Raw genomic sequence first — 286408 nt, 5'->3', positions numbered from 1 at the left:
GAGACCTAAAAGGCTAAAACGAATTCTAAAGTGAGACTATTTATTTAAAAAATATTATTTTATTTACGAAAAAACAATTTTTTATTTAAAATTTATTTTTCGAGCTTTTTGAGATGTAAAATCATTTATAAAATTATCATAATCAATTTAATTCAACTTGATTAAAAAACTATTATCTTTGCTAAGACATGACTGATCTAAGAAAAGATTATATTAATTTTAATTTTGAAAGCTTTTTTACTTAGTAAAAAAAATTGGGGGCATTTTTTTTAGTAATTTTTTTGGGCCTAAAACCCTTATTTGTGGATGGCTTTACTCTTAGGACGACCTGTTAAATAGGTAAGTCTTTTTTCATAAATTAAATCTTGAACTATATACGTTTAAGAAACTTGATAATCTACTTGGCTAGAGTTCGTTGGTACTGAAGTTAAAATTCTTGGTAGAGAATAAGAATGAGAAACCGATATGTTGAGAGAGGTTATTTCCCAACCTTTCATATATATATATAATATATATTTTACTTAAAATGATTAATAAAATAAATAATTACATAAGTTAAAAATATTGAGAGAAAATATTTTTTTATAAAGGAGTATCTTTATTTATAAAATGATGAGTATTTCGAGAGCTAGGAAACAAAAGAAGGATTGAATTTCTGAACTCTGCAATGAAAGAAAAACCCATAAAAGTGCTCGGTTTCACAAAATGCATCAATCAGTCCTCTGTATATTTACTAGGTTGTTACCCGTGCGATGCACGGTCGCAATTATTTTAATAAAAAAATATGTATTAGATTATATTTTATATTTAGTTATTTTTCGATGTATTAAAAATAGTTTATAGTTGATTAATAATTGTAATGCATTGATTATTATATAAGTCACTTTAATTCTCAAGATATCATATTCCATTTAATGTTTATGTTTTTTAACATCTAATTGTTGATCATTTTCATATATGAATAAACAATACAACATATAAGATACCTCCTACTACTAGTGAGTTAAAACTGAATTGAGTGATTTTATAAAGAAAACTGATAGTAATGATGCACACACATTAAATGAAAACATTGTTACACAATGCATAACTATTTCGAACAAATATTGCTTTTTTTTGTGTTAAATGAACTAAATATGAATATAATTTTTAAAAATTGTTTGACTATTTATTATTAAAATTTTTATTCACTAAAAAAATGAATTTACTTCATTTTGTTATTACAAAGCGTTAACTATTAATTATATATAATAATTCATATATGAGAAAAAAGTTTAGAAATAAAAACATAAAGACCCAAATTAAATTAAAACTCAATATAATATGTAAATTGAAATATCTAATAACATAATGAGTCATCTCCATGGTAATCGATGATTGATAAAACAAATTTCGATAATCAAAATCAAAACAAATTATGTACCACCACACCTCACGATGAGTGATTTCCATGACAATCGATGAATACTATCAAAAAAAAAACAATACAGAATTTAAATTGAAGACACAGGTGAAGAACAAAGGAGTTGATTTTTTTACGGAAGATAAGAAAAGGGGAAACCTAATTTGGATCGTGTTTTGAACAATAGAATAAGACTTAACCCTATTTTAAATCTTATTCCAAACCTAAACTTAATAATTTAATTACCTAATTATAACTATTAATTATTTTTAAAATTTGACTAAATGTATTTAATTTCCTCCTGTAAACAAATGACTCGATTATCAAATAAAAATTACTTCTTTAAATAATAATTTGTTTTACAACTCTGTTCCCTAATGAGCTATTACTTAACCCAAATTATATCATAAAGAAATTTAATATGCAATCTTTTCCTACTCAGAATTTAAATAATAAAAATTACAGATTTTTTTTCTACCTAATGACTGCAAACGCAAGAAAGCTGACAAAAAGGTACAATTTTTACATAAACAAACTATGAAAAGTATATCTGTAATAGGAAAAACAATGTAAAGGGCCAAAAAGTACCCCAAATCATGACCTTATGGTGCACCAACACACATGCTATAAATTTCTCTTAGTGAACAGTAGCAAGAAAGTTCTCCCTTTGTAGTGTTTATAGATTCTTCTTGAAGTTGGCAACTGAAATTGTGAGTCTCGAGGTGGGGACTCTTTTTCTTTTTTGATAATAGACGAGGTGGGGACTCTATGTCATTGAATCACCACTTAGAGCATCTCCAATGGAGTCCTTATTTTAAGATCTTAAAATAAGATCCGGATTTTATTAGATCCCACCATTGGAGCTATCCTACATGGCATGAGATCTTAGCAAAAGTTAAGATCCGTGTCTTAGCTCAGGTACTCTCAAATGTGGGATTTTAAATAAAATAATATTTTTTTCTCTCTTCTCCAATACCATAACCAAAGTGAAAAATAAGGAGGGAAATAAATAATATAAATATATTGGGTATTGTGGGCTCGGTCAAAAGTAAAATAAGATCTCAACCACTAAAGTGAAATGTGCATAAAGACCTTATGAGTGTCTTAAATTCTATGTGGCAATCTGGGCCCACAAAAAATGAGTAAAGTCTCAAAATAAGTTCCTACCATTGGAGATGCTCTTAACTATGGGAAGTGTTTTTTGTTTATTTAAATTTAGACGTGAAAATAAGAGTAGAAAAATATAAAGAAAAAAAATAACAGGGTAGAATATATATATATATATATATATATATATATATATATATATATATTATATAGATAGTAAGTGAGTTGTTTGAGAGAAATAAAAAAAGTAAAAGTGAGTAAAATATTGATATATGTTTGAAAAAAATCAAATTGATAGTTCAAGTGGTAAGTCATAAAGAACAAATGATCAGTTGGCGTGGGGAGGTCCAGTCCAAGGATCAATTCTTTGATAGTATAATTTATCTTTTCATTGTCTAAAAAAAATTCAAGTGTATTCACATTTAGTAAAGATTAATATCTAGTAGAAACAACAAATAGTTGTTTTTTAAAAAATAGATTCATATCTTTCACGTATTTCGATGCAATTTCAACAGTCGCGCTTTTCTTTCAAATTCTGTGTGGAAAACTTTTCTACTGCAAATTTGCTATTTTCACTCTCATCCAAACACATATTAAAGTTTTATTCCACTCATAATATATCAGACCAACTCTCTTCCTCACAAAACACACTGAAACAAACATAGTTCAAAAGATAGATGCTTTGTTTAGGTAGAAAAGAAAAGTAATAAGAAAGAAAAGTAAGAATAAGAAAGAAAAGAGTAAAGAATGAGATGATTTTTCAAGTTATTTGGTTGGAAAGAAAATGAAAAGAGCAAAGCATGGCAGCTCGAAGCTAGATATATGCTCGAAAGCTCTACTTAAAGGACTTCAGTTACATTTTTAGAGACAACCACCAAGGACCCCGAGCCTATAAATATAATTGTGACGTTCATTTACATAACATGCTATTCATTATAGCATTCTTTTGAGTCTTTCTGATACTTAGAGATTCTCTCATTGCTCTCACATTGACTTAAGTTTTAGTGTGTCTTCTATGAGAACCCTCTCGCCCACCGAGGACCGACAAGACCTTCACTGCGCACTCAGAGTCACACTAAGCTACGCTCCGCGGCAGAGATCGGGGAGAACTTTCTAGTTTTACTCCAGGAAGAACACTTGACATCGTCTTTGAGAAATACAAAAGGAGGATGAAGAGGATTTTCATCTTAAAGATTCCTCTATTAAAAAGGGTGAAGGAGAATCGTAATTTGAAATTTGAAAATAAGGAGAAAAAAAATAAGATTCATACCTTGGTTTAAAAAGGAAAAAGTCATTATTGGTTGAAGAAGTTGCGAGGAAATGGAACTTTGGTGCAAAGCGAAACAAGTAAATTATAAAACGTGATCACGTGACTAAATCCAATTTCTAACAAAATTGGAAAAAGGAATGAATGTTGGGAGAGTGTGTTTTGTTATAGAGGTTTGGAGTCAAAATATAAGAAGTATCAGAAATGTCAACCCCACAAAGAAGAATAAAACTGAAATTTGTTCAAGGATTAGAAAAAGCATGGAAGTTAGAGGGCTTATAAATCTAGGGACCTCGCAGTTAGAAGACTCGTAAAGAAAGGTGGAGTAAGAGAATTGTTGGTCGACGGATCAGGTCGAAAGTCTTTTCAGACAAACAAGTATCTGGTTAATCAGAGTATGACATCCAAGAGGACAATGACAATGCATAGGGAAAAAGATTGACATGCCATGCATGTAGGGGGGCTCATTTTTGCTTGGCTTCTAAGCAGTAAGACCCAATAGCATCCCCATCAACTCAAAGGGTTTGCTCATAATAAAGTATCATAAGGAAGACTAAATGACTTAGTAGAGGAATGTCTCATCCCAGTTAGTGTCTTAGCTACCACATTAAAGCCGAGACATGATGAGAAAAGAAGGGCAAACTAAATTTGACTGTATGCTTGAAAAGGTCCACTTAAAGGACTTCTCTTACATTTGTAGAGACAACCACTATAGACTTTGAGCCTATAAATACAAGTGTGGTTGTTCATTTACATAACATGTGATTCATTCTAGTATTTATTTGAGTTCTTCTAAGGCTCATAGATTCTTACATTTCTCTCCACTGACTTGAACGTCGAAGTGTCTTCTGCAAGTACGTCTACTCTCTCACTAAGGGCCAACAACACCTCCACTACACACTCAGAGCCACTCTAGGCCACACTTTCATCGCAGAAACCAAAGAGAGCTTTATAGTTTTACTCGGGGAACAACTTACATATTACAAGATGATAAAGAGAATAACTTACATTGCTCCATAATAGCACTAAGAGAGTAAAAAAAAAGTATATTTGTAAATTGTTTGATATAATAGAAATATTGGAGAAAAAAAAAGAAAAAATTAAGCAATTTACAGATTATTAGTTCATTTTAATAAATTGTATAATCAAGCTTAAAAAGTTGTACAACCGCTTCTATGTGCATCGTACATATAATTAAGTTCAATCCTAGTTTTTTTAAAAGGTGTGTAAATTGTTATTTTGTTACATTTGACATTTTCATATGAGTAATGTTTCATCCACACCTCTCTTTTGAGGTGGAGAGGTGGAATGGTGAGAGAGATAGGAAGAAAAGAAAAATTAAGAGAGAGAAAATATGAGATGTGATAGATAATAAGATGAGAGAGATATAAATAAAAAGAGGTGGAAATTGAGTGTTTAAAAAATGACGTGTGTATATATATCATTACTCTTTTCATATTGACCACCATTCTTCTTCCAAAAATAGAAGAGTCCATTGCATTTAAAAGAAGTATGATTACTAATTAAGATAACATCTAACATTACGAAATATATATATATATCATTTTATCATTTTATTATTATATATATTATATTATGCATGATTTTTTTCCGGCCTAAAATACTCGTGTGTTAGAATAATGTTACTTTCACACATCTCTTTGAGGTGGAATGAGGAGAGAGATATAAAGAAAAGAAAAAGTAAGAGAGAGAAAGATAAAAATAGGTGGAAATGAAGTGTTTAAAAAATGAAGTGTGTTTATATCATTATTGTATATCGAGTATGGGAAACAATGGTGTAAGCAAGTACGGTCCGATCCGCGAATCTGATTCGAACCGAACACATTATGATGGGTTGGATTGGATCATCAGTTCAGTGTGATTTTTTTTTACTACATCCGATCACTATCGGTTTGGGTATCGGATTTTGGATTATAAAACCGATCAATCCGAACCAACCCAATAAATTTAGAATTGTTATTTACATTCAGCCCAAACACTACAATACATTATATTGCGGCCTATTTATATTTGTATTAGTGATGTTGATTTTATTTGGATTATGTCATTCTCGAATGTTTTGTTTTTGAAAATGTTGGATTTTTCTATATTTTTATAATTTCACGTTTTTAGAATAATTTTCGTGCAAATTTCTAAATAATATATATTTTTTCAAATCCGACCATCCGATCCGAATCAATTCAGTTGAAATCGGGTTGGTTTGGAAGCAAAAATTAGGAGATCCGAATATCCTTGATTGGTCCGGACATTTAAACACCATAAATCCGAATCAATCTGGTCCGATTACACCCCTATAAAACATCTCTCAAGTACACACAATTACTCAGATGGTGAGTCTTGATTGGGTCATATCATTAATCAGAGCTCAAATTGGATTAATCTGCATGTTACGGTGAAAATTAAAATGGAATCACGCTACACTACTCAAGTGATCAAGTTGGATTGATACCATGATTTATAATTGGTTGATAGATATGGGGTGGTTCATGAACGATCGTGTCAAAAAAAACAGAAAATAAGAAAATGCAATCAATCTTCGCGCAATTTGGAGAAAAAAATGATAGTGAAAGTTTTATCATTATGGAAAATGACGAAGGAAAATCTTGAGCTTGAAAATCTTGAGCTTTGAGGACAAGCACCAAACGATAGAATCAACCAAAAGCAGAGCCGTAATCAAAATGGTATGCATTGGCTCTATTGGGACCAAGTGATCAATGAATGTTTCTTACAATGATACCATTAATGTGGTGAAAAATGGGATATGTAGCATTTAATAGATATCAGACAGCTTTGATTGGGAAATTTCAAGTTATGCAGCCAAGCAATGTTGAGCACTAGAGGACAGCCCCACGAGAATTGACCAAAAGAGTCGAGTGACAAAAGCTCATACCTAAACGAAATAAATTGTTGTTAAACCCTAAAAAGGTTTTTAACTCTTAGGGAGTTAGTTAGGATAAATATGTTGACCTTCTCAAAACAATAATGATGGTTTGATATCTCAAAAGTTGGACAGAAAACAATCATAACACACTTTGTGGTGGTTTCTAACAGTCATAATTATCCAGTTTTATTAAAATAAAAATAAAAAATTAAATGCATCAAACTGTGCAAATGTGAAAACTTACTTGCAATTTGTTTTGGTCTCAGACTTCCCTCTGTTTCTAATGGTCACAAATTGTGTGTCAATTGTATTTATGACTTTTGGGGCAAGATCGTTTTCACAAATCCAATTTGGATCCAAAGTTGTCATTTGAATTTAAATAAATTTTACGGTAAAAAAGTTACTTTTTGAGATGCTTATATTAATTAAAATATAGTACTCAAATAAATCCTTATAAATTAATAGTGGAAAAATCCTCACACCTAAACTAGTTTTTTTTAGATAAAATTAGACCTAATATGAATTTTATAATGATATATAAGAAATTAAAAACCTATATTACAAATGTTCAGCTTTCCAAATATTCAATTTGGGCCCTAATAAAGTAGGCTGAAAAGTCACATGTTGACTATAAATATATGACCAAATAAGTTAAGTTTATATATAGAGAGAGAGCAATCATTACCTATAAGCAGTGTTATCAAATATTCGCCATGACACTTTCTCATGGCGGTTTTTTGGCTTTCCTCAATGGTTGATATCCCGTCATATGATCGCAATATGCCGTCATATTCCACTCTTATTTATCATATATGACGGGATTTCAGCTTTCTATCATGACCCTTCATTCACAATTACACAACATTGACTATAAATCTGTTATGTATTTCATATAAAATTAGTTCTAACTCGAATTTTAAGAGGAGACACGAGTCTTCTTGTGGGCACATGTGCAAAAGAGAGAGTGATTGCAATTATTAGAGAAAATAATAATTTGATTGGTGAAGGAAGTAGGAAATGGTACTCAAATTCTGGCAGGAAAAAGAAGCACAAGAGAACAAAATAGAGGCCCTCGTGCAAACTGGATGTCTCAATGTACATCACTACAATATTTTGGTTTTAATCATAAATAAATGAAAAGGAAAGTGAATAAGCTACATGTGTGCGTGTGGGTAGACATTCCTCTCTCTCTCAAAACCAATAATTAGACACCTTTTCTTCTTCTTCTTCTTCTTCTTCTTCTTCTTCTTCCCTAACGTGCGCCTATGTATCCTATCTGTAGTTCCGTGAATCTCCTGTATGATCCACCACCTTAGTTCCTGTCAAATGGACATTCATATCTTCTTCTAATTTCCCTGATAAATTTATATTGGTTTTTAGTAATTTGTTTTTCATATTTTACATTTCTTTTAGAGTATGTTTACTATGATTGGTCCGACAGTACCAAACTCAATTATTTCATCTTTAATTAATGTGATCCAGAAAAATGGTCCCGTTACGACATTTGTCTCTACATTCTCCTGTCCACAAGTTTGTTAGTTTAATGCTCATTTCAGATTGGAAAGAGCAAAAAGTAACGTTGATGTAAGAAATTATCCTAGGGAGTATAAAATTCTATTTAATGATTAAAGGTAAATTTTGAATCATTTATACATAGATGCATGATTTTTTAAAGTTTATTTTTAACTCAAGATGTCAACCGCCGATATATGCGTTTCATTCCGAGTACTCATCATGACACCCTAAATCTTAATCCCATGTCCCCCAACCTTTCAAAAGACGAGTTAAATAAATGACACCCCAGATGATTTTTTAACTCTTCGTTTCATCTTTTCCTTACTCGCCTCTCCACTATTCTTATTAGGGTGTTGTATATTCTTCGTAGGTACCCCCATCAACGTCACCCTAGGACAGGGAGGCACACACTTTACCGGAGAAGTGTCAGACCTTTTGAAGCTCGTTGTTCTCCCCTTTAATCCACACCCATTTTGATTAATTTGACCGAACTCATCCAATAAATTTGTGCTCCCTGTGGGAATGACTAAGCTACCATCTCGCTAGAACACTCTAGAAAAAGTTCACCCACAAATTACTCCGGAAAGACACGTCCATACATGTTAGAAAGTGACCTTTTTTTCTTGGGATGACAAACTAACAAGTTCTACATATCGCCCCGCCAACACCACCGCTCCAACGCCAAGAGGCTTCCTCCAAGATCCTCGACCCAACAACTAATCACCCTTTAACATGCTCCACTAGAAGGTCAAAGATGTGGAGCGTTTCCGAGACGTCACAATACTAAGGGTGGAACCTCCACGAGTAACCTTGTAAGCTGTGATACATATACAAGAAGCTCGGGCGCGACTGCTTGAGCGTGAAGAGCGTCATTCAAGAGAAGGTCTTGAGAACAATAGCCTTGCCAAAGCCACAACTGTCACTCGGTTAATCATGACAACCCCTCATTGACGAACTGATCCTGACGTGAAACTTGTTATGTGACGTCATTATGCATCATTAGATTCCGACCAACTTCATTCAACTAGCCCACATCGAACCATATGTAGGAGACTCAAATCCATAGGAGCACCTAGACATTTTCTACAGTTCCATGTCAAGTTTGCAGACACAGTCGACCTTGTGATATATCGATGTTTCCCTATGAGTTTGAGGAAAGGCCCCCTTAGATGGTTTCAATCACTCCCTCATTGTTCGATACAATGCTGGAACGACATCACCCCACCGGCGTGACCTTGCAACAAAGAGGCCCATGCATTCCTGAAGAAGTGTTGGACCTTTGGAAGCTCTTCAATCTCTCATTTCATCAACACTCTATTGAATTAATTTGACTGGACTCGTCATGTCACACTACATCAAATTTATAAGATGATGGATATCAATAATTGTAGCTTCAAATTGATGAGTAATGATTCATCCACACCTCACATTCTTTATCATATCATTTCTATACATTTTTCTTTCTATTTCTCTCTGTATTTTCTGTCACATCACATATCATATCACTCATTTTTTTCCCTCTTCTTCGAGTGGAAAACATATGTAAACAATATATTATTCCTTCCAATTATAACCGTGGTAATTACTAATAAGTGAATTACATTTTGCAACTTGTAGTCTTCATTAGTGAATAGTGATACAATACAATATGAAAGGGCTGCATTTCGTTGTTTTGATGTCAAATCTCTTTCTACGGATCGTCCTTTGGATTCTGGTCACCATCCAATCTTCCTTTTGTGCCACTTGAAGACAAGTAATTAAGCACCCCTCTCCTCTCCTCTCATGAAAGTCAAAAATCAAATTGAAGATAATAAACAAAATCAGTCACACTCTAAACGCACGTCTCATTTAAATCATAAAGCGTGTGGATGAGACGCATGATCATCATGTACACCAACCTTGAAACTGTACGGATGTGCTGGCCTTTGGATTTTGTATGGTGTGTGTAATCGTGTTCATACTTGATACCATAAACTTGAGCTGGAGGAGGTTCATGAATGAATTATCTTCTAGAAGATATGTTTGCACCCAGTGGCGGAATTAGAAATTTTAGGAAGCCTAGGCAAATTTTATGATTAAGTCCCTAAACTTTGCATTTTCTTATAAATTTGCCTTTTCTCTAAATTTTTTTTAGGCCAAAAAACCTACCTTGTCCAAAGAAATTTGTATTTTTTTTACTTTGAGCCAGGGCATTGGACCTACCAAGCCCTGTGGTAGGTCCGCCACTGTTTACACCCGCTTTTCTCTTATGAAAATCAATTCAAAAATTTCAGAAGTGTTATGAATAAAGAGTAAGCAAGTAAATAAGAGAGGAGAATAGAGGAACAAGAGATAGAGAAATAGTGTGATGGGGATGCTCTGCTAGGTGCAGACTCCCTTGTATTTATACTATTAGGTTTAGAGTGTTGAACAAGTATACATGTGGGTCTGGCCCATGGACTCCTAACTCTGATGGGCATCCAAATATTCATAGCACTCCCCCTTGGATGACTATCCCTTAAGAATGTGCCTCATTAAAACCTTACTAGGAAAACCCAGTGTGGGATAAAAAACCTAGTGAAGGAAAAAGAGTACATCATTCTATAGTTCGTCTTTGTACATTGCCTCATTAAAAACCCTACCATGAAAAACCCAATGGGAAAAAACATGGTTAAGGAAAAAAGAGTACAATGCATTTTAATTGAAATCTTTAGGCCGGCAAACTCCCACATTCTGCACAAGCTTTTCATATGTTGTAGTTGGAAGAGTCTTCGTAAATAAGTCTGTCAAATTATCACTTGAGCGAATTTGTTGGATGTCTATGTCACCATTATTTTGTAGATCATGAGTGAAGAAAAGCTCCGGTGATATTTGCTTTGTCCATCTCCCATGATGTATCCTTCTTTTGATTGAGTAGTGCATGTAGTATTATCTTCATATATAGTTGTTGGCGGCATCTTTCAAGAGGACAAATCACCAATATCAAGTACGCATTGAATCACGAATCTCAGCCAAACGTATCCTCGTCTTGCCTCATGTAATGCTAATATTCCTGCAAGGTTAGCTGAGGTGGCTATCATAGTTTCTTTCACAGATCTCCATGAAATGGTTGTTCCTCCACATGTAAACAAGTAACCTGTTTGAGATATTTAGACAAATATCCAGCATCTGCATAACCAATTAGATTAAGCTTGGACATAAAGGGAAAAAATAAACTCATATCTAATGTGCCTTTAAGATAACGAAACACTTGTTTTCCATTCCAATGTCTTTGTGTAGGTGAAGAACTATATCTTGCTAATAAGTTAATAGCAAATGATATATCAAGTCGAGTATGACTAGCAAGATACAATAATGCTTTGATAGCACTAAGATATAGTACTTCAGGATCAAGTAATTCTTCATTCTTTTCTCAAGGTCTAAAAGGATCTTTATTTACATTTAATGACCTTAAAATCAATAGAGTACACAGTGGACATGATTTGTCCATATAGAATCCTTTTAGTACCTTTGCAATATAAGTCCTTTGGTAAATAAATACCTCATCCTTTAGATACTCAATTGATAAGGCTAGACAAAAGTTTCATTCTCAACTCTTTTATCTCAAATTCTTTCTTTAGCAAATCTACAGCTTTTGTGAGCTCTTCTAGAGTCTCAATAAATCATTGTCATAAACATTAATTATGACATAAACAATCTCATATCTCATCATAAATATGCATGAGTTTGTTGGGTCATTTTTGTGACCGTCCTTAAGAAAATAATCATCTAGATTGCCTCAATCTAGTAATTTGTTCATTGTTGAGAACATGAATTGTGTGCTTTAGGCATCTTACAATCTTCAAGGAGTTTTATAGAGATATCAATCTCAAGTGAGCCATACCAATAAGTTGTAACTCCAAGTATCCACCACGATTGTCACTTGTTTGACTTAAATATGACAACATTATTTCACTTTACTACAAAGACTCTTTAAGCCTTATCGTCTTTATACCTTTAGGGTATAGATATGAGGTCCAAAGACCCTTAAATTCAGCAAATGAATTGCTTCTTTCTATTTATGGCCAATCACACCCATTCATTTTCGGGTTCAAGATTCTCGCACATATTTCTAATATTGAGCGCTACTTCACCATGTCGACAATTCTTCATGTTCTTGGTTCCTTGTGTTAACTTGTAGAGACATAATCATATGAGATCTCTTAAATAAATAATTACAGGTACCTGAACCTCTTCAGGAGGAATAAACATTTTTGTAGTCTCTACACTTTTCAAGATAGTTTGCCTCCTCAACAAGACCATCATCCTTCTCTAGGATATATATTTTTGAACCAAGTTTTAGGCATGCCTTAACCTAATAGTAATGACAAATTTTCCAACTAGGATATCAAGTTAGAGAAAGGTATTTGCAGCATATAAGGAATTTAATAATTCCTTTTAGGTCAGAGAATGCATCTTTTGAACTTCTGGTTCATAGTGCGAGTATACATATTCATTCTTTACAAATTTTCAGAGCTGCTTAATTTCATCTCCCCCTAATGCTGAGAAACAACAAGTAAGATATGAAATATCTATCGGTAATGTCTCAAATTGATTACATAATCTCAGCTTTCCTTGTGGTATCACCTTAGTGCGTTGTGGTGGAGCAATTGAAAATATATAACGCACATTGAAAATTCTTAGTTGAGAGATATTAGGTTCCTGACCATGAACCAATTACAATGGGGAGAATTCTAATGAATTGTTGGCTTGATGCGTGTCAATGCTGCTAATTGCAAAATCACATGTCCATAAATAAGGCTATTTGTTCTCATATGTAATTATCTAGCCATAAATATGAGGCGTTTAATTAAACAAATCAGCTAGATCATTTGAATACGAACATGTGCAATTAGATATTCAAAATCATGTCATTTACCAAGTTGATCAAGGTTGGAATTTTCACTCTATCAATATTGAGAGTTGATGACATATATTTGGTCATTTAGTCGATGCATCAATAAATTTATGAAATACTTAAATGACTCATAAAAAGAGTGAATACGTGCACATGTATCGCATCTGATATACTCAAGAGTATGCGGGATTCAAACCCATATATTTTACCAATTATTAATTGGTCATGAGAACAAGATATAAGAATTCATTATATTGAAGAATCTTCAGGTTCTTCGATGAGTGCTCATATGAATTCATATACTTTCGCATCATAAGACTCGGGATGGTCTAACCGGTCATACCAATCACATTCACTTTGCTCCATATATAGAACTTTCTCATTCAAAATAATACTTCAATGTTTGAAGTAAAATTTCCTGACGTTTTAAATCCTTTAAGGATTTTGATATTTTCAACCCATAGTTTATCGTTACATCAATTAGATGTAAATAAAGTCCTTCAAGACTTTCAAATTAATAAGGAATTTGTGTACATGACAGTTGTGTCACAAGATGAGTATTGCATCTCATAATTTCCTTTAACGCATATCCATCGCATGAAAAAACTCAATAGGTTTGACATCTCTGGATTACTACCGATCCAAGCAATATCTAGCAACAATGTTTATATATGCTCTTTATATTTGTATACTTTGATTTCAATTTAGGGGGTGATAAGGGGAGTAGAAAGCATGAGATCATGCGCCAATGTGAGACTGTAACTCACACTTTAATTCTCAACATTCTCCCCCTAAGTGTGAGTCACAAACACATTATTATGCTCCCCCTCAGCAAGCTATTAGCAATTGCACTGTAATTTGCTTCATCACCGTGCCAATAGGACACGTCGACTGACCACCACATTGTGTCAGGAAGACTTCCGATATAAGGAGTCATTATCATGGTCACATCAACCATTGATTCAAATATCACTTCTATGATTACAACCGCATTTGGGTTGTTTCTTGCAAAAATATAATATTATTGATCTATGGATCTATTCAAGAGTGTCAATGATCCATTTTAAAATATTGCTTTGAAATTTCATAGGCTTCTTCTAGAGAGCCACCACAAAAGTTTCATTTCATGAAACAATACCATATATGTCATTGGATGTCCTTCAGGGACATTTAACCATGCGTTGATATAAATGATCACAACTTTTGTCATGTTTGTTGAGATATTCACTTCAGGGAATATCTCAATCCTTCCTTAATATAGCTACTTCTGTAGCTTACATTATAGATACATATCTTTCAATCAACTTGATCAATGATAACGATATAGTTCTTCAGGAACTATAATGTATTGACAAAAGACTATAAGGTCTTCTTTTGTTTATTTCAAACAACTAAGTTTGTTTAAATATTCTTTTATCATACAAAAAGGAAGTTCAAATACATGTAAATAAATTTGTTTGTCATAAATAACGAAAATAATTTTATAACAAACTCATAGAATTATTCCTAAATATACTCTCTTCATGATCTCATAAATATTTACACATTCAAAAAAATCCTTTAAGATTTAATAAAGATTTATGTACTAAATAAAATAGTACATCCACATACAAATGTTTCTACAGTTACCCTTCGATTCTAGTTTTATTAAGAGCTTCAAAATCAATTGATATCATATAAAAAATTTCTGTAGTATCTAGTTTTAAAATCAAGCACTCATTATAAACGTAAATTGAGAATATATTCCTTTATGAATCAATGAGTATGATAAAAAGATATCCACATATTAAAAAAAAATCTGGAAAAGAAACGACTTTAATAATTGATAGTTTTGAGAAGAAGAAGAAAAAAAATGTGACAAAATTGATAGCACAATATATATATATATATATATATATATATATATTTATTTAAAATCTTTTCATCATAGAACTGTTTTAAAAGTAACAAAATTAAAGAGATCAATTCAATTTAAAATATTTAAATATAGTATATTTTATGATTCTTTTCTTGATCTCTTCTTGATGTATCTCATGACCTTTCTTTATCTCTTCCACTTTAGTGGCAAGATTCAATAATACTCCATACACATCAAGGAAGGAATGAAGATGATATATAAAGAGATGCAGAGCAATTTTTCTCTTACATTCAAGTATCCATATTAGTTTCTAGTTCTTCATGAAGTTTTTCTTTTTTTTGTGTATTCATGCTATGGTACTCCTGAACTCATAGCTCAAATAGAATATATCTCAATACAACTCTTATGGACTCGTAGGATATGAATCTTCAGGATTCAAATTTTTTTAAAAAAAATTGCACTACGGTACTTCTCGACTCGTAGGTTATGAATCTTCATGATTCATAAAAAAAAATTATAATGGTACTTTTGTACTCATAGTCTATGAATCTTCCGGATTCATATTTTAAAAATCAACTACGGTACTTCCGGGCTCGTAGGTTATGAATCTTCAGGATTCATATTTTGAAAATTGCACTATGTGCTTCTAGACACGTAGGCCATGAATCTTCATGATTCTTGATTACAGTGCTTCTGGACTGTAATGCTATGAATCTTCATGATTCTTTCAAAATAATTTAATTACAGTGCTTCTGGACTGTAAGACTATGAATATTCAGGATTCATATTTATTACTACGGTACTTCTAGACACGTAGTGAAGATTCATTCAAAATATTTCAACTACAATGCTTCTGGATTGTAGGCTATGAATCTTCATGATTCTTTATTATTACAGTGCTTCTGGACTGTAAGGCTATGAATCTTCCTGATTCATGCAAAATAATTCAATTACAGTGCTTCTGGACTGTAAGGCTATAAATCTTCCTGATTCATGCAAAATAATTCAATTACAGTACTTCTGGACTGTAAGGCTATGAATCTTCAGGATTCATGCTTATTACTATAGTACTTTTGACTCATAGATAAATGATTCGAAGAAGAAGAAGAAGAAGAAGAAAGAAGAAGAAAAAAAATTATAAAATTATAATCTTCCACATGGATGTGGTACTTACTCTTGAAGTGATACTTACTCTTTCACTTAGGAATTGAGAATCTTTCACTTAGGAATTGAGAATTTTATGGAGAGACTATCGTGCTGATAACGTGTTATGAATAAAGAGTAAGCAAGTAAATAAGAGAGGAGAATAGAGGAACAAGAGATAGAGAAATAGTGTGATGGGGATGCTCTGCTAGGTGCAGACTTCCTTGTATTTATACTATTAGGTTTAGAGTGTTGAACAAGTATACATGTGGGCCTGGCCCATGGACTCCTAACTCTGATGGGCATCCAAATATTCATAGCAAGAAGCTTAAATTGTCAATTGTAAAAACTTTTTTAAACATGTTTGGAAACCTTGAGAGAGAATAACAACCACTAGTACACAAGGGAAAATGCAAGATTTTAAATTACCCTTGCGGTCACGGCCGCATAATGTTGTGTTGCATGTTTTTCTCTTTATTAAAATTAAGGAGATCTAATTCAATCAAAAAACTAATTATAGTGTTGAAGGTTGTTATACCCTTTATAAATACTTAATCGAGCATATTCTGGCCAACATTGAACTTCTAACACTCTTCAGTATCAGTGGCACTAGCATCAGCACTACAGTGTTTTCTAAACAAATAATGCTTATTTGATTGGAGTGATCTGTGCTGAATAGTGAAGATTGCTTCAATATATTTTTCAAAGGTGAAAAAAAAAAATGGTAAGATGAAAATGACAGTTTTTATAACAGTATGGCAGGGCATTCATTTGATCTTGATCGGGTGACTATGATTGACCACCTTCCCTTGTATGGTTAATGCCCAATTGTACCTTCATTGTGAAATGCAGAAATCTAACCTTAATTAGCTGCAAATATCTTCTGTAATGCTTCACATTTACAGGTTGTTAATTAATAATAATGAAGATCAATCCCAAAAGAGAAAAAAATTTAAGAAAATCATCTTTTTTGGTTGGTTGCTGAAAGGTTTCTCTCCATGGCAAAATTTCAAACTTCCTTCTATTAATTCCACTAATGTGACAAAATACGCACTTATCTTTTTCTACTAGAAGCTAAACTATCTGCTGATGTTAATTGGACACAATGTTCTATAATTGTCAAGAGAAATCCTTTCCATTATCTTATTATCTCAAAATATTTGCAAGCTCACAAGTTTTTTTTTTTGTTAATTTCCTCTTGTAGCCAATCTCTAAGAAAATGAGTAGAGAATACCTCCTAATCAAAGTGTAGAGCTAAACAGAGAGAGAGAGAGAGAGAGCAAAGGGGTGCAATAAATGTGTATGAGAGGATGGTAGGGAAGGTACCTGAATAAGATATTTTGGTGCTCAAGTCAGTAAAGGAAGATGTTTAAAGTCTAAAAGAACAACAAATGAGCAAAAGGAGTAATGATTTAGTAAATAAATGATTAAACATGTAGTTATAGTGGTCGAATTGTGTAGTAATAGGAGTAATCAACCTTTGCTAAGTTATCTTTAATATTCACTTATTCGTGAACTTTTTGAACCGATCAAAACGATTATGAGTCAGGTGATGTTTTGAACTTGACCAGTAATGTTAATTTCAGAGAACTAAAAAGTTATAATGAGAGTTGAGCTTTATCTTTTGTACAATTATCTAATATTTATTATGTTATTCATACTAATGCATCATGTAAGAAACGAAATACAATGGTTGCATGGACATGATTGAGTTTTATTATCTATATTGTTTAACAATTCACCCATGCTGGAATGAAGACTGCAACAGTGAATAGTGGAAAAAGTCAAGAGTTTGAATGGTTTTCTAGGAAATAGAATTTCCACAGGTTGAAACTGCAACAAGGGTCAGTTTAAAGTTTGATACTTGCAGTTAGTATTTAGAAGGGAACAGAATCCCCTTTCCCCCTCTCTCTCCACACATATTCACATGGTAACCTAAGTAAACTGTCTTGTAGTGAGATTATGTAATTCTATGACCAGATCTTATTGACAGACATGTGAAGGTCTGGGGCTGGCTATGACCCCCCTTTTCTTTTAGGTCCAATGGGGTGCTATGCATGTGCCTTTTCTTTAAATTATTTCCACTTTTTTCCCCTTCTACAATCAGGATAGATTATACAACTTTTTTTATTCCATTTGATATTTGATATAACAATATCAAAAATTAAGAATTTCACTTGATTCAAGTTTTTATAACTGACATCTATGTCATATATATAAGAGCTTAGTTTATATGAGCTGACATGTTTTTTTAGGATTTTGGAAGTAGGTTTAAAGTAAAGTAAGTAATCAAAGTCATTGATTAAGAAATCAGTGATGAAATGTGTGGTCATAAATTTGTACATGTATAATAAATTATTATATTATTAAAATTTTAATTATTGATTTTTTCGTCAATAGTTGTGATTGCTTATTTTATCTTCTTAAGTGACTTAACGTTCCCTTGAAATTTCCCAAGTGTTTCCTTAATAATTCACTTCACTTAATACAAAAAAAGGAACAAAAGCAGTAAATAGTTTACACTATCTACTCATTTCACTGTCATCAATCAAACCAACCCCTCACAACTCACAAGTAACAACATTTTTTACTTCCTCTATAAAAGCAACAAACATTGCTTAAGATCTCAAAAGGCAAACTTTGGGTCTCAATTTTTTTATGTAGAAATCATGGGAACCTACACATGTCTGTTGTGTTACTGTTAAGTTGTTTTGTTCACTTCCCTGCAATCCTTCATAAAAAGCAAACCACCCTTTTATTTTCTCTTTTTTAAATCCCTTGATTCAAATTTACATGTCATTGTCATTTTTTAATCACCAAGGTTTATTATAGGGGATGCTACCTTGTAGAGAGAGAGTTTTTAACCTTTTTGTCTCTTTAGCTATTCTTATGTTCATATGATAGCTCAAGGGCCTATATATATGTGTTCATGTGCACTCTTTTGGTGACTGCAACTAAAGCAGGCTAACTTTACCTCCCCTTTTAAGTCTCTGTGGGTTGGGTTTGGAGTATTGGGAGCACCAATGGCTGTCTTCATGGCAATTCTTGGTGTTGTTGTCTTAGTGCTCTGTTTTTGCTCTGCCCTCTTGAGGTGGAATGAAGTGAGATACAGGAAGAAAGGTTTACCTCCTGGCACAATGGGGTGGCCAGTTTTTGGAGAAACAACTGAGTTTCTTAAACTAGGTCCAAACTTCATGAAAAACCAAAGAGCAAGGTAACTTCTTCACATGGGTTCCCTCATGTTTAGTTCTGTGTGTCCAAAGAGTCTTCCTCTGTTCCTCCACTGTTCACTTTCACAAGAGAAAAGAAGGAAATTAGAGAAGGATTATTAGTATGTTTGGATCAGTCTCATTTACTTAAAATCAATTCTAGCACCAAAAAACTAATTCAAAACTTTCTTTCCAAAATTAATTTTGGCTATATAATCAATTTTACAAGGATTTTCCAACATGTACTTTGACAAGCACATCATGGCTGTATAGAAATCTTTTTCTTATTTAATGATGTTTCTTAAATTAGTCAAACTGGGTATTGGTAAGCACTGTTGATGGTTGTACTTTTATATTACCCCATGAGTAATGATTGTTACTTTTATTTTACCTTTTGGTCAAATGGCTGCAGGTATGGCAGTTTTTTCAAATCCCACATACTGGGTTGTCCTACCATTGTATCCATGGATCCAGAGCTTAATAGATACATTCTAATGAATGAAGCAAAGGGCCTTGTTCCAGGGTACCCACAATCCATGCTAGATATCTTAGGCAAGTGTAACATTGCAGCTGTTCATGGCTCCACTCACAAGTACATGAGAGGAGCACTTCTTTCCATCATTAGCCCCACCTTGATCAGAGATCAGCTTTTACCAAAAATTGATGAGTTCATGAGTGCCCACCTGAGTGATTGGGATAACAAAGTCATCAACATTCAAGAGAAAACTAAAGAGGTTGGTTTTATTATCATGTACAAGAATCTGAGTATAAGAGAAACTATATCTGTACTGTGAAACTAGAGATGTAGTTTGTCTTGTACCCAGATTTTCCTATTTTATCAATTGTCAATCAGAATTAGAGAAATTCCTGAAGTTAACTAAATGGAAAGTTTATCAGAACTCAACTTCCTAATTTAACTTTCTAAATTCTTAAACATTGAACAGATGGCCTTCCTCTCATCTCTGAAGCAGATTGCTGGTCTGGAATCCAGCTCAATATCTGACTCATTCATGCCAGAATTCTTTAAGCTAGTTTTAGGAACCCTTTCTCTTCCTATTGACCTTCCTGGGACAAATTACCGCCATGGATTACAGGTGTGGTCTTTGATCTTTTTCCACTTCATGCATGTTTAGAAATTCTTGTAAAATTGACTGTGAAGCCATAATCAATTCTGAGGAGAAGCTTCTGCGAATAGCTTCTGTATTTCAGAATTGATTCTAAAGAAAGAGATGTTCATCCAAACATGTTAATGCATGATTTTATTCCTCTCCATGTCTATCAATGTTCGCTAATTTTTTCCTTGTGTTGCAGGCTAGAAAGAGCATAATCAGCATTCTGAGTCAGCTATTAGAGGAAAGGAGAGCATCCAATGAAAGCCACCAAGACATGCTTAGTTGCTTGATGGGAAGAGATGAAAGTAAACACAAACTAAGTGATGAAGAAATCATTGATTTAGTCATCACAATCATGTATTCTGGTTATGAAACTGTTTCAACTACATCAATGATGGCAGTGAAGTACCTCCATGACCATCCCAAAGTTCTTGAAGAACTCAGAGTGAGTGCAAGACTCATATGCTTTCTTAACTACCATTTACAATTAAAATGCTGATTTTTATGCTCTGTTTACTGACTATGCGATTGAATATGGTTGCAGAAAGAGCACTTGGCCATAAGAGATAGGAAAAAGCCAGGTGATGCACTTGACTACAATGATATCAAGTCAATGAGGTTTACTCGTGCGGTAAGAATCATTATATGCATTTTCAGTTACATAATTCAGTTTCATTTTTCTTATGATTTTTTATCAGATTTGATTAATTTGTTTTCTTACATTTTTCAGGTCATTTTTGAGACATCTAGATTGGCAACAATAGTTAATGGGGTTCTAAGAAAAACCACTCAAGACATGGAACTAAATGGTGAGTTTTATTAGGTCCTTCTAGCTTATGTTGTATTTATGGGCTCAAGAAACTGTTTCTTTTACTATTGGGGCTTCTTTTTTAAGCCACTTCTATGACATCAACATAAAACATGTAATTGACAAAAAAAACATAAAACATGTAAAAGTGCAACTTCAAAAAGAAATTTATGCACATTTGCTCTATTGATAAGGATAATTCACTTCTTCTCAGAAAGTTGTGTTTAATTTTCCCTACCAATATGAGTGTTGTGTCGGTGGATAATTTATAAATACATCTATAAACGACTTATGGTCGCATGTGGCATGTTTTCATGGTAGTGACAGGAGCCGAACTCATCCAAACTTTTTATTAAAAAAAAGCATTATGCATAGAATAGTGATAATACACCTGGCATTTGCCCATCAGTTTCAACAAACCAACAATGATCATTCCACTATAAAACAAGTTTTCCAGATAAAAAGGTGCCTTTTCCCTAATCTTCCTTCTGCCTTTTAGCAATAATTCAAATACTGTGCTGTAGTTGGCAAAAAAGAAAGGATGAAAAAAAATTAAAAAGAAAAGATAATGGATGAATGAATGAATGAGGGGACCTTAACAGGCTTTGCACAAAAACCTTAAATGTTTCACTATTTCCAATAAATGTCAGCATTTTCCTGTTGCAATTAACAGTGTCACTAAAATCTTTATTGTTATTTTCAGGCTATTTGATTCCTAAAGGGTGGAGAATATATGTTTACACAAGAGAGATAAATTATGACCCATTTCTCTATCCAGATCCAATGGCATTCAACCCATGGAGATGGATGGTGAGTCCAGCAACCTCTTCATTTTTTATATTTTTTTTACTGTGCTTAAAATTTTCTATATAATTATATCAGCATATTGATATCCTTCAATTGCAAAATGCAGGATAAGAGCCTAGAGTCACAGAACTACTTCTTGATATTTGGAGGAGGGACAAGACAGTGTCCTGGAAAAGAGTTGGGAATAACAGAAATCTCAACTTTTTTACACTACTTTGTAACTAGATACAGGTGACTAATTTACCTACTCAACTTTCAGACTTCAAAATTGCATGTTTGGTTGGAAGAAAAATAATTTAAGAATTAAAATAAATAAATTATTATCCATCAATGAACACTAATTTGTCTGTTTTGAAATTTTATATGAACTCTGCTGTTTCTGACATCTTATTATTATATTTAATGTAAATTGCAGGTGGGAAGAAGTTGGAGGAGATAAACTAATGAAGTTTCCTAGAGTTCAGGCACCAAATGGATTGCACATAAGAGTGACATCTTACTAACTAGGCTATGCCTATGTGTACAGAAATGAGATTTGGAAGAGGGTAGGGGGTTTGTGTATGATATTGTTCTAACAGATATTAGGAAATCAATGAAATTAGATTTTCTTCTTCCTCTTTATTTGTTTTGCTTTTTTTTTCCACTCAATTGAGCTCTATGTATCTTTATCAACAACAATTGACCTATTTGTCAGTTCAATGTGAGGGAGAATCACTTTTTTTGGGGTCATAAGGGAGAAGCACATTGAATTATGGAAAAGTTGAATGTTCTGGCTTTAATTATTAGCTAGGCCTGTCAATTGTATCACAGATGACCCATTGCTATTAAATAAAGTGACTAAAGATTTAAAGTTCTTGTGCATAAAGTGATTAAAGTTTTTTAAAATGCTAAAAATAAGTTAAATGAATTATTTTATTTAATGTGTATTTTTTGAGTTTTTTCAGTCTAAAAATAAAAATATCATTACAACTAAATCAAACTATGAAAAACTAATAAAATTAAGAATTGAGTCTCGATTCGTCAAAACCCGCATCATACCAGTAACACTATTTATAGACAATTTTTTTCTCTATCTCTTTCCTACTACCACGTCACATATCACATTCACTAGATTTCTCTCTTCTCTTCCTATGTTTAAATGTCACTGATTCAAAAAAAAAATCTAGACACAAAAAAGTGTTACATGAATATGTATTATATTAAGAATATAAAGCTGGTGTTTTTTTTCAAGTTGGGTTTCGCTTGTGCTCCATGGTCCGTGCTTTTTTTTTTGTCAATGGTCCATTTTCTATGTGATTTGACCCATTTACTACAGTTTCGAGGTTGGGCTTGGAAATTTGGACTTGAATATGCGAATGATTATTGCTCATTCATCTTATCATTTGACCCAAAAAAAAGTCTATCATTTGTTAACCAAATTTTTTCTTAACATGTTAACTTTCGACCGAAATGAAATCTTATCCATTATTTCTTTCTTTTCTTTAGAAAAGAATGCCGATAAATTTGTAGCGTACATACTACATACATAATGTTTGGTTTTAAATTATTTTTTAGGGGATTTTATGAAAAAATTATATATAATTATATGACATTTCGAACCTGAAAACTTAATTAAACGTCAAAATATGTATTGGGGGTCCCCGAATAATAACTAAAGTGGTAATAACTAAAGAACATGTGGGTTGGGTGCAGGGGCGTATCCAGAATTTTCTTGTTGGGGGGGCGAAATATAAGACTAAAAAAATCTTCATTGAAAGTTATATAAACTTTAAATAGTAAAAAAATATTTAAATACAACTCTTCGTTCTTTCATATGATTAAATTTATTTATTATGGTATCTCGATATAAACAACTAATAAATTTCTGAGAAAATCATCTTCAATTTTATTGCGAAGCCGAGTCTTAACAACTTTCACTACAGAAAAAATATCGCTTTGTAGATTCTGTTGAAAAAGGGAGTGTCAAAACAAGACGTATCAATCTATTGATAAGTGGAAACATTGCTGCTTTTCCTGTTTCAATTAACTTCTGGTAAAACTCGGATAAACTATAAATTTTTCCTAAATTAGGATCTCGGGAAACATGCGAATGATAATGTCTAGGTTGGAACGACAAATTCCTTCTTTCTAGCTTGGAAAAATACCTATAGTCAGTGACCATTTCAAAATTCTTTGGGGGGGGCGATGACCCCTGCCTGCCCCTCCCTAGATACGCCCCTAGTTGGGTGGGGGGAGATCCAATGATTAATCATTGAATAGTGCAATTTATTTTTACGATATACGAAAAAATATGTGGGAATTGTTAAAAATACACCATACGTTCAAAAAAACAATACACCATTCGGTTGTCGAAAACTCAATAAACAATAAAACAACGGACATTTTAGAAAATCAATACTTAAAATGGGATTTCAATTGTTGTGTTGGTGGTGCCAAAATCAACCTCTTTGTAGGAAGGAGCTCTTTGATGAAGATTTGGGAGGAATGCACGTTGGAGATTGGACTATGTATCAGCAAAATAAATGCTTCTTCTGTTTGTTTGACTTATGTATCTTCCAATTTAGTTAAAGTCTGAAGGTTACAGCATTTATGACCACATTATAATGACCCTGATATTTTAAACTTTGTATAGTCATTTTGCTAATTCCACACGCCTTCAAAGTTTTGCTTATACCTTCCGCCATTTGATCCGCATGAAAAGACTCAAAGCTTGAATCCCTTGCAATTATGGGCTTATAAAATTTGTGATTATTCTTACAATTGAGAATGACTGAATGAGGAGTGGGATGAACATAATAGAGGGTTAGGGTAAATGATGTGTACCATGTCACATAATGTTTTCAGCAGATGTGTAGGGCTCGTCCATCGGAAAAATCTACATTACTTTTGTAGTATGTACTCCCTCCATTAATTAATTTAGTTGGGGTAGTGGTTTAACACTTCATCCTTAATTAAGTGAAGGGTTGAGGTTTAATTCTCAATTTTTGTGAATGAAAAAAAAAATTATTGGCTAACCTCCTACGGCTTAATATACTGACAGCGGGACGAGAGATTAATCTCAACCTATTAGCTGTGAGAATACCTTGGTTAGTACCGAAAAAATGTACTTCCTCCATTGGCATGTTGGCACATGTCACACAAAGAATTAATTTTCACTTGTTTCTATTTTAAAGAATCTGATTATTTATGAAGGGATGTACTAAGTGCTGAAAATTTGCTCCTCCTCCAATTCTAATGATAACTAAAATAAAAAAAAAAATCAAAAGTTTTAAGGACTTAAATGCAATCTTATTCTAACGAATGACTAAATTTGACCAATGATATACGTTAAAGGGACAAAAACTTATTTCAACCAAAAAGTTTACAAATAAAAATTTATTAAAGATGCACAATAAATATACATTTAATATATTAATTGAATAGATAGTAATACTAAATAGTAGTACTTTATCCGATTTAAAAATAATTGTGTAGAAAGAAAAGAAATACACATTAATCAAGTGAATGTAAAAATAATCACCACGTCACACCTGAAGTGTTTAATAGTTTCTTCATAAAAATCAAAGTAAAAATATGTCAATACTTAATAGACATTAATCAAGTGAATGTAAAAAATAGTTTAAGCTTCAATTTTTCAGCAGATTCAAAAAAAAATTGTGATTTTTTAGTTATATCACCAATTTGCTTATTCACCATATTCTTAATCACGAGGTTAATGTTTGATCTTTATCCATAAAAATAAAACACATTTTGTAGTCAGTCATTTACAGCTTACCACAAATACTCACTGCCGCATGAATTAATTACTATGAGTGTCGCATTTGATACATTGGTCTCACCAATTTCACCATAAATGTTTCATGTGTGCATCCTTACAACGTACGATGAATCCCAACCCCACATCATCAACTCCATCTAAATGCAATTAAAAAATATGAACCTCCATAAATTTTGTTCATAGCTAACTTCCTGGTACATGCACTACACTGATATATATTTGCCTCTTCTCTCTTCCATCCACAAAGTTACCAAATTTCACGGCAACACCTTTGAACAAGTCACATACAACTAGTTACCTTAAACATTCAGACACATCAATCAACCTTTAAATCCCACACTAGTGCCGATAACTCAGGCACTGCACGTGTTACCCCATTTCTCACCCTCTTAAATTCCATCACTATTTCCTCTCAAAATCCAAACTCTCTATATTCTCCATCAATCACCATAGCTGCAATGGCTAACACTGCTTCTGTGGCACCAACACCACTACTGAAAGATGAGCTTGACATTGTCATCCCCACCATAAGGAACCTTGATTTCCTTGAAATGTGGAGGCCATTCTTTGAGCCTTACCATTTGATCATTGTTCAGGATGGTGACCCTTCCAAAACCATTCAGGTTCCTCCAGGTTTTGATTATGAGCTGTATAACCGCAATGACATTAACAAGCTTCTGGGTCCAAGAGCCTCTTGCATTTCATTCAAGGACTCTGCTTGCCGCTGCTTTGGCTACATGGTGTCTAAGAAGAAGTATATCTTCACCATTGATGATGACTGTTTTGTGAGTTTTTTTCCCAACCCTTTTTTTCTTTTTAATTTTCCTTTTCTGGGGTTTGAGTTTGTTCATTGTTTATTGACCTGAATGAATTCATTTTCATGCCTCCATATGAATGTGGTGACTTTGTTTGCATATTCTCCCGTACATTGTACATTTTGGGTCTTGTTGTTCTGTTTAAGTATGATCATTAGTCTTTGTTGTTCTGCTTTATGGGTGAAATTCAGATTTGCCCTGCAGCCAGGTCAGCTGTGTACATTGGTTTTATTCATTGAATCTATTAACCATATATTTGTGCATTTATAGAATTTCATTGATTCATAATGCTAGTTTCTACATTTTAGGATTACTTATATTTATTTGATATTTTGTGGCTTAGGTTGCCAATGACCCATCTGGAAAATCGATTAATGCACTTGAGCAGCATATTAAGAACCTTCTTTGTCCTGCCACTCCCTACTTTTTCAATACCCTCTATGATCCCTTCAGAGAAGGTGCAGATTATGTTCGTGGATACCCTTTTAGTCTTCGTGAAGGTGCACCAACTGCTATTTCTCATGGACTCTGGCTCAACATCCCAGACTATGATGCTCCTACACAGCTTGTGAAGCCTCTGGAGAGGAACACTAGGTATGTACTATGTACTAGTATGCAGCACTCACATGAAACTATTATTAAAAATTTGAAGTTATTAGCCTATGTAAAGCATGTTTGGTTCAAATTTCCTCAGATTCAATTCTGAAACAGAAGTTTCTTTTCAGAATTGATAACAACTATAGAATCAATTCTAGAATGATTTTCAAACATGCAGATATGCGATTTGGATTATAAATATTGTGCTTGATTGTGCATCAGGTATGTGGATGCTGTTCTGACCATACCAAAAGGCACTTTATTTCCAATGTGTGGAATGAATTTGGCATTCGATCGTGATCTGATTGGACCAGCAATGTACTTCGGTCTCATGGGAGATGGTCAGCCAATTGGACGCTATGATGATATGTGGGCTGGGTGGTGCTGCAAGGTCATTTTTTGCTTTCTACATGTTTGGATCAACTTCTCTTTCATCAAAATTATCTAGAAGCTACTCATAGAAGCTTCTCCCCAAACCTGATTGCGGCTTCAAAATCAATTGTAGAAGTGTTTCTGAACATGCATTCTATTATTACCCTTGTGGATTAGGATATATATAACATGAAGATAATCTTATAGAAACAGCTCATAGTTAAATGGATAATTTAGCATAAATTAACAACTGAGATATTTTCATGATGATTTGCTCAGGTGATCTGTGATCATATGGGGCTTGGAATCAAGACTGGTCTTCCCTATATCTATCACAGCAAGGCAAGTAACCCATTTGTAAACCTGAGGAAAGAGTACAAAGGCATTTTCTGGCAGGAAGACATCATCCCATTCTTCCAGAGTGTTGTTCTTCCAAAAGAATGCACCACTGTTCAAAAGTGCTACATTGAGCTCTCTAAGCAAGTCAAGGAAAAGCTTTCAAAGATAGATCCTTACTTTGACAAGCTTGCAGATGCCATGGTCACTTGGATTGAAGCTTGGGATCAGCTTAACCCTGCTGGAGCATCTGAGGCCAATGACAAAGCCTAAATCAATCTTGGTTAACAGCAAACACAGCACTGAACTTATTTATATATTATACTTTTCTCAAGTTTTCTGGTCAAATTTCTTTTCAACTCACCTTTAGTGTCACTTGAAATTTGCAGCATTGGTAACTGCAATTCTATTTTGAACTTGATGCTTTGAGCTTAGAAAAAATAAAGTACAATGGTGTCGGTCGTTGTTGCCTTGTGATTCTTGTTCGATGAGTAGAGATCACTGCAGGACCTTGTCATTTGGAAGCACTGAGTTTTATGTGTAGCATGTGTTATAGAAAGAATATTAATGTATGGTTCATTTGCTATTGAGTAATGATCAATTGTAATCGAATTTGTACTGATGTTTAATTTGATTTTTCATTCCAAAATTCTGCCACTCAAATAATTTCCTTTTCGTCAGATGTTAGTTTGAATTTATAAACATCAAAATCTATGATGGCCCTATCTGTTCTGCAATCTTGTCTCTTTTTGGATAGATGACAAAAAACAAAAACTGAGTGAAAATTTACAAGTTACCGGAAATGGAGGAAAAGTAGAATCTACTAAAGCAACAGCAATATACAATTAGATTTAAGAAATAAATATTGGTATCCTTTCATTTGGAACAATAAATTTTTCAATTTAGCCAAATTCTTTTAGTTATGGTGCAGTTGTCTGGATTAGAGAATCTATTTCTAAAAGTTAACTTTGGCATATCTTCAATTTTACTATAGCCAACAGTCATCTTCTTATACCATATATATATTTCAATTAAAAGGAAACTAAATAAGACTAAAAAATTTCTTTTACTTAATCTTCTTCACTTTTACTTGATTAGATAAACATATATTGTAGTGCAGCTGCAATAGCCAATTCTAAGTCCTTTACGAGATCTGCAAGTTCCTGGCATTGTTGGTTTTACATGAAAATTGTCACTGCATGTGCATGATCTAGCTGTGATTTGGTTCCATTGGGTGGACACCATTCTTGTGAGCCTTTCAACTTTGTAATTACTTGTGTGTTTCCACCTTTACCAAACTGAGTCAGTTAGCAATGGAAATTACTGTTATTGGGATTTGTGTCACTGAGTAGTGACTAGGTGTTTGCATGTGGTGAATCCGTTTAACTTTGGTGATCTTGTCTGTGTTTTGGGGGGTATTTGTACCAGTTACAGTTCATTGCAGTGTGCTACGAGCTATTAATTTACACCCCACCGACACTATGGGTGATTTTCTTGGGATGAAGAGGGACACATTGGAAAAGGCTGTAACTGGACCAGCTATTGATGTTGTGTTTCTGTCCTATTGCTGCAGTTGTAGACAGATCTATTCATAAGCTAATAAAAAAGAGAGAAGGATCTGTTCCCTCTTGAAATCTTTAAGGCCATGTTTGTATAACCGCTTAGTGTATATGATGCTTTCAAACATGTACTAACTGGATTGAGTAGTAAAACAAACACCACTAAATCTACAACAAGAATAATTGCCAAGTGCTTCTAAGTTTTAACCATATGAAAATGAATCTAGTAATGAATCCAGCATATAGAGACTAGAGAGCTAATGATTTTCTTATTGGTGCAATGCAATGACACCAGCAACATATGTAATACTCCCTCCGTTCCTGATCTTTTGTTGTTTTTACTTTTGGTCAAAATTCCGAAACTTTTGTTGTTTTACAAATCCAATGCATTTTTTCTCAATTTATTCCATGAATACCCTCATTTAATATTATATCTCTCACCTACCACCTTTTATTTTCATCAATCAAAATCATAACAAGTTTATTAGCCAATAACTATCATTCTCTTTCTTCACTTTAACTCAACATTCAATAGGGGTGTTTATGTCAAAAAATATATCAATAATTACACTCTTAAACAATGTGCATAACCTTAAACAACAAAAGATCAGGAACGGAGGGAGTAATAGACTAGTAATCTCTTTTTTCCAAGGTATACATTTCATTCAAAACTCAAACTGTCTTAGTGGCCAAAACATATGAACGAAAAAAAGATAAAAGACTCGAGGGACCTTCTTCAACCCACACCGTATTGGCATAGGTAGCGACATTTCTGACCAGAAAATCAATGGCACAACCAAGTCCAACCCTTAATTTTTCCAAACTAAGTCCTAAAGATTACTCCATAAAGCTGCTTAAGCATTCTGAGAGACATAACTATCCAGAGAATTTCAGACAGGCAAACATCTATTCTGAATAAAATTTAGTTTAAAATGACGATAAATGGATAAAAAATAGCCACAATACTTCGTTAACGCAAAATTAGATACCAGTTATTTATTCCGTGCACAACATTAGACTATTGGGCTGAATTGCTAGCATCCATTAGGTGACTATATTTTATTTTGCATATATAGAGGGTCCACTCAGCAAACCTTAAAAAGAAACATAACCTCGAAAAAAAAGGAGCAGGCCACATAAATGGTGAAATCAAGACAAGACTTCAAGAGCTTCGTGTAAGAGTGACTGAGTGAGAGCTAAACATGACGGCCAAAATTTTAGTAATTTCCTTTAATATCCACAATCATACTATGCTGAAAAACATGGTTCCCATGATGTAAGTCAAAACTTGGAACTTAATATCAAATACAAAATAAAAAATCACTTGAAAAAACTTATTATTCTACAAATACATTTTTCAAAGAAAAAACAAAGTGCCTTATTCTTGCCACAGCATTTCGCATAAATGTTAGCAAGAAAACAAGGCACATTATCTAGATCTTAGCTCGCTGCAAAATTTAATGGAAACAAATGGACTTCCTTTAGTAACGAAAAAATAGAATTTCAGGGTCACTAAATTGATGAGAAATAATTTCAAGAACCTCAATTATGAGATAAGATGATATTGTCATCACTTCTTCTGCCTCTTACTTTCAGGTTCTTCATTATCTTTCTGGTTGAGAACTCCATTAATTGCGGCTTCACCCAAGAGAGAGACATGCTTACTAGTAATCTGACGTCCAGCCCTTACTTTTGGCCCCCAGTGTTTTTCAGGATTTGGCAAAAACCGGGCAACTTTCTTAGCTTGTGCCTTGCTAAGAGATGCTACCGCTCTAGCAAAATTAGCCTAAAAAGAACGCAAACAACAAAGCTTTTAGCCACCATTACTACTCTACCTCTCCCACCACAAATCTGTGAAAACTTCATGCACGTGCTTCTTAAAGTAGAATCCAAAATTTGCATAGATTAAGGAGAAGGGGGAATAACCCTGAATTTTGCATGAGAATAAAAGTTGAATGGCAAAATATACCTGCAGAACAGGTTCCTTTGCAAGTATGACACTTCCTGATTTATCTGCTGGCTGAGCTTTTACAGGATGATTTTTTACCTGTGAAATATGTGAACAGAATAAAAATACAAATAACTTATTGTTTTATTCCCCAGACTACTCAAGCATTATTGAATTGACAACACCCGCCCGCCCCAAAAAATAGGCACAAAAACACCAAAAAAAAAAATATCAATTCCGCAGAAACCAACAAAACAAACATATAAATGAACTAGTCTTAATCAACTGAGGACCAGCATTGAACCACTTACCCAGCAGCGCATTATATCCCAAATAACATCCATGGGTGCGTCTGATTTAAGCCCCAGTGGACAAACATGAGTTCCAGATATACGATATCCTGCATTGATCACAGCCGAACGAAAAATAATTGCTGATGGAGAAGTGCATTTAAGGGTTGAACAGAGGCTGTGCAGACTTAAAAACAGAGGAACATCTGGCAATTCCTGCAAAGAATAAATCCATTGAATATTAGAAGATTGGATGCCAGAACACTACACATTTGAATCATACCATAAATGTGATGTGTGTCGTGTTAAAAACTAGACATGAATGATGAAAACATACCTCTGATATTGTAGTCAACACAGCTGATATGCGATCATATGCGGGGTAGCTGTCCTTCATTCGTTTCACATCTGCTAGAATAGAAGCAACCCACTCTTGGTCGTGTATAGGAGCAGACCATATAGGGCCACCCATATTGAACTTTTTCCCACAATCATTGCACTCTTGAGGAACAACAGGACCATATGCAGGCAAATGTCTGACGCTAGTATTCTGAAGAAAGTAAAAAAGAAAATAAGTTCCCCATTCAAGACTAGTCAATAAAAATAAAGCACTTCACATAAATGGCCATGCAGGCTTCAAGGAGCACAACATAATAGCCCTTTGGTATATGCAACGCCAAAGAGCATAAAACCCAAACCCCCAAACCAATGTAGAATATAGTGGATCATCAGAATGGGTTATTTGGTCTTCTAATTGGCTTCTTTCTAATATATACAAACAAATATGAATTTAAATGTACTGTGTTGTTGATATGGAGCTTATAAAACAAACAACAACATATACACACACCTTGGAAATGCTCCTTCCTAGGGGCTGTAGGTGGAAAGAATCACAACCAGTGCACTGATAAACATATGAAAGCTTCAAGGGAGTGCTTTTCATAGCATTAGCAGACCTGCAACCAAGGAATTCATCCTTCAGTTGGAAGCAAATAAAATGACGAAATGCTATGGAATCAATATTTCATAAAGACATAAACACACAATATTTTCTAAAATACATGACAGAGAAACTAAGACTTACGTGTATATACGAACAAAAACACGAATATAGAAGTCCATTCGAACAGATAGCACAGGAACAATATGCCGCTTGTAACGATTAGCATGACTCTGCATTATATGAAGAGTCAAACATTATATTTATTGAAAAATTTATAGATATTCAATTGGTCCAAAATTTAACACAACATATTTGGGTCATTATGTTTTTTGTTATTTAACATCAACCTTGGCATCCAAATAACATGAGAAGACAAAGCTTAGGTATTAACAAATAAAGGTGCTGCCAGAGTATCTAATGCAACCTGACATTTATCCAGGAAGTACAGGGTATTTTGTCTTTATATACAGTTTGCACTAGAAACTGTTGGCTATTGCTTAAAAACTGATGTGCGCTTAAATCCCCTCTACTAGGTTTATTTCACAAAAAATCACCTTGTCTGAAAAGTGGTGCAGTGACTGACAATCAAACAATTCCAAAGTTTTCCATTACCGACATGACTAGTCTGCGCAAATACTCTCAATCAAGCTATTACATAGCTAGTGGTACATACCTAACACAAGCAACAGGAATAGAATAGAACAAAACAACATATATGTTCCATATTTTGTGATTTGTCAAACTGACAAGTTATTACATGAGAAGTTACATCAGTTGATTGGAAAAATCAAGATCCAAACAGCCTCATAGTTCGATATACATATGCATGTATACAATTCCAATCCAAACTAATGATTTTCCAATCAATGACACTCCTTGATTTCTAAGTGATCACTTAAGCACTAAATCTCTTGGAACCTCCCATAAATATTAATATTCTTGCAAGGTATATATCGGTCACCTGTTTTATTGATGGAATTAACATATCATAAAAATATTAGAACCTATGTTCACTTTTTTGGAATTCTCCCTTTCAGAAACTTCTACGATACAAGACGACAACAGACAATGAGATGCAAAATGAAAATGCAACAATTATAGCAACATCCACTACACATTGTGTAGGAAAAGGAACTACTACTATTTGTTCCAGACATTCTCTAAAAAAAATCATGATATCGGCATAAAAGTTGCTAGATACCAAAGAACACATAACCCAATAACAATGTGGAATTTCAAAATATTTATATAACTATGTACAAGGAAACTATTAGAGTATATAGGTGATATGAAAATATTGGTTATGCTTAGTGTGTGTGTGCCAGCTGGAATGCCAGCTGGACACAGTTGTTAATTCTGTTTTGAACAGCTGTCAATTCTGTTAGAGGAACAGCTGTCAATTCTGTTAGAGGTTGTTACCATTCAGTTAGAGTTAGCTTAGCTGTTAGTTTAGCTTGTAGAGCAAGCTTCTTCAATCCTATATAAGGATTCAATCCTCATTGTATCGGTTAACAATTCATAGTGAATATTTCATATGCAAATCTTTTTCTCTTTCTCTGGTTTTCCTATTATGGTATCAGAGCCTATCCTAGATCCATTTGTTGTGGAGATCACCCATATTTGGGCCACCCGTTGTTGATCCCACGTTCCAGTCTGTTCAATCCTGGACGTGAGGGGGTGTGTTAGAAGTCCCACATTGGCTAGAGATAGAGCCAAGATAAGCTTTATAAGGGTAGTGCAAACCTCAACTCTTGAGCTAGCTTTTGTGGTTGAGTATAGGCCTCCCAATTTCTAATATGACAATCCAACTAAATCTTGATTTCTATCAATTGAAACTAATTTAATGATATCTCATTCGATGGAAAAGAGCTTCAAAAGTATATACATACCTCAATGGAAGCAAGAAGGATCCTCAAGGCCATTTCATGGCAATATTGCCCTTTCAGGGCATATGATCCATATCTAGTATGAATATCAGTTGTAAGAAGTTCAGTGCACCGAATAAATAATTGTGGAATGAAAGTTCATAGTGAATAAGAGCATTACTTTGAATAGCAGACCTCCCCATTTCCCCCACAGAGTACAGCCATATCTGTTGCAGTACACATAAGCATGCCTCCATCAGCAACAGATTGAACTGCCGAATCCAGAAACACAGAAGGAGAACCATAAGGATCAAGATCAACCTGAAAAACAAAACATGTGAAGACAATGAAAAATGTATGTTGCTTAGACTAAGAGGTGAATACAAGTGCATAACAGTGGCATCTACTTACCACATCAAACTCATTAGGGTGGGTTAGCATGTATACACGAGCATCAGCAAGATGAGACTCCACTTTTGAGACTGCAACTGAACCATTGAATTTGATGTTCCTTCTGCAAGCTTCGACAGAAGCTGCCAGAAGCAAAAATCAGTACTATGTATGCAGACTCATATGCTTATAAACAAAGAATAAGCACTAATCTCAAACAAAAGGTAGCAACTATAAGTATCCTAAGAGTAGACAAACCACAAAGGTGCAGAGTTTTTTATGTTTTAAAACCACAGAACAAAATTTGAAGACAATATAAACTGAAAAATCCTTGAAGCACCTGCATCATTGTCCAGGGCAACAACCTGACCAATCCCTTCTATTTCCCGAGCATATCTGAGAGCCCTTAACCCAGAAGCAGACAAGGCCTGTATGCAGGAAAGTAAAAGAGCAATCATACATGTGATACCGGAACTGGATTTGAATTGCAAAGAAAAATATTTATATCCGATATGGAAGGACAATGGTGATAGTGATGCCTTCATGACATTAAAGAGTTATGCTAATGAAAGCTAAAAAGCATGGAAAACCTCAAGAACTATTGGTGGCTTCAGCTCCTTCCGTCCTTTTCCTTCCAAAAGATCAATTTGTTCTTCTCCACTTCTACATTCTTCAGTTATCTTAACTGATCCATCCGTTTCACTGCATGGTTCTTCTGGAGATATCTCTTCCTTGATTTCACATTCCCCATTAGACTTATGATCTTCTGGTGCAGCTTCGTGAAATACTTCCTCCGTAACTAATTCAGAAGAACCATTTTCAGATGGTTTTTGTGTCTTTTTCGATCTCTTGGACAAATTTGCTTCATGCTCTTGCTTCCGTTTCGATATAAAAGTTCTCAAAACAGCAATTGACATATCCCTGTTATTAACCTAATAAAAGGAAAATGGGATCAGTCTATCTTACACAGCCAAGAAAATAAACCCCGAAACTACATTAACCGGAAACATACTGATATCAACCTGATAAATACAAGGCCTGCATAATTCAACAGACAAGCATAAACAATCAACAATAAACCCTATCAAAGACAATTTACAAAAGTTCTGACCACCCCACTATTCAAAATTTAATTTTTCTTGGCCAGCTAACTTTTTCTACCATGAACCAAAACTCAGATTGAAAAAAAATTGATTTTTCTTCGCAACCCTGATTTCAAAACGGAAAAAACATAGTAAAAAATTGATTTTTTTTGTACCTGAGCTTTGTTATAGAATACTTCATTCTCAGCATGCATAAGAATCTCAGCTTCACCTTCCTTAATGATCTTAAAATCATTGAGATCCATAGACATTTTTGTGCCTATATCATGCAAAAACAAATTCAGGGTCTTCTCCTTCTCCTCCTCCGTTCTGGTACAGAAGAAAGAGCACGATTTGAAGAGAGGATTAGGGTTCGTTCCGATTGTCCTTGCTGCAACAAGCTTCAGTAGCAGTTTCGAAGCACTATGCCCTGTAACCAACATACACACCGGTTTTATACATGGCTCTTTCAAACAAGGTAACTGAAAACCCTACCACTAGTTTTTCAACTTGTCTTTGGCCTGGTTTTTTTTTTCCTCTTAAACCCTAAATTGCGATTCTGAGTTCAATCGAATTTTTTTATTATTTCTTAATTACCTGAAATATTAAATTGAGGAAAATGCATGAAGTCACCATAAATTTGTAGAGAATTGGTTTTAATGTCGCACGTATGCATTTTTCACGTCATCTCTAAATTGAAAATATCATTGTCGTTGTTTACATTCTAGCTGGCATTCTGTACATACAAAATGCGGAATTAATTTTGGAAAAATTACGGTAGCAACGTTATGGTAGATTTGGCGAATGAGATGCATTTTCTGCACGGAGAATCGCATGCTCAGTTCTCATGTTATGGAGTCCAATGGCTTCTGAGTTATGGCGCTGTTTTGGGGAGTCTTCTAGTGTTTCTCAAACTCCTCCTAGACTGGTTTGTTGGGCTACTCGTGGATCGGACAACTTAGTGATTAACGTGGATAGCAGCGTGAGAGGTAATCCTCATAGAGGTTGTTTTGGAGGATGTTTTCGTAGCAGCTTGGCCAATGGCTCAGTGGTTTTTATGGCTACCGAAATGACCCAAACATTCTGCTTCTTGAGCTGCTTGGAATTTATCATGGTTTGTGTTTGGCTTGGGAATGTGGTGCTCGCATTGTGGAGTGTCAATCGGATTCCTTAGATGCAATACCTTGGTGCATTATGTTCCTTCTCCGAGGCATTTATATGCTTCCATCATTTGGGATATTAAGGACTTGCTAGGTCGTGCTTGGCGAGTGGATGTTTATCATGTTCTCAAGGAGGGGAACGCTTGTGCCGACTTCTTAGCAAAGTTTGGTGTGCAGCAAGATAGCAATCTAGTGATTCTTGAGAAGCCTCTGGAAGGAATGAGTCTTTTGTTATTGGCTGATGTCATGCGTGTCTCATCTGTGAGACCTTAGTCCGGGGTTTTCCCGTTTTCCTTTCTTTTTTCTCTCACAAACTGTACCAAAAAAATCTGCCGAATTACTTTTTGGTGTCTTGTAAATGCGGAATTACATTTTCACTTTGTTATGTTCCGCACACTAAAGTGTTGTGAATTTTTTTTTTTATCCACACTTATAAGTGTAGAATGAAAAATTAATTATCCATAAATAAAATTGTGTATCTTTTATTTCTCCCATTGATTTTTTGGTTGATAACTGAGAAATGTTTTCATTCTATGTGGTTTGTAAGAGATTGGTTGATGAGACCATCTTTTTCACAATAGTATGGTGCGGCTAGCCATTTATTTTATAGATTTTTTAAGAATAAAGTATAAAACATACACTTGTAAGTGCGGAAAACGATTATTTTGTCGTTCCGCACTTTAAAGTGAAGAATATAAAATTGCAAGTCGCACAAAAATGAAGATGGCTTCCGCAAACTTAAGCGTGATTTTTGTACCGCACATACAAGTACGTTGAATGTTAATTTTCCGATGTAAAAAAAAAAAGTACGTGAAATGTAAAAGGGTGTGTTTGGGAAAAAAAATATGAAAAGGAGGGATAGCACTAAAATTAAAAAGGATAACATTAAAACTAATTCCCTTAATTTATGAGTTTTGCAAAAAGATATCATTAACTATATTTTCATCTTAATTAATCCTTAAATTCTAACTATCATTACAATAGGTCCTATAACCAGAGTTAATAGCTAATGGTTAAAATGCTTTTTCAAATATTTTTCTCAATTATGATCCACGCCAGAATAAATAATATAATTACATGTGCAATAAGTATTTTCACAAGTAAATCATCAAACTATTTATGTACCTGTAACCAAAAAAATCATCGAATTATTTCAAAATCAATTTCTAAGACATCGCTATTTGATGTTCAAGCTGCACGTAGTAATCCAATGCAGTGAGAGGAAAAATTATGTGTTTGATTATGTTCATATTTTTTAAAATGAAAATTTTAGTAAATCTGTTTGAAAATATTAAATTAAAAATAACTCTAGAAATCAAAAAGACAAAAAAAATATTGGCAATATATAATTGTATCATTATTGAGAAAATCAAATAACATGCTGAAAATAAAAAGTAGAGAACAAAAAAACTTTTAATTGTACTGAATTTTTTTTTTCAAAAATTAAAAAAGTAGGATTTTTTTTTTGAAAACAAGTTGATGTAAAAACCTTAATACCATTCAGGGTGGTTTTTTGTTTTATTTTTTAAAAAATTTAAAAATTAAAACTATTTTTCAGTTTTGGTCTTTAGTGGTTTGCAATTATATAACTTTTATTGTCAACTCTATAAATTTATAATAGTCACAATAATTATCAATTTTGTAAACTCACAACAATGGGTAATAACAGCATAACGGAGGCCGTTATGTTTATGTTTTTATGTTTCTTTCTCATCACTTACGTGTAGTTTTTTATCAAGGAATTTGTGATTTGAGTAAACTATACTATAACACGAGTAAATTGATCAGTGATGAACTAGCATAAACAATCACTTTGATCCAGTGATCATTGAAGTTTGAACAACCTCCAAGACTAAGCTAGAGATGCAAACTTTGAGCAGAGTTGGAGTGGAAAATTACTATTCAGAAGGTTTCAAAATTCTGAATTGCTTTGAAGAGTACTAAAGAGGTAGAATCATTTACTACCCCTTCCCCAAAGACCAGGCTGTACTACAGTAAAGGTGTTGTATCCTGATTCAGAACCTGATACATGTAAAAAGAGGAAAAAATCATAAAAATGAAAGAAGAAAAGAAGGGTTCTAATCTGTCTATTGAAAGTTTATATATACCTGCAATGTGCAAACAGAATCTGTTGCTGAAAATATTGCTCCAGTTGCTGCATTCAATAGAATCAGGTTACTATTTGGTAAAGTTCCAAATTTTCTGGTAAGTAACATTAAACTATTTATAACATAGCCATACCTAGATAATCTCCAATACTGAGGGAACCAATAATACCTAGTTTCTCAAAAAAGTGTATGACACCTATGCAAAATAATGAAGATTTATAAACAAATTGAGCCAAATTATCACTAAGCAATGACTATTGAATAAGAATTGATACAAATTTGTGATTTAAGAAGGAGAGTTACTTCAACATTTCAATCTCAGGTGATTTGAGTATTCAAAGCGAAAATTGATAAATTTTCTTCAGGCTAGAAAGTGAAGGTTACTTAAACAATAATGATTATCTAGGTAGAGCAAATTACCATAACGAAATGGTAGAGAGAAGAAAAGGAAGCCAGAGGAGGAGGAGCGGAACCCATGCGAAGCAGACGAACAAGCGAGAAGAAAATGAGACCTGAATTCTCCATGAGTCAATACGATTTGCAACAACAAAAAAGACTTTGTCATGTTCAGTTTAGTTATTAAATATAGATTTTACATGAGAATTTTTTTTAGGAAAGTTGTTTTTCCTGAGCTAAGGTCTGATTGTGAATGTGGGGAAGTTGTTTTTTTTTGTCGGGTAGGTCTAAAAATGATTTGATTCCTCCAAACTAAGAGATTAAATGTGAAGTAACTCATTACAACTATTTAAAGCGATGCCCTACTTTGAAAAGTCAATAAAAAAAACTCAATCAGTGGTTGCGATGACTTTACACTAGGAGTTGGACCTGTGTAAAATATTATTTTTTTGTAATTAGAGTTCCTTGAGGTGAATTGATTTCAAAATGATGATGTATTGTCCTAGAAACATTATGTGTAGTTCATTTAAATGAGATAGATAAATATTACGTGTACATCACTGAAGAAGTGTTGATTAGTCAAAATTGGTGAGACATAACATATTTAAGCCTTTTCATATGCTGATATGCATCAAAATTTTATCACCAAAGAAACTGAAGGGTTATAGAACGAGTGGCAAAAGACTACAAGTCACACTTGGTACTTGAGAAATTTTACTATTGAAGCATTCAATTTGAATGTCTTATAATATATGCATGCAGCAGTTAGTTAGCGTGTCCTTTTTTTATCAGAAAAGAACTCATTACCTGTCCCTACGTTGCTTGCTCCTACAAATTCATTTCTGACTCAAGATAGATCCAAAAAGCAAGCAGGACCATAAAGATGACTTTTACAAATCACAAATGATTGGTTAACAAGTTCCAAGTTGTGCACCACGTTTTGATACAAGTCACTTTTGAGATGCATAATAAGCTGAATGATTTCTCTTAGTGGTTAATTATACTAATCATGTAATTATAGTCTCAAATGCCTAATGTGTAAGAACACCATTTTATTCCGTCTCATGCCAAATTTATTCAACACCATGATGTACATTTCAACCAACAATGAGAAAATTCCACCAGCTACCATGAAAGGGAATATATAATTGGGGGGGGGGGGGATAGGCCTCCCCCTTTTGGAAAATTAAGCATTTTTCAATGTGTCAAGTTCCTTAATCAAAGAGTTTTATTCCCCTTCAAACACAACCGTTGAAGTGTTATGCTCACTCTTACGTATCACTTCTGTTCTGGTTATAGCTGTTGCTTTAAGATAAGGAAACTTGAACTGAAATCCCAAGTGTGAGACAATGATATATAGCAATCAAGATGTGCAAGTTCCTAACAACCATTTGGTGATACATCACTGGAACTTCAAGAGAATTCCCTGGAAGGCTTTTCTTCTACAATACTATACATTCAGTTCCATTGGCCACTGATCTTAACGTTTTGTCACTGAGCAGAAGGTATTCCATCCTTGCTGAAATTTGGCTTGGCTTTCTTGGGGCCAATTGGAACATTTGATAACATCAAACACAATTTATTCAGCAATGAGGCTTGTTATCTCAGCTCTCTGTGTTCTTGTGCTATTCTCTTATGCAGGTGAGATACAACATTTCACCATCTGCTAGACTTTTTTTACTTGTACATGTATATTCAACTAATTTTTTAATGTTTTCTTATCATAGTTGCATATGATCCATTGGATCCAAATGGCAACATAACAATCAAATGGGATGTGATGTCTTGGACACCAGATGGCTATGTGGTAAGTAAAATCTGCATTGCTCTTGTTTTCATATTTTCTAAGGCAGTCAAAACTCCAAAAAATAGTTGAGATAGTTGTCAAGAGGGCCATGAAAGATCAAAATATGAAGACAACACAAGAGCTAGGCCTAGCATTGCAACTTAATTATTGCACTGCAAGTAAAATGTGTATGTAATGAAGCTAAGTTAATTATAAAAAAGATATCAAACTATGAAACTTTAAGATATTAAATCTAATATCGTTCATAGTAGTGGTCCTACCCAGCTTGAACAGAATTGCCTCACCGGAGTAAAACCAAAAATATAATCGTGCAATCATTTGATGGAATGACTTATCTTTGCCAATTGCATTTTTTTTATCAGGCTGTGGTAACAGTCCACAATTTCCAAATGTTTCGGCACATCATGAATCCAGGGTGGACATTGGGATGGACATGGGCTAAGAAAGAAGTGATATGGACCATGGTAGGAGCTCAAACCACAGAGCAAGGAGACTGCTCAAAGTTCAAAGGCAACATACCTCACTGCTGCAAGAAAATTCCCACAGTTGTGGACTTGCTCCCTGGTGTGCCTTACAACCAACAATTCTCAAACTGCTGTAAGGGCGGAGTGGTTGCAGCATGGGGTCAAGATCCTTCACAATCTATCTCATCCTTCCAAGTCAGTGTAGGACAAGCTGGCACCTCAAACAAGACAGTGAAACTCCCCAAGAATTTCACGCTCTTGGCTCCAGGACCAGGCTATACTTGTGGCCCTGCAAAGGTTGTTCCTTCCACCAATTTCCTTACACCCGACAAGCGCCGCAAGACTCAAGCACTAAGTAAGTTCTATGGCTTGACAATTTCAATTTGAACAAAACTTAAATACATTTTCTGTTCAAAAAAAAAACTTAGATACATTTCTATACATGTTTTTACTATTGTCCAATTGCAACTTTGTAACGTAGGTTGAAAAATGGAAAGTTAAGGAGAGTTATCATATCAATAAAATTTATAAAATATTAAAAATGTGGGTGGAAAAGTTTTTCATTAGGCCACACCGCAACAGCACAATCAATGCTTATAGTATTGTAGTTAAGTTTTGTCCTTTCAATCTCCCCACTAACTTCCGCATGAAACAATTCTCTGAAGTCTGATTTGTTTTATCTGATGCAGTGACATGGAATGTTACCTGCACATACTCACAATTTCTAGCAAGGAAAAACCCAAGTTGTTGTGTGTCTTTGTCATCCTTCTACAATGAAACCATTACCCCATGCCCCTCTTGTGCCTGTGGCTGCCAGAACAAAAAGAATTGTGTGAAGTAAGTCAAAAAAAATTATGACCTTTACATATTCTAAGACATAATTTCCAATTATTTAACCACTGTTGTTCTGGTATGCAGGAGAGACTCTAAGATTCTCAGCATGGTGGGGGTTCATACTCCAAAGAAAGACAATGAACCATTACTGCAGTGCACTCATCATATGTGCCCAATCAGGGTCCACTGGCATGTGAAGGTCAACTATAAGGACTATTGGCGAGTGAAGATCGCCGTAACGAATTTCAATTACAGGTTGAATTACTCTTTGTGGACTCTTGCTGTTCAGCATCCAAATCTTAATAACATCACCCAAGTTTTCAGCTTTGATTACAAGCCTCTTCAACCCTATGAGAACATAAGTGAGTATCAGCAAAAATATCTTCCTAAGTTTTTATATAATCATTGACTTCAAGAATGACCAATTTTACATTGTATATGCAGATGATACTGGCATGTTCTATGGCATGAAATACTTCAATGATCTTCTAATGGAAGCTGGACCAAAAGGGAATATCCAATCAGAGTTACTTCTTCAGAAGGACAAGAATACATTCTCATTCAAGCAGGGTTGGGCATTTCCTCGCAAAGTGTACTTTAATGGTGATGAATGCATGATGCCCCCACCTGACACCTACCCATTTCTGCCAAATTCTGCTCCTACAAGCCTAGTTTCCTTCCAGGCACTCATCTTCTCATTGCTCATAATGCTAGCAGTTTGGTGAATTGGTGCATAGAGTGTCAGAATTGTTCTGTGAAAATTTTGAAACCATGTAACTTACAATAGGTATGAATACTTAAAGTCATTCTTTGAAACACCGAGTGAAACTCATGGCTGCAATTTTTGCACTAAACATGTGATAAATGTATATTTTGTCTGAATCATGAATTCTTGGTGCTGTTATTGCAGTGCCATACTGAATAATTGATGTCTCACATACATATTCGATTAATGAAGTCTATCATTCATTTCACTACATTACCAATTGAACTAAGGATGTAAACAAATAAATACATTACTTCATTAGAACAGAGAGGGGTAACAAGACATTAACAAATTCAACCACCCATGTGCAGAAACTTAGTAATAAATCATAGGGCAATTGAGGTGTTCTGGAGGATCTTCTTTAGAATTTGTTGTTCATCTTAACCTCTGTTTCACCAGTCCTTTGGGCAATCTGACACTTATGATACTATTAAAACTGTGCCCACACTTTTGAAACAACTGGATCCTTTTGGCAGCAATGTGGGACCACTTCTCCCTTCAATTTTGAACAATCTCCTTGCTCGGTGGTTTGCCCTCCTATCATTTGCCATATTACCTCATTCTTTGCCCATGTCCATCATCCTAGTGACCACCCAGAGTGAAATTGTAACCTCTGTTTTACAAGTTTTACTCCAATACTATAAATAAGAGGGATCCAAATAAGAGCACGGTGCTAAGTGAAATTGTAACCTCTGTTTTATAAGTTTTATCACTGGCGGTATATACTAACCCAGGCACAGCACTATTTTAACCTCTGTTTTACAAGTTTTATCACTGGCGGTATGGACTCTCTGCTCTTGTTTCGGTTTGTCCTCCCATGCACTCTTCTCTTGCTTTTGCCGCTTATGATTCACTTGACCCATATGGAAACATCACAATCAGATGGGATATTTTAAGCTGGACAGGTGATGGTTATGTTGCTGCAACTTCAATGTAACAGCAGCAACATAACCATCACCTGTCCAGCTTAAAATATCCATCTGATTGTGATGTTTCCATATGGGTCAAGAGGATCATAAGGAAGGCAGAAGCAAGAGAAGAGTGCATGGGAGGACAAACCGAAACAAGAGCAGTGATAAAACTTGTAAAACAGAGGTTAAAATAGTGCTGTGCCTGGGTTAGTATCAAAAGTGTCAGATTGCCGAAAGGACTGGTAAAACAGATTCAGTGCGTTGTACAATTGCTCAACACAACAAGATATGGTGTTTGGATTGAAGGTGGTTGGAATTGGGACTTCAAGTGGAACCGGGGTTTGTCAGTGCTTGAGGAGGATCTTCAGTCGAATTTGATGAGTGTGGTCAGTGGGTTTTTGCCTTCAAAGGGCTGGACTGATCATTGGGTGTGGAATCGGCATGTGATGCCTTGAAAGGTCAGGTTCTGGTTTTGGAGGGAGGAGTGTTCAAGGACCTTTGGGCTGTAAGGCAAGGTCAGGCTCTGTTAATTTTATGCAGGGGTGTGGGAGCTTAAAAAGATGGCGTGGTGCTTGGTCTATTTGGGTTGCTACAATTGGAGTAATTTGATACAGTAGGAATGCAGTGGTTTATTGAATTGAATGGAAATATCAATCGCTGCTTTGCGAAGGAATAACTTTAAAGTAAACATAAGGCTTAAAAGTAAAGTTGTGTGAATCTTATTTTTTTTTTAAAGTTATGCGAATCTTTTAACGCATTACGCCTCCTATAGAATGTTAATTATTGTCCTACTTTTAGCTTTTTTTCATTTTCTCAAATATACCCTTTCTACACATTTAATGACACAACACCTTCTAAAATATTCTAATAGCAGTAAATCTGTTTGGTTTTTTTTTTCTAGACTAAATTCAAAATATTTTATTTTAAAAACATTTATGCGGCAAATTCACATTAATGATTCTTTTCTAATTTGCATTTACATGTATAGAGCTATATATATATATAATTGAAATCCATGCATGGTTACATTACATGTTTAGGAAATGAACTTTCATGTTTTATAAACCCCTCATCAATAAAATTATTGCACAAAATTGTCATATTTATCAGTTAGTCATCATTCCATGGTTACATTACATTACAAGCATTTTTGTTTCCAAAGCTCTCATTTGGAGTAATGATATATACACACCTCCTTATTTATACACTTCATTTTCACCTATTTTTATTTCTATCTCTCTCCTCTTATCATCTATCACTTTCTCTCTCTTACTTTTTCTTTTCTTCCTATCTCTCTCCTCCTCCACCTCTTTCCACCTCAATTTAGAGGTGTGGACAAATAATTATAATATATATGAGTGACTTATATATGTTGGAGGCCCCTCTAAAATAGGGGTCCTTTGGTAAAGACTCCTCTAAAATATTTTTTGTGGTATAAGCCCCTAATGTGAAAATAATATACAGTAAAAGGCCCATGTCGTTAGGTTCCGTCTAATTCCTGCTGATTGTGCAAACGGTGATGACGTGGATTTTCTTGTGTGTAAATAATTAAATTAAAGAGGTGTCACGTAAACAAATGAAGGTTGAAAAAAAAACTCAAAGTAAAATCCCCAAATTACTGAACCCTAAAATCCCAAGTTCCCTTTTCACTTTCACGAGACACAAGGTTTGGCTGAGGAAGAGAGAGCACGACTGTTAGTGAGAGTTCAGAGAAGTGCGGCGGCGTCTTATAACTTGGATTTTATGATATTGGCCAACGATCTAGCTACCCCATTGTGTTATGAGAAAAAAGGTAGGTAGGAACACACAACACACATACAAACACATTATGTAAAACCTACAATAAAATTGATCCGTATAAAAGAGATTATTAGATCGGAGATAATTACTGTCCGTTTTAGAGAGAAATTACTTAGTGAAGGTGAGTATTCGTTCATCATTTTCACAATACAACGGTGTTGGTGTTGTACTGTAATAGTTAGACTTGGCTTTGTCTACCCTGTGTCAAAAGACTCAAAACTGAAAGTATAGGGAAGAATTACTTGACCATGTGTAAAGCTAAAATTTATGCCAAAATTTTCTAAAATTTTCAAAAGAATATGAGCTGTGGAAAAGAGGTAGTGCATCCCTATCAATATCAAAATCTCTGGTATCATTTTTTATAATCATCAGAAACATCTCTTCTCCTGAAGATTACCAAAGTGAAAATTGAGAGAAATTATTGTTTCTTCTTCGAGGTTCTCTGAGTGTATTCTCGTATTTAATTTTAAAGAACAATTCGAGTCACTACTACAAAAACACTTATTTGGGACAGAAAAATCTGTTGCACAATAGTTAAAGTTTCCATTCCAAAATTATTTTGGGACGGAATTTGTGACTTAAAAATTTTGTCGCGATTTTGTGCGTAACAGACTTTAGGACATAAAATATTACCCTGTCGCAAACTTGGGATGGAAATAATTAATTATTTTTTACCTTTTTTAAAAGTAATTAATTATTTTTTACCTTTTTTATCATTTTAAAATTTGAAATTATTTTAAAACCAAGGAAAAGGGGATTCACGTAATTAATTATTTAAACGTTTTTTTTTTCATCTTAAAAATGGAACTTATTTCAAAAGGGATTTTTTTAAAAATCGTATAAAGCAATAATTTATATAAGGAATTTTTGTTGCAATGAATAATATTGATATTAGACTAACTTAAATTGGATATTAAAAACGGTTTTTATTTTTAAAAAGGTAAGGTAAGAAAGTGTTTTTGGTATTTGACTACAGTTCTTTTTTATATATAATCTTGTTTGGATCCTGACCGTAAAAGGATGACAAAGAAAAGAAGCACCATTGGGCATGTATGGATATCTTATTATTATAAATGGCCGATGAATGCAAAATTGTCAAATATATCAAGCTTGATTTAGCCCACAAGACAAAGTGATGAAGGCAAGGAAAAAATTATACGTGTAAAACAAAGGAAAAACAAAGTAAATCATGAGAACAATTCCAGAATGAAAAAAATAACAATTAATCTTGGATTTTATTTGATAAATAAAGTAAATCATGAGAACAATCCTCTCATGTAGATTGAGAAAAACAAAACAACGAAAAGATACCCAAGACGAAACAACAACTGATTAAATTTTGGAATGAATAACAACTGACTAAATATTTCCATACACCACCTTAACTTCAATAATTCTATTTTCTATTCTTTCAAACCTAAAACAAACTATGCCACCGCCTCTAATTTTCATTAATTTGCAGAATTTTCTCCAACCAGATCCTATACGCGCATCAGAAGGTTTTGACGAAAGCACGTTGCAGGGGATGTCGTCTATCACACCAGTATGAAGTTGTACCGGAGATGTTTCAAAACTTAAAAAGAATGGAACGATATGAGAAGGTAATAGCTGAAAAAAAAATGAGAAAACAATTATGAAATTGTAAAAACCATAATAAAACACATTGAAGTTAAAAAAAAAAAAGGAATACGAAAATTAAACTAACTAATTCGTATTGTGCACATTGACATGCAGTGAGGGTCAGTACCAACTGTGGATGTTTCCGTTCGTAAAAAATAACCACTGGAGATCCAGATTTATTTTTCCAAAAATTTGGACGATCCCTAGTATCAGTGACGGGGACCAAAACCCGCAAGAAGTCAAGGTCGTGTTCATGTGTAACCATAGAGAGGCCTCGATACTTGTTATGAGTAAAATCTTCTCTCCAAATTGAAACAAAATAAACGTTAACATTTTCAATTTTTTTGAAAAGAAACATAGGGTATCAAAGTTGTATAACCATCGTAGACCTATCCAAGTCAAGCGGCATTCACCATTCTAATGGTGAAATTCAATTGTGCTATGAACACTCACGGGATCAATAATAATAATATACCTTGATCCATATCTGTGAAATTGTTATTTTCAGCATCTATAGGTCTAATGACACCATAATCCTGTAAAAACAATTGTTGAAAGGGAATGAGGAGAATAGCATATTAGGGTTAGTAAAACATGAATTTTGAAGGAATGAGATTATATTACAATAACACACACCAAAGACATGAAAAATTGATTTCAGATGAGAAAAAGTACATACCTTTGTAGCCATGTAGAAAGACTCAAATAATACAAAACACATGAGATTGTTGAAGAAGCAGTGTAGGTTAAGGAGAAATCCAAATAATGGAAAGATGAATGAAGAATAATAGTCTTATATAAGCTTTTAAATAGAGAGGAGTGTAGGTTAAGGAGAAGGGTGTACATTAAGAGGAAAGGAGGAATGATTGTCATGTAGGATTTTTAATGAAATTAGCCAATCATGAGATGCCACGTAGGCGATGATTGGACCTAGAAAAACCCCTGAATGTATATATTATGGATATTTATGATAGGGAAAGGGATAACTCATAACCACTCTCTTAGAACCGTTGAATTTTCTTAGAACTTGAAAATTTCCCTTCCTTATCTGTGAAGCATGCTGCTTACAACCACTAACAACGTTCAATGATATTGTCTTAAACTCTTAATCCTTGGAGTGGGAGAGTTTGGTGGGCATTGTAGAAAAGGGTAAATTGGTGGTGGTACTCAAATGTTTTAAATTGTAGCTAGTGACAAATGTATTGTATGATTGTGATCCACAATCACAGTCATAGTCTAACATTACAATGATGACACATAAGTAATAGCATTAGAGGAGAACAAGTTTCTGATTTTAATAATTAAAAGCAGGGCAGAGCATAGTATGGCAATAAGAATCTACTGTTACTTTTTTTTCTCTTGAATTTGAGAGTAAGGTGCTTAAACTAAGAATGATAAGACCGAGAGGTAACTGTTTAACGAAGGAATCGAAGTTCCTCATTTCATTGATCTCATCATAGATTCATATGAGGAAAGAGAAATATTTTTCAAATCTCAATCAATCACAATTACCTAATATTATTATGTAACATTACCTAATATTATAACTAACTAAATAAGGAAGAAGTACCCTACATAATGGTTAACTAAATAAGGAATAGGTGTCATTCATTTATATTGATTAATAAATTATGACAAATAAAATTAGGAGAAAATATACCTTAATATTTACACACTAATACCCTCTTAAGTTGAGTACATAGATTTGAAATGCCCAACTTGCGGTGAAGGTTGTGTTTTTCAAGAGTCTTACTAAAAATGCTAGCCAATAAATAAGGAGAAAATAGACAATAACTATTTGGCAAATTCTGTGGTACCCTGAAATTTTTTTGTGTACGGTACCCCAACTGGATGAAATTGTGAAATTGAAGGGCAGAGAAAGAGAGAAGATTAGACCTTTCAACTTTTGTTGGAATCTTAGACGTCATGTCGGTTGTTGCAACTCTTTTTAAGTCAAAATCTAGTGGTGAAAGTGGAAATGTATGCGATATAAGAATAAGAGAGTAATTGACCACAATAAGGGTGAGATAAGAAATTGGTGTCGGGCGAACGACAAGATAATGAGATAATCTATTAAAATGCTCATGAATGATGGCGCTAGAGGCTTTTATAAGTTAAAAAAAATTGGAAATAAAGAGGTTTTACATCATTTAAGGTATTGTACCCTCATTTAAATTAAGGTACCACAGCAAACATCAAAGATAATCAACCTTAATGTGTTTATAGGGCGCGTTCATGAAAAATCATATTATTAACTATATAAAGAATAGACTGACTACCACAAAATGAGGACATTCAACCCTTTTATTTGAATGGAAATCCAGCCCTTTGATTTGTCTCTCATCTTTGTGAGTTCGTGATGGCCATGGGGGTTGTTTTCTTTTTGGAATCATTTTGGATCATGCTCTGGTTGCTCCCTGCGAATTGGTTGGGGTTGGCTCATGGGTTTGTTGCTTGTGCTGTTATGGATGTGTGGGGTTGGGTAGTTGGTTTATTGTCAGCTTGTAGTGGAAAGTAGGGTGGGTGAGCTTATTGTAGTTGGTTTGTTTGTATTTTAATTTTTCTTTCTTCATCTTTTCTCTTGTATTTGGGTTTAGCCCCCCTTGTGCTATTTTTAAATGCAATTCTTTGGCTTAGCAAAAAAAAAACCACAAAATGAGGACATATGAGTAGAATAAGATATATGAAGATCAAATAAAAGACCCTTGAGTCATTTTAACTCACAAGTGATAGCAGGTATCAAGCGATACTTAGCTTATGCGGAGGAATGAGGAATTGTAAGCAGCTTCTTTGCTTTCCAAGAAATAGAATAGCCAATAAAGAAAATAAAGTAAGCACTAAAAGAACGATGAGTCAAATGAGAACTTGCTCAATCGACATCACAATAAGCATATGGTTAGATGTCGATAGCTAACGGGAGTAGAAAAATCAATATCATCAACCACAACTTGTTGATGATATTGGCTTGGGAAGTTTCTCATGGTGTTCGAAAAAACAGGATATTGTAGCTCAATCTACTGCAGAAGCAGAATTTTTAGCAGCAACTGCGGCGGTAAATCAAGCATTGTGGTTGAGGAAGATTTTGGTTGATCTGCATATGGAGCAAACAAAAGGCACTGAAGTGTTTGTGGACAACCAAGCTGCAATAGCAATTTCTCAAAATAGGGGAAACTATGCACTTCAATATCAAACTGTTCTATTTTAGAGGGGTGCAAAAAAAGGGAGACATTAACCTTTGCTACTCAAAGACGTAAGAGCAACTAGCGGACATATTCACAAAACCGTGGCTGTTACTAAGTTCGAGCTTCTTAGACAAAAGCTTGGAATTTGAAGTTCCTAAAGCAAGGAGGAGTGTTAAATTATTGCTTCAAAAACTGCACTTTATTTTGTTTCAGTTGAATAATTCCTAGCTTTAGGCTGTTGCTATTATTTAGGAAGTAGTCAATAGTTGCTCCACTTTTCAGGTGTTGTGGGTTAGTAAGCATCTAGTAGGATATTTTCAGTTAGTTTTCAATTCTATATATGTAAGCTCTTGAATTCAATGAAATCAGTCTTCCGCTGAATATCTTCTTCCTTCACTGCTATAGTCTCTGTTAGCTAATTTACAAAATACTAACACTTACAATAGGGATGAATACTTCAAGTCATTCTTTGAAATCACCGAGTGAAACTCATGGCTGAAATTTTTGCACTAAACATGTTATAAATGTATATTTGTCTGAATCATCAATTCATGATGCTGTTACTGCAGTGCCATACTGAATAACTCATGGCTCACATACATATACAATTAATGAAGTCTATCATTCATTCCATGAGTTTGTTACTGTAAATATGTCTTATAACTCTACATTACCAATTGAACTAAGGATGTAGACAAATAAATACATTACTTCAATAGAAAAGAGAGCCATGAACAATACATTAACAAATTCAACCACCCCCATGTGCAGAAACTTAGTAATAAATCATAGGGCAATTGAGGTGTTCTTGAATTGTCACTGGGTGCCATTCACCTTCTTGGTTCAAATTCCAAATTGGTAAGCCAAAATTGTGTCCAAGCCAGTCAAAGTGAAAACTTCAGAGGACAGAGTTGAGTGTACCCCACTTCAAACATAGGAATAAAATACCAAGGTTACCAAAAAAGTCAACATCAAAGCAAGTAGGGAAACCTTTTGCTGCGAACCGGCATTAGGTAACCATGGATAAGCATCAGGTGGTGGCATCACACAATTGTCACCATTGAAATAGATCCTCCGAGGAAAAGCCCAACCTTCATGAAAAGTAAAAGTTGACTTATCCTTTCTGAAAAGTAGCTCTGACTGTACATTACCAAGAGGGCCAGCTTGCATGAGTAAATCATTGTAGAACTTAATTCCCCAAAGCATTGCTGTATCATCTGTTGAAAACAACTTGGATCATTAGTTTTGGTGCCACTGGAATCATTGAGGAGTAAAAAGTTTTGACGTTGTATGGTGAAAATAAGAATATATGATGGTCATAATCATACGGTGATCATGAAAAAATAGAATATATGATTCCAAAGAAATTTGCTAATAAAGAAACTTGACAACCCAATAACTTTTTATCAGACAAATTACTAATAAATAATAACTACATCTACTCCTGAAGTAAAACTGAACATTATATTCAACTAAGTTAAAGAACCATACAAATTGTCTGTAAGATTGCAAATCCGAGAAAGATAGCACTTACTTATTGCCCCGTAGGGAGTTAATGACGCGTAGTAGAAACTAAAAAGCTGGGTCAAATTGTCAAAGTTTGGGTGTTGGACTACTAAGTTCCAATCAGAATAATTCATCCTGTAATTGAAATTAGTAATGGTGACCTTCACTCTCCAGTACTCCTTGTAGTTTAGCTTCACATGCCAGTGAACTCGAATTGGGCACATATGGTTAGTGCATCGAACCAAAGGTTTAATGCTATTATTTCCAGGGTTGGAAACAATTGATGCCAAATGTGGCGAATCTGGACTGTAACCACACACAAAATGGACATATGTGAGTGTATGATATTCATTTCAGTTTAGAAGAAAGTCATAGGCCATGAGTAATAAAAACCTACTCTACGCAGTTCCCTGATTGTGATGAGTTTCCTTGGCAGCCACATGCACATGTTGGGCAGGATACAACAGTATCATTATAGAAAGATGAGAGGGACACACAACAAGTAGGAGCTTTCTGAGCTAGAAATTGTGAATACATGCATGTCACATTCCAAGTCACTGCAAAAAATCAGATCAATGTCAAGGTCGAAGTAAAATGCTGGATCTTTCTTATTTGAAGTAGGAACTGAGAACAATTGTAAACTTGGAGCATTTAAGATCAATCACAAAAATGATAAGTTTATTACTGGATGACATAATTTGGTACTAAAAAAAGCTACAAGTAATGGATAACATTTGGTTTAAGGAAATAAACATAGGAGTCCAATAACTTACTAAGTGCTTGGGTAACTCTCCTTTTGTCAGGTGTTATAAATCGGGTGGGTTTCACAATTTTTGCTGGTCCACATGTATAACCTGGTCCTGGTGCTTTCAAGGTGATGTTTTTGGGCAATTTGACAGTTTTGTTTGTGGTACCAGCTCTACCCACAACAACTTGAAATGAGGCAACAGCATTGATTGGATCTTGTTTCCATGAGCTGAGGACACCACCTTTGCAACAACTTGTAACTTGTTGATTGTAAGGTGTTCCCGGAAGTAGATCTACAACAATTGGATCCTTTTTGCAGCAATGTGGGATCTGTTCTCCCTTAAATTTTGAACAATCTCCTTGCTCGGTGGTCTGCCCTCCCATCATGTTCCATATTACCTCCTTCTTTGCCCATGTCCATCCTAGTGACCACCCAGGTGCTGAGATATGACGATATTGTTGGAAGTTGTAAATTGTAACAATAGCCTGTGCATTTAATTGTTTCTTAGACACCAAAACAACTAAAGGAACAACAATGAACTCATCCAATTCTAAATGGCTCTGACACTAATACAAGTCGGGATACTTGAGTTTAGTCAATAATTCCACAACTTAAAAGTCTTAAATCGTACATATAGACTTGAAAAATCTAAAAAAGTGCCTCAGATCTGAAATCCAAACCCTATCACATCTCAAGACCATGGTGATTTGCTTTGAATTTTAGTAGGTGAAACCTAGAAGATTGTACTTACAAGATAACCATCACCTGTCCAGCTTTTAACATCCCATTTGATTGTGATGTTTCCATATGGGTCAAGTGGATCATAAGCTTCTGAAAGATATGCAGCCAACTTCAAATTAAGTCATTTAAGTGGAAATTAATATGAAAGGGAGAGGGAACAAGGTAATCAATAACATATTGGACATCAAACAACATAGACAGTGGAGACTGCAATTAAAGTTATGAGAGACACACAATTTCTTGTCTTTCTACAGTAAATAACAAATAAAACAGGCAAATATTTTGTTCAAGTCAATGGCTGGTTTATGAAATTATAGTACTTTATTTTTACATATTCCCCTCATAGTTCATATAGGATAAATCCATCCTATAACCTAAGATATATGCTATTAGCATAACGTCCTTTCTATATTAGTATCATGGAATAAGATCAAGGTCGCAACAGCAACTGTGGTCGCGAAATCAAGGCTTTGGAGACCCCTGTCCCTGTGACTGCAATTGTAGTCACATCAGTTGCATTTGTCTGTGATCTTCTGCAGTATGAAGGATCACGGCGAGAAAACCTTGATGAGCGTTGATCACATCCTGTACTATAGATAGGGAACTAGAAGATATCCAGAACCTAAATTGTGTATTGGCATCCAATCATTTATTCTATTTAATTTACAAATCCCTATCTGGAAGCAATGACCACCCATTTTGATTTATCAATTTAGCTAGATATAAACATCATTTGGAATTAGGAAACTAAATCCAAGTTATGTTGATGTTCACTTGATATTTTTAGTGTATAAGCAAAACAAGTACACGAGAAGCTCCATCCTCTCTGGCTTGTTTCCACTGTAAATTTGGGAAAGCTATAACCGTGGCTTTGAATTGCGTCTGGTGAATTTGGGAAAAATTACTAGTAGTTGGTACTTCTGGCACTTTCATTTGCATATGTCCTTCTCTCACCCGCATTGTCTCTTCAGCATTTGAGTCCAAAAGTAACATGCATACATGTGCTCATCAGAGGGTGGCAGAGGTAAATTGGTTATTGCTAATTGCATTTTCTTCGAGCACGTCTCGACCAACTTCTCTTTTTTTAGAATCAATTATGTCACCCGGAAGCAATTATGTCATGACTGATTTTCACTGCAGAATCAATTGTACAAAGATTCTAAATGTTTCATGTCATGGTTAATTAGCAAAACCAGTCACTCTCTTCCCTCAGGGGTTGTAGGGTGACATACCCTATCTCTTATGAACATTTTCTCTGCTATTACAAGATACCAAAAAATCTCATTCACAGAACATGGGTAGCCCCTTTTGAAGACCGTGAGCCTGTGATTTATAGATGAACACCATGGCCCAGATCATATTCACACTTTACATTTAAGACATCTTTGATCATCAGGCGAGGGGAAAGGGGAAAAAAACAAGAATAGCATATTCTTGACATTTCACATAGCAACACGAAAAATTCATGTTATATCAGTTCTTACTACATGCATTTTATTCCAAGACAGATTATCAGAATATAAATTTCACTGTTTGGTATCAAAATTGTATTACCAAGCAAGGAAGAAAAAAAAACATAGGAAGCTTAAATGCCATGCATAACAGGAAAACCCATCAGAAGCTATAAAAAATGAAAATTAGGCAGCGAATTCAGGAACCTGATGAAGGGTAGCAAGTGCATGTCAGCAGAAGCAAGAGCAGAGTGCATGGATACGGTTTGAGGAAAAACCGAATCATGGGAAGGAACATCATTCTAATCAAGAGCAGAGTGCAGACAGCAATTGAATTTATAGGGAATGTTGTGTGATCAAATGAAATTTAAGACAGAACAATGAAGAAGAGAGATTAAGAGAAGAATGTCAAAAAAGGAACAAAGAAGAGAGAGTGAGAGAGAGCGTTTTTGGAAAAAATTACGAGGCGGAAGCTGACTGTTTTGTTGTGTCCAGTTGGCATGTGAAATCCCACTGTAAGCAAGTTTGGGTTCCAGAAACTTCAGCCCAGTTCACAGTTTTCTTTCTCTTACTTATGACATGTTTGGTTTGAATTACTCAATGTTGATTTTACATATTTTAAGGTATCAATGAAAATTTAGAATTTGTCATTGTTTAATTTAAATTGAATTGCAAGATTAGAATTTGATTGTGGATCCAAGTCGGATTAAATGGAATCCAAACACACACTTAAGAGCATGTTTAAAAACTACAATTAATTTTATAGAATCAATTTTACTTAATCAAAATCAATTTTACGTAATCAAGGTCAACTTTAACCGGTTGAAATGATGTTTGAGTGCAATAGTAAACAGAATCAATTTTAGACAAGTAACTATCATGAGTTATTTAAATAATCTCAAATTTTTTACGTTTAGTCATTTACTTTACTCAAATTTAATCAATTCTATTCAAAAAAAAATCTCATAATGTTGATCCACACACACTTAGTAGCCATTTCTAACTAGTACTTTAAAATAAAGACAATGTTCTAAAATACATTTTATTCATTTTTTAACAACTGTTATTATGACACCTTATGACTATTTCATAACAAATATACCTGCTACTTCGCCATCGGTGTCATTGACATGTTCAGTTTTAATTTTTAAGTAAAACAAAAATAATAATTTTAGAAAAAAAAATCTTAGAGAAGTGGCATCTAATTTATTTACTGTAAAAATAAAAGTGTCATCCTATAATGTTTTTTTTTTACAGTAGTTGATTACGTGTGACTTGTGCTCAGACAGATAACCTGGAAATGGGGTTGACGCTTGTGAGGAGGTGGCAGACTAAGGAAGGGTGTGACTGGATGTGGAAAAGATTGTCACTTTGGAAAAAAAATTCCTTTTGTATGGAAAAGTTGCAGGCCTATGCATTACTTAGAGCATCTCCAATGCTAGTTCTTATTTCATAGTTCTTAGCACTATTTATATGGGCCCGTACTGTCACATGTGCTTAAGCAACTCTATACACATTATGCTCCAACCATGAGTTCTTAGTTCTTAGTTCTTAGCACTATTCATTTGGTCCCACAATATCATTATAGTAGTAATATTTTTCTACTTTCATATAATTTTGATTTAAATTTAAATGTTAATTCAATATCTAAATTAAATGAATTGATGAATGAGAGAGAAAAAATTAACTTTTCATGCTAAGAACTCAAAAAGTGAAACATCTTATATAAGAACCTAGTTCTTATTTTTAAGAACTAAGAACTCCACGTCATCTCCTCCAATGGTTAAGAACTCAGTTCTTAGTTCTTAACTCAAAAATAAGAACTAAGAACCTTGCATTAGAGATGCTCTTACAAGATAAGTAATAGTGATCATACACAAAACGATGTATTATATTTGTACTTTGAATTAAAGGTGTATATAGCATTAGTGTAAATTTTATTTACAAAGTCATTTAATTAAATTTCGCTATATCAGAAAATATATTTTTATTTTAATTAAAATTTTAAGCAAAAATATTTTTACTCTTATATTTTATGTTGTGATTGATTGTCAGTGTACAACTACACTATTAAACTCGATTCCGTCAAAAAAACTATTAAACTCTATTTGATCAAAATTGTTTTAATAATTATATTTAACAACATAAGTGACCTGATTATAAAATTATATATATATATATTAATATATATATATGTTCTAAATAATTAACATATTAGTAGGTTTAAAAAAAAACATATATTAATTTTCCGAAGCACAAAAAAAAACATATTAGTAGAGTTATTAATACTGTAATTTATTCATTTTTCTTATAAATAAATTAAAATAAAATATTTAACTATGATCAAGTAACTTAATTATTTATAATATGATAACTTCCGATTGTTGAAATGATAGCAACCACTAACAACGTTCGATGATATTGTCTTAATCCTTGGAGTGGGAGAGTTTGGTGGGCAGTGTAGAAAAGGATAAATTGGTGGTGGTACTCAAATGTTTTAAATTGTATCTAGTTACAAATGTATTGTATGATGGTGATCCACAATCACAGTCACAGTCTCACATTATAGTGATGACACATAAGTAATAGCATTAGAGGAGAACAAGTTTCTAATTTTAATAATGAAAAGCAGTGCAGAGCATAGTATGACAATAACTACTAAAGGAATAAGAAGCTACTGTTACTGTTTTTTCTCTAGGATTTGGGAGTAAGGTGCTTAAACTAAGAAAGATAAGAGAGGTAACAGTGTTTAATGAAGAATCGAAGTTCCTCATTTCATTGATCTCATCATAGATTTATATGAGGAAAAGGAAATATTTTTCAAATCTCAATCAATTACAATTACCTAATATTATGACTAACTAAATAAGGAAGAAGTACCCAACATTTAATGGTTAACTAAATAAGGAAGAGATGTCATTCATTTATTTTTATTGATAGTTTGATACATAAAACAAATCAAATAAGGAAAAAATATACATTAATTATTTACACATACTAATACCCTCTCTAGTTGAGCGCATCGATTTGAAATGCCCAACTTACTAAGAAGGTTGCGTTTTCTAAGAGTCTTAGTAAAAATGCTAGCTAAAAAATAAGGAGAAAATATACAATAATTATTTACACAAAATAATACCCTCTCAAGTTGAGCACGCCGATTTGAAATGCCCAACTTGCTAAGAAGGTTGCCTCTTACAAGAGTCTTAGTAAAAATGCTAGTAAACCGTGCAAACGTGTGAGAAGTATAAATATATGTGGTTGAATAATATTCCGAAGAATCTCCTCACTAATAAATTAAAGTGATAATCAACCTTAATGTGTTTATAGTGAGCATTCACGAAAAATCATATTATTAACAATATGAAGAATAGATTGACTACCACAAAATAAGGGCATATGAGTACAATAAGATACATGAAGATCAAATAAAAGACCCTTGAGCCATTTTAACTCACAAGTGATAGCAGGTATAGAGATACTTAGCTTATGCGGAGGAGTGAGGAACTGTAAGCCGCTTCTTTGCTTTCCAAGAAATAGGATAGCCATTAAAGAAAATAAAGCAAGCACTAAAAGAATGACGAGTCATATGAGAACTTGCTCAATCGACATCACAATAAGCATATTGTTAGATGTCGATAGCTAACGTGAGTGGCAAAATCAATATCATCAACCACAACATGTTGGGGAGAAAGGGGAAGTCCATAAACCAAGAAAATACGACATCAAGAGAACCCGACGTCACATCTTTACCCAAAATCTTAGGGCATTAAATTTATGGGTCGCCAACCGAAGAAACTAAGTGGTCCAATTACTTACAACTAAGATTTATTTAAAGCATGATAAATTCAGAAATCTATGAAATCATCTCGTCACTTTGGTCTTAGTCTTGCACATTTGGGCCTTAGAGGGCTGACGTTTGGCCCTGGCCCAATTTCGTCTGCATCACACGTCTCTTAACCAATATGAGATTCTAATTTCTAACTCACATTTGAACTCTCAACACAAATACACAATCAAGTGATTATTATGTTCAATAATAGAAGTGTAGGTCAATCTCCTAAATGATATCTAAAGCGTATTTGCAATAACATAAAAAAAATATCAGTTGAATAACTTGTCACCCCTAGCCCCAAAAAAATACTCCAATTTACCAAGATCCTTAACGTGAAAGGAAACTTAAGTAAAAACTCAAATACTTCATGAAATGAGATGCTTGAATAGCTTCACTATCAAAATTGGATTTGTCCTCACATGACATCCTTAAACTACGCCGTTTCAATTCAAAAGTAACTATTTATCATCATTCATCACCATTATTTATTCTTATATACTCTATTTTATCTATGATTTGAAAAAAAATAACTTAATTGTTAGTGTAGTCGTAGAGAGAGCAGAGAGGATGAGGGGAAGCAGCAAGACAACGAAGAAGATGAAGCAAAAGGAGAAGAAAGAGGACGATGAAGTGGAACAATTGTTGAGAGCTGCACAAGACGAAATCATGTTGAATCTCTCCGTCAACTCCCACATCGCTCATCACCGTGCTTCTCCTTCCACCGCCGATCTCGACCTGGAACGTCGATTTCAAGCCCTCAAAACGAAGACCAAAGATCAGACGCCGCAGACTCTGGTTGGAGTCGATGATCTCGCCGCCAGGCTCGACGCTCTCAAAGCAAAATCCTCGCCTCCTCCCTCCGCCGCCGCTGTGGCTGCATCGAAGCTTGTATCTGATTACGAAGAGGAAAGCGAAGATGACGAAGAGGTTCAGATTCAGAAATTGATTGAGTGGGCTAAGGATGCGGCGCGTTTAGATCCTTCTCCGCCGTCTCCGCCTGAATCTGATAACGACGACGATGATGATGATCATAGCAATTAGCAAATCATATAAATAACTTTTTTTCCCATTGTTATTTGTTATGGTTTTTGTACTGTTAGGTTGTGTATTCAATTGAGATTCAACCTTTCTCTGATTGATCCATGTGTGAGTGCGCTCCTCTGACAATCGACGGCGACGATAATTCACTGATACAGGGTGAGGGAGGAAGACGACTCGGGAATAATAGGTTCAGATAATTTTGTTAAATATTTAAGGGATAATTGTGTTTTGGTCCTTGAACTTTTTGAGACCTTCCGAAAATCATCTTCAAGAATTAGGGAAATAACTAGTTTGGCAGCGAGAGGGCGTGAGAACCTAATCGAAATTTCTTAATTTAAAAAAATTAAGCCAAACACGATTTGAACTATAAGAGAAAGATAAGTCAGAATCACCCCTAAACCCTGTTGTAATATTGTATAATTCAGAATTTAGTCCTTATGGTTTTATAAGGTTTAGAGTTTAGTCCTTTAGTTTGTGAGCTGAGCTGGTTTTAGTCCTTAGCTAATGATTAGCTATAAATGTTGTATTACGCACTGTGATTGTGCGATCAATGCTAATAAAATTTCATTCTCTCTCAGACATAGTTAATTCATGTGATATGCAATTAGCTTCCTTCTCATGCACTAATCCTAATCTTGATTATCAAGATTGATTGCCTTGAGGATTGTGAATCTGTGTGTGAGTTTCTGAATTAGAGAATCAACAGTGGTATCAGAGCTTGACGATCCGGCGACCGGCGACGTGAGCCACCACCAGTGCACGACGATCTACGGCGGGGTGTGAATCAGTCACAACGGAGGTGCTTGCTCCGTTGGTAGCTCCGGTGGAAGTGGACGCTTCTTTGAAGGTGATGGCTGGAACGAACGACAATTTCCCAGCTTCGTTGCCGGTTCTTGACGGCAAGACTGATTGGGAACGTTGGAATACCCAGATGCTTGTAATCTTCGGGTTCCAAGATGTTCTGGAGTTGGTAACTTCTGGGTATGATGCTCTACCGGCGGAACACGCGGCGGAGCAAAGTGCTGCTCATAAGGAGTTGAAGAAGAAGGATATGCGGGCTCTGTTCATTATCCATCAGTGTGTTAACCCTGCCAATTTTGAGAAGATTGCAGCGGCGAAAACGTCGAAGGAGGCGTGGGATATTCTGAACAAGAGTTACGCTGGTGTGGCAAAATTGAAGAAGGTCAAGTTGCAGACCCTCAAAAGACAGTATGAAGCTCTGAAGATGGAGAAATCAGAGACGATTTCTAAGTTCTTTACTCGGCTTCAGACCTTGACAAACCAAATGAAGACGAATGGAGAGACCATGAATGATCAAATGCTTGTATAAAAGGTTCTTCGATCTTTGACTACAAGATTTGATCATATAGTCACTACTATAGAGGAGTCTAAGGATCTTGAGACTGTGAAGGTGGAAGAGCTTCAAGGTTCATTAGAGGCTCATGAAATGAGGTTAAACCTGCGAGATTCTGAGAGAGAAACTGAGCAGGCATTGTATGTTAGAGGCAGTACTAGTAAGAAGAAAAGGGGTAGCAACTCTAAGACTTCCAAGGAGAAGAATTGGAAGAACAAGGGTGCTGGAAAATCCGCTAACAATGAGGATGATGGTGACTTCAAGAAGAAGGTGGATTCTAAGGAGAAAGGGTATGATAAAGACAAATGGAAGAAAGACAAAGGAAAGAAACAAAGTGTTCAGTGCTATGCTTGTAAGAAGTATGGCCACTATGCCTTTGAGTGCAAGAACAAGAAGAAGGGCAACAAGCAGGATGGTGAAGATCATGCATATTCTGCTCATGATGATGACGATTCTGATGAGGAACAGGTACTGTTTGTAGTCCCTGATGACCCTGTTAATTCTTGTTCTGGTAAATTGCTTAGAAATCCTAGTTGTGAAGTTAGTCATTCTGCTGTGAGTTCTCATAAGCTTAGCGAGAATACCTGGTACTTAGACTCAGGGTGCTCCTCTCACATGTCTGGCCACAAAGAGTGGTTTGTGGATCTTGATGAGGAGAGGAAAAGCAGTGTGAGGTTTGCAGATAATAGCATCATCACTACTGATGGTGTTGGTAAAATACTGGTGAAGAAAAAGAATGGTAGAAAAGCCTACATTCCAGAAGTCTTGTATGTCCCTAGTGTGAAGCACAATTTGATAAGTCTAGGGCAGCTATTAGAAAAAGGGTATTCTTGGAAGACTAAGGGAAAGAAGCTACTAGTGTATGATCCTAAGCATAACCTGATTTTGCAATCAGTATTGTCTAGAAATAAAACTTTCAGAGTTGATCTTGATACTAGTGGAGTACAATGTTTGTCTGCAAAGATTGAAGAGGTTGATAAACTGTGGCATCTGAGATATGGCCACTTGCACTTTAAAGGGCTTCATCAACTTCATCATGAAGATATGGTGAAAGGTCTACCTCTGATTAAGGGTTCAGGGCAAGTTTGTGAAGATTGCCTGTTGAGCAAGCAACCAAGAAATTCCTTTGCAAACAACAAGCCAGTGGAGTCCAAGGTAGCTTTGGATGTGGTTTTCTCTGATGTGTGTGGGCCTTTTGAGGTTACATCATCAGGAGGGAATAAATACTTTGTTTCCTTCATTGATGACCACACAAGGATGATGTGAACTTATTTGTTGGAGAAAAAGTTAGAGGTGTTTGCTGTGTTCAGGAAATTCAAGGCCCTGGTAGAAAGACAAAGTGAGAAGAAGATCAAGGTATTGAGAACTGATGGTGGTGGTGAATATGTGTCCAAGGATATGAAGCAGTTTTGTGAGGAAGCTGGCATCTATCATGAGATCACAGCACCATACACTCCTCAGCACAATGGTGTGGCTGAGAGGAGAAATAGAACCATTGCTAATATGGTCAGGAGTATGTTGAAGAGCAAGGGTTTACCAGTCAAGCTATGGGGAGAAGCAGTTTCCACTGCCACCTATATACTGAATAGGTGTCCCACCAGGAAGTTAAAGTCTTTAACACCTTTAGAAGCTTGGACTGGAATCAAGCCTAGAGTGAGGCACTTAAGGGTATTTGGCTCAGTATGTTATAGACATTTACCTGATCAAAGGAGAAAAAAGCTTGATGACAAGAGTGAGAAGCTTTTGTTGGTAGGATATCATTCTACTGGAGCTTATAGGTTGTTGGATCCTATGACTAATAAAATAGTAGTCAGCAGGGATGTAGTAGTTGATGAATCAGCTACTTGGGAATGGAATGAAGATAAATCAAAAACTTCTAGTTCCAGAATCAGCTATGACTTTCCTGAGTTGAATGTTGAAATAGGAAATGAGGGTCATACTGAAGTAGTACCACAAGTATTGGTACCTCTAGCAGCTACTGAGAACCAAAGAAGTCAGAGGGTTAGACAATCTTCCACAAGACTCAGTGATTATGTTCTTTTTCCTGATAGTGAAGTCACAAATGAAGGTGAGTTGGTACATCTATCACTGTTCGTGGAAGCTGAGCCAGTGAGTTTGGAACAAGCTTTCAAACATGAGAACTGGGTTAATGCAATGAAGGAAGAACTCAGTTCTATTGAAAGGAACAAGACCTGGAGCTTAGTTGATCTACCAGAGGGGAAGAGTCCAATCTCAGTTAAATGGATCTTCAAGACAAAGTTGAAACCAGATGGTTCAGTGTCAAGATACAAGGCTAGGCTTGTAGCTAGGGGATTTCAACAGAAGGAAGGTCTTGACTATACAGATGTTTTTGCACCAGTGGCTAGAATGGAGACTGTGAATTGTAGCTACTGCTAGTTTGAAAGACTGGAAGTTACATCAACTTGATGTGAAATCAGCATTTCTCAATGGTCCTCTTGATGAAGAGGTCTATGTTAAACAGCCACCAGGGTTTGAAATTTCAGAGAATGAAGATAAAGTGTTTAGGCTACATAAAGCACTTTATGGTCTCAAGCAAGCCCCTCGGGCTTGGAACAAGAGGATTGACTCATTCCTTAGCAAACTGGGATTTCTGAAATGTACATCTGAGCATGGAGTGTATGTTCAGAAGTCTAAGAAGGTTGGACTGCTAATTGTGTGTTTGTATGTAGATGATCTTTTGGTCACAGGAAGTGATGAGAATGAGATAGCAAAATTCAAGAGTAATATGCGAGCTGAGTTTGAGATGAGTGACATGGGTGAACTTTCGTATTTTCTGGGAATTGAGTTTCTCAGAACTGAGAGAGGGATTTTCATGTGTCAGAGAAAGTATGCAGTGGATGTATTGAAAAGATTCAGTTTAGCTGAGTGTAATTCAGTGACTACTCCAGTGGATTGCAATGTGATATTGACAAAGACTAATCAAGGAAAGCCTGTAGATGGAACATTGTTTAAGCAGATAGTGGGTTCATTGAGATACCTTTGTTGTAGCAGACCTGAAATCAATTATGGGGTTGGTTTAATAAGCAAGTTTATGGAAGATCCCAAAGAGACTCATTTCCTGGCAGCGAAAAGGATACTTAGGTATATCAAGGGAACCCTTGACCATGGAGTTTTATTTCCTAAGAAGGCTTACAATGTGAAATGTGAAGTGACTGGCTATGTAGATTCAGATTGGAGTGGAGACAAGGATGATAGGAAGAGCACTACTGGATATGTGTTCTTATGTGGTGATGCACCAGTGTCTTGGTGTTCTAAGAAGCAGCCGATTGTGGCTCTTTCCTCTTGTGAAGCTGAATATGTAGCAGCTTCATTTAGTGCTTGTCAGGCTCTATGGTTAAGCATGATAATGGAAGAGATAGGTCTGAGAAGTTCTAATGTGATGAAGCTGATGATAGATAATAAGTCAGCTATAGACTTGGCTAAGCATCCTGTGGCACATGGAAGAAGCAAGCATATTGAAACTAGGTTTAATTTCCTAAGGGATCAGGTTACTAAAGGAGCTTTGGAGTTGGTTCATTGCCCAACTGAAAAACAACTTGCAGATTTGTTTACTAAACCTTTGAGGGTTGAGAGGTTCAATACACTGTGTAAAGGATTGAACATTATGTCTGCAACTGAAATTCTGAATTAGGAGGGAATGTTGTAATATTGTATAATTCAGAATTTAGTCCTTATGGTTTTATAAGGTTTAGAGTTTAGTCCTTTAGTTTGTGAACTGAGCTGGTTTTAGTCCTTAGCTAATGATTAGCTATAAATGTTGTAATACGCACTGTGATTGTGCGATCAATGCTAATAAAATTTCATTCTCTCTCAGACATAGTTAATTCATGTGATATGCAATTAGCTTCCTTCTCATGCACTAATCCTAATCTTGATTATCAAGATTGATTGCCTTGAGGATTGTGAATCTGTGTGTGAGTTTCTGAATTAGAGAATCAACAAACCCTAAACCCTAAAAAATAATCGCATTTTTATTTGAACACAATTTTTGCTGAAATATTTGATTTATATATTATTTATCGTTACTTAATACTTCATTAAATATTAATTGTGTTCACGTTATCTAAACATAAGAGAAAGATAAGTCAGAATCACCCCAAAAATTAGGGTTTTAACTCAGCCTTTTTAAGTATATAAAGTGAACATGTTTTAATTATAAAGAATCTTTTCCTTTAATAGCAAGAAAAATATAACGCTAACCCTAATGTTCTTTGAGGCTTAAGCCTTAAACTAAAACAACTCAAGCATACACAGATCATTACAAAGTGATAAATGGCTCACTAGCAAATAGACCGCTTAGAGGGCGAGAATGCTACTGGCCATATGAATGAATCACTCGTTAAATATGAAAGTCATTTGCTAAATTCAAAGGTCACACTGTATGCACCTTGGATTGCCCCGAGAGACAACTTCCTCCTCCTTTTAATGTGATCCCATTGTATTGTCAATATGTTTTGTTATGTATAGTTTTCCAAATGTAAAAAAAAAAAAAAACTCAATAATATTAAATTTGATAAAACCTTATTATAAGACCTAATATTATCATACCTTAATATACAACAAGCTAATGATATAGAGCTGAGCTGAGGCAAAGTTATATCCCTTCTCCTCGATTCTAAGCTAGTCTTCTTCTTGTTCTTATAGTCTCTCTTCTTTCCGATATTCGAAATCAGCAGCGATCTATGTACTCTTCCATTTTCTGCTGAATCTCAACACTCCAATGGGTTCTACCGAGATTAACTGGGACCGGTATATGCTATACTATGCTTGCTCTCTCTCTCATTCTCCTCCGATTTCACAAATTCCTTCCTCACTGTTCTTAATTTCTGATTTAGGTTTTCTGCTCCTTTTTCCCTTTTCTTAATCAAACTTGTTTCTTCGTGTTTGTTCGACACTATTGTTGTTCATACTATGTAACCATTTTATAGGTTAATGTTGCTGTAGCTTAACTAGTGCACTGTTAGATAAAGTTTTTTTTTTTTTTTTGCATACCCTATATGAACTGAAATCAAATTCAAAGGAAGGGAAGAAAAATTTAGATAAAGAAGAAGCAATAGCATACACATTAACTGACTTTTCTGGAAATGTTGTAGTAAGTGTTAATAACGGCTGGAAATTTGCTCGATCATTGCGAAATGTAGCTAAGATTGTTGATTTTTACTCAATTAGAGTATATTTTTGTTCAAGTTTCAAGGTTGCTTGTTCTATGGTTTGCATTGGTTTGTTATTAGCTTAGGATCTTGAAGCTCTTTGTCCTTATTAATTTACATATAGTGGAAATGTAGCGATAACTATTCGAGATTGTTGATTTTTACTCGTTTAGAATATATATTTGTTAAGGTTGCTTGCTCTGAAGATTGAAAATTGTATCGGTTTGTTATTAACATGTTTTAGGGTCTTGAAGCTCTATGTCCTAATTGAGTTCACTCGTGTTGCAGGCTAGATAAAACGAAGTTCTATGTCGTGGGAGCTGGACTGTTTACGGGTGTCACTGTGGCGCTCTACCCTATCTCTGTTGTGAAGACTAGGCTGCAGGTTGCCTCAAAGGAAACTATGGAGAGAAGTGCACTTTCTGTTGTGAAAGGATTGCTTAGAACGGATGGTATACCTGGTTTGTATAAAGGGTTTGGAACGGTCATCACTGGTGCAATTCCTGCCAGAATCATATTCCTCACTGCCTTAGAGACAACAAAGGCTGCTTCCTTCAAGATGATCGAGCCGTTTAAACTATCTGAAACGGCCCAGGCTGCCATAGCAAATGGATTTGCGGGAATGACATCATCGCTTATGTCACAAGCCGTGTTTGTTCCAATTGATGTGGTATGATAATCTAAGTCATTTAACTTAAGCTGCTGAGCAGGAATGCCTGTATTTTATATGCTTTTGGAATCTAATATATCCTTATGGGATCACTGATGGTTGTATATGATACTTATACATATAGATGGTGCAATCTGGACAACAATCTTTTAAGTTTGTTTTTAACTATGCCTAACATTGAAACTTGAAAATATATTTACTGATGTTTTTCACATATCAGTTGCAATTCAATTTGATTTTTTCTTTTGAAGTGTTGATTGTACTTATTTTTGCTTATGAACTTGAAAGTTAAATTAGATGTTTAACTTTGAAGTTAAACATAATTTGAGACTTACTTATGGTGTATTCTATTGGTGCATTTTACAAGTTTTAACAACTAGCAATTTGTATTATTGGTTTATGTTGTCTTATGGTGATCCACTCATGCGGGTATAAAAGGTGTTCATGACGTGCTCAGATAAATCAAGAAAATTATTCTTATCAAAATATTTACACTTTTTGTTTTTCTTGTTGGTTTTGTTTGGTTGTGATGAGTTGAGGATATCCTTTATGCTGTCCATTTGTGCTCATTTCTTTTGTAGCTGAGAATTTATTATGTTGTTCAAAATATAAAGAAACCCTAGTTAGATTATCTAAAACATAGCTTGCAATACCATTATTAAATCGTAGAATACTTTAGAGTATATGGGATATTTTTTAGGATTGGCTTCCATATGGTTTGTATTTCATGATGTGTTTCGTTATTAATGCATGTTTAGAAACTTTCACTTTGGGGAAATAATTTTTCCCCTGAAAAGCTCTCTCAAGAAGCCGCAAAAAAGAAAAGGATTATTTGACCCCAAAGTTAGCTAATCCAAACAACCATAGGATTAGAATTCTAGCATTAGAATAGTGTTTTGTATTTTGTATCACATCATATATCAATTCAATCTCATGTTGAGTTTGTATTCTCTCTTTTTTCTTCTTCCTTACCTAAGTGGTATAATTTCACAAATTCTTATATGCTAATTGCCTTTACATTGAATGATTTTCAGATTAGCCAAAAGTTGATGGTGCAAGGATACTCAGGCCATGCCCAGTATAGTGGGGGTTTGGATGTTGCTCGTAAGGTGTTAAGGTCTGATGGCATCAGGGGATTATATAGAGGCTTTGGTCTATCTGTTATGACTTATTCGCCATCTACCGCTGTATGGTGGGCGAGTTATGGCTCAAGTCAGCGCTTGTTATGGAGGTGAGACATGGTAATGCTTGTTCTTGAGTTCTAATGCTCAGTCATTTTTTTATTAAGTTTCCTTTAGAGTAAATAGCCAAATTCGTCCCTAGAAGATACAAAATTTTCATATTAGCCCTTGAATGATGGAAAGTATAATGAAGGTCCTTATAATATTGTTTTTGTCAAATAAGTCCTTGAATGTGTAGTTCCAGTGAATCCCCACGGTACTTGATGCAAGGACTGAATTGACAGACACATTTATCATTCATGGACTCTTCTTGTGATTTCCATCTTTTAAGAACTAAAGTGACCGGCCTCATATCTTCCGAGGATGAAAATGATGTTTTAATCTTCAAATGTTAGAAAAGCAAGTAGATGTCCATGTATTATTCTATTCAACCTGACATATTTTCCTTTCAAAGTTTAACCAGAACCATTTACTATGCCATTAGCTGTATGAGTGTGTTGACAGAGCCCATATATTTTTGTACTCCATTAATCAATTAGGTCTTCAATTAATGTGTATGAATAAATGCACATATTTCAAAGTTAGCTCGCAGCTTCCGTCCAAGTTAAAGATATGTATATTTTTTCTTTATTTTATTCCAAGAGCATGGTAAAAACTGAAAAATATCCGATAAAGATCCTTTAAGTCTAATATTTCCCTGCCCAGATAATGTAATGGATTGTTCAACTTAATAGGATTTGATTATGCAACTTGAAATATGTGTTAGCGTGCCTAAGTTGAAGTAAGGAAACTTGGAATTTCGTTGTGACGACAAAAGGAAAAACCAATTTGCCGACAGTTTAGGTTTTTCTCAAGCTTTTTTAGTATGGTAGATTATATGATTGACACAAAAATGAATTTTTAGTATGCTACACACATACTAATAGTTTATGTCTGCATTATTAGACGAACTATCTGACATTAAAGACAATTATCACTGGTTGCTTTGGTAGGTTCTTGGGAGATGGTGACAAAAATGAGAAAGACACTCCTAGTCTGCCGAAGATTATTTTTGTTCAGGCTGCTGGAGGGATTATTGCTGGTGCTACTGCATCCTGCATCACAACCCCATTGGATACTATCAAGACAAGGTTACAGGTATTAATAACCTTGTTGGCAATGTTTCTTACGGATGCTTAAGTTCAGTGTTTTTTTGTGCTCATCACTGTATTAATGTTTGGTAACTAGTGTTGGGTAAATTTACTAGACATTTAAGAATTGCCAGTGTTTTTCTTCTTTTGATCTACCTAGCTTTTGATTGTTGTTGTTGTTGATCTACTTAGCTTGAATTGTAAGTTTGATAGTCCCCCAATTGATTGCCTTAACACTGTAACATTGATCGAAGATACCTAAACTGTGCAACTTGTGGTAACCACTAACTAGTACAATGTGATACTAAGTTTTCACCTCCAATTATATTTAATCAGCCTGTCACTGGCTACTAAATTTTTCTGACTCCATGGCTTGCACAGGTGATGGGACATGAACAGAGAAGCTCTGTAAAACAAGTTGTTAAAGACTTAATCAAAGAAGATGGTTGGAAAGGTGTATATAGAGGATTAGGTCCAAGATTTTTCAGCATGTCTGCATGGGGTACTTCAATGATATTGGCTTATGAATATCTGAGTAAGAACTCTTGCTCTCTGATCAAATTCTCTGTTTGTCTTTATAATCTTGCTCTCTTATTCCGGTCTGGTGTATTCAACTATTGAAATAAATTTTAATTCAAATCTAGTTCTAATAATGATTGACTTAGTTATTCCGTGGTTCTTATCTTGCCACCATCCTAATTCTTAATTGTTGTCAATGAGTAACTCTGATGGTAAGATTGTGGTTCTAATAAAATGTTTATACATTGCCTATTGCCTATTTAGTTTATTTCTCATTTATTTAATCTCCTAGCCTAGACTTCTTATTTGGTTTGTTTCGTGTTTTTGGCTATCAAACGAATTGGCACACTGAATCTTCCTGAATAATAATACCTTTTTCTTTATGTAAATATTTTTAGCTTATTCTAATGATACTTAAATGTTTCTTCTCTCAGAGCGTTTGTGTGCAAAAGATGATGAGACAGCTGGTCTGCAAACTGGTATTATTTCAATTGATTAGAGAAGATTTGCTCCCAATCTACCTGGTAATTGAGTTTCTTTTATCGGCTGGGTTGACGAGTTGGATAATCCTACACCTTGAGCATTGATTTGCTTCTGGAGTGGACATATCAGTCTTGATTTAAAGGATAACCTTTAAACAAACAGCTATACTAACTGATTGTTCAGGAAATGATCGTTGGATACACAGATATGGAATTTTTCCTCGTAGAAAATTATTTTCATTCTTTGCGATAGCTAAATTGCTTTGAATAGGTGTATTCTTTTCCATCATTGTTATGGATAGTGTACAATTGGATGAATTTTGTTTTGTCATGGATGGCTGGATGGATATGGTCTCATGGATTATTTCCCCACCCCTAGATGGAAGCCACGGCATATATCTTTTTCTCCTTAAAATGTGTAGTGATTTGAGATTTGCCTCAGCTCATCACTGCTTTTCTAGATTTCTTCACCTTTTTTTCCCTTTCAAAAGTAGGTTTAGAGTAGTAACATATATCTGATAAATGAAGAGTACGTTCGTAACTCTTCAGGGCAGTATGATATTAAAGGATGAAATGGAAGTAGACATTTATCACGATTAAGGTTGGTAACTTCCAATTCCTATTTCTAACTCATCAGAATTTCATATTTTTCAATAATAAACGTGAGAGGTCCTGTAACTTCATTGGACAAAATCAGATCATCTCAATTGTAAGAAAAACTTGATCATATTGAGTTTTGTCATTTCACCATTGATTTGTGTTTTTAATAATTAAAGAAATAAACGAAAAAATTAAATCAATGGTTAGATGGTGAAAATTTTCTTCTCTCCCTCTCAAGCTCACGCCTCCCACCACCAATCCATTGTCATTCTTCTCCTTCCTCTTAAAGACCACACCCACTCTTCCTTCCACTGCTCTGATTTCTTCCTTGCCTCATCTAGGACCCTAAGCGACAACAACTATCAAACTGCACAGGAGCCCCTTTCTCCTCCTCTCAAGCCTATCTTGCTCATGGAAGCGAACATCGAACGGCTAAGAGAGCGTCATCACCACCATCAAAAGGAAATGATGTTAAGTTTTCCACCATGCATGGCCTGGGGTTCCCTATCCCCACCTCTTGGTTGCTCATCATCTTCAACCAGAGGTTTGGGACGGTAGGTAGCTCCTCATCTTCGATCAAGAAACCCTGCAAGATGAGAGCTTTTCATCTCTCGTGGTGGTGATTGAGAGCAAGCCTTTTTTATCTTATGTTTTGTATTTTTTCAAGAAATTCCTCTTTGAATTTTTTCAATACTTCTCTTTTTTTTTTATCTTGTCCTCTGTTCCTTTGTTTTTTATCATCTCTATTTGGTGATGGTTGAAACCACCCGCCACCCAACATAGCCCGGGCCCGACAAAACCAACCTTGATCACGGTCAACGACGAACCAAGTTCGATTTTGGTTGGTCGAGCCAAAATGAGCCTGAGACCCACCAATGAATCTGAGACCCACCAAAACCGCCGCTACTTAGCCATATACTCCTGCAAAGTTTCCAAATTCTGAAGTGTTTTTGCTCATCATCTCCACCCCAATGAAACCCTAAACAACATATACTAAACACATGCTAAGTTTCTACAAGGCTGAGGGCAGAAACTCTTATGAACCAATAATACGCTTATAAAAAAACTTAAACCAATAATACTACAAAAGCTCAACCATCCTGTTATGCCCAGCAGAACAGGTGAGGAATGAAGTGGGGTTTGAGGGGGGTTAAAAGTCAATATTAAAGAATAAAGATTATACTTCAAAACTAAAATACCCTCAAATAAAAACCACCCGTAGCCGAACGGGAACATATTGCACAAACTCCATTACTCACTATACACACAAGATATCCGGTTTCGGTGCTTTTTTCATTGATAAATAATGATACAACTCATCCAAAATTTGTATTGAACAAGAAATATTTCTCATCCAGAGTCTAGCAAATACACTAAAAACAAACTGCAAATTGATTAGTATCCCCACTGTAATTTCTGGATAAAACTGACATACTCAAATATGCTGAATTATTTGGCATTCATTTGATCAGGAACATCGGCCTCATTGTCTTCATTATCCTCATCAGAATCTTTATTCTCGCTGCTGTTATCATCTTCATCATCACAGACTTCACCGTCACAATCATCATGTTTACTATCATGAATTTCACCATCATCAAGATCCTCGTTAACTCTATTCTTCTGTCTGGCATAATCATCCAGGGATGCATTTGGAAATAATTGTCCAACTTTCATATCTTTAGTATCTGTTGGGGTATCTTTAGAACTCTTAGGTTTGTCTTTGTTCATCTGATAGCAAAAGTAGAAAGAAGCATAATCAGCAATATGCATGTTTGCGGAACATGATATTAAGCAAAACAAGGTATACATATTAAAGGTAATGCCTTGTCCATATTAGTCTAAGCCCAAGATAAGATAGGAAACGAATCATGCCTTACACCATGATGTATATAGCATCTGGCTTATCTACAGAACATTGATTTAAACTCCTAAATAAATTATGGATTACATGTATATGCAGCAAATATTAGAATTTGAGAATTAGATATGCAGCAACAACAGGTGTTACAACTTTAGGCATTGTTTAACAAAGATTCAGTGACATGATTTTCAAGAGAAATAATATCCTTAGAGTTTACAAATCTATATTCATGTTGAATATTAAATGCATTCAGGGGCAAAATGATTAGAGTGACTATGTGTGGATAAGAGGTAGGATATGCTGTAAAACAAATGAAAGGCCTAGGTTTTAGTATCTTACAGCTCGCAATAGGGATCTCCTTTCTCTCTCCCGAGCGTTCTTAATGGCCTGGAATAAAACACCATTATTATTACAAGTTTATGCTTTGCATAGAACAAGTCTAATTAGAAGGTACAAGAAAGGGAAAAATGGGGGGGGGGGGGGGCACAAAAAGAAACCTCCTCAAGCATCTTTTGCTCGGCCTCAACTTCCTCAGAGTCCCTATAAGAAACAAAATTTCATATCAATACATAGTCATCTTTTTCTTTGTTGAGTAGGTCAGGGAATTCTGACCAATGCCCATTTTGCACAAAACGAAAGTTACGAACAGACACTGAATCCTCAAATCAAATGTTAAAGATTAAAGACAACCTTCCAACTATACGGGCAACGCTGCAACAACATTTTGCACATACACGATGCTCCTTGGCACAGCCTACACTAACATAAAATCCAATCAGTAATAACACAAAACCAAAAGCATTTTCATTATGATATTTTCACTAATTTCACCATCATGGGCAAGTGGGCACATCCTAACAGCATGAGTTCCATACCTAGTCCCAGCTAATTGAACCCATACCCTTCTTTTCTTTCAATCTCCACATCTCAAAAATCCATTATTTTTACACATTACAGTAATCAGGAAAATACTACCCACTTACTAACCCCCCAAACAAAAACAAAAGAAAGTGAAAAATCAAATAAATTAAGTGTGATATTGATACTAACCAGAACACAAGTTATGATAAGCTTGACGAACAGCACGCTTGGTACATCTCTGACTGCAACAAACAAAATGGGCAATACCCAATTAACTAAATAATCAATAAACCCAATGTAAAATGAAAAAAACACATCTTTCTCATTCATATATAACAAAAAATAAAATAGAGAAAATGGAGATACCATTTGGCAGGTTCAGCTAGAGGCTTGTACTTTCCATAGCGGCGTTTCCAATCAATCTGATCCCTGCAACGAGGGCACACACCGGTGATCTCAGAGAGAGGTCTGAACCTTCCTCCAACTTCCTGCGTGCATGAAAATACAACATTCAATGATGAATTTCACAACAACAAGAAGAAGCAGATGAAGAAGAAGAAGAAGAGAGGTTTACTCACAGTTTCGTTGATCTTGCGGCCGGCGTTGGGTTTCCAAGCAACCTTGTTCTGGTGCTTCGGCGGCCCAGTTTTCTTGGCGGCGGTGCTCATCTTCCTCCTCTGCCGCTCCGTTACATGTAAGGGGAAAAACCCTTATATGTGTTTATCAAATAGCTAGCATCAATTTTTTTAATATTTAGAAATTATAAACTTTTTTTTTCAATTTATATACTTTATACATATGATACTATTTTTTCATTCATGTGAAATTAGATATTTTATTTTTGTTACAAGAGGAAAGCTTATGTGAAATTAGATATTATTAAACATAATTGGTTAACCAAAAAGTTAAAGTATTTTTTTTATATTAAAACCACACTAGCAATAGTGTAGTGAAAACCAAATTTTATAATGGAGTTAATTTTATAAAAATATTAAATTGTTTATTTAAGCATATCCCAAAAATTGTTGATTTAGTAAGTATTTAATTTTAACTTACATAAAAATAGTGTGAATATTATAAATTTCATGTTTAATATTTTAATTTTAAGTGTAGGTTTAAAATTCATCAAGATTCCTGCAACTAAATTCGAAAGAAAATTCTTGCCTATCAAGTTTTAACTGTGTGTTGTGATGCTAAACGAGTAGGAGGCGATGAAAACTTGATTTTTGAAGGCATTATAGTCTTTTGCTTATTATATATTTATATTTGTTCGTTTATTTTCTCTTGCAACCAAAACACATATTTATTTCTAATGAAGTTTATCACAATTATTCTCTCTTTTCTTTATATTGCTTCTCTTGGTACTTAGACTTGTGTAACATAAAGATAGTACAATCTAATCTAGGGTTATGAACATGGGTACAGAGCATGCGAACGACGATGGTGGTCAACCTGCCGGAAAACCACCAGAGGCCACACGACGATCAACCTTCAAAGAAAAAGTAATCGGGAAGGAGACACTTGAGAAGAGAAAGCAAGTGTGCAACTTGATTGGTGGATGCTGGTATCATGAAGAAAGATGATCTCATTGATGGGAGTAGCTTTTTTCCTATGTTTGACTTCACAGACAAAAGTGCCTATGCTGAAATTTGCAAACCATGGAAGGATTGTTTGGTCGTGAAGCTTCTTGGTAAACATATTGGTTACAAAGCCTTGTGTGATCGCCTCAGAATGTTATGGAATCCATCAGGAGGAGCGGAGGTACGTGATTTACATCACAGGTACTTCCTAGTTCAGTTTGACGTACAGGATGTCAGAGAGATGACTATGACAGGAGCGCCATGGATGATTTATGATCATTACTTGGCAGTAAAGTCATGGAGCAGGGTTTCAGAGTTGTGGATTGCAAGTCAGATTGTCTACAAATTGTTGAAGCTTTTCAACCAGGGTGTGATCTCAGAGGGTATTGGAATAGGTAGGATATCAGCCAGGTTCTTGAGCTTATGCAGACTTTTTAGAGCATCAAGTTAGCTCATATTACGCGGAATATGAATAATACGGCGGATACTTTAGCCCGGGAAGCTTGCAAGCTTGGTTCTCGTTTGCAAGTTTGGAGTAGGTCACCTTCTTTTGTTTATGCGTCGCTGTTTTTGGATGTAGTTAGTTAATCGTTTTCTTTTGTTAATTTACCTCTTGTAACAAAACAAAAAAATTGCTTCTCTTGTCAAATATGTCTAGTCTTGGCCCCTTTGTTGAAATCTTCCCTCCGCCCCTGAATTCTAGGAACATGATGTATCAACTAATTTATTTTTTATTGTTTCACATATTTGATCTAGAATCTTAGATGTGGAAAGGGTGCATGGTAGTATAATGAAATGAAGAGTAAACTAAAACATCATATCATACATAGATCATAGCTATAAAACTACTTATTTATGCTTGTAAACGAAGACTAATATATTCAATTCCAATTAATTTTTTTTTTGGTTACAAAGAGGGGGCTAGACCCCAGCAAAAGAGCTAAGCAGAGGTAGCAATAGAGCTACTCATAGGAGCATCCCGCAAGATGAGGGAATGACACTCCCCAAAAGGGTGTTCGAACCAGTGTTGCCCGTAGTGGAGGCTGAGCCCAACTTTCGCAATGAAATCTGCAACTGAATTGCATTCCCGCGGAGTATATTGGAAGACAAGAGACTCGTGCTCTCGCTGTAGATGCAGGATAGACGAGACAACATGTCCATAACGATGAGAAGTAGAGACTGGCTCATGAAGAAGGTTAATAACATCCAAGGAATCAGATTCAACTATCACACGTGATAAATCTAAGCTCATGGCTGCCTCTACCGCTGCTTTCACCGCCATCAGTTCCGTGAGGCAAACATTAGCTGAAGAAAAGGTTCCAAAGTTCCAACTAAAACCCCTTAACCAGCGCCCCATCTCATCACGGATAACCCCACCACAACTAGCTTGGCGATCGTAGCTCATGGCACCATCTACGTTAATTTTGCGCCACCCAGCATCCGGTTTGATCCAACCAGACAAGGTATTTCGCGTTGGACTGCAATCAAAAATTCCTTGATGCTGCCCTTGGAGAGTCGATAGAGAGGGGGCCTGAACAGAAGAAGATGTACTTTCCTCCATGCCAAGAGCTCGCATGAAGTACCAAATGCGAGCAGTACTGTGAGGGTGATGATTAAAGACCAAGTCATTTCTCATCCTCCAAATGGCAGACAAAGTCGACGCAAAGAAGCGAGGCCACTCGACCCCCATTCGACCTTGGAACTGACCACTGATATTGGCAGCTACCCATGTAGGCCAATCTGCATCGAAGAAGGCGATTGAAGATCTCCCTGCCATGGCTGATGTCCAGAACGAGCGTACCGCAACACAATCTCGAAAAATGTGAGAATAGTCTTCCGTCGCGGCTTGGCACATAGGGCAAAGGTCGCAGGCTCCCATGTGCCTTCTAACTCGAATAGCATTCGTCAAAACCCCACGATTACACAGCTTCCAGAGAAATACTCGAACCCGTTGAGGTCCTTTGATACTCCAGATAAGCTTCCAAATGCTCTCTTCTTGACGATGAGAGTGATCATTACAAATTAGGTCGTAGGCAGACTTAGTAGAGAATTCTCCAGATGGTGTCCCGGACCACATAACTTCATCTCTACCACCGTCTGGTTGCACTGAGTGGAAAGTGGTGATCTCCTCAACTATTGCACGAGGTAATATATGCTGAAAGTGATCTAACTCCCAACCTCTGTCTAAGTCATAGAAATCTGCCATAGGGAGATCCATATCGTGATGGGGAATTGGGTTTGTTGCCAAGTTCTGCAGAACATGACCTGACATTATCCAAGGGTCCTTCCAGAAGCGAGCAGATGTGCCATCCCTGACATTCCAGCTACAGCCCGATATCACCCGATGCCAAGTAGAGCGGATGCCTCTCCAGATAAGCGACTCCCGATTGTTCTTATTCACCTCTGGAACCACATTAGTTCCGCAGCCATATTTTCCACGGAGGACCCTCACCCATAACGAATTGGGGTTATGGATTAGTTCCCAACCCGCCTTCATGAGGAGAGCTTCATTGAAATCAGAAGTTCTCCTAAAACCAAGGCCGCCTTGCTTCTTGGGACTGCAGATTACTTCCCAGCTAACTTGACTAACCTTTCTTTTCCCATTCTCAGAGCCCCACACAAAGTTCCTTTGAAGTTGGTCCAACTTCTCACAAACGGATTTCGGAATCAACATGGTTTGCATGCAATATGACGGTAAGGATGCCACAACCGATTTCGCCAAAGTCACTCTCCCTGCTAGGCTTAGCGTAGAGGCTTTCCAAGACGATAACCGCTTCTGAGCTTTCTCGAGGATGAAGTTGTAAGTAGCTCTTGTTGGAGCTTTATGTAGGAGAGGGACCCCAAGGTACTTTCCCAGATCTGATGTAAGATGGATGCCTGCCAATCTGCTTAGGAAATGAGCCTCATCCCGGTGCACATTAGGGGAAATAAACATATGAGACTTGTTTTTGCTAACCTTCTGACCGGAGGCCTTGCTAAACTCATCAAGACACTTCATCATAATATTAACCTGAGGAGGATAGGCTTCTCCAAAGAGTAAAAGATCATCTGCAAAAAAGAGGTGTGTAATAGGCGGACCATGTTTAGAGAGATAGATAGGTTTCCAATTAGAATTATCTACCTCCCTTTGGATATGATGGGCCAAACGCTCCATGCACAAGACAAACAAGTATGGTGATAGAGGATCCCCTTGGCGAATACCTCTAGTGGGAGTAAAACTATCAGTTTTGCTGCCATTGAACATGATTTGGAAGGAGCTCAAGGAGACGCAATTAAGGATCAAATCACAAAGCTGCTGCTCTAGGCCCACCTCCAAAAGAGTATCCCTTAAGAAGTTCCAATCGAGTCTATCATAAGCCTTCTCTAGGTCAACCTTTATAGCTAGCCAACCTTTCTTACGCTTCAGGTAGCGCATAAAGTGGAGCACCTCCTGTGCCACAATGATGTTATCAGAGCTCTATCTTCCTGGAATGAAACTGCATTGGTTCGGTGATACTAAAGTACCAAGGACTCCTTTCAAGCGGTTGGCAATCGACTTAGTCAAGATTTTGTAAATTACATTGCAGAGCCCAATTGGCCTGAACTGAGACAAGAGATGAGGGTTATCTATTTTGGGAATTAAAACAATAAGAGTGTCATTTACCTCTTTTATTTTCTCTGGTCTCTGAACGCATTCATGAATAAAATTAACCACTGATTGCTCAATGACATGCCATTGTGATTGGAAGAAGAGTGGGTTGAGGCCATCTGGTCCAGGTGCCTTTAAAGCCCCCATGCTAAAAGCGGCTTGTTTAATCTCCTCAGCCAGCAACGGTTTGGAGATGTCTCGAAGTTCATCTTCAGGAAGCTGTGGGAAGGCATCTCTGATGTGGTATGTTACAGTATCTCCTGAGCTCGTGTAAAGGTGGCGGAAAAATTCCACTGCCATGCAACGGAGGGTGTGCGGATTGGTAATCACCACTCCCTCGTCATTGGATAAAGCTTCAATTTTGTTACGCTTGCGGCGCGTCATTGTGGCGGTGTGGAAGAATCGAGTGTTCTTATCTCCATGATTAAGCCAGGAAACTCTAGATTTTTGCTTCCAAAGAAGTTCTTCTTGGAACAACACCTTCTGGTACTCTTTCCAAAGCCGATCTTGAAGCTTCACAAGGTAGGGGACATGAGCCATACGGAGCCTATTATTGATTCCCTCTAATCTTCTCATAAGTTTCCTTTTGGTTCGACCAATCTCACCAAAAATATTTCTATTCCAAGAGATAGCCTCTTCCCTGAACTTATCAGAAGCAGGGATCCAAGCTTCCTGATTGTTCCAAGAGGATTCAACAAGGCGAGGGAAATCCTCATGGGTTAGCCACGCTGCCATAAAGCGGAAGGGGCGAAGAGCCACATCTTCCTGATTCTCACATAACTGAAGAAGCATAGGTTTATGATCAGACTTAAGTTTGGGAAGATGGAGGACTGAAGCTTCCGGAAAATATGCAAGCCATTGGTCATTCCCCAGTGTCCAATCGATCCTCTCTTTTACTCCTCTACCCTCCCAAGTGAAAGGGGGGCCTTTGAAACCAAGGTCAGAGAGAGAGCATTCCTCTATACAGTTCCTGAATTTTGACATGGATAACATATTTGGAGGGCCACCTCCCACTTTATCAGAAGCATGAAGGTAGGTATTGAAATCGCCCATGACAACCCAAGGCTCCGTTATGTGCGAGGCAAGTTGACGCAATTCCCTCCAAAGAAAGTCTCTAAGAGAGACATTTGGACTGCCATACACGAAGGTGACTAGAAAGTGTGGTTGACCATTATTAGGTTTAATCCGTAAGTGGACCAGTTGACGGTGGGAATACAACACTTCCACTGAACCCCAACTCTTGGACCAAAAGATCCAAATACCACCAGAAAAACCCTCCGCTTCCACCACAAAGCAGTCATCCAAACCTACTGTCTTCATGATCATGGGAAGCTTGGTGGCACTAACTCTAGGCTCAAAAAGAGCTATGCAAGAAACATGATGTCTAAAAACAAGATCTTTAAGTAGGAGAGGAACCCCTTTAGAAGCAGCACCCCTGATATTCCAGCTTAAGATGTTGTAAATCATTAAAAAATGATATGAGAGAGTGGAACTGGAACTACTAAGAGCTCCTACGATTCCGAGGAGACATGCTCCTATCCCGGTCCCTAATAGCTTCATAATTTTTCTCTCCAAGGGAGTGAATCAGAGAAGCTGACTTTGCTGGAAGTTTTCCAGAAATTGAGGTACCATCAGCGCGATTGGGGTCACGCGCTTTGGACTTGGTTTTCTACAAGGAGGAAGCGGGACCCACTTTATTCTGCTGGGGCGGCGGTGTGGGTCTAGGATTGGTGACGTCAGCCCTTTCCGGAGCAAAGTACGCATCATGATTGGGATTGACTTTCCCTGGATTCTTGACGCTTGACTGTAGGGCTAGGGTTGGCACAGGATTCGTAACGGTTGGTGCAGCCATAATTGGCTCATCATTAGTCTCCTCAAGACTCGTGCTGGAATTTGTAGACTGCCCACCCGACATAATCTTATAGTTTTTTGAATTACTTGAGGAAGTGGGGCCCACAGATTTGTCCATAACAACTTCTGCAGAGGGAATATTCCTTGCCGGCTGATTTGACTTGGGAATTTGAATCTGACCGGAATTCTCGGGATTACCAGAAGTAAAATTGGAAATTCCTTGATTTCCGTCAATGTCCATAGTTTCCAAAACGGAAAACCTAGTGCCACCTCCCTTGCCGCCAGCTGGTTTTGGTGGCGGTCGCCTTGCGGTGGTTCTCGACGGCCGCTTCACTATCATCCAAGGGCCAAAGTCTTCCCCTTGAGTAGTTGGTTGGGCCTCCTTGTTCTGTTCAGTAGCATTCTGAGCGCCGGTATCCCCTTTCTGATGAGGACATGTCTCTTTTTTATGGCCAAATTTGCCACATTCGAAGCAAATCATATTCAAGCCTTCATATTCAATCTTGAACTCCTCATCCTCAAAGACAAACTTGGAAACAAGAGTCTTTCTGAGATCGACTTCGACACAGATCCTTGCGAAACGTGCACGCTCAGTTGCAGCCCCTCGTTGTCCTTTGTCGGCCATAGTGTTCCAGGTGTGGTCATCCACTTTGACGAATCTGCCTACGTTCCTGCCAATTTCCTGAAGAACCTCCTGATCATAGCATTCCACAGGAAAGCCTGGAACCCGGAACCAAACTGCGACTCTGGTCAGTTCACCTTTAGCAGGAATAAACATCGGTCTCCATTGTTGGATCACCAAGTAGTGCCCCATGATGACCCACGGTCCGCCGGTGAAGACATGAGCATAGTCGACCCTATTGGCAAATCTGACTACAAAGAAGTCAAAATCCAGATCAATTACCTCCATCTCTCCCGACGGTTGCCATAGCTTACCTAAGCGATCCTTCAATAGCCCCAAGAGCCAATCATTTGCAATTCAGAACAGAGAGCAAAACAAATTCCTAACCCAAAATCCAAACATGTGCTAGCTGTTAAGAACAAAGCAAAATATCACGAAGTAAAACCAAGTTCAAAGCAAAATAAAACTAAAAACCAAGTAAAGTACTAAAGTTAGAAAGCTGAAATGACATAAAATAAAAGTGAACTTGGATAAGTGGCTGTAGCCATCAATCCTCAGCTCCATCCTGCTCCTGATCATCAATCATGTAGTCACCAGCAGGCAAGTCAGCTGCTGCAGAAGTAGTAGCTCCATCTCCATCTCCATGTCCAGCAACTCTCTCCTCCTCCCTGGAACTTGGCCTGTCCCCAGGCCATTCAGCATAGCTCGAGAACTGATCATCGGTAGGCCACACAAAAAGATCAGGTCCCTGACGCTGAAAAAAACGTCTGATATGGCTATACATGGAAGTAGTAGCCCTATATGTGGCTCTCTGCTGTCGAGAAACAAGCTCCAAATAGTCTCTCTGTTCTACCTGCTCTATCCGGATAGCATCCTGTTGTGCAAGGATCAACTGAATCTGTTGCTGAGTGGTTGGATTATCTGGAGATGATTGTGGCGTATCCGGTGGTGGTGGAAGAAGTGGTGAGGGTGGTGGAAGTGCTTCTTCTTTCTTACAATGACGCTGAATAAATTTCTCATTGATTGGAGGCCTAATATCCAGCTGAGGGTATTCTGGGATAATCACCCTCTGAAATCTGCACAACTCTGTGATGAGCGATGGAAAGCACAAAGGCATAGGCTTCTCGGATGTTGCAATTCTATGAATATCATCTGAAATTATTTTTGCAATATCAACTGTTTTCTTTTGGATGATGCAATAGAGCAAGCTCGCATAGTACAGATTAATATTAGATGTATGTAAAGTGGGGTTGATGTTGGATGTCATAAAAGTCATCCAAATCTCAGTCAACACTTTCATTTCAGCCCTCTCAACAACATTTCTGCTCTCCTCCATAAGGGTACCTGGTATGCATAAGGTATCTAGTACCTCCTTGTAATTGAAACTAGGCGGTGATGATCTTATTGAATTTTGGTAGGCACACAGCTTTGCTTCTTCCAAACCCAAATGATCCTCTAGATAAGCACTGATTGTTGCTCTGTCATAAAGAACTCTCCTTCCCAAGACAAATGACACTCTTGGCCCCTCCTCTCCTAATGTGTAAGCATTAGCATAAAAGTACTTGACAACCTTTGGGTTGAAGTGCTTTGGCAGTGAAGCAAGCTTTAACCAGTTCCTCCTCTGTAACTCATGTTGGAAATCATCGTATTGTCCAGGTTGGAGTTCTACTCTTCTCTCTGGAATAAAGTTATTTTTTGAGAAAGCTTTGTATCTCTTAACTTTTTCATCAGATTGGAACCTCTTCCCGAATTGTTCTGGAGAATCTTCCTCTGAGGTTGCACATTCTCTTTGTTTTTTTCCTGCACGAGAAAGATCACCTCTTTGTTTTTTTGCAATAGGGCCACTTGCTTTGTTCAAATTTCTTGTTTTTACCATTCTGAGAAGTAGAAAACTAAATCCCCAAATCACAAGTACAATTGAGAAGGAGAGAATAGAGAAGACTGAACCAAGTTGAAAATCCTGCTCAAGTGTGTGCAATGGAACCAAGTTGCATATTCTTGTGTGTGAGAGGAAGTGATTCTTGATTTTGTGTGTGAGGTGGGATTCGTGATTTGTGTGTGGTGCTGTACGTGATTTGTGTGTGAGAATTGGGTTGCTGTTTGTGTTTTAAAGAGTGAGTGTTTCCCTTTTTTTTTTAAAAAAAATATCTCGCTTAAGCGAGACATTTTCAGCTTAAGCCAACATACCAGTTCTGGTACTGTCTTTTCTGTTTAGAGTATCGCTTAAGCGGAATTTTCTTCTGGCTTAAGCGAAATTCAACCCATGGTGCACTGTAACTTTTTTCTGAATTTGGCTTAAGCGATGCTTTGTCTGGCTTAAGCGAATTACCTGTAATTATGCAGCAGAATACTGTCAAGTCTTGCCAAAATTCACAAGTCTAACCTCCAAAATTTGCATTTATCTTCTTCCTTGATTTTCAATCACAATGAGACATTTCTATCTTCAATTTAAACCTGTGAGTCACTTGAATTTCACATGTTAATCATCAAAGAACATGAATTCAATTTAGCACTCTTTTTGACTTTTTACACAAGTGGATACCTCAAATTTTGATTCATCCATTCTCAACGCTTCCTAAGAAGATAAGCCACTTACTTATCATCTAAGAAACTTGTGTGAAGACTAAAATCATGAAAAGAGACACAAGATTCTTATTTCATATTCTAACTCATTCTTTACACACAATTCTACTATTTTCACAACCCAACACCTCAATTTATTCTTTTCACATTTTCCTAGCTTTCTAAGTCCTTAGACTCACCATTCATATCATTTAAAACTTGTGAGAAGCCTTAAACTTCACAGCTGAAGCACATCGCCATATGGCACACTCCAAGATCAAGAAAACTACACAATGAGCAGTCTTAATGCACTTTCACTTCAAAGCCTAAATTTTCGCATTGGATCCTATTCTAATATTTGAAAACTAACATTAAAACACAAACATGAGTTTCTTCAAAAGCTATGGAAAGCAATTTTGTACAGTTAATGCAGAGAGTGACTTGTTTTTCATCATGAGCACACTACTACATACCTCAATTTTCTCAAAACACACAGACCTCAAAAATCATTCAGTCCTATGCATGGTAAGCATCAAATTAGACTTGTTACAACTTTAAGACTCAGGTTTTAAACAAAAAAATCACAGGATGCACAATTTACTCAAGTTCACATGCAAAAACAAGTCACAACCCTATCTTTTACAAATCCATCAAACCATTGATTTCCAAGCCTTTGAAGACACTCAAAATACTAAATTAAACTTGTGAAGCACATGAGTGCACAGTTTTAAGAAACTTCACAAAATCACTATGTCACTTACTAAAATAACTGAAAACTGTAAAATCTAACCGAACACTGGGTTGCCTCCCAGGAAGCGCTTCTTTAACGTCACTAGCTTGACGCCTGTATTGTTCTCACTGATCATCCAAATAGGTCACTGCTGCAGTGAACCTATGCACATCCTCACCTAGGTAAGGCTTTAATCTCTGACCATTTACCACCCAAGTCTTTTTAGTTTCAGGGTCCTCTAACTCAACAGCTCCATAAGACTTGACATCTTTAACCATAAACGGACCTGACCATTTGGTTTTAAGCTTTCCAGGGAATAACCTCAATCTGGAATTGAATAAGAGTACTTGTTGACCTGGCCTGAAGGTCTTCTTTATGATCTTGCTGTCATGGTACTTTTTCACCTTTTCCTTGTACAGTTTGGAAGAATCATAGGCTTGAAGCCTCAATTCTTCTAACTGATGCAGTTGATTCTTCCGGTGCTCACCTGCAAGATTCAGATCAAAGTTAAGAAATTTAAGAGCCCAATAAGCTTTATGCTCCAATTCAACTGGTAAATGGCAAGATTTGCCATAGACCAATTGAAAAGGAGTTAGGCCTATTGGTGCCTTATAAGCAGTCCTATATGCCCACAGAGCATCATCCAATTTATGAGACCAATCCTTTCGAGAGCTTGATACAGTTTTCTCCAGAATCTTCTTAATCTCTCTGTTAGATACCTCAGCTTGCCCATTGGTTTGTGGATGATAAGGTGATGCTACCTTGTGTCTAACACCATAATGCTCCAATGCCTTAGCTAGCTGTGAATTCACAAAGTGAGAACCTCCATCACTTATAATCACCCTTGGTGCTCCAAAGCGGCTGAAAATGTTCTTCTTCAAGAATTTGATCACAGTTTTGCCATCAGCCTTGGGGGTCGCCACTGCTTCCACCCATCTAGAAACATATTCGATAGCTACCAAGATATACTCATTAGAAAACGAAGATGGGAAGGGTCCCATGAAGTCCATACCCCAGCAATCAAAAACCTCGACTTCTAAGATACTCTGCAAGGGCATTTCATTTCTTTTACTTATCCCTCCTGACCTCTGGCATTCATCACATCTCTGAACATGAAAATGAGCATCCTTGAAAAGAGTAGGCCAATAGAAACCAGATTGGAGGACTTTAACAGCAGTCCTCTCTCCATTGTAATGACCTCCATAAGCAGAGTTATGACAGTGTCTGAGAATATCCTTGGCTTCATTTGAAGCTACACACCTTCTCAACAAACCATCAGCTCCCATCTTGAAGAGATAAGGATCATCCCACACAAATTGAGTTGCATCTCTGAGAAACTTCTTTTTCTGGTGAAAATTGAACTCTGGAATCACACCTGCAGCTTTGAAATTGGACATATCAGCAAACCATGGCCTCTCTTGAACTAGAAACAACTTCTCATCAGGAAATGCATCTACTATCTCCTTTTCTTTTGTGGTCACCTCATCATTCACCAGCCTTGATAAGTGATCAGCTACCTGATTCTCCTTGCCGCTCTTGTCCTTGATTATCAGATCAAATTCCTGCAATAAGAGAATCCATCGAAGCAATCTAGGTTTGGAATCAGGTTTTGTCAGAAGATACTTGATAGCTGCATGGTCAGTGAAAATGATAACTTTTGAACCTATCAAATAACTTCTAAATTTCTCAAGTGCATACACTATAGCTAGCAATTCTTTCTCAGTAGTAGCATAGTTTATCTGAGCCTCATTTAAAACCTTGCTAGCATAGTGAATTGCATGAAAAACCTTATCCTTTCTCTGACCTAAAACTGCTCCAACTGCATAATCACTAGCATCACACATTAGTTCAAAATCAAGAGTCCAGTTAGGTGCAATAATAATAGGAGTAGATATCAAACTTTGTTTCAATTTTTCAAAAGCTTCTAAACAAGAATTATCAAAGAGAAAAGAGGTATCCTTATTCAAGAGATTACTCAATGGCTTGGCAATTTTGGAGAAGTCCTTGATGAAGCGTCTATAAAACCCAGCATGACCAAGAAAACTTCTGATGCCCTTGACATTTGTTGGTGCCGGTAGCTTCTCAATAACCTCCACTTTTGCTTTGTCCACTTCAATTCCTCTTGATGAGATTTTGTGCCCAAGAACAATTCCTTCCGTCACCATGAAGTGACACTTCTCCCAATTCAGAACTAGATTTGTTTCCACACACCGCTTCAGTACGGTGTCCAAGTTTTGCAAGCATAATTCAAAGGAAGCACCAAATACTGAGAAATCATCCATGAAAACCTCAATGATCTTCTCCACCAAATCTGAAAATATTGCAAGCATGCATCTCTGAAAGGTTGCTGGAGCATTACACAATCCAAATGGCATTTTCCTATAAGCAAAAACACCAAAGGGACATGTGAAAGCTGTTTTCTCCTGGTCTTCTGGATTGACTGTAATTTGATTGTAGCCTGAGTATCCATCAAGAAAGCAATAGAATGCCTGCCCAGATAATCTCTCCAACATATGATCCATGAATGGTAATGGGAAATGGTCCTTTCTTGAGGCCTTGTTCAGCTTTCTGTAGTCAATACACATTCTCCAACCTGTGACTGTTCTTGTCGGAATCAGCTCATTCTTGTCATTAGTAATCACAGTCATGCCTCCTTTCTTTGGAACTACCTGCACTTGACTTACCCAAGAACTGTCAGAAATAGGATAAATCATACCTGCATCTAGCAGTTTCACCACTTCCTTTCTGACTACTTCTTTCATGGTTGGATTCAATCTTCTCTGTGGTTGTGCTACAGGCTTGAAATCATCCTCCATCATGATCTTGTGCATGCAGTAAGAAGGACTAATGCCTTTAAGATCAGATAAGGTCCAACCTATAGCTTCTTGATTTCCTTTGATAACTTCAATCAGCTTCTCCTCCTCCTCTGGTGATAGAGAACTGCTAATGATCACTGGCTTACCTGTTTCACCCTGCAAAAACACATATTTTAAATGAGCAGGTAAGAGTTTCAGCTCCGTCTTCTGATCATCTTTCTTTGTATCAGATTCCACTGGTTCCTCTTTCTTGATATTCTCCACTACCACTTTCTCAGAGGGTATTTCCTTGAGAAGATTAAGTTCTTGCACACACTTCTCGATTTCTTTTTCCTCCAGTTCATTGAATTGTGAGCAACAACACATGTTGATGAGAGCTACCTCCAAAGGATCAAACACACAAGGCTTTTTATCATCTTCTCTGCAAACTTTATCAATTGCATCAATTTTGAAACATTGTCCTTTGTCCTTTGGATGTTGTATGGCCTCATAGAGATCAAATTGAACTTCATCATCTTGGACTCTCACTTTCAGCTTCCCAATGTCCATGTCTATCGCCATTCTTGCTGTCCTCATGAAGGGTCTCCCCAGAATGATTGGAACTTCTTCATCCTCTGGAATATCAATAATAGCAAAGTCAGCGGGAATTAAAAATTTATCAACTCTTACCAATACATCCTCTGCTATGCCAACTGGATATTTGATTGATCTGTCTGCAAGCTGTAAAGACATCCTGGTTGGTCTAAGCTCCATACCACTTGCTCTCTTCATTATGGAAAGTGGCATAAGGCTTATACTGGCTCCCAAATCAATCAGAGCTTTTCCCACTGCTAAAGTACCAATAGTCACTGGAATTGTTACATTTCCAGGATCATCCATCTTCTCAGGTATGAAATGCTGAATAAAGGAACTGCAATGAGCTCCTAAATGAACCACTTCTTCATCCTGGAACTTTCTCTTCTTTGTCAGCAACTCTTTCATGAATTTTGCATATGTTGGCATTTGTTCCAAAGCCTCTGCAAATGGAATGTTGATTTGAAGCCTTTTGAAGATATCCATGAACCTAGTGAATTGCCTTTCCTTGTCTGCCTTGGTAGGAGCATGTGGATATGGAAGTCTCTTCTCAAGTGGGGGTTTTTGGATAACTTTTTCTTTGTCTTTCAACACATTTTCTTTTCCTCCCACCTTTCTTTTCTCTCCACTATCACCTACCTTTTCCACACATTTTTCTTTGGTTTTCTTTTCATCATTCTTTTCTTGTCTATTTACACTATCACTCTTATTTTTCAACACCTCCCTCTCAGTCTCCTCATTATCACTCATTTTCTCTTTTTCTTCACTATTATCCTCTTTTTCACTCACTACTTCACCAACATCTCTACCAACCTCCTTTCCGCTCCTTGTGAAAATCGCGTTACACTTCTGATTTGGATTAGGCTCAGTATTTGCAGTGAATTTTCCTTTCTGATTCTCTGCCATCTGCTTAGCCATTTGGCCCATTTGGATCTCCAAATTTTTAATAGAAGCTTCTGTGTTCTTCTGATTGGTCATAGTCATCTGCATGAACTGATTCATTGTATCTTCTAATGTTGGATTCCTGCTCTGTGGCGGCTGTTGGTATGACTGATTCTGGTAAGGTGGTGGTGCTCTGCTGGTGGAAGGCCCTGCATCTTGCCTCCAAGGTTGGTTGTATTGTTGATTACCTCCCCTGGGATAGTTGTTCTGGTACCCTTGCCTCTGCTGGTTTCCTAGGTAGTGAACCTCCTCTTCCTGTAATTGACAGTATTCTGTTGGATGGTCCTTAGTACACACATCACACCTGTTCACCTGCTTCCTGGAAGAAGAATCTTGCATCTCCCGAAGTTGTTTGGGAAGATCACTCAGAGTCTTTTTCACTTCATCCAGTTGTTGCTGCAGTTGCTTGTTTTGGGCCAAGATAGCATCACTTGATCCCAATTCCAGAACGCCTCCTCTCCTTGGTGGTCCTCTAATATGTTGATCTTGGTGGTCATTTAGAGCCATAGCCTCAATGATCTGAATGGCCTCAGTTGGAGACTTTGTCATCAAAGAACCCCCTGAAGTTGCATCCACCATTATCCTGCTCTGTTGTTGAAGACCTTTTCTGAAAAGATGGATTTGCGTCTTGGCATCAAAGTCATGATTCGGGAACCTTCTCAGCATGGATTTGTATCTTTCCCAAGCTTCACGCAAACTTTCACCTGTACTTTGGGAAAAAGTAGAAATAGCAGTTCTACAATCCATATATTTTGATTCAGAAAAGTACCTGGTCATGAATTTCTTTTCCAATTCATTCCAATCAGCTAAAGTTGTTTGTGGTTGATCCAAGAACCAATCCTTTGCTTGCCCAATCAAAGTTAAAGGGAAGAGCCTCAGAAATACAGCTTCTTCCTCAGCTTGGCTAATTCCAGCAGTACAACAAAGTTCATAAAACTTTGTTAGATGAGTGTAAGGATTCTCATGATCCAAGCCAGCGAAAGGATTAGCATACATCAGCTGCACCAATCCAGTCTTCACTTCAGGTGGCCTAGCAGCACCTGCAGGCCTACCAATCCTGGTTATGTTCCTTGGAGTGAAGTTCACAAATCCTACATTTGTATCCTCATTTCCACCACCAGCTGGTTCTGCAGCCATGGTCTCTGTCTGTTGTCTTACTAAAGAGATTGAGGAAGATGATGCTTCTTGCTCCCTCCTTTGCTCAGCTAATTGTTTTCTCCTCCTTGTCTTGCTATTGTTTCTCCTAGCTGTAGCTTCGATCTCTGGATCGAACAATAGTTGATCAGCTGGAGTTTTACCTCGCATAAACAAAGTGAAAATACAACCTAGCCAAGAAAGTCAGTCAACAAGATAATAAAAAGATAAAATAAAACTATATACTATATTCACAATTGCTCAAGATGAGAAACTAAAGCAATGCTTTTGTATTGACGCAATTCCCCGGCAACGGCGCCATTTTGTTGAAAGGTTTTTACCACAACTACTTTCAAATCCCTTTCAAGATTCAATTGTAGTATAGTGAAGGGTTTTTATCGTCCTCAGGGAATTGAAAATACAACGCCGTTCTTTAGCTAAATTACTTAGGCAAAGAGTTCAAGAAGCGTTTGGTTGATTGTTTTGAGAAAAGTTGTGGACATAAAACAGTAATAAAAACGGGTTTAAAAACAGATTGAGAAAGCTGTTGGGATTGGGGTTCACACATCAACTCTCATATATCCTATAATTCAACACATACAACCTATTCTATCCTTGACTTCATCACATCAGTTCTTATCTATCTCATTAATTTCTTACATGAGCAGATTAACGATTCACTTCTCTAATTACCAATGTCTCGCATAACTAACGAAGCAAAACGTAATGAGTTCAGATGTTAAGCGACTAATAAACCTAACCCTATGTCTAACAATCAGGTAAATTAGATGATACAACCTAAATCTAATTCAAATATGTAGCTTTCACTCACATATCAAATCTCAAATCATGTTCTAGTTGATCAAGCTAAAACAAGCATAAAAATCAAGATCATATCATTGAAATCAAGAGATAAACTAGATTCATATGAAAGAGAACTAAGATGGATACATTTAAGTCAAGTATTACACCCAAACCCAACAAAGAGAAGTTTAGCTATCCATAGACATGGATGCTATGCTTACAAGCAGTGTTATTAAACTCGGCTCGAACCGGCCGGTTGGACCGGTTGAACCGGGAACCGGACCCCTGACCGGTTCGAGTCGAGCAACGGATCGGGGGTGCAATTAACTCGTCTTGAACCGGATTGAACCGGTCGGGTCGGCATAAAAACCGGGGAATCGGAGCTACGGTTGGATCGGTATTTTTTTTTAACCTTCAAATTCCAAAAGAAGGATGGTGGCGAGAAGGATCCAGAAGGAGCGGAAGAGGCAGTAGCAGCACCTTCTGCCTAGGTGGCAGCGGGGTTGTGGTTGCTCCGCCGGGGTAGGGATGTTTGCGGCGGCGGTTATGGGGAAGTTATGAACATGCTGGGTTTGAAGAATGAAGAGCAGATGTAGAAGATTGAAATAGATGTAGGTTTATGCCTACCATCCGTGTGGTCATCATATGAATGCGGTATCACATATTTTCTTGGTCTAAAAACTTAGATCTGGTAGCAATACAAAGATTTTAACAGAAATGTTGAGAAAGGAGAAAGAAGGAAGGGAAACGGCTATCAATGGCTGCTGAAGGAGAAAGTGGATGTGGAAAATAAATATTAGGGTTGTTTAGGTGATTTGGGCTAAACTAATGATTTTAAATGTATTTTTTTCGAAATGGGCTTAGAAAAAGGCAGCCCAATATGGTAATAAAAACTGTTATATGTAAAAAAAAACAAAAATTGTGCCATTCTTCAGATTCGAACACACAACATGCAAAAACCATGGAACTTTCCTAACCACTACGCCACTTGATACATAGCATAGTATATTTCATTATATAAATATTTATTATTACTATATTTCCGGTTTAAACAATTGAACCATTGACTCGCCGGTTGAACCACTGACCCATTAACCCAGTGCCTCTACCGAGTCGCTCACCGAGCCGAGTTTAATAACACTGCTTACAAGAAGAACTAAGACGAAAGTTATGATCCGTGCCGTCCTCGGTGATGATTCCAGCTTGATGGATGGTGAATCAAAGCTCCCAAAGTTCCTCCCTTCTTCTCTCTGAAGTTTTCTCTCTCAAAAGTCTAAAATAGGTCAAAAGATGATCTCTTTCTGATCTTGGTCGAGCCTTTTATAAACAGGGCACAGTTTCGCTTAAGCTGAAAAAGGTTCCGCTTAAGCGAGGAGATTTCTTCATGTTCAGGTAAGGTCTTTCAGCTTAAGCGAGACCATTTCTCGCTTAAGCCAAATTGTCTTCCAGAACCACTGCTACTGCCCTGTAATTTGGCTTAAGCGAGGCTACATTCGGCTTAAGCGAAGATCAACATACTTGCCACTGCTACTGCCATATAATTTGGCTTAAGCGAGCCAGCATTTGGCTTAAGCGAAGATCAACATTTGTAGCCCTTTTCATTTGAAATTGTTTGGATCTCTTGACTTTTCTCCTACAATAAAACCAAAGAGCTTAAATGATAAAACTAACATATCTATGTATTTTCTATATAAAAACTATCTACTTACTAAATTAACCTATTGAGGGATAATTTGGAAGATAATGTACACATCTAGAACAGAAAAGTACCCAAATTAGTAGAGAAAATCAGGTATTTTTGGTACTTATCAATCAATTACCTCCATCTCTCCCGACGGTTGCCATAGCTTACCTAAGCGATCCTTCAATAGCCCCAAGCCAATACGTTTACCTAGCAGCTTGACGATAATCAAGTTCTGCCAGGGCCTCCGTAGTTCACGTCTCTTATCCTTTGAGAGCTTGATCACCGGGCAAAGCAAAGAGTTTTGCACCGCTTTCGGTGCATTTATCTCCCCTTCCGAGCCACTTTCCTCTGATTCAGATAAGAAGCCTTCCATGGGGATATCGTCTTCCTCAGAGTCTTCCCCACCGTTAATCCCCAGACAAATATCCTTGTAAGAAATTACCCTTCTGTGTTGTAGGGAGTCCGTAGACGTTCCCTGGCCCGTAGGCGGAGGCCCTCCGCCTTTGTTGCCTTCCGGCGGTTGGCCGGAATCGTCCATATCAGCGTCGCTTATTTCTCGAGTTCTCTCTCCTTGCTAGTACCTTTCACATTAACATCAAGGCATTCAATCCCAATTAATACTTGCATATAATAATATCTAAATTTGTATTGAAATATTATGCTGTTTCACGTGGTTCTAGCGAAAATGAAAAAATATATATCCAGGCCTGCTTAAAAGAAGAATGAGCAAGGGTGCGATGAAAACGATGAAAACGATGCACGCGGTTCAGTACGATGCCTATGGCGGAGGATTGAAGGTTAATTGGTCTAATACTCTAATCTCTTTTGTATTGTTTTGTTTTGTGTTTGCTTAATTAATTACTTGAACTTAGCTAGCTAATAGTAATGAATTATACAGCATGTTGAAGTTCCAGTTCCCACTCCAAAGAAAAATGAGATTTTACTGAGGTTAGAAGCAACCAGCATTAACCCAATTGATTGGAAGATGCAGAAGGGTCTTCTTCTGCGCCCTTTATTGCCTCCAAGCTTTCCTCACATCCCTTGTAAATATATACTCCAATTATCTCTAATTCATTAATTTTCTCAATTTTTATACTAGTGATTAACTGTACTTTTTTTGGTAAGTAGTAATTAACTGTTAAAACATAATTTGTTCATTTATTCTTGAATGATCAGGCGGTGATGTTGCAGGAGAGGTAGTAGAGGTTGGAGCACAAGTCAAAGATTTCAAAGTTGGGGACAAAGTCATAGCTATATTACTCTCTCAAGTACTTCTCCATTTCATTCCCCTTGTTAAGTTTATGCCATTTCTTGTTTTGAAAATGCAAATTAAATGGTCTTCTAACCACAACATGATATATATGGAGTGGAGTTGTGATTATTTTTTGAGCCCACCACACCACATCATCCCAATTTGATCCTATAGACTCAATATCCATGATTTATGTTTATTTATAAATTAAAACTTAGGAGTTGTCAAAATCACTTTAACCAAGACATTTTTGAAATTTTGTCTAAGAAAATTTCAATTCATTACATGTGTTAAAAGTATTACTGAGTGCTCAGGGTGATTTTTAGCCCATATTTGGTTGATTTAGCCAACTCTAGGCTAATATTTATAAGGTTGTCTAAATGATCATATATCAAGTTAGAGTTAGGTAGACTAATGAAATTAAGATGAGTAGTAAAATATATGAAATTTTTATTCCACTTATCTTAAATATCATTAATCCACATAGGATTAAAGTGATTTTACTCAAACTTTACATAAAGTCATTTAGAGTACTCAAATACTATGAGAAACGATTTTATGGTATTTCATTTTGGAACCAAAGGTTTTTTTTCTTTCTTTAAATTGGAACCAAAGATACTATCACTCAATATACACAAATACTTTGGTTTTAAATTATATGGATCCCACTAAATTAAAAGTGAGACCTATTTTTTTAGTAGACCCACATGAATTACAACTAATAAATAAGATCATGTTGAAAGGAGAGTGTTGTTAGTATTCTTTTTCCCCAAATACTCTTTTGATTCATCTATTACTACTTCTATTGTAGAAAGTTTGTTGTGTTAGTCTCCCTTCATTTTTTCTCAAAATGTTTGTAGTTTTAAAATGTCAATACATTTTTTCTCATCTTTTTCATATATTTTACTAATTGAATTTCTTCTCACCTATCACATTTTGTATTGATAAACTACAAGTCTTCTCTGTCCACTATATTCTCTATCCACTACAAGTCTTACTCTTTCTAGACATAACTTAAACACATTTTTTTGTAAAATATAATAGATTATCATTTGGATTTTATGGTTACCATCCATTACAAATCGCTAGTGTTCAATGACAGCTTGGAGGTGGACTAGCTGAGTTTGCGGTGGCCAGAGAGAGCTTCACAGCTGCCAGACCATCCCAAGTCTCAGCTGCTGAAGCTGCAGGTTTACCTGTCGCTGCTCTTTCAGCCCATAATGCCCTCACTCAAATTGCAGGACTCAAGCTCGATGGGACTGACCTACCAAAGAACATTCTAGTCACTGCTGCTTCTGGTGGTGTGGGCTCGTATGCTGTTCAACTTGCAAAACTAGGGAACACCGCCCACGTGACAGCCACGTGCGGAGCTCGCAACATTGAATTGGTTAAGAGCCTAGGTGCCGATGAAGTTCTTGACTATGCCACCCCACAAGGGGCAGCATTGAGTAGTCCTTCCGGTAAGAAATACGACATTGTCATACATTGTGCGACCGGAATTCCTTGGTCTACTTTTGATCCCAATTTGACTCCAAATGGGGTTGTGGTTGATTTAACGCCTGGTGTAAGGACATTGATAAGTTTTGCTCTCAAGAAACTTACTTTCTCCAAGAAGAAGTTGGTGCCGTTTATTGTAAACATCAAGCGTGAGGGTATGGAACATCTAGCTCAAATGGTGAAGGATGGAAAACTAAAGACAATTATTGACTCTAAGTTTCCCTTGAGCAAAGCTGAAGATGCTTGGGCTAAGAGCATTGAGGGACATGCTACCGGAAAAATCATCGTCGAGCCATAGGTACTATTGCAGTGCAATTTGCTTTGAGTCAGGGTATTTATAGTATTGTGGATCGTGTTAAAAATTGGTTATTCATGAACAATATTTTTTTACTTGAATAAAAGGTAACCACAGTCAGTGTATAGGACTATTATCATAGGTTCTTACAATAGAATAGAACAAGGCCAGCTTCAATACACACAAATATTAGCTTTTCAGTTTTCACTCATGTTTAGGAGCTGCAAACAAAAGAAAGACGATGGATGGGATACATTTCCACCCAAGCAAGAGCCAACTCTCACTAAAAAGCATTTTAACATCAAATTCATCCTGACATTACTTAAAAACCTACAGACACTTAAAGTTTCTATTACAGTTCCACTGATTACTTTTTAACTGTAATTTAAACTTAAACAGAGAAAATATCTGACAAATACAAAATCTTGTGTAAGACTGAACTGCTTGATCCTGTTTAAATTGTCTTTAAATTCCTTGACAATCCATATATCCAGCTTAGATTGTAATAAGAAAGTTTCCTAGATTGTCACCATGCCAACAACCTCAGAATTTTCCTTTAATATTCCAAAAAGTATACAAAATTGAACGCCTAGAGGAGATGCTCATTAGGAATCAGCAGTAAAAAGGAAATGGTGTTCTCAGGATTTTGTCTCCATAACCAATCAATAACAACCAAAGAAGCCAATCCTAGATAGTACATTTGACAACCATAACTAAAACAGAAATTGAAGGAATCCTAATGGCACCAATTATAGACAGCAAAAGCTACACTATCAGAAAGGGTACTGGCAGAGCAGACCTCCTAGATGCTTGCATTATTTAACAGTACTACAAACATTGATACAAATTTTGAAAGACAGATAACAAGGCTAATACTAGCAATTCCTATGAGCCAGTTTGGAAACAGCCTTATTGAAGCTTTTCTGCTAGAAAATGCACTGAATAATCTCTAATAAGTCGTCTTTGGTTTTCATCCAAACAAACAGATACTTATTTTCCTACAAATGCTCAAACAAGTTACAAACAATGGAGAGATTTCTGAGAGGCAGAGGAGCAAAAGCTGTGAAGATATATATTCTGCTTCCCTCAAAGTTTCAAGTTTTAAAAGGATTCAAGTTGTTGGACAAAACTGGCAGAAAAAGCTTCCATCTCATGTTTTTTTAACACCAATCCAATCTCAATCCCTCTATTGTTATTCCTACTTTCCGAAAGAGAAAATGCTCCTGTTCTGTCTATGGAAGTAATATCCACCTTCTTTGGCCTTCCCCATCCAAAATCAATACTATAAATCTCAAACCGCGGCGATCCAGCAATAGAGTATGCCCTTCCTTCTGGGATCTTCTGTATACTTGAAATCCAATCTTTTGCTCCACTCAACACTCCATCCTTGACCCTCTTCAAAGCTTCATTCATCTCCTCCAAAGCACTAATGAATCCATCTTTCTCTAGCAAGCTCTTGATCTCAACCTTAAACACTTGGCCACCAATGCAATTTCCAAAATAAGTGGGCGCAATCGGAGAGTCCAAGCGGGATCTACAATCCACAGTAAATGCAGAAATTACAGTATCTGAATCTCCCTTTGGCTGTTCTGCTTTGACCGCGCTTGCCAACACATAAGCATACGTTACAGCAAAAGTTGATAACTGATCCTTCTTTTCAATCTTGGACTCTGCATATTTCTTAAGCTTCTGGATATGTGAGGGAGTCAATTCAAACACGCCTTTAACCGCATCGGTCTGTGTTGTTGTCATGGACTCAAACACCTTGACGCTTCGATTATTTGGTCCATCTAACTTCAACCATGCGTTGATGTACACTTCAGTGATTCCTGTTGGGTCTTTTATCACTGATCTATCAAAGAAAGGTGTTAGATCTTCAGGTAATGGAAACAGAGATGATAGTCCTTCTTTTTGTAGTTTAGAGCATGAAAAGGCCCATGATTTCATGAATGATGTTGATGACTTTCCATCCAAACCTGCATGGTGTGAGGTTAGTCCTATGCAAAAGCCAGAGTTTGGAAACAGAGTAACTTGCAGGGCAATCAGAGAGGCTTTTTCATGGGAAGTGGTCAAGTGGGGTATGAGGTGATATCTTTTTTCAGCTTCATAGAGATCAGAACAGAGGTAGTTGAAATCAACATTGGATTCAGCTACAGTGAAGGAAACAGTATCACCAGGGACATAGTTTATGATTGGTTTGGGGGAATCATGGGGCCAGATGATGTTACCAGCAAGAGGGAGGAAGTGTTGGAGGGTGAGTGAAAGGGAGTGTTTGAGAGTGGGAAGAACAGAGTCAAAGAAGGAAGAGGTTGAGTGTGGGAAGGAATAGAAGAAGAGACGCTCAACGGGTGGAAAGCGTAGCCACAAAAGGTCAAAGAAGGTGAGTGGCAGAGAGGTTGGAGTTGCTCCCTGCAGTGGTTCCACACTGCAAGCTTCAACAACTCTCGAAGGTGCTGGTTGCGCCATGGCTTACAAAAGGGAGAGAAGAAGAACACATGAACTGTAACTATTCTTCAAAGCATATATTTAAGGGGATTTTGCTCACAACAACCTAAGAATGAAACTTTAAAGGCAAATTGTGTGGTGCCTCACTATTTTTATTTTTATGGGTGTGGTGCCTCCAAGACTTATAGCGAATAGGAGGCTGCCATGTGTATTATTTTTTTCAAATTTTCATAATTCCTTAATATCAAATGTTTTTTCGAAAATAAAAATTATTTTCATTTTAATTTGAGAGGGGTCTTTTAGCAATTGTTTGAAAGTTACTTCTAATCTTTAACCTTTTTTTTTTTTGAAATCATCTTTAATCTTAAGTGAGAATTTTTACCTACCAAGTGCTTATTCATTTTCAGATTTTATCTTCATCTTCATTCTTGAACCCACCTTCATCCTTGAACCCTAGTTAGAGCTTCGTCACCTTCCACACTCCAAATTCGATTCTTCATCTGTTATGATTTCATATCACTGATTGTCGTTCACCCGTCACTGAAAGTTACTTCTCATTGTTCGTATTTCGCAGAGTAGAACGAAGGCAGAAGAAAAAAAATCAGATCTGGGCGAAGGGAGAAGAACGAAGCGACGGCGGCACCAGAATCAGAGAGGGTGAGTGACGAAGCCGCTGGAACAGGGAAAGGGAAGTGATGGCGGCGCTGCAAGCAAGAAGTGGTGGCAGCCGCGTTTTAGAGAGAACGAAGGTGACAGTGGCACAGTTCAGGGAAAGAGAAGGTCGCGGTGGTGGTTTAAAATTGGGAAAAAGGAGGTAGCGGCGACGGCGGTGCGCATTTGGGGGCTCAGATCTGTAGTGAAACCCACTTCTTCTTTAACCCTAGATTTGCCATGAAATTCACTTCTTTTGCAACTATCTTTGATATTTTCCTCCACAATTAAGGAAATGACGGTGCTTTTGATTTAATCCGTGATATCTAATTTTGATGATTAAGGAAATAGTGGGAGAAGGGAAACAAAATTAAAGATTAGATCTGCTAAGATTGTTGAGAGAAGAGGTGTTTGAAGACTAAGGGTCATTTTCAATGAATATATTAATTGAGGACTACTTTACTGTGGTAATTGATTAAATGAGGGACCTGACAACAAATTAATAAACATTTTATTTTTATAAAACCATATTTTATGAAAATCATTTCCTATTATTTTAAATCATTTCAGAATAATTGAAAAGTCAACCTCATTTAATACATGCCACATTCTCACTGGTCCAAATAGGCAGAGGCACCATACCTACGCCTAGGAGGAGGCACTACAGAAGGGACCTTAAAACGTGCGAGTTGTCTAAAACTGTTAAATCAAATAGTCCTAAATGAACCAATATTATTTGAAATAAATAGACTATATATTTTATATTCTACTTATCTTAAATACTGTTGATCCAGTAACTCAAATTTACATAGGCAGCTAAAGCCATTAAGTAAACAACCCGTTGAAATAAATATGCATAAAAGTCTTTTTCTCTCCATTATTGAAAAAGTACAGAAGGGTTTTAAAAAGGATAATGTTGCTTTGACACTTCTATTTGAGGTGGAAAGATGAGAGAAATAGGAATAAATGAAAAAGTAAGAGAAAGAAAATATTAAATTTGATAGATGATAAGAAAAGAGAAATAAAAATAAAAATGAGCGAAAATGATATATATAAAACATGAGGTGTGAAGATTTCATTACTATTTTAAAAAATGTTTTCATTCACATGCACCATGTGACAAATATTCCAACCTGTAGGTGCTTACACACTACACACTTCTAATCTAATATAATTCAATTAGTGTCGGTGATTATTAAAAACAAAATTATCAATCAATTTTAACAAACATTACTTTCCTAGTTTCCTGATACAAACCCTCATGCACATAGCCTTTTTTGCTTAATTTATGTCATGCACCACTGGCTAATAAAAAGCATGAAAAAGATTAATTATTGAGTTTTAACTTACAAATTACATTTGATAACCCGAAGTTTATTCTATCTTTGTCGAGTCCTTCTTGTTTCTTTCTTTTTCCTTTTTGAGTCTTTTATTGAGTTTTAAGTCAAGTTAAGCCATTTTTAATTCATATTTGCATCTGCATTAGTTTAGGTGTTTTTAATTTATTTAGTTGATCTTTTTACTAGTTTTTAATAGTGTTGGTTAGAGAGTAATTCCTTTGGTCAGGTTTGAGCTGAAGACCTTTGAATATATGAGGGTTGATTGCATATTGAGAGTTTTATTTGATGAATTGAATGGATGGTTGCTGAATTATTGTGATTAAATGAGTGTTCCCATGAGTTACATTGGTGAAATGATGGTTTGTTGAGATTCTTTGAAGGTTTCAGGTGTTTTTGATGGCTAATGATGTTGATTGAAGATCAAGTAATGAGCCATGATGATAGTTGAAGAAGGAGTTACAAAATTCAGAGAAGAATCTGATGAGCCACGCATGTGCGCCAGCTATGCCACGCACATGTGTGGCTGTTCCGTGAAAGAAATTAAAGGGGAGAATTGGTGAAGCCCACGCATGTGCGCCCCCTAGGCCACGCACATGCGTGGGGGGGCTGACCTGGAGGCTGATGTTGGACAGATTGGCCACGCATGTGCGTGGAGGAGGCCACGCACATGCGTGGCGGACCGCTGAGAAGTCTATAAATTAGGTTTTTTGTCATTTTATTTGGTATCTTGTAACTTTTTGAACAAAACTTAGAGGTTTAGGTTTTTGGAGCTTGTGGGAGGCTTCTTGACACTCTTGTTTCAGGTTTATGTTCTTTTAATTTGCATTATGAATTCCCTAGCCATGCTTGGCTAGTTATCTTTGTACTTTGGGTGAAGTGAACCTTAGTTCTTATTATGGTTTGAACTTCTAAGTTTCTTATATGAATAAAGTTTCATTTCTATGTATCTCTTCTATGTTTCAATAATTTCTTGAATGCATGCAAGTCTTTGGCTTTCTTCTTGCACAACGGTAGTTGGTAAGGATTGAGGGACTCGAGATTAGATTGATTTGTTTGCTACCACTTAGGTATAAGGGTGAGAACTTGTTGTGTTGGCCTGAACATAAAACAATAATTCTTCAATTGAATTGACTAGGTACTAAGGTATTAGGCTTAACAACCTGAGATTGAACGATTTGCTTGATTAAGGTATTAACAAGTGAAGGTAAAGGCTACATTACCATAGAAGGGGTTCTAAATTTCATATAAGGATTTGGTTGTAAGAAACATAATTGGATTAAGTGAAACTTTACCCAGGGTACTTCTTTATCTAAATTACAATTCTTGCTTTTCATCAAAAGTGTGTTAAACACAACAAAACCTCAAACTTATATTGCTTTCTTTTTCACATTCTGAACACTAAACTCTTAGAATAAATTGATAAACAACTATCCTCGTGGTTCGATATCTTTTTATTACTGCTATCAATTCGTACACTTGCGGAATTACCATCAACATTCATTATTGTCAAATTACCTTATAAATTACATTCGTTGTTGTTAAACATGTATACCTTAATAACATGTATTTATAATCAAAATCGAATATTTTTTTTAAAATTTCAAATTCAAAACAAAAGTTATTTTTTCGAAATTTTAAAATACTATAAAGTAAGAAATAATGTAATTGCTTACAACAATTATGAGTAAGATACTATTATTGGTTTTAATCTCAGGCTGCAAAATTATGAGTAAGAAACTATTTTGCAGGAATCTTAGGCTATTTGAGTTTGAATATCTGACTTATCACGATCTTCTCTAAACAATTTCAACTATCATTTGACATGTGTATTTGACTCATCAATAGAGATAATGATTTAAGAAATCAAAATTGAATTTGTCTTAATTTATAAATGAGATTGAATGATGTTAGGAAACTTAATCATTATAATGACCAAATTTATTAAGTTTCTATACTAATAAAGATTAAGATCAATTATTTTTTAATTGTATCAATTCATATCAATTTGTTATCACAATTTTAGAAAATCATCATTTTCAAAATATATGAATTTTTATTAATTTATAAATGATGAATAATGTTACGAAACTTAATAATTGTAATGACCAAACTTTGAGACCAAATTTATTAATTTTCTATAATAATAAAGATTAAGTATATCAATTTTTATCAATTTGTTATTTTAAGAAATCAAACTTAATAATGATGTTAGGAAACTAAATAATTATTATATATGACCAAATTTTGAAATCAAACTTATCAAGTTTCTATAATAATAAAGATGTAGATCAATGATTTTATAACTTTATCAATTTATAACAATGTGTTATTATCATGTTAGAAAATTATCATTTTCGAAATTTGAAATATTCATGACATAGAATAATATTTTGAAAAATTTGTTACCGAGTAAAAAATGTTCATAAAATTATGTATGACATCATCAGGTTACTAATTAGAGTATGAGAAAAAAGAGTAAACTCAAATTAGACAAAGATTAGGAGGAGGGTACCACCTAGAAGAATTTCCACCATTTGATTTTGAAAATAGATTATAGTATAAGATTCATGTGACACTATTGATATGATTAGTATAATGTACATACATTCAAGTGACACACAAGTTTGTGGTGCTACAAAACTCATTTGTCGCAAAAATATCATATTGCATGTAATAGAGTTTGGTGAATTCTGTGGGGGAAAGTTGAACGAATATGTTGGGAAATATATATATACATGGATATGGGGTAGAGTTGTATTCTTCAAGAGCCAACTGAATATCCTACAATGATGAATCGGATATTTGTTGATGCTGCTGGTCTATAACTGGTTCTAGTTATGATGTGTTGTGCGTGTGTGTCAATTTTGCTTCCTAGGCTTCGTTCCTTATATAGGTAATTCTCTCTGGTCCACTTCTCCTTGTGCACTGACATATGTCCTACTAATCTCTTATATAGGTACACGTACGTTCATCTCTTACACGATCCTGTTTAAATTGTCTTTAAATTCCTTGACATTTCACCCAGCTTAGATTGTAATAAAAAAGTTTCCTAGATTGTCACCATACCAACAACATCAAAGAATTTTCCTTTAATTTGCCAAAAAACTATACAAAATTGAGTGCCTAAAGGAGATGTTCATTGTGAATAAGCAGTAAAAATGAAATGGTATTGTCAGGATGTTATCTTCATAGCTAATCATTAAAAACCAAAGAAGCCAAACCTGAATAGTACATTTAGAACAACCAGACCTAAAACAGGAATCAAGGTATCCTAATTGCACAAATTATAGATAGCAAAAGCAAACATTACACCATTAGAACCAGTAAACAAATAGAAATGCACCTCTGAAAGAGTAATGGCAGAGAAGAGTCCCTAGATGCTTGCATTATTTAACACTACAAACAATGATACAAAATTTGAAAGACAGATAACAAGCTAATGCTAGCAATTCTTATGAGCCAGTTTGGATACACGCTTATTGGAGCTTTTCTACTAGAAAATGCAAAGTCCCTACAAATGCTCAAACAAGTTACAAACAATGGAGTGATTTCAGACAGGATAAGGTGTAAAAACTGTGAAGATATATATTCTGCTTCCCTCAAGGTTTCAAGTTTTAAAAGAATTCAAGGTCTTGGACAAAACTAGCAGCAAAAGCTTCCATCTCATGTTTTTTCAAAACCATTCCAATCTCAATCCCTCCATTGTTATTCCTACTTTCTGAAAGAGAAAATGCTCCTGTTCTGTCAATGGAAGTAATATCCACCTTCTTTGGTCTTCCCCATCCAAAATCAATACTATAAACCTCAAACCGCGGCGATCCAGCGATAGAGTACAACCTTCCTTCCGGGAGCTTCTCCATATTTGAAGCCATCTCTTTTGCTCCCTTCAGCACACCATCCTTCACCCTATTCAAAGCCTCATTCATCTCCTCCAAAGCACTGATAAATCCGTCTTTCTCTAGCAAGGTCTTGATCCTAACCCCAAACATTTGGCCACCAATGCAATTTCCAAAATAATTGGGCACAATTGGAGGGTCCAATCTGGATCTACAATCCACGCTAAATACCATCATTACAGTATCTCCCTGTGGTTGTTCTGCTTTGACTGCGCATGCCAACACATAAGCACATGTGACAGCAAAACTTGATAACCGATCCTTCGTTTCCAGCTTAGAAAGTGCATATTGCTTAAGCTTCTGGATATGTGAGGGGGTCAATTCAAACACACCTTTAACCGCATCTGTCTGTGTTGATTTGATGGACTCCATCACCTTGAGGCTTCGATTATTCGGTCCATCTTTCTTCAACAATGCGTCCTGGAACACTTCAGTGATTCCTGTGGGGTCTTTTACCACTGATCTGTCAAAGAAAGGTGTTAGATCTTCAGGTAATGATGATAACAAAGATGATGATTTTTCTCCTTTAAGGTTAGAGCAAACATAGGCCCATGATTTCATGAATGAAGTTGAAGTCCTTCCATCCAAAGCAGCATGGTGGGTGGTTAGTCCTATGCAAAAGCCAGAGTTTGGAAATAGAGTAACTTGCAGGGAAATCAGAGAGGCTTTTTCATGGGAAGTGGCCAACTGGGGTATGAGGTGGTATCGTTCTGCAGCTTCACAGAGATCAGAACAAAGGCTGTTGAAGCTGGCGGTGGACTCAGCCACGGTGAAGGAGACGGCGTCGCCGGGGAGATAGTTGATGATGGGTTTGGGGGAATCATGGGGCCAGGTGATGGTGCCGGCGAGAGGGAGAAAGTGTTGCAGGGTGATTGAAAGGGAGTGTTTGAGGGTGGGAAGAACAGAGTCAAAGAAGGAAGAGGTTGAGTGTGGAAAGTGATAGAAGAAGAGACGCTCAACAGGTGGAAAGCGTAGCCAGAAAAGGTCGAAGAAGGTGAGTGGCAGAGAGGTTGGGGTGGTGGTGGAGGTGGCTGATCCCTGAAGCGGTGCAACGCTGCAAACTTCAACGATTCTGGAAGGTGCTGGCTGCGCCATGGTTTGTCAGGGAGGGAGGGAGGGAGAAACAGGTACGGCAACTATTCTTCAATGCATATAAAGAGGTCTAGCTTTGACCATCAATATCAATCAATCCATGGAATATATTGATTCAGTTTGGTGTAAGATATGATAAGAACATGATAGGATAAGATAAAATGACACGATAATAGATAAATGATTGAATAAGGAGGAGAATGAAAGAGATTTATTTTTTATACATTAAATGCATATTTTATCAAATAATTTTTTATTAAGCATTGATGGTTAAAATTATCATAAAAGAATTTCCTATTTAAAAATTATATTATTCAATATGATAATAAATTATTTAAATAAATTAGATGATATAAATGAAATATTACGCGTATCATGCTAATTATAAAAAGTCAATAGAATAATTTAACTTAATCTATTTGTCAAAATTGTTTAATTTTGAAATTTTGGTTGATAATAGTAATTGTAATTTAAATTATTATTTTTAATTAATAATACTAAATATGAGTTTTACATAAATATTAGGGATAATTGCATCGGTCTTCTTTGAAATTTATTATTACTAGTGTTTTTTATCCGCGCGTTGCATGGGGAATTTGTTTATTGTATTTGATACATTGATTAATATTTTAAATTATAAAATATTTAAGATGCTAAGAATGTAAGAACAATCATAATAAAGATGTAGATATTTAAAGAACATAAATTCAGACACTCAATTTTAGTGTTTTGTAAGCAGAATCTGGATCCTCTCAAGCAAATATTTGTGTCCAGCCCCTCCAGCAGTAATGTGGTCCGTTAGATCTATCCAAGGTTCAGAAAAATAACTAAAATAAAATGACTAAAGAAATTTCAGACATTAAATGACAGCCATTAGATCCATCCAGCGGTGCACAAATAAGATGCAAAACAATAACCTTCTTCCTTGAATTCCCACGCCTCTCTTTCTCCATGAACTGTAACCTCCACCGTTTCCTTCTGTTTTTTTCATTTTTGTTCATGTGCTTGCTATGAAATTAACACTCTGTCTGTCAAAAAAGTGCAGTAAAAGGGAAATTGCAGATACCAAAATTGGGTAAAATGCAAGGAAGATAATGGATAGATCTAATCTGTGGATGGTGCTAAGAATAAAAAGTAAAGAGTAAAATACACTCACCCCCTCAAGATTTGTGAGAATAACACTTAACTCCATTCTTATCCAAAATATGCACTCCACCCCAATAATAATCTCACAATTACACTTAACTCAATTCTTCTCTAAATTCTACACTCCACCCCACCCCCTTTAACACCATCCAAAAGAGGCTAACGAAATATTCTTTTAACTCAAAATTAATTAATTTAAATATAAATACATTACATTATCTTCTAACTAAATAAAAAATATACTTTTTTTTTTAAAAAAAAAAAAGTAGCACGAGATAATCATTGCTCATTCAAGTAAAAAAAATCCTTGTTATTTGGAGGGCAGCACAAATGATTTACAATAAAGCATGTTCTGGCCTTCTTGGTGTAATTCCAAATTCATAGAACTAGAACATTTCTTAAACGAGAACAACTTCTGTTTTACTTCTTCCGGATCTGAGTTACGTAGCTTCCAGCTAAGTTTGAGATCATCCTCTTCAAGGCAACAACATTTTCCATCACAAATTTAGCAAAACATAACTCAATGTGAGAGCCATCAAAACTCAAAAACTTTACCACTGAGTTTACTAAAAAAATTTGTCAATAAGTTTACTAAACTTTCAAAATATAATTGTGTTATGACGATATGTGATTACCTTAGTTATTAGGTTGTATGAGCACTTAAACACATGGCATTTTAAGTTCTAAAATATAAGTTGTTTAAGGTTATACACAGATATTAAGAACTCATCATTTGATAAATATTTTGACTGAAATACTCCATATTTAAATTTGAGTTATATTAGAGAGAGAAATATTTTGACCATAATAAACATCAAGTTTAATTATTATTTTTCATTTGGAGGTATTTAAAATATTTTATAAATATTTAGAATATTTACAAAATTATAGTACAATTATTATTTGGTTAGAGGATAATGCAATTTATTTATTATTTATATTTTAATTAATTAATTTGAGTTAAAGGAATATTCCGTTAGCATCTTTTGTATGGTGTTAAAGGGGTGGGGTGGAGTGAAGATTTCAGAGAAGAATTGAGCTAAGTGTAATTATGAGATTATTATTGGGGTGGAGTGTATATTTTGGATAAGAATGGAGTTAAGTGTTATTCTCACAAACCTTGAGGGGAGTGAGTGTATTTTACTCAAAAGTAAAAACCAACTAGTCTCGCACACCAATTCCAGTTGTAGAGGGTGGTCGGAACTACGGCGATAGCGGCGAAGAATCTCTGGCAGTGTAGGGCGTCAAGGTTGCCTTCTTTTCTCGCTGCCACCAACCGATTCCAGCGGTGGGAAGTCTCTGGCAGTGGAGGGAGTCAAGGAGAACGAAGGCAGTGAGGAACCAAGGAGAACGAAGCAGGCTCATTTGGGATTTTCATTGATTAATTCCTATTAAATTCCAACCATTTGATTAATCTTACAGCTGATATAGTTTTCAGAATATAATTATCATAATTTCAACACTTGAATTATCTGAACCCTTGGATCCATCAAACGGTTAATATTACTGATGGAGGGGCTGGAGGAAAAAGTTTGCAGGAGAGGATCCGGGTCCTTTGTAAGCATACCCTTCATTAACTAATATAAAGATTTTGAAAAACACAGAAGTTAATAAGCCAAAAGCTTTAAGTTTGGCATATGTGAGGTATAACTGAATTTTGTTTGTGAAAATGTACTCGTGTTACATAAAGGGTAATGCTTTTGTGTTTTAGATATGTAACAATACATTAATATATAATTATTGTTTAAATTATTAAAAATACACTTAAGTTATAGAAAAAAATGAATTTTTTTTAACTCCTGCAAATTTTCATTTTACATATAAAATGTTCCTCCCCGTGAGATCTCGTAACTCTAATTTGTTAGCACTAATAAATTTAGGTCATAATCTTATAGTACATATGTATTAATATTTTTTATTCCTCGTACTTTTTTACTATCCAATTATTATAGTTATAAACATATATAAATATACACTCTTAAAATTTTGAAAACAATACTAAAATTAATTATATTAAATTTTTCTATTAAAATAATACCAATCAATTTTTCATGTAAAATGTTCATCCCCGTAGGAACTTTTAACCCTATAGTTTAATTTAAACAAAAATACACTATATATGTATTAATGTTTTCTAATCTCCACACGACACATTTTAATCATCAAATTATCATGCCTTTATATTTATTTCTTTTTAAAATTTTCAAAAAGTTATGAAAAAAGTAATGACATCATATTGATTTTTTATTTACCACTCATAGGAATTAGATTTCGACCTATAAGTTCAAACAATCACTTTTTATCTATGTGTTGCACGAAGAACTTTCTCTTGTGCTTAAGACATGTTCAATACCATACTTTAGCAATATTTTCAGATACTAAAGGACATACTTAATGAAAGATATATAATGCTACATAATATGTTCCTCTAATTTGATTTCTCTCTATTTATAACTCATCTCGTTGTAGTACTAAGTAACTACTATAATAACATCTAACTAACTTAGCAGTCCCTGATTAATTTTCCCTTCTGTTACATCCTTACATGAGTTTGAAAATTTAAGTAAACACACTTCTCTTAGGTGATAAATGGAAACAATATAGAAACAACCGCAGTCCGTAGCTATTGAGAAACTCTGCCAAATTCACCTAGCAACCATCAAATCTCTGCGTGTCCATGGTAGCTCTGTGGACCCTCAGCACCAGATCAACTCCCTTTTCCTGGAATTAATATTTAATAAAAATAAGACAAATTAAGAAAAAATCAAGAAATAAACAACCTAAATCCTAATCAAATCTAAACTTTAAAAAGGTACTAATTAAAGATAGATAAAAACTATCAAAATCTAGCAAATCACAATAAAAACTTATAAAATCATAAATTAAATAAAAATCCGAAAATTCAATAAAGACACCATAAAAATTAATTAATAACCTCAAAATAAATCAAAAATAAAATATAAGATCCAAGATATAATCAAGAAATAAACAACCTAAATCCAAATCAAATCTAAAATTTAAAAAGGTACTAACTAAAGATAGATAAAAACTACCAAAATCTAGCAAATCACAATAAGAACTCATAAAATCCTGAATTAAATAAAAATCCAAAAATTCAATAAAAATACGATAAAAACTAATTAATACTCTCAAAATAAAATAAAATACACAAGAAAAAATCAAGAAATAAACAACTTAAATCTTAATCAAATCTAAAATTTAAAAAGGTCAACATGTGCTTGGATAACTTGTTGGATTTTTCTTCATATTTTTGGTCAACATGTGATTTTTTTTATAAATGCCTTAAATTTAAATTCAGTTACCTATTCAAAAAATTAATTCAAACAGCTTTTTGTGTTTTTCAATATACAATTTTTTTAAAAAAATTATACACTAACTATTTAGAACTATTCAATTTGTATATATTTTATTAAAAACAACATTCAATATGATGTTATAACTAATAAAATAGGGTCAGGAATAACAAAGTGAAGTATGCAACTTTAGATGACACTATGTCAGAGAACTATATCACTGTTGATTAAACAACAAAACTACATGCATATGTATACAGTAACAAACACTGAAGTTGTTAAATTCTAGAGTGCAGTCCACAATATAGAGGAGACAAATCTAAGAAAAGAATGTGAGCAATAACAATGATCACAATTCAAATAACATATCATAAACATAAAACACAAAACGGTTCCTATTTCTATGTTAGCTTACATCTTCAATCAATTTATTCCTCATTCACGGTCTCTGAAACAGACAGCTTGAATGTCATCCTTGAGAAGGATCTGTGCGAACATAGCAATTTCAAAAATTCTCACATCGAACCTGAATCAAAACACGTTTACTCTTTGTCAGTCAGGAAAAAATTAAGTAAAAGTCAATCATTCAATCAAGAAGATAGTCTCCATGGATTAAAGGTAGCATAAAGCAGCAGAAATAGAACAAAATATTGTCTATGAAAAGGGAACAAAACAAGTTGTATGAATAGAGAAGATGGGGAAGAAGAAAGTCCTAAAAATGCAGAGAAGCCAAAGACATATAAGGACTCTGTTGAATATCTGTTAAGATTTAGTTTATTATTAATCTAACAAAGAGATAAAAAGAAACTAAATCTATCTAAACCTATCTCTATTTAACTATTTAAGTAGATACTAATCTAAAATAGAGTAACAAATCTAAACTATATCTCAATGAGATAAGACTAATAATAATTAATCTAACAAATAACAATAAAAACAAAACAAAATCTTAAAAAAATATTTTTTTTATGTAGATACTAATCTAAAATAGAGAAACTAATATTGATTAAAACTACCAAAATCTAGCAAATCACCAAAAAAACTCATAAAATCCTGAATTAATTAAAAATCCGAAAATTCGATAATAATTAATTAATACTCTAAAAATACCTGAGAATGACACGTGAATTTTTTTTTATGAGAATGACACGTCACTAAGAATTAATCTGGTGCTGTCACGTCATGCTAGAAGTTGTTCTTTTCTAATCTCAATGAGATGAGATAAGACTAATAATAAACTAATCTAACAAATAACAATAAAAACAAAACAAAATCTTAAAAAAAAATTTATGTAGATACTAATCTAAAATAGAGAATCAAATATAGATAAAAACTGCCAAAATCTAGCAAATCACAATAAAAACTCATAAAATCCTGAATTAATTAAAAATCCGAAAATTCAATAAAATACCATAAAAATTAATTAATACTCTAAAAATACCAGAGAATGACACGTTGAATTATTTTTATGAGAATTAACGTGAGAATGACACGTCACTAAGAATTAATCTGGTGCTGACACGTCATGCTAGAAGTTGTTCTTTTCTAATATATATTGATATTGATATTGATTGTAATAACTTACGATAGACTAAAACTGTAATATACAATAAAGTATTGAATGAACTTCCTAAATGCAATTATGTTAGATATAATTACTATATTTATTAATTAATAAAAATTATAATTATTCTTAATTAACTTTCACTTTTAAACATAAACAACCACTTTAGTCAAAATATATATGAGAAAATGGAAGGTGCACTGACGGTGTAAACTTATTTTACACATGCACGCAATTGGTTTCCACCACATCAGCAATTTATTAATTTACTAATTAAAATTAAAAAGATTTGTAACCACTAGTCCTATGTGACATAATGTACGATTGGGCGTCAATGTAAAACTTCTTTACACTAACGTACACTGACAGTGCATATTGTAAGACCCCGAATTAAATAATTAGATTATTTATTTACTTTCGTCGTGTTGATTAATTAAGTAATTATATTTTATTGTTTTATGTTATTTTCATGACTCGAATCCTATTACGAGTCACGAAAACTATTTATATAATAATTAAGTTCAAATTATGTTTAAGGTTGACACTGTAGTCAGCTTAAGTAATAACACGAGCCATATTCGCACCCGACTATGGTCGAGAGTGTCCGAAAAAGGCTATTTCCGCCCCTAGAGTACTGTTTAATAGAATTTTAGAATTTAAGGGAGAATAAGAACCTCTAGGTATTTTTCCCATGACCAGTGTTTCGATACGAAACCCTGGACTGTACGCTTTTTAGGTTTTGCTTCCCGGAAGTCCGTCGAAGCTAGACTTTAACTTCTCGGAGACTTTAATTAAGACCCTGAATGAAGAGTTTTTCTATTCGGAGCTTCTAACGAAGTTCCATCCGCGTTGCCTCCTTTCTTTCGACGTTTGTGATCTTTTTCCTGAAGGAAGTTTCTTCATCCGACGTCGACTGCAAAAAGTAGTTTTTCGGCATAAATCGACTCACACCGTCTTTGAGACGTTTTCCTCAATTAAATGAACATTGATTTGAGTTTCGACATTCTGTCGCCGAATACTCAATTTTTATCAGCAGACGAAAGTACAAAAAACCACCGGAACTGCGAAATATCGATTTTTCGGATTTTCCCCTCTCCTATAAAAAAGGAAAAAAATGAGAAATATCTCATTTCTTCCTAAAAGTGGCCGAGAGCTCCAAGAGAGAGAGAGAATGAGATTTTTCTTCAATCATTGCCCGATCGTCCTGATTTCGGAAGCTACGCGTAGGAACAGAGGTAAGGATGCTTAATCTTACTTCTATTTCTGCTTTATGTCGGCTTATTATATCTCTTTCTGTGCTCAAAGTTTAGAGCTTTTTGTAAAAGTGTCCGATTACCTCGATTTTTCTTTCCAACTATCTTCTACTGCAACCCAACATGCTATAATCTCTGTCGGATCATTCAGATTTTCATCGAGTTGCCGTAGATCTGAAAAACTGACTAAAAACCCATTTTCTTCACATATGCTTACTTTATTATCAAAAAGTCGCAACCAAGCTTAGTACCCTTGAGATTAAGTGCTATAAACGTCGTTGTGAACAACCCCATCAATTTTGTTTTTCAGAATTTTAATTTTGAGTTTTTGGTCATTAATTCTTGACCAAAATACCCCTAAGTCGTATTTTCAGTCGTTAAATATTTCTGAGAGTTTCCCTGGCCTAGATATCACCTACGAATACCTAGGAATTAAATTAGATCGAATAAAAAGTTAGGAAACCTTATTTTCTAAAGTGTCCGAAACTTTTTGGAGCTGTACCGTGTCCAAAAATAATTTTTGGGTTAGTATGGCCTGAGCCATAGCGTAGCCCTTTCCGTTGTTGAAATTTTGGCTGTGGTTTCGTGTCATTCCGAAATATGTAGCTCGAGTTATGCGCGTTATAGCGAACGAAGTCTCCGTTGTCCGTTCGTGCCTAAATGTGGAACTCTAGAGCTTCGAAAGCTTCTTTTCGGGTTTTGATAGTGTTATTAGTTGTATTGTTTCTTAGCGACTAAGCAATTATACTTTGCTTAATGTTTGGAACGAGTTGAGCTGAGGAAAGAGACTTTAGAGCAATTGGTGAGGTTTCACAACTGAGGAAGACGCCCGGGGAACTTGCTGAGTTCGGGAGCTTTATTTTGGATTGGACTGAGATGTTGAACTTGGATGGAGAAATTGGCTAAGGTAAGGGTAACTCAGTTTTAGAGCGTCTTTGAGTCTTACATGCTTTTATCGCACTGCATGCGTTTGAGATGAAGTTGTTTAAACTTGATTGACAATTGACTGAAATGTTGGTATGCTTTCAATGTTGTATGCTTGCTTATGTTGACTGTTTCTAAGGCTTGTGCCAAATGTTTTCTGAAGACTTCGACCGAGTAAACTTATTGAGACGTGTGTCTCCGTTTTCTGATAGGCTTCAGTCGTTTACTGGTTTCTGTCATTACTACTTTCTAGTGGATAAGACATGGTTATTGTTGATACCTTGATTGTTGTTATGTTGAAATAGTGAGCTGAGTTAGTATGCATTTTGATGAGACGTATGTTTGTTGATAATATTAATAACACGTGATTATGTTGATTTGATTATTGAATTTGAGATTGTTGTTTGAGTGACCACTGAGTTGGATGAGATGTTTTGGTTTGCTTGAAGTGGCGATGAGGTGGGTTTGTCCCACAGGATTGTCCCGTCTTTCGAGGCGTTATTAAGTGGGCATTCAGTGGTTGTCGTTCCACATGTCTGTCCCGTCCTTTGAGGCGTTATTAAGTGGCATTCAGTGGTTGTCGTTCCACATGTCTGTCCCGTCCTTTGAGGCGTTATTAAGTGGCATTCAGTGGTTGTCGTTCCACATGTTTGTCCCGTCTTTCGAGGTGTTATTAAGTGACATTCAGTGGTTGTCGTTCTACATGTCTGTCCCGTCTTTCGAGGCGTTATTAAGTGGCATTCAGTGGTTGTCGTTCCACATGTCTGTCCCGTCTTTCGAGGCGTTATTAAGTGGGCATTCAGTGGTTGTCGTTCCACATGTTTGTCCCGTCCTTTGAGGCGTTATTAAGTGGCATTCAGTGGCTGTCGTTCCACATGTCTGTCCCGTCTTTCGAGGCGTTATTAAGTGGCATTCAGTGGTTGTCGTTCCACATGTCTGTCCCGTCCTTTGAGGCGTTATTAAGTGGCATTCAATGCTCGTCGTTCCACATGTCTGTCCCGTCTTTCGAGGCGTTATTAAGTGGCATTCAGTGGTTGTCGTTCCACATGTCTGTCCCGTCTTTCGAGACATTATTAAGTGGCATTCAGTGGTTGTCGTTCCACATGTCTGTCCCGTCATGTATGACGTTATAAGTGGCGATGAGGAGGTGTGTCCTATCATTGTCCCGTTTTTCGAGACGCTATTCATTGACTCATATTGTTGGTTTTATTGATATCTGATTTGATGTTATATTGTTGAGGTTATTGATATCTGATTTGATGTTATATTGCTGAGGTTGTCGATATCTGATTTGATGTTGTATTGTTGAGGTTATTGATATCTCATTTGATGTTATATTGTTGATTTTATGGTTATCTGATTTAAACCTAGGGTGTTAAGTTGTGGATATCTGAGTAAATATATGTTGTTAAGTTGTTGATATCTGAGTTAAAACCATATCGTTGATTTTGCTGATATGCTGATATATGATTTGATTTCATGTTGGTAGATATACGGTGTCATCTATCATGAATTAAATTGGTAGCTTACTTACCATGGCATGTATTAGATTTGAATAACATGCTTTTCTCTTTTATATGTGGTAGTTGTATGGAGTTAACCCTTTCTATTTACTACTTGTTGTTTGGGCGCTTAACGCTATTAGGCGATGGAGAATCTTCGATGGAGCTTGATCTTCGTACGAGTCGGAGAGAAGGACTTGGAGAACTGTGGATGACTCAAAGAATAGAGTCGGGTGTAGGGCTAGAGCCTTAGGTTAGAGAGCTCACCCTTATTGGTTTAAGCTTGCATAAAGATTTTATGAATTTATATTTGAGGTTTCGGGTAGGTTCCGATGCATTGCTTTCTTGCGGTTCCCCGATGTGGAGATCGTAGGGAGTATGTCGGATTCATGGTGTCATTGCATAATAGGTTTTTGTTGAGTTGTTTCTATTGGTTAGGTTTTGTAGTTGGGAGTAAGCATGACATGTTTTGGAAATATATTTGAAAAGAAAAAAATATACTCGTGTTTATACATTCTTCTGGAAAATATTGCATATTTATTTTATTAGCTTGTTAACGTAACCCTTAAAATTCGGGGCGTTACACATATTCATTAATCTCAATATATATTATAATGATGTATAAAAAATATTAATTCTAATAATTGATACGTGATTTAAAAAGTTTTTTAGTTATAAAAATATATAAAAAGTCGTAATTCATGAGTATTATAGTAAACTTTACCTGAGTGTTGTCTTAATAACAATAGTAATAAGTTATTGATAACTGTTTTATATTATAAAACTATATTAAGGTTAATTTTAATGCTTCGGTACTGCGCATGCAAGATCGAGGTATGGATGTGTGGCCCAAGAATCATAAGGTCGGGGCAAGGGCTAGCAGCAACAACATAGGTGTCTGTTGCGGAGAATTCACCATTGTTGTCTGAGGCTTTGTGTTACCGGGGCGTGTAGACTCGCATTGGAGCTGGGTTTCAGGAATGTGATTATGGAGACAAATTGCTTACAAATGTTTCAAGCTTGGAAAGCACGATTGGATTGTCCTTCTTACCTCTCCTCTATTGTGCAGGATTGTCTGGTTTTGGAGCCTAATTTTAATTCATGTAGTCTTCGTCATGTTAAACGTACTTGTAATTCTGTTGCAGATCTTCTCGCAAAGAAATTGTTTAATTCACAACGCTGTTTGTGGCTAGAGGAATATCCACCGGAGTTGGTTCCGGCTTTAAGGTCTGATGTACCTAGTTTTCTTCCCGATTAATGGATAAGTAGTTGATTGTAAAAACAAACTATATTAATATTAATTATCATCAATTCAGTTTCTGATACAACTTTTTATAATTATATTTTTATTGTTGATAAAAATATAAAAAAATGTTATTTAAACTTATTTAATAATATTAAAAAATCTATTACTTGATTTAAAATTAAGAGAATTCTGATTCACATTAATTTTTTACGGTCGATTCACATTATTTATTAGTAATAGTATATTTAAATAAGTTTATTTTGTCATAGAATTTATTTTTTGAAATAAAAAAATTACTCAAAAAAACTGCTTTGCAAAATTGATTATGAATCTAGAATTGAATTTAAAAAATTCACTTAAATGCGATTTTTTTTACTTGATCATCATGATGTTGCCTTTTTGGCCCTTCCCACTCCTGTTAGGACGAAAATGCTTTTACATTTTGACTCTTGTAACTAGTGGCTTTAGTTCTTTTTTGACGGGTCATACTCGGTGCCCTGTCGTTATGCATGCTTTGTTAGAAGATTCAATTGTATTGTTCATTTTCAATGCTACAATTTTTCTAACAATAGAAATCAAGGCCACGAGGGTTCTACTAGTACAAAATATTCCCGTTCACATGCGGCAGAGACTTTTCCCATTGGGTGAACCTAATAGGCACCAATTTTAGGTGGTATAATTTTACACCACCCACTTTAACTGGGTATAGCAGGTCAACACATTATTTTTTTAAAGAAAAAATATCATTAAAAATTTATTATGTATTAAATTTCTTTAAAAAAAGATGTATTGACCTATTATAGCAAGTTAAAAAAAGTTGTCTAAAATTAGACCACTTTAAAAGTGGTCCACATTAGGGGTCACCTTTTTCTATATCATTTCTTGAAATTTAAAAGACAATTTTAAACAATTAATAAAGTTTAGTAGAGCTGATAACTACTTAAACATTCAATCAAGGGTTCAATTCTTGAGTAGTAGTTTGTATGGGGAAACATTTATTGAGAGATATATGTTTCTTAATGTAAACTTTAAGCTCAGAGGATTAGTCTTATTACTACTGACTATGAGAATGAATACCATAGGAAAAAAAAAGACAAACTTAAAAACATATAACTTACCACTTAAAATGTATGTGGAGTGAAAGAGACCATGGATAATTAACATTTTGTTTTGAAAGGAATAATTAACATTAAAATAAAAAAACTTAAAATGTACCATTTCCTCATTTAGGATCTATATAAAAATAACACGATGTCATCATCTCGTGAGATGAAAGAAACATCATATATATATTTAAATGAGCCGGTGGGTGGTCAGGCCTGTAAGTTCTAGAACATATATATAGAAGTAATATTATTCAAGCCACCATAGAGATTGGAACAAGAGCGGATTAATCAGTTCAATCAGAGTAGAGTACTTTTCATTATTTTATGGGAGAAAGTAAAATTTATAGCTAATGCTACTCTGGAGACATCAGGCAGTGGTGCAAGACTTAAGACCATGTACAATGGTTTAAACAAAAATTTTGCATTCAACACCACTTTTTCTCTTCCCAATACTCCACATCATCTTCTCTCTCCAATTCAACACACTTTAACAAATATCCACTCCAATGGTTTTCTCTCTCAACACCCTACCCCACCACTCACCCTACCCCACCAATTTTTATTTCATATTTTTATTTAATTTTATGTTTTTGTTTTTTTTATTTACATAAAATTACAATTATTATTTTAAATTAAATTAAATAATAAACACTTAACGAATTAATTTTTTTTAATATAGATAATAATTTATTTTATTTCCTTAACTAAAAAATGGAAGACGATAAACGAAGCACACAATAATATATTTTATTTTCTTAACTTAAAATGCAAGACAACAAACTAAGCACACAACACACAAATAACGTAATTAGTACGATACAAATCATCTTCCATCACGAAGCATTTGCAAACTTTGTCCATATGTGCTTCACTAGATCTGCTTGCAGTTCGTGATGAACGTTCGAATCACGCAACTCGGATCTAGCACGCACATGATTTGCAAAAGCGGGTAACACCTCGGTCGAGTATGGTTGCGGTGTACTAGATCCACCTTCCCCAGATTGCTCAAAATCGGTCCAACGTTGAGCAAATGTATCTCGTTCATCCTCAACAATCATATTATGTAATATGATGCATGACCTCATAATGATACCCAAATCAGCTATGTCCCACAAACGAGCTGGTTCACGGATGATTTTAAAACGAGCTTGAAGAACTCCAAATGCACGTTCGATGTCCTTCCGACATCTCTCCTGAACTTGTGCAAACAACTTATCCGGTTCACTTTGAGGAAGTCTGATCGATTTGACGAAAGTTGGATAAGAAGGGTAGATACCATCAGCTAGATAGTATGCCATATTATAGGGACGTTGATTCACAATGAAACTCACAGTTGGAGCCTTTCCCTGTTCCACATCATCAAACACTGGTGATCGATCTAGAACGTTTATGTCGTTCAACGTTCCCGGACATCCAAAAAAGGCATGCCAGATCCATAGATCATGAGATGCAACTGCTTCAAGAATAACTGTAGTGGTTCCCTTATCCCCTCTAGTAAATTGACCTTCCCATGCTTTAGGACAATTTTTCCACTCCCAGTGCATGCAGTCAATACTCCCGATCATGCCTGGGAACCCCCTTTGTTCACTAACCTGTAGTATTCTTTGCAGGTCCTCTTGAGTTGGTGCTCTCAGGTACTCGTGCTCATACAATCGTATGATTCCATTACAGAATCTACGTAAACACTCCAGTGCTGTAGTACCTCCTATTTTGATGTACTCATCGACTGCATCTGCTGCCACACCATATGCTAACATTCGCATTGTTGTGGTACATTTTGCTAAGGGTGATATACCTTCTTTCTTGGCTGCATCAACTCGCTGGGTGAAGTAGTTATCACTACTTGAAAGGTCCGCAACGATTCGAAGGAAAACGTGTTTTTGCATCCGGTACCGACGACGAAACATTGAATCGTCATATGTAGGCTCATTGGCAAAGTAGTCGTCAATTAGCCTTCGGTTTGCTGCTGCATGATCTCTACGGACATACTTTCTACGAGGTGCACTATCTTCCAAATTTTGGTTTGGATCCAACCCTAATTGGTTGAGTATAAAAGCTTCTTCAAGTTGAGAATTTTGAAGGTATGTTGCAATATCAAAAGGATTTTCACAAGGATTCTCAAAAGGATCAAAAGGATCCATTTGTTGTGAAATTCGAAGTAGAAAGTAAGAGGTTTTGGATATTGGTACATAAATTGATCTATGAATCCATATATATAAGTAAATTGAATGGTGGACACTGACGGATTCAAAACAAGTTACCCACTAGAGTTAATAATCGGAAAAGGACTAGATTCGAATTGAGTGGAGCATATTCAAACCCAATAACCCATACACTAAAGCCGAACACTGCAGACTTGACACCACTGACAAATTATTAAAGCAAACCCCACCGACTTGACACCACTGACAGATTCGAAACAAGTTACCCACTAGAGTTAATAATCGGAAAAGGACTAGATTCGAATTGAGTGGAGCATATTCAAACCCAATAACCCATACACTAAAGCCGAACACTGCAGACTTGACACCACTGGCAAATTATTAAAGCAAACCCCACCGACTTGACACCACTGACAGATTCGAAACAAGTTACCTACTAGAGTTAATAATCGGAAAAGGAGTAGATTCGAATTGAGTGGAACATATTCAAACACAATAACTCATACATTAAAGCCGAACATTACAGACTTGCCATCACTGACAAATTATTAAAGCAAACACAACATACTTGACGACAACACTGACAAATGGTTAAAGCAAACACCACAGACTTGACACCACTGGCGGGTTTGACCGAATACAGACAAATACTCGATTGAAATTAATTACCAAATAGGTCTTGGGCCAACTTACTCAACAGCTCTTTCTTACGGTCATCGAGATCCTCTTCAGAACTTAGCTTGAGATACAAATTGGTTTTCATCAATTGGTTAGTCTGTTCTTGCACCATTGTTAGCTTATCAATTCGTGCAATCTCTTGAGCCTTCAAATCTTTGTATTCAACCCAAACTTTCCCATTCTCCTCAACGACAGGTTCTTTACTTTTCTTTTTATTCTTTCTTTTAGCTGCCTCCCTACCCATTGGACGAGGAATTGATCCTATAGTGGTTGAGCCACATGCATCACTGTCGTGAGATCTCTTAGATCCACTACTTGCTGAGCCACCATTTCCTCCTACTTGACTACAAAAACGTGGTAGATCACGGAGAGCGATCCATTCTTCCATCAAAGTAAATTGAACATTCTTCCCACATGCGAATAATTCCTGCGCTTTTGCCAAAACATCATTATCCGACCAACCGCTTCCTTGTTGACGCTTAGCGGCATCATAAGCGCCAATCCATTTACCCAGTATTTTGTTCATATAATTCCAACGGTTTCGACATGCAATTCCATCACGCGGAGGATCGAATGAGCAATGCTCATTACAATACTCAGCAATATCTCTCCAAAATGTTTCTCCTTTCTGGTTTTTCCCCACAACACTGCTTGTTCCACAGTTAATCCACCCACTAATTAGCACCAAATTTTGTGCAGTGTTCCATGCGGGTGCATGCGTTTTTTTGCTCTTAGGAGTGACTTCATTGACTTCATTATCAGCTGACCCGTCACCAAGATTGACTTGTGTTGAAAATTCCGGAAATTCCGGTCCATCAACACTAGGAAAATTTTCACGAACCATTGGCATATAACCACTAGACTGGGGTGTTTGAGATGGATATCTCACAGATCCATAAGATGGATGAAAGTTTGGAACAAATGATGACTGGTTCGAATATTGATTTGGATCTGGATAATAGTTTGGATTTTGAGGATGTTGGTTGGAGAATTGATGTGGGACTTGAAAATAGTTTGGATTTTGAGGACGTTGGTTGGAGAATTGATGTGTGACCTGATAATTGGTGGGATTTTGAGGACGTGGGTAAGAAAATTGATTTGGATCTTCATAGTTGTTGGGATTTTGGTTGGAAATTGGGTAGCTTGAAGAATTCTGGGTGTTGTAATGATGATTGTTGGGATCCATTTCAAAACAAATGCTAATAGAAGGATAATAAGATGGTGAGAGAGATAATAAGATGGGGAAAAACTTGGTTTTTTTTTCTGTGTCCAAATCTAACAAACCAAGTCTCTATTTATAGAGAAAAAAAAGTTATGAATTTTGGTAAAAAAAAAAAATTAAAATTAGTTTTTTCAACAAGATAATTCAGTTTAAAGTTTTTTAAAAAAAAAAATCCGGTCCGCCAATGGGACGCTGCCACGCGTCCCATCCTATCCTCTCTGTCCTCTCTCTCCTCTCCAACTGACACGACACGCGCCTTGTCGGCGCGTGTCGTGCACGCGCCCAACGTGCTCCAATCCGGAGCTGCCACGTGGCTCCGGATGGCTCTCTCAACAATGTTGAAACCATTCAACATTTTCCCTCCTTCAACAATATTCAACAGACCATTGTAAGTATTAAACAAGTTTCAACAACATTAAACAAGAGAAAAAACAGACCATTGTAAGTGGTCTAAGAGGTATTGTATACTAGTCAACACCCTTTATCATGACCTATCTTCAATTCATCACAGTAAGTTTTGTCTTCTTGTGTCGGCTTTGGTTGTCTACGAGTACGAGTGCACATGGGTTAAGTTGGATGGATTTTGGTCAAAATAAAATTCGAACCGATCAAAATTGTCTGGGTTGGGTTGGGTTGGATTTCACGAGTTTATTCTTCGGACCCGATCCGAACCAACCCGACGAAGTTTAGATTGGGTTGGATGGATTTATTGGGTCACTATATTAAAATAATAATATATCTAAAATATTAAAAAATCTTACAAAAATTATTATAAATTTAGAAAATAGTTATAAAAAATACTAAATATGTTATAATACTAAATAACATGAAAAAGACACAAAAAGTTATAGAAATAATACCACATAAATGACATATAGCCAAATATCATGAAAACATAAAACTTCATTACCAAATGACATAAAACAATCTAATATAAATAGTATCTAAAAAGTGAAAAACAACACTAAATGTCATGCCATGACACTTAGAACTTATATTTCTCCAACATGCCAAATAACTATGTATAAACATGTAACAAATAACTACGAACAAATACTCTAAGTTCAAATATGACAAATAACTACAAATACTTAAGTCTCAAAGTTTCAAAAAGTCATCACTCCGACACTAGCACTCAAAGTATGAGTAAAATTATAAGAATTATTATTATATGTATGGATTATGGGTTGGGTTGGATGGATTTGAACTGAATCCGAAATCCGATCCGAACTTGGTTGGTTTGTAGTAAAATTCATCCGACTAACCCGATTGCCCGATCCAACCCGCATTTTTTCTATTGGATCGGATTGAGTTAGGCGGGTACATTGAATTTACCCGGCCTATGTTCACCCCTATCTACGAGTGCATAATGTGCATTTGGCATGTAGAAACCATTTCAGCTGATACTTTTATGAGTAAACAGCCATTTTGGTCCTTGATTGTGTTCACTTATGATGAATCAGTCCTCATACTTTGGAAATGGTCTTTTTTCGTCCTTGAATTTATCGCCGTCGGTCAAATTAGTCCTTGATTGAGTTTTCCGTTGGTCCCTCAGACGGAAAAGTCCAAATATCACCATTTTTGCCACATTGGCTTGACACATCATCAATGACTCACATTTTATTATGTCAATTTAGTCCCCCAGAAAATAAAAATAAAAAATCTGAATTTATTAATTCAAATTACAAAAAATCACTTAATCATCAATTCATCATCTTCAACCTCATCTTCATCTTCATCCTCAATCTCACCTTATTTTCATCATTTCCAAAAAAACAAACACTAAATCCCCAAATGTTCATTCTCCATCTTCTTATTCTTCATCTTCTATAATTCTAAATCTTAAAAAACCCAAACCCATAAATTTAAAAAGCCAAACCCACCCTAACCCAGAAATAAAAAACCCACCCCTAACCTAAATCCCAACTCCATAATACATGGCCACCCCCATCCATGGATCCAGTGACGAGAGATTGAGATTGAAATTGAGGACACACATAGCCACCTTATTTCTTTACATTATAACTTACTTCACACAAAAAAAGTATGCAATTGTGCATATATGTAGTCATTGTAAGAGAATCTGGGTGTAAATTTTGGATAATTTGAATTCTGGGTCTGGGTAAAGTTTCAATCTTTTGTGATCTAGATGATGTCTTCTGGGACATCTTCGTATTGGTGCTACAGGTACAGTCAGTTTATGAGGGTGTGGAGACAGGACACGGTGGCTTGCCCCGATTGCGACGGTGGGTTTATTGAAGAGGTTGAGCGGCACCAGCAGTGTCCTCTCCTCTGCGGTTCCAAACGGAGCCAAGGTCGCTCTATTCTCAGCGATGGGCACGGTTCCAAACGGGTTTACTCCTTTCAGCGATGGCGTCGTTGTACTCTTCCAGCGACGGCGGCGATGTACTCCTCCTTGGATGCCGTCGACAAAAACGGCACCAAGTTAGCCCTTTTCTCCCCTCGACGACGACGGTGATTCCTCTCACTACCTTTCACCACCACAGTTCTCATACACGCCCACAACATTGGTCTCTTTCCCCTTCTTCTTTTCCACCTTTTTCTGTTCTTCTACCACTGGGTTGTTGGGGGTGGCTGGATATGGGTGCTTCGATCTGAATGGGCTGGGTTTGAATTTGTTAAAAATGATTTGTTTTTGGAAAAATTAATCTTCTATCATCTGTTGTATGTGTTTCATTCCTCATAGATTCACATTCTTAGCTTTTAATTTTCATTAAATTTTACGTCGGCACACTGTTCTTCTTCCACTGTGATTGTTAGCTTCTAATTTCATTAATTTCTATCAATGATCTTATTGTTATGCACACTAGCTTTTGCTTGATTTTTCACATTTTTATTGGTTTTCAAATTGTTGCACTGTTCTTGGTCATGTGTTCTTGGTTTGTTATTGATTTGTTTAGAATTTCATTACTGAATGGTTATTATGATGAAGATGTTGTGAATGAAGGTGATGAAGAAGTTGTGAATTTATTAATTCAAATTTTAGAGTTTTTATTTTTTTTTATTTTTTAAGGGGACTAAATTGACTAAGCTTACAATATGAGTCGATCACGTGTCAAGCCATGTGGCAAAATGGTGACATTTGGACTTTTCCGTTTAAGGGACCAACGGAAAACTCAATCAAGGACTAACTTGACCGACGGCGACAAATTCAAGGACGAAAAAAGACCATTTCTAAAGTATGAGGACTAATCCATCATAAGTGAACACAATCAAGGACCAAAATGGCTGTTTACTCTACTTTTATTTAAAGCATCGTGTCGTGCATTGACTCAAAGCATCGTGTCGTGCATTGAGTTTTTGCTTTATATATTTTCCTCTTCTATATAGGAGACTAGTTATGGATATTGTCTGTTTTGCGTGGGACAAGGATCTTCTAGATTACTATTTTCTTCTTGAATTGTAAAGATCCTAAATATTGAAAGCATAATAAATCATAAAATATCAACCTATTACTCATCTCTCGAATCTAGACATAAAATATAGAATGCTTAGTTGACTTCTTAATCTTCGACCCCTATATCATTACAAACACTCTTCGGTGCTCTCAGTTGGTGCCAATTGGGAGTCCACGGTTGCTGAGTGCCAGAGCTCGTATGGATATATTGATTCATTTTAATTAACTTAAATAGATCATATGGACATAAACATAGATTAAAACATGTTGTGATTCAATAGAATACTGTAAAATAAATTGTGCACATGAAATGATTGAGAAGTCATAGATTTGTTCTTGCTAATTTTAATTAACTCAAGTAGATCATATGAACATAAATATTGATTATAGCATGTTGTGATTCAATAGTGTAAAATGAATTATGCAACTGGAATGATTGAAAGGTTATGGTTATGTTCTTGGTTCCATCCAGGGACGGATACATGTTGTAGTGTATGAGGGCACTTGCCCTCACTTGACTTTGGAAAAAATGATTAGAAAAAAATTTGAGTAGTAAAAGTATGTGGTTTTTTAATGATTTTTTTGGTAAAAAATGCCCTCACTTGTATCTCACATTGTTAAATGCCCTCACTTGAGTAGTAGAAGTATGGTTTTTGATGGCCCATTTGGTAAAAAATGCTTTCACTTATGTCCGATTTGGTAAAAAATTTCATAATTTCTAATAGTTTATGTTAATTTTTTTTTACGAATTTATATGTATGTATTTCCCTCACAACATTAAATTTCTAGATCCGTCACTGAACTTCCATCACCAAGAAGAAGTGTAAACCTTAGAGATGCTCTCTATCTAATAGTCATGCGTGCTTTTCATTCTAGTAAACTGTCTAATGGGGAAACAATTTATATACCTTCAGATGAGACCAGAGTCCTTTCATTAGACATAGTTAACTCACCCAACTAGCTCATCATATATTAGTTAATAACAAAAACCTAATCTATCATTCATCATAATACATTTATACGAATTAAATTAATAATTCACATAATTGATATTAATGACCAAACTAAACGTATTCTAATTAATTGACTAATATTAATCCACACACTTAAATAGAGAATTGGAATAATTAACCCAACATACATTACTTCATTGTTCTATAAAACATTGCACTAAGGTCATACTCAAATAGGGTCGCGAATTGACAACCTTTGCAAGGACAATAAAGCCCATATTTTTGTGTAAACGACACTATAACTATAGGCCAAACCTATTGTTGGATGATTGTCGAGTGGTGTTTTGCTCGATTAGACGAATGCGAGTCAGATTGTAAACAAGGCTTTCTCCTTTGTTCATTAGGAGAGAAATGAAGCTGAAGCGCATTCCTAGCTTGGATATATACTGTTATTTTTTTACGGCGTAATTATCAGCTTTATTTGTTCTGATTCGCGAGAGAGCTATGAACCATTCCACTTTGACACACTTTTTACGGTGTTGACATAGAGTGAAATAAGAAGAGAATAGAGATTAATGATACATGTAATTATATATGATACATTGTGACATGAAGAGAAATATAGAGGAAAAAAAATATGTGTGAGTGTTGTTAGTGTTTAGTGTATATGAGTTGAGACTCTCTTACATTCATGTATTACCTTCTTTTAGAACAACTTTAAAACGTTTCAATAAACAGAACCAGTCATTACACCAGAGGTTGCAATTACAGCAGAAGAATTCTCACCCCACCGAACCCCATCAATATTTAAATGTGCTCTAGCTGACAACCTATATATGACTATCAACATTGTTGTTCCTATTTGTGAATGAAATCTTAAAATCAGAAAAGTACTGGATAATGGCCTTGCAGTCCAGAATTATATGCATTATATCTTGATATCTGGCTTCATTTGTCATAGCCTGGACCAATTGTATTACATCAATCTCCTGTCTCCACTACTACCTTCTTTATGACTATCATTCATGTACTACTTTTTGTTCTGTCGTGGTTCTGTGTTATTTTGTTATGTAATTGTTATCCAATAGGGGTCTTTTAATAAGGACAGAGCGAGTAGTAAATAACAATATAAAAAATACAATGCAGCATATAGCTTACGTTTGAAATATATCTAGCACTTCTAATGATGCATCAATTTTGATTGACAGTGGACCAAATTGGAGAGGAGAAGATAAATGAATTATTAAAGTACATCATTGCAGAAAATAAAAGCACTTCCAAGTTCCAACTATTATTGTTTTAGCAACACCTCCTTAATCACTTTGTCCAAGTTCATGTATGAACAACCACCAGGCCTAGTGTCCTCCTCTGCCCTTTTCTTCAATTCCATGGTTTTCTGCCTCATCTTCTTTCCTTTCTCTCCCACCATCAATTCATTTATCAGCTTCTCCACCTCCTCTCTCTTCCCATTGGTGTCAATTTGCATCCCAATATCCCATTCATTGCAAATACTTCTACAATTTGTTAGCTGATCGGCGAAAAATGGCCAACACAGCATTGGCACTCCTGCAGAGATGCTTTCAATGGTTGAGTTCCATCCACAATGAGTCAAGAAACCACCAATTGAAGGGTGGTTCAGAACATGCTCTTGTGAACACCAGCTTGCTATCAGGCCTCTACTTGAAATTTCATTGATAAACTCAGATGACAGAATCACAGAACCACCAATGACAAGGTCAGGCCTAATAATCCATAAAAAGGGTTTCTTGCTGTTGGCCAAACCCCAAGCAAACTCCAACAGTTGCTCTGGTGACATAACAGTAATGCTTCCAAAATTAACATAAACGACTGACCTGGGTTCCTTGGATTCAAGCCATTGGAGACACATGGTATCTTCTGTCCAAAGATTGGAACCTAAAGATTCCAAGTGACTTTCTGGAGTTTGATTTAAAAATGAAGGAAAAGGGCCAATTGGGTAAAGAGAAGGGTAGATAGAGGAGAGAGCACTCAGTACATCTCTCTCAAGTTCATTAAAAGTATTAAAAACAATAGCAGATGCTCTGTGAGATCTATCTGCCAATTCAATGGCAAATTGTAGCATTGTAGCATTTGGATCTGTTGTCCTCATAAAGTCAGGCAGGTCCTTGAGTCGAAAGTTTTGCATACCTGGAATCCAATCTACTTTAGTGTCTAAATATCCATTTGTCAGATAACTCTCATCTGCATATCATAATTATTAAAAAGTCAATAGTTGAAGTTCAATAATATATTTGTATGTATAAAATTACAAACTTATGTTTACACCTTTGAGTGGTATGATCCCTTTATCAAGCAGTGTCTGAAAGTGCACAAAAGACATGAAAGTAGATGCACTGGCTGGACAAAGGAGAACAATTGGTAGTGCAAGTTCTTGAGCAGCTTGAATAGAAAAGGTCATGCAAAAATCAGAAACTAAGCAGGTAACTGGGGGGATAAGACCAGCAGTGGCAGAGTTGTTAAGTCTTGCAAGAAGGTCACGAAAGGGATGAAGGAAGTTCTTTCTGATTGATTCACTCAAAGCAGGTATATCTTGACTAACATCACCACTCTCACCTTCAATGGATGGAAGACCATCTGGGATGGTCTCAAAGTGAAAGTCAGAAAGGCCATCAAAGGCGTTAGGACCTCTTGATTTGAGCAAGCGTTTGTGGTTATACTCAGTGTGGACAAAGGTTATGTGAAAGCCTCTATGGTGAAGCAACTTTGCTAGATTGAACAAGGGGTTAATATGGCCTTGAACTGGATATGGAGTCAACACAGCATGCGGCTTTCTCTCTGCTAGATAACTCATCTTTGTTTCGTCCGTGTGCGTTTAGTGTGTAGGATGGTGTTGATAAGCAAAGGATTAAATAGCCTGTCCTATAATATAATATAATAATAGAGAGAAAAGGCCAATGCTGTCCTCGTGGACTGAATAAAAGATTTTGATTTAGAGTAGGTGATCTGGATTTCTAGGCTCTGAAAAATTAATAGAGGTTCTAGTTGTCCTTTTTTAAAATAAAATTAACTTAATGAAAAATCCCTTAACTCAAGTTCTAACAAAAGTTACAAAACTGAACTCTTGTAGTTAACTTGCCGTCTAGAACTTGAATAGGATAATTTCTACGTATAAGTATTAAGTAATGCTTGTTAGGTTCTGCCACTTTTGAAACGAAAAAAATGCATAAAGCACACAACAGTGGCAACACCAATCTACACTCACTTTTGTTGTGATTTTTAACAATCATAAATTAAACTTTTTTTATAAAAGAAATTCACTTTGTGACTTTCAAAATCTTCACACAATAGTTTTCCAATGTATCAAGAACTTCTCATAAAACTAGTGTTGATGGGTGTCAAAGCACCGTTTGGCGGTTCACTTATCCGCTACATCTGTGAAACATTATAGATCGTGCCATGTTACCTCACAATTTTTTTTAATATATTAACTTTTTTTTTATTCCAGTGAAGCTGTTGGAGCATATCCGAAAGAGAGAAAAACCGATTTTGAAAGTTTTTCATTTTTTTTTTCTCCCGTGATAATTAAACAAGTATTTTATAAATATTAAGAGAAGCTTCTATCTGAGTTACAATGAATCTTTCAGTATCATGCGAATTTATTAAGAAGTGTAAAAAAAGAAATTTATTAGCTCCTGTATGAGTAGGGATGACAATGGGTAGGATCGAACACGAATTTTACAATTACCAAACCCAAACCTAAATCCCATAACCCAAACTCAAACCCAAACACAAAAACTTATGGGCGATAAAATAAAATCCATGCCCAAACCCATTGGGTTTTAGATTTACCCGAAACTCAAACTCAAACCCATTACTTACGTGAAATAGCAACTCATCCCAGAACCCGTTTCAGAATCTACTTTCATAAAAACAAAGTGAAATTCATAGAATAAAAAAAATACTATTCATCATCCTCATCCATCACTAAAGTGAGACAAAAATAGTTTAGAGTTTACTTTCTCAAACATACAAAAGTATAATTAATCATCAAACATTAAGAACAAAGCTTATAAATATATATGTATGAGAGTTTTTTTTTGTAATTTTATGTTTTGGTATCTTTGGGTTTGGGTTCGGGCGGGTATGGGCACGGTTTAACTAATACCAAACCCAAACCTATCAACTGCTACAGTAACAGGCAAAACCCAAACTCGAACCCAAATCCAGTCAACTCGAGTTTTGTCCGTCAAATCAGATCGGGTTCGGGCGGGTACCCATGAGTTTGGGCAAAATTGTCATCCCTATGTATGAGGTTGTTGTCGCCTAGAAGTGGTGACTGGAAAAATTGACCGGAGAAGTGAACATTTTTTTAAAACATAATACAGTAGGAAGAAGGAATAGGAGAAATGGTATGAAATATAGGTGTCTACTAGGGTGGATAACTTTTGTTTTGGTCCACCGGTGGACCATCATTAACTACCGTTGGATCTTGGAATATAAGAATATTCTTAAGATTAATGGTTAAGATTGAATTTCTATTAATAAGATATAATTGTCCCCCAAAATCCCCAAACTCAATCTCTTTCATGCTCTGACAACAAGCCTCCTTCCTCCTCATTGGCATCGCCATCTCCACCCTCTTCTTCCACCTCCTCCCCTCTCACTCCGCCGCATCTGCATCCCATCATGACTCCTCGTCGCTGTCTCTCCTGGAAGCCACAAAATACACAACCATATACACTACACAAAGATCAAAAGACCGTGGAAATTCACTTATAACTGATTGCTAGCCAAATTAAGCACTACCAAGCTATGGATCTTCCCACAAGCCTCAAGAAGAATCCTCAACTGAAGCCAGAAAGATCAACCCTCTCCACATCATCACTCTCTGCTTCCCTCAACCCTCCAACAACCTGTTCATTCACCTCCTCAATCTCATCACCACCTCCTTTCACCGACCGCACCGCCACGCACGACTCGTACGCCTCCGCCAACCGGTCCTTCGCAACCCTCGGCTGCTTGTCACACTCCACGTGAATCTCGTCCAACCTCAGGAGAGCCTGGTACACATGAACGCCGGTGTCGGAAATCTCCGGTTGGGCGATCATGGCTCGAGAAGCGGCGATAGCGGAAGGGTGGGGACCGAGGGTTCGGAGGAGGGAGAAGGTGTGGGTGATGTTGAGGTCGATGAAGAGTTGGGTGAGTGAGGGTAGCCCTTTGGGGTGGTTTAGATGAGGAAGGTGGAGGTTTCAGGTGGATAGGTTTGGGGATCTTGCTGGTGCAAAAGGTGGCTGAGAATTGGGAAATCGTTGGAGTTGGGATCTGATATGATGAAGAAGGATTTAGATCTAGGTTAATCTGATATGCTATTGTGGATGACTGAAATGTTTAGGGTTTTTTTTTTATCTATGGTAAATTACTTAAAGACTCTTGGCCCATGGGTGGACAAAAAAATAAATTGTCCACCCTAGTGGGCACCTAAAATATAACTCACAATCACTAAGAACAAAAATGTAGAAGCACAAATAGGCAAGAAAAATTGAGAGATACCAACAAGGTGTAGCACAACTAGTAGATAGTTGAGCTCCTTAAGCATCTAGTCCAGGGTTCAGTTCCTGGGCGGTGTGTATGTTTCTGCATTTGTTGGGAGAGACCTACCCACTTAAAGTGATCTCAGAGCCTCGGGGGATTAGTCTCATGGCTGTCGGCTGTGAGGATACCTTGGAAACCAATAAAAAATAAAAATTGAGAGAACTGAAGGGTGAAGTCTAGAAAAGGGTTGAAGGTGCTCATTGTGGATGAACAAGGGGCAGTTTCGAGCTCCACGCGCAATGTTGTCTACCAAGAAGTTTTTGAGAACGTATGAGCGGAAACGAACGCGCATAATCGCGTTCACTGCAGATTAACTCAGTTACTGTTTATTAGACACCGTAAAACCGTCCCCTTATATGTTTTGGAGAATTTGAGGTTTCGTTAACCAATCTTCTTATTAGTTAATTAGTCGTTTGCTTCGCATTTCAGACACTTCTATTTCATCTTTGTTTATTAGTTATTCAACTGCACAAATTTCAAACAAGTGTTTCAATTTAAGACTTTTCCACCGCTTTGCTTAGCACTTCAGACTCTTCTATTTCATCTTTGTTTATTATATTTTAAATAATCAACGTATTGACTCACGTATAAAATACATCATAAACACTAGTTTATTAATGGTATCAGGATTAAGTGCCCATTATGGTGGACCTTTTATATTTTGGTCCACTGGTGCACCAAGAGTTATATTAGTAATTTTTTTGACGGGCAAGAGTTATATTAGTACTTGACAGTAAATGAATATTTAAAACTTTCTCACTTACAAGTTACACCTTCATGTCCTTCCCGCTCAAGTTTAGTAGGGTCAATGACCCATTGTCCAACATCGAACACTCCGCTTGAGAATAAATAGCAAACAACAGAGTGCAGATTCACCGCCCATCGGCTTGCAGGAATGATATTCGACACAAAAGATCCAAATGGCTCTCCGCGAAGCACGTTGCGCCTAGGAATTCGATCGACGTTGAAAGGACTTGGGACGCTCCGACCTTCACTCAAACTCTTAGTGACTTGAGCATCGGAGTGTCTTTGCAAGTACCACCAAAGGAGGGCCCAACATCACGAAAAAGGGGTACCACAACGGATAAACCAACTATGAAGGAGAAAAGCCCGAAGAAAGACCAAGTTCGAGAGGTCCAATCAAAGCGCCACCACAGAAGCACCTGGTTAACCCGCATCCTGAGGTTTACTGATTGATCCGATTTGTTTTATCAACAATGAAATAACTTCTAGAGGATAAGATCAATCAATTTTTTACAGTGCTGCATTGGAGAAAAGAAAAGCATTCTGATATAATTTTGTCTATTAAATGGTGTTATAATATACTAGTAAAAAAATCGTATATAACTTTTTTGCAAGACCCCTCCATTTGAATGAAAAACTATGAAGCCTCACATAGTCTCAATACCTTTATGAATATTGATAAAAACAATTTAACTGATAGCTTACATCTTAAATATAACTAGCACCGCTTAGGCGCTTACTAATCATAATAATCATATTCTCTTGTTAGGACATGATAATAATCATATTCTCTTGTTATCTGTTGTTTGTTGCACCAGCAGGATAGGATAATGCTATCCTGTCTCCTATCATATCATGTCCATCATGTGTAAAAGTTATACTAAGAGGGGAGCTAGGATAGAACAGGATAGGATACCAGTTGTATATTTTCTTTCAGTATCCTAACTCCAAATTAAATTATTTTAATATTATATAATTTAAAATAATATTCATTAAAAAATATAAAAAAATTAATTTAAATAAAAAAATTGATGTATTAATAGTAATAGAATAATTTAATATTTTTCATCTCCTATTATTTAAAAATTAATAATAATTTAAATATAAAGTATTTTTTAAATAATAATATTTTTATTTAGTTAATTTTTATTATTTATCACGTGTCACAACTAGGTGAAAACCAATTTATTATAAATATTATTTTTTAATAGTAATGGAATAATTTTCTATTTTCATCTCCTATTATTTAAAACTATTTATCTACTTATATAATAATTTATAATTTAAATATAAAGTACTTTTTAAATAATAATATTCTTAATTTAGTTAACTTTTATTGTTAATTATCACATGTCACAACTAAGTGAAAACTAATTGGTTAGTAGTATAATTTTATTTAAAATACAGGCTATCTTCAAAATAATAAAATAGGCTAATTAATAGAATTTAAATTAATTTTAGTTATTTTAAAATATAGACTCATTCATGAAAATGTAAAAAAAATTAAATTTAATAGAATAATCAATTTTTAAATGTATTTTTTTATTCAAATATAACATTTTTCTTATCATATCATGTCCTTATCATGTGCACCTCAAACACAGGATAGGATAAGAGTCTATCCTGCTCTTATCCTATCATGTTGTTATCCTGCTCACATATCATATCCTATTATATCATATCCTGACCACCAAACGAGCCCTTATGAATATTGATAAAAACAATTTAACTGATAGCTTACATCTTAAATATAACTAGCACCGCTTAGGCGCTTACTAACTGTTGCATCAATTTTGCTCGACAGTCGAGCAAATTCAAGAGGAGAAGATAAATAAATTATTACATTACTGCATTATTGCAGAAAATAAAAGCACTTCAAAGTATTATTGTTTAAGCAACACCTCCTTAATCACTTTGTCCAAGTTCATGCATGACAAACCACCCGGTATTGTGTCCTCCTCTGCCTGCTTCTTCAACTTCATGGTGTTTTGCCTCATCCTCTTTCCATTCTCTCCCACCATCAATTCACGGATCAGCTTCTCCACCTCCTCTCTCTTCACATTGGTGTCAATTTCAATCCCAATATCCCATTCATTGCAAATCCATCTACAGTTTGTTGGTTGATCAGCAAAAAATGGCCAGCACAACATTGGCACTCCTGCACAGATGCTTTCAATGGTTGAGTTCCATCCACAATGAGTCAAGAATCCACCAATTGAAGGGTGGTTCAGCACCTCCTCTTGTGGACACCAGCTTGCTATTAGGCCTCTATCTGAAATGTCATCGACAAACTCCGGTGACAAAATCACGTTGCCACCAATGACAAGGTCAGGTCTAATGATCCACAAAAAGGGTATCTTGCTGTTGGCCAAACCCCAAGCAAACTCCAATAGTTGCTCTGGTGACATAACAGTAATGCTCCCAAAGTTCACATATACAACAGACTCGGGTTCTTTGGATTCTAGCCACTCAAGACACTTGGTATCTTCTTTCCAAAGATTGGAACCTAAAGATGTCAACTGGTTCTGGGGACTTTTATTTAAAAACGAAGGGAAAGGGCCAATGGGGTAAATAGAAGAGAACATGGAGAAAAGAGCACTCAGTACATCTCTCTCAAGTTCATTAAAAGTATTAAAAACAATACCAGATGCTCTATGAAATGTATTTGCCAATTCAATGGCATATTGTACCATTAAATTATTTGGATCTGTTGTCCTGATGGTGTCAGTCAGGTCCTTGAGGCGAAAATTTTGCATACCTGGAAGACAATCTACTTTAGTGTCCAGATATCCATTTGTCAGATAACTCTCATCTGCATATCATAATATTTATAAGTCAATAACTTGAAGCTCAAGCTCGATATATGTGTGTGTATATGAGAGGAGTAAATCTTTTATCCATTGAAGTTAACAATGAATGATCAAAATTAAAACATAAAACCATGTGACTTATTTAAAAAGTCATGTGGCCTCTAAATCAATTTTAATCCCGTCCATAGAGTCATGGTTTCATATCTCCACATCATAAACACTTATGTCTCCCGATATGCCATATATATAATATACATAATAGAAAGAGCTTATGTTGATATATACCTTTGAGTGGTATGAGGCCTTTATCAAGCAGTGTCTGAAAGTGCGAAATACACAGGAAACTAGATGCACTGGTTGGACAAAGGAAAACATTAGGAAGTGCAAGCTCCTCAGCAGCTTGAATAGTAAAGGTCATGATAAAGTCAGAAACTAAGCAGGTAACTGGGGGGATAAGACCAGCAGTGGCAGAGTGGTTAAGTCTGGAAAGAAGGTCACGAAAGGGAAGGAGAAAGTTGTCTCTGATTGATAGACAGAGGGAAGGTATGTCTTGACTAACATCACCATCACCTTCTGTTGGGGGAAGACCATCTGGGATGGCCTCAAAGGAAAAATCAGGGAGACCATCAAGGGCATTGGGACCTCTTGATTTGAGCAAGCGTTTGTGGTTATACTCAGTGTTGACAAAGGTTATGTGAAAGCCTCTAAGGTGAAGCAACTTTGCTAGTTTGAACATTGGATTTATGTGGCCTTGAACTGGATATGGAGTCATCACAGCATGCGGCTTTCTCTCTGCAAAATTAGTCATCTTAGTTTCCTGTGTGTGGTTATTGTGCGGGATGATGTTGATAAGCAGGGGATTTATTAACTTGTCCTATAATAATAGAGACAAAAGACCAATGCCGGCCAATGCCATCCTTGAGTAGGCGAGTATATCAATAGATCTTTAACCATATATAAATAAGTAAAAATCTCAAAAAAATGAATGGACATTTTTATTAAACCACAAGTATCATTCACACCACCACTGAGACAATCTTATTCGAGTCCGGGCGACAAAATTCTCTCTACTAAGTGTTTAACGCGGCTGTATTCACAAGAATTAAAACCCAAAATCTGTGTTTAAGATAGAACAACCCCACACCAATTGATTTGCACTTTGGTAGAAATGAATAGAGGTTTATTGAAAGGAAAAAAAAAATTGAAAGGAGAAAACAGTAAAAAAAAAAGCAGTGATTTTTAGTAGCATTCTGAATGTCAATTTAGGGAGATCATATTTCTGGCGCCAAAAGGCACCATAACCTGCTTTGTGTCCTCTACTAACTGCTGGTATTGTTGAATGGCCGCCAAAATGTGCTGATCAATCATTGGGAGCCTAAAGCCCCCACAACTGCATATGTTTTGGAATTTCAGATGGTTCACGATAATATTTTAGTTTGAATACATTGCTAACAGAATATTTGTTATTTTAGAACAATATTTTCAGTTGAATGATTGTCTTATGAACACTTTGCATACCTTTTTTTAAAAACTTATTGACTAAACATAATGGTAAAATCATTTCCTAATATATGAAAGTCAATATTACTCTCAACGGAAGAAGAAAAATACCACAACTTTTATCAAATTATAAGTACTTTTTTGACAAAATACAGAATCTATTAGACAACTGGATCAAAGTGTTCAACATCAAAAACTAAGATATAAGGTAAAAGATCACTACTACTATACATATAGCTTTAAAAGGTGTTAACAACACAATACTTAGTAGCATTTTTTTTCCAAAATCTCAACAAAATGTTGCTATTCTTTTTAGTAACATTTCAAGTGTAGCATAGATAGACCCCCCTGTTTACCAGAATCTTGTATATTATTAGAAATTGGGAGGCCTATACTCAACCACAAAAGCTAGCTCAAGAGTTGAGGTTTGCACAACCCTTATAAAGGCAATCTATGCTCTATCTCTAGCAAATGTGGGACTTCTTGAGCTAGCTTTTGTGGTTGAGTATAGGCAAACAGACTCAACCAAACATACACTTAATAAATACCACTACAAATTATTAAAATTTTGTGTATGTTTGGTTGAGTCCGTTTGCCTATACTCAACCACAAAAGCTAGCTCAAGAAGTCCCACATTTGCTAGAGATAGAGCATAGATTGCCTTTATATGGGTTGTGCAAACCTCAACTCTTGAGCTAGCTTTTGTGGTTGAGTATAGGCCTCTCAATTTCTAATATATATGTTTGACCTCCATTTAAGGATCCAAGCAGCACCGTCAGTGATCTTATTCATTGCGGCTAGAGAACAACGGTTCCACTATGAAGTATGAAATTTTGGAAACCTTTTCACACTATAGCATTAATGCAGCATAACTGCTTTCCCTTTACACTTGTGCAACTGCATTTTAATGTTAGAACTAACCTCTATACATGAGAATTGAAAACTCCACACGTTCAATCACACCAATGCTTTTTCGGTAGAAAACCTACCATCACATTTTCATATAAGTTAGACCTCTCTTTTTTATTGTACAAATAGGTTCTCTGCTGTATTTGCTTTTTGTTATTCTTCAATTGTGGACTTGTGTTGGTGCTGCTTGCTCTAATAGAAACTGCAGGGTTTGTATACCTTTTGTTGGAACATGTTGTCGTGAATTTTGTCAAAACAACCGATTATCGAAGCAGATGTCGTGGCATCTGATCTCGTGAAGCTAGGGCATCTGTCCTCAGCTTGTGTTTCTGTTGTGGGCCCTCTGAAGATTTACTGAAAATATGTTTTTGAGTTACTTGAGGAGCAAGTAGCTATTCCAGAAGGGTTTATGTGTTGGGTTGTTATTTGTTGAAACAATCTTTGTTAAAAGATTGATTTCTATCTTTACTTGTGCAATAAGAAACCGAATCTATCAAGATTGCGTTTTGAATTGCTGTTACTGCAATCTGTTTCTTCAGCCTATGCCAACCCTAAAGCCCATGCTACCGCTGCTGAAGTCTATAAAAGGATGAAAACCTAAAACATGAAGGGGTCGAAGCTGATAGAGAGAGATCGAGTGTTTTAGGATTTGTTAATTATGCTTTGTCCTTGTTAGTTGTGAATCTGTCTTTGCTCACTGATTCTATAAAGCAAAGAGAGATTCTGTGTGTTTGATTGCGTTCAAACTCTACTTGTTCATTGTGTTCACCAATCACTATGGCAGTGATTGAGAGAAAGTGAGAGAGGCTCTCATACTTAGGTTGAGATTCTAAGTAGAAATACACTGGGTAGATTAGGAAGTGAACTATGAACTGAGTTGTTCATGAGTGTCTGTAATTCCTGAATCTTGAGATAGTGGATTTCCTTTCTTTGGGTGCAAACCCTCCAGACGTAGGTGAAAGTTTTCACTGAACTGGCTTAACAATTACTGTGTGTTATTGTTTCTGTTGTTAAGTTTTGTTTTACTGTTAAGCGGTTGTCGAACCTCTTGTCCCAGCATCGTGCAGGACAATCGTATCAGAGGGAACCTGAATTACAATTGGTATCAGAGCAGGCACCCTGTTCTGGTTGGGTGAGCTCCAGGAATTTTTATTCAAGTTCTCATGGATAACAAGGAGGGAGGATCAGTCAATAGGCCACCCATTCTGGATGGTACTAACTATGACTACTGGAAGGTTCGCATGACAGCCTTTCTCAAATCAATTGACAACAAGACTTGGAAAGCTATTGTCAAGGGTTGGAAACACCCCACTAAGGCTGAGGTTGAAGGCACCTCTACTACTGTTGTGGAAAAACCTGAAGAAGAATGGACCAGTGTTGAAGATGAAGCTGCTCTTGAAAATTCAAAGGCTCTAAATGCTATCTTTAATGGAGTTGACAAGAATATGTTTAAGCTGATCAATACGTGTACTGTGGCAAAGGATGCTTGGGAAATTCTGAAAACTGCACATGAAGGAACTACTCGAGTAAGGATGTCAAGGCTTCAGATGCTTACTACTCAATTTGAAAATTTGATGATGACTGAAGAAGAGACTATTTCAGAATTCCACATGCGTGTCTGTGACTTGTCTAATGCTTCATTTACTCTGGGAGAACCTATGTCAGATGAGAAGCTTGTAAGGAAGATCTTGAGATCTCTTCCTCAGAAGTTTTCTATGAAAGTCACTGCAATTGAGGAGGCTCAAGACATTGAGAACATGAAGGTTGATGAACTTATTGGCTCTTTGCAGACATTTGAGTTGAAACTGAGTGGAAAATCTGAGAAGAAGAATAAGAGTATTGCTTTTGTGTCAAACACTGATGAAGGTGATGATGAAGATTGTGAGGGTGAAAATCTTTCTGAGGCTCTGGCCATGCTAGCAAGAAAATTCAACAGAGCATTGAGAAAGATTGACAAAAGAACCAGGCCTAATGTCCAGGACATGAAGTTCGATAACAAACCCAAATTGTCCAATTCACAGAGGAAGACCAAAGAAGAAGAAAGATCTGGTCAGAATAAAGGAGTGCAGTGTCATGAATGTGAAGGATATGGTCATATCAGGTCTGAATGCGCCACCTATCTAAAGAAGCAGAAGAAAGGTATGATGATAACTTGGTCAGATGAAGACACTGAAGATGAGGAGGAGATATCTGTAAACAAAGTCAATGCTTTCTCTGGAACCATCTATGAGTCTGATACAAGTGATGAGGACATTACAGATGAGGAACTGGCTGAGACTTACAAGCTGCTACACATCAAGTGGGAAGAAGCATGTAAACTTGTGAGAGAAAAGCAAAGTGAGATAGAACAACTTGTCTCTCAGAATGAAAGGCTGAAAGAGCTCAGCACAAAGCTGAAGGAAGATCTGGAGGAATGGCAAAGTAAGTTTAAAAATGTTGATGTTATGGAAAAAGCTAATCTAGTGTTGATTAATGCAGGACTTCAAGAGGAAGTGGCAACTCTGACAAGAAAGCTTGAAGCTACTCACAAATCTGTTAGAATGTTGAACAGTGGTTCTGATATACTTGATGAAATTCTGAAAGAGACTAGCAAGCAAGGAGGGAGTTTGAAGGGAATTGGCTTTGACTATAGAACAGCAAACAAAGAAAATCAGAAAGGTTCAAAGAAATTTGTGTCCGCTGCAAAACAAACTGAGTTCAAGAAGCCCAGAAATTATCAGTTGTCAGATTCATTGCCTCGACATGTACCTCTGCATGTGGAACCCCAACTTAAGCTTGACAAAACTGTACCTTGGAAGTGTCACTACTGTGGTAAGAATGGTCATATAAAGCCCTACTGTTACAGGTTATATGGTTATCCTCAGATGTACGATAAAAAGCCTGTTCAGATGATGAAGCAATGGAAGCCCAAGGGTGAAGTCAGATGTCAGGTAGCCTACACGTCTTTCATAGCATCATCAAAGGAAGATTGGTATTTTGATAGTGGCTGCTCAAAGCACATGACAGGAAACAAGAGTTTCTTGCAAGACATCAGAAGTCACTCCACCAACTATGTTACTTTTGGAGATGGAGCTAAAGGGAAGATCAAGGGAGTAGGAAAACTTGTCAGCACAGAATCTCCTAACTTGAACAATGTGTTACTTGTAAATGGTTTAACATCCAACCTAATCAGCATAAGTCAACTGTGTGATCAAGGATATGTTGTGAAGTTCAATAAGATAGAATGTGTTGTGACCACTGATGATGAGAGGGTTGTGATGAGAGGAGTCAGATCAAAAGACAACTGTTATATGTGGACATCAGAAGAAAAAGGTCATGTTTCCAGATGTTTGTTAACTAAAGAAGATGAGGTGAATGTATGGCATCAAAGACTAGGACATCTCAACTACCGAAGCATGCAAAAGATTCTTGCAGATGAAGCAATAAGGGGGCTGCCCAATTTGAGCTTGGGAGAAGGAAAGCTATGTGGAGAATGTCAGATTGGTAAGCAAACCAAGGTGCCACACAAGATGCTCCAGCATCAGACCACGACAAAGGTTCTGGAGTTGCTTCACATGGATCTCATGGGTCCCATGCAGGTTGAAAGCTTGGGAGGAAAAATGTATGTGTTTGTCTGTGTAGATGATTTTTCAAGGTATACATGGGTTGAATTTATGAGATAAAAATCAGAGACTTTTGAAATATTCAAGAATCTATGTATGAGACTTCAGAATGAGAAGGACTGTGTGATTGTAAGAATCAGAAGTGATCATGGAAGGGAGTTTGAGAATTCAAAATTCTTGGAGTTCTGTGGAACAGAAGGTATTAGTCATGAATTTTCTGCCCCCATCATGCCACAGCAGAATGGAATAGTTGAAAGGAAAAATAGAACTCTCCAGGAATCAGCTAGAGTAATGTTACATGCTAAGAAGATTCCGCACCAGTTCTGGGCTGAAGCTATGAGTACTGCCTGTTACATACATAATAGAGTCACCATCAGGGCAGGGACATCCTCCACACAGTATGAGCTATGGAAAGGTAGAAAACCGTCTGTAAAATACTTTCACATATTTGGAAGTAAATGTTATATCCTTGCAGATCGTGATCCTAAGAGGAAGCTTGATCCTAGAAGTGATGAAGGAATTTTCATGGGATATTCTATGAACAGCAAAGCTTATAGAGTTTTTAACTCTCGCACAAGGACCATGATGGAATCTGTGAATGTGACTGTAGATGATGAACCAAGCAAGAAGGAAGAAGAAGTTCTGAATGAAGATGATGATGGTACTGATGTTCCAGCCGATGCTCCAGCAACCGCCCTCGACAATGAGTCAGAAACGAGTGCTGATGAAAAGGAAGACAAAGATATCACATCAAACAAAGCTCCATCAATCAGGGTTCAGAAGAATCATCCTCAAGAAAACATTATTGGTAACCTTCAAGAAGGGGTGACTACCAGATCCAGAAGTATAATTGCTCACAGTTGTTTCATCTCTAAGATAGAACCCAAGAATGTCAATGAAGCTCTCATTGATGAATACTGGATAAATGCTATGCAAGAGGAGCTAGAGCAGTTCAGAAGAAATGAAGTGTGGGAGTTAGTTCCTAGACCTGAAGAAGTAAACATCATTGGTACTAAGTGGATCTTCAAGAATAAATCAGATGAAACTGGAACTGTCACAAGGAATAAAGCAAGGCTAGTTGCTCAAGGATATACTCAGATAGAAGGAGTTGATTTTGATGAAACCTTTGCTCCTGTAGCTAGACTGGAATCTATAAGACTCTTGTTAGGTGTATCTTGTCTCTTGAAGTTCAGACTATATCAGATGGATGTGAAGAGTGCTTTTCTGAATGGCTATTTGAATGAAGAAGTCTATGTTGAACAACCTAAAGGATTTACAGATCCGCATCATCCAGATCATGTGTACAAGTTGAGGAAGACCTTGTATTGTTTGAAGCAAGCACCTAGGGCTTGGTATGAAAGGTTAACTGAATTTCTTGTAAGCAATGGCTACAGCAAGGGTGGAATTGATAAAACTCTGTTTGTGAAGAATGACAAAGGTAAGCTCATGATAGCACAGATTTATGTGGATGACATTGTCTTTGGAGGAATGTCGAACTCAATGGTGGAGCATTTCGTCCGACAAATGAAATCTGAATTTGAGATGAGCCTAGTTGGTGAATTGAATTATTTTCTAGGACTACAAGTCAAACAAATGGAAGATTCTATGTTCATATCACAGAGTAAGTATGCTAAAGGGTTAGTCAAGAAGTTTGGCCTTGAAAAGGCTGGTCACAAGAGAACTCCTGCTGCTACACACATCAAACTTTCCAAGGATGAGCAGGGGGAAGATGCTGATCAAAGTCTCTATAGAAGCATGATTGGAAGCTTGCTGTATCTCACTGCTAGCAGACCAGACATCACTTTTGCTGTCGGAGTTTGTGCTCGATATCAAGCAGCTCCTAAAGCAAGTCATCTGCTTCAAGTCAAGAGAATTATCAAGTACATCAATGGCACAAGTGACTATGGTATTCTCTATACTCATGATACAAATTCCTCCTTAGTTGGTTTCTATGATGCAGATTGGGCAGGTAGTGCAGATGATCGAAAGAGCACATCTGGTGGATGTTTCTTCTTAGGGAATAATTTGATTTCATGGTTTAGCAAGAAGCAGAATTGTGTCTCACTGTCTACAGCTGAAGCAGAATATATTGCAGCAGGAAGTAGTTGTACTCAACTCATGTGGATGAAGCAAATGCTGAAAGAGTATGATGTTGAACAGGATGCCATGACATTGTACTGCGACAATCTCAGTGCAATTAATATTTCTAAAAATCCCATACAGCATAGCAGGACCAAGCATATTGACATTAGACATCATTTTATTAGAGACTTGGTAGAGGATAAAATTGTTAATTTGGATCACGTTACAACTGACAAGCAATTGACTGATATTTTCACAAAACCCCTTGATGCAATCACTTTTGAAAAATTAAGAGGAAGTCTAGGGATTTGTCTTTCTGATGCATAGCAATTAGCATGCTCCAGTGTGTTAACGGCTAGTTTATTCTTGGTCATCAGTAACTGCCGTTGTGACATCAGCAGAGAGAAAGTTACTTCATGGTTCACTTATCCTATAACTACCTCCAACGGGCAAATTGTGTTCACTCAACCGCTTGTGCATCTATCTTCTTCAAGATTTATCATCTCTCATTTGCAATTCTGTTTCGTTGTTCTGTACTCTGTTTGTAATTGCTCTCGATTCATCATGTCTCAAAGTTCAGGAAAGAAGGAATCTGTCAAGGCCAAGATTGAAAGAACTGCTAAAGGAGTCAGGTGTATGGGTTTGAAGAGTGATTCTTCTCAACCATCTTTTGTGTCCAAGAAAGCTCCCAAGAAGATGAGATCACGAAACCCAACGTGTAAGGTCTACAAATCACAGGTCAAGAATAGCAAAGCTCCGAATGTTCCTATCCTTGAGGATGTTCCTGACGAAGAGGAAATCAATGATGAAGATTCTCCTGTGAAATCGCCCCCTGATGTTGTGTCTGATGTTGAGACATCTGGGTCTAAGGAAATTTCTGCTCAAGAAAATTCTGGAAAGGATTCCACTTCTCATGAAGATTCAGGTGGTGCTACCCAGCCTGATATCTCTGAATCATCCTCTTCTAAGGATGCTGATTCAAAGAATGATAACTCTGCGGGTATCAATTCTGAAGAGCCAATCCAGGCTCCAACCTCTGTTCAGGACATCTCTGATGATGCTTCTGATGATGTTCCTCTGACTGAGACTTTTGCCGATAGTGTTACTGCGAGGATGAAGAAGAAAAGAAGGATTTCTTCTCCTGAAATCACTCCTACTCCATCAAAGAAATCCAGACAGGCCAGTGTGAAGAGTAAGGGAAAGCAAAAGGAAGAAAAGACTCCCACTGCGAAGAAGAAGAGGAAGATTTCAGTTGAAGTTGAAGACTCTGGGTCAGATGTTGAAGTCGGTGTCCAGGACATTCGATCTTCTGAGAAAAATAAGTTTTCTGATAAGCGTATTCCTCAGAATGTTCCTGCTGTTCCTATTGATAGAGTGTCTTTCCACTTAGAAGAGAATGTTCAGAAGTGGAAGTTTGTTTGTAAAAGGAGAATGGCCAAGGAAAGGGAAGTTGGTTCTGATGTTCTTGAATGCAGAGATGTAATTGCACTAATTGAGAAAGCAGGTCTGATGAAGACTATTCAGAATGTTGGAAGGTGCTATGAGAAGCTTGTGAGAGAGTTCATGGTGAATCTCTCTGTTGATGTCAGACTTCCTGACAGTGCAGAATTCAGGAAAGTCTATGTGAGGGCTGATTGTGTGATGTTTTCACCTGCTGTTTTCAATCAAGCACTTGGCAGAAGTGTTATCGAATTTGTTGATGAAGAAGTGTCCATGGATGATGTTGCCAAGGAACTTACTGCAGGTCATGTGAAGAAGTGGCCCAGCAAGAAGTTGTTGTCTACTGGAAATCTGAGTGTGAAATATGCTATTCTTAACAGGATTGGTGCTGTGAATTGGGTTCCTACTCAGCATACCTCTGGTGTTTCTGCAACGCTTGCCAAGTTGATCTACAGGATTGGCAAGTCTATTGCTTTTGATTTTGGAACTTTTGTGTTTGAGCAGACCTTAAAGCATGCTGATACTTGTGCTGTGAAGCTGCCTGTTTCATTTCCTTCACTTCTTACTGAGATCATTCTGAAGCAACATCCTCAGATTCTCAGGGGTGATGATGTGGCTATGTCTCGTGGTGTTCCAATCACTTTGGATCAACGTTTGTTTATGGAACCACATGTTCTAGACATTGCTTTACCAACCAGCAGAACATCTGCTCCTCCTGTGACTGAATCTGGTACTAAAGCCATCATTGCTGAATTACAGGAAGTTTCCAAGGCTTTGGAGGAGACAATCAGGGTGAGCACTGCTAGGAAGCTTAAAGTTGATGCGTTGCTACTCAAGCTTCAAGAAGAAGAATGTCAAGGTGGTGAGCACAGTGCTGCTGCTACAGCTGCTCAGAAAGCGGGTAATGAAGAGGTAGACAGTTCTGAAGAAAGTGCAGAAGGGTCTGGAGAGGAGTCAAGTCTTGAAGACTAGTTTGCTCTGATCTTGTGCTATTTTCTTTTGTTTTTGGATGCACCCTTTGCAAATTTGTGCTAAAAAAAGGGGGAGTAGTTAGTTGGATTGACGATTGGATTGAAGATTCTATCTGCTGTAATGTTTTTTTTGTTTCTACTGTGAAGTTTTACTGTGAAGTTGCTTCTGATCGTGTTATCGTGTTAGCTCTGATAGTGTTAGCTTTGATTTGTTTAATTTGAAGACAAGTTCAAGAGGCAGTTTCTGTTGGTAGTATTTCTGATAGCTTATGTGTTGCCAACTTCTGAAGGCAGTATTTCTGAAATGTTACTTCTGAAACGTTATTTCTGAAACGTTACTGTAGTACTTCTGAAGGCAGTATTTCTGAAACGTTACTTCTGAAACGTTATTTCTGAAACGTTACTGTAGTACTTCTGATCATGAAACGTTACTGTAATACTATGATGTTCAAGCTGTTCTATTTTGGTGTCATCATGTGCTAAGGCTGATTGTACTTCTGGTTTTGTGTTTGTAAGTATTTTTGTTCCGACTATGCCTTCTGAAGTATGATAGTTGGTTGTGGAGTTGCATCAGTTGAGGGGGAGCTCTGACTATGGGGGAGAATTGTTTCTCTAGTTTTTATCCTCTCGGATTGTGAGTTGTTTTAGACAAAATTTGACAAAGGGGGAGATTGTTGGAACATGTTGTCGTGCATTTTGTCAAAACAACCGATTGTCGAAGCAGATGTCGTGGCATCTGATCTCGTGAAGCTAGGGCATCTGTCCTCAGCTTGTGTTTCTGTTGTGGGCCCTCTGAAGATTTACTGAAGATATGTTTTTGAGTTACTTGAGGAGCAAGTAGCTATTCCAGAAGGGTTTATGTGTTGAGTTGTTATTTGTTGAAACAATCTTTGTTAAAAGATTGATTTCTATCTTTACTTGTGCAATAAGAAACCGAATCTATCAAGATTGCGTTTTGAATTGCTGTTACTGCAATCTGTTTCTTCAGCCTGTGCCAACCCTAAAGCCCATGCTACCGCTGCTGAAGTCTATAAAAGGATGAAGACCTAAAACATGAAGGGGTCGAAGCTGATAGAGAGAGATCGAGTGTTTTAGGATTTGTTAATTGTGCTTTATCCTTGTTAGTTGTGAATCTGTCTTTGCTCACTGATTCTATAAAGCAAAGAGAGATTCTGTGTGTTTGATTGCGTTCAAACTCTACTTGTTCATTGTGTTCACCAATCACTGTGGCAGTGATTGAGAGAAAGTGAGAGGGGCTCTCATACTTAGGTTGATATTCTAAGTAGAAATACACTGGGTAGATTAGGAAGTGAACTATGAACTAAGTTGTTCATGAGTGTCTGTAATTCCTGAAACTTGAGATAGTGGATTTCCTTTCTTTGGGTGCAAACCCTCCAGACGTAGGTGAAAGTTTTCACTGAACTGGGTTAACAATCACTGTGTGTTATTGTTTCTGTTGTTAAGTTTTGTTTTACTGTTAAGCGGTTGTCGAACCTCTTGTCTCAGCATCGTGCAGGACAATCGTATCAGAGGGAACCTGAATTACACCTTTCCCTTGCTAGAAATCATGCTTTGAAGTTTTTGTTTTCTGTTATTTTTCTTAAATTTGTTTTGGAATATTTGATTAGCTTCTTGAGGAGTGCTCATCTGATGATGATTGTGGATCCGGGCTCTATTGTTTCTCATGCTCAATTGGGTTTTCAGGCTCTAGATGTGCAAGATCATCCATCACAGATCAATTTAAGCTCATAGTAAGATTCCCATTTCTCTTTAGTCTTTGTCCAATTTCACAAGAAACACACATAGATGAAATTTCTCATGTGTGAAAATTTTAACTACTGATAGCTTACATCTTATATATAACTAGCACCGCTTAGGCGCTTACTAACTAATGCATCAATTTTGCTATACGGTGGAGCAAATTCAAGAGAACATAAATAAATTATTACAGTACTGCATTATTGCAGAAAATAAAAGCACTTCAAACTATCATTGTTTAAGTAACACCTCCTTAATCACTTTGTCCAAGTTCATGTATGACAAACCACCCGGTATCGTGTCCTCCTCTGCCTGCTTCTTCAACTTCATGGTGTTTTGCCTCATCCTCTTTCCATTCTCTCCCACCATCAATTCACGGATCAGCTTCTCTACCTCCTCTCTCTTCACATTGGTGTCAATTTCAATCCCAGTATCCCATTCATAGCAAACGTATCTACAGTTTGTTGGCTGATCAGTAAAAAATGGCCAGCACAACATTGGCACTCCTGAACAGATGCTTTCAATGGTTGAGTTCCATCCACAATGAGTCAAGAATCCACCAATTGAAGGGTGGTTCAGCACCTCCTCTTGTGGACACCAGCTTGCTATTAGGCCTCTATCTGAAATGTCATTGACAAACTCAGGTGACAAAATCACAGTGCCACTAGTGACAAGGTCTGGCCTAATGATCCACAAAAAGGGTATCTTGCTGTTGGCGAAACCCCAAGAAAACTCCAATAGTTGCTCTGGTGACATAACAGTCATGCTGCCAAAGTTCACATATACAACAGACTCGGGTTCCTTGGATTCTAGCCACTCAAGACACATGGTATCTTCCTTCCAAAGATTGGAACCTAAAGATGTCAACTGGTTCTGGGGACTTTTATTTAAAAACGAAGGGAAAGGGCCAATGGGGTAAATAGTAGGGAACATGGAGGAAAGATCACTCAATACATCTCTCTCTAGTTCATTAAAAGTATTAAAAACAATACCAGATGCTCTGTGAAATGTATTTGCCAATTCAATGGTATATTGTACCATTAAATCATTTGGATCTGTTGTCCTGATAGAGTCATGCAGGTCCTTGAGCCGAAAGTTTTGCATACCTGGAAGCCAATCTACTTTAGTGTCCAGATATCCATTTGTCAGATAACTCTCATCTGCATATCATAATTATTTATAAGTCAATTACTTGAAGCTCAAGCTTGATATATATATAGGAGTAAATCTTTTTGCACTAAAATTAACCATGGGAACATTAAATCATGCGACTTTTTTAATAAGTCATGTGGCCTCTAAACCAATTTTAATCTCGACCATAGAGTCATGGTTTCATATCTCCTCATCCTAAACACTTTTATCACCCCATATGCCATTATAGAAAGAGCTTATGTTGATTTATACCTTTCATTGGTATGAGGCCTTTATCAAGCAGTGTCTGAAAGTGGGAAAGACACAGGAAAGTAGATGCACTGGTTGGACAAAGGAAAACATTAGGAAGTGCAAGCTCCTCAGCAGCTTGAATAGTAAAGGTCAGGATAAAGTCAGAAACTAAGCAGGTAACTGGGGGGATAAGACCAGCAGTGGCAGAGTGGTTAAGTCTAGCAAGAAGGTCACAAAAGGGATGTAGCAAATTGTTTCTGACTGATTCACAGAGGGAAGGTATGTCTTGACTAACATCACCATCACCTTCTGTTGGGGGAAGACCATCTGGGATGGCCTCAAAGGAAAAATCAGGGAGACCATCAAGGGCATTGGGACCTCTTGATTTGAGCAAGCGTTTGTGGTTATACTCAGTGTTGACAAAGGTTATGTGAAAGCCTCTAAGGTGAAGCAACTTTGCCAGTTTGAGCATTGGATTTATGTGGCCTTGAACTGGTAATGGTGTCATCACAGCATGCGGCTTTCTCTCTACAAAATTACTCATCTTAGTTTTCTTTGTGTGTGTTTAGCGTGTAGGATGATATTGATAAGCAAGGTATTCATTAGCCTGTCCTATAATAATAGATAGAAACAGGCCAATGCCGGCCAAACCCATCCTCGAGGACTGAATAAAAGATTTAGAGTAGACGATATAGTCTATATATCTTTAAACTACATAGTAATAAGTAAAAGAATCTCTAAAACAATGAATTAACATTTTTATTTAAACCACATGTATCCTCTACACCACTATGACAATCTTATTTGAGTTTGAGTGACGAAGCTCTTTCTATCAAATATTTAACCGACTTCAATTATAGATATTCAAACCAATGACTCCTGATTAAACTAGAACAACCTCACGTCAATTGATCCACACATTTGATGGTAGAATTGAATAGAGGTTTAATGAAAGAAGAATAAAATTGAAGAGAGAATCATATAACACTACAAAAAGACAGAGATTTTTAGTAGCATTGAATGTCCATTTAGGGAGATCATAGTCATAGACCACCACGTGCACCATAACCTGTTTTGTGGCTTTACTAACTGTTGGTGTTGCTGAGTGATCGCCAGAATGTGCTTATCAATCAACTATTGGGAGCCTAAAGCCGCCGCAATTACATATTTTGTGGAATTTCAGATGGTTCTCAATAATATTTTAGTTCAAATACATTGCAAACAGATTTTTTGTTCAAATATTTCAGAACAACATTTTCAGTTGAATGTTTGTCTTATGCACACTTTGCATAAATATGAAAGTCAATATTTCTCTCAACGGAAGAAGAAAAATACCATAAGTTTTATAAAATTATAATAACTTCTTAAAAAAATAAAGAATCAATTGAACAACTGGATCAAAGTGTTCAACATAAAAAACTAAGAAAAATACTTAATCCGAATAGAAGCAGAAAAACACTAGTGCACATGAGCTTTAAAAGGTGTTTACAACACAATACTTAGTAACATTTTTAACCAAATCTCAACAAAATGTTGCTAAGTATGAGAATTCCAATTTTTACATGTAGGGACCTCAAGGGGCAATTCCAATTTCATGACCCCCGAATGAGAATCCTCCACGTTACCACATGTACCCAACATATTACTATGCTCATCCACCTCATGTTATGAGGTGCTATCCTGACAACAACTATATATGGTGCAGCATATTATGCACCTCCACATCAGTATGATGTTTCCATGGAATGAAAGCGAGCCTCCCTCAAGGCATATTCCAACATTCTCTCCTGCATTCACCAATCCACATCACATAAACATTTATGTTAACGTATACCATTACCAACCTAGAGCATACTTAAGCTTTAAAACGGTGTTTACCATCGTATATGTTTGACTTCCGTATAAGAATCCAAACAGCACCGTCTGTGTTCTTCTTTATTGAAGCTAGAGAACAACAGAGTTCAACTATGAAGTGTGAAAATTTGGAAACCTTTTCACACTGGAGTATTCTTCTTTCAAATTTCTTGCACTCCTAATTAATGCAACATACATATAAGTACATAACTGCTTTCCCTTTTGACTTTTGCAACCGCATTTTAATGTTAAAACTTAGAACTAACCTCTATACATGAGAATTGAGAACTCAACACGTTTCCTTCACACCAATGCTTTTTAGGCTGAAAACCTACCATCACTTTTTCATATACATTAGACCTCTTTTTTTCTTTTTATTCTCTTCTCTTTCCCTTTTATTATCCATTTCCTTTTAGACAACTCCACTATATCCAAATTAGTGCAAATGGGTTCTCTGCTGTATTTGCTTTTTGTTATTCTTCAGTTGTGGACTTGTGCTTCTGCTGCTTGCTCCAATGGAAATTGCAAGGTTTGTATACCTTTCCCCTGTTTTAAATCATGCTTTAAATTTATTTTTTTCTGTTTCCTTTCTTATTGTTTTCAAATATTTGATTAGCTTCTGGAGGAGTGCTCGTCTGATGATGATTGTGGATCCGGGCTCTATTGTTTCTCATGCGGAGCTAAGTTTTCACGCTCTAGATGAGTGAGATCATCCATCACAGATCAATTCAAGCTCATAGTAAGATTCCCATTTCTCCTTAGTCTTTGTCCAATTTCACAAGAAACACACATAGATGAAATTTCTCATGTGTGAAACTTAATGCCATCGTTAACTCCCAGGAAACTGTCACAATAATCCACACACACATAGGTGGAAATAATCTGATGAGCATTGCATTATTTCAAGACCAAAAGAGAAAGATATATGCATTATTTAACATTGGTTCTTTTTTTTTTTCTTGTTAGAATAACTCCCTACCATTCAACAAATATGCATTTTTAACAACACACAATGCTTTCGCTATTGATGGAGAACCATCTCACACAGGAGTACCTCGACTGACCATCATCAACCAAGAAGACAGTGTAACCCAGCAGCTGAAAGTATGGCATTCAGTACTAAACTACTAATATCCATAGCCTATGGTTTTTTTATGTTCTGTTTCTTACAATATACACAATTTTCTTTCATCAATGGTTTATTTGTAGAACGGAGTTCGGGGACTAATGCTGGACACATACGATTATGATGGAGATGTGTGGTTATGCCATTCCTTTCAAGGCAAGTGCCATGACTACACAGCTTTTGTAAGTTAAAATCACCCTCCCAGCACTGTTTCTTGTTTGACCTCAGCTTCCCCAAACTTGTTAACGAACACTAATGACTAATGAGTAGCTTAATTTCCTATGAACAAGTATCCTAACTTTGTAGCTTATCGGAAAAAAAAGTATCCTAACTTTGTAATCAACAACAGGAACCAGCTATTGATACACTGAAGGAAATTGCAGCTTTTCTATCAGCCAATCCAACAGAAATCGTCACACTCATATTGGAAGATTACGTTAGAACACCAAAAGGGTTAACAAAGGTCTTCACTGATGCTGGTTTGATGAAGTTTTGGTTCCCTGTGACAAGAATGCCAAAAAATGGAGGAGACTGGCCTCTAGTGAGTGATATGGTTGCCAAAAACCAAAGATTAGTAGTGTTCACTTCAGTGAGATCCAAGGAACAAAGTGAAGGCATTGCTTACCAGTGGAACTACATGGTTGAAAATCAATGTAAGAAAACACCAAACACTAGTAGCATTTTTGGATTAGCTTCTCGAATTAATTATGGAGCCTAGCTCCTCACAGCTTCTACTTAGAATTGATTTTGCCTTTAAAATCAATTGTAGAATGATTTACCTTCTACAATTGATTCTAAAGCCAGCGTCAATTTTGGAGAGAAGCTATTATGAGTGGTGTCTGATGGAGAAAAAATAAATTTAATCCAAACATGCTATAAAGCTCTTTTATTCTTGACACAAGAATCATTGGTTCTTGCTTCCTTTGTCAAAATTTCATCTTGGTGATCAAACTCTGCAGATGGGGATGATGGAATGAAAGCAGGAAGGTGTCCAAACAGGGCAGAATCATCTCCTCTGGATGACAAAAGCAAGTCCTTAGTATTGATAAACTACTTTCGAAGCCCACCACTTAAGCTGGTCACATGTACTGATCATTCTAAAGCTCTCATTAACATGCTACAAACATGTCACAATGCTGCTGGCAACCGGTGGGCTAATTTTGTTACTGTTGATTATTACAAGGTAGAAATTTTGTGCATATTTTAACTTTTGTTGCTATATAAACCATCAAGTTTGAACTTGTTTATCCTAATATGAACTTTTACTATTTGGGGATCAATTTATAGAGGAGTGATGGAGGAGGATCTTTTCAAGCAGTGGACACTCTCAACGGGAGGCTCTTGTGCGGGTGTAATGATGTCCATGCATGTCTGGTAAATAAATTTGCATTCACTCTTGCTTTTCAACAACACTAGTATTTAATACATAACACTTCCAAGTAACAAAAATTAAACTCTGATTGTTCCATTTTCAGCCTGGATCTACTCCACAAGCTTGCTCAGCATAGAAAGCACAACACAAAGCTTGTTGAACTGTTTTGAGTCATCTAAAACTTCAATAGTAATTGCTTGCCTTTGGGCATGTTTAGTTTCAATTCTGGATGCAGTAGAGTAGTCAGTAGATATGAATCCATACTATTTATTGCTTTAATTTGATGTAAATCCATACAAGACGTGTGTGTACCTACCTACTTGTATTTTCCAAACATGCTTTCTGTGTCATAGTAAGGAATAACAGACATTTCTATATTAACTAGCGTTTTTACCCCGTGCGTTGCACGGCGAATATTGATCTCATTATTTAAGCACGATTAATGAATTAGGCTTAATAGCTCTTTTGGTCCCTCACTTATCACAATTTTTCACTTTTGGTCCCTTTAGGAAAAAATTAGCAAAATTAGTCCCTCATATTTACACACTTTTGCAGTTTTCGTCTAAATAGGGATCATTTTTGCAAACAAATAAGCAATGTGGAGGATCAAAAATGCTAATTTTTTATTGGGGACCAAAAGTGCAAAACTGTGATAAGTGAGGGACCAAAAAAGCTATTAAGCCTTGAATTAAGATATGAAAAATTGAAAAATGAGCATTCAACCAAACAAAATATCAATGAGTATTACACAACTTGCAAAATTTGACAAAAACTTTATATACATTTAATCCTAAATATTTTTAAAATTATAAAAAATATATTTAAATTAGATTAAAAATTGTTCCCAAGAGTTAACAATAGTGGTAAAAGTTAGGAGCCATAAGGGAAGGATGGGAATGAAGAGTTAGCAAAAATTATTAGTTTTTACATGAACTATTTCTTGTGTAGAATGTTTTTCCCCGTCGAACTTTTTTACCATGTAATCTAATCATAAGTATATAGTACTCATTTAAGAAAAATGTTTTAAAATTTGACTGAAAATTTGGCCTCAACTACTATTATTTAGTACTCATTTTAAATTTCAAACTCAAATCTCAATTTTTTTTTTACAATTTTTAAAAAAGGAAATCCATTAACTTAAATTGAATATTGACTCATTAATCAATGAGATCATTCTATAAATTATATTTATTTCTTAAAAAATTAAAAGAAACCTAATTAATTATTATGAATGAATTTACAAATGATTTAGGGTGGAAAGAAAAGCGTATTCTGTGTTTGAGCAAAATAATTTAAAATCCGAGTGAAAAATTGGATCAAATTACTTTTATTTAGTACCCATTTTAAATTTCAAACTCAAATCGCAAAATTATTTTTTACAATTTTAAAAATAATAAATTAATTAAATAAAATTAAATATTCGCTCCTTAATCTATGAGATCATTCCATTATTTACCTTTTTTCTAAAAAAGGTAAAAGAAACCCCAATAATTATTATGAAAGGAAAAATCAAAATCTACTCATTAAAACGGAACTGACTCTTTTTTTCATCATTCCACTCCGAAATTTCATGTTGCCCAATTAGAATGTTTTTTTTTTCTAAATTGATTATTCATTTCCTTTTTACTTAAAAAACGGATTTGCCTTATTTATACTCATAACTAACTAAATCTGATTTTGCTTAAGAAAGTTGATTATGTACTGCACTCATTAAATTCAATATTTATTTTATTTTTTCATTAAAACTAAAGGATTAAGCGTTTACATTTTTTTAATATCACACCATAAATTTTGACGCAAGTACTATTATTCACAACCAATTTTCAATTTCAAATTTCAAACTCAAATTTCAATATTAAATTGAATATCCACACCATAATCTATGGAATTATTCTAAATTTTATATTTATTACATAAAAAAGTTAAAGAAACTCCATTAATTATTATTAAAGGAGAAATCAAATTTATTCACTAAAACGGAATTGACATTTTTTAATTTATTTTACCTTGAAATTAAATGTATCCCAATCAAAATGATTTTTTTAAAATTGATTATTCATTTCCTTTTCATTAAATAAACAGATTTCTCTTATTTATATTGATCACAAACTAAATCTGATTTTGCATAAGAAAGTTAATATCTACCCATTATATTTATTATTGATTTGCTTATTTTGTTAAAAAAAAATGTATCAAGTGTTTTAAAATCTGACTGAAAATTAGGCTCCAATTACTATTATTTAGTACTCAATTAAAATTTCAAACTCAAATCTCAATTTTTGTTTACATTTTATAAAAAAAGAACTCCATTAACTTAAATATAATATTATGTCCCAAAAAATTCTATATGACCTAAAAAATATAATATTCACACCATAATCTAAACGCAAAACAGTAAATAACTCAAAGTGCACAAATAAATAAATAAATTACAACATAAAACGACAATCTTTGCTAAGTTGGAAGAAGATGCATCAGCTTTTAATCTAGAAGTATTTGTCATGAACGGATCTGAACTATCCTGAAATAAGAGTAAAAATTGAAATTCACAATACATAACTATCTATAGTGATAGCATGTGCATATATAATAGTATTTAATTTTATTTTAACTTACATCACTTAATACTAATTATGTAAGCCGCAACTGTTCAACACTGTCATCATCAACCAAAATCTGTGAACACCAAAAGAAAAAGAGTATAACCAAATTGTAACATGCTAAACATTAAATCAAGCAGCAAGGTCAGTAGATGAAGATTCATGCCTAAAATATAAAGATGTATATGTTTCTTGAGTTATATGTTTCAATATGCTTTGCTCAAAATAAATGTGAATCAAAAAATTCATAAGGCTTACCTCTCCTTCCTCGTATCTCTTCTTTGGTTTTTAATTGTAGAACAAAACTCAACCAAGCCACTCCGGAAAAACAAACAAAAAAATTCAGCAAAATCTAACAGAAAGTAGGAAGAGGGCAAAAACCTCACTTGTTGTATTCACTCTTGAAGAATCTTTCATATAAGCTCACCATCCCCAATTCCAATTCGCAATAAAAGTCCCATGGTGATGAGGCCTATGAAATTACAGAAGGAAAAGTAAAAAAGCATCACTCTAATCAAAATCATTTCAATAAATCACACACGTTGCAGATCATTTCATAATGTTCATAGAAATGTAACTATACCCTTATGATATGGCAAGAAACTGGTTGAATCAGAAGCAATACCTAAACTTTTTTTGCTTTTTCAACATTTGCTTCTCAATTTCCCAGTCATCACAACAATAGTTATTTCAAAGCTCTTAGATGATGGTTAAATAATGGAATGATAGAGGAGAAGAATTACATAAGAGAGTTTATATAGATGAAAACAATTAGGGTTTATGTTGTTTGCACGTGAAAAAAGGAAGGAGAATATTGTTCCAAAAAAAATTCAAAATTTGAATTTATAGGTTGTCAAAATTTTAAAATTTGAATCTTGATTTCAAAAACGTACTTTTTGAAAGGTTAGCAAAATCAGTTTTAATCACATAAAAAAAAAGCAAAATACGTATAACAAAAGTGAGAAAGTTTTTGTTTTTAAGCCTTATGTATGAATAAGAATATTAAACATCTATTAATGTGATTTTGAATGATTATTCCATAGGTAGTCAATGATGGGTGATGACTTTTGTTACAGCATTAATGGAGAGTTTAAAAAAAATTAAACAACAATTAATAGTATTTTGAATGACTATTCCATAAGTAGTTAATGATGGGTGATGACTTTTGATTCAGCATAAATGGACAGTTAAAAAAAATTAATCAACAATTAATGAGATTTTTTATGATTATTCAATAGATTGTCAATGATGGGCCACAAAACCAAAATTAAGGAGAAATTGTCTCACCATAAATTTGTCAGAATGATTTAGAGCTTGACACTTGTCAGCTAATGAGAGAGGGTGGATAAGAGTGAACCTGGGAGTGCCAACTCATCTAAGTGGGTCTCACAGAGTTCTTCTTTTCTATAGTATATAGATAGCTAGAGAATAAATGCAATTCATTTCCTCCTATACAACTTAAAACAAATTCACATTACAGCTTCAAAAATTGGCAAATAAATTCTAAGAATCTATATCAACCAAGGTACACTGGATTTGATTTTTTTTTTTTTCCCTCTCAACGTGCGGTTGGGTCCATAATTTCAGAGAAAACGGTCCCTGAAGTCATCAACCTACTAGTATCAGTTCCACTACTAGCAGTACTCACACTCACCCCACTACTATCCTTATTAAAATCCGAAACCTGGCCCACACTGGTCCCACTACTAAACATATCATCACCACCACTATCATCCCTCTTCCCACCCACCACCACCTCACCACCACCACCACCCTCACGCAGCTCCGCACTCTCCTGCAACTGCAACGCAAACTCCAGCATCCAAACAACATCATTCATGGACGGCCTGTGGGTCCCATCATCCAACAAACAACTCACCCCAATCTCCCCAAACTTCCTCAAACACTCCGGCGCAATCCTCCCCTCAACGCGGGGTCCACAATCTCACCCAACGTCCCATTATTATAACAAAACCTCGCCCAATCAGGAAGCGACACCTGTTTCTTCTCCGTGGTCCGAATCAGAGGCGGACGCGCACACAGTATCTCAAACAACACCACACCAAAAGAATACACGTCAGACTTCTCCGTCAAACGCTGTCGTTTATAATACTCCGGATCCAAATACCCAACACTACCCTTCACCACCGTGCTGACGTGGGTTTTTACATTCCCAGTGGGCCCTATTCTCGATAACCCGAAATCCGAAACCTTCGCCATCCACTTCTCATCTAACAGAATATTCGTGGTTTTCACGTCACGGTGGATGATCGTGTGTTTCGCGCCGGTGTGGAGGTAGTGAAGCCCACGCGCCGCCCCGATGCAGATCTGCAACCGCTGCTTCCATGATAAAGAAGGATTCTCCGTGTTGTAGAGGTGGTCGCGGAGGGTCCCACGCGCCATGAAATCGTAGACGAGGATCATCTCGTTGCTCTCGTTGCAGTACCCGATGAGGGAGACGAGGTGGAGGTGGCGGAGCTTCGAGAGCATGTCGATCTCGTTGATGAACTCGTGTTCGCCTTGCTGGGAGCCTGGTTTGAGACGCTTGATGGCTACCGGAGTTAATCCGCCGTCGATGTAGCCTTTGTAGACGTGGCCGAATCCGCCAACCCCGACGATGAAGTTCTCGTCGAAGTTCCCCGTCGCGGAGCGGATCTCCGCCACTGTGAACTGCCGGCAGATATCCGACGGTAGGGATGAGTTTGTATTGGACGACTTCGTCGTCGAGATTGACAGCGGGCCCCACTTCGACGACTTCGGATCCGTGTAGGCTTTTGCTGTTGCTTCCGTTTCCGTTCCCGTTTTTCTCCGGCGGAGGATGACGACGGAGCAAATGACAACCAGCAACAAAACGACGCCGGAAGCCACCCCGGCGATGACGCCGATCAGCGTCGTTGAGCTTTTACTTTTCTTTCCCGCGCTCGGAGCTTGCGAGCTAGGCCGAGTCTGAAGCGGATCCGGGTTAGGTCCGGCGAGGTTGCTGGTGGCTACATCGCTGATCTTGAAAATTTCTAGCCCGTTCAAGAAGGGATCGCTGAATTTTGTATCTGCGTTATCTGCATAAGGATGCATCTGGAGCGAGAGATTCACCTTTTTCTGATTAACATCATTCTTTGGAACAATCACAGCATAGTTTCTATGAACAGCAACCCCTCTTTGATTGCTGGCCCATTTCATAACATCAGCGCGATCCTCTGCAACCCTACCCGTCACGTAGATGAAGAAAACCCTGTCGCTGGTGTCGGTGATTGCAGGATCAAGCTCGCAGAAATGGAGCCTGAGCATGTAGGTGAAGCCAGCATCAACAGGAAACTCCCAAGTCAGGTTCATCCTTTTGTTATGAGTTTTGTTCAACCCCATGTCGCGTGCTGTTCTGTATAGGTCCTTGGGTGCTGTGTAATCAGGGCTCACGGTGATGTTGGCATCCTTTAAGTCAGCTGGTACAGAATCGATTGCGGTCGGTGTTTTTAAGAAATCTTCATCGTTGCCTTCCCACTTTCTGAATAAGCCTGTGTCTTTGTTGGGTGAGATTGTTTGGCCTCCAACTTTGATTCTGTAACTTGTCTCCAGTGCAGTGCTGGTTACAGCGCTGTAGAGGTTGCTGCTACCCAGGAGCTTGAATCCTGGGTCAGTGGAGGGTGTGTAGTAGAGGTCACTAGGCATGGATAGAATCTCAATTCCATTGATGAAAGCATAGGAGGAGCTTGTGGTTGGAGTGAGGGACAAGTCAAGCCTTTGGCCGTTGTTGACGTTGATGGTGTATTCTCTGAAGATGATGTCAAGTCCTTCAGCATCCGCGGTGAGTGAAGCGTTGAAGTCCTTCAGGAGGGTGAATCCGTTGGATATGATGGTGAAGGAAGCGTCTCCGCGGTTGAAGCCGCCTGAGTATGAAGCTGGGTAGAAGAAGAGGCGGAGGAATTTGGGGCCTGCGGTGACTGGGAAGGAGTAATTGAATTGGGAGCGGGATAATCGAGCTGTGGCGTAGGGGATTTGCTTGATGGAAGGGGCTTGTGTGTTTGCTGGAGCTGTGACTGTTGTGTAGATTTGTTCAGGAGATAATAGCTTTGAGTCTGTGTCCCCCATCCATGTCCTTTCGCCACCGTCGGAGGAGTTGCCGCTGGAGCCGCAATTGATGGTGAAACGATCAACTGGATCATAAGCTTGGAGATAGGTGGAGAGTATAACAATTGAGAGTGAAAAGTAGAGGAGGATCAGTGTTAGCCTCATGTTTGAGTTTGATAAGAGAAAGTGAGGCTGGCTAGGAATCAATGGAATTGTAAAGAGTTATGATGAGGACAGTGATTATGTTCATGGGGTGATTGATACTTGATTGGTTATGGCTGCTCACTTTTAATTACTGGAAAATCAGGTGGTGGAAGCTTGAAAGTTCCTCAGTCAAGCAAAAGATTGGAATAAAATTTTGCAAGTAGCAGCTGCTGTTAACTTCAGGGGACCCTTATCTTTGTTTTTTGACTTGTTCAGCTTTGGTAGAAAGACAAAAGCCAACAAGTCAATGTTTTAGCTCAGCACGAAAATGTTGAAAAACTTATCACTCCCCAATCTCATTTTTTGACAACCCAATCACTATCAGTGTACTGAAAAAATGGAAGAAATTAAGGAAAGTATTTGGAGATACTCTTGGACGTATCTGCATAACCTGCAAGCTGTTTGGCATACTCGCTGAGAATAATCTGCTCCCTCCTGGCATTTTGATATTTTTTATAGTGAATTATCTCAATGGATTATAGAAATAAATTCTATATTATTCTCAGATTAATATTTTTTATCTAGAGTTGACAATTGATACATTTACACTTAGAAAAAGTTATTTTTTAAAATTACTATTACCCCATCATCCTGGTGAGGATCATCCCGGTGAGGAAGGGTATCTCACTTGGTGAATTAAGGGAAATGAAGGGATATACAGGGTGAAGGGTCAGGTTTAAACCCTAACGAAAGAACTAATTTACTAACAATTAAAATCTAACATTTGTTTATTAAAAAAAATCCAAATCATCCATGAGGTGATATCAGGGAGACATTAAAATTTGTTTGGCTTAATTGCAACTTTAGTCCCTGACGTTTACCAATTCCATAATTTTAGTCCCCCACTTAATTTAATTACACGGATGGTCCCTGACTTTGCTGCTCGTCTACAATGTTGGTCATGTCGTTTATTTGTTAACGGAGGAGGCTTACGTGGATGTCCAATTGGAGAGAGAAAGAAGGACTGAAGTGAGGGGGAAACACGTGAGTTGCACGTGAGACATCTCCTACCCTCTTCCTCCTTAAAAAACAGAGCACCGTGAGGAAGATGTTTCGAAGCTTGAGATTGAGCGAAAAGGGAAGAGATAAAGAACGAACGAGTCCCTAGAGGCGAGGAAGAAGGTTGAATCAGTTGTTGGTCTATTTCTCTCTCCAATTCAACTTCCACATCAGCTAAGTGATCATCCACGTAAACCTCCTCCATTAACAAACAAACGGTAGGACCAACGTTGCAGACTACCAGCAAAGTCAGGGACCATCTGTGTAATTAAATTAGGTGGGGACTAAAATCGTGGAATTAGTAAACGTCAGGAACCAAAGTTGCAATTAAGCCTTTGTTTTTCTCTCTACGAAAGTGTAATTTTGTAGCTGAATGACTTGCTAGTGCAGCTCTTTCTTTTCTGTTTGGGATCCATGTTTTTCCTTCCTGTTTGGCAGTTTACCACCATTTTCTAAGGATGGATGCCAGTAAGGGTCTTCCTTCCTTACCGTTTGAGCCTAATGCTTAGTTTTCTTCCTTCGACAGGTAAATAATCTTAAGGGATGACAACGGGTAGGATCTGACACGGGTTTTACAATTACCAAACTCAAACCCAAACTCAAACACTTATGGACGTAAAATGAAATCCATGCCCAAACCATAAATTAAAATAAGAGAAAAATGGTGAGTGCCTGTAGTTTAGGTTACCCTTAAATAAGATGAGCAAATGCAAATTAGTTCATTTCTTCATTCTATACTTAGATCCTAGTGAATAATAATAATGTAACTAATTGAATCATTCATCATTTCTAAAATTAACACTGGCCTGCAACAATAATAAAAAGAGTGTTGAACTGGTATCCATTAAAAATAAGAGGGTATAGTACATTTTAGTTCATTTTTTATCATACAAATGACTAAATGCATTAGTAGATGAAGCAAAGTGTCAAGAAGTAGAAGTAGGTTTGTAAAATTTACATGAGGAGTTTCATTCCCCTCGGAGAGTATAAAATCCATATACTTCATTAAAAAAAACTTAAAAAAGGTCAAATTTTAGAAAATAATCAAGTGAGGTTATTCTAAGGTAGTACAGCAACTACCATCTCAGAAAAACAAAAACTGTAGAATTTTTGAAGGATCGTTTAATTTTGTACACAATTTAACTTTTTTTTGAAAGGGTACTTAAACAGTTAAACTTGTAATGAAGTTCTGAAAAATATATCTCAAACAAACATGGATACATTTAATTCAAAAAGAAAAACATTATGTCAGCTAAGATGGAGAACACTGACTGTCTTATCTACAATGTGCATCAAGATTTGTGAATAAACTGAATATATACAAATACAAACTGTCAATAGTTATCATAGTTATCATCAGCTAAAGTTAAAACAATGAAAATTCAAATTGATATATTGAGATTGGAGAGACTATTCTTGTGGAAAATATAAACCTGTGGCAGGGTCTAGTTAGTCACAGGTTGACATTGACACTGACACACTCAAGGTTTGAAGTTGAGTAATGAACTGGTGATGATCTTGGCGAAGATAAGAATGGTTTTGGTGGCATTTGCAATGATTCAAGGTTTCCTTCCAACATATCCACCACTTGATTCATTGATGGACGAGCTGAAGGGTCCGTTTGTATGCACCACAAGCTTATCAAAATCATCTTCCTTGCGATCTCATTATCATTTGCATTTTTAATACATTCTAGTGCGAGCTCTTGATTTCTTTCTAAACACTTGTAAACCCAATATGGAAAATATATTTCACTATAACACTCAACTTCCACATTAATATTCTTTCTTCCTCCAACCATTTCTAGAACCATCATTCCAAAACTATAAACATCGGACTTGTGAGACACCACACCAAAATTCCTTGAAAATACCTCAGGAGCAATATACCCTGCAGTTCCTCTTGCTTCCAACATAGACACAAAACTCTGATTTCCTTGACAGATTTTTGCGAGTCCAAAATCTGATATCTTACGACAGAACTTCTCATCCAATAGTATGTTGTGAGGCTTTATGTCAAAATGGAAAATTCGAGTGTTACATCCTTTATGTAAATACTCCAATCCTCGGGCCACACCAATTGCAATTTGGTATAAGGTTTCACAATTCAATTGGTTTTCTACTGCCATGGGAATTTTCCCATATATGAACTTCTCCAAGGATCCATTAGACATGAACTCATATACCAATGCTCTCTTAGATCCTTCAAAGCAAAATCCTAATAGAGTGACTATGTTAACATGAGATGTTCTGCTAATGCTTGCTACCTCGTTTATGAATTCCCCTCCATTACCTTTTGAGCTATTCAACACCTTCACAGCAACTGGACACTCATCGTGTATCTTTCCTCTGTAAACAGATCCATATCCTCCTTGTCCTGATTTTTCTGCAAAGGAGTTGGTCATCTTCTTTATGTCAGAGTAGCTATATCTTCTTACAGCAACTGGTCCATGATTCCTAAGAAAGGTCTCAAATTCTTGATGAGCTGTAGATCCTTTCTTACACAGTCCCCTTCTAAAGCAGTATATTGTGATGATCAAAACTGCAACTCCTAAAGCTACACAAACTGTATAATTGATGAAATTATGAAGAAAAAGAAAGTAATCAGTCTGAAGAACTTTTAGTATGTAAGAACCTGTTCTCATGATTAAATAAGTTAATTATGGGAACAAACATGCAGTTCAATAACATCAACCTAAGCATTTGACATTTAGAAGTAATGGCAATAATTCATATCAATAAAAGCTAAAACTAACCATTATTACAGTGATTTTTTTTATGGGCAAATGTTAATTGTCAGTAAATTGGTCATTCTCAGGGTATGAACCCTGAACCCTTCACCCTTCAACTCACTCAACCGTTATGTCCATAGCTCTTACCACTTGAGCTATTCTCCGAGAACACTAACAATTATTACAGTAGTATCTATATTATCTAATGTCAACTTTTCACTGTAAGCAAGTTAAACATCCATTGTGTTAGTGGACTATGTTGATTGAGGTTAATAATTATGCACAAATAAAAAAATAAGCTTGACAATTTAAAATTGAATGTGTGTTGAAACTATTTAGCGTGCATATAAATTTAAGGCTTAAATATGTTTTTGGTCTTTGAGATTGTAAAGAGAATCAAATTGCGTTCTTAAAAAAGTTTTTTTTTTTGAAATGTAATCACTGAAATATTTTTTTAAACAAATTAAGTCTTTTTCCTAAATTTTGACTGGCCAACGATCCAATGGCGAGCCTAGTCAGTAGATGGTGTCCACATAGATTATTTTACATCAATTTTAGTCCTACTAAATTTTTTAAATCATATTTTAGTCCCTCTTCTAGTCTTCTTCCACCACCATCTTCATCCTCTTCCACCACCATCTTCTTCCTCTTCCACTTTCTTCTTCAATTCTCATCCAAATGATGAAATTCTTGATCCTTTAAGCTTCAGAGCACTGCATGCTTCATCTTTTTCCCCTTTCATCTTCATCCTCTTCTTCCCTAATTTTATTTTTTAAGAATATAACCAGCAAATTTTAACTTGCAGATAAGAATTACATCCATGTATGTTTACGGTAATTATATAAGTTGCTAGAAAAAAAACTTTTATTATTCTGCTGGTTATGGACTGAGGAGAAATAGGCACCGGAAGGGAATGAAGGATGTAAAGGAGTGTGGGAAAAATTCTGGGTTAAAGGTTGGTGAAGAAGGTAGAGGATGAAGGAGATTGGTGAAGAAGGTAGAGTAGTATGGTGGTGGGTATGATGGAATGAAAATATGATTTAAAAATTTTTCAGGGACTTAAATTGATAGAAAAAAATCCATATGGACACCATCTGCTGACTAGACTCGCCACTGGACCGTTGAACCGTCAAAATTGAGCAAAATAACTTAATTTGAATAAAAAGTATTTCAAGGATTACATTTCAAAGAAATATTTTTCAGAGACCCAATTTAATTCTCCTTACAATCTTATGAAAAAAAAAACATATTTAAGTCTAAATTAAATTTATAGTATTGATTCAGTAAAATAATGACCTGTTGCAATTATAACCATCGATTTCTTCAGGTGAGTCCTCTTTGGCTCTCCTGGATGAACTGTCCATTAATAAACTTTCAATCAAATTAAAGTGCATAAAATGATTAAAAATAAATTAAAAGCAACTTTTTTTCAAGTAACTTCAAGCCAAGGTTTAGGCATGGATAAATAGTGATTTTTAAAGAGGTAAAATGAGTTCATGAATAAAATTTAAAAGAAATACTAACATGTATTGTAATACGGATTTTATGATTCTTGCTAAACAACTTGAGTTCACTCTTTTTAGTGATATCCGTAAGAATTTATTTTAATAATAAAAAAAGTTAAAAAATAATGTTCAATTTAGTATTTGAAAGTTAAAACACACACTTACTTATGAATTTAGATTCCTTCAGTCTCACCATGTGTTTTTAAAAAGTAATTAAAAGTTCAGATATTTAGCTTTGGTATTAGGATTAAGATTGTCCCCAAGGCATGTTTGACCATTTGCTTCAATGTTCTATATTTTTTTCCCCTTCATTTGACAGCAATATAAAATAGCTTGATATTTTTTACCTTGGCAGGTAACATTAAGAGGCCTTCATTTAACTTGATATTTGTATTTTGATGTAGTTTTACATATATCTAGTACATTAATATCCTGATTATCGGTCTGTTTAATTATCTTTTCATTGTATAGCAGATTAGTTAGTTGTAAATTCTCCTTGTATAAAGCAGATTAGTCAATTAACGTGCTGTGTGTTTTTGTTTGATTTTGGTATATAAGGATGAAAAGGAAAATAACAGCCTCGCCAAAGGTGCTAATGGAGTCTAAAAGGAGGCTTGTTCTGAATCCTCAATACTTATCTAATTATCTTATCCTGTCCATCAAGTTTAGCTCCAAATCCAAATTTAGCCAAGGAATGAGTTGGCTTCTCACAAAACATGAACTATCTCAGTATTGCATGCGTGTTTATATATAGACACCCTTCCTTGTATCATATAATATAATACAAGCATTCAGGTCAATGCTGAACATGAGCTAAGAAGAACAAAGATTGCAACCAAAGAGAAGGCTCAAAGTTTTCCTGTTGTTCAGTATTAGAGCATCGAACCCCCCATTGCAGTTTTCACTGTTTTGCAATCCAATCTACAGGTTGTGAATTTGGGACAGCCTATGACTTAATTTAATTTGCATACTTGATTTCAGGTGAAATTGATTTTGACCAAGTTTGAAGTGGAATGAAATATATTTGAAAACTTTTCTTTTAAAAAATTTACATACAAATTTAGCGTAAATTTTTAATCCAAACATTAAAAACTATATTGACATGATATATCTTCATCTGTAAGAAATATCAAGCACCAAACTCTTCATCATCAAATAAATTTCCTGATTTTCCTTGATCAAGCAAGCCAAGCTCATTGCCCTGTACTGTAAGGTGGACCCTCCCTACCCCAAAATTCCATGATAGAGTTTTAGATCATTTCGAACTGCATTTTAAAGGTCACTAAATTTGTTAGCTGCTTACTTTTCCACAAGTTCAGGGGAAATGGAAAATTTGCAGGAAAGGTCTAATTAATTAGCAGCCTTAAAACTGTCACTAATATGTTAGTTCAAATGATGTGAGTGCAATGTATGTGACCCAATAATAAAATGGAACCCAATATTTTCTAATTAAATCTAGTTAGCCCTTCCACATTTCATGTACCCCCTATTCCCTCTCTTTTTCCTCCTTATTTATAAGCATTCACAACAAGTGTCATTTTCAAAACTAATTCTCACTAACCTGATTTGTTCTAACAGGCTCATCAATGAAAACCACAATGGCAATAATAGCTCCAACATGGTTCCTTCTTCTAGGGATGGCTTGTTTCTTTGTTACTCACGCTTATGAGGGGAACTTGCCTCCTAGGAATATTTATGATGGCACTCACCATGAAGCAACACTTGCACTGAAGACATTCAAGGCCTCCCTCACCAAGCATATCTCCATTGCTTCAGCCTCTCCTAGCCCTCCTCTCCAATTTCAGGTAATTCAGCAATGCATACCCTTGAATGCCCTTCATCTTTTCCATTGGTTAAGCTTTTGTTATTTGTGAGTTAATCTTTAAAATTGTTAATGTTTGATAGTTTTCTGTCAATGTAGGAGCTCAAGAAAGTGAAGAAACAGAAACGACACGTGTACCGTGTGGCATCTTATGGTGCTGATCCAACTGGCAATAAAGACAGCACTATAGCTCTTCTTGCAGCCATAGCTCATGCAACCAAAGGACCAAGTCAAGGGTTCTTGCTAGACGGCATCCGTGACCTTGGAGGTGCCCTGATTGATCTTGAGGGTGGAAAATACTTAATCAGCCAACCTCTGCGGTTGCCGGCCGGGGTTGGAAACCTCATGGTATGTTTGTAGAAATCATTTTTTGCAAGCTCCATTCATTCATCAATTAGTATTTTCTTTCTTTTTTCAATGAAGAATATATTCCCTCAGTAAGTTATCAGCTCATTGATTCTTTGTTGAGTCAGTAGATCATCCAAAAGACATCAAATTTGACACTAAGATTGATTGTATTTGTTATTTAATGTTAACAGATACATGGGGGAACTCTAAGAGCCTCAAGTGATTTTCCACCAAATGGGCATCTCATTGATTTGTCAAACCCTACAAGCTCTACTTCAGCATCCTACAATTATGAGTTCATTACTTTCAAGGACCTCTTGTTAGACTCCAACTTCAGGGGAGGAGGCATTTCAGTCAACAACTCACTCAGAATTAACATAGACAATTGTTACTTTACACACTTCACCACCACTGGAATTCTATCCAAAGGTGGCCATGAAACCTACGTCAGAAACTCCTTCCTTGGCCAGCACATCACCGCCGGCGGAGACAAAAAGGAAAGGAACTTCTCAGGCACTGCAATAAGCCTCGAGGGAAACGATAATGCAGTTACAGATGTTGTGATTTTCTCTGCTGCCATTGGTATCATGGTTACAGGTCAGGCCAACGCTTTTTCTGGTGTACATTGCTACAATAAGGCCACTTTCTTTGGAGGTACAGGGATTTATTTGAAGCTAGGCGGTTTGACACAAACCAGGATTGTGAATTCTTACATGGATTACACCAGCATTGTTGCTGAAGACCCGGTTCAACTCCATATCTCTAGCAGTTTCTTCCTTGGCGATGCCAATATTGTCCTAAAATCAGACAAAGGGGTTGTAAATGGTGTCAATGTTGTTGATAACATGTTCTCTGGCTCAGGTAATGGTGTTCAAATTGTGAAGCTGGATCAATCAAATGGTCCCTTTAAACAAGTTGAGCAAGTTTTTGTTGCTAGAAATGTTGTGAAGGGTATGAACTTAAAGGCTACAACTGCAACTATGTCTGTGAATGGGAATGGAAACTTATGGATTGCTGATTTTAACAAAATTTTGCTTTTCCCTAACCTTATCAAACATGTTCAGTACTCATTAAGCGCCACAGGCAGCACCTTCCCAAATCATGCTATCAGAAATGTGTCTGAAAATCGTGTTGTGATTGAAACAGACAAGACAGTAACTGCAAAAGTCTTTGTCACAGTGGATCAAAGTATGACAAGTTGAAAAATGTTTGAAGGTGGTGGTGGCCAGAAAATTGGGTCAAGAAGTTCAGACTGAAGAGGGAATTGTGCATAGCTTGGTTGTGAATGAATCAAAACTACTCTTCCCTACTTTGGATAAACTTCAAATTTAACCCTACAGGCAATGATTTTAGACTGTATGTTTTGAGTTATTAAATTCATACTACTCTGAATAGCAGAAAAATATTTGATTGGAGATTGTTTTCATCAGTTTGGGTAGGAAAAAAAGACCTGGACAGAGTAATTAGAAAATATCACAACTCTTGTACATTTTTTAGTTCATCTCCACTTCCCAACCAAAAAACTTGTATTTCCTTTTGTTATCATTCCTTTGTCTTGTAATATATATTCTTCACGGGTACTTTAACACGATACAATAGGTAATGAAATAGTGATTATTAAGTATTAGAGAAAAAGTTTGATGCACCGACGGTGTAGAGTTTTTTTACACCGTCAACCAATCAGATTTCAAGGATGTGTGAAAATCTCTCTTTTAATTTAATTTATTTAATTGACATGTCACATCCTTGAAATCTGATTGGTTTTTTACATCGTCGGTGCATCAAAATTAAACATATACAACTTGCGGGTCGTCCATGTTGCTAATGCACCACTGTCATTTAATGATAGGGACCTGTTACCAACTTAATAATGTTTTTGGAGCAACAATACTCAATTAATTAAATTGACAAGTAAAGTTTAAGCACGTTGACTAACAAATACATTCTCATATAATTAATTACTAGCATATTGCCATGGAGATTCGAGTGCCTGTGCCAGTAGAGTTTTGATTCATTTATATTATACTTCTTTTTATCTCATTTTGTATTACTCAACTTATTATTTCTCATCACTTTTTTTATCACATAAAACATCATATTTTTCATTTCTTTTTATTTTTCTCCTGATGTAGTTTGAACTTTGAAGTAAAGTGTGAAGGAAACATTAATCATCCTACAATTCGGTGCACGTTAATAACATGAAAAATAATTTATACACCACTCAAATCCACATTCACCTTGATAGAAAAAGAAATAGAAATGAAAAATATGATAGATAATGTGATTGAAGAAAAAAAAAACTAAAAGTGAATGTTAGATATATAAATATATCAAAGTTGTTTTGTTTCTTTTTTCCATTCATCATCTTATCTTTCACTTTACTAGCTTCTATTATTTTCTCTATTTAAGGACTAAGGTTGAATTTTTTATTTTTTTTACAGTGATTAAGGTGGAAGTTGAATTTGGGTGTGAATGAGTTTTTATTGCAAAGGTATACTCTGTTAAATGTTCAAAAGATACCCACTAGCTGAGCAATAGTTTACACATCAGTGACATGAGTTGTTTGTGAATCTCAAAGCTAATGTTTCTATTTTTTTTTTCTACATCGGAAAATAAAAGCTAATGTTTCTATTATCCAACACGGTTCCTTTTTAACACAATAAAATGACATTTTTCCTGAAAGGAAAGATTGACATGAGACAAAAAAATTAATCTGGCAAAGCTTAGAAAATCCAAAAGCCCCACAAAGAAAAAGGGAGACATATGCAAGTGCGAAACTAAGAAATTTCTTGGCTGCTTCAAACCCACCAAGACCAGGTCATATGGGATATTTTAGAGCAACTCATGGGAGTTTTTTTCCCTTCAAATTGTTTAAAATGAATAAGAATTTTTGAGGTTAAGGCTGTTCTAAATAGACTAATGATAGGTCAATAAGTCAATGTTTTTGCTTTCCTGACCATTTCCACAAACTACCAACAAAGAAAAAAAATATCTAATTTTAACAACCCGACATAACGCATGTTTGGAAAGCATTCTACAATTAACTCTTAATACAAAATCAATTATGAGGAGAAACTTCTATAAGTAGCTTTTGAGTATTGAATTGATTCTTATGAAAGAAAAAATATCCAAATATGCTAATAAAATAAGCTTGTTGAGTCCTTCATTATCTTAACGTAATACTACAACTTGGGCTTGATAAAGGAATCATATAATAGCCTTTTATATTGGTGTTTTATTGATAAGGTTGAGTTCCAAAGAAGAGAGGGCACTAACAAAATGAAGAAGGGACTCACCCTAGCATTCCTGATCATAGTGATCCAGCTTCATCTGATCAAGGCAACTTCATCATGGGATCTGAAGGGTTGTAACTCAGAAGACTGCCTCATAGGCTATGACTTGGAATCAGAGTTCTCCATGAGTTCCCATGCTGCCAGGATGCTCTATGATGTGAGTCAGTCTCAGACTGGGAGAACAGGTAACAGCAACGGCGCTGCTGTAAACTGTCCACAAAGTAAAGGATATCGTAGCTGCTTACCCTCTGCAAATGGAAGTGGATCCAGACAACGATGTGGTGATTACAACCGTGCCTGCTAAGAACATGAATTGAGTTTCTTCATTTCCTTTTCGTTTCAACATGTTGTAATAATCTTGGAGCTGTTTCCATGTGTGTTTATTACAAAATTGTCATAAATCTGAAGCTGTAATGATTATGTAAAGCTTGATGTTAATTATATAGTACTATCAATTTGAATATTGGTGTTTAAAATAATTCCATGTGTGATGGAAAAGATTGTGAGATCAGAATTGAACAGTCTTTCTGCTTGGCTTCAATACATGCTTCTCTGGTCTGAACCTGCAGGGAACATGTTGGAATTTTGTTTTTCAATACCTATTTAATAAACTTTTGGATACCCTGTTTTGCTGTTAAATCAAACTATATTAATATCTTTCTGGTATTTCTCATTGATCTAATCCTGGAAAATTATCAAGAAATGGAAAGGAGACTATCTTAGCTTAGATGTTTTTCATTTTGTCGACAAAAAGCTTAACATGGCCACAATTTGATTTGAGATCAACTGTCTGAAATGGTTTTCATCCCCTTTGCAAGAAAAGGTTCTTCCATACCCGCTTTGCAATTTTGCAACCACTCGGTACAGTTGGAGGAAAAAGTCAGCAACAAGGGACAAGTTATCTTGCAATAATTTACAGGATACAAGCTTGCACTATTGTTAAATTGAATTTGTTTTATCAGAGTTCTTCTCACAAGTCTATTTTCTTTTGCTGTAATCTTTAACTATGGAATTCGTTGGCATTGCAGCTGTCTCTTCAAGGTCGTATTCAAACAGCAAAGTTGCATCAAGAACAACTTTTCGGCAAAAAAATGGCATTTCACAATTTTCAGACAACTCGTTAGAAAACCAAAGGAAACGGTATCAGAGACTCCACTCCACTCTAGCTGTTACACCGTAAACATTGTTTATCTTTGAACTTACTTCCAGCACACTAATACATCATTTTAAATACACTATAGTATAAACCAAATGTCAACTAGTTTCAAAAAACGTATATTCCTCTCAAAACTGACTGACTCCATATCAGAGACTTGCCAAGTCTAGGTATCCACTGTAAAATTTCTTTAGAAAAACACTAGAGTAAACAGAGTTTTAATTGAAAAAACTAGTTTAAACTTTCAATAGTTGTCATTGATTACTAGGGTCACTGTCAACCGGTAAAATATACCCGCACAAATCAAAATCGCAAAGTTGGTAGTACAATTCTGCCAACTAAAGTAAATGGAAGAGTTGCAACAGGTAAAATTACAATCTTTTCCTCTCTTTCAAGAGAATATGAAACTGGGACTAAATCTAGATGCTTCAGACAAATGCTTCAGCCAAAAACGTCCTTAGCGAACAACCAAGCCTTGGGCTGCCTGGGACCCATCCTCTGTTACTTTGTTGGCCTGAATAGTACTGATCACATTCGAAATATTTCCCTGGAAATAGAAAACAAGTAATAAGAAAATAAATCAAAACCCATGCTAATGTGCAACCAAAAAAAAACATGCTAATGTTAGAACAATGGCATTTCATCTGATTACAATCAAAATTCTTGCAATCAAGTGCACCAACATATAATCATATAGAACATGCACATTAATCAAAGTTTTAAATGTTGGATGGCGGACCGTGGCAGAGAGCCAAAAACCCACCATATATTTAACAACTAATAATGGTCGACAGAGGATTATGGCGGCATATGGCAGGATATCGGCCATGGTGGAGGAGCCAAAACCCCGCCATGAGATTCTGCCATGGCGGATATTTGATAACACTGATATTAATGCACTTCAGTAAACAAAAAAATTATTACACGGGGAGAAGCAAGCAATCTCCAGAATAATAAGTGCTACATTCCAGAAATATACACTATTCATGGTATAAGAAGTTTTGGGTCAAAATTATCTACAAAACACTGAAAGGGCTGCATAACATGAGATATTCAAATTTACAGGCTTTTTTAAATCCTAAACTAAAATATTGGTTATGATATTAAAACTAATTATTTGTTGTAATTCTGATTTTAAAAAATTATCCTTAAGAAATTTTTCTTTAAAAATAAGTTCATAAATTCAATTATTAGATAAGCATGTTATGTGCCCTATAAGTATAACCTATACAAGTTATTTCTTCAAAATGGCTGTGTAGAAATAGTAATTGTAGACACTTATTATGAATCAACAACATTGAATTTATAATTTTGAAAATCATAAATGAGAAACTCTTTACCCTCCATGACGCTAGCTTAGTTCTCAGTGTTTGCCATTGATGCTGACCGAACACACGATCAGTGTGATGACTGCAAATTGTAAAACTCGCATTAAATCATTTATAACAGCAGCTAAGAGATTTTTGAACATGAAGAAATATATAATGATGAACAGAAATAGCGCCACCGGGTGCATTTCCACGTGCCCACAGTGTAAGGACAGCTAGTATGGGGCAAATTCATTTGGTCTATCTTAAAGCTAGGACTTGGTTGAGGTGAACGTACCTAACAACTACAACTTGATTCATTTGGTCCATCTTACAGTCAATTAACTTGGCAGTTATTGCTTTAACCACCCATAGTTCCACCTCATCATCATTGATCTGAAAGGGAAGTGTCAACATTTAAACTATGATAGTAAGAAATTAAGAAAGCAAATGCAAACAGAAGGCAAATGGAAATCTACCCTAAGTGTGTCCCTAATAACTTCGTATGGAATTTGGCCAGATGCATCAGAGCTGAGATCCACCAATGACATCAGCCTCATTTTGGAAATGCAATCTTCATGAACAAGGCCTAGAAACATCATTTAATCAAATACTTTAGTACTAATATAAAGGGAAGTGAAATATAGCTCCGCAAATATAACCACAGATAATCAATTATGCATGAACATAGCTTACCATAGCTTTTCAACAGCGCAGAATTTGCAGTATGATATTCTATGTATGCATCCAGCCTCTGAGAGAGAAATATCTTGAGAAGCTGATATAACAAAGCATATTTGGCATCCTTCTCCAATTGCCCAACAGCAGGAAAGTCTAGTAAATCACACTGCCAACCATAACATAAAAAACAACAAACTTAGATATATAAGTGTAAGATAGATAATGACAAGAAAATAGACAAAAATCCAAAAGGCAAACAGAAGTTATAAACGAAGATGACATATTACAAAAAGAAAGCATCCTTATATCCTTCTCGGTTTTAGTACTAAGCTACAAACTGTTATGTTTCACTGTTTCTTATTTCTGTTTTCTATAGAGACCAAAAAGATGAGAAGCTCAAGCACCACCAAAGCAAAGGAAGCATTAAAAAAATACGTGAGAAATGGGAGCATATTACTATTGTCTGCAGTAAATCCTAAAGATATTTGAGCAAAAGATTATTGAGCAGTGTAGGAAGCTGAAATAGTAAGTTCATGCTATTATTCAAATCTCATAATTAGACCAAGTTACCTGAAAAACATCAGGAGCCCTCACAAAATCCACAATAGCACGCACAGCCTCCTCCTTGGCTTCACTCAAAACATTTGCATCTTCTCCATTAAAAGTCACCAGATAATTGGTGAGGAACTTAAAGGAATCCTTTGACATGCTGGGATAAAAACATGGAATATAATTAATATTTTTCATATTAAGAAATGGAGGTGGCAAGATGGAAATAAGGGGGAGTGGTGCTCATGAAAAGAAATTGAAGTTACATTCTTACTTCAAAGAGAGATAAACAGAGCATAATAAACTGATGTTCAGAGGCCTGCACCTTCAGCTATACCTTTTATTTTCCTTCAAAATATTAGAGACAGTTAGGAACAGCTCTCTCTGTTCAGGTATCCCAATTTTCCAATCTTTCAAGAAGCTATCAATCTTTTTGAAAGAAGGTATGATGTATTCTGTGACTTTTCCATCAACTGCTAAATTCAACAGCTTCATGTAGACATAAAACTGGCAGTATGGAGTCTTCAAAAGATTATACAGATTGATCAAACTGCAAATAAAAGAAGATATTTCTAAAAATAATAAGCAATCACGGTAGCATGCATTACATCAAGATAATAAATTTCTAAACCAAGTAGGATATAATCTTACATCTTCAATCGCACAGCTGGCTTTTCATTGGGCTGCTGAACTATCTTTGCAGTTATAACTTTTACAATCTCCATCACCTCATCTGGATTCTCAGTCTTTGTAACAAGATTGCAGATAATAGTAAAGATGGACTCTACATCTGGGATAAGAGATAAGCAGATCGTGTTAACACAGTCACATTCAGCTGGAAACATTCATGTCCATATTATCAAACTGGGCAATTCCCAATGCAACATCAAATTTGATTCTAAACTAGAAAGTAGAAATGCAATGCCAAAAAAACAGCCACAAATGCAACATAAACAAGAAAAAAGGCTAAGAGAATATGACATGTAAACAGTATATAATCAACAAAGGTAGCAAAATTGGAAAAAGAATTTCAGCTAAAATCAAATGATAGCATTGGAAAAAACATGAGGCCATCATACAAGAAGAATGCAATAATTGATTACCAAGGCCAAGAATACCTCAGACTTAAAAAATAGATATATCGAGCAACACAATAGAATGGTACCTTTTTCAGAAACCTTTGCGAAAATCAATTCAGCAGAAGTGATCATCAATGAAGCTAGCTCCAACCACTTTCCCATAGCAATGAATTCTTCAGCCTCCAAACAGAGTCTACTAACTTGTGGCTCAGCAACCTGACAGTCCAAGGCAGCAGCAGTCATAAACCCATGATTCATACACGCGCAGAAATACAAACAAAACAACCAATCTAACAAACCCATAAACAAAACCAAAAAGAAAACAGAGGCAAATCAAAAGAAAAGGACCATCCCAATATTTCCAACTCAACAGTTTGTGTATTTTCAACATTATATTTTCAAAACATCATTTCCCAACATTATATTTTCAAAACATCAAAATGCATCTAATGAAACTTCTAGAACTGTCCATAATGATAACAAACACGCCTAAACTCATCGGATTCATAAACCCAGATTCAGTTTTCAAGTTCAGGAAGCATACACACACAAAACGTTATGAATACGCCATTCTAGCTGAAAATCTTCACCAAAACCAAACAAATACCAAAAAATTCGACCCAATTTCACTTGTTCAATGGCGAAAAACGAACGAATAGAAACTGATTATCACGATTAGAATCGAGAAGAAGAAAACGAGAGTAAGAAGGGGGAAAAAGCATGATGTGAGAGAATGAGGAGGAGTACCTCGGGACCGGCATCGGCCCAGGCGAGCTCGGAGGCGAATCTGACGACGGAGAGGGCGGCGTCTTCTTCGGAGGTTGGAACCACCGTCGTCATGGTCTCTGTGTGACTGCTGCGAGATTCGAAACCTTGCTTATCACCTCGCTCGCAGACACAGTGCAATAACACAATTCCAAAACCCTAGTTTCTCCGATCCTGTTAAAAGCTATAGAGAAGTAAATTTCTATGATATTATATATATATATATATATATATATATATATTTTTAATAAATATAATCAATAAAATATCGATAATTTAATTTAATCAAAAAATTTAAAACCAATGGTTTCAACTTTTTTATTCAAATCTCAATATTAATAAATGCTATTTTTATTTTACTTTTTATGGATAAAAGTTTAGATAGATTCAGCTATTTTTTAAGCGATAGCGACAATATATTAGGGATAAAGAGATCACTGAAGGAAACCGCATTATATGCGCAAACTCAAACCACCTAGGCGATCACGCATACTTGAATGAGACATTCCTAGGTGAATAGAAAAGAAGATAATCTCATCCAAGACATCATCATACAAAGGAGAAGTCATGACATCAGCTTAAAGCAAAAGAATGTCATCTAACAAATCACTCTCACATATCACCTATGATATCTCAAGTATGAAACTAGCAGCAACCCATGCTTTAAAATAAAAAAGTTAGCATGAGAGGACAACTACCATGGAATGGCGTTGAAAAATTTGTTAGTCACTGGGAAGAGGAGTTGCGAATGATGCCACCAGAACCCATCAAGCTGACATGGGCAAAAGCAACCATCACTAGAGTGCACCAAACTAGGCGAGCAAGTTGATTATGAGAAGGAACAGAACTGCTATCCGAAAGAGCGTCACAATCCTTCACTGAGGAAGAGACGTGATTCAAAACGACATCAACTGACCACGGAATTCATCATAAGTGACATTATTTCGTCAACGCCAAATTCACTTAATGATAAACATAAACCTCTTATTGTCCAGGTGGTGCTTATTAGTAACAAGTTGCATAACTTAAACAAATTTTAAGCCAATGAAACAATTATTCCTCATATTTTTTCTTCAAAACATACTTTTACATTTATCCAAAAACACCTTAATTCCTTTTGGAGTTTCTTTTATTTTACATTTAGTTGCACTTTTGGACCCTCTAATTTCAATGTTATATGATTTTAATCCTACAATTTTGTAAGCTAATTAAGTAAATTTGGTCTCTTTCTTAAATGTCCATTTTCTATTCAAAATTTCAAATATTTTGGAGTTTATGACGGATTTGAGATATAGTGTAAATTTGAAAGTTAAAAACTAAAGTATTTCATGAAAATTTAATAAAAATCATAAGAGTTTATACGATGTGCTATTAGGGTTGCACGATTCAAGCTCGCAAGTCACAAAAGTCTTGTCTTAACCGTTAAAATATCCTTATCTTTTCTAATGTATTGCTTGCGAGAAATCAAACATGAAACATGTTACATGTATCAAGTGGACCAATGACATGTTGATAAACATTCTCATAATTTGAGAAAGAAACGAACAATCAAAAATCATTTTTTGTTTGCATTAAATAGAATCAATTACATTGATCAGATGATATTATATTATTTTACTATAAATCATGTATAATAGGAAGGATATGCATGAGAAATTGAAAATTTTGCTTTAAGCAATCAAACTTCTTGACAGGCAGTGGCGGACCTTCTTGATATAGCTCCCTCAAAAATTTTAGAAAAAATTTTAAAAAAGTATTTGGGTAAAAAAAATATTCAGTTAATACTATATATAATAAAATGTGTATGGAATTAAACAATACGCGAAACTAGTTCAGTGGTTGGGAACCACGCACATGTTGTTAAGGGCTGAGGTTTGAATCTAGCCTCAGTCCTTTTTACATTTTTTTCATTTTTAACAGCTAGTCTTAGTTAACTTGCACAAATATTAAAACTTATAGGGTTCCAAACTTATAAAAGGAAGTTATTTAAAGGTAAAATATATATCCATAACCAAAAATTGAAAAGAAAAAGTAAATTTTCAAGATTATTAACCTAACTTATAATAAATTTTCAACATCCATATTATGTGAACTATTTTTTTTATGAATATTTGTGCATTAATAATACAAAATATTATAGTTTTTATATTGCAATCTTCTTTTAGCTCCCTCAAATTTTTTCTTCAAGTTCCGCCACTGTTGACAGGTTACAAGCACATTGTCACTTTTAGCAGCATAAATGTATTGACACAATTTAAAACCACACAACAAAGGTCCTATATCATAATAAAAGACCCTGCGAGTGATTCATACCAATCTAAGAACATTTAAATATAGGGGATGCACGTCAAATATTTATATTTCCAAAACCAAAGGAATTGTGGTTCTCCCCATATTGCAAAGAAAATAAACTTTTCCCTCATTGCTGCTGTAACAGAAGCAGGACATGCAACGAGGCTAACTAGCTAACCACGAGTGATTACAAAAGAGTCAGCATTACAATAGAATATGATCACAATACTATAGCAATTGTGAGCAAGTTTAGCTCATAGTAAATTCAGAAATCGAGTCCCACATAATTCCATGAAACAACAAACCTATGAATCAGCTTAATTCCATTAAGCCACTCCAACATTGTCAAGGGTTTAATTGCACAAGAAACAAGTCCACTGTTTAAACCCAAGCTACTATCTACTTTACACATGGTAGGTTCGAATGCAAAGCATTCTTTAAAGTCACATTGATGAATTAATTACCACCAGGACTACCAAAGAGGTAACCCAAGGAAGACCCACCACCAGGAGCAGCATGAACCTTGGTAGATGGTCGATCCTGGAACCAAAAACAGAAACAATGATTAAGAAGTAAGAACAATGTTTCAGTATCATAACAAAGGCCTACAACCAAGGACAATAAATTCAATGTGTAAATAAAAATATCATTTGATCTTCACTCCAAAACCATGAAACCAATCCTATTGTGTAGAATGGAGAAGAGAAGTACAACAAGACTTGTTGACCGTCGTTGTTTAGTATTTTTTTCTCCACTCATAAATAACTATTATTCACTCAAGTGAAACTAAAACTACATTGAATCATCAAATGCCTCATCTGATTTCACTCACCACTCAAATAACATACTGTGTTTACAAAGGCCAGTATCATACATATACACGAACTTCCATCATGAACAAAGCATTATGGACATGAAGTCATGAGGGAAATTTCTAATAGAAGTCACCATTAAAACCAAAATATGAAATAGCTACTTGGAAAGCTTAGGAAAATTTTCTTTCGCATGCGTCATAAAGCATGAGTTGAGAGACCATTATTCACTCACCGACAGAAAAATGAGGATGGAAGAATAAAAGGAAACAGAACATAAATCAGGTTAGATGGGACTAGGGACAGAGAGGAAGAAATAGTAATTCTTAAGATTGAGAACGGCATTGTTAGGTTATCTGTCAATCAAAATCCAATAATTCAGATTAGAGAAACTATCAAATCTTAAGAACAAACAGTATACGATGATGAATGATCCATACAAGATAACCATAAAAAATAAGCAAGCCAGCCTAAAGTGCATATCCTATCTTATGGATATGTAAGAACAGAATTTCTGCTACTCCAACATGTTATAACTTACATGGTTTTCTTCTTACCAAAAGGGTAGGGAACCATGCTTTCATTACTTTTTTTACTGAAAAGTTAGGGTAGACTATAAGAAATATGAGGAAACTGACTCCAATCCTCATACATTATGGTACTAATCTGTCTAGTATTTTCCAGGCTAAGGTAGGGGGGGGGGGGGGGGGCAACAATATTTAGAGCAGAAATACCAATGAGAGCTAACTATGATGCAGTAAAACTCAAATTATCAAAACAAAAAAATTGAAAAGGGCCATACAGTGAGAAAGTTGCCACAGTTTTGCCCATCAGCACGGTGGTAATTGTTTTTGAGACACCCAGGAACTCCAGCTGGAATTTCCTTATCAATAGGTGGTGAAGCAGCACCAGCATTTAGAGCCCGCCCGCCAATTACAGGCTCAACTTGATTGTTTGTAACATCAGCATTTTGAGCACGCCCACCATTTACAGGCGGAGGAGCAACATCAGCATTTTGAGCACGCCCACCTTGGATATTGCTGGCAGCAGTCTCTCCGCCGCCAAAGAGATAACCCAAGGAACTTTGACCACCACCGCTACTCACCCCGCGACCCATTTCCCTGCCAATTCAGAACTTTCGTGGCTAAACCTATAATACAGCAGCACCACAAATTTCTTTCATGAGAAATTTAACATTCATCTTTCATGTAGTGACAAAAAAATTAACCTCAAATGCAGCAGACAGAACCAATAACCATCAGAAGTCAACAGAAAGCAACAACCATCTAAAATGGATATGATGTTAAAATCACTCGAGTATTTACTAAAGTTTAATCCGCATACATATTTATTTTACTTAAATTAAGAGTATATAAAAACTTCCAAATATATAAAGCCTCCATCCTTTCTTCATTAAACTAAAATTACCTACTTCTACGATTATACATCGAGATCAGTGAAATTACATTTGTATTGGCGTAAATGCGAAAACATATAACATAGGCCTGTTTAGAAATTCTTCCACAGTTGATTATAAAGCTAAACTCAGTTCTGGAGGGACTCTTACAAGAGTAGCTTTTGAGTGTCAGAATTGATTCCGACTAAAAAGAAGCTAATCCAAACATTGCTATTAGAATAATTGGAAAAAGTTTCCCTTCCCTTGCTTCAGAAGAACAAATCCAAGATGCACAAGTATTATTAATTTCCTAATCATTTGTTAAATGCAGAAACATTTTCAGCAGAAATTTGCAAGACACATTAAACTTTCAAGTCCCATTTCTTCAAAAACCAATCAAATTTTCATCTAGTATCTCTTATATGTCCTGTCTTAGCTTGATCCCTACTAATTTTTCAGCAAAAAAGAAAATCCAAACAAGCATTCAAGGAAAGAAAGGGACAGAAATTTAAATGTAAAAACAACAAATGAAAAATAGAGAATGCAAAGCCAAAAGGGGAAAATTGGGAAGGTCTAAATGGTGTGGATCTAAATGGAAATGAAGAAAACAGAGAAATCTGAAGTCACCGTACCTTGCGAGAGCACTCACACTCACAGTTGTTAGTCGGTGATGTGAGTGAGAAGCGAGGCACAGAATGAAACAGTTAAGAGTAAACAGATGTGCATACAAAAAAAAAAAGGAGCCAATATTTTTCAAATAAAATAAAACTAAAAATAATTTCTTTATTATTTATTTGAGGCCTCAACTCAATTTCAAATTTTTAATTGAGGTAGTGGAGGAGATTTAGCTGAGCTAGCATTTGGGGGCCGACAGCCATATCAATCTGATGATGGGGACCATGGTCCATTACTTGCAAAGACAATCATGGCACTCACGTTGCATCAGCAACTTATGGCATCACGCTTTATCTTTCATAAAAGACCATCATGTTCGAGTCCGAGAACATGATAGAGACTAGCTTTCCAAGTAAAAATGTTCTTCATTCACAAAATTCAGATTAGAGATCTTACTTAAAGAGAGTTAAACATGTACGACTTGACACACTGTTATTTCTTTATATGTCTAGTTTAATTTTAAGCATATTTTATTAGAAAAATATAAGCATAAATTACTTTTACTCTAATTTGTGTATTTTAAATCATGTCAAAAAGTTCAATTATTTAGTAATCAATTAATCTATCAAAGACACAAAATTATCATTAAGTTCAACCATTGGATATTTATTTAGTTATTTACTACATGAATTGTCCTAGTCACAAATTCGTAATTGATGGATTAGTTTCATAATTAAAATTAGCATGATCATATTTTAATAATCAATATCTAAGTTGACAATAATGATCAAGCACGCATGTACAACAACCTGTTTGTTCTAGTAAAAATTCAATTATACAAATATTAACAAAATTCAATAAAAAATATTCTCAAGTAAAAGTTATTTATGAAATTATATAAATATACTCCCAAGTAAAAAATAAATGGCAGTTCTGTTTCTTCAAACTTATGCAAGCGAATTAGTATTTAGAAGTACAAAAATGACTCTATTACAACTTCTCACAATTATACATAACAAACGTATGGCTTCTTTTTTCTAAGTAAATACAAGAGTCGAGAGTGTTAGTTATACGCTGTGCTGTTGTGAGACAAATCACATCTAAAACCCTGTCAAGTTTAATTGTTTTAATGTTAGTTCCTTTTAAGCAATGTTAATTAATCAGTTGATCTCTCCGTAAAGGTAGTATGGTGCACTTTGCTTCTGGATTCCAATACCAATAGTTGCTTGCTATTGAGGCAAAGTTACCTAGAATAACTCTTTTTTGTCGAATCAGTAAATGAAACTTAACAAGCGGACTTTTTTTCTTGCGAAAAAAACAGAGACCAAACAGCTAGCATTTTCTTGATCATCACGTACTAGAAAATTTGGGTGTATTATTGTGTAAGAAGGAATTTGATGTATAAATACAATACAATGTTAACATTAAATAATAGCTGAATTCATTGTATAAGCTTATACTATATATCATAATTAATACGACGTATCAGACGAATCCTTAACTTCCTCCATATCATAATTATTTAAATTGTGAATTTTTTAAATTAAAATTTTATATTTATTTCTCTCTTCATATGTATTAAATCAACTTGCGCTCATGTTAGGAGTAGGGAGACACCCACTTGGTTTTTTTATGCTACATGAGGAATGTAACACCCACTTGGTTTGATACTAACTAGTAAGTGTACTTATAACAATGTTTTTACATATCTAAAAAGTATCTTTCTCACTTCTCTTTTCTCTCATCTCCTCAATTTATATTATATTAAATAACATTTTTTTTCCTGGTATTTTTCTCTCTAGTCATCTTATCTCTTCTCATTTTCTCTTCTTAAACCAAATAAAGTATTGTTAGAGTCATTTGTGATTAAAACACAGTTTATTTTCTCTCCTTAAATTTTTTTTAAAGGTACTTCTTATATTTAGTTATATGTATAAGAACAAAAAAGGTGTTGATATAGTAGTAAGTAAGCTATATCTTTATATGGATGAGAGCATAAGCTCAAATTCCTGTAAAGATATTTATTAGCAGAGACATGCAACTGTTTTTTAAAAGAGTGACGAGATTTTCATTTTCATTATTATTAATATTTAAAAAAATGACATATATAAGAAGTTTTGTAAATATTATATAAATAATAATGAAAATTAATGACATATATAATCATGTTATTAATTCAAAACTCAAGTGAATTTCACTTTATATATATATATATATATATATATATATATATATATATATTTTGAAAGGATGACAGATATAGATATACAATATTACTTTAATATTTAATACATTTGTTATATCTTTTCTTCTGTAACAAAAATAAATAAATTTGTTACATATACATATAGTAATTATTTTCATTTATTTTTTAAAAAAATCATCAACTTATGATTAATAATTAAATTTAAAATAATATTAATTTTAATATATAGGGGAAATTTAGTTTTTTACCATAACTTACAAATATAAAATATTATGAACTAATAATTAATATTGTTATTAATGTAAAGGCCAAGCCAATTAAACTTATTACTATTTTTACTAAAATAAATTCCTGAATTTGTGATTAATAACGGAAACTTAAATAATATTAATATTTTATTTTATTATTATTAATTCATTTAATGAATAATATAAATGATTATTAATAACTATTCAATGTTAGTTCAAAAAAATACTATTCAATATTGTTGTGATTAATAAAAAAAGTTAAAAATTAAAAAATTTACATTTAATAATTAATAAAAATAATAATAAAAATTATTATCAATAAAAAATTATATTGTTATTAATGTATAGCTCAAGTGAAAATTACTTTAACCTTTATGTTAATATAAGAGAAATTAATTTTTTTTTTTGAGAACAAAGATGCTATTATTATTGAAACTAAAAAGTGATCTATGAGAACAACCCTCTCATAGTGGGTGAAAATATCTGTGCTGAAGAGGAACTAACAGACAGTGTTAACCAACTCATGGACAAGCCTCGTTAAAACCTCCCTTGGAAAAACCCAGAGGGAAAAACCCAAGGGGAGGAAAAAGAGTACTCAACCATAAGCTCACCCCCAACAAAGGACCACAATATCCTCTATCAATTACAACACACTTTCGAAATACAGACCCAAATAGCACAAACAATAACAGAAAATAAAACTAGCACTTGACTCTAAGTGTCCCACTAAGCAACTCTTCAAGATTCAACAACACGCCAGGTCCAGAAACATTAAGCTCCTATGGGACTATTGAGGTAGTACAAAGTCTTGAATAAATAGCCCCACATTTGGCTAGAGCGCCTTGCTTCCGCTATAGCTTCACGAAAAAAACCAATTAAAGTCTCCATTAGCTAGATAGAGGTCAATTAAATTCAATCCCTCAACGAAGTTGTATAGAAATATGACCAATTCATCTATTCCCCCTCTTTTTTCCCCATGGTTCGTAGAACCAAAAAGATCACCCATAAACACTCACACACATCAGGTCCCTATGTGCTCAACACCTCGATCAGATTTTCCAGATCAGTTCTCCTCTCAAAAACATTATTTGGATAGTAAATGTTTACCACAACAATAAGGACAGAAATATGTACCACTCGCGACTAGAATACCAAAGTTATGCTATTTTTCACCACCTCTTCCTCTATGATTTTCGAAGGGCCCCAACATGTCACCAACCCTCCTGCGGATCCATTGGCATGAATTAGCTCTCCTTGCATATTCAGAGATTGAAACAGCTTCCATCCTATTCTCAATTTCTCTTCCCCCAATTTGGACTCTTGAAGAAGCCACACTTCCACTTTTGCTATCCTTATTGCATCTTTGACTGACCGACTTTTCTCCGCACCACCTAAACCACACACGAGCCAGGTCCGCCAATGGAGAACAATCCCCAACCAGACCTCAGGTTACAGGTCTGTCCTCTTCCAATTCCGCTGCAAGACCCCTAATTGCTTCTTCGTCAGAACCAGGATAGCGTAGCCCTGCTGATTTTCCTAGTAGCCAAGCTTTTGTCGCCCTAGTGAAGTAAGCGCCAGAGTTCGCTCTTTCTGCAGAAGCTTGTAAGCTTGCAATCATGGGGTCAACACATGTTACACCATCGTTCACTTCTCTGAGAATAGCAGAGCCCACTTCCGATCTTGGCTTCCTCCCTCTTTTTCTTCCCGTGTAGGCCTTCTGAGCTCTATCGTTGTCTATTGTCTCCAAAGCCTTGAGCTTGCTTTTCCTACTCACTCCTTTCCTGGCCAATTGACGAATGTGTGAGAGAGAATCACATTCAGTTCCTTCCTCCTCGTTGTCCTCGCCAATCTCTTGTTGGGAATCAAAACCCATGTCCTCTTGCATCAGGGCAGAAGGGAAAGAACATTCTAGATCCACCTCCCCTTCTTTATCACTCAAAAAATCCTGCATATGAGCATTTGAGCTAGACTCGCCAGGCCCACTAATGAAAGACTGGAGTGGCCTGAAACTACTCTGATTGGCCCATAAAAATGTAGAAAGTCCACTATTGATATAAGACCTATTATTAATTGGAAAGCTGCACACAAATAAAAATAAATTCCTTCCTTATGTAGGAATCTCAAGTCTCATCAAGTTGTTACATACAAATATCTCCCACCCAAATATATTTATATTCAAACCAACTGACTCTGCGACTTCCTGGGCCCCCCACATTGACGTAGTCCATTCAGCATTCCTTGTAAAGATCATCAAGGCGTTATTGTCCCCCATGCCACTGTAATCATTACTTTTGTGGGTTTCCAATGCGCCGCCCACTAATGAGTTTGTCCCTATCTCTTCCGGTGACTCTTCCGATTCCTGTCGGTTCTCCTTCTCCGTCGCCGGCGATCTCATCCCCTCTGATTCAGCTACAAAGGAGTTTTCCGGTGTCATGAATTTGTGATGATTGATCCTGCAATTTGGTTCTGTTCGTTCAACTTCAATCCATATATTCAGTTCTCTACCATCAACACAAACAGGAATGCTAACATTCTCTAGAATTGGATCATTTGCCTGGATCAAAATTCTCGCAACTTCGTATCCCTCATTTTCACCATTTTCCTCAAAAGATATCATAGTGCCCATGCTCCCAACGAGTTTTGCAAAGAATTCAGCAGTCCATAAACCTATCGGCGCTTTCCAGATTTTCAACCAAGTTAGGAAGCTTTTGGGGTATTCCCACGATTCTGCCCGTCGCACCGCCTCAATCCAACACTCTGTCTCCCCATTCCATCCCAAAATGAAGTCTTCACAGTCCTTTTCTGAATGGAACTCAACCACTCTTTCTAAGGCTCCGAAAGATTTTACAACAGCCTCACCCCATCCCTTTCTCTCCAGCATCAACTGAATTTCGCCTGCACTCTCCAGAGTCTTCAAACTTATGATCGCAGCCTTGGACAACTTGGTATTCCTAGTTACCTTCGTTCGGTTCCAGTCAATAACTTGCTCAGATTGAATTAGAGGATTACTCTTAATCCTCCATTCCTTTCGAATTCTTGTTTTCCTGCTCCATTCCTTTCTGATCCTTTGTTTTTTCCGTCCATGTTCTTCTCCATTTGTCGCCCCTGTCTCTTTGCGTTTCCAAAACATTCTTATGGCATTTCGGTCCCTGTTCTCAAATTCTGTTCGATTTCTCCTTCTCGGCATGGGGAACCTTGCCGGGAGTACAGTCAAGAACGTACTATAAAACCTTCGCCTATGCCAGTTCTCCATTGCTCTGGTGCCATCCTTCCTTGAGCTAAAGTGTATCAAACCAAATCTAAGCCTTCTTCCTTTTCTCTTGTACCTGGGAATGTACACCCTCTCTACCTCCCCGAATTTTTCAAATTCCCTCCTCAGCTGCTTGTATTTCACGTTGTCATCCAGGCCGTCCACGAACAACGTAAAACCATCTCGAGAGTTGGAAGCATCTGCATCGTTCCAGTAACGTCTTCTTCCTCCTGATCTTCCTCCAAGATTCTTTGAAACCCTAGCAGAGCCAGTGGGGCTTGCCATTGAAAACTAGGTCGGGTTCAATACTTACGATTGAAATACCTACTAATATTATATCAATTTCAAAATAGATATCTAGGACTCATGTTCTTCAACAAAACCAAATCAACTAAGGTTCAAAAGAGTATATAACAGGATGATATAACTAAGGTTTCTTCATACTAAATTTTTTTACAATTAGTTACAAATATTAAATATATTTTTTTGTAAAAATAACTATAAAATATTATTAACTACTAGTCAATATTTTTACTAACGTAGGTCAAGAATTAAACTTATTGATTTTAAAAAAATTGAGACATTTTTTTGTCAAAAAGTTGAGATTTGTAAATAAAAGAAAAAAAGGTGTTAAATTTTTCACCCTCATCATCCAATTTTTCATCTTACCCAAATATAATAAGCATAAAAAATACCCCTCTTTCAAAATAAACCTCTTTACCATCTCCTCTTTGCCCTTCACTATCACTCATCACCTACTCTCACTCTCATCTCTGTCTCTGAACCTCACTCTCTTCATCTCCCGATTTTCATCATCACCAATCTTCCTCTTCTGGTGTGGTTCTTTCTCTCACCCTCTCCCTTTCATCAATCTCATTGTCGAAGCTTCTGTTATTGGAGCGAAGCTTCGCTGATCTAAATCTTGAAAGTTGTTACGTTGAACTATTTAGCTAACCGTTCCATTATTTCAAACCCGGAACTCTTTTGTTCCTAGTTTTTTATTTTAGTTTTGAGATTTAGAACCAGATCCCAATTATTTATTTCGAAATTTATAACTCATAACTCAAACCTTTGTTCCTTAGTTTTTAATGATTTTTTTTTTTGTAAATTTTGATATATGGATGATATGATTATGTATGAAGTTTTGATCATGCTTGATGTAGTTCATCTTCCCCCTTTGATGTTAGAATTAATGTTCAATGTTGATTCTGCTAGTGCTTTATTGATTCTACAAGTGTTTTGTTGATTATGTCGGTGTTTTGTTATTACTTGGTCTTAAAATCTGGAATACAACTCTAACACTATCAATTACTGGTTCTAAATCTCGAAATCTTTAAAATGCTTTCATGGGTTTTAAGTTATTAATAATGTTGTGACTTATGTTTTAGGAATTGAAAAACCCGAAATGCATTAAGGGAATAACAAATCCTGGAATATTAAACTTGGGAATACTTTTCAGGTTTAAGATTCCGGAACCAAATGGTATAATTTATGTTTAAGGTTTCAATTCACATAACTATAAGTTACATTCCGCATTTTCAAAACCCTAAATGTATCTCATGTGGGTGTACTATAATATTTTTCTACTTTAAAGTGATGTGGAAAATTGAGTGTTGGAGGTAAGAAATTGAAATAGAAAAAAAAAAAGTGAGAAATTAAGTGTCGAGAGTGAGAAATTGCACTTTAAAAAATAAAAGTGGAAGTAGCATGGGCTTTAGCCCAAATGGCTGAGACAAAGTTTGTTGGTCCAAATTGAAGTCTCTGTCTTTGACAAGTCTGTTCAGTTTTTGAACATAAAACTAGCCTGTTTCTTCTCCAGTCAACGGCTATACACACAAACTCAAGAAAGAGTCCCCACATCCACATCACACCCCCACGTCGCCGGTTCTGACCAAACCAGACCAGCTTTTACTTGAGACGGTTAAACCAAACTGAAACTGAAACTGAACTCTCTTTCCCACTTTCTCTGCCTTAACTTCCTCATGTTCATGTTCTAATCCTGCCCAGGTACCACATTCGCACTTTGCCTTACTTTACCTGTTTCATTATCTTTGTTTCTTTGATTACCAGTTGACAACTTGTTGTTAATCAATCAATTCGCAATTAGTTTTATTTCCCCACCGTTGTTAGTTATAATTGTGTAGTAATTTAGAATCTTAGCCTTGCTAATTACCATGCCTCATTAAGACTTGATAAATGCACAGATGAAAGCTTGGTATATGCAATGCTGTATAATTAGTTGGATAATTTTGTATAGAACGTGAGTGCAATCAATCAATGGCTGCATAAGTTTAGGAGATGAGATTTGGAAGATTCCAATATTTTTTTTTTCTGTTTTGACTGAGGGTTTTTTCATCTAGCAAATACCAATATGTATGTATTTATTGCAACGCCAAACTGTATTAAATTGCGCGTGTGCTTGCTAGATTGTTTCAATATATATGATTTTTTTTGTTTTGTCTGAGGGTTTTTTCATCTAGCAATATGTATATTTTTATTGCAATGCCGAACTGTATTAAATTGCGCGTGTGCTTGCTAGATTGTTTCAATTTATTCTGTGACCTTATTTGAATTTTGAATATTTCATGGCTATATCATTTTTGCAGGGTTCATTGTGTCAAATGTAGTGCAATGATATATAGGTTGGTGTGAGACCGGTTTATTGGGTCGATTGAGGGAACGATACAATGGATATCCATGCATTACAAAGCAGTAAAATAGTCTGTGACATTCCATTGGAAGGTGTTAAAAATACACTGAATACTGAGTCAACTGTAGCAGATGAAAGAAAGAATAACAAGGAGTTTTCTTCTTATACTAATCAAATGAAGATGGTACCTACTTCTGTCATAAACGAAGAGCTTAGTTCAGAAACTTTGGGAATTTCTTTGGTTAGAACACAAGTTGGAAGCTTGAAGAAAAAACTTCTTGTTCTTGATATAAATGGGTTGCTAGCGGACATAGTTTCTCCCCGTCCAAAGGACCATAAAGCTGATGCAACCATTGCAGGGCGAGCAAGTGAGTAAATATTGTGTTGTTCTTGTTCTACTTTTTAATTAATCATCCATACTTTACTAATTAGGTTGTATTTGATTTCAGTATTCAAGAGGCCCTTTTATCTTGAGTTTCTGAAGTTCTGCTTTGAGAAATTTGAAGTTGGTATATGGTCTTCAAGGACGAAGTACGACTTAACTAACTTCTTGTGTTCCTTTTCTCTGTCTCATTTCTGTTTTACAAAGATTAAAACTTCCCTCTTTTACTTCTTGGATCTTGTAGATTTTTAACAATGTGCTGTAGTATAAACTTGACTCCGGTTTTGGTGTTGTCATAGGAAAAATGTTCAACGAGTTATTGATTATTTGATGGGAGACATGAAAAACAAGTTGCTTTTCTGTTGGGTAAGCATTTGTTTAGCTTTTTGTCTCTGGTTCCTCATTGATTACTTGGTTTATTAAATTTTGTATGAATATTACATATTTGTAGATGTGAGATTTTGGGCAACAATGTTAGTAATAGTAATGAGCGGCATTGAATTTTCATGTTGTATTAAGATTGCTTGCTGATCTTGCCATTCGTGGAAATTTAGTTTAGATATTAATTTTATATCTTCTTCCTTTTCTTCTCGTGTCCTCACTTTATGCAAAGTCGCAAACCATGAATTACACCAGTTCACATTTCTGCAGGTCTACTACAGTCGTATCATGAGATCCATGTATATATTATTGTTTAACCTACTTTTGTTAGAGGTAAACCCTTTTCTGCTTCTGATTCTATATTTTGTTGACTTCTTCAGGATCTTTCTCATTGTACCGAAACAAGTTTCAGAACTCTTGAAAACAAGCACAAGCCTTTGGTTTTTAAGGATTTGAGGAAGCTTTGGGAGAAGCATGATCCTGATCTTCCATGGGAAAAGGGATATTATAATGAATTAAATACATTGCTATTGGATGATTCTCCATATAAAGCATTGCTCAATCCTGTAAATAAACTAACTTTTTTTGTTTCTTTTCGTGTTTAAGCAGGCTTTCTTCAGCAATACCATTTCCTAACCTTTTTTTTGAATGTTTTGATCAATTATTTTAGCCAAACACCTCAGTCTTTCCTCATTCATTCACTTATCAGAATAAAAGCGACAATTCATTAGGTAAAAACATTTGTACATAACCACTAGTATCTTAATTAATTGAATGACAAGAATATGCTCAAGACTTGGCTATATCCAGCTAATGGATTATGGCACGCTTGGCTGATTCCAATTTCTTTTCTTATACATTCATTTATTTACTTGACATATATTTTCTTTAGCTCTCTTTTGGGTTGACTCTTGTAGTGATCCTGGAAAAGGAAGGCCAGAAAGAAATTTCTTTGATGGTTTTACATGGCTTACTTCAAAACATAACTAAGTGGTCATTTCTGCATTCTTATTAAACTTCCTTTTAGTGTGAGACTAAAGCCTTTTTGGTTTACTGTTAGGAAGTATGATAACAGTAAAATAACACATCCCGATGCACTTTTTGTTGAAGTAACAAGTTGTTACTTCAATAAAAAGCGCACCGGAATGTGTTATTTTCCCGTTTTCATACTTTCTAAGGTAAACCAAACAAACTCTTTTGCGCAGTTTATAGTTATGCAACATCAAAGATACATTGAATGAACTGTAATTATTTTTGGGTTGCTGTTAAAGTGCCATATCATCTTGTAGTGGCTACCTTTATGCTTTTTAAATCTGATTGAGTATGTTAGATCAATAATGTAACTATGATTCATGACAGCTGCTGGAGGCGATCTGCGAGAATATCTACATCGATTGGCAAATGCTGAAGATATGCCCAAGTACATTGAGGAACACCCATTTGGCCAAGACGGTATCACCGAAAAAAGTGAATCATGGAACTTCTATCTCCAGGTTATTAGTAGCCTTTTAGACTGTCAACCTGAAGATAATCCATCTGTCAATAAACATTCTGTCTGCTGAATGAGTCAGAGCAGTTTTCAAAGAGAAATTGAGATATAAGAGGCTTTTCATCTGTTTTTTTTTTCTTATCCGTGATACAACAATTGTTTTATAGACTTCTTGGATGCACAACAAAGAGCACTTGTTGGAGCTTATTCAATACTTTTTCTAGTAGATAAGCTATAGTAAGTGCTCTTTAGTCTGTATCCAGATGAGATCTTAGTCCTTAAACATAATTTTGTTGAATTTGAATGATGTTTTTATTAGGAAATTTATCATTTTTCATATTTATACTATGGATGTTTAGGATTCCTTTAGGAAGTATTAATGGCATTTATGAACTGCTTACGATTATCGATTGCTTAGCTTTCAGATGTAGGGCTTGGTATTCTTAAATAATTTTCTCACACTATACTCAATGTTATCAGTTAGTTAGGATTGATTTTCAGTATTTCTTTTTAAACCTTTTTTTAAAGAAAACCTTTTAGATTTGTTGCCTCTGATGCATTTTTGTTCTTAAGTAACTTGGTCTGTTGTATTACTGCATCAGAGCAAACTACCTAAGCTAGGATTAGCCAATTTGGTGAGTTACAGACCTCATGACACAAGAATGTGAGAGCAATTTTTTGCTTTTGGCCGAATGACTTGTTTTTTGGGGTTTAATACACGTGTCATCTTCCGGAGGCAATTGCGTTTAAACCGAAAACATTCACAACTTGATAAGAAACAACTAGACTGGAGGAACTGAATTTTCTAATTTATAATGGACATTTTACAGTCAATTGGAAACATTTCTGGAGAGTGGAAACTGGGACAAGGAGACAAGTTTGTACAGCTAGTGTAATAATCATAACTAAGACTTTATGTGTCTATATTCTGATAATAGACTGAGTCAACAAAATTTTGTATGTGAACAACTTTGTGCAAGTAGCTTGCTGCCCTGCTTGGTTTCTTGGTTATTTTCTGTTATAACCTATATTAAAATCATTTTTTTGGAAGGTCTTGTTTAACACAACATTATAACTTTCTATTAGTGAGTATTTGCAGTTAAACCATTGCTATATCTATTCTTTTAAACTAAAAAATTGTAAAAATGAAATTGACTTAGCTTGTACATTTGTTTGTGTTTCAAGTTTGAAAACTCATGGATGAAGTGCATGTTGAGTCAAGCTGTAACTTCACTGATGGCAAGAAAGTTAGGATGAAGTTTCTTCCACTCTCCAAAATGGCAAGAGATGTGTGTAAGAGAGTGATAGAAAGAGTGAAAAAAGAAGATGCACTTGATGACCTTTGAGCATGCCATGGTACCTTACTACCTCATTATTCTCCTCTGACTGCTCTACCAAGGACCCATCTTTAGTAATTTGGTTCTTTGCCCATACCAAAATATTCTGTTTTGGTCTAAAATGATTAATTCAGCACTTCTCTGTAACATATGATAATGACACATTATAGCAATCATCCACATAGCAATTATATTGGTCATATAGAACCATGGATGCTCTTTGAGGCTATAGCTGACAATTGACATCCACTAGTTCTATAGACCGATTCCTACGTGAGTGATTTAGAGATGCATAATTAAATTACTTGGTTTCATCCTGCAATAAGCATGGAGTGTTTCACCCTGTGTAATTTTTTAAAAAATTGAGCAGAGAGTACCTCCGATCCACATGTGGTGGTGTTAGGTCGAGAACACGGTGGTTTGATGTACGTCCATGGTAGTGCACGGCGGGAGATGTACTTGCACAAAATACCCGAACGTTTAAATAAGCTTAAGATGATAGAGAGAAATTTAAAGTCATAGAAAAGTATATAATAAGAAAATAAGTAATGTTTATTGAATTGAACCATCAAAACCTATATTTATAACTTGGCTGTGAATCCTTGGACTGACCAGGATAATATTGTGAAAAATTTAAAAATGCAATTGAAAGTTTATTCATTTTAATATTATCAATAATTCTTAGTACACGTGACAGCTATAATTGATATCCAGTACTTTATGCTCATCTTTTTAACATAAAAAACTATCAAAATTCCTGAAAAGTTTTGCGTATGCAAGTGATCATCAATATTCAATAGCCAGGTCACATTCTTCCATTCTGAAACTTCTTTTGTTCTCCTCCTCTACTTGTCAGGCCTTCTTTGTCTTCTTAAAACATTTAGAAGGAGAAATAATATCGTTCAATTATTGGAAATCCTCTAGTGCAAGTGAAAATTTCCACTTCAGTACCCCACCAACAATGAATAGAAGAAAACAAGTTAAGTTATATATAGTTGAATGAATTAATGGTTTCCAATATTCATACTTAACACTTTCGATTTACATGTGCATAAAGGCTGTTAATTTGCTCATGTGACAAAGGGACAAAATGGAATAAACACTAGAATACTGTATTGAATGCATGATAATCCACTCTAACATGGTGTGTTCATTGTTTAATGGTCACATCATTTGGGACCCTAGTGGCCACTCCCTTGGAGCGTGAATTAGTCTTGCTTTGGAATTCTCTCTCAATATACATCAATCTTTTTCCATCTTTATTTGTAACATTAATAGCTATTTTATTGGAGATGCATATATAGCCTATAGTTTTTTCTTTATAAGAAAAATTTATAAACTGGCATTAATTAATTACTTTTGCTGTTCTCTCCTCATCTTAATTTGTGTTTAAATTAAATAAATTTTGCTGTTAAAAAAATCTTTTTGAACAATTTTATGGTGGACGGTATTAAACAGTGATTCCCCTATTGAAGAAAGAATATGTCATGGAAACTATTGAATGCATTGTATACGATTGACTTATTAAGGGAGGCTATAAAGCTAATCAAGGTTGTTGTTCCACAAACCATAACTTTTTTACCTTTTTGTGGCGGTTTTCAGCAGATCGCTGTAAAATAACCGCCGCCCGTTGCTTTAGTAAGACTACCTAACCAAGAAAGTTTGTAATATGGAGGAGGACCTTTGATTTTGTAGAAGTAGGTAGCTATGCCAACGATATGTAATTTCTTGCTTGTCAAGTTGATTATTAATGATATTGATCTTTAGCTTCAAAACAAAAAACCAGAGGTTCGACCTATGAACCATGTTTATACTTATAATAAAATTTAATGTTCAAGTATAAGCTATTTACAATATTTTGCAAGAAAGTTTTTTTAGTTGTAAATTAGGTTTTCTTTGGTAAATAATAACTAGTGAATTGCATAAATTGGAAAAGTATAAAATGTAACAGGTGTCGCCAGTGGCGGAGCTTGGGGGAATTTTTTGGGGGGGCTTTCATCCTTGGATCCCCTGAGCTTGTTTCCTCCTTAGTGCAGTGTTCACTTTGCTGTTTGTGTTCTTGCCCAAATTCTATCTAAAGCTACCCATGGGCTGCAATTCTATGTAACCCAATTCCCCACCCAAATAAATCACAAAGAAAACAAAAGAAGAAGTGCACAGAGGAGAGTGAGTGAACGAGTGTGAGAGAGAAAAAAATAAAGAAAGAAAGAGTGAGGAAGAGAGCGTGGAAGGGAGGAAAAAAAGAAAGAGAATGTTCATAATAAAGCTAAAAAGAAAGTTAACTGGATTCGAACCTAGGACAACAAGATAAAATGTAGAGCACCTAACCAATAGGACAACAAGAGACTAATGTATATCTTTGCACTTTCATTATATATAATTTTTCAAAACTTTTTCCAAAAAAATTGGGGGAGCGGATGCTCCTCCCCGCCTCTATAAAGCTCCGCCACTGGGTGTCGCACATCTACAATCTAATTTTATATATTACACATAATATAAATATCATATTTGAGCTCACCATTATTAGAGATTCTTGGTTTTATATTTATCATTTTGATTCTATTTGTCTTTTTTTGTTAGACGTTCGGGTAATTTGGTTGCAGATTTCTTTTCAAAAAAACGCTTCATCTTATGCTAATTCAGTTTGGATGGAAGAGATTCTTGAAGCTGCAATCAGTTTGGTGAATCATGATGTAATTGCTTCTAGGCTTCTAGTTTAGTTTCAAAAAATAAAATAAAATAATAATTGAGCCCGCCACTGGCCGGTTATTGAAACATAGTCTGGAGGATGAGCCAATATGACAAGGAAAAGGGTGGAACTTCAAATTTAAAGACAAGGCCAGCCTCAATCTATATATGCATTTCACTCTTATATTAGTAATTATAATTAATTTGCCAAAGCACATGGTAGTTGATGCGGATCTAAGGAAATATCACGTGCCCATCATGGATATGGATTGCTTATATGTATGTTTTGACTTTATCTGCTTAAAGTGAAGGTACCCTTGTGATGCTTCAGCTTTTTCCATGTGTTGTGCATCTTGCTTTTCACATTAGTGTATGCATGAGAATTAAACACCGTAATATATTTAACTGCTCTATTATTGGCTGCCACATGATCTTAATTTTACGCACTAAATGATGAGAAGCTACCCCCATAGACTCTACGAAGAAGAAGCAATTTTGATATATGCATTTCGCTGAATTTATGGCATTTTGCTATGATAAACCATACATCATCTTGCACGTGATACTTCTTCCTGCCTGGTTGTGATTCTGACAAAGGAATATCCCTCCATATCTATTTCAAAATAATCTTAGGTAGAAGCAGGTGGTTAATATATGAGTATCTATCTATATGATGCTATTGCAAAATGGATAAGATTAATTAGTACTAGTTTAGCATGCAGCATTTATTAGTGAAATAGAACATCATGGACATAATTAGAAGGTATAAGGGGACTATTATGGAATCACTTTACGTTCTCCTTTTGATTGGTAATCTCCTCGGTCATTGCAGATTCGCCGTGTCTGAGATGGTCATTGTTATTGACCTTACATTTAGGTTCCAGCTAGCTAGATTTTGTTCCATACGGATTGCTTACAATTTTTTAATAGGTGGCGCACAGGTGTGCCTTAGGTAGATCTTATCCATATTAGTTGTCTGCGATCGATGAGAATGTCTTTGGTTTTAATTTTATGGACCTCTCTTTTATTTGTCGAGATGGTACTATGATGCGGTTGCTGATGTTTTATGAGGACTTTTTTTGCTTTTGTATTTTGTTTGAGTTGAGGAGATTCCTCAAAGTATTTCTTTTGTTTGTTTTAACATGATTTACCGGTGTCTATGGTTATTTTATTTTTGTGTTTCCTTTAAAAAAACTAGAATAGTTTTAACCGAAGAATAATTATATATATATATATATATTTGTAAAATAATTATCATTTAAAATCTTTAATTATTTATTTTTAGCTTTAAAGAAAATATGTTTATTTGACTATACTATCATTTCTTTCTTTCAATAGAAATATAAAAAGAAGTATAGATATTAAGAGTAATGAATACTTTCAAATATTTGAAAAAAACTCTTAAATTACAAATCATTTTAAAGATGGAGAGAGTAATGTCTCTATTGTGCACAATTTTGGGAAACTAATTATTAAACCCATCCAATAACAATGTACCACTCTGTACCTTTGAGGTACATTGTGGGTAGCTCATGGATCTAAATTAAACACAGCTATTATTTTATAGGACCATGCACAAATATGCCAGGAATTTATCAATAATAAATTCTTATCACTAAGCGAAATAGTAATCAAATTAAATAAGTGCACATGAAGAGGGGTTGGATGCTTGAAATTTACCTTGCTCGTCAATTAATGGGGCTTCAATTATTGTCCTTGATTCAATTTGCAATGTCAAAGAGGCAAAACAGGTATATTAAAACAATGCAGGTCAGAACTCAGAACCCCATTAATTGTCCAACTTGCGTTAGAGGTATAATATTAAGGTTAAAAAATTTAAAAAGGATATCATAATTGAATAATGAGTGATTCACACATAAAAATTTCTTCTCTACATGTGGAAGGAGGCTATCTAGCTTCAAACTGGAGGCTGTTGACTTAGACCTCTTTGAATGTGAGAATTAAGAAAACAATGAAGATCCATATATATTGCTTAGGTCAAAGAATAATGTATCTTATCTTTCACGGTAGTAATTCTGTTCAAGTTAAAAATATTTACATTATGATGATGTTAACTTGAGATTTTTTTTCAATACACAATTCAAACCTGAGATTGCTTAAAAAAATATGAGCCACTTAATGCATGTAGTACTTTTTTTTTACTATTTTAATCTATATATATATATATGTAAAACACACTTGAACTTTTGCATTGATTAGTTTACCTTTGCATTAAATACATTAAATAATTAAATAATTAAATACAAAACTAAAAAACAACATCTAATTTATTATTTATTATATTAATAAATAATTGTTAAACTTTTCAATTTCCCATATTTTAAAATACTTTTTAATATTGATTAAATTTTAATTATTAATTATAATTTGAGGAAATTTTTTTAATAATAATAATTTAAATTGACTACCTTTACATTAATAAAAATATATAGTAAAAATAACTTTTATATTTACAACTAATTAAAAAAAAAACAAATTCTTATATGTTAAAATTAAAATAATAATTTTAATTTTAATTACTAATCATAAGTTGATGAATTTTAAAAATTAACCAATAAAACTTATTACTACATTTTATATATATATATATAACATAATATTTGGCTTTAGTTCTACATTACTTGCAAGATAAATTAATTTTTATTTCCATTTTCATTTCAATTAATTATCAACCTAAGGTTGAAAAAAAAGAAGATAAAATAGCACCACGTAATATATTTTAAATAAAATAGACATCTTAGATATTGAAATTAGTTAATGGTTGAATGCTTTTTGTAAATATATATTTCGAAATTTACTTTTAAATATGAAATAATTTTGTATGTTGTTTAAATTAACTATTATGTAGTTGCGTGTTATTTTAAAAATAATTTTAAATTTATTTTTGATTTGTCTTAATAATGATAATAATAAATTATTGATGAATATTTTATGTTATTAATTTTATTAAGTATTAATTGTCAACTTTTCAGTTTCTTATAAAAAAAAGTTAATTTATTAAGTAGTTTTTAACAATAGTTAGAATATTAACTATCAATCATAAATTGAGGGAGAAATTAATAAATATATTTATTTGTAAAAAATATTAATAATTTAAATTAAATAATAGTCTAGATCAAAATTTATTAATGAACACTCTAGAAAAATATTTTAAAAATTAAATAAATGTCTCTATAAAATATTTACTATTAAATGTACCGCATGCGTGTATTATTTGAAGAAAATACTTTCAAATGTGTTTTTTGACCTATTATATATAGTAGTAAAAATATTTTCTCAAGTTTTCTTATGTTATTAATAATGTTTTCCTTTTCAAATTTTTTTAGGGTCAATGGTCAAATTAATCATTGAGTTTGTAAGCGAGTTTGATTTTAGTTATTATGAGGATAAATGAAGTTTAGTGGCAGTCAAAAACTGTCAGTGATTGTAAAAATGACTGCCACTAAACGTAATTTTTTCAGATTGACTAAAATTAAACTCGCTTACAAACTCAATGACTAATTTGATCATTAACCAAAAAATTTATTAAATTACAGTAATATCATTTATTTACATAAAGAGAACTCTAATACAAGCAATTTAATGCATAGAAAAACTTTAATACTCTCTATTTAAATGTCTAAACACAATAATTTTTTCTATTATAATTATATTGAAGAAATATTTTAATATTTTTTTTTAGATAATTACTCTATAGTAAATTTCATATAATATTAAAAAATATTATAAATAAACCCGTGCGTTGCACGGGTAAAATATCTAGTTAAAAGTAATTTAAGATGTCGAGTTTGATTTGTTATTGAGATGTTGACATTTTATTTTTGCTGACAAAAAAAAAACTGAGACATTGATGATGGATTAATTACTGTACATTTTGTACCAAAAATTTTTTTTACTGTACATTTAAATCTTTCTTCATGTTATTACAAGCAATCACAATAAAGGTAGGGAGATTCTACTTAAATGATAGGATTAAGTGAAGTAACAGTGTGTCAGCTAATTAGTTAGGAAAAAAACCTTTTTAGCTAATTAGCAGCTATTTTCTAGTCAGTGGTGCATCATATATCCTGATATATGTTAGACAAATCAAGCAAATGTATGCTTCTTCCTTTGTTTCAATTCTCTTTTTGGTTCAGGGTTGCAATGGAACACTTAGTTCACCAAACAATTGTAACAAACCTAGGAACACTCCTTCCTAACTCCCAATTAGTTACACCTAAATCATTGCAGCAGTCAGCAGAGGAAGTATTTTCTATTGTAAAAATAAAAATGTATTTCCATGATGATTAAGTGCGTTATTGAAAAAAAAAATATTTACAGGTTTTTGAAAAAGAGAACTTAATTATCTCCACAATTCTGATACTTCTCATTAATAACTCTCTTCAAATAGCTGCTTTGCCACTAGAAAAATACCCAAGCAAATAAGTGACCTCTAAGTGTGTGTTTTGATATCAGTCATGTGCAACATGAATAAACTTATATGTATCTGTTTGGTTTTCAGTTAAAAAGTACGTTTGAAGCATTGAAATTCGAGATCATAATTTTTAATGCTCATTCAGCCAACAAAATGCACTTTTTAGGTTACATGAATGTGTTTTCACATTCACCCCAACTGAAAACCAAACGTGCTCTATATCGATTTATAAAAAGAGTTGTTCAATTTTGTGTTCAAGTGAGTCTTAATGTCTATTTGCAAATAATGACCATTTAGTGCTAAAATAACAACATGTGGTCCTGTCTGGCAGAAGTGGCTGCAAGGGACCAAAAGTTTGCGGCGAAAATGATAGTCACTATAATCTTTTTTATCTTATTCCCCAATTCATCATTTTTGCAAATGCTAATGGTCCAAACAGTTAGTACCTGTCTACATTATAATTGAGTTGTGACTACACATTGGACCCCACTTCAGTTATGCATACCTACAAAAAATCACACAGCCAAACACATAGCCTTGCCAGTGAACCAGTTTTGCTGCTGGCTAGATTGGTATAATACATTAGAGCATTTAATAATCAATTTCCTTGTACAATGTTTTTCAATTCCAAATTTTACAACTCTTATTTAAGGTTAATTATTGACCATCAGAAAAGTACAACAGGTACATTTGTGCTACTCAGCAATGCAATTCACCACCTACACTTGGGTAAAATGCAATATTCAAGTTCTAAATTTTGCACTCAAACAATATAAGGTTCTTGTGCATCTTATTTGCAAAGTGAAATGAGGTTGTATGAGCTCCATTTTAAGGTTAGGTCCCAAGTATGGAAAAGATGAAAAGGTAATTTGATATAGAATATGCTCATGATCACATCAAAACAAAACTTGAAGATTGGTTGCAATTTTTTTGGTGTTTTCTGTTAATTTAAAGCATCTTAAGTTCCTAATTGGTTGCAACTACAATCAGTGTAAGAACTGTTTCTTGATGCATAGGAATGGTTGAACAAACTGTTTAAAATCCGCAGGCTTCCACCACAATAGCACGTTTGGATCAACTTTTTTAATATCAAAATCAATTTTAGCGTTCACAAGCTACTTACGAAAGCTTTTTTCCAAAACTAACTTTGATTTTAGAATCAATTATAGAAAGATTTACACGCATACATGTAGTGGACATCCCTATCCACTTTCTACTTCAATTTTATTTTCTTGGCTGCAAAATCCACTTCCTCTCCATTTTGTGTTTTTCCACCCTCTGACACACTCCACATGCTCCTGGAGAGAGGTCCAAGCCAGAGACCCACCCATGTTGTTCTGTCTAATAGAAGTGCTAGGAAATGACCATAGCAGATCTGAGTCATTTACCCTAACCCCACACATGTATTCAGACACACCTATCCCTTTCTTTCCCTTTCCTCCTCTCCTCCTTTTTGCAAAGTATTTATATTCAGTAAGGATACCTAGGCACCCAAATTGTATTGACACTGTAGTACTGTACAAACATCTTATTTTTTTCTTTAGCTCTTTTTTTTCTCACATAACATTACATATTACATCTATTCCGTCTCTCATTTCTTTTTTTTTTTCTTATTCTGAGTGTCCACGGTATGCAGATGCCCACAACTCATTAGTCATTTATATTTATATTTTAACAACTCATATCCCTCTCATTCATACAGTTTTTGACACCCAAAATTCCACCCATCTTTCCCTCTCTCTTACGTAATGTTATTAAAAAGTTCTCTGTCTCCATAGACTTATTTATTCTTTGAAGCCTCATTTTCAACTTTGCCTTCTTCATATATAAATAATACACTGTATCCTTTCACACACTTCAGCCTCTATATATGCATCTGCAAAGTAGAACAAAAGATAAAAGTATTCCCCTATTCACAAAATTAAAACATCTCTTCTTGGGTCAATCAAATTTCTCTGTAGTTTGTGCATTACCAGTGGTGCTTTGGAATTGCTTCATTTTCACTTCTTTTTGTTCCTTCTGCTTTTGCAGGAGATAAGATATTCTCTCCTCTGTTATGTGCAATCCCAACATCCAATTTAATGTAATTTTCTGTTTTCTATCTCTTTCTTATCATTTTGGTTCTGTTCATGATCATGAACATTCTCTTCTGTTAACACATGCATACACATGTAACACAACACAAGCAACTCATGTGAAATTTTGATCAAGTCTTTATCTGGTTTTGTGCAAGTTGTATTCAATGCACTATTGGTATCTTCTTTAGAAACTTCTAACAGTGAAGGTCTATTCCTCTTTCTGAATCCTTGACATTTCAAATTCATTTTACCTACATTAAGAAAGCAGATTTTTTTCTTCTGCAATTTGTGTGAGAGAGAAACAAGGAGAATGGAAGTTGCTTAGTTGAGGCATTGTGGACTCTGGAAAGTTGAAAGGGAGCAAACAAACAAAGAAAATGTCCAAAAAGGTTTTGACACCCATGAAGGATGAAAGTCCAGATTTTCAGAAGCAGATTGGGTGCATCAGTGGATTTTTTCAACTGTTTGACCGCCACCGGTTCATCACAGGGCAACGCAGTAGCAGCCAGAGTCATAGCATTCCAACACAAGGTAATCTGTAGTAGCTGTTTCTCTATGCATTTTTATGGTGATTCTTTTTGTAATCACTTTTACATTTGGAATATCAAACCATGGTTTGGACTTTGGATAAATATTAACAAGGAAAAACTCCTGTAACATGTAACAAAAATGGACATTAAATTTTCCAAACACAAGACTAAATATGCACTTAGATAGAAACATTTTTAAACAAACACAATAAATAGAGAAAAAATTGATTGGCATACATGTCAAGTTTAAAACTGCTTTCTTTCAACAGTAGGGACAGACACAATCAACTTGTCAGTAATGTACTATAGCATAGTTTTCTCTTCTTTCTTCTTCAGTTTTTTTAATTATTATTATTAGTTTTTGGTAAGATGAGAGCAGTGGTAACTGGTAAATGTTGTTTTACTTCAGGTAGTTATAAAATAAACCAAAGCTTCTTATAAATTGGCTCCAAATTAAATCATGGCAGTCTTTTGCAAATTAAATTTCTGGATTCAAGAAACTTTAAAGAAGTGGCATAGATGCAATTTTTTCTTGTTAATTTGAGTTTGTACCTTATGAGTCGCCTTCAAATATTTGCTTTCCCTTGCTTAATGCACATTGGAAGCTTGAATTTGCTATATTTTCCGAAGAATCCCAGAATCTATACATTCCCAAGTGCCCAGTGGCGCAAGGTTCTGCAGAAAATAATAATATTATCATGCAAAACATTTGCAGATAAAAAAAACACAAGTAAAAAATTTCAAGTTTTGAACAGTCCATAAGTACTTAAAGTCTTAAACAATTTCATATGTCATAAACATCCGTATTTGTGTGAAAGAGGAAACTGATAACGCCTTTATGCAACTGAAACCCTTTGATATAGAGAACTTCACGTTTAAACATAATGCATTTAAATTAAATGTATCAAGTTATCAACAAGTTGTTATTTCAAGTGGTACATGCATGATTCCTTAAAAGTGAGATCTCAAACTAGAGTATGTGTGTGGAAAATACTCCTGATGAGAGAGCTAGGCAGCTAGCATCACCATTCACCATGCTGTATGCTACTGGTTTGGACAGAATTCTCTTCTATAAAAAATGTCTATGGTTAGACCAGAAAAAGTTAGACTTATCAAGCTAATAAATTAGTAATAAATCATTACAACATCACTATTTAATGACATGCCAACAATTTTTTAATCTACATTCAACTTGAATGTACTAAGTTTATGCAACTAGTTTCCAATAGTTTTATCAATCTCCTTGTTTAGAAGGAATTTAAATAGAAGAATGAATGCCTGGTTGAGGTTAAAGTTTTTGCAAGACAATTCAAAGTACTTCCTATTAAATTTTCTTTCCTTTCTCAGGTGGAACCAGGAAGCACATCAAAGAACTGAATAATACAGCACAAAAGTCAACGGTAAGATAAGTATAACGCGATATTTCAAATCATTAGAGAAATTTAGCAGAACCAGTTAAGAATGTGAGAGTATGATTGCAGGCAAAGAATGTGAAGGCTGCAAAAGAGAATCAACCATTCTCCACAGAATCATCAGGGACTTCAATGTCTTCATCATCTTGTTCATCTAGCATGTCATCAATGGACTTTAGCAGAACAATTCAGATGGAACCGCCATCAACCAGTCAAATCAAAATCCCAGAAAACTTCAATTCAGGAGCACAAAGGAAGCAGCAACCTAGCCCCCGAAGACCTCAGTCGCTTGATTGCTATGACATTGTCAAAGACTCAATGCATAAAGATGCGCAAGGATTGTCAGTAAAAACTGTAGCTAAAGGGGAAAAGAAGGGTCGAATCTTGAGACACATTGACTCTCCCCGGCCTTTGCAGGCTCCAATATCTGTCAAAACAGGAGCTATGGTTGCTTGGGATTCACCACGACTCTCATACGATGGGAGGGATGTACAAGATACATTCAAATCTGCTACAAAGCACAAGGAACTCCCTAGGCTTTCCCTGGACAGCAGAAAAGGATCCATCAAAAGTTTCAATGAAGGAACAAAATCTCGCAACTTTCTGAAGGCTCCAGAGAAAGAGTATGGGGGCGCCAGCGCAATGCATAAGCAGCTACAAGAACCAGAAACTTCTAAAAGACCATCTAGTGTTGTAGCAAAGTTAATGGGACTGGAATCTTTCCCAGACTGTGCCCAAACTTGTGATACTCCACGGGGGATCTCTAGTTGCACTACCAACAAAGTTGAGATGTCTGCAGGATCTAGCACGAATGATGAATTCAAGCAGCCCCAAAGTTCAGCATCCCCAAGGACAAGCAAGGGGTCTAACTTGCTTCCGTCTACTAGGGATGCTTCAATCATGATTGTGAAACCATATGCACAATTTTCTCAGGAAGCAACTCCATTGAGACAAGCTGATGCAAGCCAAGGTTCACAGTTGCAGATTTCCAAGAGAAATGACTGTTCAACAAAAGCAACAAACGCATCCCTCTCTGTATACGGGCAAATTGAGAAAAGGGTGGCAGATCTAGAGTTCAAAAAATCTGGAAAGGATCTCAGAGCCCTTAAACAGATTCTTGAAGCGATGCAGAGATATAAAGAATCAATAGATATAACGAGTGATCAGGCTTCGAATTCTCCATCTGACAATAGGAATGATAGTAATCTCAGAGTAAGTTTGAAAGTGCAAAGCCCAAGAATACAACAGAAGGACTCAACATCGGCCACTGTTGAGATTTCAAATTCAACCCAGGGTAGTAAATCGCCAATTGTCATCGTGAAACCAGCAAAAGTTGCAAGAAAAACCAATGATTCTGCTTTCACAGAAATGAGAAGTCATGGTAAATCAGGTCTCAGTAAGTTTGGTCCTGGTAATCCCAGAAATAGAATATTGGTTGACAAGCTTGACATGCAAACAACAAAAGATAGTCCAGCAATGAGACATGTCAATCATCCTACTAGTCAACCTTTTCATGCCGCAGATAAGAGTAACAAGATGAGGACATCAAGACTGATGCAATCATCAAAAGTTCCTCGAGTCATTAATGGAGAAAGCAACACTACCTCCACCAGTATATCAGAGAACAGGAGCCCAAGAGTACAGAAGAAAATTGGTTTGGAGAGGCGTTCTCCAGCAACCAGCCCATCATCAGATTCCAGCAGTAACAGAAGACAACACAATAGGCATTCAACGGAATTGTCTTCCGCTAGTGTTATACCCAGACAAAAATTCTCTACTTTGCAGGAAAGAAATGAACTTCTCAGCGAGATCACCTATCAAAGGATGGGTTTTAAGCATGGAGTCGATGTTATTTTGCCAGATTTTGGCAGCAAGAGAAGCATGGGTTCTCACAGTGATATAGAAGACATTCACAATGATCACCCTGAAAAGATCAATAGTAACTCCATCCAGCAAAAAGGCCTAAGTCAAAATGTAAGTATTTTCACAATAATTGGATCCTTGCATCTAATAATCTAAATCATTTGGTTTAACATTCTTTCATTGATCAGAATGCAGAAAACGAGCTGAGCCAGGAAAACTTGATAGCTGAAAAAATAGTAACTGCAGAACAACCTAGTCCAGTGTCTGTTCTTGATGCTGCATTCTATAAAGAAGACCCCCCTTCTCCAATCAAAAGGAAATTGGAAATCTCAAAAGATTTAGGTATATTGCACTCTTCTTTTCTAAGTAAGCAACATAGATTGAATGACAAATTAGTCTGAAATCATCTTCAAATGAATCACTGCACCAAATACACTTTTTGTGCCATTCACAAAAATCATCACGGAAAGGAGCTTGAATTGCATTTTGATTCTCTTCAAACTTATACAGATGAAGCTCTGAACACTTATGATATTGATGAGGAGAACTCAGAAGATTTTCCTCTTTCATCCAACACCACAAAAGCCAACTTCAGCAATGGAACCAGGGACATTGACTTTAAAACTCATAATTTGGTTCAAGTTATTCAACAAATTGACTACAGTGATGAGAGATTCACCAATTTCAGTGACAGTAAAGATCCTGAACACAAATATGTATCAGAAATACTGTTAGCATCAGGGCTTCTCACTAGTCCCAGCTCTAGCCAGGCATTTTATTCATCAGGTTACCCAATAAACCCAACGGTGTTCCTTGCACTAGAGCAAATCCAGACAGGCAAGAAACATTTCAATGTTGAACACGGTGCCAAGAAGATTGTTAAGATGAATAATCCACAGCAAATGCAAAGGAAGCTCATATTTGATGTCATTAATGAGATTCTAGTTCAAAAGCTAATATTGGAGAGTTCCACTCTGTGGTGCCAGCCAAACCAACCAGCAGGAAGAAAACTAAAAGGAAAGCAACTTTTGGATGATCTTTGCACCAAAATTGACAAGTTACAACATAAAAATAGGAATCTCAACCTGGCTCATGAGGATGAGAAATTGACAAGTCTTCTGTGGGAAGATTTAACACAACAGCCCACAACTTGTGCAGAATGCTTCAGTGAGATACCAAATGTCGTGTTGGATATCGAGAGGTTGATCTTCAAAGATTTAATTACAGAAGCTGTGAGAGGTTAAGTAGCTAACCATTCTGGTAAGCATTACAGGAAACCGCAGCTTCCAAGTAGGAATTCTAGCTAAGCAGGCTAAGAAGAAACTTCCAGCCTTAATCTGTCAACTTACTAGTCTTCCCACGCTTATACTTAGAAGGGGTAATAAGCTAATTAGTTAACATTTTAAACTTCATTTCTTTATAATGTCTGTCATCATCTTTCTTGCATGTATTTATCGTGTATGTTGATAAAATACATGTAGAGATGCAGATAAATGTATATATCATTGACATGATCTTTTTAAGCTCAAATAAAGATGTCTTGTATGTATCAAAAGAAGATTCCCTTTTCTGTGTCAACAGTCATATTCATATTGTTGCAAGCCATTTGAAAAAAGTTAATACTCCAAAGGTCTCATCTCTGTCTGAGATCTCAGGAATTATATCTCACAGATTTTAATGCCCAAGAATAGCATAAACTATAAAGGTATAAGTTCTCAAACCAAAAAAAGACAAAAAAAAGTAACAAGTTCAGGAAAACATGAAGTGTTCTCTGTATATAGCATCACAACATGCTATGTTAGCTCCCTATGAACTTGGAAGTTGTAAGAAACACAATAAGCGGTGCTAAAATGGCGTCTCACAGTCTCCACCAAATTTTCTAGACTTCGAAAATAATGAAATTTTCAACTAAGAAAACAGATTTGAAACAGTAACAGTTAATAGTGATTAAATATAGATTCAAGTTTTCTCAAACCGAGTTATCTAAATCTCAAGAGTTTCTGAAATAGTTGGATGCAGGGGTGCACAAACCAAATTTAATCAGGAATTGTGATGGAACATTAAACATATCAGAATGAAATGAAGAAAAACAGTTCTTAAAACAAAGCAAACAGAGTGAACTTGAAAAGATTGATTTGAACACTTCATTGGTAGTATCCACTTCAAAATCAAACCACTAGAGACAAGATTAAAATCTCAGTTCAATCTACCATAATTATCATCAACTGCACACACCTTCCCTTTTCCTCATAAATCTCATCACTTATTGCATTACATTTACAGATATAGTTTGACATCATTTGCAACAAATGCAAGGCATGAACAATATAACATGACAGTACCAGAGCACAGATTATTCATTATCTAACGTTTGGATGCAAACAAAAAAAACACTTATTGGAGCTTATTTAGTGCTTTTTTTTAGTAGATAAGCTCCAACAAACTCTAATAAGCTGGTATCCAAATGGGACCTTAGTCTCCTCAAAGAAGTGGTGTCATGTTTACAATGCCATGTATACATGACAAATTATTAAGTTAAAAGTGATTCCGAACCTGATTTCTGGCCTCAACAACTGAAATGCAAGGTGGTCAGCAAGGGTTTCGGCATTGGTTAGAAGAAGAGATGAAGCCAGGATTTCACCACCGTATCATTGGGAAGAAAGCCCAAACCACTCTCTGAATTGGTCCCAACTAAGCCAGCCAATGCAAAGGCCTCTTTGATTTGATGCATGGGGCCCCAAAACTATGGTTGTAAGGTTTGTCATCCCTCTTCCTGCAAATGAATTTGACTATTTTTTTGAGTTTTTTACCTATTGCCATGCCTTTAGAACATTTTTGTTAAGGTTTTTAATTCATCAATGTCACATTATATGGCACGGTAATTTAATTTCTTATAATATTACTTCGTTCACAAACTTACAAGAGGCATTTAACATCAAAAGAAAATATTTCTATAATTCTTATATATTATATAGTGTTTTTCACTTTTTATACAAACATCAAAACATTAAATTATTCATTGATGATTCCTTTACTGTTGTGTTTCCCATTTTACATACTCCCTCCGTTCCTTATTATAATGTCATTTTTTAGTGTTTTTCTCGTTCCTAAATATAAGTTAATTTACGAAATCAATGATCATTAGTTATTTTTTTTTCAAAACTATCCTCATATTTAATATGAAAAAGACAATGAGATTTTGAAATAATAACTTGAAGAGAGAAATTAATAAGAAATTAAATGAGGGTAATCTAGAAAAGTGAATAATTTTTTTACAAATGTATTGTCTATAACTACTTTTTTTAATCTAAGAGAATTAGGTAAAATTAACGTATATATACAAACGGAGGGAGTATAAATGATACAATATCAACATAGAAAACCGTAAATGAACAACACATCACTATTGAGTTTCATAGCTCTTTACTCATTATTCTTTATGTGTATATGTTTTGAGCTTTGAGATTCGTCTTCTTGCCATATATCATGTGGTGTCTCTTTCTATACAGTTTTGGAACGTCCATTTCCACATAGTGCAACTACATTTATCTAAAGGAGCTTGTGGTGGTGTTGTCCAAGGACAAAATTTGTCTTTAGTTTCACTTTAGGAAGCCAATTCATGACATAGAGATACAACCAAACGAAGTAAACCTTATACAAATCAACATTCAAAAATTGTCAAGAAAACTAAAACCTACATACTAGTTCGAAATACCAGACTTGCATGTGTCAAGTGGTCGTTGGTCCTAAATTCCACTTTGACAAACTACTTAATAGCATATTTTATTATATACAACTATCACAAAAGACACAACCTAGTAAAGTAAAACTCATAGAAGTCAGCAAAGATTTTTTAAGTGAAATAAAACACAAAAGTCAATAACTTATAAAAAAATAAAAAAGCCATACAACCAGCGGAAGGTAGTGAATACGGTGGCGGTGCGGTAGAGGAGGACACAAAACAATGGAGCATTTCCTGACAGTGGGAGTGAGGCGGCGACACAACAATGCGGTGGCAAAAAAGGATAGGTCGAGGAAGAGAGTGAGAGTGGCAGATTTGGGGTTGAGGGAGAGGGATGGCAAGGAGGAATGATGCAGTGCGAGTAAGGGTTGGGTTGGTAGATACAATGGCGATAGGCGGCGCATCAGCATGTAAGAGGGTAGCGTCACTGTTAGAGTCCCGCATTGGCTAGAGATGTGGCCAAGCAATTGCTTATATAGAATAATTATATGTACACACCTAAAAAATGAGGTGTGGAGAGGTGAAGGAAGAGAGAGATAGAAAGAAAGGAGAGAGAAAGTAAAGATATGATAAATGATTTGATTGATAGAGAAAAGAGAAAAAAATAGAAATGAATGTGGAAAAGAAATGGAAAGGTGTGTATATATCATAACTCGCTTATATATGGTTGTGCACAACGACAAATCCACGTGAAACACTATGGGGGCAAATGCCCCCACCGTTTTTTTTGGAAAAAAAAGTTTAACAAGAGTAATAAACTAGCAAAAGACTAAATTATGCCCCCAACACCAATAGTTTACCAATAGTATGCCCCCACGTAAAAGTTTTTTTTTTTATGTACTACATTGAATGCCCCCATATATAGTATTAGTATTGGTCTGTGGGATAATGGATAGTTTTAGAGGAGTACAAACTATACTTTTTTATAGTATTAATGTATTTTTAGTGCTATAAATTTATATGTATAATTTAAAATATATATATATATATATATATATATATATATATATATATAAAAGCTGTCCCACAGCTTAAAATTCCTGGATCCGTCACTGGTTTTGCAAACCTTAACTCTTGAGTTAGCTTTTGGGTTGAGTTAGGCCTCCTTCATGGTATCAGAGCCTATCCTAGATTCATTTGTTGTTTGTTGTGGAGACCTCCCATTATTGAGCCACCCGTTGTTGTTGATCCCATGTTCCAGGTTGTTCAGTCCTGGACGTGAGGGGGTGTGTTAGAAGTCCCACATTGGCTAGAGATAGAGCATAAATAACATTTATAAGGGTAGTGCAAACAGGGGCAGAGCCACCGGGGTGGCTTACCGGTGCTCCGCACCCCCGAAAATTTTAAATTTTCATAACGATACTATGTATAAAAAATTTCTAGCACCGATAAAAAAGATAATATAAAATAAAAGTTAGTAGGAATCAAAAGTCACTTGGTGGTCCATTCCCAAAACAATATTATTGTGAGAGTGAACTACCATTATACTAGGTGCAACTCTTGAATTTTAAATGACGTTTTAAGTTATTTATACAGCCAAATATTAACATCATTGATCATTATGATAAATATTTCATACTAATTATTATGTGTTATTTTCTATTATTTTTTTAGATAACAAACACAGTTTTTTGTTGGGATCTTTTATACTCAAACTAATTGTATATTTCTTTTATTTATAAAAAATATCAATTGAAAAAATTATATTTGATAAAATGTATAAAATATTAGATTTCTATGTGAAAAGTTTTGTAATTCTTGTGTTTCAACACAAAAGTGAAATAGAAAAAGTATCACATTTCTACATTTTCATTAATTACGTTTTCACACTCATAACATACTTTATTACGTTTACATGACATTTTTAAAAAAGATAAAAACATACTCAGATACATTTTTCTCCCTTAACATACTTAATATGTGATCGTATCCGAACATACTCTGAATTCACGAGGAAAAAAATTCTTTTTAATAATTGTGAATGTTTGGATACACAATAAAAATCACGCTAAGGCAAAATGATAGTCGACAAAAGCAATTTTACATTAAGTTTGTCCACTATAATTTTTTTTAAGTTTTACCAAACATGCATATATAAATCATTTGTTTGATCTATAGTCCCCCGACGTGCAAATCATGGCTACGCCCCTAAGTGCAAACCTCAACTCTTAAGCTAGCTTTTGGGTTGAGTTAGGCCTCCTTCATGGTATCAGAGCCAATGGTTGTTTGACCATAGGCCTGGGCCCCTATCCTAGATCTATTTGTTGTGGAGACCTCCCATATTTGGGCCATCCGTTTCATTCCACACTCCAGATGTTCTACGCTGGGCGTGAGGGGGTGTGTTAGAGTCCCACATTGGCTAGAGATGTGGCCAAGCAATTGCTTATATATGGTTATGCAAACCTTGACTCTTGAGCTAGCTTTTGGGTTGAGTTAGGCCTCCTTCAGTCACGATAGTGGATCATGAAAAAGGTGGTTTCGCGACAGTTGTCGCAGTGGTGTCGTGGCAGTGGGTTGGGGTGGCACATCAAAATTGGTGGCAGAGGGGGTGGAGGTGAGGGTTAGAGAGAGTGAACTGGGGGTGGAAGCCTGGAAGGGGGAGAGGTGGGGCGTGCGAGGGGTAGAAGCGAAGTCATGTGAGGTAGTGGAAGCGAGGCGATGGCTGTTCAGGGTGCATGTGTGAGGGCTTCAAATCAATGTGAGGGTTGGGCTTGAGTAGGGAAGAGGATGGAGTGGCTTATAAGGACGATTAAATGGAGAAACCAACTAATATAAGCTTGGCCGACGCTATGTTGTGGAACTATGATATCGATCGGACCCAGTTCAACCTAGTGTCGATCAAAGCTAATTTGGCCGGTAAAATTTGCGTCGGTCTCGCACCGTCACTAGTTGACGTTAGGCAAACACTAAGTTGACCGATGGTTTGAACATCTGTCAGAGCTGACACTATAATAACAAGAGCTGACGTTATAATTGCAGGTTAGCTAACACCATTGTTAAGTGTGATTTATTTTCACACTTTGCGTTGGTTGACCCAACGCTAAAGAATAAAAATTAGCACCCGTGTCAGGACCATCGTCGACCGACATTAATTTTTTTTTACGTTAAAACGAGTCTTTTCTTGTAGTAGCTAGTGAGAGAAAAGGCTGTTCAAACATGTTTATATTCTATTGATATTAACTTTGCTAACTAATTGTTGAGGTCAAAATTATCTTTCTTGAAGTGTTTTCAGTAACACGTATGAATTAACTACTTTTAGCCAGAACTTAACAAAAGGATGAGAAAATACAGTCTTTAGACACTACTGCCGCGCTTCTTGTCCTGAAGCTTCTGCTTCTGCTAACTGATGCATTCTGGGTATTCAGAAAGGTGAGAGCGATGAGTCATATTAAAGCTCTGAGCAAGGGGTTTTATCATGAGTCTGTGGACCATTTATTGGACCATAATTGTACTCTTTTCAGTACTGACCCAGTTGTCAGAAGTCAGAACTTTCTTGAGATACTCGTCACTGCTTGTTCTTAACATCCAATTAAGCCCTATTCATGAATTTTTCCTTGAGATTTTTAATTCTTTGTCTCTTTGTGAAGAAAGATAAATAGCACTGGAAGTCTGGTTTAATTTCTCTGGAAGCATGCAGCATCTCCAACAGTTAAAAAGAATATAATCTTTTGCTTTCTCCTTTCAGAAAAAAGCAGGAGGCAAACTTTGGTTTTTATTTCTCTTACTTCATCTTCATAGTTCATTCTCCTGCTTATATTCTTTCTCATATATACTTTTTATATATATATGTTTTGTTTGGTGTTAACCAAGTAATAGGGTGTATTGCAGACACTGGATATGGCCTGCTTTTACTCACTTCCCTATATGTCACTGCATTGCACTTTATCTATTTCTTGAATTTCTATCATGATTCATTAAAATAAGGTTATATCAATATTGATGAACTTTTCCATTTACTCATGCTTTTTTCCTTCTTGTTTTGAAATATGCTTTTATTCAACTACTAGCTTGGAGTGATGAAATTTCAAGTTTCTGTTAGTATCTAGATATATTACTTGTTGTTTGAAGTTTTATGTTAATCTGCCGGTGCATCCAATTCTTACAGATATGAACAGACATAGACAAGGATGTGTTTTAGGTTTTTCATGTCATGCACTATTTGTGTGAAATGGATTATTGGAAGCAATAAAATTAGTTATAGTTTGCTTTTTATGCAACATTAAACAAAATCACTGGAATATAGTTCCTTAATACTAAACAAACCAGCAAAAGGAATATTGTATCTTTTGGAATATTAATTAGTCCATACTCCAAACATGAACACAATCACTGGATCATGTCAGTAGCACCAAAATTATGTAAACATGAACCTGTTTGAAATTTTGGCTATTCTATATAAAACTACTACAGTGAGCTTGATTAAGTTTTCTATATTATTAACATGAAGAGCTAATCAGTCATGATCAGTTTTCTTTGAATATTATGTTTTCAGGGCTTGACCATTTTCTAGGTGAATCAACGTTAAATAGTGAAGGAAGTTTTTAATAGTAATTTTCTTCAGTTTTGTGGGTGAAGTTTTAGGGTTTTAAAGTTGGTATCTATCCACATCCAGCTCTCCCTGATGATGAAGCTAGCAATCAATTAATGGAGGCTAAACACATTTCCAAATCCTCTTTGCCAAATGAAGAAGAGAAGAAATAATCTTGCGTACGTTTCTTATCTTAATACATTATTGACTTTTCTTTTGAATTAGAAAGCATGCGCTTATATTATATAATCCAATTGTGGTCTCAGATGTGTGTATTACATAGCTCCTCATCAGATAAAATCTCACAACTTGCCCCCATGCAATGGAATTGTGTGGTCCTAATTAATCCTATATAAGGGACTACTGTTGCAAAAAGATAACATGTATATTTTGGTCCCTCACCCATACATGCGTAGATTTGCTTTTGAATTTTGATACATTCATACATATTTTCTTTTATTTTTTATCCAATTTTCACATTTTCCCTTAAGTGTGGAAAGAATATTAAATGAATTGATTTTTATCGTTACATTATATACATGTTTAGATATACGGTAAAAAATAATTATAAAGTCAAAATAGTCATTTTATACTTATAAAACTTAAGGAAAACTGCTTCACTCCCAGGCCCTCGTCATTTTTGCTTACTCAAAATTTTCACCGACTATCCAAATTTGTGTGGTATTGTTCGTCACTTTGGCCCGTTTTTTTTGCTCTAAAAACTAGAAAAAAATTAAATACCTCTATTTCTTTGTAATTTTGACTTATCGTAATTTTTCAGCATCCATCTAAAATGCATGATATTGTTTGAAGTTGTTATCTTACCCAAAGGCATGTCAGTACTTGGAACTAGACACCTCAACTTTTGAATCTCACTAAATGACTTATCCAAAGTGAATTTCTCTGTTTCCTCACCATGTGATGCATGCCTCCCTAGTTATGTTGTTGTTTTCTACGCCTCATTCCCCTTTTATGATCTTTTCTTTTCTTTTATTTTTTCATTGTGTTATTCCAAGTCTTATTCCTAAGAGTAAAGTATGTAGGTGAGGAGTTATATGTGTGAAAGGTATTATTTTCCTAATCTAGAATTAAGAAGTTTAGCTTACCAAATAAATGAAAAAAATGTGAACCTAGCTAGGAAGCCTGATGCTCTTATAATGTTACGTTAATTTCTTAATTTTTTTTTATTGATTAATGGTCTAATGCTTATGTTATGCCCTTTCTTCCAAAGTTTTTCGAGCCTGTTCATGAACCGGCCAAAATCTCTTGCAATTTTGAATTCACTTTTACTTTTATTAGAATAACAACTTGGATTTGGATCCTCTCCAACTGCTGGAGGGTCCAGCAAAGTATACCACCATTAAAAAAATTTAGTGTTTAAATTACTTTTTCACCCTCAACACATTTCAAACATTAATTATTTTGATCTATGGCTATAAATGAGCCGTAGAGGCTGGACAGGATTTTGGGCTCGAGAGGATCCCGAATCACCCATAAAACCTATTCATTATAGCTTTTTGCTAACACTATATTTCCCCCACACAATTTTTTTTTACAGAGTTTTTTAAACATGCTTATAAATTATTTCACGCACCTTGCCATAAATAGAAAGCAGGCAGTAATTTAGGTGGCTTTGATCTTAATGAAGACATTATTTTCCTTGACAAGGGCAAAGGCAAACATGTACCAATGACAACATATACCAAAAAATATCAGCACTAAGACCTTCTAGTGAACTGTTTTTTTTTTTCTTTTTTGGATAAATCATCTAGTGAACTGGTATCATCAAAGAAATCATTGTCAATCATGCCACCATGCCATAAAATGATAAGATATGTAGACTGCCAAATTTATTTGACCAATAGGGTAATATCTCACGTGGCCTACTATGTGCCATTCCTTTATCTTTCAGTGCGGCGTGGTCGGTTCCATTCCGGCATCTTCCTCCTTTTCCAAGCTAGCTGCGGACTCAACTTAATTCTCTTCACCAAATTTATTCTATGCCAATAATCAAATCAAACCAAAGCCAAGTTTGGAACCTTCATATATAGTTCTTCTATCCTTGGCGTCAAAAGCAAGGTGCGCACTAGCTCCTTCTCTCAAAACAGTGGTAGTAGGTAATTCATTCGCCTTTTTTGCTAGATATATATTATATATTTTTTCATCTACATCTAGGGTTTGTATTAGCCTCTTCTCAATTATACATGTTTGCCATGCGAAACTTGTTCCAATACTTTATGTTTTCCACAACTATAGTACTCCTAAACTCCTAATTGCACGTACCCCATTAATTCCTTTACTTTGCTATATGCGTTTCTTTCACTGAAACCATATATATCTTGCTGCGAACATTTTCATATATAGATCAATATGGTATGAGATATATGCTTTTTCCGATGATTGCAGAGTTACTATGAATTGTTTTTGTTGTATATTTTCTTGGCTTTTTGTTGTTGTTCTAGCTCATCTCAAAGTCACAATTGAATGTGATGCTGCTAGCTAGCAAGAAATCTCCTTGTTATCATTTTGTTGAAATTTATGTATGCATCTAATTTTAAGGAGTTGGAACTTAGTTCATTTATTTATTTTTAAGAATAAATTAACCCCCTAGCTATTATTTAAAGTGAGAGTTTAATTCTTCATTTTTAAAGAAAACAAGAGAAATTTGAACTATTAGTTAGATAAAAAAAAACTATGAATTATATATAATACACTTTGACATTCTTATAATAAGACCTCAGATCCTTTACTTTTTCTTCCAAAGTAAACCTATTATTTAGATAAGTCAAACTCATGTTATCAGGAAAAATTTGATGAGTTAACATCATAATCCTTTTTGAACATAGGTCAATCGGTTTTGTTAATGAAATTTTTTAGTAGCTAGAGTGTTGGAGTGTTTTTTAATTTTTTTTGAGAGGGTTGTTCTCAGAAATGTTCTCATGAATAATATCGATCAATATGTTTTTAGAATTTTTTTTTCTCAAAGAAACAGTTTTTTCTATCCATTTTGTATTATTTTTCTCAATATGGATTTCATGGTTTTCTGAAGCAGATACTAGGAGCAACAACCATAAATTTCATTGTTGAAGGTGCAACATTCTACAATGGAAAACCAGCAATAATGACAGAAACTATATTTAAGATGAATAAACGCGGTCCAACAGAAGCTGCAGATTTTCCATTAAAACAGGAAGGCCTTTCAAGTCATGATGATGATAAGGTCGCAAAGGCTTCAGCAGCGAGCTCATCAGCATCCTCACAATGGCTGAAGTTGAAGGATCCAAGGATTGTGAGAGTGTCTCGCGCCTTCGGAGGGAAAGACAGGCACAGCAAGGTGTGCACAATAAGAGGACTGAGAGACAGGAGAGTGAGACTATCAGTCCCCACTGCCATTCTCCTCTATGATCTCCAAGATAGGCTTGGACTCAACCAACCAAGCAAAGTTGTTGATTGGTTGCTCAATGCAGCTAAGCATGAAATTGATGAACTCCCACCTTTGCCTATTCCCCCAGGAAACATCACCCTTGGTTATCCATCTCTTGTTAGCCCAAATACAACTCTCTGGAAATCAAAGCCTAAAGAAGTAGTGGTTACTGAAAAAGACAATTGGGTAAGTAGAAATGAAGATGAGGATGTTAAACAAGGAAGCAATGAAGATGTTTTGCCAAACAATGTATTTCCAATTAGAGCAAATCATCCATCATTTCTTGGCTTGCTGAATACTGTTCATCCACTTGGTTATAATCAGTTTGAGCCTTCAGCTAATGTTGGTCATTTGGCAAACCTTGGATTTGTAAACCAAGGAGATATACCCAGCAATATTAATGCTGTGACTTTCCCTTCAACATTGACTTTATCAACTCAGCCATATTTTCCTTCACATGTGGGAGCAATGGAGATGGATCCAAGACAAATCAACCACTATCAAATGTTGAGTTCAAGTTCTCAGAATTTAACCATTTGTGATGATCTTCATTCATCTCAGCATCTCATGAGCCAATCTGGGAAACCATTCAGCTTTGTTGGGAAGTTCAACTTCAAGCAGAATTAGCTACAAAAGTTACTCTTACAACATTCTTCTCCTCTTACAAACATGTGGATGGATCATGATCATGACAGTGAGAAGTTCATTTTAGTTATCGGTTTGGAGAATCATTTTGCTTTCGTTAAATTAGATATGTTTTGATTGTATGATTTTCCAGTTTTATAGGTAAGAAGACTTAAACTTCTCCATTAGTTTCATCTATATGGTTTGTAAAGGTCTACAAATAACAAAGAATGATTTTTTTTCATGGGGAAGAGATTTCCTGAAGTGATAAAGAATTGTTCCACTAAAGAGAAAGCATGCTTATATAAGTTTAATTACTAGTCTCTCTTGTACGTTGAGAAAGGTCAGAAGTTGGAATTAAGATTTTTCATTTTCTAGGGTGTATACAACATGCTCAGATAGCTTATTAATCAACGTAAGTATTTTGTTGTGTATTAAGAACATGGATATGAATACAGAGCTTGAGTCATTAAGGACTGTAGTATTGTCACGAAGGCGTAAAGAATTTAGAGTCGAAGTATTTTCCACTGATAAAACACTTTCATCCCTAATAAATGGTGTTTTTTTTCGTTCAATCTAGGAAAGTTGCCAATGAGACCTTTAACCACAACCTACATATAACGTCGGTAATTTTCCTATAGAAAACGCCATTTGTAATTTACCAACGACTGCAATTGTCGGAAAATACACTGACCAACAAAGTTGTTGTAAAATTACCAACAATTTTCTAGATTCAACAAGCTAAATACCGACGACTTTTTTCCTTGGGTAAGCCCATTAACAATAGTTTTAGGTAGTGACCAACGGTTTTTGGTCACTGGTAATTGACAATTTAAAATGTACGATAGGGTCTTCAATCCAGAGGAGTACTTGGAGGACTTGAAGACGAAAATGATGAGAAATGGAGAAAATGAATGAATGATCACCTGAAGTGCAAGCTCTTTCAAGACACACTCACAATTCACAAAATCGGCTCTAACATGGTTTATAACATCCCAACCCCGTATGTCCAAACCTTGAATATTTCTTGAACAAATTCTTCTTGGATAACGTCTCTACTCTACAAAAGAAAAAGGTTTCCCTAGCTATCTTATTTAATACTACTTCTGTTCCAAAACTATTTTAGTTTTAACTTTTTTGTTTTGTTCTAAAATCATTACTGTTTTACATATCCAAAGCACTTGAAGATTTCATCTTGATTACTGAATTCATGTACTCTTTTTCCTTCACCAGGTTTTCCAATGAGTTTTTTCCTGATAAGGTTTTAATGAGGCAGGTTTCTTTAATTTGTCTTCAAAGAGGTGGTGGGTGGTGGGTTTTACTATTAGGAGGTTCATTGTTGCTGGTATGTATAGTTACTACTTTAATTTTTTCTCCTCTCCTCTTCCTATTTGTATTGGGTTGAAGTACCCCCTGTGCTTCGCTTCAATATAATTCATATTGCTTATAAAAAAAAACATATCCAAAGCACTTTATCTCATTCTTTTCCATGCATGCCCTCATTTAATATTGTATTTCCTAAGTACCACAACTTATTTCCACCAATCACAATTCTCATCAATTAGTAGACTAATGATTTTTATTCTCTCTCTTTCATATAACTCATAATTAAATAAGGGTGTTTCAGTCAAATTATAACATAAATTAATGAACTTTTAAGCTTTGTGTATAACCTTAAACAAAAATAGGTTTGGAACGGAGGGAGTATATGACGATTCCTGGTGAGCCCTTACAGGAGTATTGGCTGCTCGATTCTCCTTTTTTTATAAGCCATATAGATTAATGAGGAAAACAGATGTGCCCAACCCATTACAACAAGATAGAATAACAAAGAAGAAATCAGCTTACATAGATCTATAGATACACAGAGTTTGTTTGCAGTTTTTTAAACAGTTTTCAGTTTTAAAAACTGAACACTTGTTTGGTATGAAATGTTTTCAAAAACTGTTTTTGAAAACGGTTCTCATTTTCAGTTTTTAAAACAAAAAACAAAAAAGGGACCTGTTTGTTTCCTGTTTTCAAAACAGTTTTCAGTTTTTAAAACTGAAAATCTGTTTGGTATGTCTTGTTTTCAAAAATAGAAACAGTTATCATTTTCAGTTTTTAAAACTAAAAAACAAAAACAGCTAAAAGATGTTCAGCTAAAAGATGTTTTTAGGGCCTGTTTGATTGTGTTCTTATTTTTTTTGTTTTTTAAAATTGTTTTGTGAAATAATTTTTAAAAACTGTTTCTCAAAATAAAAGCAGATAAAAACATGTTTGATAATATTAACTCAAAAACAGTTTTAAAAATAAAAAAACATAAAAACATGTTTGATAAATTTATTCTAAAATCATGTTCTGCAAATAAAAAACACAAAAACTCGTTTGATTGTGTTTTAACTTCTTTTTGTGATACTATTGAATCAAAACTAACCCCATTCCATGTTGAGAAGTACATGTCTGGGCATTACATTACTACATCTAACACAAAGCTACCTCCATTGCAAGTTGATACATAAAATTATAGGAACAATCAAGTATTCTATTTCTATTCAGAACCCATTCCCACTCTTTCTCTGTCCCGTACATCCCTTTCTCATGATTTTGTTAGTCCATCTTCACTTCCTCCACCATATTCCATCATTTGGTCACCCTATGTTAACAATCCCCACCAATCAAACAGTAAGCCACACCAAATATTAACCCATATTTATCAAACAGAGGAGTGGTTCATTTACCAATTCAAACAAAGAATATTGAAATTCCCTGTTACGAGCTAGCATCCATATCCACGCTTTCAATCTTGCAGCCTCAAAGACCCCTGCACTATCAAGCTGTTCCTCTCTGAACAACACAACATTCATGCCATTCCATATATGCCTCACAGTTGCCATTGGTAAAAATGATCCTTAGGGTCCTTAGGTAAAACGGAACACAATCCCAACCATTTAATTATCATTGACCACACTTGCCAAGCAAAGGCACATGAAAACAGCAAATGACGAGTATCTTCCTATGTTGAAGTAGTCCCACATCGAAGACCCTCATCCTCATCATAATCTATTTTCTAATTTTTACATAATTACAGCTTTGCCATTAATGAAAAAACAAAAGAACAACCTGTTCTCCGTGCGCTGATATTTCGGGAAAAAAATAAAAGTTAAAAAACAAAAACAAGTTTAAACTGTTCTTGTTTTTTAGTTCTAAAAACGAAAAAGTTGAGAACAGTTTCCAAATGAATTATTGCAAAACATGTCAATCAAACAGATTTTTTTGTTTTTAAAAATTATAAAACAGAAAACTGTTTTTAAAAACACTAATCAAACATGCCCTTAGTTTCTGTTTTTAGTTTTCTAAATGTTGGAAAACATGTCATTCAACATGTTTTCTTCTTCTGAAAACTGTTTAAAAAAATTGTTTCTGAAAATTGTTTTAAAAACTGAAAACAAAACTGCAACCAAACAGGCCCTAAAAGATGTTTATGTTTTGTTTTTAGTTTTTTATATCAATTTTCTAAATGTTGAAAAACATGTCATTCAAAATGTTTTCTTCAGTTCTTAAAACAAAAACCAAAACCGCTAGACTCTGTTTGATTGCAGTTTTATGGCATGTTTGATTACAGTTTTAGTTTTCAATTTTTAGAACAGTTTTCAAAAACAATTTTTAAAAACAGTTTTCAGAAGAAGAAAACAGTTTGAATGATATGTTTTCCAACATTTTAAAAAAATATTTGAAAACTAAAAACTGAAACAGAAAACATCTTTTAACTGTTTTGGTTTTTTAGTTCTAAAAACTGAAAATGAGAACTGTTTTCAAAAGCTGTTTTTGACAACAGGTCGTATCAAACAAGTTTTCAGTTTTTAAAAACTGAAAATTGTTTTGAAAACTGCAAACAAACAAGCCCTTAATTTTTATTTTTTAAAACAGTTTCAAGAAGAATAAAACAATTTGAATGACATGTTTTCCAACATTTAGAAAATTGATATCTAAAAAACTGAAAACATATTTTAACTGTTTTGGTTTTTTAGTTTTAAAAACTGAAAAATGACAATTTTTTTGTTTTCGAAAACAATTTTTGAAAACAGATCATGTCAAACATGTTTTCAATTTTTAAAAACTGAAAATTGTTTTGAAAACTGCAAGCAAGCACGCCCTAATATTTTCTTTTTATGTGTTATATTAGGTTGAAGTACCTTATGTGCTCTCTTTTAATATATTTTTTCTTTAAAAAAACGCACAGGGGGGAGTTCAACACTGTGGAAGTTCACGCAGCTAAGCAAAACTCATCAATGTGTGCTTTAGCCTTTGAAAATGGATTGAGAGCAAGATAAGTGCCATGTTTACCTAGTTTTGATGTGCAATTTAGGCCCTTATCTTTGTGATTAATGAATTATATTTGACAACTTCACCCTCTTTTGATTATAAATTCTTGATATGTGAAATTTAGTTAGAATGTGCACAAGTATTTATTCTAATCTCAAAAGGTGATGTAGGATTGAAGATTGAGGACAAAAATGCAAGCTTTAGTTAGGAAGATCAAATTTGAATTTCCAGAGCGCCGGACGCTTCTCAGATGCCGCTTGGCACTCCTGGCGTTCAAGGAAACCTCCTCAGTGTGAAGAAAGCAAAGTGTCAGGCGCTCCTTAGAGACCACCTGACACTTTGTGTGACGAAATTTCATATTTTAGCCTTCTCTTTAGAAATCTACGAAGAAAAAAGATTGGAAAAGAAAAAAGCTTACTTGAGAAACTAGAGAGCTCGAAGAAGAGAAGAAGGAAAGAAGGTCTTAGGGTTCCTAAACTTTCCGACCAGCCGAAAACATGGCAGTGACGGCACAGAGCTTCATCTTCTTCTAGTTTTCACTTGTGAGCTTTTGTAGCATCCATGGCTATGGATAGCTAAGCTTTCCTTTGTTGGGATTTTGTGGAGTACATTGATTTTATGTATCTAACTTAGTTCTTATGCATATGAATCTATTTATCTCTTGATTTCAATTATATGATCTTTATCTAAAGGGTTAAAAACTATAATTGTCCCTGTACTTTGAGCGAGTTTTGAAAACCGTCAATCACCGAAAAATTATCTGAAAACCGTCCTCAGACTATTAAAAATAATTTGAAGTCATCCCTCCGACCGCCTTAGCTCCGACCACTGTGCTTATGTGGAGCTCAGCCCACACGTAGGCAAAAGCTTAAGCAACATGCAGGGTTCAAGATTGAAAATAACAAGGTTCATTTGTCATCATTTTCAGTAGTGTGTGCTTATTTGCTGGCATGTGCAGTCAAGGCAGAACAACTAAAATCTAAATAGAGTAGCTTGTGTGATTGGAATAGATTGTAGACACCGTTTAGAGCTTCCAATTAAGCCAACATATGTTGGTAATTGCATTGTTCCTCACATCGTTGAGACTGAGACAGGGGAATTGTTGGGTGATGATGGGTTCATCAATGATCTTTTGAGGATAAGTGATGTGTTGAGTAGTTTAGAGGGTGGGGTTGTGAATGTAGCAGAGAATTTGATATCAAAGTTTCAATCTGCGATGCGCTATAAGCTGTTTTCCATTACAGGATCACCTCGATTTGATGTTTATGGTGTTGACTTTGGATGGGGGAGGCCTAAGAAGGTAGATATGCCTTCTGCTGACAGAGCTGGATCGTTCTCTCTCTCGGCAAGTAGGGATCATGATGGAGGTTTGAGACTTTGAGATTGGTTTGGCCTTGAACAAGACTCAAATGGAGGCTTTTGCTCAAGGACTGAAATCCATGGATTGATCAAACTTCACGGTTATGAAGAAATAAGAATTAGATTAATGGACGTTAATTATATTTCAAGCATTTCTATTAGAAATTGGGAGGTCTATACTCAACCACAAAAGTTAGTTCAAGAGTTGAGGTTTATACTATCCTTATACAGCTTATTTATGCTCTATCTCTAGCCAATGTGAGACTTCTAACAATTTCATGTTCAATTGAATTTCATGTTAATGATGCAAAATGTATGTTGGATAAACACTCATTCCATGTAGACGCATTAAGTGAGAAAGGAAGAGAAGAGGGTGATGAAGTAGTGAATGAGTTGTATGTGAAGTGTATGTTTTATGATCATTCTATCTTAAAGAGAGGTGTGAAAACAACATTATTTATATTCTCCATCTCAATGTTTGTTTGCCAGAATCTTCAATAAAAATTGTTATACACTTTAGGTTCTCCGCTATTGAAAACTGACATGACATCGGAATCTGTCCCTATCAAAGAGCACGAAGCCTGAAATCTGAATTTGCGGTGACGAGATTAGAGCTTAGCGACGGAGCTTGTGTGTGTCGGCAACGGAGGGCGCGGTGGAGGAGGAAGCAGTGAGGAGGCAAAAGAGAGAACCTAAGGAATGAAAATTAGAAATGAATGGAGGAGAAGACTGTAATGAAAATTAGAGCTCCACTCGAATATGAGATAATGCTTAACGTCGGTTATGACCGCTGTTAGTATTTTATGAAAAAAAATTGTTAGTTTTTCAACTTTCAACTAACTTAACAGCCCGTGAAATAATATAACCAAGTTTATATCTCACTTGTCAGATAAAAATATGACTTATATGACCCATATATTTTATTATATGCATGCACCTTGTGGTTCATTGTTTTTTTTTAAATTAGATGATATATTAAAATCAAATGGCATAGAGGCTAATACATCTGAATGCACCAAAGAGTCCAATTCCGGCAGAACTTCCCCAATCCAAACAACGTTGGAAAATTTTGAGGAGTTCTTAGCCAAGAAATCAACTACAGTATTGCCGGATCGGCGAACAAAAGATAAATCAAAGCAAATAAAAAAAGAGACCATGTCTCAACAATCATTCAAAATAGAAAACAAATAAGATGATCCCGGCCTCTTTTTCTTCCACGTCTCAAATAAATGCTTGCAATCCGTCTTGAGAACCACTGGGAAGAGGAGCCGTTTACTATGGACCAGTTTTTTCTGGTCTATAGTTGCACCACCTCCCTTTTGACTTGCTATTGTAGGTTTCCCGGTTTTAAAAAAAAATAAAAATACATATTTATTAATCACAAAAATTAAAAATGATAAAATACAAAATTAGGTTAAATCCTTCTTCTCCAGAATTGCTGAAGCTTCACCATCCTCACCCACTTTTCCCCCTCCCTCGCCGCCGCCGATGCCAACGATTTCTCCGGCCTCCAGATCCTCGACCACCCCCACCGCTCCCTCACCTCCTTCCTCGCAAACCCTAACCACACCTTCGTCGGCGCCGGCATCGGAGGCGATGCTGAAAAGCTTCGCGACCACTACTCCCTCCGCGTGGCTCGCCGCTGATGTGATGCGCGACCGAGATGCGGTGGAAGACTAGGTGCTTCGAAGGAAGCAACTATGTTCTGGTTCAATCGATGGAAACACAACCTTGCATGGCTTCGATCTACTTCACAAAACCTCCATCCTTGTTCAGATCTGAAGCCAAATCAGAGAAAAGGTAGAAGCTTGATGATTGATTCACCCAGCCACACCCCAGAACCACCGGGAATCCACAGCTGAGGCTTGCAAGGGAAACTGAACCATCTCTGCAACTGGGTCTGTGTTGTGGTGAAGAATGTTGTGTTGCTGAGTGTGATTTCTGGGTTTTGAGGAGTGTGGTGGTGGATGTTGTGTGTGATTTCTGGGTTTTGAGGGTGTTGTTGTGTAGCTTCTGTTGATGTTGGATTTAGGTTTGCAGGGTGGGTTTGGAATTCACCCATCTTCATCATTGTCTTTCTTGTTTCAAACCCATCATCTATTGACGTAGGTGGGTTTTGGTAAAGATTAAAGATCAAATTAAATGCTATTTGTGGTCATCGAGTTCTTTCTCTTTTGCTGATTTTGATTTTGAAATATATGAAAAGTTCAAAACATGCTTCAGTTGCAACAAGCATGCTTCTGATTTCTGCTCAATCATGTTGTGAGAAAAAAGATTGTGGGAAGATTATATAGTAGATAGTTTTAATTTTTTATTTATCAAAAAGATGGGAAGAATCTGCAATAAAAACTCAGATCTAAATCACAACATTGAAGGGACAAAGGGAGATGTAGAGAAGGGAGAGGTAGAGAGAAGGTCTTCTTCCCCAGAAATCTCTCACTAATTTCTGTGTTGTGAAGTGGTTTTGGGTTGGAATGAAGAGATGGAGAGATGGAAAGAAGTCTGATGAAGATGAGTGAAGAGTTTAATTTAGAGATTAGTTTATTTTTAATAAACCAGGCTTAGATAATTAATTAAAGATTATGAAAAATATGTTTTTTGATTTTTTTTAAAAACCTACTATTGTCGGTCAAAAGGGGGTGGTGCAATTTTACACCACCAAAAAGTGGTCCATAATAAATTTTTCCCTGGGAAGAAACCAATATCCTTTGCCAATGACAAGCACCATCTAAAAGCCAAGGCTTCTACCCATGAGAGCGGTCGTAGCATCCACTTGGTGAAGCGTGGCTGCTGCCATCACCTTCTTTTGCTTTTTTTTCATTACACTCTTCTTTCACAATCAAACTAAAGATACTATAGATATCGTGCAACATGTGCTTCAATACATACTAAATTCAGAAGTAAACTGATTGATAGTTTGATTAGTATCCTTTGTACTCCACTAAATTATACATCATACTTTTATGGCTTAAATACTCTGGAGGTCCCTGAAATTGTCTGTCGTACAAAAATAAGTCCCTGAAATTTTTTTTTTCGATTCCGAATCCCTAAAATTTTGTTTTAATCAGAATAAGTCCCTACTCGGGTTTCTAGCCTATGTGGCACAATTTTTGCTGAGTCATTTATTCCACGTGGCTTTTCTATTTTTTTTAAATATACATGGATTAAAAAAATAAAATTAAACATGTAAATTTAAAATTAAAATCTTATTAACCTACTTTTATTAAACATGTAAATTTTCGTACGGCAGACAATTTCAGGGTCCTCTAGAGTATTTAAACCTACTTTTATTTTAGTAAGTGCGTGCACCTCGTGGGAACACAAAACTTCAAGATTCAGCACAAGGGCATTGCATTACCAAATTATATACTAATATAAATTGCTTTGCATACAATTGGATGATTAAGTTTTGAGCCATGGAGCACCAACCAGGAGCTGTGAAAGTTCTGCAAGCTTGCCAAGTAGCACCAGCAAAGGGAGGAGCAACAACCACTTCCATGTCTCTGCCATTCACCTTCTTTGACTTGGTATGGTTAAGATCTCCACCAGTGGAACGTCTTTTCTTCTATGAACTTCCCAATTCAACACTTTCATTCTCTGATTCCATTCTTCCCAACCTCAAACACTCCCTTTCACTCACACTCCAACACTTTCTCCCACTTGCTGGTAACATCACTTGGCCCCATGATTCCTCCAAACCAATCATCAACTATGTCCTTGGTGATTCCATCTCCTTCACTATAGCAGAATCCAATGCTGATTTCAACCTTCTTTGTTCCAATACCTGTGAAGCCCTCAAACTCCATCCATTAATACCCCATTTACCCACTTCTCATGAACAAGCCTCTGTTTGGCCCTGCAGGTTACTCTGTTCCCAGGCTCTGGCTTTTGCATTGGAATATCTACACACCATGCTGCAATGGATGGGAAAACTTCAACTTTGTTCCTCAAAGCTTGGGCCTGTACCTGCTCTAAGCTCAGAGAAGAATCATCAACTTCATCACTGCCTAAAAATCTAACACCCTTCTATGACAGGTCAATGATAACAGACACGGCAGGAATTGGTGAAGCATATCTCAACAGTTGGTTGAACTTTGGTGGACCAAACAACAGAAGCTTGAAGGTGTGGGAATTTGGTGGTGGATTATCCAATGAGGCGATTAGAGGCTCGTTTGAGTTAACTTCCTCACATATTCAAAAGCTTAAGCTGAAAATGAATGGTAGTTTCTCAACATTTTCAGTGACATGTGCTTATGTGTTGCAATGTCTAGTGAAAGCAGAACAAAAACAACCAAAGGCTAAAGGAGTAGCATTTTTGTTCAGTGTAGATTGTAGGTCTCGTTTAGTCCCTCCAATTCCGAGCACTTATTTTGGTAATTGCATTATTGGGCACAAGGTTATGGATGAGACAGAGAAGCTACTAGGAAATGAAGGTTTCATCAATGCTTGCAAAGGAGTAAGTGAAGTTTTGAAAAGGTTGGAGGATGAAGGAGTGCTGAATGGAGCAACAACTTTGTCCACAATGATGCAACTTTCAAGGGATAATAGGATACTCAGCACTGCTGGTTCGCCACGGTTTGAGGTTTATAGTGTTGATTTTGGGTGGGGAAAGCCTAAGAAGGTGGATATGACATCTATAGGCAAATCAGGAGCATTTTCGCTTTCAGAAAGTGGGAATAACAAGGGAGGAATTGAGATTGGTTTGGTGTTGAACAAGGGTGAAATGGAAGCTTTTTCTACTCATTTCATTCAAGGACTTGAATCCCTTTAATGTTGTGTGAATAGATTCATACTCTCAATGGATGGTAAGATTCTAAATGATTATGCCTTGTGCAAAGATTGTATGATATGCTAGACTTAAACCTGCGTGTCATACGTGAATAAATCAGTGAAAATTGTTGTAATTCAGTTTCAGCTTCAAGGCATATAAATGGCTAAGACTAATAGGCCTATGCCTAAGAGTGGCTTTTATTTTGCAAGCACCTTGCGTGTGATATCCACACCACTGTGTAATATTGTGGTTTTTGTTGAGTTGCTTCCTACGCTAGTGCGTGTATTTCCTTTGTAATTCTACGCACTATATGATAGAATCCGTGGATAAATAGAGATTTTCACTCTGATTTAGACTGTCTCATATAACTCATTTTACACATCCAATTATTAAACGCATGCAGCTCTTGCACAGGGCATAGATTTAAGTAGTATAGTTATAGTATACCAAGTTTATGGATCACATAATCTTTTTTTTTTATAAAAAAGTTTGGATCACATTAAATGTAAACTCTCTCATATTGTTAAATAATAGAAACCGACTCTGACAGGTTGGAGAAATATAATCATGCACTGGGGCGGATGCACGTTGGGCGAGGGTGGGGCATATATGCCCCCACGGGATTTTTGATAATACCAGCAATAAGCCAATACTATATATAGGTCCCGTTTGGATAAACAGCTTAATTAAGCGCTTATGGTCATAAGCGCTTATTCATAAGCTATTTTTAAAAATTTATTGAAATAAATTAAAAATAAGTTGTGTATAAGCATAAGCTGTTTTTCATAAGCTATCCTGAGTAGCTTATGAAAATAAGCTGAAAATAGCTTATGGCAGACCATAAGCTGTTTGCATAAGCTCTCCCAAACCCTGACATAAGAGCTTATGCTGTCAGATAAGCTCAAATAAGCTCTTCCAAACTTGGTCATAGAATTAGGATATTAATAGTACTAAACCATGCCCCCACGTTAATACTTAATGCCCCCATAGATCACATCTGCCTCTAACATTTACTATCTTGTTTACATGTAAATTACATTTTTGTTAATGGAACCTGCTATCTGTGAGATTAGCTACTCAAGGGAACCAGCCAATCAGCTACCAATTTTTTTTTTATAGGTAATTAGGTACTTCAACCCAATACAAAGAGAGAGAAAAAAAAGAGACTAAAAGCAACAACAGTATATACAAAATACAATGGAATTCGTCTAAAATTAAGACAAAGCCACCCCCTCAAACCCTCCGCCCCTTGAAGAAAAATCTTAGAGAACAAGCCTCATTAAAACCATACTAGGAAAAACCCCCGGTCCCCCTTGGAAAAACCATGTGAAGAAAAAAGAATACAAGTTCGCTAAAATCAAAGCGAAATCTTAAAAGGGAACCCGATACAAAGCATAACCAAAACCCATTAAATTCTCTACAAACCAAAAGACTGCCAGCATAAGTCCACAAAACAATAGCTTCCTACAAAAAATGCCATTGGTCACCCCTCCAAATGCACGAAATGTATTCCCTCTATCAAACCAAAACTGCCAGTAGAATGAAGCACCAAATTCTTCAACCCAAATATATCCCAACATGTATATTGCCATGGAACGAGGAGAGCTCAACCAGAGATCATTAGGCAAATCCTCACAAAAACAGTAGAAAGTAAGAGGCAGCTACAGATAATTGATAGGCTAGAAACCTTCCCTCCTTTCTGGTAAATAAGAAAAAAGAGATCCCCTGCATTATTTTAACCATCACCAGCACACAAAATCTGCAATTGCATATCAGGTCCATGCGTCTTGTCTTTAAGAGCTTCCAAGTTCCAATGTATCCCTTACCCCATTTAATTTTACCTCCATCACTTTTATCTTGTCTTTAAGAGCTTCCAAGTTCCAATGTATCCCTTACCCCATTTTTCTTAATTGTTGATCATTCATTTAGCTGCAAATTAGTAATAATTTACTATGATATTGTCATTTTTTATCACTTATACCTTTCATTCTAACGAAATTTGTAACTACTTTTTTCATTAATATTTATTCATATTAGTGAAACACAATTATTAATAGAACTCTTGAGTAAAATGAAATTTTTTAGAATATAATATAACATAATTCATGTGTTTTTACCGTAGTTTAAGCTTTTAGCATAATTAAGTAATTTAGAATTTGATTTTTAAGGGCTCTCACTCAAAGAGGTGTGTTAGAATAAAATATAAAACTCATTCATGCGACTTTTATCTACAAATTTAAACTTTTGAGATAATTAGTTATTTGACAAAAAATAAATAAATTTACCTATGAAAAAATGACTTGAAAAAACTTTCTTATCATTTTGGTTTAAGGTCAAAATTTTCATCAAATTAAATCTTTCTAATAGATGATAGGATCATATCTCAATCAAAAGAAATTTTGTCCCCACGAATTAAAATTCCTAGATCCACCACTGATCATGCATATGATTACTTAATAGGCTAAGGTGTATCACTTTGGAAAATAACCAAAAATCAGATTTTGCCTTCCAACATCAAAAACAAAACCACACGGTGACTATCAATGGTACTGCTACAATATACTGCGATAACAAATCAGCTATCTATCTATCGCAATGACGAAGAATCTGGTGCATTACAACAAAACAAAGCACAAAACAATCAAATATCATTTCATCATAGAAACAGAAAAAACTAAAGAAATCCAACTTGAGTATTGTTAGGACTGAAGAACAAATTGCAAATATATTCCCGAAGGCGTTATGAAGAACATTCGAAGAGCAGCATGTAATGCTTGGAGTTACATAAATTTGTCAAGGAGGAGGAATGAGGGATGAAAGTGATGCAATTTCTAGAATGTTATTGAAGTTATCCCTCTGTTCATTTTTAAGTGTCGTTTTAGTATAAAGCTTTTCAATAAGAATAGTGGATTGTTAGAGTATTTTTTTCTCATTCTACCCACTCACATATGTTTCATACAGTCATAAAGCTCTCAAGTCAAAATAGTGGATTGTTAGTTTTTTTTTCAACTCTCTCATATCATTAAACCATTTACCACTCTCTCTAAATCATAAAACTCTTCATAGTTATTGAGAAATGAGAATTTTATGGAAAATGTGAAGTTGAGTTATTGGAAAAGTAAGGGTATAATTGGTAAATTATAACTTTAAAACCTCAAAAGGACAGTTCAATAGGAACAAAAAAATTCTTCTAAAATGACACTTAAAAATAAATAGAGGGAGTAATAGATATCAATATCATGAACAATTATAGAGGGAGCATTTGTAGACAATTTCAATTGTTAAATAATAGAAACTGAATCTGACAGGATGGTGAAATCATATTTAATTAATAGGCTAAGCTGTATCACTTGCTAGTTGGGAAGATAACCAAAAATCAGATCCTGCCTTCCCACTATATCAATAAACAAAACTACACGGTGACTATCAACTTTCCATTTCTGATCTCATGGCGCAACAAATGAAACTTCACCAAGTTTGTTCGGTGGCGCCGCCGCCACAAGAAACCAGTACTCCATCCTCTCTTCCCCTCACATTCTTCGACATTCCATGGCTAAGAATCCCTCCCGTGGTGCGTCTTTTCTTCTACGAGTACCCCAACTCAACATCTTCCTTCTTTGACTCTGTTCTTCCAAAACTCAAACACTCCCTTTCACTCACTCTCCAACACTTCCTCCCTCTCGCTGGTAACATCATCTGGCCGCATGATTCCTCCAAACCAATCATAAACTATGTCCCTGGTGATGCTGTTTCCTTCATTGTAGCTGAATCCAATGCTGATTTCAACCATGTATCCTCCAACTTCTGTGAAGGTGAACAACGCCACCCCCTCATATCTCGCCTCAACACGTCCCATGAAAAAGCCTCTGTTATGGCATTCCAAGTCACTCTCTTCCCAAACTCTGGATTTTCCATTGGGATAACCACACAGCATGCAGTCCTTGATGGCAAATCCTCCATGCTGTTCATCAAAGCATGGGCCTATGCTTGCTCTAACCTCAAAGATCAGCAGCACTCTTCATCAGTTTCACTCCCTGAGAATCTAACACCTTTCTTTGATAGGTCAGTGATCAAAGACCCTTCAGGGATGGGCGAGGTTTACGTGAAGGGGTTGTTGAATCACGGTGGAGAAACCAACAATCGAAGCTTAAAGGTGATGGATGTGATTGGTGGTGGTGCAGCACGGGAGGATGCGGTGAAAGGCTTGTTTGAGTTCACCCCTTCACATATCCAAAAGCTTAAGCAACATGCAGAGTTCAAGACTGAAAATAACAAGGTTCACTTGTCATCATTTTTGGTAGTGTGTGCTCATTTGCTGGCATGTGCAGTCAAGGCAGAACAACCTAAATCTAATAGAGTAGCTTGTGTGATTGGAATAGATTGTAGACACCGTTTAGAGCCTCCAATTAAGCCAACATATGTTGGTAACTGCATTGTTCCTCACATCGTTGAGGCTGAGACAGGGGAAGTGTTGGGTGATGATGGGTTCATCAATGCTCTTTTGAGGATAAGTGATGCGTTGCGTAGTTTAGAGGGTGGGGTTGTGAATGTAGCAGAGAACTGGATCTCAAAGTTTCAATCTGCGATGCGTTATAAGCTGTTTTCCATTACAGGATCACCTCGGTTTGATGTTTATGGTGTTGACTTTGGATGGGGGAGGCCTAAGAAGGTAGATATGCCTTCTGCCGACAGAGCTGGATCGTTCTCTCTCTCGGCAAGTAGGGATCATGATGGAGGGGTTGAGATTGGATTCGCCTTGAACAGTAATGATATATACACACCTCATTTTTAAAACACTTCATTTCCACCTCTTTTTGTTTCTATCTCTCTCCTCTTATCATCTATCACATCTCATACTTTCTCTCTCTTACTTTTTTCTTTCTTCTTATCTCTCTCCTCATTCCACCTCTTACACCTCAAAAAGAGGTGTGTATGTAACATTATTCAAGAGAAGAGGATGATGAAGTAGTGAATGAGTTGTATGTGAAGTGTATGTTTTATGATCTTTCCACCTCAAAGAGAGGTGTGAAAACAATATTATTCATATTCTTCGTCTCAATGTTTGTTTGCCTGAATCTTCAATAAAGATTGTTATACACTTTAGGTTCTCTGTTGCTGGAAACTGACATGGTATTAGAATATGACCCTATCAAAAAGCACGAAGCCTGAAATCTGAATTTGCGGTGACGAGATTAATTAGTGCTCAGCGATGGAGCTTGTGTGTGTCGACAACGGAGGGAGCGGTGGAGGAGGAAGCACTGAGGAGGCAAAAGAGAGAACCTAAGGAATGAAAATTAGAAATGAATGGAGGAGAAGACGTAATGAAAATTAGAGCTCCACTCAAATATGAGATAATGTTTAACGTCGGTTATGACCGTCGTTAGTATTTTATAGGCTTAATCGCACTTTTGGTCCCCCAACTTTGACCTTCCTGCGAAAATCGTCCCCAAACTTCAAAATTAGCAAAAAAACGTCCCTGAAGTTTACACCCGGTTGTAAAATTGGTTTTCCGTTAAATTTTGTCTAAAAACTAATGTTTTCTGGTTAAAAAAAATTAAAAACATATTTCTTAATCAAAACCATTAGATTAATTGGATCTGAGTTTCAACAATGAACCCACCATCACCAACCTCTCTTCACTCCACCATCATCACCCGAAACCCACCCACCAACATCACCACCACCGGCGAACGGCGGCGAAGTCACCCGAGAAGAGCTGAGGGTTGAAACCTCTTCTCCTCGTGGTGGGGATCATCGTGGTGGTGTTCGTTTCTTCAAAGGCCGAAGGAATCAACCGGAAAATCCATTTACATGTGGCGGCTGTCGGGGAGGCAGAACGACTATCTGACTTGGGGGTTTTGCTGCGGACGGCGAGGGGAGTATGCTGGTGGTGGTGGTGGTTCCTTCAGATGGCTCGTGGTTATGCCGGGATCGGAAAGAGAAGGTCTGAGGAAGAACCAAATCTGGTTTCACTCGTAAACGATGATAGATTTGATGGGATCCAAACTCAATTCCAGTGCTAAAATTGTGAATCACTGAATCGTTATGGCCCAAATACTCAGAAAATTCAAAAACCCAAATGATCAAAACCACAAAAACTGAAAACCCCAATTGAGATTCTCCCTAAAACAGGTGCAAAGGGGGTTCCTTTTTATTCACCATTGGAGCACCAAATTTCTGAGCTATGAGAAAAAGAAGGGATTTCCATGTTACCTTACGCCCATCAATCTTTCTTCCTCTGATGTAATTATTTGGGATATACACAAGTTGATTTTTGGAAATCTTTCTTGCTCTGTTGTTTCTCGTGGTTTGCTATGGATGTACCTCTATTTCTCTGCTCTTCTATCTGCAAAGTTTGATTTTGGTTTGGATGTATTTTTTTTTTTCTGGTTTGCTTTTGTTGTTGTTGAATGATAAAATAAGACTTAAAAGCATTTGTTGCCCCTGATGTTTCATGCTTGTACAAAAGACACTCATCATCTATTTTTGCCCATGTTTGTATCCTCAATGATACTGAAAAGTGTAGCGAGTACCCCTCCGTCAGTTTGACGTTAGAAAAATAACGAAGGGGTTGACGTGGCTTTTCCTTTTTTTTTTTCTGACATGCCACGTGGATAATAATAAAAACATAATCAAAATTCAGAAATGGATAAAGGGGTGTGGAGGATTCAAACTCATGACCTACAAGTAGCAAAACACATACTTGGCCAGTTGAGCTACATACATGATTGATATATATTGCAAGCAAATTTAATTTATATCATATCATTCATCATCATTAATTTCATATCCTCTTCTCCTTTCTTCTCTCTATGAGAACACACTCCACAATCTCTCCCTCAAACACCAGATTATTTTTTCTTAAGCTCTCATCTTCATCTTCATCAAATACCCTACCTATCAAAAAAAAAAATCTTCATCAAATACCCAGAATGTTTTTTCCCACTCAAATATCCTTAATCCCTCATTTAAAACAAAGATTGAAAACATTAAATCAATTGTAAAAACTAAAAACTAACCCACCTAACAAAGATACCCACCCTTGCTATTTAGAAATCAACTTAAACGAAATACCCAGACCCACCCTACCCTTATTCTTCAACAAAAATCGTTGATGCAAATTGCATTTGCATTTGAATTATGTAATCGAAAATCTCCCACCCCACCCACATCAATACCCCCAATTTTGCACCCACCGCAAGCCCATGCATATCCACCCAATCTCACCGCAAGCCTCACCCCTACCCACTGCAAGCCTCGCACATATCTGTCTAATTTCCATGGTCAGATCTGAACAAATGGTATAAGCTTTGCTGGGTTTTTACCTTCGATTTGTATAATCTCTGGGTTTGGAGGAAGAAAGAGAGAGGAGGACGGTGGGTGGGATCTGCTGAAAAGATCGTTGGAAGATGAAGAATAATGAAGATGAATAATGATGAAGATAAAGAAGGATGAAATAATGTTGAAAAGCTTGGGTTTTAACGATGAAGGAGATGATATAAATTAAATTTCCTTGTTTGATATATTAATTATGTATGCAGCTTATGTTGTTAAGTGTGTGTTTGGAAAACTTATCCAGGATCCACGTTTGGCTCCGATCCACGTTTTCAGAAACAAGAAATAGTTGCTTTTGGATTTCTGGATCCACGTTTGACCTCTCCAGATTTGAAACCAAATACACACTAAGTGTGAGTTTTGTAACTTAAAAGTCCCGGGTTCGGGCTTTCGCCCCTCACATTATCAAAAAATAAAAGTCCTGGGTTCGAATCCTCCCAACCCTTTTTCCTTTTCTGAATTTTGTTAATGCTTTTATTATTATTCACGTGGCATGTCAGAAAAACAAAAAAAACAAAAAAAAAGTAACGTCAGCTTCTTCGTTAGTTTTCTAACGTCAAACTGACGGAGGGGTATTCGCTACACTTTTTTGTTTCATTCAGAGTACAAACATGGACGAAAATAGATGGGGTGTCTTTTGCACAAACCTGAAACATCAGGGGCAACAAATGCTTTTAAGCCATAAAAGAATGATGAAGATGATTGTGAGTAAAATTTTCTTTCTGAAGTTAGATCTGAGGAAGAAAAGATAAATGAAGAATACTATTTTTTTCTCAATTTTATTTTTTATTTTTTAATTTATTTTTAACGGAATATTCAGTTAGTTTTTAGACATAGTTTAACGGAAAACCAATTTTGAAACCGGGTGTAATCTTCAAAGACATTTTTTTTTTTGCTAATTTTGAAGTTTGGGAACGATTTTCACAGGAAAACCAAAGTTGGGGGACAAAAATGTAATTAAGCCTATTTTATAAAAGAAATGATTAGTTTTTCAATTTTCCACTAACATTTATGCGAAATAATATAAGCAAGTTGATTTAAATCTCACTTGTCAGATAAAAATATGACTTATATGACCCATTTATTTTATTATATGCATGCACCTCGTGGTTCATTGTTTTTTCTTTTGACACCTCGTGGTTCATTGTTTTTTTTTTTTTTTGATAGCCGTGGTTCATTGTTAAAGAATTGAAAATAAAACTATAATCTCACACGACATAGATCTTAGTAGTACAGTATTCCAAATTAATTGATCATCTTAAATTTAAATTCTCTCATGTTCTCTTAATTTAAATTATGGGTTTATCCCATTATTTATTTCTATTTTTTTAAAGAGTTTATCCCTTTATTTAGATGAATTAAATGACAATTCTTTAAATATTTATAAAGAGATAGACATTTAATTACATTTGGTATATATCTAATAAGGAAATTATTAGTTGTTATCCGTCTTTAATTTTGTTTGGTTTTCATCCTTTAGTTTTTCTCTTACAAGTATCTTGCACCGGAGATCTTGTTCAAGCTAACTTTTTATGCAGGAGTTTTTTCATCTACAATGTAATACTCAAATCCACGACTTTAAATTTCAACCATTGATGAAATAAAATAATAAAAATATTTAAGGACAATTATATGGTTATAACTTTAATTATTAAAATAAATAATTAAGTAGTTTATGATTAATATTAATAAAAAATAAAAAATAAATGTAAAAATGAATTAGTAAAAATACATAATATGTATTAAATTACTTTTTTTTTTGCTTCATCAGAAAATTATAAAGAACAAACAGAACCTAGCTAACTCCTAACTTATTCCTCAATAAGAAGGTTTCTAACTCCATGAAGGGGGAATCCAACACCATCGGACCATGTGATAGGATCATATCTCAATCAAAAGAAATTTCGTCCCCACGAATTAAAATTCCTAGATCCGCCACTGATCATGCATATGATTACTTAATAGGCTAAGGTGTATCACTTTGGAAAATAACCAAAAATCAGATTTTGCCTTCCAACATCAAAAACAAAACCACACGGTGACTTTCAATGGTACTGCTACAATATACTGCGATAACAAATCAGCTATCTATCTATCGCAATGACGAAGAATCTGGTGCATTACAACAAAACAAAGCACAAAACAATCAAATATCATTTCATCATAGAAACAGAAAAAACTAAAGAAATCCAACTTGAGTATTGTTAGGACTGAAGAACAAATTGCAAATATATTCCCGAAGGCGTTATGAAGAACATTCGAAGAGCAGCATGTAATGCTTGGAGTTACATAAATTTGTCAAGGAGGAGGAATGAGGGATGAAAGTGATGCAATTTCTAGAATGTTATTGAAGTTATCCCTCTGTTCATTTTTAAGTGTCGTTTTAGTATAAAGCTTTTCAATAAGAATAGTGGATTGTTAGAGTATTTTTTTCTCATTCTACCCACTCACATATGTTTCATACAGTCATAAAGCTCTCAAGTCAAAATAGTGGATTGTTAGTTTTTTTTTCAACTCTCTCATATCATTAAACCATTTACCACTCTCTCTAAATCATAAAACTCTTCATAGTTATTGAGAAATGAGAATTTTATGGAAAATGTGAAGTTGAGTTATTGGAAAAGTAAGGGTATAATTGGTAAATTATAACTTTAAAACCTCAAAAGGACAGTTCAATAGGAACAAAAAAATTCTTCTAAAATGACACTTAAAAATAAATAGAGGGAGTAATAGATATCAATATCATGAACAATTATAGAGGGAGCATTTCTAGACAATTTCAATTGTTAAATAATAGAAACTGAATCTGACAGGATGGTGAAATCATATTTAATTAATAGGCTAAGCTGTATCACTTGCTAGTTGGGAAGATAACCAAAAATCAGATCCTGCCTTCCCACTATATCAATAAACAAAACTACACGGTGACTATCAACTTTCCATTTCTGATCTCATGGCGCAACAAATGAAACTTCACCAAGTTTGTTCGGTGGCGCCGCCGCCACAAGAAACCAGTACTCCATCCTCTCTTCCCCTCACATTCTTCGACATTCCATGGCTAAGAATCCCTCCCGTGGTGCGTCTTTTCTTCTACGAGTACCCCAACTCAACATCTTCCTTCTTTGACTCTGTTCTTCCAAAACTCAAACACTCCCTTTCACTCACTCTCCAACACTTCCTCCCTCTCGCTGGTAACATCATCTGGCCGCATGATTCCTCCAAACCAATCATAAACTATGTCCCTGGTGATGCTGTTTCCTTCATTGTAGCTGAATCCAATGCTGATTTCAACCATGTATCCTCCAACTTCTGTGAAGGTGAACAACGCCACCCCCTCATATCTCGCCTCAACACGTCCCATGAAAAAGCCTCTGTTATGGCATTCCAAGTCACTCTCTTCCCAAACTCTGGATTTTCCATTGGGATAACCACACACCATGCAGTCCTTGATGGCAAATCCTCCATGCTGTTCATCAAAGCATGGGCCTATGCTTGCTCTAACCTCAAAGATCAGCAGCACTCTTCATCAGTTTCACTCCCTGAGAATCTAACACCTTTCTTTGATAGGTCAGTGATCAAAGACCCTTCAGGGATGGGCGAGGTTTACGTGAAGGGGTTGTTGAATCACGGTGGAGAAACCAACAATCGAAGCTTAAAGGTGATGGATGTGATTGGTGGTGGTGCAGCACGGGAGGATGCGGTGAAAGGCTTGTTTGAGTTCACCCCTTCACATATCCAAAAGCTTAAGCAACATGCAGAGTTCAAGACTGAAAATAACAAGGTTCACTTGTCATCATTTTTGGTAGTGTGTGCTCATTTGCTGGCATGTGCAGTCAAGGCAGAACAACCTAAATCTAATAGAGTAGCTTGTGTGATTGGAATAGATTGTAGACACCGTTTAGAGCCTCCAATTAAGCCAACATATGTTGGTAACTGCATTGTTCCTCACATCGTTGAGGCTGAGACAGGGGAAGTGTTGGGTGATGATGGGTTCATCAATGCTCTTTTGAGGATAAGTGATGCGTTGAGTAGTTTAGAGGGTGGGGTTGTGAATGTAGCAGAGAACTGGATCTCAAAGTTTCAATCTGCGATGCGTTATAAGCTGTTTTCCATTACAGGATCACCTCGGTTTGATGTTTATGGTGTTGACTTTGGATGGGGGAGGCCTAAGAAGGTAGATATGCCTTCTGCCGACAGAGCTGGATCGTTCTCTCTCTCGGCAAGTAGGGATCATGATGGAGGGGTTGAGATTGGTTTCGCCTTGAACAAGACTCAAATGGAGGCTTTTGCTCAAGGACTGAAATCCTTGGATTGATCAAACTTCACGGTTATGAAGAAAAAAGAATTAGATTAATGTACGTTAATTATATTTCAAGCATTTCATGTTCGATTGAATTTCACGTTAATGATGCAAAATGTATGTTGGGTAAACACTCATTCAATGTAGACGAAATAAGTGAGAAAGGAAGAGAAGAGGATGATGAAGTAGTGAATGAGTTGTATGTGAAGTGTATGTTTTATGATCTTTCCACCTCAAAGAGAGGTGTGAAAACAATATTATTCATATTTTTCGTCTCAATGTTTGTTTGCCTGAATCTTCAATAAAGATTGTTATACACTTTAGGTTCTCTGTTGCTGGAAACTGACATGGTATTAGAATATGTTCCTATCAAAAAGCACGAAGACTGAAATCTGAATTTGCGGTGACGAGATTAATTAGTGCTCAGCGATGGAGCTTGTGTGTGTCGACAACGGAGGGAGCGGTGGAGGAGGAAGCAGTGAGGAGGCAAAAGAGAGAACCTAAGGAATGAAAATTAGAAATGAATGGAGGAGAAGACGTAATGAAAATTAGAGCTCCACTCAAATATGAGATAATGTTTAACGTCGGTTATGACCGTCGTTAGTATTTTATAGGCTTAATTCCACTTTTGGTCCCCCAACTTTGGCATTCTTGCGAAAATCGTCCCCAAACTTCAAAATTAACAAAAAAACGTCCCTGAAGTTTACACCTGGTTGTAAAATTGGTTTTCCGTTAAATTTTGTCTAAAAACTAATGTTTTCTGGTTAAAAAAAAAATTTAAAAACATATTTCTTAATCAAAACCATTAGATTAATTGGATCTGAGTTTCAACAATGAACCCACCATCACCAACCTCTCTTCACTCCACCACCATCACCCAAAACCCACCCACCACCATCACCACCACCGGCGAACGGCGGCGAAGTCACCCGAGAAGAACTGAGGGTTGAAACCTCTTCTCTTCGTGGTGGGGATCATCGTGGTGGTGTTCTTTTCTTCAAAGGCCGAAGGAATCAACCGGAAAATCCATTTACAGGTGGCGGCTGTCGGGGCGGCAGAACGACTATCTGACTTGGGGGTTTTGCTGCGGACGGCGAGGGGAGTATGCTGGTGGTGGTGGTTCCTTCAGATGGCTCGTGGTTATGCCGGGATCGGAAAGAGAAAGTCCGAGGAAGAACCAAATCTGGTTTCACTCGTAAACGATGATAGATTTGATTGGATCCAAACTCAATTCCAGTGCTAAAATTGTGAATCACTGAATCGTTATGGCCCAAAAACTCAGAAAATTCAAAAACCCAAATGATCAAAACCACAAAAACTAAAAACCCCAATTGAGATTCTCCCTAAAACGGGTGCAAAGGGGGTTCCTTTTCGTTCACCATTGGAGCACCAAATTTCTGAGCTATGAAAAAAAGAAGGGATTTCCATGTTACCTTACGCCCATCAATCTTTCTTCCTCTAATGTAATTATTTGGGATATACACAAGTTGATTTTTGGAAATCTTTCTTGCTATGTTATTTCTTGTGGTTTGCTAAGGATGTACCTCTGTTTCTCTGCTCTTCTATCTGCACAGTTTGAGTTTGGTTTGGATGTATTTTTTTTTCTGGTTTGCTTTTGTTGTTGTTGAATGATAAAATAAGGCTTAAAAGCATTTGTTGCCCCTGATGTTTCATGCTTGTACAAAAGACACCCATCATCTATTTTTGCCCATGTTTGTATCCTCAATGATACTGAAAAGTGTAGCGAGTACCCTTCCGTCAGTTTGACGTTAGAAAAATAACGAAGGGGTTGACGTGGCTTTTCCTTTTTTTTTTTTCTGACATGCCACGTGGATAATAATAAAAACATAATCAAAATTCAGAAATGGATAAAGGGGTGGGGAGGATTCAAACTCAGGACTTACAAGTAGCAAAACACACACTTAGTCAGTTGAGCTACATACATGATTGATATATATATTGCAAGAAAATTTAATTTATATCATATCCTTCATCATCATCAATTTCATATCCTCTTCTCCTTTCTTCTCTATCAGAACACACTCCACAATCTCTCCCTCAAATACCAGATTATTTTTTCTTAAGCTCTCATCTTCATCTTCATCAAATACCCTACCTATCAAAAAAAAAAATCTTCATCAAATACCCAGAATGTTTTTTCCCACTCAAATATCCTTAATCCCTCATTTAAAACAAAGATTGAAAACATTAAATCAATTGTCAATTGTAAAAACTAAAAACTAACCCACCTAACAAAGATACCCACCCTTGCTATTTAGAAATCAACTTAAACGAAATACCCAGACCCACCCTACCCTTATTCTTCAACAAAAATCGTTGATGCAAATTGCATTTGCATTTGAATTATGTAATCGAAAATCTCCCACCCCACCCACATCAATACCCCCAATTTTGCACCCACCGCAAGCCCATGCATATCCACCCAATCTCACCGCAAGCCTCACCCCTACCCACTGCAAGCCTCGCACATATCTGTCTAATTTCCATGGTCAGATCTGAACAAATGGTATAAGCTTTGCTGGGTTTTTACCTTCGATTTGTATAATCTCTGGGTTTGGAGGAAGAAAGAGAGAGGAGGACGGTGGGTGGGATCTGCTGAAAAGATCGTTGGAAGATGAAGAATAATGAAGATGAATAATGATGAAGATAAAGAAGGATGAAATAATGTTGAAAAGCTTGGGTTTTAACGATGAAGGAGATGATATAAATTAAATTTCCTTGTTTGATATATTAATTATGTATGCAGCTCATGTGGTTAAGTGTGTGTTTGAAAAACTTATCCAGGATCCACGTTTGGCTCCGATCCACGTGGTTCATTTATTTTATTATATGCATGCACCTCGTGGTTCATTGTTTTTTCTTTTGACACCTCGTGGTTCATTGTTTTTTTTTTTTTTGATAGCCGTGGTTCATTGTTAAAGAATTGAAAATAAAACTATAATCTCACACGACATAGATCTTAGTAGTACAGTATTCCAAATTAATTGATCATCTTAAATTTAAATTCTCTCATGTTCTCTTAATTTAAATTATGGGTTTATCCCATTATTTATTTCTATTTTTTTAAAGAGTTTATCCCTTTATTTAGATGAATTAAATGACAATTCTTTAAATATTTATAAAGAGATAGACATTTAATTACATTTGGTATATATCTAATAAGGAAATTATTAGTTGTTATCCGTCTTTAATTTTGTTTGGTTTTCATCCTTTAGTTTTTCTCTTACAAGTATCTTGCACCGGAGATCTTGTTCAAGCTAACTTTTTATGCAGGAGTTTTTTCATCTACAATGTAATACTCAAACCCACGACTTTAAATTTCAACCATTGATGAAATAAAATAATAAAAATATTTAAGGACAATTATATGGTTATAACTTTAATTATTAAAATAAATAATTAAGTAGTTTATGATTAATATTAATAAAAAATAAAAAATAAATGTAAAAATGAATTAGTAAAAATACATAATATGTATTAAATTACTTTTTTTTTTGCTTCATCAGAAAATTATAAAGAACAAACAGAACCTAGCTAACTCCTAACTTATCCCTCAATAAGAAGGTTTCTAACTCCATGAAGGGGGAATCCAACACCATCGGACCATGTGTGGAAGTTGTGGCTGCGTACTTTGCCATGCAGTCTGCAGACGTATTGCAATCTCGCGAGATGCATCTTGTTTCAACGACCCAGTCCCTGGAAAGGACATTTACATTACATTTATTACAATATTTGAATTTCTTTTCAATAAATTAAAAGTTATATTTTTTGCTAACTTTTTTTACATATATACTTAATTTATTAATAATTATTAATGTTATCATAAGTTATACTAACATAGTTCCCGAATGATAACTCAAGTGGTAAGAGCCGGAAACATATGAGTTGAGAGGGGAGGTACAAATTCAAACCTTGGAGGATGTCATTAATTATCTTTCCGATGTAAAAAAAGAATTATACTAACAAAGATTATTTTTTAATAATTAAAAACTTTAATTTTATAACGAAAGGCATGCAAGAGTTCTAGATTCATAATTGTTATAACTTATAACAGTGCAAATTGGTACACGCGTGAAGAGTATATCCACTCTTTATACACTTTCATTTTCTCTTATTATAGGATTTCATTCATTATTTTGTATTTATCATTTTATAAGAATTAAATAGATAAATTCTTTAAGTATATATTTATAAAGAGTGATTTTAGACAGTTTTCCGATGGAGAAAAAAAAAACAATGATAGACACGATATCACATTTGACAAATACCTAAGGAAATTTATTAGTTTTGTTATCCCTCTTTAATTTTGTTTGACTTTCATTCACGTCTGTTTTTTTCTTATAAAACTTTTACTGAAGGTAATCTTGTTCGAGCTAAATCTTCTTGCAAGAATTTTTTCATCTACAATACTCGAAACTGAGACTTTAAATTTCAACATTTAATCAAATAAAATAATAAACCTTTCATGCCAATTATATGGTTATATATTTTTTTAAGCAAAAGCTGAAACTTTATTGAGAGAAAAATAACCTGAGAAGATCCCTCCCAAGTGAGCAACACTAAGGCAACACATACGATTTCAATCGTATGACCCAAACAACCCTTATTCTGATAGCACCTAATATCCACCAACAACACCCACCCACAGCACAACAGACCAGGAACAAGACTACTACAATTACTTTCTCTACCCAACAGACTCAAAAATAAACCAACCACCCCATGAAGATGTTCTAGATACATAACTATTATAACAATTTAATTTGATGCAAAAAAATACACATGACCGTCCTCGGCTGATTACGCTTGCCACTAGACGCATATACTATTTTACCACATTATATTTATCTTTCTATTATAAATTATAACAATGGTCAGTCTGTGTTAACATCCATATAAAGTTGTGAATCTCGACAATCACGTTACCAGTTGCAAATTTTCCATCTTTCTTTCTTTCTTTCTCCAAGATGGCGCAGGCCCTGAAAGTTTATCAAGTTTGTGCGGTGGCTCCGCCACAAGAAACCAGTACTCCATCCTCTCTGCCCTCATCTTCTTCGACATTCCATGGCTAAGAAGGCCTCCTGTGGAGCGTCTTTTCTTCTACGAATACACCAACTCCACCACCTTCTTCTTTGACTCTGTTCTTCCCACTCTCAAACACTCCCTTTCACTCACCCTCCAACACTTCCTCCCTCTCGCCGGCAACATCATCTGGCCCCATGATTCCCCCCACCCCACCATCACCTATCTTCCCGGCGACGCTGTCACCTTCACAGTGGCTGAAGCTGAATCCAATGTTGATTTCAACAATTTATCCTCCAACTTCTGTCAAGTTCAACAACGCCTCCCCTTTGTACCTCACCTCAACACATCCCATGAAAAAACCTCTGTTTTGTCACTCCAACTCACTCTCTTCCCAAACTCTGGATTCTCTATTGGGATAACCACACACCATGCAGCCTTTGATGGGATATCCACAATGTTGTTCATCAAAGCATGGGCATTTGTTTGCTCTAATATTCTCAAAACACTGTTGGGAATTAGCTCATTAGGAAAATCTGGGGCCCACATATTTTATTTTGAGGCCAAATATTCAGTTTATTAAGATTTGATTTAATGGGGAACATAATCCCGGAAACCAAGATTCAGGAGCTGATCAGTTGATCTTCACGAGGGTTCGAGAATTCGCCAAGGTGGAGATTGTTGGGATTGACTCATTATCTTATCAGTTATTTGAATTTGATGTAAGGGGATTGTAATATGGGTGTAGAGGGATTCTATCTTATCATATGGTTTTAGATAAGACACTGTCTTATCTTATCTTATGGGTTTAGATAAGATTATATTGTTGAGAATTCAAGTGCGGAGTTGGAGTCCCACATTGGTTAAGTGTGGGTGAGGAGAAGACTTTATAAGAGATGTGACCCATAAACCTAATGCCTTAAGGTTTTGGGTTAAGATGTGGCGTCGAGATCTCTTGGTATCTTGCTCCTCGGCCAATGGGCTCCCCTGTCTCCCCCAACAAGTGGTATCAGAGCCCGATGGTTGGTGTAGCCATGGATACGGCTCCTTGTGTCGAAAGTCTTCCTAGCGGTGTGGCTAGGCGGCGGGTTCCGTTGACGCGGTGAAGCGAACGGCGGTGCAAGAATGGATAAGCTTCCGCGGAGGGGGGTCATGATAATGTGGAGATGACTCGCACTTGAGGGGGAGATTGTTGAGAATTCAAGTGAGGAGTTGGAGTCCCACATTGGTTAAGTGTGGGTGAGGAGAAGACTTTATAAGAGATGTGACCCATAAACCTAATGCCTTAAGGTTTTGGGTTAAGATGTGGCGTCGAGATCTCTTGGTGTCTTGCTCATCGGCCCATGGGCTCCCATGTCTCCCCCAACAAGTGAGAGTTACAATAGATCACAACGAAGTAATAGACAGCAAGAACGATTAAGAGACAAGAACGTTTAAACCACACACACAACAACCATGTTCAACGGTTTCAGTACCACTGCCTGAAAATCTAACACCTTTCTTTGACAGGTCAGTGATAAGAGACCCTTCGGGGATACGCGAGGCAGAGTTGTTGAATCACGGTGGAGAAACCAACAATCGAAGTGTAAAGGTGGGGGAACGGATGAGTGGTAGTGCAAATGCAACTCCACATGATGCGGTGAAAGGCTTGTTTGAGTTCACCCCTGCACATATCAAAAAGCTTAAGCAATATGCAGAGTCCAAGATTGAAAAGAACAAGGCTCGGTTGTCACCGTTTTCAGTCACGTGTGCTTATTTGCTGGCATGTGCAGTCAAGGTTGAACAACCAAAATCTAATTTTTAGATCCTCCAATTGAGCCAACATATTTTGGGAATTGTGATGCGCCCCACGTAGTTGTGGTTGAGACAATGGAAGTGTTGGGTGATGATGGGTTCATCAATGCTCTTATTGGAATAGTTGATGTATTGAGTAGTTTGGAGGGTGGGGTGTTGAATGGAGTAGAGAATTGGACCTCAAAGATACAATCTGTGCTGAATTACAAGGTTTTTTCAATTACAGGGTCACCTCGGTTTGAGGTTTATGGGGTTGATTTTGGATGGGGGAAGCCTAAGAAGGTGGATACCCCTTCTGTGCACACAACTGGAGCGTTTTCTCTCTCAGAAAGTAGGGATCGTGTTGGAGGGATTGAGTTTGGTTTGGTGTTGAACAAGGCTCAAATGGAGGCTTTTGCTCAAGTTTTTGCTAAAGGGCTTAAGTCCTTGTAATGGATTGATCATGAAACTTCACAAGTTCACAGTTTTTGCATTTATGTTTCAAGCTTTTTTTTTATAAGCAAACCATAATGGCATTTCCTATGGTACAAGCAAAAATATTGTGGGTCAAATACATGAGTGACATGTACCAATAGGATAATTACACTTGGATTTATTGGTAAATTAAATTGTGGACTTCTTAAAACTCTGAATCAACCCAATAAATTTGTTGTAATTATAAACTAGCCCAGAACTTTGTGTGTTACAAATTGAGTCCTTCTACAAGATGAAAAAAATGTGAACAACAGGTTAATTTTCTCACCTTCTTTCACATCTGTTCATTCCCTTCTTCGTCTTAGGGTTCTTTGGTTCACTCATATAGGTGCATCAATACGAATTGTGATCAATACATTGGGGGGTTTTGTCGGCAATCAACGCCGTAACAGCAATTTCGTCGATTGGGGCTCTGTAGAAGGTGTTTAATTTCATTATCTTCGGTTAGGGTTTGTTCATCATCTGGGCGTTGAAGATCGCTCTAATGCGGAATTGTGAATAGAAATTAGCAAACCTAAGTTCCAGAAAGGGAAAGATGGAAGGGGATGCTGAACAGAGAGGAAGGAGAAACCCTAATTAGCCCAAATTGGGGGAAAACAACATAAAATCCATGACAGATTTCAGTCATGCAGAAGTGGGTAGTGCCTTCATGATCAATCGGTGGCCTCCTTGAGTGTTTTTATCCCACCTTGGCTGTTACTCTTTCACGTAATGCCCCTTTTCCCTATTCCTCTGTTTTTTCTCTGTTTCCTGTATCTAGTTCTCTGTTTCTTTCTCTCCCTCTTGTTTTCTTTTTTTTTTACTAGTACCGTGTATTTGTACTTGATGGGTGGTTTTATATATATATTGTGGCTTATCCAAAAAATGGATGAGATAGAAAACGAAGACAGAAATTGGAGTGAGATGAGCTAAGGAAAGGAGTATTTGAAGAAAGTGAAGAACATCTGGTCAAAAAAGAAAGAAAGTGAAGAACATAAATTAAAAACATGAAGATGAAGAACCATTGAATATTGATATAAAAGTGGGGTTATTAAGCAAATATTGAATGAATAAGGATAAATTAGAAAATAATATCTAGTCACCACTCACTTATCCATATCATATTAAATGTATTAATATTATTGGTTCATCTCACTCTTGTACCATACACTTATCTGAATTTTTGGGCACCGGAGTAAGCACCAAGAATAATGTTTCAAGCATTTAATGTTGGATTGAGTTTCATCTTTTGCTTGCTGCCATCAATTATTCTCAATCTCAATGTTTACCCGCTAGAATCTTTACAATGTATCATGTGTAGTAGTAGTGTATGCGTGAAATAAAAACTTTGCTCACATTAGTTCATGATTGGTCATGGTTATTGCAGGAAACTATTTTTGTTTCTTCCATTTTTTGGTTTTGTTTGACTTTTATCTCTCCTTTTTTGGTTGAGTTTCTTCCTTCTTTTGTTATTTTTTTTTTAAATTGCTCACACAATTTGACCCCGGCGTGCGAAGGTTAAAAGTCTCTTCAAGAGTGCGGCATTTACACTATGTTTGGTAGTGTAGAGATGGATAAGAGATTGAGGGAAGAGAGAGAGATGGGTTATCTCTCTTTGTTTGGTTGTTAGAGAGATGAGAGATGAGTGAGTTTTATTGGTGGGCCCCATGCCTATTTTGGGTATCTCCAATTTGGAGAGAAAAGGAACAGTGACGGGTGGAGGGAACCATGTGCTAATTTTTTATTTTTATTTTTGCATTTTCGAGGCATTTCTATCTGCTTTCAGACTTTTTTTGCTTTTTAAAATATTTTTTCAATCAAAAGTCAATTGTTTTTCTCTCTTCCACATCATTATTTCTCATATCTCTCTTCTTTATCTCTACCATACCAAACAACTCAATAAATCTACCCTATCTCTCACCTATTTCTCTCTAATCAACTTCTCTCTTCTCCAAGGTAATCAAACTCGAGAGTTTAGGTAAACTCGTGGAGGGGGGGTAAACTCGACTCGTAAACTCGTAAGAGTTTATTTACCGCATGCAAAAAATACATATAAAAAATACTATTATGGTGATGAACGCACACTAACAACATTAAAAATGAACCAAATCACCAACAATAGTGATAAGAACAAGTTCAAACCATAAATTAAATTACTAACAAGTTTAAGTTCATACATAAAAGCACTAAATAATCCAAATTAAAGGTTTCACAAGTCATAAACTCATAATAAAACATTAAACAAAAGCCAACAAGTCATGATATCAAATTTCAAATACTTCAACATCTTAAAATCCATCATCATGGCCATCATTCATCACCACCACTCGATTTTAGCGAGTTTATCTCGATTTTACCCGAGTTTACCCGAGTTTAGCGAGTTTATCTCGATTTTACCCGAGTTTACCCGAAAACGATTTTACACTCGATTTAACTCGAATTCACTACCTAAAAACGTAAAATCGTACGATTTTACAATTTAAATCGCGAGTTTAATAACCTTGCTCTTCTCTACTCTCTCTTCTCTATCTCTTTCTTCACAACCAAACACGGTGTTAGAAATTGAACTTTCATTTTACGGGTTCAAACAATTACTTTTACTACTACGACCAACACACATTGGATATCCTTCTCTTACTTAATTAACATCATTTAAATTATTTTATTGTATTTCATGGGACTAATTATTTTATCATTTTTATTATTTACTTTTTAATTTCTACAAACTATAAATGCATGTTTTAATATGTTTGAGTTTAATGGTTGTGCACTGTCAGTGTAAAACAAATTTACACAGGTGCTTAATAACTGGATGTCACACAGTCAAAAGCATTTATGCTCCTTAAGTATTACTTTAATTAAATTAAAAGATTATTTTCTGATTTGTCAACCTATCATTGGATTTCTGTGTAAAAAATGTTTACACTAACGGTGCATTCCCATTAAGTTCAATATGTTTTTGGTCTTTGTAAATGTTTGGTCATTTGATTTTAGACTTTTTCGGATTAAAGATGTATTTAAGATTCATGTGATTAGAGAAATGTTTGATTTTATTCCTCACCTAAATCTGAGCTCAAGCGAAGTGTCTACGTGTCTTATGATCGCTTACTGCAAAAAAAAGTGTTGATTAGCTTCAACCAAAACCCAACTCTAACAAGCAAAAACTTGATGCTACGTACACCATCATTCCCACCATTACCGCCCCCTCCTTCCCCAAACCTTCCACCGTTGCGCCTCGCCATCGCCCCCTCCCTTACTGCAACTTTTCCCCGCACCCTCCTCCGCTGTCATGAGCCTCCCCTGTCTTTGCCATTGCCACCTTCCACCACCACCTTTTCTCTTGCCCTTGATCATCATATTCAACTTTCGCGGTCTCTCCTTTTTTGACTGCCTTACCCCCGTCGCAACTCTACTACAGTCAATATTGCGTCATTATAGTATGCACTAATTGTACCAAATTTTTTGGTATATGCTATTCTGATCTAATTTGTTACTATCCTATTTGTATGTTTTAATTTGCTATTTGTTTTGTAGATTGTAAATTGCTCAAAGGATTATGAATCTTAACATTTTGAGTTTTATTTTTGGCAAATACTCTAGTACCGGGTGGAGATCCTTTTATGGCGGAAGCTCTGGCTCTGAAACAGGGTCTTCTTATGGCTTGGAATCTGGGGCATAGGAAGATATCGTGTGACATTGATTGTAAGGACTTATCTACTGTCCTGGAAAGTGGTAACTTGGACCGAGTGAGCCATCATCCCTATGCTCCTATCATTCGTGAAATTATCCAGCTCATGGCAAGAACCAGGCACGTGATGGTTAGCTGGTTGCAAAGAGATGGCAATGCAGCTGCAGACTGGCTCTCTAAACATGGATATAACCTTGCTTCCCCGGGGATCCAAGATGTTAATCATCCGGAGAGTGAGCTCCAACTCATTCTTCTCAAAGATTCTCTAGCGGTGTCGTAGTTTTGTTGTTTTTGCTTTGTCATTTTCCGATGTAACAAAAAAAAAAAGAAATGGAATAACTTTTGTTTCACAAACCAAATCTACCTCCACCTTGTGGAATAATGAAAAATTGAGAGAGAAATTAGTGATATGATAGATGATGAAAAGAAATGTGTGGAAATGAGATGGAAGTGAAATAAAAATGAGAATGCATAAGTTTTATATTTTTTTAAGCTTAATTTATCATGATATTTTTATAATAAATCGGAACGATGCTTTTTTTTTGTATAACCATTATTACCATCTATTGAAGCAATCTTGTTCAGCTAAGATATGATGAAGGCTAAAAATCTCCTAAGAGTACATTTCTTCCCATTTATAACATTCACGTACACATTTTATATGTTGAGAATTCAAGTGCGGAGTTGGAGACCCACTAATAAGTGCCAATTTTACCTAATTTTAATGAGCAATTTAGGCACTTATATATGCTTATGAGTTCATGAGAAATCTTGATCAAATCCTACTTCTTTTGATTATAACTTATTCATAGGTGAACATTAGACTAGAATGTGTCTTAGTTTGATTTTTATCTCAACTTTTACTGTAGGATTGAAGATTCAAGGAAAAGAGCAAGTTTTTTGCAAGAAAAATGAGTTTGAAGGTGTACTGAGTGCCCATCGACCTGCAGAGGACGCCCAGCGCCCAAGGCGGTGCGAGAAACCTTCCCCTGAAGTAATCTGGCCGCCCTGCGCCCAAAACAGGCCGCTCAGCGCCCTGTGCTGCGTTTTTTCACTATAAAAAACTTCTTTTAAGAAGTTGCTAAGATAACTTGATCAGAATAGAACCCTAACAGAGAGAAACATTTGAGATATAAAGAGATAGGCTTAGGAGGCTAGAGAAAAGGCTTGGGTATCGGATTTGGCGGCGAGACATCGCGACGGTTTCGATTCTTCTCGTTCTTCTTCTCTATTTGTAAAGCTATCCATGAAAATGGATAGCTAATCTCTCTTTCGTTGGGATTTGATGTAGTTGTATGATACTTATGCTCTCTATGTGATTCTCTTCAATATAAAGCATGTTTCTAGTTGTTGGTTTAGTGGTTTTCTCTTGATCTTCATGTTATATCTTAGATTGATCACCTACGGTATTTTGTTTGATTCGACTTGTGAGCGGAAACTACAACGTTTGAGTCCGAACTAGAGTTAATCACCTAATAATCATAATTGCTAGGCATAGAGTTAGGTTTGTTAGTCACTTAAACATCTAAACTTCATGATAACTATCTTTCTTAATCATGTGAGACATCAATGTTTAGGATTAGATAGTTATTGTTATCCACTCATGCGAGACATCGATGAAGTAGGGTTGAAATGGTGTAGATGAATCATATTTTTAGGTTTGGTTTGTATTTTGAATCATTAGAACGCACAGAGGTCGTTCAATGAAATCTAATCCCAACAATTCCCCATACATGTTGTTTCTCCATTAGTTTATTTGCTTTTCATTTATTTTCATGTTCAAACAAAAATCAGTCACTTTGTGAAACCATCATTTAAGTCTGTTAACTATTGAACGACATAAGTATTACACCTCCTGTGGATACGACAAAATCATTTACTTAGAGATTCAAACGTAGAGTGGTAAAAAATCTTTCATCACCCACATTGGTTAAGTATGGGTGAGGAGAAGACTTTATAAGAGATAAATTCCACATTTAATGAAATAAATTCATAAAACCTTTAAGGACAATTATATGGTTATAGCTTTTAATCATTAAAATAAATAATTAAAAAATTTATGATTAATCATTAACAACAAATTAATAATATTTGTAAAATTAAATTAGTAAGAATACATAATATGTAATATATTCTTACTTTTACATTACATTATTTGAATTTCTTTTCAATAATTAAAAATAATAATGTATTTCTAATTTTAATTTTTTACATATTTACATAATTTATGAATAATTATTAATATTATCATTGATTTTTCTAACATCTATTATTTTTTAATAATTAAAACCTTTTAGATTCATAATTGATATTGCTATAACAATGCCGATTTTATAGCTCTTTATTCACTTTAATTTTCTTTTATTATAAGTTAAAAAAAATCTCTTATTATAGAGTTTTATATTGCAATACAATTTTATTTATTTTATATCCCTTTCTTTTTTGAAAAGTTCCTGAAAGTATAAACTTTTGTTTGGGTAAGCAAATTATTTCCTGTTATTATAGTATCGAATCATGCATCACATTTATGACTCATTCTACTTGTCAACCCTATCATTTGACTCTGTCTAATAATTCTCTTCTTTTTAATGTTTTGTTTTGGTCTGAAGTTGGAACTGGATTCTGGACAATCTCCCAGTTCCTCATATTTCTTTACTCCTACCAGATGGCGCAAACACTGAAAGTTCACCAAGTTTGCACGGTGGCGCCGCCACAAGAAGCCGCTGCAACCTCTCTCCCCTTCACCTTCTTCGACACCCTATGGCTGAGACTCCCTCCGGTGGAGCGTCTTTTCTTCTACGACCACCCCAACTCCACCACCTCCTTCTTTGACTCTGTTCTTCCAACTCTCAAACACTCCCTTTCAATCACCCTCCAACACTTCCTCCCTCTCGCCGGCACCATCACATGGCCCCTTGATTCCCCCCACCCCATCATCACCTATCTCCCCGGCGACGCCGTCCCCCTCACCGTAGCTGAATCAGCCGCCGATTTCAACCAGTTAAGCTCCAACCTCTGTGAAGCTCAAAAACGCCACCCCCTCATACCTCCCCTGAAAACCTCTCATGAGAAAGCCTCTGTTATGTCACTCCAGCTCACTCTCTTCCCAGACGCTGGATTCTCCATTGGAATAACCACACACCATGCAGCCCTTGATGGGAAAACCTCAACTTCATTCATGAAAGCTTGGGCCTCTGTTTGCTCTAACCTCAAAGTCAAAGATCAAAACCCCTGTTATTCACTCCCTGAGAATCTAACACCTTTCTTTGACAGGTCAGTGATAACAGACCCTTCAGGAATCAACGAGGTTTATGCGAATAGTTGGTTGAATTTCGGTGGAGAAACCAACAACCGAAGCTTAAAGGTGTGGGAAACGCTTGGTGGTGCAATAGGGGAGGATACAGTGAAAGGCTTGTTTGAGGTCACCCCTTCACATATAAAAAAGCTGAAGCAATATGCAGAGTCCAAGATTGATAAGAACAAGGTTCGTTTGTCATCGTTTTCAGTTACTTGTGCTTATCTGATTTCATGTGTGGTGAAAGTAGAACAAGTGAAATCGAAGAGAGTAGCTTTTGTGTTCAGTGTGGATTGTAGAACCCGTTTGGAGCCTCCAATTAAGCCAACTTATTTTGGGAATTGCATTATGCCTCACTTGGCTGTGGCTGAAACAGGAGAGGTTTTGGGTGATGATGGGTTCATCAATGCTCTTGTGGTGATTTCTGATGAGTTGAGTGAATTGGAGAGTGGGGTGATGAATGGAGCAGAGGATTGGATTTCAAAGATACAATCTGTGGCGGGTGATAAGATGTTTTCCACTGCAGGGTCACCTCGGTTTGAGGTTTATGGTGTTGATTTTGGATGGGGAAGGCCTAAGAAGGTGGATGTTACTTCTGTTGATAGAACTGGAGCATTTTCTCTTTCAGATAGTAGGGACATTCATGGAGGAATTGAGATTGGTTTGGCATTGAACAAGTCTCAAATGGAGGCTTTTGCTGAAGTTTTTGCCAAAGGACTTGAATCCTTGTAATGGACTATTGATGAAACTTCACAGTCCTGAAAAAACAAGAATAAAATTAGCACTTCTGTTTCAAGTGATTGAATTTCATGTTTTGCTTGCTGCCTTCAACTATATATTATAGGTCCTTTTTTTTTTTCTATATTATAGGTCAAATATGTTTGTGTCCACATTCCATTTATACTTCCACCAATGAGAGAAAGAAAGAAATGAGATATATAAGGTATGAAATGATGTGATAGAAAAAAAATAATAGAAAGAGCAAATTAATGTAAATGAGATGAAAAACAAAACAAAACGTAAATGAGCCAAAATCCTTCTAGATCATAATGCTTGTATGCTTGAATATTTCCATTTTTAGTTATAGCCTTATAGGGGTGGACAAAACCGACACTGACCCGTCAACTTGTCACAACCCTATAATATTGGACTGGATTGGACCAATCCGATTTAATGAAAGAATGAAAAAAGATTGTGTAACTAAAAGACATATTCGGGTTGAGGCAGGTCCAAGTTGACCACAAGGTCACCGGGCCTAAATACGTGTCCCTTTAACTTTTAATCATTGTATATTGAAATGATTTATAAATATAAGATGTTTAATTATTTAAATCATCCACTTGTAACAAAAAAATTAATAACATAAATGAAGGTGGTCCCATTCTTCTACTGGCAGATAATGACTGTTTTCTCTAATTTGTTTTTGTTCATGAAGGAACCTGTTGAGTTTTTTATCTTGATTGGTAAGAATTTTTGTTTGAAGTTGAGAAGGAAGTTGAACATTCTTCCAAGTATGATGATATCTTTGTTTGAAGAGAATATGTGACGATCTAGAGGCTGTTAAATTTTTTGGTTTTAATGGTTACGTGATTTTTCCTTGCAAACTGAGCTCTCTCTCTATGCCATTAAACTTAAACTTTATCAATGAAAAGATTACTATGGACAAATTGAATTCATGTATCATTCCACAAAGAAAAAGCTAAAATAAACAGAACTAATACCGCCGCTGAGTTTAAGAAATAATTTTAGCACTAACATCAATGCATCACTTTGAAAGTAACTGATCAAAGTCATGATATATAATTTGTCTAATTAACAAAAGACCCAAACAATTGCCATTGATTAATTCAATTCTATCATTTGACATATACTAATTCAAAGTCTTTCCATCATATCCTATTGGTTAAAGTATGTGCATCCCCCATGAGTACACTGTCTAAATTGTAGGACACTACAAAAGTAAAAGAATAATGGCATTTAGAAGAACCATTGAGTTAGACAAAAAAAATAAATGACATTTAGAACGGTACCAGGTGATCAACATTTCCAATAACATAGAACACTTAACTACAAAATGAATAATAGTCAGCCACAGCATCACTATCACGTTTTCAATCAGCATCATCAACGTAGTTGAATTGGAAACTTCACTCAGGGTCCTTTGCCAAATACTAAAACCATTGATTTTCTCACTCGCACTTTCCCTAAAACTTCTGCTCAAATCAACATAGTTTACAAGCACGCAGCTGAAGAGATTTAACTTCAACATCAGGACATCCATCAAGAAAGGTAAGCACACCCTCACTATCGAGCCTGTTTTTAGAAAACACAACTTGACGTATTACGAAATCATAATCATCATAGTGACAGTCAAGGCATTTAAAAAAACGGCGAAACAGTTTCAGTTTTGTCACTTTAAAAAATGCACAACATTGACGAAGAAGCTCCAGAGTAGTCTTAGATACGTCACTCAATGAAATTTCAAACTCCTCCAACATTGGAAGCTTCTTTAAAGCCTCACTCAATCCTTCGTCTGACATATATAGACTGACAATTCAAAAGTCGCATCCTTCGTAGATGATTTCCACTATAAAATTTTGGAAAAGAATTGCAAAGAAACGTGGTTAAACACAATCATAAACTTTCAAAAACATATATGCTACCAAATATTGAGTTGTTACTCAAATGTATGCATAAAACCCGACACGAGCCAATGACTAGAAAAAATGTTTATGGCGGGAGACCTATCATATGAAATGTGTATTGTATTGTATATAAAACATGGAACCGAACAAAAAGAAAAATGATCGACATTACCTATCTGCAATGCATTTGACGACTTCATCATTGCCAAATGATTCAATACTAATGTCTTCCAAGTGACCACAACTTCGTTCAATTGCACTGCAACAAAGCTTCACCAGTAAAGAGTATGAGTCTGGGTAACGAGGGGGGTTGGTGAAGTCAATGGTGCGCCACATGAGAGGGTCCTTGCAAATTTTCCACCATGAAGGGCACACTAGACATGCACTGGTTAAAATTTCAAAGGCACCAAGCTTGTGTATATAATATCTTTGCAGTCACATCAGTAGGAAGGTCAAGCCAGTTTGGCAATTGCCCCTCCGTGATCTCTTCTTTCACTGGCTTTGAAGAAGACGCCATCCCTGCAAGCAAACAAAATTGGTTTGATGGTCAACTTTGTTCAGCGATTGATATATAAACATTAAACTGAAATCTAAACGCTTTGAAGTTGAAAAATCAGTGAGTGTAACTGTGTAAGAGTCACACGGTATCTGATAAAATTTAATAGTGGTGAAGAAACTATTTGGCCACTCAAATGCTTGAGGTAACCAACACTCTAATGTTCTAGCCATTGGATTGATAAATGGTAGTATTCAGATGTGTGTTTTAATAAAGAAAATTAAAAAGCAACTTCATCATAAGTCGAAACATTCATTCCCTTATTTATACTAGTATAGATCAAAGTTGATATATGATTTTTCGATTTTTTTGGTGAAGAGTATATACTTTGGTCCATAAATTGGGTATGATTTGCAAGTGTGTTTAGAATTTAATTTCACAAAGCTTTACAACTAAGTACAAGGCCGATTTTTTTTTTGTAGTGAACTCATTGTGGTTGGCTGGAATCAAACAACTAGTACAAAGACATTCTAATGATCAAAAAATATTACATCTCATCTAGTACTCATGCTACTTTGTTTTTGACTAATCATAGCTTTTTTATGCCTATTGTCTCTGCCTAGGAGCTTCTAACATCTCCTTGTTTTCAAACAAGCACAAATATGGTAAGGGTTTAAATATTCGTTCCATTCCAAAATATATGTTTTATTGTCAAACAACAAATTATCTAAAAAGCTTAAGCTGTTAGGTAAAGACATTAATTATTAAAATTCTAACATGCCCCCTCATGTAAGAGTCCACTTAGGCTTGAAGCGTGGACAATTCACAGGCGCACCTACCATGTGCTGTCCCTGAAGGTTAGCTCAAGTTGCAAGAGCTAGGAGACATAAGGGTTGGGAGGGTGAAAGGTCTAAGGTTCGAACCCTGAGGATGACTAATTTACTAACATTACTAACAACTAACATTTGCCTATAAAAGAAAACTACAATGTGCTGAAATCATGAAAACACACTATCATTTTATATTTCTTACGTTTCGTTTCGGGAAGTTAAGCATTTCTCTTTACTATTTGTCTTGGCTTGAAGTGTGCTAACATGGGTTTGTACTAGTGACTAGGGAAATCCAAACATAGTCACAATCTAGTATATGAAGTTTTTGAGATCTTAAGCTAAAAACACAGTATTTCCTATTTCCTAACCCATTTGTGCTAGCTACCCTTCTGGAGTGAAATCAGGGGATGCCAGAAGTCATGTTTCACAATTTTACAAGACCCACCACAGATGGAAATTGAAACTCACACCTTCTTTCAAAGAAAATATGGAAGATACAACAGACGAGGAAGAAAACTGAATAAGAAAATAAACTGACCTTAATCATGACAGAGACAAGGGCTGCAAAGGGGGTTTTTTAATCATATATGCTGTTGTTTTCTATCTCAAGTCCGTTTTTTTTACTAATAATGCAAAAAGGTAAACTATTTACCAAAAGAAATTAAAAAGTAAAGGGTTGTCTTGGAATACAGTGTTTATTTGGGTTGCTTAACATTTAAGTTCAAAATGCAACTTAATATTTAAGCAATCATGTAGATTATACTAGTGATTTCTTATTTTTTATATAAGCAACTCATAGGTCATAGTTAACAAGATTTAGTATAGTTGATAAGTAATTGAACGTCCTCTTAAGCATCTAACCCAGTTTGATCCTTGAACGATGTGTATGAATTAGTATTTGTTGGGAGAGGTCTACCTACTTGTAATGTATAATTACTTGTATACATCAAACATTATTTTGAAACTCTTTGAAGTGCGACCAAGAGACTTGTTGCAATGGTAAAAAGAATAAGGTTTGGTTGCTTAGTGATAAGAAAGTCTTAAAAGTGCCAACACAGGTTGAGATAATTGGTAATGACTTATTACTTCCTCTCAGAAGGTTGTGATGTGAGGGTTGTGTCGTGGCGATTTCTAAGAATCTCTGTAAGCGACTTATGATCTTAGATGCATGTCTTGACCCATGATGGTAACCGGAGCCGAACTCATCCAAATATTTATTCATCACATAAAAAGTCATATGCAAGTTAAATAACACTGAATTCGCATCATGTGGGATGAGTTCCATCGGACACGTAACATCAGTGTCTTCTACTTCCAATACACTTGAAATCGTTTGCACAACGAGGCAGGCGAATCGCTTCAATTCAGGTGCATAACATGACAACACGCTTACATTATGCAGATTACGAACACTCGTGGGTTTTATCAAGTGTGGAGGGTGTTAAGTTTCATCAACGGATGTCGTCGAACATAGGTGGACGTGGCGAAGGGTCCGAGTATAATGATGGTGGTGGAGGGTGTTGAGTAGCAACTATGATTGAGGATATCGGTTTTACCTATTTGCTAGTGCATTTAAACTTTTTATGCTATTCTCTTAACGGGCTCCAACGTGATTACGGTTTGAAACTCAGGAACATTTTTCATCTCAATCCAATCCAAGTGCTGAATCTTTATCCTCACAAGTAAGGACAACTGGGCGACATAAAACACTTGATAATTGTGATAGTTGGGGGTAAATTGGAATTTTTGCAATTTTAATACTTTATTAGTTTTAGTTCTATCTCATTCCTTCCAAATAGATGGAATGTGGTGGTACACAAAAAAAAAACATTTGCATCATTACTTAGATCAGATCAACTGGGATGTCATGTCAAAAATAACATATCCTAATCAAATGAAAAAATATTGGCAACTCCATACATTGATATTTTTTTCATTAGACTAGTAATTCGTTTAATGTACAATATAGATGTTATTGACAAATTTGAAGCCTTTTTTTTAAAAAAAAAAAATGCATTGTTTATACTTGTACATTGGAAACCAAACAGATCCAACAACAACAGAACACTTGAGCCATCTTAATTAATAAAGCACGTGAACCCCTCATGAGTGTAAACTATAAAGTACTCATGAGTATAAAATACTAGTCTGAATTCTAAGATACTACAAAAGTATAAGAACCATGGCATTTAGAAGAACCACTGAGGCTCTTCTAACAAAAAATAAACGCCATTTAGCACGGTACCAGATGATCAACATATCCCAGATCATAGGATGATTAGACTACAAAATGAATCAAATTATAAAAATAGACCATAATAGTGAGTCACAGCACATTCATCATATTCCCCATTCTTCTCCCAGCTACCTCCATAGGTACATTCAAAAATCAAAATCTTCGTCATCTTCTTCATAGGCAGAAAATGTATAGTCTAACTCTAATGAAAAATCTGAAACCTTAATTTGCTTACCACACCGTTCCCTCGAACTTCCTCTCCAAATGAGATTGAAACAACCAAGACCAAGATATTCAAGATGAGGGCACCCATTAAGAATGGCACTCAGGCCGTCATTAGTGAGTGCATTTCGAAAAAGCTGGAGATGACGTAGCTCAGGCATGGTTTTTGCAATAGCAACCGCTACATCATCACACTGGTAGAAGCATTTCAAAAACTTCCCCAAGGGTTAATGTTTTAATGATTTTAAAAAATGGACAACATTGACCAATAAGTTCCACTGTATCCTTAGATAGGCATAGGTCAATCGATGTAATTTCCAACTCCTCCAACAATGGAGACTTCTTTACAACCTCAGTCAATCCTTTATCTGAAATTCCATAGCACTCCAAAAGCCGCATCGTTCGTAGGTGACTTGCGCTGTAAAAGTATGTAAAACAAATGCAAAGAAACATGCTTAAATAAATTCAACTTCCAAAAAAATATGCGCCACCAAATAAAGTTGTCACTCAAATGTCATCCTATGATTGAAAATGAAAACAAAATGGGTTATGATGTGTTCATACTTCACTTTCTTTTTCTCTGACAATTCAATTCTACTCAGTTTTTCTTTCCATCTTTCTCTGTTGTTTCTATCACATTTCATATCACTCATTTATCTTTCTTTGTTCCTATTTCTCTCTAAAGGTCTAAAGTGGAGAAACGTGAATAAACCTTAATTCAAACAAAATATGGCGGGAGACCTATCATAGGAAAGGTATTGTTTTGGTATATAAAACTATTATCCAACAGAATCAGTAATAGTCATAAAACATGGAAGCTAACAAAGAGAAAACTGATGACATTACCTATCAGCAATGCATTTGAGGACTTCATCATTGATGCCAAAAGACTCAATTCTAATATCTTCCAAATGACCACAACTAAGTTCAATGGCAAGGCGGCTAATTTTATCCAATGAAGGAAGGTAGTAGCGAAAGGAGTAGGTCAAGTCAATGTTGCGCCACATGAGAGGATCCTTGCATATTTTCAGCCATAATCGGCACACTAGGCGTGCGCTGGCTAAAATTCCAAAGGCCCCAAGTTTGTGTAGTATCATTAAAGTCACTTCATTTGGAAGTTCAAGCCAGTTTGGCAATGGCCGCTCTGTTCTCTCTCTTTTCGCTGGCCTTGAAGAAGACGCCATCCCTGCAATCAAAATTAGTTTGATGGTTAATTTTGTTCAACAACAGATTTTAAAACACTAAAATGATACCTAAACGCTTTGAAGTTGAAAAGTCGGTGACAGTAAGAGACACAGTTTCTGATATACTTCAATAGTGGTGCAAAACTATTTGGCCACTCAAATACTCGAGGTAATGAATGGTATAATATTCAAGTCATTGTTAAGAAAATGTATATGAAGTAGTATGAAGATCAAAATCAATTATCAAACTTAGCAACCTCACATCACTGTTTAAAAGCAACATTCAATAACTAAGTACCTTGAAAGCTACAATTATGTAATACCAACACAGAAAAAACAAGCATTAGTTTGTAGCAAAGATAAATTTAGGGATGTGAACTGCTGGCTGAGAATATAATTAATTAAGTCCTGCAAAAAGACATTGATCTGAAAGATTTGTACGAATGAAGTAATTTTCAGATCTCACAGCATACCGCAGTTTGAAAAAAGGAAAGGAAAGGGATCCAACAACACAAATTCATGATACGGAAGTTTGGGCGAGAGAGAGATTACCAGTTGCCGGAATGCAATGGTGGTTGCTGCCGGGAGCGGTGTTAGTTGTGGTGGAAGATGGAAGCTCACGAGCCCTAGGTCAGAAATCTCTCCGAGAAGCCATTTCTCTTTGCGGAAATGGTCTGATATGGGCTTATTGATTAGTTGGGCTTATCAGCCTAATGTAAATATGGGTCACGCAACCCATGGTCCGGGCGGACCGAAACTCAATCTATAAATATCAGACACCACCCAAGCGGTGGGGATCTAACATTTTCACGCATTTTTCATCTTGTTTGTTCCTTATCGCTCTCAATTGCTTAGCCCTAGCTTGATTTTTCATTGGCATTTTTCCTTTCGTTCTAAATCGATTAGCCCGAGAGGATAGTTCCATACCGGAACATTGGCGCCCACCGTGGGGCAAGGTAAAACTTCCCCACTTCCACAAATTCATCCGTCACCGGATCATCATGACAAGCTTTTCTCCAACCACCGCTTTCATCCTTTTCCCTTGCCAATCCTCATCTGGAGTTCAAATATGTTATCTCGCATTTCATCATTGGTCACAAGCAAGTAACTAAGTTTCATGGAAGCGTACAACCGATATCAATCCTCTTCTCTGAATTTACAATCGCTAAGCTCCATTTTTCTCTTCATCATCCTCTGAGCCGTCATCATCGATCTGCCACCAAACTACCCATAATTCACAAAACCAGAAAACAGAATAGATCGAGGAAAAGGGAAGGGGACGAAGAGGAGAACAGAAATTCGCAACGGCACGGTCTCCAACGGCGGGGCGGAAGTTCAGGCGCGGGCGAAATTGATGCTTGACGACGGGATATACAATTTCAACCGCCAATTAGGAGTTGAAGCCATCACTTTTGAAACCGCCCACTCAATATCAACCGCCAACTCTAAATTTAATCGCCATTTTGTCTCAACTGCCACTTCGGAGTTGGAACCGCTCATTTTGTCTCAACCGCCATCTCTGAATCGAAATTGTTCATACTTGCATATGAGTTGCATCAAACCAAATTGATTCAGGACCATTCCAACAGATCCTTGTTCCTTCAAATTTTTCTTCTACTTTTTGTTTCGGTTCTGTTTCCATTAGATTTGTGCTTTGATTATCAATAGTTTGAAATTAATTTCATCATTCTCTTCTGTGCTTTTGATATGAGACAGAGAGGAGCATGGCAGATTAAGAAGAATAAGCCTATGAGTTGGAGCATGCCAACTGTTTGACGAAATGCTTCAGAAAAGCATTGTTTCTTTGCATGCCACAGTTTTAGAATCGGCACAAAGAGGATGACTTCTTTCCTGTTGCTGGTAGCGGTACATCCAGTGTCGGCATAGCGGAGAGTGATTGCAAACAAAATGGCAGATTATTGATTTTGGTTGAGCAAACTGAGGCGATGGTGACTAGGCGAACTGAATGACATTAGTGTTCGAACAATGCCAAGAACTAGAGTCGAAATGACACGTTGGGTTTGCACATTCTAACTTATCTTTATTTGAATTTTTATGTGTTGGATGAAATGTTTACGTGCTTGTGTTAATCAGTAATTGAATATGAGTCTGAATGTATGTTGACATGTTTGAGTTCATTATGTGAAAATTATGGTGAAATTAATCTTATCTGTATTGTGAAGCTATTAAATAGAATGAGTGATCATTTGATTTTGGTAATTGAAGCATGTTAACCTTCTTTCCTAAACACTGCATATTTCTTATGCTTTGTGCTTGCTGAACAGTTTTTAAAAGTGTTTAAAGGGAAATATTCTTGAACCTGTTATTTTAAGCTCTACGTGCTATGCTACTTGTTTTGCTGTGATTCTGATTCTGATGTTTGTGTTGCAAAGCATGATTTGCTTGTTTCTGCTATTTATGCTTTGAAGCATGATTTGCCATGAGTTGGGCCAAATGAAAGAAAGTGGCAGAGTAGGCTGTAAAATGGTCTTTGATACAGGAAAAGTGAGTGTCTTAAGGACATTGGTTACATTTTGAACTTCATGCTTTGATAGTCATTAGTTAATTAGTTAGTTCTTTTACTTAATTGTGCTAAGTACTTCCCTATTAATGTTCATAATGTTTTAGTCTTTCCTCACTTATTGCGCTCATCCATACCTGCTAGTTTTGTACTATCAATTATCCTGTCAATGCCATTCAGTTTTGAAGTAAATGGACATTGTATCAAAACAGAATTATGCTTGGCTATATTTGTTTTAAATATACACGCCTGTGCTGGAACTGATTTTATTTCGGATACTTTATTTAAGCTGAAAATCTGCACATAGAGCACATATTTCAGGATCTTAAAGAGGGTGAAAATTCCAAGTTTTCCACCATGCTTGTATTTTAACATTTTATTGGATTATTTAACTATTGCAATTGTGAACTCAGAAAAAGCTCCTGGGAGTTACTGTTTCTCAGAATCTAATACAGTTTACTTGCGAAAATGAGGATTGTGAAAGCCGTTGGGTAAAGGAATACTTCTGGCACACCGACTGTTTTAGGAAGCTCAATGTCAAGGTTAGACGCAAATTGGACCGCCCTTCCAAAGTCTCAAAGGCGCAAAGATATGGCATATGTGTTGGTGACTTTCAAAAGTGTCCTTCGCCGGGAGGTTGGTTCGCCTATCAGCCCCTTCATGGCAGATTTGATTTGTTTCATGCTATCCGTAAATCAGGTTTTTTGACTCCATTTCTCTTAATGTTAATTCTTTATTGGTTGAAGAATCTTTATTCTAATACTGTTTTTGAAAGACCTGTGCTTACAACATGTTCTTTTTCTCGAGTTACATTTACATGATGAGTTTGTGACACACATGATGCTTGTATAATATACACGCTTGAACTGCTCCTGTGTTGAAATTCTTCTTTGAAAGAGTGCACGTGTATGCTTTTCAAGTGAGTGCAAATATTATGATTATGTTTTGTTATTGCAATTTGTTAATTTCTTACTTGGGCGTGGTAGTTAAAACATTTTGGGTATACAGCCAGTTTATTTTGGTAAGGTGCATCACTAACTTTCCATATCCATTTTAAAATGATTAGTATAACTATTTTATGAAGTTAATTTAGTCCACCCACTGTGTGTTATTTATATGTGAAGATGGATTAGTGGTAAACTGTATTACTACTCAAGTAGTGGGAAGTGAGAAATTTAAGTGAATAAAAGAGATAGCAGACTAATGCTTGCAAACTTACCAACGCAATGCACAAAGTTACCCTTCAATTTAATTGTTCTTTCTTTTTACAATTTAGCCAGTTGTAAGAAGGAAAATTCAATTAAATTGAAAAATTGTCATGAATGGGAACATCTAGTTTTGATATTGTCAATGTGTTATATTATATTTTATCTTTCCTAACAAGATGATGAGTTGACAGATGATGAGTTGACTAAAAACAGTCAAAGCATAAAACATTATGTACAGAAAAAGAAATGAGCAACAGGTATGCACTCTTTTCTCTACCCCAGGCGGGAGAGTTTTTAACGAGGCATAACCTTTTATAAAATGTTCAAGGGCGTAACATTTTATTTGTATGCACTCTTTTCTCTACCCCAGGCGGGAGAGTTTTTAACGAGGCATAACCTTTTATAAAATGTTCAAGGGCGTAACATTTTATTTGTATGCACTCTTTTCTCTACCCCAGGCGGGAGAGTTTTTAACGAGGCATCAACTATAAATGAATAACAGGTATGCACTCTTTTCTCTACCCCAGGCGGGAGAGTTTTAACGAGGCATAACCTTTTTAGAGTGATCAAGGGCGTATCATTTTACTTATTTCTTTTACCCATAGCGGAAACTTATCAACTAAGGTCTATCAATTGGGCGACGTCAGACAATTGAGAAAAGAGTAAGTCTCTTAAAACAAGAGCATTCGACCACGAATTCATAAGCACAGTCTTAAATTGGATTTAAGCTTGTCCAAACTAAGCACAAGTCTCCACGCGAGCATACTAATGAAATCAAATATCGTGACTTTGATTTTCATGAATAACTATGTCAAAAATGAAAATTTGACTAAGTTATATACACGAAGGCCTTATGATTCCAAAGTAGTTGATTAAGTTTAAACTTTATAAAATTTTGAGATTCACTCAAGAGTATTTTACTATATACAGTAAAATAAGAAAGCGATGTGCTTGAATAATGATGAAGGCGGATCAATTCCGATGAAAAGTAAAGAAACACATAATGATTCTGATGGAAAGTTCATCTTACAAAGAATACACTACACTGAGCATAGATGAATGTGCAAGCGATATGAAGTAAGTGTGTTCCATGTTATTGATTTACATTTAAGTCTTCAACTTTTATTTTGTTCAAGTTTCAAATTATTGTGCATTATTACTTGTGGTATTATGAGAGCAGGTTGTAATCATGGTTTAGGGGAAGAGAAAATTATTCATGATAATGACAGTGAGGCTGTGATTGATGCGAAGAGGTGATTTTGGTCAACTTGCACACGCTACACAAAGATCAAGAAGTAACAGCAAAAGTTGAAATGACAAAGGAATGACTACTTAGCTTTTATGCCTTTTAAATTTTGATTTTGGAGCCTGTGTGCCCATTATTTCCTTTGCACATTTTGGGCGTGTCAATTACTTGTTAGTCTTTGTGTAGTGTTGGGTGAGTTGATTACTTGTGGGCTCGAAAAAAGACACACTTCGTCTTAAAGCTTTTAAGACTCGGTGTCTTGTGGGCTTGTGGTCTGATATGGGCTTATTGATTAGTTGGGCTTATCAGCCTAATGTAAATATGGGTCACGCAACCCATGGTCCGGGCGGACCGAAACTCAATCTATAAATATCAGACACCACCCAAGCGGTGGGGGATCTAACATTTTCACGCATTTTTCTAGTTTCGTTCATTCTCTATCGCTCTCAAACTGGTTAGCCCTTGCTTGATAGTTCCATACCGGAACATTGGCGCCCACCGTGGGGCCGAACCCACGACTAAAACTTCCCCATTTCCACAAATCCCAGCAAATCATTATAAGCGTTTCCTCAACTATCACTTTCATCCTTTTTTCCACCGCCAATTCCCTTCTCTAAAGTTGCAATCGCCGACCACCATCTCATAGAAATCCTTCATGAATGAAGCAAAGAAATTGGAAGAGAAAGAGTGGGCGAGAGGAGTGAGCGAAGGGTAGAATCTGTTCAGATCGATGAAAAGGAAGAAGAAAATGCAGAGAGTGATTTACCTTTCTATTTCATGGTTTAATATTGTTCCACCTTCTGCACTGAAGGCGTTTTGATAAAATGTCTCTGTGAGTTTGTTGGTGAAAATGAGGACCTTGAAAGGAAATTGGAGAAGAATTGCTTCTGGATGGAATTCTCAGTCATGGTTCATGGATCTGCTTCGCCGCTTAAACGGGTCGAGGAAAAGGAGAGCAAGCGACGAACGGTTACCAGATAAGGCGAAAAAGAGAAGGGCGATCAAGAAGAAGAAACTGCACAACCGCCACTTAAGAGATGAAGCCACCACTTCTGAGTCGAAACCGCCCACTCAATTTCAACCGCCACGACCAGAATTTAAACGACCATTTTGTCTCAACTGCTACTTCGGAGTTTGCAACCGCTCATGCTTTCTCAACCGCCACTCTGGGTCGAAATCGTCCATGTTCGCCCATGAGTTCAATCAAACCAAATTGATTCAGGATCATTCAAACAGATCCTTGTTCCTTCGAAATTTTCTTCTACTTTCTGTTTCGGTTTTGTTTCCATTAGTTTTGTACTCTGATTACCAGTAGTTCGAAATTAATTTCGTTACTCTCTTTTGTGTCCGTAAATCAGATGGAGAAACTTATCAGATCAAGAAGAAGTAGTGGAGAATCAGAATGGCACGCCAACTGTTCGATGAAATCGGTGAACGATTTCGGCACTTCAACTTTGCATATGAGGCAATCTCAACACGTTTCCTGCGGCGATGGAGTTATGGCGAACACGTTTGCTGCGGGGACGTTATTACGGCGAACAAGTTTTTGCTTTTGGCGGTTGAAGCTTGGCGAGCAAGGGTCGCCGACGTTGAAGTTCAGTGGCGAGCAAGTTGTCGCCGGTGTTCAAATTCGGCGAGCAAATGTCACCTATGGTTCAGATTGGCGAAAGGATCCTTTTGAACGTGAACCTAGTCCATGGCGGTGGCGAACAGGATGCGGGAAACCAAGAAAATTCAAGCATATTGTTCAGGATCGCCCAAAGAAGATTCTGGCTTTTTGGATTATTTCTTTGTGTTTTGTTTCCTACTCTCCTTTGATTGTTTTTGCTTTAAGACTGATATCTCCATTTTTCTCATGGCATATGGTGGACCATACTTGATGGAATGGAGGATGATGAAAATGCATCCTAGGAGAGGGTATGCCAACAAAAATGGCTGGTCTTGAATAACACAGAATCTGGAACTGAGACAAAATCCTGGTTTGACAAATCTTTCTTTTAATTCTATTTAATATCCTATCTGCATAATCTGCATGCTGCCTGCACAAAGAATAGTGATTTTCTTTGATAATTATTCGAACTCCAGTGGAATATACCCTTGCATAGTTAATTCTTAATTTGTTTTGATGGTAAATCCTTAATTGATTATTTGAGAAACAGTCTCCTAGCTTTAATAAGAAGTACCTTTGGAAAGTGTCTAATTGCAGTGGATGTTTTATATCACTATATGAATTTGAACTGTTTGAGCTATAAAATAATGAGCTTTAATTTTGATGAATGGATGCTCTTTACTTGAATTCAAAGTTGATTCTAAAGTTAATGCTTTCTATGTTATTAAGTATCAATTTGTCTTTGTTGTGAGTTGCTCTGCTATATTCTTGAATTAAACATGAAGAATTGGTCCTTCAAATTGAGATTTTGCCTGCTAATCCTGAAAGCTTGATTACTTGAACTTGTGATGCAAGAGATTGAAATTTATGTTGAAAATCAATCTATACTCGGTTACTTCCACATTGATGTTGAATCTGATTGCATTTTGGGGTCCATGAGTTTCAATTTGTACTTTGAAGAGATCTCCAAATGTCTACCATATATTTGATAAATTCTCTATGTGAGTTCAAAAGAAGTTCAAGAAAGTATAACGTTGCTGTTTGGAAAAAAGTTACCTTGAGTTCTTGACTTTGTGTTGGTTATCAAGTGTTTCTGATGCTATGCCTTATATTATTTGGCCAACTTTCATTTTAAACTGCCATTTTACTTAGAAAACCTTAGGTTTGGGTGTTGTGTGCTTGAGTTATCATAAGCTATAAAATTTCTCCTACAATTAAACGCTGTTTTGATGATAATTTGCTTGCTTACCAGACTATATGTATGTAATGATGTGGAACTTTAATCATACTATTTTCATAGAAAATAAGCATTTGGTTATTACATGATTCTTAAATGGAATTAAGGTTTTTCTTTTAAAGTCAGAGTGCAGTATGGTTAATAGGCTTGCATATACATTTTGGAAGAGTCTTCATCATATGTCTTGTGAAGTATCTATAACTATCAAATTTTATGTGCTTAATAGGTTCAAGGGTACCAGAAATTGAGTATTGGCTAACAAATATGATAAGATTTCACTTTTTTTTTGCCTCATTGTATCTATATAAGATTTCACTTTTTAGTTATCCTGTCATGATTTTTGCTTAAAGCAACATGGATTTTGGTTTTGGTTTTGTGAAGCTTGAAGCTTTGAACCTTGGATGAATGTTCATTGAATTGATGGTGGAATGATTCTGATTTAGATAAACTAGCTTAGGCTGATCATAAGAAGTGTTCCATTGTGTTTTTGCTGCTTAGTTTAGTAATTGAGAAGACTCATTCATAATACTGAGAAAACTCATTTCTTTAAGGTTTTGGATTTTGAATATTGTTCCTGTACAATTTGCATGTTTGTGCGCTTCTTACATATTTTGATATTGTCAATGTTATATTATATTTTATCTCATGCTAACAAGGTGATGAGTTGACAGGTGATGAGTTGACTAAAAACAGTCAAAGCATAAAACATTAAGTACAGAAAAAGAAAGGAGCAACAGGTATGCACTCTTTTCTCTACCCCAGGCGGGAGAGTTTTTAACGAGGCATAACCTTTTAAAAATGTTCAAGGGCGTATGCACTCTTTTCTCTACCCCAGGCGGGAGAGTTTTTAACGAGGCATAACTTCTTAAAAATGTTCAAGGGCGTATGCACTCTTTTCTCTTCCCCAGGCGGGAGAGTTTTTAACGAGGCATAACTTTTTATAAAATGTTCAAGGGCGTAACATTTTATTGGTATGCACTCTTTTCTCTACCCCAGGCGGGAGAGTTTTTAACGAGGCATCAACTATTAATGAATAACAGGTATGCACTCTTTTCTCTACCCCAGGCGGGAGAGTTTTTAACGAGGCATCAACTATTAATGAATAACAGGTATGCACTCTTTTCTCTACCCCAGGCGGGAGAGTTTTTAACGAGGCATAACCTTTTTAAAGTGATCAAGGGCGTATCATTTTACTTATTTCTTTTACCCGTAGCGGAAACTTATCAACTAAGGTCTATCAATTGGGCGACGTCAGACAATTGAGAAAAGAGTAAGTCTCTTAAAACAAGAGCATTCGACCACGAATTCATAAGCACAGTCTTAAATTGGATTTAAGCTTGTCCAAACTAAGCACAAGTCTCCACGCGAGCATACTAATGAAATCAAATATAGTGACTTTGATTTCCATGAATAACTATGTCAAAAATGAAAATTTGACTACGTTATATACACAAAGGCCTTATGATTCCAAAGTAGTTGATTAAGTTTGAACTTTACAACATTTAAGAGATTCACTCAAGAGTGCTTTACTATGTACGGTAAAATGTGAAGGCAATGGACTGATATGGGCGGACCGGATCATTTTACTTTGGGCTTATCATTATCATGAAGCAAATGGGTGGACCGGATCGTGGCCCTCCCATGTTACACTGAGAATAGATGAATGTGCAAGCGATGTGAAGTAAGTATGTTCCATATTATTGATTTACATTAAGTCTTTAACTTTTATTTTGTTCAAGTTTCAAATTATTGTGCATTATTACTTGTGGTATTATGAGAGCAGGTTGTAATCATGGTTTAGGGGAAGAAAAAATTATTCATGATAATGACAATGAGGCTGTGATTGAGGCGAAGAGACCATTTGGGTCAACTTGCACACGCTACACAAAGATCAAGAAGTAACACCAAAGTTGAAATGACAAAGGAATGATTACTTAGCTTTTTTATGCCTTTTAAAATTTTGATTTTGGAGCCTGTGTGCCCATTATTTCCTTTGCACATTTTGGGCGTGTCAATTACTTATTAGTCTTTGTGTAGTGGGCGAGTTGATTGCTTGTGGGCTCGAAAAAAAGACACACTTCGTCTTAAAGCTTTTAAGACTCGGTGTCTTGTGGGCTTGTGGTCTGATATGGGCTTATTGATTAGTTGGGCTTATCAGCCTAATGTAAATATGGGTCACGCAACCCATGGTCCGGGCGGACCGAAACTCAATCTATAAATATCAGACACCACCCAAGCGGTGGGGATCTAACATTTTCACGCATTTTTCATCTTGTTTGTTCCTTATCGCTCTCAATTGCTTAGCCCTTGCTTGATTTTTCATTGGTCTATTTTACATTCCTTTCGTTCTAAATCGATTAGCCCGAGAGGATAGTTCCATACCGGAACAGGAAATAAAGAATGCTTTTGGCGCCACTATTAGACTTAAGAGAAGGAAAAAGGCGGGAATGATTTTTATAGGAAAAAAAAAAATCAGATTTTCGGAAAAACTTTTCCTAACTCAATTTTGCTCTCATTTTCAAAAAAAAAAAAAAGACTAAAAGTGAACATAATTTTTTGGGAAAATAATTTGTTCGATAGTAAGACTTATTAAGAAAGATCAATAAAATAAAATGTTTTAAAATTCAATATCTCACTTCTTTCTAAATCCGATCAACTGTTGGAAATAGAAGAAACAAATATATTAAAGGATGCATTTGATTTTGTTAATTTTTTAAAAAAAATTAAATTTTTTTTTTTGTATTTTATCTTTTACTAACATGTTTTTTATTTCTCATCGTATATTTTTCTCACAATGACATTATTTGGAAAATTTCTTGAAAGTCTAATGCACAAATATATAGAAACATTTTTTTTTCTCTAAATGAACAGCTAGTAAGAAGCAAAGATAGAGGATTTCAAAAAAAAAAAAAGGCAAAGATAGAGGATGTTCGTATTAAGTTTTAAAAACTGATCCTTCTCTTAACCAAGCATGATAAGATTTAAAACTATTTCCTTCCCTTCCCCTCCATTAAAATATTTCTCCTCCTTTCCCCTACTCTACAATCTTATGAACAATAAGACATGGAAAAGGCGCATATGGCGTGGGAAACCACATATCTGCATTCTTTGCAGAATCGCCATCAAGCCTTCTAACATAAATCAGGAAAAGAGCATGGAAAATAGGGTATACAACTATAGTAAAATGTACAAGGGGATTAAGTACAAATTGGGAAATAAACCTAAGACAAATCCAAGAAAAAGGACTCAATCATAAATCCCAAGTTACAAGTATTAGAGTATCTTCAGAAACTCTTATGTATAATTGATTCTAAAGCCAAAATCAATTTTGAGGGAGAACTCCACATAACTAGAGGCATCTTCATTCTAGTGCCATACTTGGCAAGACTATTTGCAACATTATTTTACTGTCTATAATCATGTCTCTCTAATGCCAACACCACCAAAGAAATACTAGTAAGTTAGCCACAAAATTTCTGATCATTGATTAAAACCAAGAATGAATATGGTAAATAACAGAACAGAGATTTGCATTGAACTTTATAACTTAAAGATTCCTATAGACAGGTTGGATTCTTGTATCATTCCAGAAAGAGAAAGCTGCTACAACAATAAAAGTCTTATCCCCCTAAGTGAAAATATGGATCACACTACACCATTGAACTCGATCAAAAACCAAATTATGTAAAACTCAATGCACCACTTTGAAAGAAACTGAGCAAAAGATGTCTAATTAGATCATCATTATAAGGAAACTATCCCAGCAATTGCCATTAGTTAATTGAACTCTGTCATTTAACATTTACAAATTCCAAGTCTATCCATCTTATCTCATTGGTTAGAGGAGCAATGGTGCTAACAACACCATTTGACTTATTCTGGTGCTAACAACACCATATATCAAAGGGTACTAAAGTCCATTAAAAATCAACATAACATAAACATCTATGATATTACAGATAGTATGGTGTAATTTTATAGGGTAAATTTAGGACTTAAAATGAATGAACAAATAACCAGTCTTAGTGTGGTGTCGAAGAAAGTAGAAAAACAGAACCTCCAAACATAAAATATATAAAAAAAAAAACATTGGAAACTGTTGTTATTTTGATTTCAGATTGTTGTTTCGTTAAGAAAATTAGATAGAGGTGCTGAACTTATTGCTAGTTTTTGAAGAGAATAAGGCAACTACTACCCACTAACAACATGATCATAATCTTATGCCATAACCAAAGAACAATTAAAAGTAACAGCTCCATAAACAGAAACTGAAAAATAAATGCTGTCTATAACTGAAATTGAAACATAACTGCCCATTAGCAGCCCTAAGCAATCATAATTACTAACAGCAACCAAAAAGAGATTCAGAAACAAAACACTGAAGCCATCTTGATAAAGTATATGAACCCCTCATGAGTATAAAGTACTAGTCTAAATTCCAGGATACTACATGAGAATTAGAGGAACATGGCATTTAGAAGAACCATTGAGCCTCTTCTAACAAAAAATAAATCATTTAGAACTGTACCAGGTGATCAACATGTCCAAGAACATAGGATCATTGAATACAATCACCATAACTGTGAGCTACAACACAATTATGATATGCCCCTTCCTTTCCCCAGTCACATTCTTGATCATAATAACAATCATCATAATCACCATCATCTTCTTCATCTTCAAAGTAGTAGGAAAATTCACTTACATCTTCTGGCAAATATAAATATTTGATTTGCTTACAGCATCTTTCCCCCAAACTCCCGCTCAAATCAACATTGGAACAACCACGCAGATCAAGAGATTCAAGATGACGACATCCGTCAAGAATGGCAAGCAAGCCATCATTAGTGAGCCTATTCGCAATAAGTTGAAGATGACGTAGCTCAGGCATAGTTTTTGCGATAACGAACGCATCATCATTACACTCAAAGCCTTTAGGAAACCCAATAAATAGTGTAAATTTAATCACTTTCAAAAATGGGCAAGATTGACCAATAAGTTCCAAAATATTCTTAGGTAGACAATTGAATGAAATCTCAAACTCTTCCAACAGCGGAAGCTTCTTTACAAGCTCAATCATTCCTACATCTGAAATTCCCCAGGATTTCATCAAAAGCCCCATCCTTCGTAGGTGGCTTCCGCTGTAAAGTTTTGAAAAAATAATTACTAAGAAACATGTTTAAACAAAATCATAAACACAAAATACTTATGAACTGTCCTGCAACAGAATCACTAAAAATCATAAAACATGGAAGCCAATTACAAAGACAATAATGATGAGACTACCTATCAGCAATGTATTTGAGGACTTCATCAGTGCAAAAGAAATCAATACTGATATCTTCCAAATGACCGCAACTTTGTTCAATCGCATAGCGACAAAGCTTCAGCATTGCAGTGTGCGGGTAGCTAGGGGGTTGGTTGGTCAAGTCGATGGTGCGCCACATGAGAGGGTCCTTGCAAGTTTTCCACCATAAAGGGCACACTAGACGTGCACTGGTTAGAATATCAAAGGCACCAAGCTTGTACAGTATCTTTGCAGTCACTTCAGTAGGAAGTTCAAGCCAATTTGGCAATGGCCCCTCTGTGATCTCTCCATTTGAGGCCATCCTGCAAACAAAGTTGTATTGTTAACATTGTTCAACTATAGATTTATAAACATTGAAGTCATAACTAAGCTTTGAAGTTGAAAAGTTGGTGAGTGTAGAGACACACCGTTTCAGATGAGCTTTAATGGTGGTGGAACGGATAATTATTTGTTCACACCTCAAAAATGAGGTGGAATGAGGTGGAGGAAGAGAGAGATAGGAAGAAATGAAAAAAGTAAGAGAGAGAAAGTATAAGATGTGATAAGTGATAAGAGGAGAGAGATAGAGATAAAAATATGTGGAAATGAAGTGTATAAAAAAGGAGGTGTGTATATATCATTGTTGGTGGTGGAACTGGAACGTCAAAAAAAGAACTTCAATAGAGGTATATAGAGGTATAGTAAAACAATTGGATACTTCAATAGAGGTATAGTAAAACAACTGGATAGGGTGGAAATTGAGTGAAAATGGAGTGTCAATATATCAAAATCCTAGACCACTCAAGTGCTCTACATAGGTATTGAATGCTTTATTGAGCCAAACAATAATTAAAGAAGAAGAATATGATTACTTGAAGTGTTGGTGTCGGTCCTTATTCCGCTGCGGTGTACGGTTACTATTCACACGTGTGGTTGTATACTTTTGCAGTGATTGTTAACGTATACTAGATCTATTCTAGTGTGCGGTAAAAATATACAATACTGCTCACGTATACTGTGCTATTCACGGTGAAATTGTGTAAACCAGTTCCGTGAAAAAAAATGGCAGCAAAATTTGAGATCCCGAAGTTCAATGGGAGTAACTTCTCCCTGTGGAAATCGAAGATAAAGGCGATCCTAAGGAAGGATAATTGCTTACCAGCAATTGATGGTAGACCTGCTGATATAACTGATGATAAGTGGAAAGAGATGGACGACAATGCTGTAGCCAATTTGCACCTAGCAGTGGCAGATTCAGTTTTGTCTAGTATTGCTGAAAAGAAAACAGCAAAGGAGATCTGGGATACTCTTATCCAACTGTACGAGGTCAAGTCACTTCACAACAGAATTTTCTTAAAGAGGAGACTCTACACTCTTCGAATGAGTGAATCCACTTCGATGCCGGATCACATCAACAATCTGAACACAATGTTTGCTCAACTATCTGCATCAGATTTCACAATTGGGGAAAATGAACGTGCAGAGGTTCTTCTTCAGAGTTTACCAGATTCATATGATCAACTCGTCATCAATATTACAAACAATAATATTGTTGACCGTTTATCCTTTAATGATGTTGCCGGAGCTATTCTTGAAGAAGAATCCAGGCGAAAAAATAAGGAAGATCGTCAGGAGAGCTCAAAACAAATGGAAGCTTTGACGGTGACGAGAGGCAGATCAACGGAGCGTGGCCCTAGTGGGAGTCAGAACCATGGTAGATCAACATCTCGAAGAAAGACAAATCTCAAATGCTACAATTGTGGCAAGAGAGGGCACTCGAAGAAAGATTGTTGGTCCAACAAGAAGAGTGGTGAAAAATCTTCTGAAGCAAGTACATCTCAAGGATGTGTTGCTAGTACCTCTGATGATGGAGAAGTCCTATACAGCGAAGCAGCAGTTAGTACCAAAGGCAAAAATCGTCTCACTGATGTTTGGATAGTAGATTCAGGAGCAACATGGCACATGACCCCACGACGAGATTGGTTTTGCACTTATGAGCCTGTCTCAGAAGGAAACGTGTTCATGGGAAACGATCATGCCTTGGAAATTGTTGGAATTGGTACTGTCAAAATAAAAATGTATGATGGTACCATTCGCACACTTCAAGAGGTACGACATGTGAAAGGGTTAGCAAAGAATTTGTTGTCTGTTGGGCAACTAGATGACCTCGGATACAAGTACGATATTCAAGGTGGGATCTTGAAAGTGGTGAAAGGTTTGCTAGTAGTAATGAAAGCAAAGAAGGTCGCTACAAATCTATACATGCTTTTGGGAGATACGTGGCAAATGGCAGACGCATCAGTTGCAGTTGGAAGCCAAGAAGAAACAACAATGATGTGGCACCGCAGATTAGGCCATATGTCGGAACGAGGCTTGAAAGTTCTTGCAGAACGTAATCTCATCCCTGGGCTCAAGTCAGTAAGTTTACCTTTCTGTGAGCATTGTGTGATAAGTAAGCAGCATAGACTAAAGTTTGCTAAGTCAACTGCTAGAAGCAAACACATACTAGACTTGATTCATTCTGATGTGTGGGAGTCACCGGAAGTGTCCATAGGAGGAGCAAAGTATTTTGTATCATTCATTGATGATTACTCCAGGAGATTGTGGGTGTACCCGATCAAGAAGAAGTCAGGTGTGTATTCAGTATTCAAGGAGTTCAAAGCACAAGTAGAACTTGAAACTGGGAAAAGAATTAAGTGCTTGAGGACAGATAATGGAGGAGAATATACAGATGGTGATTTCCTGGCATTCTGCAAGCAGGAGGGTATTACGAGGCAATTTACAGTTGCTCATACACCCCAGCAGAATGGCGTAGCAGAGCGGATGAATAGAACTCTCCTGGAGAGGACAAGAGCCATGCTGAAAACAGCAGGGCTAGCTAAGTCTTTCTGGGCAGAAGCTGCCAAAACTGCCTGTTATGTGATAAATCGATCGATCGCCATCAACTGCGATTGGTTTAAAGGCACCGATGGAGATGTGGAAGGGAAAACCAGGTGATTATTCTTCTCTACGTGTGTTTGGATGTCCTGTGTACGTGATGTACAACTCCCAAGAAAGAACAAAGCTGGATCCAAAATCCAGGAGATGCACATTCTTGGGTTATGCTGACAATGTAAAGGGGTATCGTCTGTGGGATCCCACTGCCCGCAAGATTTTTGTCAGCAGAGATGTTATCTTTGTAGAAAATGAGCTTCAAAAGGAGCAGAAAAATGACGGCACTACGAAGGAGACTGCTACAGTGGAGATAGAGGAAAAGTCAGGAGAAGAGAATTCTGAAGCAGAGTCAGAGCACGAAGAACAAGAACCAAATGAGGTCAATGATGCAGAACCCAGACGAACAACACGTCAGATAAGAAAACCATCATGGCACTCAGAATATGTGATGGCTAGTCACGATGCATATTGTCTTCTATCAGAAGATGGAGAACCATCAACCTTTCATGAGGCAGTAAATGGTTCAGATGCTTCTCTGTGGATGGCAGCAATGCAAGAGGAGATTGAAGCCTTACATAGAAATAACACTTGGGAACTTGTTTAACTTCCCAAAGGTCGGAAAGCCATTGGAAACAAATGGGTGTTCAAAATTAAACGAGATGGCAACGATCAAGTGGAACGATATCGTGCAAGACTGGTGGTCAAAGGATATGCTCAGAAAGAAGGCATTGATTTCAATGAGATATTCTCTCCGGTGGTAAGACTTACTACTATCAGAATAGTCTTGGCAATGTGTGCCGCATTTGAACTACATCTTGAGCAGTTAGATGTGAAAACTGCCTTTCTTCATGGGGAGCTTGAAGAAGAAATATATATGCTCCAACCAGAAGGCTTTGAAGAAAAAGAAAGAGAAAACTTGGTTTGTAGGTTGACCAAATCTCTGTACGGTTTAAAGCAGGCGCCAAGGTGTTGGTACAAGAGATTTGATTCCTTCATCATGAGCCTTGGATACAACAGACTAAGTTCAGATCATTGTACATACTACAAAAGGTTTGATGATGGTGATTTCATCATTTTGTTGTTGTATGTGGATGACATGTTGGTGGTAGGCCCCAACAAAGATCGAGTCCAAGAATTGAAGGCACAGTTAGCTAGGGAGTTTGATATGAAGGACTTGGGACCCGCAAACAAGATTTTAGGGATGCAAATTCACCGGGACAGAAAAGACAGGAAGATTTGGCTTTCTCAGAAGAATTATCTTCAGAAAGTCTTGCGGCGCTTCAACATGCAAGACTGTAACCCAATCTCAACCCCACTTCCTGTTAATTACAAATTATCCTCAAGTATGATTCCTAGCAGTGAAGCAGAGAGGATGGAGATGTCTCGAGTACCGTATGCATCAGTGGTGGGAAGCCTTATGTATGCTATGATTTGCAATAGACCAGATATTGCTCAAGCAGTTGGTACGGTCAGTCGGTTTATGGCAGATCCAGGCAAAGAGCATTGGAATGCTGTGAAGAGGATCCTGAGATACATCAGAGGAACCTCAGGTGCTGCGTTATGTTTTGGGGGATCAGAATTCACTATCAGAGGCTATGTCGATTCAGACTTTGCAGGCGATCTTGATAAGAGAAAATCTACTACTGGCTATGTGTTCACACTTGCAGGAGGAGCAGTAAGCTGGTTATCCAAATTGCACACTGTTGTAGCTTTGTCTACTACAGAAGCAGAATACATGGCAGCTACTCAAGCATGCAAGGAAGCTATTTGGATTCAAAGGTTGTTGGAAGAGCTCGGGCACAAGCAACAGAATATTATTGTGTATTGTGACAGTCAGAGCGCCTTGCACATTGCAAGGAATCCAGCCTTTCATTCCAAGACAAAGCACATAGGAGTTCAATACCATTTTGTTAGAGAGGTAGTAGAAGATGGAAGCGTGGATATGCAGAAAATTCACACTAAAGACAACCTAGCAGATGTAATGACGAAGCCGATCAACTCTGATAAGTTTGTATGGTGTAGGTCCTCCTATGGCCTATTAGAAACGTGAGCAGCATGGAACTGGCATGGTAGAGAAAATTTTGCAACCTCATAATTGTGGCTTTAAGTGGGAGATTGTCAGCAAATACAATTAAAATAAAGCCACCAATTGTGGCCAAAACTTAGTCAAGTATTATGGCTGTTAAAAGTCAGGATACTAGTGGCCAATTACTTGGTAAATTGGAACAAGTAATTGTTTAGTCAAGGAAGAAAAACAAAGTGGCATGAAAGTAAAGGGACGGTGCTGCATTTGTTGAAATTGGAGAAGCTGTTGGTAGCTAGCATTGGGAGAATTAATGCTTGCATTGCACCTACAAATAGGAGTGCAAGGCTGAAGGAAAAGTATCCCAGCTAGCATTCGAGTATTGCTTCAAAGAGAGGAAAAATTCAGAGAGATAGAGAAATTAGTTTTCTTTGTATTCTCTTGTGAGGTTCTTCTAGTATGAGTTCTCCTATTTCAAGAGAGAGTGAAATTTGTTCTCTCCTTGTATTTAGAGAGAGGTGTTGTAATTTCTTCCACTTAGTGAAAAGCTTTTCTACCGGTGCCCGTGGTTTTTCCCTTATCTGTTGAGGGTTTTCCACGTAAATATTGTGTGTCAATTTCCTACTCTCTCATCTCTTATTTTAGTTGCGTAATATTTATCTCGTTACTCTGGTACCCAACATGAAGTTGAACTGAATGAAGCTAATTTCTTCTTCTTCTTTAGTCTTTGTGTTCATACTTGCTTGATGACTCTTTTTTGTATGGTCTGAACTTGCCTTGACTAAGGGTATATATTTGATATTTGCTCGCGGCTGAGGATCAATCAGAACAGTCCAAGGTGATTGCTCCCACTATTTTTCTCCGGTTCTTTCTCGTTTTCTCCTTTCAATTCTGTATTTTTATCCCTTTTTTAGTGCTCAAGGGCGGAGGCCTGTCCACCGGTCGGGTTCGGTCGGATTCGGGCCCAAAAAGCTCCACCGACCGAACCCGCATGAGACAAAACTGGGCCCATAACCGACCGTGGGTTGTGTCGGTTTCGGGTTGGTCGGGTAACGGGCGGGTCGGGCGGGTTCCACCAGGTTTGCAGAGAACATCAGAACAGAAAGATGAAGAGCATGGAACCCTAATTTGAGTAATTTCATTCAATTTCATCAAACAAATTAACCAAGAACAACACACTATGTCAGATCAGATCTGGAGATACCATTACCAACTTACCATGAAGTCAAGAACAAGTTTTTTCCATTGCTTTTCTCATGCGAAAGAGAATGTTCACTTCATCCTTGCGATTTCACATCAGAATCGATGGCAATGAAGATGAGCAAACTCTTTCGAATCAGAGAAGCATGGAGGTTTGAGATGTGTGAAGGAAAAAGCCATGCACTGTGGTGGTGGAGTGACTAGGGTGGTGGCGGCACAGAGGATGGCGGCGCAGGTCATGAGGAGAAGGGTGGTGGCGGCGGAGAGGAGGTAGGGTTTGGGTTTGGGAAGAAGAAGAGGAGAAGGGTGGTGGCGGCGGTGAGGAGGTAGGGTTTGAGTTTGGGAAGAAGAAGAGAAGAAGAGAAGAGGAGAAGGGTGGTGGCGGCGAGGCGGTGAGGAGGTAGGGTTTGGGTTTGGGAAGAAGAGAAGAGAAGAGGAGAAGGTGGCGGCGGTGAGGAGGTAACTGAGGTAGGGTTTAGGTTTGGGGAGAAGAAGAAGAGGAGAAGAGAAGAGGAGAAGGGTGAGATATTAGGGTTTGGCCGGTTTGGGTTTGGGGCCAAAGGGTTTGGGCTTTAAAAACTTGGGCCGGTTGATTTGTTTTTTTTTTATATATTGGGTTCGGTCGGTTCGGTCGGACTGGGCTCCAAACCGTAACCGACCGAACCAAACCATGGGGAGCCGGTTTTTTTCCAACCCCAACCCGCCACCCGACCCGCCCGAACCGGGGAGGCCTTTTTTTGTAGCGGGCCGGTCGGGTTCGGTCGGGTTTCAAATTTTTGGACAGGCTTAGGCGGTGTAAGATTTTTTTTCAAGCTATTTCCGATAACTATGACTGATTTCTTTCTTGATGTCTCAAAAATCACATTAAATGAATAGATACTCTTAAATTAAAAATCTTTTTTTCATAAGACCATTTACAATGGTTTAACACCCTCAATACCACTTTTTCTCTTCCCAACACTCCACATCATTTTCTTTCTCGAATTCAACACTCATTCAACTTTTACCCACTCCAATGGTTTTTCATTCAACATCAACACCCTACCCCACCACTTTTTTATTTCATATTTTTATTTAATTTTATATTTTTGTTTTTATGATTTACATAAAATTACAATTATCGATTTAAATTAAATTAAAACAATAAACACTTAACAATTTAATTTTTTTTAAATATAGACAATAATTTATTTTATTTCCTTAACTTATTTTATTTTATTGTTGTGATCCATTTCAAAACAAAAGGCTAATAGAAAGATAATAAAAATAGTGAAAAACTTGGTTTTTTTTCTGTGTCCAAATCAAACGAACCAAGTCTCTATTTACAGAGGGGAAAAATCATGAATTTTAGTTAAAAAAAATTCCAGATTTTTTTTTTTGCAATGAAATAATTGAGTTCAAAAAATTAAGATGATAAAAATTCGGACAACGAACCAGAACGCGCCACGTGGCACCGGTTACCCCCTCTCAACATGTTGAGAACTCTCAACACCTTCTCTCCTCCGCCTCATCTTCAACACAACTCTCAACACCACTACATCCTCTCAACTACCCTCAACTCCCCTCTCAACACCACCATTGCACTTGGTCTAAGCACTCATGCTACTGTACACTAGGTAATAGATGTTTAGGCGTTCGATTTTTTTTTATAAACATATCCAGTACTCGTCACCCTTTAGATGCCGCTAAATTCAGTTTTTAGTTACAGTTACAGCTCTCATCCCTATCCCTAAAGTGTATTGTGTGGAAATCGAACTCAAAAGCTGTAACACCCCGATTTCGGTGGCGTCACTTTAGTAACCAAAAGAAAATACTTTAAGCGGAAAAACGTGAATTATTTTTTTTTCGACAATATAACTAAAGACAAAAAGCAATAAAACTCCCCAACAAAAGATAAAAGGAACTACTATACAACTATATATACATGCCTCGTGTCGGGTGACAGAAAAGGGTAACGCCCGAAGGCAATATGTACAGTCCAAGATGAAGATACTGTGTCCGCAACACTAACCTACAAAAACTGAGAGCAAGTTGGCCCAGCGGCCTAAGAAAAGACCCCCTAAATCCAACCAGCTCTCTGTGATCTCCATAGGAAACCACACAAAAGCTACCGGTAGGAAAACTACCCTGTCCCCAAAACGGAAGCATGACGGTCAGAGCATCGACACAACTCCTACACTATCCCTACCCGAGGAGCCCACACTAGCACTCGATCCTACATGCTAGCGCGGTCGTCATCCGAATCTGCATCCAGAACGACTAGGTCGACGTACTCAACACTGCCCTCTCTGTCCACCCTAATGCGCTCCCGCACTGGACTCTCGGGCTCGGGGCCCGGAACGAGATCCGCAACGACAGCAGCAGCAGTAGACGGACTAGACTCCGTCGAAGCCCCACCTACTGGCAACTCCTCAGAAGGGTCCTCATCATCTGAAGGAGATGGTGGCGGTGGAGGTACTCCCAAGCCGGGTCCACAGTGTACTCCTGGAGGCAGGTTGAAGCTCACTATGTGCCTCCTCATCACTCCCTCCGTCAAGCGTCCGAATCGATCGACACGGTCCTCCATGATCCGACCGGTGTAGGTCGCACGGTGGCCCTCGGGATCGACCACCCATGCACCTGGGTCGTCTTGGTCAAGCATCTCGTACCTGGTCCCCCCTGACGGGCTGACCATGGTAAACCAATCCCCCATACTCATCTGACAAATGGCGTAGTCCGCCCAAACACACACAGCAGACGCGAGGGTCAACTCCAAAGAATTATATAATTAATAAAACCAGATATAATTATAGGATAATAAATACTAGCCTCTCAGGCTTATAAGTTTTGGGATAGCTTCCTAGGGTTGCATGTATCACAATAAATATAAAGAGCCATAAAAACAAGTAGCATGCCTCAAAAATAGGATAAACAGTTACCAATCACACTCAGCAACTAAGTTAGCATGTATGTTGCATGAAATGCAATGCTGGGTAACAAAATGCATTCCGGAAGAAGGATGGACATCAACGAGACGGCCCTAACACCAGCCACGGTGGGTACCTTCCTGCTCGCGTGTCTCTTACACCACACAAAAGTAGTCAGATCAGCAGTGAACCCGTAGGTCTGCCATTCCGTCTGCTACTGAGGACCACCGTAGTGTCCTAAATATGGAAATCCGGGTCTTATGACCATTTTGGAATCCACCGAGGTCCGGTATCACGCCGTGTATTAACCTCAAAATGAGTGCATGAATGCAAGTGATTAGCCAAACAACGTCTCCGACCTCACCCGACACGTCGCCACGTGTTCTAGATTAACTTAAAGTCTCTAAAAGAATACCCTAAGGTAAATGTCGATTCTGCGACAAAATACAATTAATCATAAACAAAAGAGTGCAGCCACTCACGACAACTCTTCGAGTCATCAATGCTCTCACGAAGTCTCACGCTTCTGTGGAGTCTCACACATTCACAAAGTCTCACGCTTCAGTGAAGTTTTATGCTTTCACAAGGTCTCACGCCTCAGTGAATTTACACACTTGCACGAAGTCTCACGCTTCAATGAAGTTTCATGCTGTTCACGAGGTCTCACGCCTCAGTGAAGATCCATGCTTTCCACAAGGTCTCACGCCTCAGTGGAGTATCACGCATTCACAAGGTCTCACACCTCCGTGAAGCTTCTCGGCTCATCCCTTGGATGGCTAAACAAACTGCTCCCAGAGCGAATGAGTATCAACATACCCAAAACTCGAAATCTTCCCAACACTTGGATCCGACGACACTTCTCATTTTCCAAAACTAAACTTCAATCCAAAGCTTGCATCCGAGATTGTTATCTTTATTTAAAGGTTTAGAGGTTGTTTAATATCTTATGAATTTCTTTATAAAAATAGCTCTTTTTAGTCTTATCGTATTCCCTATGAGTTCAAAGTTCCCATAAACCCAAGTAATTCCCTGAGAAGGTCTCGATCCATTGGAGCATGACAAGGTCCGAACTCCGTTCGTCCTTTTTAAAACTCTCTCAAAATCTCATAAAAATTCGGCATGACCTGCCCGCAATCCTCACTTTTCAGAATCTCAGGTACAAGTGTAATAGCATCATTGAAACAGCTCAACCAAAAGACATAAACAGCATATTCCAACACATCCTAAGTTAACCATGTAGCACATAGCATGTGAATCATTTAGCACACAATATCATGGCATCAAGTACTCAACAAGTTCGGCCGAAGCCTCAGAAATCATTTCAGACATTTAGCAATTAGGTGCATAACACATAAATCAAGTCGAATTTCATCGACACCTAAAGCATTATCTAGTAATTCAGAGAGTAGCCCTCACCGGTGGGTCTTCCAGCTTCCTCCTCCAAATGTTCTTCAAGCTCTTCTCCTTGGTTTCTTGGAATCTCCTCAAACGAACCTTAAGCAAAAATCACAGAAATCAACACCAAGAGTCAGAAACTCAGCAATCAAAGAGTCCTAGGGTTACACAGTACACTACTACCTCCGTGGTACGACAATCTAACGCGTTAAGACAAGT

At 36.0% G+C, this 286408-nt stretch overlaps 29 protein-coding genes, 2 long non-coding RNA genes and 4 pseudogenes across 37 annotated transcripts; 17 read left to right on the top strand and 18 right to left on the bottom strand.

The window, feature by feature from the left end:
* Window positions 1-18999: 18999 nt before the first annotated feature.
* LOC130739472 (cytochrome P450 85A-like) lies at window positions 19000-22620 on the top strand. Its single transcript, XM_057591762.1, has 9 exons — window positions 19000-19284; window positions 19692-20013; window positions 20224-20373; window positions 20591-20836; window positions 20936-21022; window positions 21122-21200; window positions 21903-22009; window positions 22113-22237; window positions 22422-22620. Exons 1-9 carry the CDS (start codon window positions 19094-19096, stop codon window positions 22507-22509), a joined length of 1395 nt encoding a protein of 464 aa, XP_057447745.1. The 5' UTR covers window positions 19000-19093; the 3' UTR covers window positions 22510-22620.
* A 3422-nt stretch (window positions 22621-26042) lies between these two features.
* LOC130739471 (probable UDP-arabinopyranose mutase 2) lies at window positions 26043-28538 on the top strand. The gene is made up of 4 exons (XM_057591761.1): window positions 26043-26569; window positions 26943-27193; window positions 27419-27587; window positions 27848-28538. The coding sequence occupies exons 1-4, from the start codon at window positions 26243-26245 to the stop codon at window positions 28175-28177; spliced, it is 1077 nt and encodes a 358-aa protein (XP_057447744.1). The 5' UTR covers window positions 26043-26242; the 3' UTR covers window positions 28178-28538.
* A 2226-nt stretch (window positions 28539-30764) lies between these two features.
* LOC130739469 (tRNA (guanine(26)-N(2))-dimethyltransferase 2-like) lies at window positions 30765-36519 on the bottom strand. Its single transcript, XM_057591760.1, has 12 exons — window positions 36158-36519; window positions 35490-35831; window positions 35240-35327; window positions 34921-35042; window positions 34691-34830; window positions 34534-34606; window positions 32786-32874; window positions 32552-32657; window positions 32039-32251; window positions 31723-31917; window positions 31433-31510; window positions 30765-31249 (listed from the first exon to the last, which is right to left on the bottom strand). Exons 1-12 carry the CDS (start codon window positions 36422-36424, stop codon window positions 31034-31036), a joined length of 1929 nt encoding a protein of 642 aa, XP_057447743.1. The 5' UTR covers window positions 36425-36519; the 3' UTR covers window positions 30765-31033.
* A 4510-nt stretch (window positions 36520-41029) lies between these two features.
* LOC130739468 (COBRA-like protein 4) lies at window positions 41030-43724 on the top strand. Its single transcript, XM_057591759.1, has 6 exons — window positions 41030-41286; window positions 41373-41452; window positions 41815-42271; window positions 42606-42753; window positions 42835-43112; window positions 43195-43724. The coding sequence occupies exons 1-6, from the start codon at window positions 41235-41237 to the stop codon at window positions 43473-43475; spliced, it is 1296 nt and encodes a 431-aa protein (XP_057447742.1). The 5' UTR covers window positions 41030-41234; the 3' UTR covers window positions 43476-43724.
* A 3736-nt stretch (window positions 43725-47460) lies between these two features.
* Window positions 47461-48912, bottom strand: LOC130735669 (uncharacterized). Its single transcript, XR_009018534.1, has 3 exons — window positions 48527-48912; window positions 48323-48383; window positions 47461-47835 (listed from the first exon to the last, which is right to left on the bottom strand). It is a non-coding gene; the product is annotated as an uncharacterized LOC130735669 (long non-coding RNA).
* A 2648-nt stretch (window positions 48913-51560) lies between these two features.
* On the bottom strand, window positions 51561-56000 carry LOC130739466 (COBRA-like protein 1). Its single transcript, XM_057591757.1, has 6 exons — window positions 55683-56000; window positions 54035-54114; window positions 53309-53768; window positions 52933-53092; window positions 52564-52841; window positions 51561-52246 (listed from the first exon to the last, which is right to left on the bottom strand). Exons 1-6 carry the CDS (start codon window positions 55774-55776, stop codon window positions 51957-51959), a joined length of 1362 nt encoding a protein of 453 aa, XP_057447740.1. The 5' UTR covers window positions 55777-56000; the 3' UTR covers window positions 51561-51956.
* A 3810-nt stretch (window positions 56001-59810) lies between these two features.
* LOC130739467 (uncharacterized) lies at window positions 59811-60444 on the top strand. The gene has a single exon (XM_057591758.1). The coding sequence runs from the start codon at window positions 59875-59877 to the stop codon at window positions 60346-60348; it is 474 nt and encodes a 157-aa protein (XP_057447741.1). The 5' UTR covers window positions 59811-59874; the 3' UTR covers window positions 60349-60444.
* Window positions 60445-66277: 5833 nt separating this feature from the next.
* Window positions 66278-71582, top strand: LOC130739465 (uncharacterized). Its single transcript, XM_057591756.1, has 6 exons — window positions 66278-66472; window positions 67162-67543; window positions 68578-68774; window positions 69717-69861; window positions 70236-70389; window positions 70808-71582. The coding sequence occupies exons 1-6, from the start codon at window positions 66444-66446 to the stop codon at window positions 70870-70872; spliced, it is 972 nt and encodes a 323-aa protein (XP_057447739.1). The 5' UTR covers window positions 66278-66443; the 3' UTR covers window positions 70873-71582.
* A 1134-nt stretch (window positions 71583-72716) lies between these two features.
* Window positions 72717-74917, bottom strand: LOC130739464 (uncharacterized). The gene is made up of 7 exons (XM_057591755.1): window positions 74759-74917; window positions 74547-74668; window positions 74370-74422; window positions 74010-74073; window positions 73817-73859; window positions 73659-73706; window positions 72717-73186 (listed from the first exon to the last, which is right to left on the bottom strand). The coding sequence occupies exons 1-7, from the start codon at window positions 74846-74848 to the stop codon at window positions 72905-72907; spliced, it is 702 nt and encodes a 233-aa protein (XP_057447738.1). The 5' UTR covers window positions 74849-74917; the 3' UTR covers window positions 72717-72904.
* A 1783-nt stretch (window positions 74918-76700) lies between these two features.
* On the bottom strand, window positions 76701-82149 carry LOC130737018 (uncharacterized). Its single transcript, XM_057588789.1, has 3 exons — window positions 81062-82149; window positions 79404-80823; window positions 76701-79190 (listed from the first exon to the last, which is right to left on the bottom strand). The coding sequence occupies exons 1-3, from the start codon at window positions 82147-82149 to the stop codon at window positions 76701-76703; spliced, it is 4998 nt and encodes a 1665-aa protein (XP_057444772.1).
* An 11586-nt stretch (window positions 82150-93735) lies between these two features.
* Window positions 93736-99562, top strand: LOC130739463 (chloroplast envelope quinone oxidoreductase homolog). Of its 2 annotated transcripts, XM_057591754.1 has the most exons (5): window positions 93736-93903; window positions 94005-94149; window positions 94283-94374; window positions 95461-96153; window positions 99170-99562. In XM_057591754.1, exons 1-4 carry the CDS (start codon window positions 93829-93831, stop codon window positions 96151-96153), a joined length of 1005 nt encoding a protein of 334 aa, XP_057447737.1. In that variant the 5' UTR covers window positions 93736-93828; the 3' UTR covers window positions 99170-99562. The 2 variants fall into 2 exon arrangements, with proteins under 2 accessions (XP_057447737.1, XP_057447736.1); XM_057591753.1 differs by lacking the exon at window positions 99170-99562 and having other exon boundaries at window positions 93746-93903; window positions 95461-96347.
* LOC130739462 (phenolic glucoside malonyltransferase 1-like) lies at window positions 96770-98722 on the bottom strand. The gene has a single exon (XM_057591751.1). It carries the CDS (start codon window positions 98614-98616, stop codon window positions 97252-97254), a length of 1365 nt encoding a protein of 454 aa, XP_057447734.1. The 5' UTR covers window positions 98617-98722; the 3' UTR covers window positions 96770-97251.
* A 4381-nt stretch (window positions 99563-103943) lies between the features above and the next one.
* Window positions 103944-105647, bottom strand: LOC130739461 (phenolic glucoside malonyltransferase 1-like). Its single transcript, XM_057591750.1, has one exon. It carries the CDS (start codon window positions 105575-105577, stop codon window positions 104201-104203), a length of 1377 nt encoding a protein of 458 aa, XP_057447733.1. The 5' UTR covers window positions 105578-105647; the 3' UTR covers window positions 103944-104200.
* A 12574-nt stretch (window positions 105648-118221) lies between these two features.
* On the bottom strand, window positions 118222-122031 carry LOC130739460 (uncharacterized). The gene is made up of 2 exons (XM_057591749.1): window positions 120473-122031; window positions 118222-119715 (listed from the first exon to the last, which is right to left on the bottom strand). Exons 1-2 carry the CDS (start codon window positions 121653-121655, stop codon window positions 118463-118465), a joined length of 2436 nt encoding a protein of 811 aa, XP_057447732.1. The 5' UTR covers window positions 121656-122031; the 3' UTR covers window positions 118222-118462.
* A 5165-nt stretch (window positions 122032-127196) lies between these two features.
* Window positions 127197-128934, bottom strand: LOC130739458 (7-deoxyloganetin glucosyltransferase-like). The gene is made up of 2 exons (XM_057591748.1): window positions 128367-128934; window positions 127197-128282 (listed from the first exon to the last, which is right to left on the bottom strand). Exons 1-2 carry the CDS (start codon window positions 128890-128892, stop codon window positions 127354-127356), a joined length of 1455 nt encoding a protein of 484 aa, XP_057447731.1. The 5' UTR covers window positions 128893-128934; the 3' UTR covers window positions 127197-127353.
* Window positions 128935-134205: 5271 nt separating this feature from the next.
* On the bottom strand, window positions 134206-136032 carry LOC130739457 (7-deoxyloganetin glucosyltransferase-like). Its single transcript, XM_057591747.1, has 2 exons — window positions 135473-136032; window positions 134206-135189 (listed from the first exon to the last, which is right to left on the bottom strand). Exons 1-2 carry the CDS (start codon window positions 135993-135995, stop codon window positions 134261-134263), a joined length of 1452 nt encoding a protein of 483 aa, XP_057447730.1. The 5' UTR covers window positions 135996-136032; the 3' UTR covers window positions 134206-134260.
* An 11410-nt stretch (window positions 136033-147442) lies between these two features.
* On the bottom strand, window positions 147443-149455 carry LOC130739455 (7-deoxyloganetin glucosyltransferase-like). Its single transcript, XM_057591746.1, has 2 exons — window positions 148854-149455; window positions 147443-148609 (listed from the first exon to the last, which is right to left on the bottom strand). Exons 1-2 carry the CDS (start codon window positions 149374-149376, stop codon window positions 147681-147683), a joined length of 1452 nt encoding a protein of 483 aa, XP_057447729.1. The 5' UTR covers window positions 149377-149455; the 3' UTR covers window positions 147443-147680.
* Window positions 149456-150968: 1513 nt separating this feature from the next.
* On the top strand, window positions 150969-153561 carry LOC130739456 (PI-PLC X domain-containing protein At5g67130-like; annotated as a pseudogene). Its single transcript, XR_009019870.1, has 8 exons — window positions 150969-151215; window positions 151303-151425; window positions 151653-151790; window positions 151896-151994; window positions 152162-152465; window positions 152772-152995; window positions 153100-153186; window positions 153288-153561. The product of XR_009019870.1 is annotated as a PI-PLC X domain-containing protein At5g67130-like (transcript).
* A 3641-nt stretch (window positions 153562-157202) lies between these two features.
* LOC130739454 (receptor-like protein kinase FERONIA) lies at window positions 157203-160502 on the bottom strand (annotated as a pseudogene). Its single transcript, XR_009019868.1, has one exon. The product of XR_009019868.1 is annotated as a receptor-like protein kinase FERONIA (transcript).
* A 1843-nt stretch (window positions 160503-162345) lies between these two features.
* On the bottom strand, window positions 162346-163693 carry LOC130737017 (rust resistance kinase Lr10-like). Its single transcript, XM_057588788.1, has one exon. It carries the CDS (start codon window positions 163691-163693, stop codon window positions 162503-162505), a length of 1191 nt encoding a protein of 396 aa, XP_057444771.1. The 3' UTR covers window positions 162346-162502.
* A 3159-nt stretch (window positions 163694-166852) lies between these two features.
* On the top strand, window positions 166853-168669 carry LOC130735668 (polygalacturonase QRT3-like). The gene is made up of 3 exons (XM_057587583.1): window positions 166853-167090; window positions 167207-167455; window positions 167647-168669. Exons 1-3 carry the CDS (start codon window positions 166872-166874, stop codon window positions 168655-168657), a joined length of 1479 nt encoding a protein of 492 aa, XP_057443566.1. The 5' UTR covers window positions 166853-166871; the 3' UTR covers window positions 168658-168669.
* A 1989-nt stretch (window positions 168670-170658) lies between these two features.
* On the top strand, window positions 170659-171227 carry LOC130739453 (uncharacterized). Its single transcript, XM_057591745.1, has one exon. The coding sequence runs from the start codon at window positions 170735-170737 to the stop codon at window positions 171050-171052; it is 318 nt and encodes a 105-aa protein (XP_057447728.1). The 5' UTR covers window positions 170659-170734; the 3' UTR covers window positions 171053-171227.
* Window positions 171228-172136: 909 nt separating this feature from the next.
* On the bottom strand, window positions 172137-176473 carry LOC130739451 (uncharacterized). The gene is made up of 10 exons (XM_057591744.1): window positions 176268-176473; window positions 175607-175736; window positions 175093-175231; window positions 174779-174991; window positions 174463-174601; window positions 173908-174058; window positions 173691-173800; window positions 173510-173607; window positions 173245-173314; window positions 172137-172451 (listed from the first exon to the last, which is right to left on the bottom strand). Exons 1-10 carry the CDS (start codon window positions 176358-176360, stop codon window positions 172362-172364), a joined length of 1233 nt encoding a protein of 410 aa, XP_057447727.1. The 5' UTR covers window positions 176361-176473; the 3' UTR covers window positions 172137-172361.
* Window positions 176474-178680: 2207 nt separating this feature from the next.
* LOC130739450 (protein SPIRAL1-like 2) lies at window positions 178681-181558 on the bottom strand. Its single transcript, XM_057591743.1, has 3 exons — window positions 181418-181558; window positions 180192-180539; window positions 178681-179117 (listed from the first exon to the last, which is right to left on the bottom strand). Exons 2-3 carry the CDS (start codon window positions 180504-180506, stop codon window positions 179034-179036), a joined length of 399 nt encoding a protein of 132 aa, XP_057447726.1. The 5' UTR covers window positions 180507-180539; window positions 181418-181558; the 3' UTR covers window positions 178681-179033.
* A 7381-nt stretch (window positions 181559-188939) lies between these two features.
* LOC130739449 (uncharacterized) lies at window positions 188940-193709 on the top strand. 2 transcript variants are annotated; one of them, XM_057591741.1, is made up of 8 exons: window positions 188940-189111; window positions 189711-190122; window positions 190204-190285; window positions 190436-190502; window positions 190898-191083; window positions 191188-191248; window positions 191877-192010; window positions 193192-193709. In XM_057591741.1, the coding sequence occupies exons 2-8, from the start codon at window positions 189792-189794 to the stop codon at window positions 193261-193263; spliced, it is 933 nt and encodes a 310-aa protein (XP_057447724.1). In that variant the 5' UTR covers window positions 188940-189111; window positions 189711-189791; the 3' UTR covers window positions 193264-193709. The 2 variants fall into 2 exon arrangements, with proteins under 2 accessions (XP_057447724.1, XP_057447725.1); XM_057591742.1 differs by lacking the exon at window positions 191188-191248.
* Window positions 193710-202921: 9212 nt separating this feature from the next.
* On the top strand, window positions 202922-208019 carry LOC130739447 (protein LONGIFOLIA 1-like). The gene is made up of 5 exons (XM_057591740.1): window positions 202922-203075; window positions 204422-204474; window positions 204556-206460; window positions 206538-206691; window positions 206860-208019. The coding sequence occupies exons 1-5, from the start codon at window positions 202922-202924 to the stop codon at window positions 207591-207593; spliced, it is 3000 nt and encodes a 999-aa protein (XP_057447723.1). The 3' UTR covers window positions 207594-208019.
* LOC130739448 (uncharacterized) lies at window positions 203059-209040 on the bottom strand. The gene is made up of 3 exons (XR_009019867.1): window positions 208903-209040; window positions 203627-203749; window positions 203059-203195 (listed from the first exon to the last, which is right to left on the bottom strand). It is a non-coding gene; the product is annotated as an uncharacterized LOC130739448 (long non-coding RNA).
* Window positions 209041-213384: 4344 nt separating this feature from the next.
* LOC130739446 (transcription factor TCP13-like) lies at window positions 213385-218961 on the top strand. Of its 3 annotated transcripts, none has more exons than XM_057591738.1 (3): window positions 213385-214798; window positions 216532-216698; window positions 217672-218961. In XM_057591738.1, the coding sequence occupies exon 3, from the start codon at window positions 217741-217743 to the stop codon at window positions 218668-218670; it is 930 nt and encodes a 309-aa protein (XP_057447721.1). In that variant the 5' UTR covers window positions 213385-214798; window positions 216532-216698; window positions 217672-217740; the 3' UTR covers window positions 218671-218961. The 3 variants fall into 3 exon arrangements, with proteins under 3 accessions (XP_057447721.1, XP_057447722.1, XP_057447720.1); XM_057591739.1 differs by having other exon boundaries at window positions 216532-216736; window positions 217669-218961; XM_057591737.1 differs by having other exon boundaries at window positions 213386-214798; window positions 216532-216736.
* An 8757-nt stretch (window positions 218962-227718) lies between these two features.
* LOC130739445 (phenolic glucoside malonyltransferase 1-like) lies at window positions 227719-229451 on the top strand. The gene is given in 2 exon segments (XM_057591734.1): window positions 227719-228180; window positions 228183-229451. Coding segments are annotated over 2 exon segments (1353 nt in total). The 5' UTR covers window positions 227719-227747; the 3' UTR covers window positions 229103-229451.
* Window positions 229452-232455: 3004 nt separating this feature from the next.
* On the top strand, window positions 232456-234210 carry LOC130739444 (phenolic glucoside malonyltransferase 1-like). Its single transcript, XM_057591733.1, has one exon. The coding sequence runs from the start codon at window positions 232551-232553 to the stop codon at window positions 233892-233894; it is 1344 nt and encodes a 447-aa protein (XP_057447716.1). The 5' UTR covers window positions 232456-232550; the 3' UTR covers window positions 233895-234210.
* A 5091-nt stretch (window positions 234211-239301) lies between these two features.
* LOC130739443 (phenolic glucoside malonyltransferase 1-like) lies at window positions 239302-241065 on the top strand. The gene has a single exon (XM_057591732.1). It carries the CDS (start codon window positions 239391-239393, stop codon window positions 240750-240752), a length of 1362 nt encoding a protein of 453 aa, XP_057447715.1. The 5' UTR covers window positions 239302-239390; the 3' UTR covers window positions 240753-241065.
* Window positions 241066-245725: 4660 nt separating this feature from the next.
* Window positions 245726-248006, top strand: LOC130735667 (BAHD acyltransferase At3g29680-like; annotated as a pseudogene).
* Window positions 248007-254250: 6244 nt separating this feature from the next.
* LOC130739441 (phenolic glucoside malonyltransferase 1-like) lies at window positions 254251-255806 on the top strand. The gene has a single exon (XM_057591731.1). The coding sequence runs from the start codon at window positions 254381-254383 to the stop codon at window positions 255740-255742; it is 1362 nt and encodes a 453-aa protein (XP_057447714.1). The 5' UTR covers window positions 254251-254380; the 3' UTR covers window positions 255743-255806.
* Window positions 255807-261115: 5309 nt separating this feature from the next.
* On the bottom strand, window positions 261116-263276 carry LOC130735666 (putative F-box/LRR-repeat protein 23; annotated as a pseudogene).
* An 11509-nt stretch (window positions 263277-274785) lies between these two features.
* Window positions 274786-276122, bottom strand: LOC130735665 (putative F-box/LRR-repeat protein 23). Its single transcript, XM_057587582.1, has 2 exons — window positions 275731-276122; window positions 274786-275585 (listed from the first exon to the last, which is right to left on the bottom strand). Exons 1-2 carry the CDS (start codon window positions 276051-276053, stop codon window positions 275003-275005), a joined length of 906 nt encoding a protein of 301 aa, XP_057443565.1. The 5' UTR covers window positions 276054-276122; the 3' UTR covers window positions 274786-275002.
* Window positions 276123-286408: the final 10286 nt, after the last annotated feature.

The sequence above is a fragment of the Lotus japonicus genome, chromosome 2 (genome assembly GCF_012489685.1).
Source record: "Lotus japonicus ecotype B-129 chromosome 2, LjGifu_v1.2".
NCBI classification, from domain to species: domain Eukaryota; kingdom Viridiplantae; phylum Streptophyta; class Magnoliopsida; order Fabales; family Fabaceae; genus Lotus; species Lotus japonicus.
Note: the sequence above shows the minus strand (reverse complement) of the source record. Positions and strands in the feature narration are given on the sequence as shown.

Bases quoted from the DNA above. Each gene is read 5' to 3' on its own strand.
- LOC130739472 (XM_057591762.1), top strand. From the start codon at position 19,094: ATGGCTGTCTTCATGGCAATTCTTGGTGTTGTTGTCTTAGTGCTCTGT. The intron at 20,374-20,590 runs GTGTGGTCTTTG...CTTGTGTTGCAG, and splicing joins ATTACCGCCATGGATTACAG to GCTAGAAAGAGCATAATCAG. The intron at 20,837-20,935 runs GTGAGTGCAAGA...ATATGGTTGCAG, and splicing joins AAGTTCTTGAAGAACTCAGA to AAAGAGCACTTGGCCATAAG.
- LOC130739471 (XM_057591761.1), top strand. From the start codon at position 26,243: ATGGCTAACACTGCTTCTGTGGCACCAACACCACTACTGAAAGATGAG. The intron at 27,194-27,418 runs GTATGTACTATG...ATTGTGCATCAG, and splicing joins CCTCTGGAGAGGAACACTAG to GTATGTGGATGCTGTTCTGA. The intron at 27,588-27,847 runs GTCATTTTTTGC...TGATTTGCTCAG, and splicing joins GGGCTGGGTGGTGCTGCAAG to GTGATCTGTGATCATATGGG.
- LOC130739469 (XM_057591760.1), bottom strand. From the start codon at position 36,424: ATGTTGGTTACAGGGCATAGTGCTTCGAAACTGCTACTGAAGCTTGTT. The intron at 35,328-35,489 runs GTTTTCCATGCT...TCCTGCATACAG, and splicing joins AGCCACCAATAGTTCTTGAG to GCCTTGTCTGCTTCTGGGTT. The intron at 34,607-34,690 runs GTAATGCTCTTA...TATTCATACTAG, and splicing joins GGGGAGGTCTGCTATTCAAA to ATATGGATCATATGCCCTGA.
- LOC130739468 (XM_057591759.1), top strand. From the start codon at position 41,235: ATGAGGCTTGTTATCTCAGCTCTCTGTGTTCTTGTGCTATTCTCTTAT. The intron at 41,287-41,372 runs GTGAGATACAAC...TTCTTATCATAG, and splicing joins TGTGCTATTCTCTTATGCAG to TTGCATATGATCCATTGGAT. The intron at 42,754-42,834 runs GTAAGTCAAAAA...TCTGGTATGCAG, and splicing joins AACAAAAAGAATTGTGTGAA to GAGAGACTCTAAGATTCTCA.
- LOC130739466 (XM_057591757.1), bottom strand. From the start codon at position 55,776: ATGATGTTCCTTCCCATGATTCGGTTTTTCCTCAAACCGTATCCATGC. The intron at 54,115-55,682 runs GTTCCTGAATTC...CATATCTTTCAG, and splicing joins CACTTGCTACCCTTCATCAG to AAGCTTATGATCCACTTGAC. The intron at 52,247-52,563 runs GTAAGTGCTATC...TGTTTTCAACAG, and splicing joins AACTCCCTACGGGGCAATAA to ATGATACAGCAATGCTTTGG.
- LOC130739467 (XM_057591758.1), top strand. From the start codon at position 59,875: ATGAGGGGAAGCAGCAAGACAACGAAGAAGATGAAGCAAAAGGAGAAG.
- LOC130739465 (XM_057591756.1), top strand. From the start codon at position 66,444: ATGGGTTCTACCGAGATTAACTGGGACCG. The intron at 66,473-67,161 runs GTATATGCTATA...CTCGTGTTGCAG, and splicing joins ACCGAGATTAACTGGGACCG to GCTAGATAAAACGAAGTTCT. The intron at 67,544-68,577 runs GTATGATAATCT...AATGATTTTCAG, and splicing joins TGTTTGTTCCAATTGATGTG to ATTAGCCAAAAGTTGATGGT.
- LOC130739464 (XM_057591755.1), bottom strand. From the start codon at position 74,848: ATGAGCACCGCCGCCAAGAAAACTGGGCCGCCGAAGCACCAGAACAAG. The intron at 73,860-74,009 runs GTTGTCTTTAAT...TGTTTCTTATAG, and splicing joins GTTGCCCGTATAGTTGGAAG to GGACTCTGAGGAAGTTGAGG. The intron at 73,187-73,658 runs GTAAGATACTAA...TTTTGCTATCAG, and splicing joins GGAGATCCCTATTGCGAGCT to ATGAACAAAGACAAACCTAA.
- LOC130737018 (XM_057588789.1), bottom strand. From the start codon at position 82,149: ATGGAGGTAATTGATCTGGATTTTGACTTCTTTGTAGTCAGATTTGCC. The intron at 80,824-81,061 runs GTAGAAAACCAA...CTGGAATATCAG, and splicing joins GTGGGTCCCGCTTCCTCCTT to GGGTGCTGCTTCTAAAGGGG. The intron at 79,191-79,403 runs GTAAATGACACT...ATTGTGGCACAG, and splicing joins GACCAGAGAAAATAAAAGAG to GAGGTGCTCCACTTTATGCG.
- LOC130739463 (XM_057591754.1), top strand. From the start codon at position 93,829: ATGAGCAAGGGTGCGATGAAAACGATGAAAACGATGCACGCGGTTCAG. The intron at 93,904-94,004 runs GTTAATTGGTCT...TGAATTATACAG, and splicing joins CCTATGGCGGAGGATTGAAG to CATGTTGAAGTTCCAGTTCC. The intron at 94,150-94,282 runs GTAAATATATAC...TTGAATGATCAG, and splicing joins AAGCTTTCCTCACATCCCTT to GCGGTGATGTTGCAGGAGAG.
- LOC130739462 (XM_057591751.1), bottom strand. From the start codon at position 98,616: ATGGCGCAACCAGCACCTTCGAGAGTTGTTGAAGCTTGCAGTGTGGAA.
- LOC130739461 (XM_057591750.1), bottom strand. From the start codon at position 105,577: ATGGCGCAGCCAGCACCTTCCAGAATCGTTGAAGTTTGCAGCGTTGCA.
- LOC130739460 (XM_057591749.1), bottom strand. From the start codon at position 121,655: ATGGATCCCAACAATCATCATTACAACACCCAGAATTCTTCAAGCTAC. The intron at 119,716-120,472 runs AAGACCTATTTG...TTGATATTGCAA, and splicing joins GCTGTTGAGTAAGTTGGCCC to CATACCTTCAAAATTCTCAA.
- LOC130739458 (XM_057591748.1), bottom strand. From the start codon at position 128,892: ATGAGTTATCTAGCAGAGAGAAAGCCGCATGCTGTGTTGACTCCATAT. The intron at 128,283-128,366 runs GTGTAAACATAA...TATGATATGCAG, and splicing joins AGGGATCATACCACTCAAAG to ATGAGAGTTATCTGACAAAT.
- LOC130739457 (XM_057591747.1), bottom strand. From the start codon at position 135,995: ATGACTAATTTTGCAGAGAGAAAGCCGCATGCTGTGATGACTCCATAT. The intron at 135,190-135,472 runs GTATATATCAAC...TATGATATGCAG, and splicing joins AGGCCTCATACCACTCAAAG to ATGAGAGTTATCTGACAAAT.
- LOC130739455 (XM_057591746.1), bottom strand. From the start codon at position 149,376: ATGAGTAATTTTGTAGAGAGAAAGCCGCATGCTGTGATGACACCATTA. The intron at 148,610-148,853 runs GTATAAATCAAC...TATGATATGCAG, and splicing joins AGGCCTCATACCAATGAAAG to ATGAGAGTTATCTGACAAAT.
- LOC130737017 (XM_057588788.1), bottom strand. From the start codon at position 163,693: ATGAGAACAGGTTCTTACATACTAAAAGTTCTTCAGACTGATTACTTT.
- LOC130735668 (XM_057587583.1), top strand. From the start codon at position 166,872: ATGAAAACCACAATGGCAATAATAGCTCCAACATGGTTCCTTCTTCTA. The intron at 167,091-167,206 runs GTAATTCAGCAA...CTGTCAATGTAG, and splicing joins GCCCTCCTCTCCAATTTCAG to GAGCTCAAGAAAGTGAAGAA. The intron at 167,456-167,646 runs GTATGTTTGTAG...TAATGTTAACAG, and splicing joins CCGGGGTTGGAAACCTCATG to ATACATGGGGGAACTCTAAG.
- LOC130739453 (XM_057591745.1), top strand. From the start codon at position 170,735: ATGAAGAAGGGACTCACCCTAGCATTCCTGATCATAGTGATCCAGCTT.
- LOC130739451 (XM_057591744.1), bottom strand. From the start codon at position 176,360: ATGACGACGGTGGTTCCAACCTCCGAAGAAGACGCCGCCCTCTCCGTC. The intron at 174,992-175,092 runs GTAAGATTATAT...TTTTATTTGCAG, and splicing joins CCAGCTGTGCGATTGAAGAT to TTTGATCAATCTGTATAATC. The intron at 172,452-173,244 runs GTAAAGAGTTTC...TTCTATTTCCAG, and splicing joins CTAAGCTAGCGTCATGGAGG to GGAAATATTTCGAATGTGAT.
- LOC130739450 (XM_057591743.1), bottom strand. From the start codon at position 180,506: ATGGGTCGCGGGGTGAGTAGCGGTGGTGGTCAAAGTTCCTTGGGTTAT. The intron at 179,118-180,191 runs GTATGGCCCTTT...TTTTGGTTCCAG, and splicing joins ACTGTGGCAACTTTCTCACT to GATCGACCATCTACCAAGGT.
- LOC130739449 (XM_057591741.1), top strand. From the start codon at position 189,792: ATGGATATCCATGCATTACAAAGCAGTAAAATAGTCTGTGACATTCCA. The intron at 190,286-190,435 runs GTACGACTTAAC...GTGTTGTCATAG, and splicing joins ATATGGTCTTCAAGGACGAA to GAAAAATGTTCAACGAGTTA. The intron at 191,084-191,187 runs GTAAATAAACTA...CAATTATTTTAG, and splicing joins ATAAAGCATTGCTCAATCCT to CCAAACACCTCAGTCTTTCC.
- LOC130739447 (XM_057591740.1), top strand. From the start codon at position 202,922: ATGTCCAAAAAGGTTTTGACACCCATGAAGGATGAAAGTCCAGATTTT. The intron at 204,475-204,555 runs GTAAGATAAGTA...GTATGATTGCAG, and splicing joins ATACAGCACAAAAGTCAACG to GCAAAGAATGTGAAGGCTGC. The intron at 206,692-206,859 runs GTATATTGCACT...AAACTTATACAG, and splicing joins GGAAATCTCAAAAGATTTAG to ATGAAGCTCTGAACACTTAT.
- LOC130739446 (XM_057591738.1), top strand. From the start codon at position 217,741: ATGACAGAAACTATATTTAAGATGAATAAACGCGGTCCAACAGAAGCT.
- LOC130739444 (XM_057591733.1), top strand. From the start codon at position 232,551: ATGGCGCAACAAATGAAACTTCACCAAGTTTGTTCGGTGGCGCCGCCG.
- LOC130739443 (XM_057591732.1), top strand. From the start codon at position 239,391: ATGGCGCAACAAATGAAACTTCACCAAGTTTGTTCGGTGGCGCCGCCG.
- LOC130739441 (XM_057591731.1), top strand. From the start codon at position 254,381: ATGGCGCAAACACTGAAAGTTCACCAAGTTTGCACGGTGGCGCCGCCA.
- LOC130735665 (XM_057587582.1), bottom strand. From the start codon at position 276,053: ATGGCCTCAAATGGAGAGATCACAGAGGGGCCATTGCCAAATTGGCTT. The intron at 275,586-275,730 runs GTAGTCTCATCA...AAAACTTTACAG, and splicing joins CTCAAATACATTGCTGATAG to CGGAAGCCACCTACGAAGGA.